This window comes from Tamandua tetradactyla, chromosome 14 (assembly GCF_023851605.1).
Source record: "Tamandua tetradactyla isolate mTamTet1 chromosome 14, mTamTet1.pri, whole genome shotgun sequence".
Classification (NCBI taxonomy): Eukaryota; Metazoa; Chordata; class Mammalia; order Pilosa; family Myrmecophagidae; genus Tamandua; species Tamandua tetradactyla.
The window spans coordinates 2,854,750-3,143,107 of record NC_135340.1 but is presented as its reverse complement, the minus strand read 5'-3'; the positions used below and the strand labels follow the sequence as shown (position 1 = coordinate 3,143,107).

General features: G+C 39.3%; 7 protein-coding genes and 1 non-coding gene across 22 annotated transcripts; 4 read left to right on the top strand and 4 right to left on the bottom strand.

Annotated features, from left to right (window-relative positions):
• Positions 1-25,294: 25,294 nt before the first annotated feature.
• Positions 25,295-26,986, bottom strand: RPS29 (ribosomal protein S29). The gene is made up of 3 exons (XM_077126842.1): positions 26,851-26,986; positions 26,525-26,624; positions 25,295-25,450 (listed from the first exon to the last, which is right to left on the bottom strand). Exons 1-3 carry the CDS (start codon positions 26,910-26,912, stop codon positions 25,442-25,444), a joined length of 171 nt encoding a protein of 56 aa, XP_076982957.1. The 5' UTR covers positions 26,913-26,986; the 3' UTR covers positions 25,295-25,441.
• A 10,214-nt stretch (positions 26,987-37,200) lies between these two features.
• LRR1 (leucine rich repeat protein 1) lies at positions 37,201-53,920 on the top strand. Of its 6 annotated transcripts, none has more exons than XR_013162162.1 (6): positions 37,201-37,419; positions 40,594-40,692; positions 43,327-44,048; positions 47,140-47,306; positions 47,616-50,605; positions 52,052-52,160. XR_013162162.1 is itself a non-coding variant. In XM_077126839.1 (6 exons), coding segments are annotated over exons 1-6 (1,257 nt in total). In that variant the 5' UTR covers positions 37,201-37,221; the 3' UTR covers positions 52,053-52,163. The 6 variants fall into 6 exon arrangements, 5 of the variants coding, with proteins under 5 accessions (XP_076982954.1, XP_076982951.1, XP_076982953.1 ...); XM_077126839.1 differs by having other exon boundaries at positions 47,616-47,685; positions 52,052-52,163; XM_077126836.1 differs by lacking the exon at positions 47,616-50,605 and having other exon boundaries at positions 52,052-53,920.
• Positions 53,474-55,354, bottom strand: RPL36AL (ribosomal protein L36a like). Its single transcript, XM_077126841.1, has 2 exons — positions 55,229-55,354; positions 53,474-53,921 (listed from the first exon to the last, which is right to left on the bottom strand). The coding sequence occupies exon 2, from the start codon at positions 53,889-53,891 to the stop codon at positions 53,571-53,573; it is 321 nt and encodes a 106-aa protein (XP_076982956.1). The 5' UTR covers positions 53,892-53,921; positions 55,229-55,354; the 3' UTR covers positions 53,474-53,570.
• A 486-nt stretch (positions 55,355-55,840) lies between these two features.
• Positions 55,841-58,819, top strand: MGAT2 (alpha-1,6-mannosyl-glycoprotein 2-beta-N-acetylglucosaminyltransferase). The gene has a single exon (XM_077126835.1). The coding sequence runs from the start codon at positions 55,867-55,869 to the stop codon at positions 57,169-57,171; it is 1,305 nt and encodes a 434-aa protein (XP_076982950.1). The 5' UTR covers positions 55,841-55,866; the 3' UTR covers positions 57,172-58,819.
• Positions 58,152-67,425, bottom strand: DNAAF2 (dynein axonemal assembly factor 2). The gene is made up of 3 exons (XM_077126834.1): positions 65,521-67,425; positions 61,595-61,738; positions 58,152-60,197 (listed from the first exon to the last, which is right to left on the bottom strand). Exons 1-3 carry the CDS (start codon positions 67,312-67,314, stop codon positions 59,670-59,672), a joined length of 2,466 nt encoding a protein of 821 aa, XP_076982949.1. The 5' UTR covers positions 67,315-67,425; the 3' UTR covers positions 58,152-59,669.
• Positions 67,426-76,162: 8,737 nt separating this feature from the next.
• Positions 76,163-108,419, bottom strand: POLE2 (DNA polymerase epsilon 2, accessory subunit). Its single transcript, XM_077126833.1, has 19 exons — positions 108,322-108,419; positions 104,844-104,944; positions 103,458-103,533; positions 101,637-101,714; positions 101,454-101,547; positions 97,762-97,836; positions 93,142-93,225; positions 92,485-92,541; positions 91,517-91,565; positions 90,782-90,854; positions 86,001-86,173; positions 84,423-84,512; positions 84,194-84,248; positions 83,295-83,354; positions 83,117-83,194; positions 81,520-81,628; positions 80,520-80,696; positions 77,325-77,392; positions 76,163-76,286 (listed from the first exon to the last, which is right to left on the bottom strand). The coding sequence occupies exons 1-19, from the start codon at positions 108,387-108,389 to the stop codon at positions 76,268-76,270; spliced, it is 1,584 nt and encodes a 527-aa protein (XP_076982948.1). The 5' UTR covers positions 108,390-108,419; the 3' UTR covers positions 76,163-76,267.
• Positions 83,582-83,654, top strand: TRNAS-GCU (transfer RNA serine (anticodon GCU)). Its single transcript has one exon. It is a non-coding gene; the product is annotated as a tRNA-Ser (tRNA).
• A 27,808-nt stretch (positions 108,420-136,227) lies between the features above and the next one.
• On the top strand, positions 136,228-266,554 carry KLHDC1 (kelch domain containing 1). Of its 10 annotated transcripts, none has more exons than XM_077126830.1 (14): positions 136,488-136,717; positions 136,840-137,123; positions 167,314-167,384; positions 167,836-167,953; positions 168,369-168,487; positions 210,857-210,935; positions 215,761-215,844; positions 218,750-218,833; positions 219,308-219,366; positions 224,056-224,168; positions 225,581-225,653; positions 229,775-229,859; positions 231,762-231,814; positions 264,881-266,554. In XM_077126830.1, exons 4-14 carry the CDS (start codon positions 167,840-167,842, stop codon positions 265,050-265,052), a joined length of 1,035 nt encoding a protein of 344 aa, XP_076982945.1. In that variant the 5' UTR covers positions 136,488-136,717; positions 136,840-137,123; positions 167,314-167,384; positions 167,836-167,839; the 3' UTR covers positions 265,053-266,554. The 10 variants fall into 10 exon arrangements, with proteins under 10 accessions (XP_076982939.1, XP_076982945.1, XP_076982942.1 ...); XM_077126825.1 differs by lacking the exons at positions 136,488-136,717; positions 136,840-137,123 and adding exons at positions 137,186-137,418; positions 251,166-251,239 and having other exon boundaries at positions 264,881-265,041; XM_077126824.1 differs by lacking the exons at positions 136,488-136,717; positions 136,840-137,123 and adding an exon at positions 136,228-136,385.
• The last annotated feature ends 21,804 nt before the right edge of the window (positions 266,555-288,358 follow it).

Below are 288,358 nucleotides of genomic sequence, written 5' to 3'. Positions count from 1 at the left end.
TCAGGGGCTTCTACCTCAGTGAAATTTCTTGGCATCCAGTGCTGTGGGGCATGTTGAGATATGCTTTCTAAGCTGAAGGATAAGCTCTTGCATCTGGCCCCTCCTATAACAAAAAAAAAGGCACAACATCTAGTTAGCCTGTTGGATTTTGATGGCAGCATGTGTCTCATTTGGATGTGCTACTCCAATCCATTCACCAAATGACCTAAAAAGCTGCTAGTTTTGAGTGGGGATCTAAACAAGAGAGGGCCTGCACCAGGTTCACGCTGCCATGCAAGCTGCTCTGCCATATGATCCAGCAAATCCAGTGATGTCCGAAGTGTCGGTGACAAATAGGGATTCTGTTCCGTGCCTTTAGAAGGTGCTTGTCAGAGAATCACAGTACAGACCCTTAGGATTTTGGAGCACAGCGCTGCTATCCTCTACAGATAACCACTCTTCTTTTGAGAAATAGCTTTTAACCTGCTACTGGGGCTTGGTAGAGATCAAATGCTTAACCATGGGCCACCAAGTTACTATGAAACCTGAGTTACTCATCAGGAACTGGGTATTATCTCACCCAACAAGCCATAAAGTTGGGCATGGACGGCAGTACCCATCATCAAATGGAAGTAGTATATGCAAGATAGGGCTCAAGCAAGCCCTGAAAGCACAAGCAAGTTACATAAGGATGTGGCCCAAATGCCCATGGTCCTCACTCCTGTCACTAATCTTGTCTCTTTCCAGCCGCAGCAATGGCCTTTGGGGGAGTTCCCTATGATCAGCTAATTAAAAGAGGAAGAGAAAACTTGGGCCTGGTTTACAGATGGTTCTGTATTATATACAGATATCACCCAACAGTGGACAACTGCTGCACAACAGACCCTTTCTGGGACATCACTGAAGGGAAATCCTCCCCATGGGCAGAACTTCAAGTAGTGCACCTAGTTGTTCATTCTGCTTGGAAGGATAAATGGCTAGAGGTGCATTTGTGTACTGACTCATGAGCTGTGGCCAATGGTTTGTATAGACAGTCAGGGACTTGGATAAAACATGACAGAAAATTGGCGACAAACAGGTCTGGGGGAGAGGTATGTGGATAGACTCTTCTGAATGGGTGAAAAACATGAACATATTTGTGTTCCATGTGTTCGCTCACCAGGTGTCACCAGCAGAGGAAGATTTTAGTAATCAAGTAGCTAGGATGACCCATTTCTGTGGATATCAGTCAGCCTTTTACCCCAGCCACTCCTGTCCTTGCCCATTAGGCTCATTTCTAAAGTGGCCATGGTGGTAGGGATGAAGGTTATGCGTGGGCTCAGCCACATGGACTCCCACTCACCAAGGCTGACCTAGCTACAGCCACTGCTGAGTGCCCAATCTGCCAGCAACACAGACCCACATTTAGCCCCTGATACGGTATCTTTCCCCAAGATGATCAGCCTGCTTTCCATCATGGAAGGGTCTGTGTTTTGTTTTTATTGGAATAGTCACATACTTTGGATACAGATTTGCCATCCCTGCACCCAAAGCTGTTGCCCAATTTACCATCTGTGAATTTACAGAATTCTTATCCGCTGTCATGGTATTCCACACAGCTTTGCTTCTGACCAAGGAACGAATTTCATGGCAAATGAAATGTGTGAATGGGCACATGTTCATAGGATCCACTGGTCTTACCATGTTCCCCATCATCCTGAAGCAGCTGGATTGATAGAATTGTGGAACGGCCTTTTGAAGACTCAATTCTGGTGCAAACTTAGTGGCAATGCCTTGCAGAGCTGGGACAATGTTTTCCAGGAGGCTGTACATGCTTTCAAACAGTGTCCACATTATTTTGTATCTCTTCCATAGCCAGGATGCATGCGTCCAGGAATCAAAGGGTGGAAAATGGAGAGGCACCACTCTTTGTTACCCCTAGTGATCCACTCAAATAATTTTTGCTTCCTATCTGTTCTAGTTTGCTAGCTGCTGGAATGCAACACACCAGAGACAGACTGGCTTTCAATAAAAGGGGATTTATTTAGTTGATGTATAGTTCTTCAGAGTAAAGGCAGCTAACTTTCAACTGAAGTTCTTTCTTACATGGGAAGGCAGAGGGCGATCTCTGCTGGCCTTCTCTCCAGGCCTCTGGTTTCCAACAACTTTCCCCGGGGTGATTCCTTTCTGCATCACCAAAGGCCTGGGCTGAGCTGCGAGTGCTGAGATGAGGTATGCTGAGCTGCTTGGGCTGCACTACATTGTGCTCTCTCATTTAAGCACCAGTCAATGAAATCAAACATCATTCATTGCAGCAAGCACACCTCCTAGCCAACTGCAGATGTAATCAGCAACAGATGAGGTTCACATGCCATTGGCTCATGTCCACAGCAATAGATCTAGGCACCTTCACCTGACCAAGTTGACAACTGAATCTAACTGCCACAGTATCCTATAAGCTTCCTATAAGCTCTGCTGATCTGCAGGTCATAGTTCTAAAAGGAGTGCTTCCACCAGGAGACACAACAATGATTCCATAGACCTGGAAGTTAGGATTGCTACTTGGCCACTTTGGGCTCCTTATGCTTCTGAAGCAACAAGCAAAAAGGGAATTACTATATAGACTGGAATGGTTGATCCCAATTATCAAGGGGGAATTAGATTGGTACTATACAATGGAGATAAAGAAATATTTGTCTAGAATACAGGAGATTCCTTAGAGCATCTCTTAGTACTACCATACCCTGAGATTAAATTCAATGATAAACTGCAATAACCCAAACTGGGCAAGACTACTAATGGTCCAGACACTTCAGGAATGAAGATTTGGGTCACCCCACCAAGCAAAGAACCAAAATCAGCTGACGGTAAAGGAAATATGGATGGGTAGTGGAAGAAGGTAGTTATAAATATGAACTACATCCATGTGCCTAGTGTCAGAAACAAAGACTATAATTGTTATGAGTATTTCCTCTTTTTTGCTATGAATGCTTGTATATATAAAGCTTGTTAATATAAAACAAAAAATGTTTGTGTTTATAAAGCTTGCAAATATGTTTATTTTCTTTCCCATATTAACCTCTTATCATATAACATAAGTTATATTAACTTAATGTCATAGGATTTAAATTACAAGATATAAAGTCTAAGAGTGAATGTTATCCAAGGACTTGCAATCTCTCCTGGGAAAGAGTTCATGCATTTCCATTTGTATGCAAGACAGCTGAATTATGTTAGGTAAAAGTATGATTTTCAGTGTTTTCACTTAAAGATTAAGTGCGGTTTAAGGAGATATGTGTGGGTGCCAAGTTGACAAGGGGTAGACAGTGATGGTTAAGTTTCTGTGTCAATTTGGCAAGGTTATGGTGTCTAGCTGTTTGGTCAAGCAAACACTGGCCTGATTGTTTCTGTAAGGATAATTTGTGGATTTAAATCACTAGTCAGTTGATTGCATCTATGGTTGATTACATCCACAATGAACAATGAGGTTGCCTTCAACAACAGAAAAATTTCATCCAGTCAACTGAAGTCTTTAAATGGAGAACTAATGATTTCAGCAGTCAGAAGGAAGAATTTCTATCTTTACTTCAGCCAGCCAGCTTCTCCTGGAGAATTTATCAAAACCTTCATCAGAGTTCCCAACTTGTGGCCTGCCCTACAGAATTCAGAAATGCTAATCCTCACAGTGGTGTGAGCCAAATTTTATAATAAATATAATAATATTTATATAGAGATATATAGTTATAGATACAGATATAGATATAGATATCTTTCCTGTTGATTCTGTTTCCCTGGAGAACCCTAACTAATACAAAGTCCTAACCTCCAGTCCTAGGATGTGACTGCATTTGTAAATAACTCTGAAAATGTTATTAGTTAAATTGTGGTCAAGCTGAGACAGCAAGGGTCTTAACCAGTGTGACTGGAGTCCTCGGACATGGGGTTGTAGACGGAAGGGGACAGGTGGTCAAGTGCCGCAGTAGAGATTGAGTCGGACGGCACCCGCAAACCACCGCCAGAACACAACAGGCCTCAAGGAAAGCAGAATCCTGCCAACACCATGATTTTGTACTTCATCCCTAGAAATAAGACAATAAATTCCTGTTGCTTAAGTCACCTTGTCTATGATAAATAGTATAACATCCCTGGCAAAGTTATACAGAATGTTATTGATACAGAGACAAATTAACTGATGGAAAACAAAATGGAGCTCAGAAATAGACCCAGTCATGTTTGAAACTCTAATATATGAGACACATGCCATAACATGTTTGTTAAAGCATATTTTCCAGAAGGTATAAAAACATGTCTTTAATACAAGTGTGAAACAACATACCAAAGATTCTATTCAACTTGCTGATTGAGGAAACAAGGAAGTTGTTATGACTAGTACAAAAACTATTTGACAAGTTAGATGCATATATAGGTAATTTAACAAAAAAAAGTTAGTGTGATATTGCTGTGTTGGTAAGAAACTCTCTAAGATTATCTGTTCTGTTGGACAGAAATTATTTGCATCTCTACTAGGAAAAAATCTATAGTTAACCCCTATCCCTACAGAATAGTAAATTGCTCAATCATTAGATTGTCAAGTCCAACACTGCATTGAAAGAATGCCCAATAATCTCTTTTGCCTATTTCCACATTTTGAATAATTTTAATGATATATCAACATAGAAAAGAGAGAATATCAATAAACAGAACTGTAAAAATGTAGTTTTTTTCATAAGAAGAGGTAAAATTGAATCTCTAAATCACACCATATATAAAAATAAATTCCAGATTAATAAAGGACCTAAATGTCAAAAACAAGCTTTAACATTGAAAATCTATTAAAGCTAAACATATACCCACTATTAGGCTTATACCAAAAATAAATATCTCTACATGTCCACTAGGAGACACAGACAAGACTGTGCACAGACGCACTCTCCACAACAGCAGAAACATGATAGCAGACCAAATGCTCGCCAAGAAATACTGGATAAATAGACTGGGGTAGAGCCACTCAATGGAATATCATATAGCAGTCATAAATCAGTATAGCAACACTTAACAATAGGAATAAAGCACAGCAATATAAGAAAAAGTAAATCCCAAAATATTACTACTCAAAATGCGTCCAATAAAGTTAAAACCTAATGATTAAAAAATATGTGTATGTAGGAATACATATAATGAGATTTTAAAAATAACATAAAAAATAAAGCAAGGAGGTGGTGCAGTCGTGGCTCAGTGGCAGAATTCTCACCTACTGTGCTGGAGACCTAGGTTCAATTCCTAGAGCCTGCCCATGCCAAAAATAAAAATAATAAAATAAAATAAAGCAAGGTAATGATGAATACAGGATTAAAGATGCTAGTTATCTAAAGGAAATGGAGCAAGAAGATGACTAGGAAAACTCTATAAGTAAGTATATTAGTCAGGGTTCTCTAGGAGAACTATAGGAAATATCTGTAAATATGAAAGTTTTCTAAGAATTATCTCACGTGCTTGTGGGGATGCACAAGTCCAAATTCCCTAGGACAGGCTGCGAACCCAGAATCCAATGAAGGTACTCAATGAATTCTCCAGAAGAAGCTGGCTGCTAAAGTAGAGGGAAATCCTCTCTTTTGTCTGCTGAAATGATCACGTCTCCTTTTGAAGGCTTAACTGATTGGATAAGACCTCTTTCATTGTTGAAGCAATCTCTTCAGTTTATTGTAGATGTAATCAGTCATAGATGCAATCAACTTACTGATGACTTAAGTCCACAAAATGTCCTCATGGTAACAATCACGCCAGTGCTTGCTTGACCAAACAATTGGCACTATAACCTAGCCAAGCTGACACTTCAATTTAACTATCACAGTAAACGTAAGCCAACTCTGCTGTGAACTCACTGCCCTCCCACCTACATGGGACATGGCTCCCAAGGGTGTAAATCTCTCAGGCAATGTGAGATCTAACTCCCAGGGATGAGCCCTGCCCTGGCATTGTGAGATTGAGAATGACTTCTTGACCAAAAGGGGGAAGAGAAATGAATCAAAATAAAGTTTCAGCGACTGAGAGATTTCAAATAGAGTTGAGAGGTCATTCTGGAGGTTATTCCTGAGCTTTATATAGACAACCGTTTTCCAGGTTTTGGTATATGGAGTAGCTAGAGGGAAATGCCTGAAACCATTGAACTGTATTCCAGTAGCCTTGCTTCTTGAAGATGACTGTATAACTCTATAGCTTTTATGGTGTGACCATACAAAATTTGTGGGGTCTTTTTACCTATGATGTGTATTTAGCATTAAAAAAACAGTAAAATTTTTTTTAAAAAACTATATTTATCACAGACAGCCCTTCCTGGTTGAAGCTACCAAAACTACTCTTCATCAAGAACTCATTCAATTCAAAATTCCTTAACTCTAAAGAAGTAATCAAATAGCATTTGATTTTACAATTTAAAAAAATGTTAGGGGAAAATAACCAGGGAAACATAATGTGCAGATGATATGGGAAAGGACTTAAGGAAAGTCCTAGGGAAACCTCTAATAAATTTCTAATTGAAAAAAAATTAGTCTTTAAGACTAATTTTAAAACAAGAAGATATAATTAAGATGTATTTTGAGATATTTTGTTCTAAAATGAATTTTTTAATATTTTTAAAATTTTTTCTAAATTATATCACAAAATACTACCTATGCCATGACCATCTTCTTTATAAATGAAGTAGGGCTTAATAAAATACCATCATTTACGCTTAAAGCCGAGTAACTGTCAGCATTCTCTTCATTAATTTATCATTTTCTTTTCCTTTCATGAACAAGAATCTTGTCAAAACTGTTTAAGACAAAGATACATCAAGTATTTCTAATTAATAACATCTTCAATTACAATACAAGCACAACTTGTAGGGAAATAACTTATAAATCTTGTAATAGGAGGCAGTTTCCTAGACTTACATCCAAAGCATGAACATTGAAAAAAGAAATAGATAAATGGGAACTCCTCAAAATTAAAACAATTATGGGCATCAAAGAACTTTATTAGGAAAGTATAAAGGCAGCCTATACAATGGGAGACAATATTGGGAAACCACATATCAGATAAGGGTTTAGTATCCAGAATATAAAAAAAGATTCTTCAACTCAACAATAAAAAGACAAACAACCCAATTTAAAAAATGGGCAAAAGACTACCTATAGGTATGCCCGAGAGTTACTTCTGGAGGACCTCTTTTGTTGCACATATGTGGCCTCACTCTCTCTAAGCTCAACTCTGCAAGTGAAATCATTGCCCTCCCCTCTAGGTGGGACATGACATCCAGGAGTGAAAGTCTCTCTGGCGACATGGGAGATGACTCCCATGAATGAGTCTGGCCCTGGAATCGTGGGATCAACAATGCCATCCTGACCAAAAGGGGGAAAAGAAGTGTAAATAATAAGGTATTAGTGGCTGAGAGTTCAAACAGAGTTGAGAAGCTACTTGCAGGTCACTCTTTTGTTTGTTTGTTTTTTTTGGCTTTCATAAAAGGGAATTTAATAAGTTGCTAGTTTACATTTCTAAGGCCAAGAAAGTGTCCCAATTAAAACAACTCTATAGAAATGTCCAATCTAAGGCATCCAGGGAAAGATACCTTGGTTCAAGAAGGCTGATGATGTTCAGGGTTTCTCTCGCAAGTGAGAAGGCACATGGAGAACATGGTCTCAGTTTCTCTCTCAGTGCAGGTCACTCTTATGCAAGCTTCAGTTAGACATTGCTACCTATCATAACTTACCAAACCCCAACAAAACCGTTCCAGCCAATTGTAAAGAATACCTAGGGCAATATATAAGATTCTACAAAGTTTCCATGCACTAGAATAACTTTCCAGAAACCTACAACTTTCAGATAGGTCCCTGGACCAGAGAAGTCCTGAAACCTAGAGGGGTCAGCCTCTCCAGAACATCAACTAGTTCCATCTCCCTACCACATATTATTCACAGCTCTTTCCAATGTGAAAAAGTTAGAATGGGCATAGCCCTAATACCCTAAAGAGTGGTCTGAAATCTGCTCTACAACTAGTTGGGGCAACGTGCTTTGAAATTTATTGCTTTGTTGCATATACATTATTTTTCACCAAAAAAAAGTCGATTGTGATGATAAATGCACAGATATATGATATCATGAACCATTGATTGTACACTTTGGATGATTACATGGTATGTGAATATATATCAATAAAAAATTTTAAAAATTTTAAAGGTCATGCCAGCAATTGGGTGTGGTACATCTCTAAGGAAACAATCTAATCAAGAGTTCTACCCTACAATATTGGATCAGGATTAAGAGAACATGGCTCTTCTGGGATACATAACAATTTTAAACCAGCACAAAAGAAGATCAGGGAAAAGCGTTATGGGTGGCAGGAAGAGAATTCGTGAAGCCTCTAATGTGGAAAAGAGCTTGGGCATGTCTGAAGAAATGAAGGAAAGCCAGTGTGACTAGAGCAGAATGAATAAGGGAGAGAACAGCCTGAATGAGGAGGCATTTCAAAAGGCAGAAGGATTCAAATCATATAGGGCTTTGCTGGTCATGGTGGGGAGTGCAGATTTATTCAAAATGTAATGAGAGGACTCGAAATAAATCTAAAGAAGGTATACAAGACTTCTCTATACTTAGAACTATAAAACATTTAAGGATTAAAAACTCAATGTTGTTAAGATGTCAACTCTTCTCAAACTGATCTATGGATTCAGTGCAATTCCAAAACCAGCAGGATTTTTGTTGGATGTTGACAGGCTAATTTTAAGTGGAAATGCAAAGGACACAGAACATCTGTGTTAGTTTGCAAGCTGTCAGAATGCAATATACCAGAATTGAAACAGCTTTTTTAAAGGGAATTTAATAAGTTACAAGTTTACAATTCTAAGCCTATAAAATAACCAAACTAAGCCATCTAGGGAAAGATACCTTAATTCAAGGAAGACTGATGGGTCTGGAACAGCTCTATCAGCTGGGGAGTCACGTGGCTGGCATCTGCTGGTCCCTTTCTCCTGGTCTCCATGGCTTTCAGCCTCTGTTCCAGCGGGGGCTCCACACTTTGCTTCTCCGGGGCTGGCTTTCATCTCTTGGCTTCCCTTGGCTCCAGGGAACCTTGGCTCTCCAGGTTCTGGCTTGTGTAACATCTCATGGCGATGTCTGCTGGGCTCCAAGCATCTCCAGACATCTCTGTTTCTGTTCTCCAAATGTCAGCATCTGGGTCAGCTCTGCTCTGAAGTTTCTGTCGGCTCCCTCTCTGTCAGCTCTAGGTTTCTATTGTTTCTTACTCTCTCCAAAATGTTTCCTCTTTTAAAGGACTCCAGTAAACTAATCAAGACCCACTTGGAATGGGTCAAGTCATATCTCCACCTAATCAAAAGGTCACAGACACAGCTAGGTGCGCCACATCTCCAAGGAGATCATCTAATCAAAAGTTTCTTTGAATAATATATAAATAAATAACAGGGGGGATAGAAGTAAAAAAAAAAATGGGTAGATTGAAATACTAGTGGTCAATGAAAGGGAAGGATAAGGGGTATGGTATGTATGAGTTTTTCCTTTCTTTTTATTTCATTTTCTGTAGGGATGCAAATGTTCTAAAATGATGATGGTGATGAATACACAACTAAGTGTAACTATTCACCGTCGATAGGGAAACTGAGAGGTGCAGGCCCTTGGAGGGCAGTGCGGTAGTTCCACAGGAGGCTAGGGGTGGGCTTGCCATATGATCCTGAAACCCTGTTGTTCAGCATATGCCTGGAGGAATTGAGTGTGGGGACATGAATGGACATTTGCAAACTGGTGTGGCAGTTTTCACAATTCACACTGGATGGAGATGGCCTAAGAGTACAATGACTGAGGAATGGAAGGGGGAACTATGGTGTATACATACAACAGACTACTGAGCAGCTACAAGAAGGAATGAAGTTCTGAAACATGCAATGAGGTGAATGAACCTTAAGGACTGTATGTTGAGTGAAATGTCAGAAACAAAAAGACGAATATTATCATGCCTCACTCATATGGACTAACTACAATACAAAAACTTGGTGAACTGAAGTCAAGAGCATGGGTTATTAGGTTGGGGCCTATTGTAAAGGGTCCTAGATGGTAAGCTCTTACAGCATCACACATATTCAGGAGTTGTAACTTTTATTTCTAAATTCTGAGATACTGAACTGTTTATATATAACCTGGACATTCCCAGAAACTTCAGGTATTTGTGACACCTGAAATTCAGAGTTAGGACTCTGAAGCTACGAAAGTCAGAAGTACCCCACACAGAAACTGTTTAAAAAGTTGAAAAGGGTATCAGACTTCTGCTAGAGATATGAATGAAGCTGATCTGGATAGGACTAAGGTAGAGCAGAATGCATGGTAAAGGATGATATCGTCCATATTTTAAAACTTCAACTTCTGTGTGAGACCAAAGGGAGAGATGTTTCTTTAGTGCAAAATTTATATTTTGGGTAGAACATTACCTAATTTAACTTGTATGGTCAGTTTAGCTGATCACCATTAGTACATGGAATCTTAAATATGGCATAAGATCTTGTCGGTTTGTACAGGTTAGTGTAATGCCCCGAAATATCCCAGAGTGATTTGGGCAGTGAATAAAGAAGTATTTGCAAAGTCCCTTTGGTGCACTGGGGAAAAGGGATGAAATATTCAACTTCCCCATTTGGAGAATTTCTGAAATTTGGTTGGGGGACAACCAAATCAATAGGCCAAGCCCTCCATCTTGGGGTTTGTCCCTATGAAGTCTATTCCTGCAAAGAATAGGCTAAACTTACTTAAAATTAAGCCTAAGAACATGAGATTTTGTTGGTTTGTCCAGAGTGATCCCCCAATGAATCCCAGAATGATTTGATCAGTGACTGGAAAAGTATTTGCAAGCTCCCTTCGGGGAATGGTGAGAGTGGGGAGAAATTCAATTTCCCCAAGTTGAATTCTTGATATTCTTACAAGCAGTGTGAACAACCAAAGCTATAGGCTGAGCCACCAGTCTTGGGGTTTGTTCACATGAAACTTAACCCCACAAAAGACAGGTCAAGTCTACTTAAAATTTAGGCCTAAGAGTCACCCCCAAGAGAGCCTCTTTTGTTGCTCAGATGTGGCCTCTCTCTCCAGCCAATATGATGAGCAGTCTCACCACCCTCCCCCTCTCTGAGTGGGACATGACTACCAGGGGTGTGGACCTTCCTGGCAACGTGGGACAAAGATCCTGGAATGAGCTGAGACTCAGCATCAAAGGACTGAGAAAAACCCTAGAATGAGCTGAGAATTAACATCAAGAGACTGAGAGAACCTTCTCGACCAAAAGGGGGAAGAGTAAAATGAGGCAAAGTGTCAATGGCTGAGAGATTCCAAACAGAGTCGAGAGGTTATCCTGGAGGTTATTCTTACGCATTAAGTAGATATCACCTTGTTGTTCAAGATGTAGTGGAGAGGCTGGAGGGAATTGCCTGAAAATGTAGTGCTGTATTCCAGTAGCCACGTTTCTTGATGATGATTGAACAATGATATAGCTTTCACAATGAGACTCTGTGAATATGAAAACCTTGTGTCTGATGCTCCTTTTAGCTACTACATCAACAGAAGAGTAGAACATATGGAATAAAAATAAATAATAGGGGGAACAAATGTTAAAATAAATTCACTTTGAAATAATGGTAAATGAAAGCGAGGGGTAAGGGGTATGGTACGTATAGTTTTTTTTTCTCTATTATCATTTTATTTCTTTTTCTGTTGTCTCTTGATTTCTTTTTCTAAATCGATGCAAATGTACTAAGAAATGATGAATATGCAACTATGTGATGATATTAAGAATTACTGATTACTGTCACATGGGAAGGCACATAACTGGTGCCTGCTGGTCCTTGTTTCGTTTTAATGCTTCCAGCTACTGATTCAGTGTCTGTTCTCCAAGTATCGGCATCTGTGTCAGCTCTGCTCTCTACAAAATGTTTCCTCTTTTAAAGGATTCCAGTAAACTAATCAAGCCCCACCTGGTATGGGTGGGGTCACATCTACATCTAATCAAAAGGTCATGCCCACAACTGGGTGTGCCACATCTCCGTGGGATAACCTAATCAAGAGTTTCCACCTACAATATTGATCGGGATTAAAAGGAATGCCTGCCCCAAGAATGAATCAGGATCAAAACATAGCTTTTCTGGGATATATAATACTTTCAAATCAGCACACCTTGCATGTGATTTAAAACTGGTGTAACATGTAACCCATACAAAACTTTAAAATCTGTTCTACAACTAGAGGGTACAAGGATGGTTCAGAGGTAGAATTTTCGCCTGCCATGCAGAAGATCCAGGTTCAATGCCCGGTCCATGTACTTCCCAAAAACAAACAAACAAAAATTCAACAAATAGTGCTGCAATAACAGGATACTCACATGGAAAAATAACGAAATGTGACCCCGCCGTACCACAAATAAACAAAAAAAACCTGTTCTACAACTACTTGTTAAAATGTACTCGGAAATTTCTTGCTTTTTGTATATACGCTCTATTTCACAATTTAAAAATATACATATATATAAATGGAAAAAAGTGTGTAACATTTTGTGGGTTATCAGGTATACACACAACAATGGATATTTTGTGGGTTATCAGGTATACACACAACAATGGATATTTTGTGGGTTATCAGGTATACACACAACAATGGATATTTTGTGGGTTATCAGGTATACACACAACAATGGATATTTTGTGGGTTATCAGGTATACACACAACAATGGATATTTTGTGGGTTATCAGGTATACACACAACAATGGATATTTTGTGGGTTATCAGGTATACACACAACAATGGATATTGATTAAAGCACAGGCCCACCTTGAGCGGCAGTGAGACTATCTAGCATGATTCTATTCTGCTTTCCTAAAATGGGTAGTTTCTTCATTAAGCAAAGAAATGGCTAATTTTGAATCATTACATGCATGTGCTGTATGATTAGCTAAAGCGGCTACATGTTTTTCAATTACTATGGCAGCTCTGCCCGGGATGAATATAACTAAAGGGTAGAACCACCAGGCAGTTTGCTTTATTCTCTATCTAGTTTTCACCATTTCTTCATTATTGGACTTATGCGACCAGGTGTCATAAAGAGTAGCAGGTACATATGGCTGGCCCCATGAACATCGTCCAACACAGTTTTAAGGCAAGTAGGGCCAGCCATTTTGCCCACAGGTCCAGGGCCAGCCCTTGGGGGAGGGTTAGGCTCCATGCACAATATTTCTACCTTGCCATTGGAAAAGGCTGCCATTTTGCAAGTGGATGTCAAATTACAAAGTTCATTAGGCAGCCACCCCATGTCCTTGTTCCCTTCAATTGACTCCTTGCAGACAGGTGCCACTTTGTCAATAGTGACAGTCTCAGCAGTGACCATCCTACGCCCTCAAATATTGAATACCCAAATATAGGCCAGGATTTGTTGACCTGTTCCCAGCTCAGAGTGTATAAATAAGAATAGGAGTCAGCCTTAGGGGGCAAAGTCTGTGGTGATGAGGAGAAAGAGAATTTTTTGCAAACTTTCCACCAGAGGGTGTTGTGCCACGTCAGCACTGCATCCCGCATCACTGGCTGGCAGGAGCGATGGTCCATGGGAGGCCAGTGGTGCCCACGGAGACACCTCAGTGCACACCCAGCACCGAGGCCTGCTGGACCACGGCGGAAGCCCACTGCAGAAGGGTACTTCCCACAGTACTAAGGGCGAAAAGAAAGATGTTCCTGGGGAACAATAAGAGGCAAGTCTTGGTAGTCTCACAGCACGCACGTTGAAGTTCCACTGGTGGGTAAAAAGGTCCCTGAAGAAGGCATGTTATGGGGGTCCTCGAATATCCTGTTTTTTCCCCTTGGGGCAGCGCATGGTCCCCAGCGGTGTGTCTGCAGTTAGCTTAGGCATAACGAGTCCATAGTGTCATACGTACAGTATCTTGTGGCATGGGGAGGCCCAGGGTTAGCAATATAAGTACTTTGGGGCATTTTGTGAAGTAACTGTGGCCTAACACTTAAATTCTAATCAATCCCAATTCCCCACGGACTGAGGACCCCCAACCAGCATGGCAGCAAGGCCAGGAACAGGGTCAATCAACCTTAATTTCCCCATTTTCTAATGCTTGTGGAGGTTTTTATCATTACCTCTCTATGGCTGTAATGCCACTGGCCCCTTCACCTGTATCCTCAGAGTCTGCATGAGTCCAGCTGTCACCATCTCGATGGGTGTGGGAGCAGCTACCCTGGGCCCAGAGTTGATGTTGATCAAGGCAGAGTGCAGCTGGTGAGTCCACTACTGCAGAGACCTGTCATCCTTCCATCTTCTTTCAAGAACAATGCTCTCCACCAATCCTGCCATGGTTGTATTATAGGGTAAGTGAAAAGTCCACAAAACATCATGCTCTGTATTCCAGGCTTGAGTCAATTGTCTAGTAACTGCAGTCCCCCATCACTATTCCCATGTGTGGAGACCCCAAAAATGGCACTTATTTTTCCAAGGCTTTGTATTGTAGCCTTTGGTTAGCCTTTCCAACTGGGAAAGCCAGCAGCAGTCCTGAGCTGTATCTACAACTGTGAAGCCATACTTCATGCCTTCAGATAGGGGAAGAAGTCCTATATAGCCTACCTGCCGCCAGGTGACTGGGAGCCGTTCATGCCAGTGTGGCCAAGTTGATATGGAAGCATCCTGGGCCATGGTGGTGAACCCAAAAGGCCAGCATCTACCACTTCCTTTAGGTGCTGTCGTGTTCTAAGCAGCTGAAATGGCTGTGCCAGCTGCCACAAGGTTTGATATCCTTGATGACCTTTTCTGTTGCAGCACTTGGCAGCTTCGTGTGCTGCAGGCTCTAGGCTGCAGATCTTTGCCAAGGCACCCACCTTGATGGTGCTGGGTAATGAATCAGCGGTATGGGCAGAAACATGGAAAACAGCTAACTTTCCCTATGGCAAGCAGTCCAGAGGTCTTCCCACATTTTTTCCCCCACAGAGGGCAACTGGCCACCATTCACTGCTCTTGTTTCCATGTAGCCATCCACACAGTCAGGCCTCAGTAAACAGCCCAGTTGTCAGTACAAGTGGTCAGTGCATCCCCGGGTTCATGAACGATGATCATCCACACCGCGCTTCATTCAGCCCACTGGCTGCCCTGCATAGTCCCAGTTTCTCATCAGATAGTGCCAGTGCTAGTCTGGACAGCCACAGCTGCCCGTGTGTGGACAGATGAGTGCACCAGGCAGAGTCAGGTATGTCCATTTCCATCAACTGTGGGCCTGGGAACAGCCACTTCAGGAGGGTCAGCCAGAAGAGGGCAGCACTGCTCTTCCACATAAGAGACCGGTCCCTAGATGTCCCGTATCTCTGCACTTACTGGGCTGTTGTTGAAAACACCACGCTGCAAGAGACAGGCCTTCCACTTTGTCAGTGTGCTAAGCTGAGCACTACCAGAATGGGGTTTACTGATGTCATGCAACCACTCCTGTACGGGGATGGCCATCTGCGGTCACTGGACACTACTTGCAGAAAGTCAATACAGGCTTCAGAATCCAACAGGTACAAGTGTTGCTGTTGCTGTTGCCACAGGCCCCACCCAAAGCCAATATCAGTACTGGTCATGCCCAATTCACAAGGCACATTTGGAGCCACCCCTCTTAGAGCTTGTGCCCGTGCCACCGCCCATTTGGGCTTTTCAAAGGCAGCCTGCTGGGGGACATCTCATTCCCAAGTCTTCCCCTTTTGTACTAATGTGTGAAAAGGCTTTAGGATTTGTGCTAAGTGTGATGTGAAGAGTCTACAATATCCTAATAAATCCAGGAATATCATTAATTGTCTGGGAGTATAGGGGGTGGGATAATTTTTTACTTTGTCAATAACAGTACAAGGAATAGTTTTAGTCTTACCTGACCAGACAACACCCCAAAATTTGACAGAGCATCCAGGACCCTGTAATTTGTCTCAATTTACTGCCCATCCCCAGCTTTCAACTGTTCTAGCAGAAGTTTCTTGTTCTGTAAGAGAATTACTGGTTAGTATGACATCATTGATGTAAAGAAACAGAGTCACATTTTCAGGGGGTTTCCACACTTTTAGGTCTTGTGCCACCAATCTATGGCAAGTAGTGGGACTGAAGGTACCCCCGTGGGAGCACGGTAAATGTCCATTGTCCTTCCCATGTGAATATGAGTATAGGCTTCCTGGAGGGATCTAAAGAAATACTGAAAAAAGCATTAGCAAGATCTAATACAAAATGAAATTGGCCTAAGTGAGTACTTATGTTCTGTAATAAAGTAGAAATGTTTGGCACAGATGCAAACAAGGGAGGAGTCACTTTGTTCAGTTTTCTATAGTCAAGTGTCATCTACCATTTTCCATCAGGTTTCTTTACTGGCCAAACAGGACTATAGAAAGGACTATGAGTTGGGATAATAATGTCTACTCTTGATGCAAATGTTCTAAAAAATTATCATGGTGACGAATAACACTATGTGATGATATTGTGAGCTACTGATTGTATACCATGTATGGAATGTTTGTATGTTAAGAATGTTCATGTTTGTATATTGTTTGGTTTGTCAAAATATAAATAAATAAAATAACACCTACTCTTTCTAACTCCTTAATAGTGGTGGTGATTTCTTGGAGTCTCCGGATGACATACTGTCACCATGTGTCTGGGAGAAGGCACTTTCACTGCTGACCATTTAGCATGGCCTCTTATGACAGCCTTGACCAATTGGTGCTAGAGGGAGAATTCATCTATAGTAGTTTATAAAGTAATGCTTTGCAATATATCAATCAATGCCTAATATATATTCTGGTTAAATAGTATATATATACTATTTAAGTATATATATAACCAAGCAATCTGCATTAACAGCTGACATTGCATGGCTTTAATTCCTGGCCCCTATATCCTGCTATAGTCAATGTGGGACCTCCAATCTGTGGCTGTTTCCTACATATTTAAGTGTATTCTGCTGCAGTGTCCATTAATGTTAATGGACATTGGTTGGGAACCAAAAGATGGTTAGCTTTGTATGTGGCCTCCAATCCCCAATGCACCCCCAAAATGCTCTTACTTGGGAATCTCAACCTGCACCCTAGTCAAGGGGGAAGGAGGCTTCCCAGACCTCCTCAGCTAGGGGGGCAGAAGGCTCCTTACAGGGCATCGGCCGAGCCTTCCAGATGACATCATCATTCTCCTCTAGTGCCCTGGTTTAAATCTTTGTTCCTTGGGCAACTTACTCCATAATCTGACCAGCCCTGCATTTGGCTGCCCATCAATATCCTCAGTCTCAGTCCCCACAGCCACTAGATCCACTCACATTTGTCAGTATGACACCCAATTTGAATCATTATATCCTTTGCACATGTCCCACGACCCTAACCCTGCCTGGTTGCACCACAGGCAGTCTCTCTCCCCCAGACACACTGCTGTCTGAGCAACCTGTGAGATGGGTTGCCAAGTATCTGACTGACAGCTAGCATTATAGTCTCATACCACTGGTTGGGGACCATCTGCAGTACTGTTTCACACATTCCTGCAGTAACATTAACGCTGTCAGGCCCAACAAAGTTGGGTGCATAAATTGCCTGTTTCATGCCTAGTCCCCATAACACATCTTGGAGCCTGTCAGTAGTGCTCCACTTGGAGGCCAACTGCAGTAAATCCTCCTCACTGGGCCACAATTCCTTACATAGGAGCACAAGCCCATCAAGCAGTGAGTGTGTTTCTAATTTGGGGGCCAGCACATACATACACTGAAGCAGTGAGGGATAAGCAATGAGGCAAGCCAGTTTACTTAACTCATCTGTTATAACAGATTATAAGGGGACATTACTTGGAGAATCACTTAAAGGTTGTACCTACGATGGTTCATACAGACACAGAAAAATTGAAAGCCAGAGAACAGCTTAATTTTTTTTAAGTTCTCCTGTTTGAGGATGAACTTCATGATTGTGGTGTTTCAGGTCTGAGTGTGATAGAGTAATGCCTTCTGGATTTCTTCTACTATGACGATTTTTCTCAAGAATTGGTGAGTTACTTATATCAGGATCAATGACACAAGACTTTACCATGAACTGGTAAGACCTACATGTTATGAGAAAATACATAACAAAAGGGAAAAATTACTAATTTAATGCATGTTTCACCTTCCCTCTTGTGCTGGTTTGAAAATACTATGTACCCCAGAAAAGCCAAGTTCTGGCTTTCTTGACATCTCATGGTGACATCTGCTGGGCTGCAAGCATCTCCAAACATCCATGCCTCTGTTCTCCAAGTACTGGCATCTATGTCAGCTCTGCTTTGAAGTATCTGTCAGCTCTGTTGCTTCTGTCGTTTCTGGTTTCCACCCCACAATACTGAACCTGGGTTAAAGCAAATATGGCTGTAACCACAAGACTGGAACAGGATTAGAATATGGCTTTTCTGGTACATAACAGCTTCACACCAATTAAAGTCATCAACAAGGAGTAAGCATACTCAGAAAACTTTTAACGAAGGACACAATGAGGAATTGTCATTGTCATCATGATTTGTTCTCTTGGTAATAAAAAGCTCAAATGTTCAGGAATCAGATAATGAAGATGCCTGACCACGAAGGAAATGTGAAAGGAAATTGTCTTTAAGGAGATGACCAAAAAAAAAGCAAGAACAACATGGCAAAGTATATAAAGCCTTGGCTTTGGAGTCTGTTTCAGTTTGCTAAAGCTGCCAGAAGGCAATAAATATATCAGAAATGGATTGGCTTTTACAAAGGAGATGTATTAGGTTATAAATTTACAGTTTTGAGGCCATGAAAATTTCCAAATTAAGGCATCAAGAGGCAGATACCTTCTCTGAGAAAAGGCATACGGGGTTTCTGCTGGTATGAAAGGATTATATACCCTAAAAAAGCCACGTTTAATCCTGATCCATGCTGTGGAGACATCTTTTTTCCTTTAATCCTTATTCAGCACTGTAGGCTAGAAACTTGATTAGATTATCTCCACGGAGATGTGACGCACCCAATTGTGGGTATTAACCTTTGATTAGAGGGAGATGTGACTCCAACCCATTCCAGGTGGGTCTTCAATAGTTTACTGGAGTCCTTTAAAAGAAACATTTTGGAAAGAGCCTTGAGAACCACAAAAGCCCACACAGCCAGAGACCTTTGGAGATGAAGGAAAATGCCCCCAGGGGAGCTTCATGAAACAAGAAGCCTGGAGAGAAAGATAACATATGTCACCATGTTTACCACATGCTTTCCAGTTGAGACAGAAACCCTGAACTTCATCGGCTTTCTTGAACCAAGGTATCTTTCCCTGGATGCCTCAGATTGGACATTTCTATCACCTTGATTTAATTTGGACATTTTCACAGTTTTAGAACTGTAAACTTGCAACTTAATAAATTCCCCTTTTTAAAAACCATTCCGTTTCGGGTATATCACATTCTGAGAGCTAGCAAACTAGACCAGGGTTACTCTGTCACATGGGAAGGCATATGTCTGTGTTTGCTAATCCTTCTCTCCTGGACTCCGTTACTTCATTTCAAGACGGCTCTCAGCTCCTGTGGGTCCTTCTGGCTTTTTCTGGGGCATTTTCTTTCTCTTTGGACTTTTAATGTCTTCTATCTTCTTACACAGGACTCCAGTAAAGGATCAAGACCCACCTTGAATTGAATGGGTCACATCTCCATGAAAACAACCTAAACTCAAAAGTCCCAACCACAATAATCTGCACCCACAGGGATGGATTAAAAGAACACAGGCTTTTCTGGGGTACATAACAGATTCAAACCAGCACACAGTTCAACAATCAAATTATAATTCCACAAATTACTAGTTGTCTTTGAGTAGGTCACTTAATCTCTACCAATCTTAATTTTCCTGATCTAAAAAACACTTGAACTGCTTGCCTGGCAAAACTGTTGAGATGATCAATGGCGAAAATGTATAGGAAACTGTTCTGTAAAAACTAAACAAATATAAAATCCTGGTAATACAAAACCTCAAATCTGAAGGCATCTTTCAAATGCAGGATCCAAAAATAATAATCCAAATATACCTCAATAGCGTTCTTTCATGCCTTCTGCCCTGACAACAAAGGATTAAAAGAAAATAGAGGAATATGAAAGTATGCTACACCCCAAATAGTGAGCTGAAGGAGGATGGTTGGTTCTGTTTCAGTCAGTCATATCACGAAGATGCCTTCTCCCCATCAATCCTGACTGAACACCAAAACCTAAACAACCCCGGGCAATGGGCTGTTCAGAATTTCAGAAGCTATGCTATCTGATAGAACTGGTATAAAACAAAATTCTACAATAGTGAAGTTGGCTTCTGTATCCTTCACATACTGGGTCAACACCTCTAAAATCACTCAAGTATGTCATTGCTAGTGGAGTGGGCCATCTCTATCTTTTGGCTGCAGTTCCAATCATGAATTCGTTGTCATAAACCCTTTACTTTTATGATTGCCTGAATATATCATCTGTGTTAGATGTCCACACTTAACCTTCATGAATGGCAGGAAGAGTTAATTACCATCAAAGGAAGTACAGATGCCTAAGTGTCATGTCATCATGAAATGAGATTTGTGGCTATGCGGAAAGAGAACATATGAAATTCAACTAACTAGATTGCCAAGAAACAGGCTTGTCTTTTTACTTTGTCCTTTTATTGATTCTTCTGTGATGCCATGAATGTTTACCACTCTGTCCATTAGATATATGTTCTTTTCGTTATTTAAACATTTTTTTTAAGAAAGCCCTGTGATAATTAGGTGCTGGTGTCAACTTGGCCACATGATTATGTCCAGCGGTCTGGTCAGGCAAGCACTGGCCTGACCATTCCTGCAAGGATATTTCACGGCTGGCTAACTAAATCATCAGTTGATCGCATCTGTGGCTGATTACAAATCAGATCAACTAAGGCATGCCTCCCACAAGCAGATAATCCAATCAGTTGAAGGCCTTTAAAGAAGAGAGATCCTTTCACCGCTTCCTCAGCCAGCGAGCCTCCCCTGTGAAGTTCATCCAGACCCTTCACCGGAGCCCCCAGCTTCACAGCCTGCCCTACAGATTTTGGACGCTTCCATTACCACAGTTGCATGAGACACCTTTATAAATCTCATATTTACATACTGGTTCTGTTTCTTTAGAGAACCCTAACACAAGCCCCTTTAGCATTAGGGGCAATATGAGATATTACTCTTCATAGGCAACTGTTAGGATTTTAATAACCTACGTATCATCAGTTCCCTGGGTAAAGACTTAATGATTTTTCCAACTCATGCTGTTAATGTATGATGTTTGGCAATGACTGCTCAGCTAGGGGAGCTGTTTACATGATCAAACATATTAATATTGGGTTGTACAATGTGCATGAGGCTACTGGTACTTTATTAAATAAGGCAATTATTTTCTTTCACTGCTGCAACATCTAAGACCATAAACATACCCATAGCGATTCCATTCAGAAACCTGGATTATACATAGTAAGAAGTTACAAAGTTGGCTCCAGAATATTAACCCATCCTAAAACATGTTGAAAAATACTGAGATCCTGCATTACTGGTTCAGGCCCCAGAATCATTGTAATATACAAGCAGAAAGAAGGCATCATTTTGCTCTTAACACTAGCCTCTTTCCCCACCCATTCCTTCCTCTCTACTTTGCTCTCTTCTCCTTCTAGACCTCAGCAGCTCTAGTCACAGTATTTTCTCTGTCAAGGGAAATTCACACCTCTTTCTATTTGTTAATGCTATTATATTAATATTTCAAGGTTATCTGAATGGAAACATGCTGGGTCCAGTGAACTGACCAACATCAGAGGCCCTGGTCAGGAGGATTCATTAACCACAGAGAAATGGGAGGACTTAAGGAAAGGACAGGAGTCCAGGAAGGCAACCATATGGTATAAAGGAAAGCAGGGATCTCATTCTGAACAGACAGAAAGTGTCCAAGGATTAAGAAAGCTAATAGGAACAGTGGGGATAGGAGAGGCAGGAAGGAGAGGTGGGCATTATGGTTCTAGAAGGCCTTCAGTACACCTGCCAGGGAACTCAGCATTTAACAGCTGTCAGAAGATCCAGCCTGGAATCAGCTCGAGAGAGTGGTCACCATCACCACACATAAAATCCTTTTATTAATTCAGCCTGTTCTGTACACAAGAAAGTCAGTCCTGACTTCCTTAAATTATTTTCCAATTATCCAAAAGACTTTAAATTCAAGACATTAAATGGTAATAAGCCCATCTAAACTGTGCTTGCCACTTTCTCTCAACTCTAAAAAACAAGGAATACCTAGAAATAGACCAACCTAAGTACTGGCCCTTATATAATTTGATTCCTACATACACATATACTCAGTGAGATCAACAGAACCTTTTGTTTTCCAGATTAATAAAGATCTAGTATCTTATCCTTCTCTTCCCTTTTACTTTTCTCTATTTTTGTGGCTATTGAGGGGCTTTAAATACCTTGTTAAATCCTTCATATTACATAATACTGTGCTTACTAACCAAAAGCCCAAACCCTGAAGGCATCAATGGCCATTAAAGATCGCTTTCAACAAGAACTATGCCCTAGGCAAAGGTGATGTAAAACAGACTACCCTAAAACTGTTGAGGGAATTAGCCATTTAGACAATGTCTGCAGACCAGGATCTCTAGGCTTTCTGTAGTTGTGAAAAAGGGCCCATAAAAAGCGAAGCAGCCTTGATGCCCAATCTGCAGTTAAGTTTAGGTCAACTGAGGTGTCTAACTACAGTTCAAGAACACAGTCCCTTTAGATTGAATTGTGTACCCCAAACAGATATGGTGAAGTCCTAAACCCCAATACCTGTGAATATGACCTTTTTTTGAAAATGGGGTCTTTGCAGGAAGTATTTAGTTAAGATGAGGTCATACTGGAGTTAGATAGGCCCTTAATCCAATGACTGCTGTCCTTCTAAGAGACACAGGAGAAAATGGCCATGCAAAGATGGAGGCAGAGACTGGACTTAGGCTACCATAAGCCATGGAGTGCCAAAGATTGCTGACCACTCCGAGAGCTAGGAAGAGGCATACAATTCTCCCCTAGACCCTACAGAGGGAGCATAGTGGTGACAACACCTTAATTTTAGACTACTAGCCTCCCTGTGATAGGATAAATTTCCATTGTTTTAAGCCCCCAGTTTGTGGTACTTTGTTACAGAAACAACAAAACCTAATATAATCCCCCCCAAAACCCTCACTTCTGCTACCAATCTCAAGTTTGGGGAGTTCCTAAAACACCCTTAGGTTCGATAACTTGCTAGGGCTCAAGAGAACTCACCAAAGCTATTTTACCCACAGTTACCTTCTATTACATGGAAAGGTTACAGAATAAAATCACTCAAGGGAAGAAGTACCTATGGCAGATCCTAGAAGCACGTGAAGTTTCTGTTGCCCTCTCCTGATAAAGTCAAGATGTTATCCTTCCTACATCTTCAACTTCTTTTCCTAGTATCCCTTCCACTGCCTTACCGACTGAAATCTGGCTCTTTCCTTTAAAACATTTCTTGCCTAGCAGCAAACGCAATTTATCATCACATAATAGATTAATATGAAACTCTTGAAGCCCAAGTCTTGGGGTTCTTAACATCAATGGGCTCCTTCTAAGACCCTAGGAGGTATAACAATGTTGTAATTTGTTTTTGAAAAATACACATATTCAGCCAGCTTCCTGTTATTCTCCCCTAGGACACCCAGTCCTCTCCCACCCCACATCAGATGACTTTGTAGTCTTTATCTGAAGCATGCAATACAGCTGACTGCACTTAGCTTCTACTATATACTCTCTTGGTTCTCTTCTTTCCTGTCTGCTTCACTGAAATCATCTTCCTACCTCTGAACACTTGAATAACTCAAGGAACAGTCCTCTTTCGTCTTTCACTGCCTATACTCTAGGGGCTGGATCTAACCCAATCACAAGATCCAAAAATAACAGCATCATTCATCGGGGACAACCAAAATTTTATCTCCAATCCCAACCTACCCTCTACTCCAGATGAATTTATACAAATGCTTACCAGGCATCTCAAACTTAAAACATGCATGCCCAAAGTTGAAATCTCAAAACGTTTCTTGTGGTATTCCCTATCTCAACAGCAACTCTATCCTTATGGTGGCTCTGGTGCAAACCCTTGGAAACCTTTCTATCTCCTACATTCTTTATCCATTCATTTCCTCCTTCAGAAGTCACTATTTGTGTCTACTTCAAATACTCCCACCCATCCCAGTCTAAACAAAGATTACTCTCCTAAACTACTACAAGTCTGCTTCTACCTTTTTTCCCACTAAAATCTTGCTCACAATAGTCATGAACTTTTAAAAACCTACTTGTCACTCCTCCAAAAGAAATCTTATCTGAAAGCAAAACCTAGGTATAGCTTAGACGGCTCTAATAACAGATTCTAGCGAAATTTCCTGTTTCTCATTCACTCTGCTCCAGCCACTTTTTTGGTGTTCCTAAATTTTCCAAAATTCTTGCCCAGAGAACCTCTGACCAATCTCATATACCATAGTGTAATGTACCACTGTCCCATCACTATATAATTAGAACTGAGAACTTTTTGGTGACAACAGAACCCAGTGCCTGGCACAAAGCAGGAAAGCAAATACCGAAAAACTGTAGTCCATGAATGACAGTGCTCCTCAAATTGAATGTTCATCATCACATGAGGGCACCCCATTTCTATTAAGAACCCAGGTGACAACATTGTGGTAGGTCCAAGAGCCTACTTTTCCTTCATCCTGTTAGTCACCTAAGTTATCAATACATGTTAAAACCACCACACTACACCCATACAACTTTCACTGTGCCCCTTTTTTGTACAACCTGCAACCCCACTTCAACTGCTCAAAATCACTTCTTTTCTCAGCAAACATACATCTGTTGGAGTAATTTCCAATTGTAAATTCTGAAACCCACATCCTAACAGTAATCACTGCTCCCATAAAAATATTTGAGAAATTTACCAACTGTGTTCTAGTAAGGATTACAATCTCCAGGCAAATACAGGCACATTTCTAACATCTTTTCCATGCTACCACTGCCCCAGCTCATTGTAGTGAGCTAATTACTCAGGAGAAGTTTGTTATGACATTTGCATACATACATTGCAGGCACTTTCACATGCTTTTCAAATTGTAAAAATAAAAACAGTGGAAAATGAAAATTAACTAATTTGCTGTTTTCTCCAAAGGTACCATTTTCTAAATTAAAGATAAAACCAACACTGGCATCTACCAGAGTTCGCTACCAATATTTTTATATAACTAGGGAAAATAATTCAAAGATAAACCACTGAAAATGGGAAGGTAATAAATTTTAAAATAAGACTTCTATAACCAATTTATTCCATTCACATTAAAACAGTCATAATTTTAGTTTCTTAGTTTTATTTATATACAAATAACTAGCATAGTTTCCTTAGTCAGGTAGATGTCTTGGAAGATCAAGGAAGATCACTTAGTCCAACTGGAAAAAAAAAAAAAACATGAAATAAATTACAAAATACTTTAAATTCCTAACATCTTCTCACAAACACTGACATACAGAAACAAGACCCACCCAGCCTAGCTTACCAAAAGCTAAATGTTCAAATATTTACTGAATGCCTCCTAGAAGATGCTCCACAAACCTCAACATTTACATCTTAGACTGTTAATTTTTAGTACTGACATTCTTTCTTCAAAGAAACATTCCAAATCAGAACACTACTGCATAAAATGATCCTTATCAAAAGTTCAAAATGGTTACTAACTAGATAACTATATTTACACAGCTAATATATTTGGCACTCAATGTATGCCAGACACTATATTGTATAAGTTTCACAAATGTCAAAGTTCATTCTCTCATCTATGATATCCTGCCTCTTCCCACTGAGTTATACTTGAACTGCCATATAGTAAAACCAAATATATACAGGGTATTTGGTCGACGTTAAAAGCTTAAGCTTAAAAGATACTCTGTCTCTTCTGGACTATCTCTTATTCACAAGTTTACACCCACTATAATACATCAACACAAACATGTTATTTTCTCAACTATGATCCAGAAAATTCGTGATTGCAGTTCAAAGAGCAAAGAAGGATTTAACTTGCACTTCAGGTGGCTGACTCTGCGCTGCAGAATTCTGACAAGGTCTACCTGGTCCCAGATCTCGAGCTCATTCCAGTAAACGGCGCTATCTAAAATTTCTGGTCAGTAACTAACGAATATACTTGGCTGCAAAACGTCTAGGTACTCCTAAGGCCAATTAATTACTTAACGTGGTGGACACTAGATAATTTTATCCAACAGAGGACACGGCACCCAAGTGGCAGAGGGATAAAAGAAGGCTAGAGGGACTCTTGTTAAGCCTCCAGCCTCTTAACTCCACTGGTCTGGCTGCCGAATGGGAGAACAGCTACCAGACCCTCCAACAGTGTCACCCGCTACAAAGGAAGGCGCCCACTACATAAAAGAGAAGGACGGGCGGTCACCGAGGGAACTAGTAACTGTGCCACGTCTCAGCGTCAGGACGGCCCGGGGTCTGCGGACACGCACCTTGATGAAGCCGATATCCTTGGCGTACTGACGGAAACACTGGCGGCACATATTGAGGCCGTACTTCCGGATCAGACCATGCCGGTTTGAGCAGACGCGGCTGCAACACAAGAAATGGTGTCAGTGCAGGTCTCGAAAACTCGAGGGTTCACCGTTCGGAAGGACAGCCCCCACCCGCCCGGCCTCCGGGCCTCACAGGCCTGTAATGGCGGCGACCGCGCGGCGACTCCGGCCTCTCCACGCGCTGCCCGCGGGCTTAGTCACATTAAATTTCAGGAGCCTCGCGACCCAGACAACCCTTCTCCAGACTCTATGCTGTTTCTCACCAAGAGCGGGAACCCTGGCCGAATTTTCGTGGATGGCTCCAATAGAGCTGCTGATGACCCATCTTGCTATCAGGGCGGCAACGAGGGAAAGGAGAGAGGCAGCGTGCGCATGCGCTCTTCAAGCTTTGGGGGACAGGGTTTACCCATGATGCATTGCTGGCTGGCGCGTGCGCCCTGTGACAACGCTGTCCGGGTAAGAGCAGATCTCGGGGACGTTCTGGAGCCCAGCGACCGGTGACGTCAGCGCACGTTAGCTTCTAGTTCGCCCTGGCCCCGGCCGCGAGCGCCGGGCGTGGTGGCGCGCGCCTGTAGTCCCAGCTACTCGGGAGGCTGAGGCAGGAGGATCGCTTGAGCCCAGGAGTTCTGGGCTGCAGTGCGCTATGCCGATCGGGTGTCCGCACTAAGTTCGGCATCAATATGGTGACCTCCCGGGAGCGGGGGACCACCAGGTTGCCTAAGGAGGGGTGAACCGGCCCAGGTCGGAAACGGAGCAGGTCAAAACTCCCGTGCTGATCAGTAGTGGGACCGCGCCTGTGAATAGCCACTGCACTCCAGCCTGGGCAACATAGCGAGACCCCGTCTTTTTGGCGCCCTCGGGACAGGACCCTTGACCCTCCAAGGCGTCCTCACCTTCTCGGGGGACGCCGGTGCAGTGTTTTAGTGCGAATTCTGTATCTGGAACCCCCCCGTCACATTCTTTCAGTTCGAATTCTACATTTGGAAGAATGCCTTTGCCTCAACTCCGCACTGGCACCTACCGGGGTAAACTTAAAAAACAACCTAAAATCAGCTGTAATAATTGGGAGTCAACGCTAGGAGTTTCTGTTTCGTTAAACAGAAAACCTTTTCAAAAAAAAGATTTTAATGGGCACATTCCTCCAAAAAGATGCACTTAGCCGCTACAGTCCAGAAAGGTGATGCGAGGCTCTTTGACCCTTAGCGTGTTCGATAGTTAAATTGAATTGAAAGTGAGAATCAAATCTGCGATGCTACTTTAACCAGATGACTTCTTAACAAAGCAATAATGAAAAGTAAAGGCCATCTGATTACTCTGCTGAGAGATGCCTGAACTCCACGTGGGCATTCATAATGTCTGCAAATAAAGCTGACTGCGTTTTACACGGCTAGTTTAAACACAGATTATGATATCAAAGCTGTAATTGGACCTGTAAAATGTTGCAGTGTGCAAGAATCCAAGAAGCTTGCTGGATTCAGAACTGAAGTAGAGTATTTCTGGAAGTATGTCATTTCCAAGACACGCTAGTCATTAAGTTAGGCACTGTGTTATATTATGAAGGGGGGAATTTAGAGATTAAGGGGGACTCAGAGTCAAAAGGGAGATTTCATCGTTGCCCTCAAATTAGCAAATCTAGTGAGGAAAACAGGATTATCTCAAAGAGCCCTTCCTTCCAATTTCGACGTTTGTGACTCAATATCATGCATATAACTAAGCAGAATATTTTGGATGTACTTATAAAGTACAAAAAGAGCAAAAGGGCCTTAGATAACAGGGCCCTGAAGAATGGGATATTTACAAGTCATCTTTTAATGAAAGCAAATACCCAGTGAAAGGAAGAGCCTTGAGCCAAAGAATTGAGTTGGAAAAGGCTTGGCAAAGGCAAACAACCTTGCATAATCCGTATGAAGGATGCACAAAAGGAGGCCTAGTGATAAATAAGGCTGAACACATACCTTATATTATTGCCGGATTTTGCCAAAGTCCAATGTCAGGCTTCTCCAGCATTACATGGAATGCATATCAAAATCAATGAAGTGTAGTTTCCAAAATCCTCTACCTCTAAAAGGATAATCTCACATTTACCCCTCTGTAGCTTTCTCATGCAAGTCTTTCCTGATTGGTGTCCTTCTCCATAACTTTTAAATAATTCCCCTAGTTCTGCAATTGATTCCATAAATATTGTCAATACTCTGTGATATAATCCTTTGGGCCTAGAGAAGTGAACTCATTAAAAAAAAAAAAAAAGACAAACCAAAGCACCTAGTTACTTGATATCAAGTAGTTTTTAATGTTTACTCTGGCCTAAAAGTTATTCTTCTTGATAGAGATACTGCAAACTGCAATTGAGAACTCATATTTCCTTTTAGTTTTCAGGTAAAGTGGCACCATCTACCCCAAACAATGGGATTATCAATTTCTTTTTCAATAAGAGCCAAGAACACAGCTTTAAAAGTCCCTTTTAACAAACCCAGGGTTTATAAAGAGTTTTGAGCTTAATCTTGTACTCTTCTTATAGGTTCCTAGTGCTCAGCCATTTGACTTTTAAATCTCTCCTTCTTTTTGAACACATCTCCCCCATAATATAATATTTACTGAGTTTGGTTCCTTTTTTTTTTTAATATGGTGATGTACAAAGAGAAACTGCAAAAATCTCCTTGCCCAAACAACCCCAATTGATATTTTGTTTTCAAAAAAATCAAATACATTTATAAGATTAAAACATTCCAACAGTACACAGCATAGATTTTATTTTTGTATTTAAGCCATTGGTATGATCTGCATGTTAAGACACTATTATTCAAAATTTTTCCTTCAAACTATTTTTAAAATTATTTTTGATGATGCTTCCAGAATTTTTATCACTTGAAGACCTGCATCTCTCTGGAATTACCTTCAATTTTAGAATCTTTGGGAATAAAAACATGCTTTCACACTAAACTATTTTTTAACATGACTGTTCATAGCATCTTTATTTGCAACGGCCAAAAACTGGTAATAACCAAAATGACCCTCAAAAAACGAATGGCTGTACTGTTGGCAGCACACCCATTCCACGGGGTGATACTCAGTCATTAAATTTAAGGAACAAACTACTAATATATGCAACTACTTGGATGGATGGAAAGGACGTTGTGCTGAGTGAAAGTGCCAATTTCAAAATTCATGTACTGTATGGTTTTATTTATTTAACATTCTCAAATTGACAAAATTATGGAAACGGAGAGCAGATAACTGATTGCCAGGCATTAGGGATGGTGGCTGGAGGAGTTGGGGGCTAAGTTTAACTACAAAAGAGCAGCACAAGGGAAGTCATTGTGGGGAAGGAATAGTTCCATATGTTAACTGGTGTGGCTATCTACACACGTGATAAAACGGCACAGAACTCTGCACACACGCACACTGTCCCAATGTCAAATTCTTGGTTTTGAGGTTGTCCTAGAATTATGTAAGATGTAACCATTGGAGAAAACTGAGTATAGGTCACATGGGACCCCTGTATTACCTTCGCAACTTAATGTGAAATCTATAAATATTACAAAATAAAAAGTTAAAAATGATAACTATTGGATATGATATGCAATAAAGGGCTAACAAAGTGACTTGAATAAAATAAGTCAGCTACCTCCATAATCTCTATCTTTTAGTTTGGAGAAGGAGAAAAAAGCTACTTTTAAAACTGGTTTTTTTGCTGTGGATGGACCTAATGTGTGTGAAGACTTCCCAATAAAAATATTTTAAGAAAACCAGGTTTTGAAAACACCAGGTTTTAAGAAAACCTTGTTAATGTTCACAATCTTCCAGTTGAGAAATTACTACTGACACAATTTAAAAGTAGATTAGATTCCTTGCAGGCTGGAAATAGCCCGTCTCTTTAGTTCTCAGCTGTTCTTAGTCAATAGATTACTGTGATTCCATTTTTAACCATCATTTTGAAAATCTTTGCCTAATTTATAAAGAAATGAGTTCTGTTCAAAATAGAGAAAAATTGCAACTAAAAGCACCAGTTTAATAGGAATGCACAAGGAGTGTGACATAACTTAAAGGAATACAATGTAAAAGTTGTAACAATATTTATTAACTGAATAAATCTCCCCTGAGCGGAATAACATTAGTGATGTGGGTGAGCTTGGTAACATTTCTGCATTTTTTTGGTGCTTGAAGATAGCTTATCATCCAATGACAATGCTGTTTTCCTCATAAAATCAATAATTTGCATTGCCTAACTTACAAAATACATTTTTATTTCCAAAAAAAGTGACTTCCTTATGTGAAGTCACTAAAAAGTTAAAATATTTAAAATGCACCTAGATTTGACTATATGCTGTCTTTATTCAATGATTAATTCCATAGCTAATTGTGACTAAATTTAATTACATATAAATTTAATTCTAAGAAGTACCTCTCATCAATACTTAATAAGCTAGCTTTCCTTTTTTACATAGAAACATTTACAATTGCAACAAAATGGAAGCAAAAGTGAAACAGAAGCCACTGAAAATTAATAAAACATAACTCTTCAACAAAGGTTAAATAGTCCTGTGTGTTTACTGGCGATATCTCAATACCAGTAAAAATAACACAAATATATACATCCCTCAACCAGCCAGTATTTTAATAATCCACAAAATCAACAAATATGTAGAAAGTGCTTTTACTCTATTACCACCTAAAATAACGCATCATACAGTTTCCACGAATGTGTTCGTTGACTTCTAACCTTTGCCCTTTAGAATTCCCTTTGTTGTAGCCAGAACATGCTCCTTTTTAATGATTCCACATTAATTCCTCCAAAGCATTTTTCCTGGACTCTGCTAATCGATGAACAAACAGTAAACAATTCAGATGTACCAGTAAGTTGCCACGATTGTCCAGATGATGCTGAGGTTTCTGTCCCTTGAAGACGCACTTTAGGAAGCGGTAGGGTGCTTTTCGCTTTATCGGCCTCATCCGGAGAGAAAATGGTCCTGAGCCCCACCCTCTCCCTCAGGCATCAGCACAGTTTGTGCCCGCTGCGCCACCAGAACTTCCCGGCCTCCAGATGTATTCATTTGCTAATGCTGCCGGAAAGCACTATACCAGAAATGGAACAGTTTTTAAAAAGGGAATTTAATAAATTACTAGTTCATAGTTCTAAGGTCATAAATACGTCCTAACTAAGGCATCCAGAGAAAGATACCTTGGCTCAAGGAAGGCAGATCAGGAAAGACACGTGGATGGCATCTGCTGGTCGCTAGTTCCGGGGCTCCCTTGCTCTCAGCCCGTTTCCTGTGGGGGTTCCTCAGTTGACATCTGTGAGCCTTCACTTAGTTCCTCCAGAACAAAACTCTGGTTTCCGGTTGCTTAGCATCTCACCAGAAGGCACATGGCGATGTCTGCCGGGCACTGCATCTCCAAATACATGGGTCTTGTGTTGGCTCTGTCAGCTCTGAAGCAACTGTTCTCCAAGCACCTGCACCTGCTCTCCCTATCAGCACTCCAAGGACCCGAGGTCTCTTCAAAATGTTTCCCCCTTTAACGGACTCCAGTAAACTAATCAAGACCCACGTCCCTGTGAAAATAATCCTACAATGCTGAATCAGAATGAAAAGAAATGGCTGCCCTCACAAGATTGGCTCAGGATTAAAACACCGTTTTTCTGGGGTACCTAAGAGTTTCAAACCGCACACCAACCTACACTAAACTTTTAAAAATCTCCTTTACCAGAGACAAGGTCTAAAAGATACATGTTTGTGTTTGGCTACTAAAATGATACATTCACTTGGCTTCCCCATCCCATTCTTTCCAGCTGGTCAGAATTAGGTCTTTAATGATTTCATCCGCTCTTAAACAAAGTCCAATATTTACATGTATGTATTAATAGTTCAATTAAACTATATATTTTAAAGCAAAACATGAATACATAAAATTCCTATTTTAAAGAAAACCTTTCCCCAATGCCTGTTTCCCAGTATCCCTGTCCAAATTAACAAGTTATCAGTTTGGAGGTGGGGGGAGTGTCTTTAAAATTTATTTCACTGTTCCGAGGAAGTAAGGGGGAAAACCCAGCTTTTTTCTCAAGTGGCAATTTGTTCCAACACAAGCAAGATTAATTGAATGTATGCCAGTTTGTAAATTTACTCTATTGTATTCCATTGCAGTCTCTCATACCTGTTAAATGAATGAATGTATGAATGAATATATGCTATTCATTACTCATTCATTCTTTCTACAAATGTGCTTTGAGTACCTACCATATGTGAACACTACTCTAGGACATGGATAAAACATTTGAGACCCAGGACCTGTTCCCAGGATGTAGTCTAGAGGTGTAGCCAGCATTAAATAAGCAATTATATAGCAATACTTTGGGCGAGATAACCTAAAATACATCTTGCTGTAAACCCCTCAATGTGCTAGATGAAATAATATATTTTAAAATGCAGAGCTGAGAGCCTAAGAAACTAAGGGAAATTCCAGAGACCAGCTACTAAGTGGGAACCGAAAACCACAAAAATTGCCCTGGAAAACTTTGCCCAATTAGGTAATAAGGCCTGGATTTAAGCAATTGTATTTAATTAAATAACAAAGAAATCCGTGAAGATTGGGGGGCGGGGGAATTAAGTGAGGTATCGAAGATTTGAATTCTAGCAATGTTTGTTTTAACATTATCTATGAGGTCATGGACAAATCCCTTTATTCTTTTTGATGTCCATTTCCTCTTCTGTAAAATGAAAGAGTTGAATTAGAATATCTGTAAACTATCTTTAAGTTCCAAAAGTTTAGGATTCTATGAAAGGAGCTTGCTTTAGGAATTTAATTTGGTAGCAACATGGATGGGATATTATGGCATTACCTTTCTAACTGATGTTTCTGCCTCCAGACTTGCTCCACCTCCAATATAATCTCTTCACTGACCGTAGTAACCTGAAGTTTCTGGAAAACCACTGCAAAATTTCAAATAGGTGATAATATTTAAATTCGTTCAGGAAAGGTGAAAGTCCAAAGGCCTTGGTTTAGCAAAACTGCCTTTCAAGAATGAGGGAGAAAATGGATTGTATGGTATGTGAACATAGTTTGATAAAATTGCATTAAAAGGGGGGAAAATGAGGGAGACATTAAGATATTCCCAGATAAACAAAAACTGAGAGAGTTCATCACCACTAGACTGACCCTACAGGAGATACTATAAAGACTGAGTTCTCTACATTGAAAGGACAGTAGACAATAGATCGAAGCCGCATAAAGAAATAAAGATCTCTGGTGAGGTTAAAGACATGGGTGAAAATAAATGTTAGTACTATTGTATCACTGGTACATAATCCCTCTTTTTACTTCCTACATGCTCTAAAAGGCAAGTGTGTAAAATGTAATGATACATCACTGGTTTGGGGCCCATAATGTATAAACTTGTAATTAGTGACAATAATCATATAAAGGAGGGGGACAGAGGGTCTAGAAACATAGTTTATGTATGCTATCAAATTTGAATTGGTATCAAACCAAACAAGATTATTTTAGATTTAGGATGTTACATTTAAGTCCCCTGATAACCACAAAGAAGATACCTGAGAATATGCAAACTCATAGAGGCATTAAGTAGAGTATAGGTTAACAAGGGTAGAGGGAGCAGGGGTTAGGAGTTAAGGCAAAATGAGTGTAGGGTTTCTGTTTGGGGTAAAGGCAAAGTTCTAGTAATGGATAGTAATGGAGTTCTGCAACATTGTGTAACTAATCACACTGGGTTTGGGTGGTAAGATTTATGTTGTATATATGCTTCCACAATTTAAAAAACAAGATAAATTAAACAGACATGAAACTAAATATAAGATACATTTGAGTGAAGTAGAGTCTAAGAAATAATTTGCCGAAGACTGCTGCTGCTCTTGGAAAATCAGCTAAACCATCTGTTGAGCGGTGGTAATAAAGGTCAGTTGTCTTAGGGTCAGACACATTAAAAGAGGATGCCAGACTTCATCAGTGATTCAGTCAGTGGCTTGACCAGAGAGATATCTAGACCACGCATAGCCTGCTGCAGTGATGAGTCCTTCAAAGTGTATACCAAGTCTTTGGGCCTTAGCTCACAGTGCTTTTTCAGATCCAGACGGCCAACTGCAAAGCCATTTACAGTTCCAATAAGGATCTGGGGAGTCAGGTGTTAATTTCCAGTGACACCATGTCAGGAGGTTGGAAGAAAATCGGAAACGTTAGTGTGGAGTGTTACAGACTGATACTGAAATAAACTGAAAGAACTGAGATCTGATAAAGATTGATAATGTACACAAGATAACGGAATCCAGTCTAATTCACAATTTTGACAACTGATACGTGTTTACTTTCAGTCAAAGATTATCAGATTTAAACATTTTCCGTTTACAGTCATTTTTGACTCACAGGTCTTTTTTGAGAATCTCGCATTTAGGAATATAAAACATATTTGTGGCATTACACACCTTTGTTGCACCATAGAATGGTTACGTATCTTTCCTATTTCTTTACATTGAAGTACTGAATCCATGTTTCAACAACCCAAGAAACACCAAATGGGCTGGGGCACTTTTTATATATATTACTGATATTTGTGCATTTCTACTAAATTAAAATTACAATAGTTGCTCCTCTTATGAAAAATAAGGCTTTTTCCATATGCAGATTTACCACATTTACAATTCCCTACCTTCCAACTATACCTAGAGGTTTAGAACATATTTAATGTATTTGTAATTCTTTTAGTCTGGTACTTTATTATTTTGTATATTACTTCTGCATTACCCACTCAAAGAACGAAACTAGGTAACTCTCCAAAAAGTCTAATAGTCTTAAAATACTAGGGCGATGTTTAGCTTAGCCATGAGATTAACTGCTGCTAAATGCTAAGTAGTGTTTTCATGCTCTACTTGATATATACAAAAGTATAACAGGGGAAACCTCTGGTACTGTGTCAAACATTAGGGACACCCAAATCAACAGGCCAAGCCCTTGGTCTTGAGGCTTACTCTCCTGAAGCTTAATCTACCTACAGGCGTGCCTAAGACTTACTTCTGGAGAACCTCTTCTGTTGCTCAGATGTGGGCTCACTCTCTAACCCCAACTCTGCAAGTGAAACGTGGGACATTATGTCCAGGGTAAAATTCTCCCTGGTGCTGTGGGAGATGACCTCCCGGGATGAATCTGGCCCTGGCACCATGGGCTCAACAATTCCATCCTGACCAAAAAGGGGGAAAGAAGTGTACCTAATAAAGTATCAGTGGCTGGGAGAGTTTCAAATAGAGTTGCGAGGCTACTCTGGAGATCACTCTTACACAAGGGTCAGTTAGACATTGCTACTTATCATAACTTGCCAAACCCCAACCTAAACCATCCCAGCCAATCCTAAAGAACACCTAGGGAGATATGTAAGATTCTACAGAGGCTCTATCACTAGGGTAACTTTCCTGAAATCTACAACCTCCAGTGGGTCCCTGGACCAGATAAGTTCTGAATCCCTGAGGACCCAGCCTCTCCAGAACATGAGCTCATTCCTTCTCCCTACCCCTTATTATTGACAGCCCCAAGGTACAACTCAGACTCACTGGCATGTTTAAGACAAGACCGGGCAAGTGCAAAATTTAAGGCGACAATACATCTCCTTGCTTTCAAATGTGTGCCCAAGGCGCCTCCTTCGCCCTCGGCTACTAAATAGAATTAGCTGGACATATGGGGTCTAGGACCAGTTTGCAAGGCTCAGATGAGGTTAAGGCGGGCACTCCATCCACCCAACTGAGGTGCAAGGAAGAAAGGAACCGCCTAGTCAAGTACGGTCATATCCAGTTTCGCCCTGGGGCGATCGATGGCTGTTGCGGGGACGAGGAGAGCCACCAAAACCAAATTTTAACCAACCGAAACCCTGGCCAGTCAGCGCCGGAAAACTTCGCTGGTTCACTGGGCGAACCCACAACGGCCCAAGCCAGGTAGGCAGAGGTTTCCCTGCGATGCGGAGGTCGCCTGCCATCCCTCGGGGAACCTGGGGGCTAACTGTGGGGCAGCACCGCGAGGGTGAGCAACAGCGAACGGACGCCCCCGCCCCAGCCACCCCGCAGACCCCGCGACCTCAGCACCCCACCGCCCTCCGCAGACCCTCGCGACCTCAGCACCCCACCGCCCTCCGCAGACCCTCGCGGCCTCAGCACCCCACCACCCTCCGCAGACCCTCGCGGCCTCAGCACCGACCCCGCCCCCTCCGCAGACCCCGCGGCCTCAGCACCGACCCCGCCCCCCCGCGGCCTCAGCACCGACCCCGCGGCCTCAGCACCGACCCCGCCCCCCGCCGCCTCAGCACCGACCCCGCCCCCTCCGCAGGCCCCGCGGCCTCAGCACCGCCCCCGCACAGGGGTTGCCCCCACGAGCGCCGGTCTCGAGGGCCGCGAGGCGGGTCCTCTGCGGCGAGGGCCGCGCACTGCTGCTCTGAGGCCACGGTCGGAATCCGGCCCTCTCGGGAGCGGGGACGCTGGACTGTCCGCGGGACGCGTAGAGCCGCTGTACTAAAGAAAGCCCGGGACGGCAGGCAGGCAGGTCCGCGGACAGCCCGCGCCCTCGAGGCCCCCGGGCGCGGCGCGGCGCGGCGGGAACTAGGAAGTTTCAAAGGCGCGCGGGGCCCGGGCGCAGCCGCTGGGGCGATGAAGTTGCACTGCGAGGTGGAGGTGATGAGGCGGCAGCTGCCGGCCCTGGGGCTGAGGAACCGGGGCCGAGGCGTCCGGGCCGTGCTGAGCCTGTGTCAGCAGACGCGGCCCCGGGTAGGGTTCGAATGCGGCGGTCCGCAGCCCGCCTGTCTCCTCATCTCCACCCTGAAGGACAAGCGCGGGACTCGTTATGAGGTGCGTGCAGCCCGCTGGCCTGCGCCGCGTCGGGCCCGCGGTCCGGGTGCCGCGTCCGGGGTGCCGCGCCCGGGATTCCGCGGTCGGGGTGCCGCGCCCGGGGTTCCGCGGTCGGGGTGCCGCGCCCGGGGTTCCGCGGTCGGGGTGCCGCGCCCGGGGTTCCGCCGTCGGGGTGCCCGCTCCAGGGGTTCCGCGGTCGGGGTGCCCGTGCCCGGGGTTCCGCGGTCGGGGTGCCTGCTTCAGGGGTCCCGCGGTCGGGGTGCCTGCTTCAGGGGTCCCGCGGTCGGGGTGCCTGCTCCAGGGGTCCCGCGGTCGGGGTGCCGCGCCTGGGGTTCCGCGGTCGGGGTGCCCGCTCCAGGGGTCCCGCGGTCGGGGTGCCCGTGCCCGGGGTTCCGCCGTCGGGGTGCCTGCTCCAGGGGTCCCGCGGTCGGGGTGCCCGCTCCGGGGGTTCCGCGGACGGGGTTCGCTCTGGGGGTCCCCGAGCTCCCACCACCCCCGCGTTCTCGGGGCCTGGGCGACCCGCACGGACCCGAAGGAGAAAAGCTCGATTCCGTTCCCTGTCCGGTCCTACGACGCGGTCTTTCTGGGGTGACGAGCAGCGCTGCTATGTAGTCGTAGACGTAAATTCCGCTGTTTTAAAGCCTCTGGAGTGTTGGCCTTGAAACTAAACTGCAAATTAAGCAGCAGTCCAGTTTGGGGGAAGAGTAAAGTAACTGCAGTTTTGCTCAGTAAGTCCTTTTCCTCCCCCGCAGTGTTTCCAGTAGCTTGTTAGGAGAGTTTAGGTTTACAGAAAAAGAATGCGGATTTTTTGTTTTAATCAGGGGACTCCTAAGGGGTGATGGGTGGAGAGTGTATGGGGAGGTCCCAGGCCCCATTCGCCCAGGAGCACCGTGGTTGGTTACTGCATCGCTTTTTTACAACGATTGATTCAGTTTCGTAGATCCAAAGTTTTTCCGTGCCTGCCTAACAGTAGTAAATTTTCTGCAAGTAGTTGGAAACTGAAATAGGATTTTTAAAGCGCACAACTTCCCCTTCCCTCCACGTACCAAGCGCTGTTATTTTGTGAAAATGGCTGGGATGCCTCTGTGTTTACTGTAAATAAAGCTCAGGGGGCAGTTTATCTGAGCATCTGACTCTTGACTGGGTTTTATACAATTTCAGGTATTGTGTCCCATACAGTGTTATGCCTACTCCACAGTAGATCCTCATACTTGGAAAAGGGTTGTCACTGTCATTCAGAGTCACTGCTGATCTAAGTAGCTGAACATCTAAAGATTTACCGCTTTTTATAGACCAATTCATATCAATTTTTTTGACTAGAAAAGACTTTAAAAAGTCTTTAGATTAGAAAATTGTTAAATGACGGAAGCAAACATGTAACCTGAATTGGTCTCCCTTTTCTCCCCCAGTGCCTTCCCCCAAACTTGTCCCTTTCATGTCCATCAGGTGCTGCTTCTTTAAAAAAACTTCTAATGATCTCTCCCAAGTTCTATGCTAACAGATCAATAGCTGGTAGGAATCCTAACCAAAATTTTATTGTAAACTTCTAGTTGAAGACCTGTGTGCAGTTATAGTGCTAGGTGCCATGGGAAATACAAACTTGGTTTGTATTTGCAGAAGTAGTAGTGCCACAGTACATAATTGGTCCTAAATAAACATTTGTTGAATGAATTAAGGTGGTGTTGGGCCTGGGCTTTTAGAGACTTAATAAATATTTGTTGGGTGAATTAAATTGCTATTGAACCTGGGCCTTGAAGAGTAGATATTAGTACTACATGAAGGAAGTGTTTGGTGGCTGTTTTTATACCCTGTTCTTTTCTGACTTTAAATACCATCCACGACTCCCAAATCTGTATCTTCAGTCAGTCCTCTCCTGTAACTTCAGACTTGAATCTGCTACCTACTAGCGAAGATCTTCACCTGAATGTGTTGTAGCGTCCAAACTCAAAATATCTAACAATTTTCCTTGCCACCCATAAGCCTGCTTTTCTGAGTGTCCTGCAACTCATTAAATTGTGCCTCCATCCAGAAGCCTCAAAACTCTTGCATCCCCATATCCAATATCAAATCCTTCTAATTCTATCTCCTAAATATCTTTAAAATTGGTTTTCTTACTTCATCTCAGCTGTAGTCTAAGCCACCACCATCTCTTGCTTGGTTAGTCTTTTTAAGGGATCTTCCTTCTACCATCCCATTCTCCTTTTCCCCAAAGCGTATCTTTACACTGCAGGTAAAGAGAACTTTAAAAATGCAGATCTAATCAAGTTCTCTAGCTTGAAATCCTTCAGTGGATTTAATTGTTCCTAGAATAAAATCCAAAATTCTGACCTTAGTTTACACTATCTCTGATCATCTAGTCTCAATCATAACCTCACCAGACTCACCTGTCTCTCTTTCACTGAACCCTTGAGCCATATGGAACTGAGATGTCAGGCTCTCTCTTCAGTGCTTTGCACACATTGTTCCCTCTTACAGTAAGACTAGTCCTCTCCCTCTTCCAGTGTCTTCACTTGCCTAATATCTCCTGAGCTTTCAATTCAGATTGTAAATTCTGTGAGTATAGTTACCGTGTCAGTCGTGTTCACCATGTCCAAACCCCTGTCATGGTACCTGTGGTACATAGTGGCTTCTCAATAAATAGTTGTTGAATTGAAGCCCAGAGCATTAACAACATCAGTCATTAAACAAAAATTTTTGAGCACCTTCTAAATGCTAGTCACTGTTCTGACTCTGGGGATACAGTAGTGAACAAAGGAGGAAAAATCTCTGCTCTCTTAGAGTTTATAAACTAGTGGAAGGTGTGCCCACCTCAGAATAATCAACTGAGGTTATAAAGGCAAGGTAACTACTACTGGCAAGTCCTCCCAGAGCCCAGGTGGAAATGAGAGGAAAGGAGCATTCTCCCAAAACCTAGGGGATTCTGGTCCCAGAAAAGGAGAGAGTTACTAGACATACAGAACAGTAGCAGCCACGGTGGGCTAGGTAAGAAATGTAACTACCTAACTGCTAAAAAAAAAATCAAACACAAAACTTGAGAACTTAAAACTATCAGACACCTGGCGTTAAAGGCTAATAGCCAAACCAGAGCCTAACAAATGACTAGCACATTCTGGTGTAATAAATATTATATAACAAAATACAGTTTTGTCTTTTTTTTCTATTGGTTTTAAGCAGCTAAAGGAGAACATTGAGCAATTCTTCACCAAATTTGTGGATGAAGGGAAAGCCACTGTTCGGTTAAAGGAACCTCCTGTGGATATTTATCTAAGTAAGGTATGGTATTAAAAACATTATGGTTAAATTGCTTGACTGTGTTCTCTATGAAGAAGGTTGTTGAGCATACTGATCTTGCATGTAGCCAAATAGGGACGGACTTTTGCAGGTATTTGAAGAGGCAGTGGCACAAGAGGCAGCTTCCCAGAGTAGTATGCTCACGTACCTTCTATAGGGCAGAGTCTACTCTAGTAAATGCTGTCTAGGATGGAAGGGAAACTGCTGAATTTTCTTCTGTACCCAAGGTGGAACCTTGGAGTATTAGATTTTTGAACTCTATAAGGTAAGCGGCAATAAGTCTACACGTTGCCAGTAAACCACAGGTTACAAATCTAAGTTTGGTATGAAAAAGGGGTAAAATGCAATTAGAACCATCTTTTTTTCTTTTGTATTTTTTTATATTTACTATAATGATTTTAAAAATTAATTTTTTTAATGGTGTTTTTGTGCCATCTGTCCTTCTCTTCCCCTCCTAAAATAGGAGTGATGTCTTAATTGCAAAGTGCTTTGCAAACATTAAAGGTTTTACAACTATTTAAGAAATTTGGATTTAACGGAATCACTTTTGTGGTAGTTAGATTCAGTTGTCAACTTGGCCAGGTGAAAGCACCTAGTTCTGTTGCTGTGGACATGAGCCAATGATAGGTGAATCTCATCTGTTGCTAATTACATCCGCAGTCGGCTAGGAGGTGTGTCTGCTGCAATGAGTGACGTTTAACTTAATTGGCTTGTGCTTAAATGAGAGAACGCAATGTAGCACAGTCTAGCAGCTTGGCATTCCTCATCTCAGCACTTGCAGCTCAGCCCGGGCCCTTGGAGATGGAGAAAGAAATCACCCCGGGGAAAGTTGTTGGAACCCAGGGGCCTGGAGAGAAGACCAGCAGAGACCATCCTGTGCCTTCCACGTAAGAAAAGAGCCTCAGTGGAAAGTTAGCTGCCTTTCCTCTGAAGAACCAACAAAATAAATCCCCTTTTATTAAAAGCCAGTCCGTCTCTGGTGTGTTGCATTCCGGCAGCTAGCAAACCAGAACAACTTTATATTACATCCTCCTTGTTCTCATGGTTTTTCATTTGCTCTTGCTTCCACTAATTTTTTTCTTCTACCTGAAAATATGCTCAGGTCTTACCATTTAAAAGATAAAACAGACAAATTTCTGGAAAGGCAAAGGCCACTTCCATTGCATCCACCTCCTCGATCTCTTTTGACCTTTACTTTCACTGGTTTATTCAAAATACTATGTTGAAGCTCAGTGATCTTCTTATTAACCAGTTACATTTCCATTAGTTCTCATCCTTTTCCATCTCTGTAAAATTTGACACCAAAAAACATCCCTTTCTTGATAACCCTTTTTCCTTCCTTGGCATCTGTGATAGGGTACCATCCTCGTTTACTTTCAATTCTCTCAACCACTCTTTTATCTCTTGCCCCTGGTGACTTTTTTTCCTCCACCCAGTGTAAAGGCTTTATCCCAGTCCTCTGACTGTTTGTGACTGTACCTGACCTCAACCCATTGCTTCAGCTTTTATTGTGAGTCACGCCCAAGTATGGAAGCAGAAATCCTTAATTGACCTACTTGACCCAGGTCTCCCTCTGAACTTTCTTTCCCTACTTTAGTTCATTGTGTACACTGTTGCCAAAATAATGTTTAGCTCTTGTCTTATAACTCATGCTGGAAATTCCTCAAGGATTTCCCACAGCCTACCTGATTGTTCTGTCTGCCTTAGCTTTATATCCAAGCTCATCCACAGTCTAGTCCCATGCTGTGCCTCCAGTCACTCATTCCCCTGCAGAGCTCCTGCATTCCAACAAAATAGGACCAGGTACTTAGTTTCTCATGCTCGTTGAAAGCTCATCCATCCTTCACGTAGAACATTTAGAAAACTATAAAATATCCTATATGTATTAGCTATTTTTTATGACAGTTCAAATGCCACTTTCTCTAATAAGTGATTTCTCTTTCTGTGCAGCCGTAAGTACTCTCTTTTGCCTTTGATGAGTTCTAGCACTTTGTTAGAACTTCTGATTTGACATTCAACTAATTCTATAGGTTCTTGTTTACATGTATACCCTAACTCTTCCACTTAGGTGTTTCTTCGGGGAATATTCTTCTACCTTATCTTTGTATACTTCACTCTGCCCAGCATAGTATTTTGCATGTAACTGGTGCTCAGTAATATTTACACTTCCAAAAGGTGGCCTTTAGACAGGGCCACTGCTCTGCACAGCTCACAGTGTTTGAGAGTGGCACCCCCCAGCCCCTGGGCGTTTTATAGTGCACAGCATGCATGGCCCGTCTCCGCGGCAATGAAAGTTTAGGTCAGTTCATGCTAAATTCAAATCTTATGTAGAATCCTTTAATGTTTTCCTGTTTTATACCTTGAAGTTGATTCTTCCTTTGAAAAGTTTTATTTAGAATGTGTCTGTCAACATAATTTTTTTCAAAAGCTTTTAAGTAACTATATTGAAGTTTAGTCAAAATACTAAAATTTATTTTTATAGACATACTCAATAAATGATTGTATCATTTTGAAGTACTTTGTAACTCTTTACAGAACTTGTTATGGGAAGAACTAGAATGCAAGCATTACCTAAAATGAAATTTATAATTGTACAACTTACTTTTATTTATTCAGGCCAATTCCAGCAGTTTAAAGGGTTTCCTTTCAGCTGTGCGACTGGCTCACCGAGGTTGTGATGTTGAGGCACCACTTTCAACCCTCACACCAGTAAAGACTTCAGAATTTGAGAAATTTAAAACTAAAATGGTTATCACATCCAAAAAGGACTATCCTTTAAGCAAGAACTTCCCATATTCTCTGGAACATCTTCAGACTTCTTATTGTGGACTTGCCCGGGTTGATATGCGTATGCTTTGCTTAAAAAACCTTAAGAAATTAGACTTGAGTCACAACCATATAAAAAAGCTTCCAGCTACAATTGGAGACCTTATCCACCTTCAAGAACTTAATCTGAATGACAATCACTTGGAGTCATTTAACGTGGCCTTGTGTCAATCTACACTCCAGAAGTCACTTCAGAGTTTGGATCTCAGCAAGAACAAAATTAAGGCACTCCCTGTGCAGTTTTGCCAGCTCCGAGAACTTACAGATTTGAAACTTGATGATAATGAATTGATTCGATTTCCTTTCAAGATAGGACTACTGAAGAACCTGCGTTTTTTGTCAGCAGCTCGAAATAAGCTTCCATTTTTGCCTAGTGAGTTTAAAAATTTATCTCTTGAGTACTTGGATCTTTTTGGAAATACTTTTGAACAACCAAAAATTCTTCCAATTATAATGCTGCAAGCACCATTAACTTTATTGGAATCTTCTGCACGAACCATATTATATAACAGGTAAAACTTTACTAGTCATAAAGTATAATGCACAATCTGACTCCTTTTTACATTTGCTGTTCCTTATCTTCAGAATGCTTTTCCTTCAGAATGTCTCATAGCTTCCTTTTTCATTGAGTTCTCTGTTCATGTGTCACCCCAGAAAGGTCTTAACTGACCACTTTTTCTAAAGTTTTATCCCCCATCTGTGGTGCGGATGCATTCTCGAGCTTGAGAATCACTGCCTTACAGCAACAGTGAGTCCTTAATGGTTTTTTTTTTGTCACAAGACTTATTACCTGGCATTATATATATATTTTTAACATTTATTGTCAGTTTTCCCCACTAGAATACAAGATCCATGAGGGCATGGACTTCGTTTTGCTCACCCATATTTCCCTAGGGTCTAAAATGTGCTCCTGACATGCATTGGGCATTCAGTAAATATTTCAGTGAATGAATTTGTTACAGTTTTGGACTCCCCCACCCCCATCCCTCCACACCCAGCCTACTGAATTAGAAACTATGGGATTGGGGTCCAGCTGTCTGTGGCTTGGTGAGTCCTCTCAGAGATCTCAGTGCACTCTGCTGGCATAGCAGAAAGAATGTGGGCTTTGGAGTCAGTCTTGGTAAGAGTGTAAGACTTTAGCAAATTATAAACCTCTGGTTTTTCTCATCTGTGAAATAGGAACAAATCCACTTTACAGAAATGCTGTAAGGATAAATGAGCTAAAATATGCCAAATTTGGCATATGGTAGACTCAATATTTATTGGTTCCCTTTGCCGTGTCTCTGAACAGTAACTGTAGTTGTCTTTATGAAACACTGAACTTCAGTTATAAATTTTGTTCATGCTTCTTTCATATAGGAGTAAAAACTAAGATGTGGATCAAATGATTGCGTGCTTATAAAATGATGGATATTTCAAAGAGGAGGTCTTAATTGGATGGGGGGAGCTCTTTAAAAAAAAGCTGACAAAAATTAAGAGGCCCGTGAAAAGGCACACGTGAATATACACACAGAATTTTGCATATGATTTTGAAATGCCATTGGAATCATGAGTAAAGATTATGGATAATACTTCACTGAAAACCAATTTATTCCTCCCTCCCTGCCATCCCCAAGATAGGAACTCTTACCAAAGTTGTGGTTTTCAGACTTCACATTTAAGATCTATTGAGTTTTTGTTTTTTTTTTTGTTTTTTTAATTCTAGTGATTAGTCCCCACTCAAGAAGAAATAGTCAGAATCTTTGGGAGTAGGCCCCTCTTTTTTTTTTTTTTTAAACCAGAAGATTCTAATGCGAAACTAACTAGAATTGAGAATCACTTCTTTACTGCCAGTGTCTCTCACACTCTAGTGTACATTTAAACCATATAGAAGTCTTGTTAGCAGATTCTTTTCAGAGGTCTTGTTGGAGATTCTAGATTTCTAACAAACTTCCAGGTGAGGCTGAAGTTACTAGTCCACGGACTACACTTTGAGGACTACATTAAAATAGATTGCTGACCCACTCTCTGAGTCTGATTTGCCGAGTTTGGAGTGGGGCCAGAGAAATTGCATTTTCGACAAGTTCCCAGATGGAACTGGTCAGGGGACCACACTTTGAGAATCGCTGGTTTAAGGCAGTGACTCAACCTCATAAATTACCTGTTAAATAATACATGTAAGTGCCTAAAACAGTTCCTGGCTCCATAAATAGGTCTCAATTAAATACTGTATTTATTTAAATTTAAAAGTTTTGCCCAAATGAGAAATATTATAAGCATTTTTCAAGAATTTGAAAAGACTGTGACAAATGGCTAAATGATTAGTAAAAATAAACTGAAGTCCAACAGGGAAAAGTGTAAAGTTGAAAGGAAAAATATAGATGAACAAAACATGATAAGCAAGGCATAGTTCAGCAGAAAAATAATTTGTGGTGCTGAATGATTTAGCATTGTAGTGTTTACATTGTAAATGGTCCTAACTACAGGTTACAAACATAAAGTTATGGTCTATTAGGAAAATGTATGGCAGTTTAAATTATGTTACAAAGAAAATAAAGTCATTACCTTTTACCTGTTTACATAGACTATAATAAAATAGCCTAAAAAAGATTAATTGTAAACATGTCAAAGACACTTCCTGGCATGGTTTTTAAAAAAATGTTACACAAGGAATAAATACTTAAAAAAAAAAAAAAAAGAAAATCATAAACCAGGCTAATCTGTCATCCCTTTCCAGAGGTACTACTATTTTTGGTTTGAGACGTATCTTTTCAAGACTTTCTGACAGAATTGTAAACTCTAGTTTAAATTATGAGAGTCGGTTTATTTGTTGATAAATAACAGTGCCTTTTTATGTACCAGACTATGCTAGGACTGAATAAAACAGCAAAAACCACAGAGTTTATGGGAGACAGAGTGACTTGGGCATAGTTTAGTGAGGAGGTACTTAGTAGGCTGGCAGTCTAAAGAGATGACCTCCTAGTGTCTTGTAGACAATGGCAAAAAGTGCTTTATTGGGAACCATTGAAAGGTTTTAAGCAGGAGAATAAAATTATTTAAGCAAGGTGAGGTCAGCTTTACTTGCTCAACCACCAAAGGAAAGTAAGTAACCCAGACAACATGTCTTTCATGTTTGCACAGTTTAAAATTCCCTTTTAACAATTGCTGCTTAGGAGAGTGCATGGATTGTACATGTTTCTTTGCAAGTAGAATTCAGTGATTCATCCATTACGAAGTAAAAATGAGACTCTGCCTTCAAATTACCAGAATTCTGTAACAGCTATACATTTAAATTATGATGTTACCCTGGTCATAACATATAAGTATGATCATAGAAAGAACAGATGATTTCCATTCTGTTCATTGGGTTATGCTATTAAGTGGCTGGTTGAAAGATAGTTTCTGAAGTGATATAGACTCACTTATATCCACAATATGTAACATGCTATTTTCTAGTGCTATTTTTTCCATTCTCACTTATTGGGAAGATAAAACAATAATACAGAGTCACTTAAATAAAATTAATTTAAATTTTTCATTTTATAACTCAGTATAGTAATATTTGCCATAATACATGAAATTCTGAATCTAGTAATATATTTTTAAACATTTTTTATCCAATAGGATTCCATATGGCTCTCATATCATTCCTTTCCATCTTTGCCAAGATTTGGATACTGCAAAAACTTGTGTTTGTGGAAGATTCTGTCTACGCTGTTTCATCCAAGGAACGACTACCATGAATCTGCACTCTGTCGCTCACACCGTGGTCCTAGTAGATAACATGGGTGGTACGGAAGCACCTGTAATCTCCTACTTCTGTTCTTTAGCCTGTTATGTAAATAGCTCGGATATGTTAAAGTAATAGGCGATACCACAAAAAGAAATTTCATATAGTTACAAATTAGTTTCCTATACATTTATGTTTCAGTGTCAAATTGGAGAAGGGGGAGCTTTTTTGTATACTTGCTTAAGAGGAAGAAAATGCGTTCTAACATTTTTAATAATTTGATTCTAAAACCTTAATTTCATTAAAACCCATTTTAATTTTATTGTGGGGTTAACTTTTTACTGGTTTATTACATTTGTGTTGATTTCAGCATCGAGTTTCCAGAATGGTCTGTGGGGTTATCCTTTAGTGTTAAACAGATATGGATCCCAGTCATTTTGGTAATTAAGAATTCTGTCAACTTTCTTCTTAAATGTTAATTACATTGAATTTCTGTATGCAGACAATATACCATAGAAGACTAATAGGCTCTAAAGTATAGTGAACATTTTTTTTAGTATAAAATCACATACAAGTGTTGACGTATACCACTTTTTCACTTTTTACTATTCTGTATTATTTGAAGGTTGGTGTTTTAGTTTTTTTTTGGGGGGGGGACACTATTGTTATCTCTAAATATGTTTAAAAGATTTAAAAGTTGATGGCAATAGACCAATTGAAGGATGATGAAGATTTGAACCAGGGCAGAGGATAGGGAAAGGAACCAAATTTATGGAATATTGTAAGTTAGACTCACTAGAATGGTTACTTTCCCTTCACTCCCACTGCCCTAGTTGAAATCAGCCTCTCCCCTGGCCACTGCCATAGCCTCACAAGGGTTTCTGGGAACAAAGGAGAGGAAAGAGTAAAAGTCGTTGGAGAAAAGCTTCTCCACTGTTAGAAAAGTTTCATTTTTCTTTGGGGCTTGGAAGTAGGAAGGGGTCTATATAAGACTATTTCTTATGACATACGTAACTACTGCCTTCTTTGTCTCCCTAAAATGTTTCATCTTTGGAGGATTTTTTTCATTTCTGAAAATTTAAACATTCCTGATTAAATAGCTTAAAATGTCATATTTTTGTTAAAATTTATTTTATATTTGAGCTGATCCTCTTAGAGATGAGAGGAGTAATTCTTTGAGTTAATTTAAGTTTGTATTACTATCAGTCACTTTCTTCCAGCAAGACTTCTATATTCTTCCTAGATGCTTTTCGTTAAAAAGTATATATAGGGCGGGCCACGGTGGTTCAGCAGGTAAGAATGCTTGCCTGCCATGCCTGAGGACCCGGGTTCGATTCCCAGTGCCTGCCCATGTTAAAAAAAAAAAAAAAGTGTATATAATGCAAAAATGAGCTTAAATTTAAAAAGCTACCCTTTATCTGGTACCTACTTTGTTCTAGGTGCTGTTATATACGGTATTTTTATTTAATCCTAACAGATCGATCACCCTGGGAGGGACGTACATGAATCAATCTCAGATTTCAGGCTCAGGCTTTCTACTGCCTTCTAAAGTTAATTTACTTTTTGTCTTTAAGACCAAGAATCCTATAATTAAGTGAAATATTTTAGGATTTTCTAAGCTCATAAATAGTGAGGGATTGTCTATAAATATTAAAAACCACTTCATTAAAACATGATTCTCTGGTATTTAGAGGTAAGAACGAAGCCAATCAGGCCAGGATTAAGGTAATTCAGAATACAGGGGTAAGGAAGAGACTGTCTATATTTTAGAACCTCATCTACCCTTTTTTTTTTTTTTTAATTTTTATTGCCACATATTCAGTCCATGCATGGTATACAATGAGCAGCTCACAGTATCATCATATGGTTGTATATTCATCACCATGATCATTTTTTAGAACATCTGCATCACTCCAAAAAAGAAAAAAAGAAAAACTCATGCATCTGTGCCGGTTTGAAAGGATTTATGTACCCTAGAAAAGCCATGTTTTAATCCTGACCCTATCTTTAGTGGGAGCAACCATTTCTTTTCATCCCTATTCAGGACTGTAGGGTGGAAACTTGATTAGATTATTTTCACGGGGATGTGGCTTGCTCAATTGGGGGTATTATCCTTGGATTAGAGGAAGATGTGACTCCACCCATTCCAGGTGGGGTCTTGATTAGTTTACTGGAATCCTTTAAAAGTGGAAACATTTTGGAGAGAGCAATGGGAGAGCTGGAGATCCATGAGAGATGAGAGAGCCCATGCAACCAGAGACCTTTGGAGAAGGAATACGCCCCTGGGGGAGTTTGATGAAGCAAGAGACCTGGAGAAGAAGCTAGCAGACATCACCATGTTCGCCATGTGCTTTTCCAGCTGGGAGAGAAACCCTGAATGTCATTAGCCTTTAAACCTCTTGTTGGTGCCTTAATTTAGACTTTTTTTTGTGGGATGGTACATGGCCAGGGAATCGAACCTGGGTCTCCCACATGGAAGGCTCACACATTCTACCACTGAACCACCCATTGCACCCTGATTTGGACATGTTTATAGACTTGCTTTAATTGGGACATTTTTATTCCTTAGAACTGTAAACTTGCAACTTAATAAATTCCCCTTTTTAATTCCCCATTTCATTTCTGATAAATTGCATTCCAGCAGCTAGCAAACCAGAACATACCCCATATCCCTGACACCCTCCCTCTCATTGGCCACTAGCATTTACATCTACCCAATTTATCTTACCCCTTATATCCCCTATTATTTATTTTTTATCCATATTTTTTACTCATCTGTCCATACCCTGGATAAAGGAGCATCAGACAAGGTTTTCACAGTCACGTTGTAAAAGTTATCTTTATACAATCATCTTCAAGAATCAAGGCTACTGAAACAGCTCAAAAGTTTTAGGTACTTCCCTCCAGCCACTCCAATATATCAAACTAAAAAACGGATATCTATATAATGCATTAGAATAACCTCCAGGATAACCTCTCGACTCTGTTTGAAATCTCTCAGCCACTGACACTTTATTTTGTCTCATTCCTCTCTTCCCCCTTTTAATCAAGGCTTTCTCAATCCCTTGATGCCAGGTAGCTCAATACAGGATTTGTGTCCCACATTGCCGGAGAGATTTAAACCTCTCGTGTCATGTCTCAGTAGCGGGGAGGGCAGTAAGTTCACCTGCTGAATTAGCTTAGAGGCCACACGTGAGCAACAAAAGGTTCTCTGGAGGTGACTCCTAGCATAATTTTAAGTAGACTTAACTTGTTCTTTGCAGGAATGAGTTTCATAGGGATGAACACCAAGACCGAGGGCTCAGCCTATTGATTTGATTGTCCCCACTGCTTACGAGAATATCAGGAATTCTCCAAATGGTGAGGGTTGTATATTTCCTCCTTTATCCCCAGCCCCGTAAGGGGACTTTTATTCACTGCCTAAATTACTCTGGGATATATCAGGGCATCACACTAACCTGGACAAGCCAACAAAATTTCACGCCCTTTTCAAGAGTCCATCTACTTATGCTGTTCAACTAAACTGACCAGACAAGTTAAATTAGGTAGTGTGCTACCCAAAATATTAATTTTGCACCAAGTAAACATCTCTCTCACCTACTCTTTGAGACCAAAGGAAGAAAGGTTAATTTTGTCCAGAACCTAAGTTTTCAATAGCACATAATCGAACTCAACCTATCTGGATGGATCACTTACACAATCCAAACACAGGGAGCCCAGAATAAAAATGAGCGTCTTTAATCCTGTGTAGCTTAATGTAATGCCTAGATACAGCTCAGAGTATATTAACTAGATAAAAAGTACTGGCAAAGTCCCTTGAGGGGTGGGAGAAAGAATATGAAACCATTCTACTTTACTACCAGGAAACCCTTGATACTGTGCCAAACATTAGGAACACCTAAGTAGGCCACGCCCTTGATTTTGAGGCTTGCTCCTGTGAAGCTTATGTATGTAGCAGAGAAGCTCAGCTTATGTGTAGTTACGCCTGAATTACTTCTGGAGGACCTCTTTTGTTACTCAGATGTGGCCTCTCTCTAAGCCCAACTCTGCAAGTGAAACCATTGCCCTCCCCCTCATGTGGGACAGGACATCCAGGGGTGAAAATCTCCCTGGCAGCATGGGAGATGAACCCCAGGGATGAGCCTGGCCCTGGCACTGTGGATCAGCAATGCCATCCTAACCAAAAGGGGAAAAGAAGTGTAACTAATAAAGTATCAGTGGCTGAGAGAGTTCAAACAGTCAAGAGGCTACTCTGGAGGTGACTCTTAAGCATGCTTCAGTTAGACATTGCTACCTTTCCTAACTTGCCAAACCCCAAATAAAACCACTCCTGCCAATCCTAAAGAATACCTAGGGCATTGTATAAAACCCTACAAAGGTTCCAGGCACTAGTGTAGCTTTCCAGAAACCTACAACCTCCAGATGGGTCCCTGGACCAGGTAAGTCCTGAAATACTGAGGGGTCAGCCTCTACAGAACATCAGCTTGTTCCATGCCCCTATTCCATATTATTGACAGCCCCTTCCAATATGAAAAAGTTGGAGTGGGCATAGCCCAAATACCCCTAAAAAGCGTGAGAAAGATCAATGGTGATGGTGGAGTTATACACCCACCATCAGAAGACAGGGTTTAACAAAGGATGATTGCTGAATCAGTATATTGATACTTTAGACTCCAGTATCTTAGAACAGAAGTAAAAACCTAAAACTGTAACACATACCAAATCTGAAATCTGTTTTACAATTAATTGTTGTGATGTGCTTTGAAATTTATTGCTTTTTGGATGTGTTATTTTTTCACAAAACAGAAAAGCCAATTGTGATGAAAAAAGAAAAGCTGAAGGACTTCATCACCCTACACTTGCTGTATAAAGAAATGCTCAATTGCCCTGTAAGGAATGCTTCAGACTGAAAGGCAAGGACATTAGATAGCCGGTCCAAGTGGCATGAAGAACGAACTCTGGTACCTGTATCCATATGGGTAATTACAAATGCCAGTATTATTAAATGAGTTTTTTGGTACATAACTCTTAATAATTATGTCTTCAAGAAATGCAACTGAATAAAAAGTAATGAAAATTTAAAAAACCATGGTTCTTTAAAATGTTTTGTGGTAAATTTAAAAATTGATTTGTACATATGACTTTTATATTATTTTAGAAAACAATTATCCATTATATGCAGCTGTATGAGTCTACTATTAGGAGCAAGTTTTAACCATCTATTACTCTAGCCCTTTGCCCTCTTTGCATTCTTTTAACTCTACTAATCTACAAACCATCCTCATGTGAATGCTTTAGTCAATAAATGAAAAGCAGAATTTCATGTCCTCTTCTCATAACCTGGCCTTTCCCAGTTTTTCCTGTCATTTTGACAACTCAACTTAATCTTACTGCCTTTCATAATTAATAGAAACAGTTCCTTTCTATTCTTTCTAAGTTTCCATTTTCAGTCATACTGCTTATCTCAACCCTCCCCATAGATGTCTCCAACATTTGAATAATTCCTCAAGTAGTCTTACTTGTTCGGAAAACAAGCTAATGCTATCACGGACTCCTGTGATTTTTTTTTTTTTTACTTTCACTAACTACCTTCAAAACTTTTTGTAGTTGGCAGTCAATTTTAAACTCCTGTCTCACATTCAAGACCAGTCTACAACAGCGCTGTCCAAAATAATTTTCTGAGGATGAAAATGTTCTACATCTACATTATCCAATAGGATAGCCACTAGCTACTTGTGGCTGTTGAATACTGAAATGTGGCTAGTATAACTGAGTAACAGAAGCCTTAATTTTATTTTAAACACCTATATGCAGTTAGTGATTCCTTTTGGACTACACAACTACAAAAATGTCAACTTTTACCCCCCAACTTGGGTCCTCCACCCCAAGTCAGTCTGTTATACATAGGCCAGGTTTATCCTCTTCATTTCATATTTGCAAAATGTGATGCCAGCTGCTCATCACTCATGACTATGAATTCATCAAAGTCTGAAATTGACTAGAAAACAAAAGTAAGTTTTTTCCCTGTGTGATCTACCAGGTTATAAAGTTTAGGACAGGACTGTCTTCTTTTGTACAAAAATACAAAACCATAATTCTTATAAAACCTAATATAAATGATGTGAATTTGAGACAAGAATAAACTTCAGTTTACTTCCAAATGATTTACCATTATTTCCTTCGTTCAGAACATTATGCATACAATTCTATTTTAAAAACCACAAAAGGTTTAAGTAAGAAAGTTACTATTTATTTTCCTACAGGTAATTCTTCTGTAGTTTCAACATTCCCCCATCAGATTTAAAAGGTTAAAGACTCAGGAAGCTTAGAACTGGATCACTTGGCCCTTTCTCTTCTTATCTCCACCCAATTCAAAATGCTTGCATCTCTTAATGGCCAGCATCCTCTTGGATCTGCAGTTGGGCTCAACACATTCAAGCCTCAACACAATCTTCTTGGTGGTTTTAGCCTTCTTCCGGAAAATTGGCTTCGTCTGCCCTCCATAGCCGCTCTGCTTCCGATCGTAGCGCCTCTTTCCTTGGGCATACAGGGAATCCTTGCCCTTCTTATACTGGGTTACTTTGTGAGGCTGATGCTTGCCACACTTCTTACAGAAAGTCCTTCTGGTTTTAGGTACATTGACCATCTTGACCGTAAGCTGTCCACACAGTGAAAACTGTAGCGAAACATTTCAAATAAAATAGTAGAGATTAAACATCTTGAAAAATGAAAGAGTGCTACACAAATAAACATAGGAAAATACAGAGGATACTACATAGCCCAGTATTGTAAAAATCCACAAAATAGTCATTTTCCATATGAGTAAATGCACACAGAAGTGCACACCTTTTTGAAATGCTTAGTTTAAAATTACTGGATTAGACTGTAGAACGAGATTCATTTAATAACACCAAAAGCACAGCAGCAGCACAAGGCTGTCAGTAGTAATTAATCCCTTAGGGCTTAATTTATCATGGCTTTACAAAAAGAAAAGCCTAGTAGTGGTTATCTAATTTTTCTTTTTGCAAAAAAAGAGAAGGCTAAGACTAGCTCCTAGTTTTTTTTTTCTCGCGTCCCTACTCCAGAACCCCTTCCTCCATTTCCTAGTGCTACCGGTCAAACACATGTAGTTCTCTGCCAGATGGGCACAGCTGCCAATCTATGACACCAGGGCTTCAAAAGGAGGGCTTATTACTAGGGGAAGCAAGGAAGCCAGATGGCCTACGGGCCTAAAATCTGTCTCCAAGAATCAAAGGAGTTCAGCTACAGTAACAGTTATAAAAAGGGTGGAACTAAGCTGGAATTGAAAGAAAATAACCATTACAGCATCAAGTACAAGCGCTGTAGTGGGTGGTTAGTTCCCGGCTGATGAAGTTCCTATTTAGTAAACAGTAGGACATTGTCGCTGTGATCCTAAGACTCTAAAGCTGTAAAACAGGATAAGGCTGGGGACGAGCAGGCGCCAGTCACGAGGTCTTACAATCACAAGGTAAAAGTTATACAATCACTATCAAAGATCCATCTAGGTGGACTTCTGTAATTTCAGGTATTTCTTTTTGGCTCTTCTACAATATACTAGAGAGAAAGAAGGCATCTGTGTAACGATTCGGTCATCTATTTAACTCTCAGCTTCGTGGCTACACTAGCTCTTAAGGAGGGCTGATTCCACGCACCACCTATCACCTATGGCCTCAGCCCGCCCCATCTCTTTTCCGACAGCCCTGTCAGCCTGCTTTCACTTTTCCTGTCCTTAGTAACTCGTCAGCAGCCTCGAGGCTGACGTGTCCTTAACAGGCCGGCGTGTCTCAGCGACCAGCACCCGCCATGCGCGGGCCTCTTTCCTGAGGGAGAAGCTTGTTCTTAAACCCAGCTAAGCCAAGCGGAGGGTCTCGCCTTCCCTTTCTCACAAGCGTCTAGTCCATCCCGGGACTCTGAGCAATGACTGCTCCTCTCCGAAGGGGTACAGGCCCTTCTTTAGCTTACCGGTAAATGTAGCGTCCACGTTCCCCTCCTGCTCCGGCTCGCGCCTCACCGGAAAGGCAGAAAGGAAGCGGAAGTAGGAACTAGGCCTGAGCGACAGCTTTGCGAACCAATAGGCAGCAAGCAGCGCCGCCGGGCGTTCCGGGCCGTGTCCGGGGCGCGCCAACCAGCAGCCCGGGGGCGGGGCGGAGGGGCAGGGCCGTGGGGCCGCGGCGCTGTCCGCCGGGCGCGGCCTGTCAGCACGGTCTCCGCCGCCCGGGCGAAGCTGCGTCCCTGAGTCCCGGCGGCCCCGGACCCGCGTCAGGATGAGCGCGCAGAGGACGCGGGGCCGCTGGAGGCGCAGGTAACGGAGCTGGGGCGCGGTGCGGCCGTGGCGGGGCTTCTTCCGGGACCCTGGTGCTGGCTGGGCAGGGCCGAGGCGGTGGTGAGCCGGGGCTTCTAGCGGCCACGCCACTGCCCGCGCTGCGGCTGCCCGACGCGGGTGTGTGGACCCGGGCGACGCGGGTCCCGGCATGAGGTAGCGGGGGCGGCCGCGGGGCAGTTCCGCCGGCTGCAGGCCCAGGCCGCGCCGGCCCGCGCGCCTTGCGAGCAGAAGCAGCTGGTCCTTCCCGCGCCCGCTGACCGGGCCCGGCCCGGCGACCATGAGGCTCCGCATCTACAAGCGCAAGGTGCTGATCCTGACGCTCGCGGTGGCCGCCTGCGGCTTCGTCCTCTGGAGCAGCAGTGGGCGGCCGCGGAAGGACGAGGCGCCCGGGCCGCCGTTGCTGCCGGACGCTGAGCCCGCGCGGGGCCTCCGCAGGCTCTCCAACGAGTCGGCAGCCCCGCTGGGCCCCGCTGCCCCGCAGCCCGAGGCGGACAACCTGACGCTGCGGTACCGGGCTCTGGTCTACCAGCTGAACTTCGACCAGATGCTGAGAAATGTGGAGAAGGCCGGCTCCTGGGCCCCCCGGGACCTCGTGCTGGTCGTCCAGGTGCACAACCGGCCTGAGTACCTCAGACTGCTGCTGGACTCGCTCCGAAAAGCCCAGGACGTGGGCAACGTCCTGGTCATCTTCAGCCACGATTTCTGGTCGACGGAGATCAATCAGCTGATCGCCGCTGTGGACTTTTGTCCAGTCCTGCAGGTGTTCTTTCCTTTCAGCATTCAGTTGTACCCTAACGAGTTTCCGGGCAGTGACCCCAGAGACTGCCCCAGAGACCTGGAGAAGAACGCCGCCTTGAAGATGGGGTGCATTAACGCCGAGTACCCCGACTCCTTCGGCCACTATAGAGAGGCCAAGTTCTCCCAGACCAAGCACCACTGGTGGTGGAAGCTGCATTTTGTGTGGGAAAGGGTTAAAATTCTTCAAGACTATGCCGGCCTTATACTTTTCTTAGAGGAGGATCACTACCTGGCCCCAGACTTTTACCATGTCTTCAGAAAGATGTGGAAATTGAAGCAGCAGGAGTGTCCCGAGTGTGATGTTCTCTCCCTGGGGACCTATGTCACCAGCCCCAGTTTCTATGGCATTGCCGACAAGGTAGATGTGAAAACGTGGAAGTCGACAGAGCACAACATGGGGCTGGCCTTGACCCGGGACGCGTATCAGAAGCTGATTGAGTGCACGGACGCTTTCTGTACTTACGATGATTACAACTGGGACTGGACTCTCCAATATTTGACTGTGTCTTGTCTTCCGAAAGTCTGGAAAGTGCTGGTTCCTCGCGTTCCTCGAATTTTTCATGCTGGGGACTGTGGTATGCACCACAGGAAGGTCTGTAGACCGTCCACCCAGAGTGTCCAAATTGAGTCACTCTTAAACAATAACAAACAGTACCTGTTTCCAGAAACTCTTATCATTAGTGACAAGTTTACTGTGGCAGCCGCTTCCCCACCTAGGAAAAATGGAGGGTGGGGAGATATTAGGGACCATGAACTCTGTAAAAGTTATAGAAGGCTGCAGTGAAAAATCACAATACACAAGCAAAAGTGACAGTCTTTTGTCCACACAGGATATAGAGCTGAATAAAAGGGTTTAGGAACTGGTTTCTGCTTTAATACAAAAACATTTTTTTTCTTGTAAAAGATGTCCAAATATAGTAATCTTTTCCAGTTATATCTGATTAAGATTTTAAACAAGATTTCATTTTTGGGGTTGCACTTTAAAGCTCAACCTTTATCTGGTAAAGCTATCACTATTGTTAATTTATGAGAGGACAAGAAACCTTATTAAATTGCATTTGTCTTTTTATCTGGAACTTTGTACACTTTTCCACTTTCAAAACTTATTTTAAATACAGCAAAATTTATTTAAAATTATTACAGCAGTAAAAAGTATTACAATTAAATTGTTAGTGTTAATGGAGCAAGCCCAGTTTCACTCTTGACACAGTTATTGGGAAGACATTGCTTCACAAGATTTATAATTTGAAAGTTATGTTTGTTAAAACACCCTGTCACAAGTCATTTTCAGTATTACAGATTCCTGTACTATTGTATTAAGATTTGCCTGTGCTTTGGAACCTTCATAGAACACTTTCTTTTGGAATGTATTTGATAAAGTTTAAACATGATTTCCACTTCAATGTAGAAATACAGTGGATTTGCTTTTTTCTTTTAGTGCTGCCAAAATAAAATACTCATTTTTGCATAAAGATTCCTAATCATTTTGCAGAATAAATTTTATTTAGTCTGTACACCAAAATTAAGTAAAGGTATTCTGGAAATTTTGAAAGTAAACATTACATCATAATATTTAGTATTTGTACAATTGAGTATAAGTATAGAAAATCCAGCTCATAACAATGCATTCCCTTTGGAGGAAACTGGCTTTTAAATTAGCCAAGCATACTTAATGAACAATAAAAAACCGCTGTATAAGGGAAATACAGCCTAACTTGTTTTTGAGAGCCAAAAATGATACAAAGTTCAGTCACACCAAGGTGAAACGTTTTCTAACGCAGTTTTATTTTAACAGATATGTTTTAAAAGGACATACAGTAAATAGGCGTGAAGTTTACTCCATATTTAATGTAGAAGTTTCCTTTAAAAATATATACTGTAATTGCATTAATCTAAAAAGTTACTCATAAAAGACTAGTTTCTGTGCAGTCATTTAAACCTAAGAATTATTAAATGGACAGTCTTAAAATTATTGCATTTACTTAAAATTTATCTTGTAGTTGAAAAATGCGTATGGCTGTCCAAAGTGAGGCAAATAGTTCTCTTGCTTTATGGCCTGCCTTTACATTTCCTCACAGGCCAATCTGGTTCCAGATTTTATCTGGGGATTATAAATGTAAATCAGGATGAATAGCCAGGCTTTCTACCAGTTTTTGATACTCTGATCCAACAACCCCAGTTAAAGGACTAAAGAAATTAGGTAATTTCCAGGACTAAAGTCTGATTTAGTAGCTGTTTCTGAAGCAGAAAGAGTTCATGGCCTCAGTTAGCAAGTAGATCAACAAATATTTTCCCTTCTACATTTCCTTTCATATTGTTTATAAATGTTTGCTAGAAAAAATATTAGAATTTTCTCCAGCCTCTACAATTCCACAAAACTAGTACTTAGCCACTTTTAGATATGTTATTGTCTTCCCTTTTAGATGTTATAAAGAAATTTGATTAGCCCATACGGGCTTTTTTGTTTTCACGTAATAATATAATGAATATTTCCCCATGGGAGCAAATTGTCAGGTTTTTAAATGGTTGTATTCTAAAATTCTTAAATTTATTCTATAAAAACCAAAAGATCTTCTAATACTGCAATATAACTACCAAGAAATTATTTTAAAATACTGAAATTTCAAATTCTGTACTAAATTTAAACTATTGTATGTTAGTAAAATACACTTCTCATGTGTCAGATACACTTTGTGAAATACACAAAAATTTAGTATTTTTGTCATGAAGCAAAAATACTAAATTCCACTAGATTTATTTGTATTTAATCATTTAAATCATTATTAGTAAGTTCTTTCTCTTCTAAGAACTTAGCTCAATTTCAAGCTCAAATATATCCCATTGAGACTTACAAATGAATAATTTTAAGATTCTACCTCTCCTCTATGCCCTCATGTTTCTAATTAGTTGCATTCTCAATAATTTTGATTTGTAAGAGACACTACAGCTTAGTGAATATTTGGACACTTTCTTAAAGTAAAAGTAAACAAAAACAGAAGTTAATATATACAGATTGAATGAAAATGCTTAACTCTCCATTAGCAAATCACAGAATCACAAAACTTATCTTCATAATAAAACAAAATTTGTTTAACTTCTCTAGAGGGGAGTAAAAAACAATTCCAGTTTTCCCATTAGGATGAAATTTGCAAATTTTAATTTTATACTTTCCTAAATAGCTTATTTTTGAGGTAACAAGTAGCAATCTATTTTAGGCCCAACATTTTTTTTTTTTTTTTTTTTTTTTTACTGTTAACCTTTCAATTCTAAAATTATATAGAATTAATCCAAGTCATACAGCAGAGAATTCTGAAAACTGAATGCACAATGAGTCACATGGTCGTTAATAATCTGCACACTGCCATCCTGCATGCTGGTTTCTTTTATGCCTTCAAAAGCAGACAGATTATGAACTTCAGTTTTGTTCAGTAAAGGAGATAATGGATCGTCTAATTCTGTCTCTTCAGTTTTTACTGGTTCTTTTAAATTCTGTTTTTCCTCATTTGAGTAAACACCACTTTCTTCTTTTATAAATTCAGGTTTCACTTGTGACTTAGGTTGCTGAGATTTTTCAAAAAGCACTTGAGAAACATCAAGAGATCCTTGTTGCAAGCATGCAACTGGACTACAACTGTCTGTTTCACGTATGACAGATGAGTCAGAAAGTCCGGCACTTCCCATTGCGTGTGCTTGTACAATATCAGTTGTAGTGGTGGTAAGATGTTCTCTATTTTCTTTTTCATTCAAATGACTTCTTTCATTGATTCTTTCTTCCTTTTCATGAAGCTTAGCATAGTTAGAGTCTTGCATCTGTGTCAGGAGAAACAAGAAGTTAGTGGTTCTATGAAACAAACAGGAAATTAAAACTGTGGATCCTCTGGAAATAAGTTGTGAGGAATAACCTGCAGATATGCTTCCATTCTTTCCCCTTAAAGCCAACCTCCAAATGCTGCTAAAGTCACTTTTCCTTTCTTTAATAGAGAAGTTGTGGGTTTACAGAACAGGATTCCCATACACACCCTATTATCAACACCTTGCTTTGGCATGACATATTTGTTACAATTGAAAGTACCATTTTATCATTGTACTATTAACCACTGGTCCACGGTTTAGCTTAGAGTTCACTGTTTGTGTGTCTAGTTCCATGGACTTTTAAAAGATTGTTATTCTAGTACCATATATCAGAGTCATTTTTTTTGCATGGGCAGGCACTGGGAATTGAACCCGGGTCTCCGGCATAGCGGATGAGAACTCTGCCGCTGAGCCACGGCTGCCCACCCACTTTTTTTTTTTTTAATGTAGCAAAAATTTTTATTCCATTTTTTTCTCAGAATTTCTATACTCTGCTGATTTAAAAAAAACTAAGAGAAGGAAAAAAAAAAACAGCCCAAAAGAAGGCAGCATGATCTTTTAAGGCTTACTCATAAATAGCAAATTTCTGTACCCTCTTCTGCCCTTTCCACGTGCAGCTGTTCCTATTTTTAACATCTTAGCACATGTGTTACACTTACAGACCAATACTGATGCATTATTCTTAACTGAATAATTAATAATCCATAGTTCATCAAAAGTCACTTTTTTACAGTGTAAATTTAGCATTAATTCTCTGCCTAAATTCTTTCAGTGACTCCTCACCTCTTTTAGGATAAAGTAATCCAAGATTTTCAACATGGCCCACAAAATCCTTTATGACCTGATCTACCAGTAATCATTTTTTTAAAGGCATCCCTGAATTTCTTTAATTTTCTTGAACTTCTCTAATCAGAGCCATGCCCATCACAATTCACAATTAATGAATTGTTCTAGTTACTAAATTATTTTTCATGTATCCAATACTGAATATAAAAATGACCAAGCTTAAGCTTCAACTAGAAAGAATAAACTATATAGCATATTTCCCATGGTGTGAAGGAAATTTGTCCTTGTACTAGTACTTGAACTTACCAAATGTTAGTGTCTCTGTTCTTCACTGCAGGATTATTTCAGAATTAAATAAGTGAAAATGAACAGCAGAGTGTTTCACATATAGTAGACACGCACAGGCCCTCCTCCTCCTCAATGAACAATGCTGTTGTTTCCATATCATTATGTTCATTTTGTTTAAAGTTATGATATCAGGAAATCAAGAATTACGTTATTTGTCAGGCTTTGACCTGTCAAAATAGGTCAAATAGTCATCCTGCTATAAACCCCACCAAAACCCTTACCTTTGCGTGGATCTGAATCTTATTATCAGTAACCTGAAGAACTTCAATTAATGGTGGGGTTAGAGGGCTTGTCTGTCTGAATGGAGGGCTCAGGACCTCATCTACAAATTCATTCACATTTTCTTCATTGACAAACAACTTTTCCTAAAATAAAAAGAAAAAACATTCTGTCTTACAGGTCATATTTAACACAGTTGTACCTAAAAGAAGCTACAGAAAGACAACCTAAGTCTCACACAGTTCACTGTAACACTTTAAAAACGTTTATGTTAATGTTATTCCCACACTGTCTCGACAAAAGAAAACTGAATTATTTTAGAGAATGGTAAGAACAGCAAGACGACAAACATATATACATAGGGAAAACCTAGAAGAAAAAGCCTTCATTTCTTTTCTAGCTCTCTGTTAAATCTAAAGTATGTTTTCTCTCTTAGATAATACTTACAGATATTTTTCTTTCCTCTTAATATTTCATAAGAGTAACATTACCTTAAAGCTGTAAATGCAGTTCCAGTTATAAAATGTAATTCAGTTTTAGAACACTTCCTAATGAGTCAGCTAAGAAATATACATGCCAGAATCTATTCAAATTTGGGGTGACCAGTTTACTTTTCAAGTCTTAATTGGCTAAGAGCCAAGTTTAATCTTTTATTTAAAAGAAATATATTCTGTCTTTAAGTACTGAGATTCTCTAGTGTGCTACTAGTATAGAGCTAATAAGGGTGAGGAAGGCCTCACAGCACTGACACGGAAAGATTTATATACTGCTATTAGGAAATGTAAAAATCACTCAACAGGATCCCAAACACAAAGCAGTTTGTTCATATTCATGTCAGATGAATATAGATATGGGAGGAATAACCATATTTAGAATTACTTAATTCATAAAACCAGTCCGTTGTTGCCCATAATAAAAGTACTTTCACCTCCAAAATACACACAGCTCATTATTTGGTCCAAAAATGAAAGAAAAATCAGATACAAGTTTCAAGCTCCCTTCTATGAGAATTTAATACATCTGCTATTTCATCATTAAGCAGCTAATGAATATACTTTATTAAGTTTTGTGATAAGACATCCCAAGGCAACCGAACTGCATAGTGTTTTTCATTTATCCTTTGAATAGCTAATGTTAAATTAGCAAAATTCCCACTGTTAAATATTTAAATCATTTTGGTTCTTTATTGTGTCAGAGAATCATCTGTGTTTTTTCAAAATTGCTTATATTGGGGGTAAAGAACTGCTCCTAAATTGTTCTTTATATTACTTAGTGTATTCCCTTCCTTAAGGGAACTAGCCCTACAACTTCTAAAGCAGGGTGTCTGTCCAATTAGCCACTAAAAATTACATGAAAAATGTTGGGTGTATAGGGCACTTATGTGGATAGAGTGTCATTCTATAGCTTTCATAAAATTTTCAAATTTTGGGTCATAAACCCCAAAAAAGCTCAAGAATCACTTCACCGTAGAATATTGGGCAATTCTGCGTGTCAGCCTCCTTAATCTACAAAATGAGCCAACTGGACTAGGATAACTTCAAGGAGTCTAACCAGTTCTAACATTCTCTGCATCACTGAGCTCAGTGCCTTGAAACTTTGAATCCTAAATCAACTGATCCCACACTCATGGCATAACTAAAAAATAACATTATAAGATGAAGTAGAAGTTAGGCTGTTGTAGTTAGATTCAGTTGTCAACTTGGCCAGGTGAAGGTACCTAGTTCTGCTGCTGTGGACATAAGCCAATGGCATGTGACCCTCATCTGTTGCTGATTACACCTGCAGTCAGCTAGGAGGCGTGCCTGCCGCAATGAATGATGTTTGATTTAATTGGCTGGTGCTTAAATGAGAGACTCAACACAGCACAGCCCAAGCAGCTCAGCACACCTCATCTCAGCAATCACAGCTCAGCCCAGGCCTTTGGAGATGCAGAAAGGAATCACCCCGGGGAAAGTTGTTGGAACCCAGAGGTCTGGAGAGAAGGCCAGCAGAGATCACCCTGTGCCTTCCCACGTAAGGAAGAGCCTCAGTTGAAAGTTAGCTGCCTTTCCTCTGAAGAACTAATGAAATAAATCCCCTTTTATTAAAAGCCAATCCGTCTCTGGTGTGTTGCATTCCTGCAGCTAGCAAACTAGAACATAGGCCATATTTACATTATGTAAAACTGAAAATGGAAGCTGTGTATCTTTTCTCTCATACAGATATGAAATCTCTATTAGGAATAAAGGCTGGTTATTATTATTGTTTCTAAGAAAAGAACCAAATTTCACTTTCATCAAATTGAATTGAAAATATCACACTTGACACTTTTCATTCGATTTACAATTTCTAAAGTGTACCCATATTACGCATTCTAGACTATATTTTTACCCAACATTATAGATACTATGCCTTTATATGATTTAAGACCTCAAAATAATTCTTCAGTGGGAATATACCATGATCCCAGTGAGCAGCCCAGCTTAGGAGTTAGCACAGTGGGAAATCAGATGAAAATACATCGTTCAGAATTCTCTTCACCGCTTGCCCATAAAGTTTTCTTCCCACAAACACTGTGAATTATTTTCACAACTATTAAAACAATTACAGGAAGATGACTGCCGTTTAATAAATTTCCCCCTTCTAATGACATAAACAGATATGCAATCTCATCATATTCACACAAAATACCTTACCTAATGTTGACTATTTTTATTGTTTTGGGGGATTTCAAATTAACCACTTCTCACCAAAGACAGTCAATTTGTAAAATCTATATATAACTTACTGGCAAACATCTAGAAAAACAAATAGTGAAAATTTCTGACAGGCTAAAAAGACCAAGGTCAACTACTTAATTTTTAATATATAATCTGCGTAACTAGTACTGCTTCTGGGAATTTGACACTTGAATATGTTAAAAGAACTAAAAAAGTTACATGTAAGGTTGATACATACCACTATCAAAATCACAAATTTATGAATTCAAAGAATTCTTTAGAACTTCAAATTTTAAGTGATTTTCAGTCATTTGCCAATAACATGGTGGAGTGGTGATTCTGAAATGCAGGAACCTCAATAATCTTAACAAGCATAGCAGGACTACAAAAGCACATGTTGAATTATTCCTCAGAATTATATCCAAGTTAACTGGGCCGCATCCAGTTTTCCAGCGCTGGCCAGGGGAGCTGCGGCTGATACACGTGCTGCTTAGCTCAACATACGTTCACTGACACTTGGCTAAGCGCCAGGCGTTGTGCTACATACCAGGGGCCCGGAGGTGGTCCCAACTGGGCAGTGGTCATTTCAGCGCCCTACCGTCACCACCAGACGACAGCCCCGCCTGCCTCTGGGACAAAGTCGCGCAGCACCGTAGGGCGGGTAAGGCAGGATATGTGAGCCACAACTGCCTCCAAATTCATATTCCCAGTAAGAACTGTGCGCAAATGACTTGGTCTTTGGAAGTAAATTTACTTTTTTAAGATTAAAAAAAGCGATTTGCCAACTTAAAATATGGCCATTAGGGAGTGGTTCTCAAATTTATTTGGGTCACAAACGCTTTTGAGAACATGATGAAAGTTAAAGCCCCTCTCCCCCCCAAAAAGCACCCTGATTTTTTTTTTTTACATTTAATTTCAGAAATTCTCCGATTCCTGGGAACCCATTCGTGTCCTTCTTACTACTCTTGCATTACGGGCAACTTCGAAGATTTGAAACCCATTCACCAGAGGAGAAGCGTGGACGCTTCTTTTCTTCAAAATACAGAGAGAGCGTTTTAAGCGCACGGGCATCTTTCATCAGTTCCAATCCACTATCAATTTCAAGCCATTACAAGAGACACGCTAACGGAAAGCACTTTGTTTAGCATAAATGGAGAGGGTGTCTGTAATCAACTTCGCAAAAGGGACGGAACATTTCACAAGTAGAAAGCTCTAGCAAGAAACGTTACCTCCAGAGAATCCTTGTTTAGACCGTAATACCACTCTCTCCAAATCCCAGGGCTTTCTGGAGATTTGGACAGTTCGATCACTGCATTGTTTGAAGAGATGCTAATCACGGGTTCCCTGACGCTCAGTTTATTCTCCGGAGCAAATTGCAAAAAGAAAGAATAGTCAGCTCCGGCCTGCGTGGAGAAGCCCAGCCTGTACCGCCGGGGGCTCACTTCCCCCCGCAGACTGTCCGCCTGGATCCCAGGCACCGGGATGAGGAGAGTCAGAGAGCCTTCGTCCTGGCGGCACTGCAGAGGGGGGCGCAGAGGCGCCCCGCGCTGCGTCCCCGGGCTCGCCGTGGCCCCGGCCGACGGCTCCCTGCCGGTTCCCTCCGGGTCCACGCGCGCCTCCGCGCGCACAGCCCCGCGCTCACCGGCGGTGGCGGCGGAAGACCCCGGGCCAACCCCCGCACGTGAAGGACGCGAGGAGTCCCCGCGGCCGCCCCCACCAGCGCCGCCCGCGGCGGGAGGCGGCTCCTCCCCCGCGCCCAGGGCCGACCCCGCGCGCCCGCCGGAATCCTGCTCCTCCGCGGCGCCTGCAGCCGCCGCCTCGCCAGCACCTGTGCCCGCGCGGCCCGCGCACCCCTTGGCAGGGCCCGCCTCCCCGGCGCCGGCGGAAGCGCAGGCCGTGCCGTCAGTTCCGGGCGCGCACGCCGCCTCCTCCCGGGCCGCCGCCGGCCCCCAGCGCGCGGGCGGACGCACCACGGGCAGCGTGACGACCAGCTGCCGCCGGGCCGTGTGGAAGCGCGCTGTGCCGCGGCTCTCATCCACCGCGTAGGGGAGCGGGAGCCGCAGCCGGTAGTCGGGCCTCCGCGAGTCGAGGCTCAGCAGCTTCCCCGCCACCTCCAGCGCCGCCTGCTCGGCCGAGCGCAGCAGCGGCAGCTCGATGGTGACCACCAGCTCGCGGGGCACCGGGCTCGGGGCCGAGTCGCGGGAGCAGCGGTAATCCTGAAGGTCCACGTGGTGCCGCTGCACCACGCTGCAGCGGGGCTCGGTGGGGCCGGGCCGCGGGGCCTCCTCCGGGGCGGGGCGCGTTTGGGGCCGGGGGGCTGCGGCGCTGCCCGGGGCCGCCGGAGCCGGGTACGGGTAGGGGAAGTCCGGGAGAAGGCCCTCGGGCTCTCGGTCGGGCCGGGTCGGGGCGCCCCCGGGCAGGGGCGTGCGGAGCACGGCGGCCTCCGGGCTCCCCTTGTACTTGGCCTTCAGCACCTTGGCGTTCGTGCGGTCCAGCGTCACGCCGAACTGCTTCTCCACCGCGCCCAGCGCCGTGGCGTCCAGCATCTGGCGGAAGCGCGTGCAGCGCCGGGCCAGCGCCAGGGCGGCGGGGTGGAAGACTACATCGTAGACGGTGTAGCGGCCGCCGCGGCGCCCCGCGTACTCGCGGCCCGGCGCCAGGCTGTGCGGCAGCGACCAGAGGCGGCCGGGCGCTGCGCCCTCGGGCCCGGGCTGGCTGCGGGGTGCGCCCACCAGCGCGTTGCCGCACACGTTGACGAAACAGCGGCGCACCCCGTCCAGGCTGGTGCGCAGCGCGTGGTCCGGCTCGGGGTGCACGAAGCGCACCTCCACCCCGCGCTCCCGCTCCAGCGCCGTGACCTCCGCCTCGTAGCGCCGCCGGTTCTCGGGGTCGGTGAGCTCCGCGGCGTACTCGGAGAACAGCCGCCGGAACTCCGCGTCCTGGAAGGCGGAGGTGAGCCGCTGCACTTCGTCCGCGCTCAGGTCCAGGTCCTCCAGCGGCGAGGGCGCCCGCGCCTTGGCCATGCTGCCCCGCAGCCCCTCACCCTCTGGCCGAGCAGGGCGAATCGGGGTCCCGGGCACGGAGTGTGGGGCGGCCGCGGTCCCTAACGGCCGGAGACTCGAGCCCTGGGCCGCGCGAGCCCGTTGCTATGGTGACGCCGCAACCCCCACCCCACCCCCACCCCCACCCCGGGAGGAGGGCGCGAGGCCCGGCAGCCAGTGGGCCACGGTGCGGTTGCTCGTGCGGAGGAGCCGTTACGTTCACGGCCGTCGTGCCCAGCGCGATATGGGTTCCCAGGCGGTGCTTGTAACCCTGCAGGTGGGACCCATAGCGTGGAGAAGGAGCTGGGACCTGGCGTCACGCAGCGTATTCACAGGCTGCAACTCGATCCATTGTGTTCTACTTTGCCAAGGCAACGTTTTCTTCTTTATTTTCTCCTTTCCATTTGCCCTGTAAAAGAACTCATCTGGGGTGAGAAATATGAACACGCTATTCCTAAACACATACTAAAGACCTATAAACATACAAAGCTATCACTTCGTTAGTGATAAAAATGCAAATAAGATAACACATATCACCTACCAAAATGGCAAAAATATGTATTCAGAATATAGTGCTTCCCTGAGTGGGCTCAATATTTAATAAAATTTCTAGAGAGTAGTTGAACAGTTTGTATCAAACTGCATACTTTTTGACCCGGCAGTTCCAGGTGTAAGGGAATAATTGAGTTGAAATGCAAAGACCTAGTGCGTGTTTACAGCAACGCCGTTTGTTCTAAAGGCTGGTGAAGAAGACAGTACAACACTGGCTTTGTTGAGCCAATTTTGGCAGAGCATGTAGTGGAATTCTAAATAGCCATTCAAAGTGGTGTCAGAAATTTACTGACTGAGTTATTTATTGATTGGTAGTTGTTAAACTCCGGGTCTTTTTTTTACTTTCATTTCTTTAAGTGGCATTTAATACAGTAGAAGTTGGTGTTAGCTCCGTGACAAGACACGTTACAGATTTCTCTCCATGGCATCAGACCCTCCAAAGGCCACTTTGGGGCTTAAAATATCCCAAAACAGAACCCTTGATTGTTCTCCTTTCCCAGACCTCTAGGCCTCATCTTTTTTTTTTTTTAATTAAAAAAAAATTTTTTTAAAATATGAAAACAAAGAAACAAACATTCTTAACATATGATCATTCCATTCTACATACATAATCAGTAATTCACAATATCATCACATAGTTGCATATTCATCATCATGATCATTTCTTAGAACATTTGCATCAATTCAGAAAAAGAAAAAGACAACAGAAAAAAATTCATGCATACCATGCACCTTACCCCTCCCTTTCATTGATTGCTAGCATTTCAATCTAACCTTATTTTAACGTTTGTTCCCCCATTATGTATTTTTATGCTGTATGTTTTACTCGCCTGTTGATAAGGTAGATAAAAGGAACATCAGACACAAGGTTTTCACAATCACACAGACACATTGTGAAAGCTATATCATTAGTCAATCATCTTCAAGAAGCATGGCCACTGAAACATAGCTCTGCATTTTTCCCTCCAGCCTCTCCATTACATCTTGACTAACAAGATGATATCTATTTAATGCATAAGAGTAACCTCCAGGATAACCTCTCAACAGTGTTTGGAATCTCTCAGCCATTGACACTTTATTTTGTCTGATTTTGCTCTTCCCCCTTTTGGTTGAGAAGGTTTTCTCAATCCCTTGATGCTGAGTCTCAGCTCATTCTAGGATTTCTGTCCCATGTTGCCAGGAAGGTCCACACCCCTGGTAGTCATGTCCCAAGTAGACAGGGGGAGGGTGGTGAGTTTGCCTGTTGTGTTGGCTGGAGAGAGAGGCCACATCTGAGCAACAGAAGAGGTTCTCTGTGACTCTTAGGCCTAATTTTAAGTAGCCTTGACCTATCCTTTGTGGGGTTAAGTTTCATATGAACAAACCCCAAGATTGGGGGCTCAGTCTAGGCCTCATCGTAAGGGTCTCTTGGCAACATTCAGAACAGTTGACTGAAGCACATTTTTCTCTTTTGTTACCAGACAAGGGTGGTGGATTCCCTGACAGATGTGCTCAGTGACCAATCCCTGAGACACAGGGGTTTCCCAAGACGGAGCTTATTGCTAGGTGCGAAGCAGATCACGTGGCCTCTCAGTCCAAAAATCTGTCTCTGGGAGCTGCGGATGGCTTTATATTTCCAAAAGATGGGCAGGTCTTAGGGCAGTGAGCACAGTGGCCCTAGATGATGTAATTAGAGGTGCTTTAATCGAGCATGCGCAGATTGGCTACATGCTTAGTCACAGAACGTATGTAAGAAAAATGACAGCCATAATATGATAATTGATATGATGGTTTTAGTATTATAATGAGGTACTGTGACTTGTAGGTTAAAGTCTAAGCTACTGTGCATGTCAGGCGGGCCCATACCTGTAAGATCCAGCTTTAGTTATCAAGATAACTTTGAACTTGGGGTGGCTTAGTTTTGAGCTGAATATAGCAACAGGCACACGCAGCCCAAGGGCTCAATTCTCAGACCATTGCCAATGCCTTAAACATCTCCATGGCCTTAGAACTGTAAACTTGTAACCTAACAAATCCCCATTGAAAAAGCCAGCCCATTTCTGGTATATTGCACTCCAGCAGCTTTAGCAAAACCCAAAATGCTACCCAAATTCCCAATAGTAGTAGAATGGATAAATAAATGTTGTAAATGTATGTAACACACTGTCATACAGCAACAATGTGAGTTAATATTGCTAACATAAATTGAATAAAAACCAATTTATTCAACCAAGTGCAAAATAATACATTTCATTTGATTCTATTATATGATAGGCAAAGCAAAGTTCACTCTAAGTCGTGTTGGCGATTTCCCTTCTGCCAGGCAGTGCGTGTGTTAGCACACCTGGCTTCTGGTTTCCTTCTGGCTCCTCATATTCGCTCTCTGCCTCACACTGAGTGATTTCAGCTGTCACCGTCAAGTTCTAATTCTTTCTTCTGCCAGCCCGTCTGCTTTTGAACCCTTCCTGAGACTTTTCTTTCCTATTACTGCCGTCTTCAGCTCTGTTAGGTTCCTACTGATAATTTCCATCTCATTTGCTCTTGTTTGTGTTCATCTGTCATTTTCCTGATTTCCCTAAGTTCTTTGTTCATACTTTCCCTTAGCTCTTTGAGAGTATGTAGGACCATTTTCTAAAACATTATTTATTGTGACATACATATAAAAAAATTTTTTTCAAAGTACACGTAACAAGTTATGGAAAAGATCTCAGGGTTTGGTATGGCTTTCTGTTCCACAGCGTGAGGTTTGCCTTCTAGCTGTTCCAAAACCCTGGAGACTAAAAGATCAGTATACTCATTTTGTAGGACCGTTTTTTTAAAGTCTTTGTCTGGTATGTACCAGGTCTTGTTCTTGTCATTGATAGCTTCCAGTGCTTTAATTTTCTGCACTGCCTGGGCCATTGCTTCCTGTTCCTTTGCGTGCTTTGTAATCTTTTGTTGAAAACTGGACATTTTGATATTTTAATGTATCATCACTGGAATTTAGGCTCTAAGGCATCTGTTCTTTATCCTTGTACCAAGCTACTGTTATGACAGAACTTTTGTTGAATGCCAGGAACTAATCAAAATAAAAAGGAAGGAAAAGAAAACACCTTTCCTAATCTTTGAAACTAAATTTTCACTAGCACTAGAAACTATCAACGACAAGAACAAGACCTGGTACATACCAGACAAAGACTTTCAAAAACGGTCCTACAAAATGAGTATGTTGATCTTTTAGTCTCCAGGGTTTTGGAACAGCTAGAAGGCAAACCTCACATTGACCCCTGTGAATGCTCTCCTTCAGGGTTTCTCCTACAGGCCAAACTGTAGGCCTCCTTGACCTTTCCTGCATATGCCTCTTATCTTAGACATGCCCTAGGAATTTTATACCCTTTACACCTTCTTCCCTAGGAAACATCCCGCATGTGTCCAGGCACTGTATTGTTATGTCCTACAGCCAGTGACTCCTTGCTTCAGGCAGCACGGCTTGACTTCTCTCCTACTGTGTTCCTTCAGAGAGCTCTGTGAACTGTCTTTTACGTACAAGGCAATTTCTGGGACATCAAGTCTCCCAGGCCTCGGTCCACCACGAGACAGATTGGGCCAGGCATATGCTCCCAGTATGTGCACATGAGCAACTCTGCTCCCTCCAGAAGGAGTGCGTGGGCTGGGTGTGTGCCCATACGATGGGCTGGCTCCAGACAGCTGGTACAGGATGGGGACTGGGCCAGCCTGGGCGCCCCGAGCTCCTGCCGATTTTACACAGCCTTGTCTTGATTCTGCATTTGCCCTGTGGCTGATGGAATTTTTATCAGGATTGCGTTGAATCTGTGAATAATTTTGGGTAGTATTGACATCGTAACAATATCAAGTTTTCCAGCTTAATTGGAAGACCTTTATTTAGGTCTTCTTTAATTTCAACAGTGTTTTGTAGTTTTTGGTATACAAGTGTCTTATAATACTGATGGCCAGAACTGCTCATACATACTGCCTTGCTTCATTTCATTTCATATTGTCAGCCCTAAATGCACCCTGTAGTCTAATCATTAACTATGTTCCTGAAATGATTTCAGAATGCATTTAGCTTTAATTATAAAAGCAGTTATTTGTTAAATGGAAGAGTGGATGAACACCTAGCATCCAAATTCCACTTAAACCTTTCTACCCATCTTCATATTTAGCTCTGTAGTTCTCATAATTAACGTAAGACCAACACTTCACTATATTTTCAAGACCCAAATTGTCATTTTTCCCAAGCATTCTAGTGGCTTTAAACCTATCCCTTGTTTGTTTGTTTTTTTTTTTGGCTTTTAAAAAGGAATTTAATAAGTTGCAAGTTCACAGTTTTTAGGCTGTGGAAATGTCCCAATTAAAGCAAGTCTATAGAAATGTCCAATCTAAGGCATCCAGGGAAAGAAGCTATCTTGATTCAAGAAAGCCAGTGAAGTTCAGGGTTTCTCTCTCAAGTGGAAGGGCACATGGCGAACACAGAGTTTTTCTCTCGCTGGTCGGGCATGTGGGGAACACAGCAGCATCTGCTAGGTTCCTCTCCAGCTCCCTGGGAGGCATTTTCCTTCTTCATCTCCAAAAGTCGCTGACCGATAGACGCTCTGCTTCGTGGTTCTGCGGCGTTCTCTGGTGTGGCTTTCTCATGACTGTCATTCTCTGCTCTCTCTGAATCTCCTTTTCTCCAACATATTTCCCCTTTTATAGGATTCCAGGAAACTAATCAAGACCCACCTGGAATGGGTGCAGACACATCTCCACCTAATCCAGTTTAACAACCACTCTTGATTGAGTCACATCTCCACGGTCTGCTCTCCTGGCCCGAGGCCTCTTGACTTCAGACTTTAGCCTTCATAGTTCTGCCTCTGAAGTTATTTTTCCTCCAGTGCGCCCCTTCTCTGTCCCTCTCGGTCCCGACTGGCAGTGGTTCTCGTTATACAGATTCTGCAACACTCTCGTTGGCTTTCTATGCAGTAGCCTTGAATCATGCCCATCAGATATCCTGGCTAACTCCAGGTTCAGTCCTGGCTTTCTCTGAAATAGGTGACTGGTTCCACATTTGGCCATATCCTCACATGGGGCACTATTCTCTGGGGTCTCCCTTCCTGGAAGTCCATATCCTTTGATTTTTATAATTAAACTTCAATTTTTCCAGGCTATTTTTGAAACTAAAGCTAAACCCTACTCTTCTAGTGTCAGGCCCCTTCTAACATTCTCCCCAACTATTCAATCCTCAGACTGCATCTCAAATCACCATTTTTTCCTTAATGCTAAGTACTTAACACTGCATTCAATTTAAATTTCACTGAGGCTCTTCCCCTTCACTATGTCATTTTCATTTTTTTATTAGTATTCCTTCCAAAAAAGCTAATCCTATTTGAAAGAAATGTATTCTACTTCAGGCTTTTTTTTAAGTTTTAACATTACACCTATATTTGAAACATCTTTTGTACTTCTAACAAATTTCTGTCATTCATATTCATTTCTGGGCTCTCTTTCCATCAACTCCATAAACTAAATGATAAATAAAAGGAGTTGTTGAGTGATTATACATAAAACAGCAAAATGTACTGCTTCAAAATAAACATGTATTTTAAGCATAAAATTATGGGTACTGTATATCTTTAACTTTCCAATATTAAAGCCTTCAGGTGATCATGTAATGAACATTAAACTAATAACCTCAAGCAAAGGCTTGCACTCATTAGAATAAATTCTGTTGCTTTGAAATTTAAACAATTTGAAAAGCTGAATATACTGTTCTTATGGTAATAAAATTCTAAGACTAAAACAATGATTCACAAAATTTTGAGTAATTGTGTTTTCCTTAAAATGAACAGAGTATAGTATGACTGCTATGAAGATAACTGTAATTTTTAAGTGCAAATGTATAGCAGATTTTATCCTTACATATATCTCATATTTTTCTTAAAAGAGTATGTAGATGTATGTAGTGGAGACGCTTAGCCAACCTATAAGTATGCTTAAGAGTTACTTCTGGAGGACCTCTTTTGTTACTCAGATGTGGCCTCAGTCTCTCTAAGCCCAACTCTGCAAGTGGAATCATTGCCCTCCCCCCTGCATGGCACATGACACCCAGGGGTCAGAGTCTTCCTGGAGGTGTGGGAGATGACTCCCAAGGATAAGGCTGGCCCTGGCACCATGGGCTCAACAATCCATCCTGACCAAAAGAGGGAAAAGAAGTGTATCAAATAAGGTATCAGTGGCTGAGAGTTCAAATAAGAGTCGAGAGGCTACTCTGGAGTTCACTCTTATGCAAGCTTTTAAGTTACGTATCATAGCTTGCCAAACCCCAACCAAAACCATTCCAACCAATCCTAAAGAACACCTAGGGCATTACATAAGATTTTACAAAGGTTCCATGTGCTAGGGTAGCCTTCCAGAAACCTACAGCCTCCAGATGCATCCCTAGACCCGTTAAGTCCTGAAACCTAGAGGGCTCAACCTCTCCAGAACATCAGTCAGTTCCATCCTCCTTCCAATATGAAAAAGTTAGACTGGACATGGCCCAGATACCCCTAAAGAGTGGGAAAAAGATCAAAAGTGATGGTGGAGTTATAGGGAATGTAGAGCTTAACAAATGAGTATGATTGCTGAATCATACTGATGTTTCTTTTAGTCTCCCGCATCTTAGCACAGCTAGAAGTAAAAACCTAACAATTGTGGAATTGTAACCCCTACCAAACTCTGAAATCTGTTTTACAACTAATTGTGGTGCTGTGCTTGGAAATTTATTATTTTGTATTGATGATACTTTTCACAATAAAGAAAAAAAGTATTGTGATGAAAATGCACAGCTATATGATGATACTGTGAACCATTAAAAATAATAAAAGTATGCGCAAAGTTTCCAATAAACATTCATATATTTCCAATAAAACTTTTCAAGTACCATCATATTTATTGTGACTGAATATTAAAATTCTGTGAGAATAGTATATGGTGGCAAACGCATGTCTATATACTTAGGTTGGATTGAATGTGTAAATAAAACTTTAAAAAGAACAGAGAGAAATAAGTGTTAGAGAAAATGCAGAGAAAGAGATGTACCTGTTCACTGTCAGTAGGGAAATGAGGCGCAGCCCTTTGGAGGTTGTGCAGGAGGCGAGGGGTGGGGTGGCCGTAGGGTCCTGCCACCCCGTCGCTCGGTGCGTACCTGGAGGAGCGGGCTGTGGGACACGAATGGACATCTGCTCACTGGTGTTAATGTCGGCAGTGACATGGACTCTTGGACAGGGCGTCAGATGTTGTTGGCTTGCCCAGGTTAGTGTGATGCCCTTCCGTATCCCAGAGCAATGTGAGCAGTGAGTGAATAAAGAAGTACTTGCAAAGACCCCTTGGGGGACTGGGGAGAAAGGAGGAAATAGTCACCCGCCCCTTTTGGAGAATTTCTGATATTCTCGCAAGCAGTGGGACAAGCATATCAATAGGTGGCGGGGGGGCGTGCCCCCCACTCAGCCGAGCAGCCACAGCCGAGTGTGCCAGTCCGGTCGCTGGTCACGCTGGAGGCTCTCCCAGGCCCCCAAGGGCGTGACCATCCCCGGGGCCCACGCAGTCCATTCCCCAGGACAGGTCGGCGCAGGCAGCCACAGTGCGAGTGTCGCCCAGCCCCCGGCCCTGCCTCCACGCTGACCTGGGGCCACCATGCCCGGACAGCCGGGCGGACAGAGCCGGGAAGGACCTGCCGGTCCCAGCAGCCGTCCGAAATGCCCTGCTCACCGCCCCAGCCCTGCAGCCTCTGAGCCTCGTGGTAAATCCTCGGCTTCCTCCCTTCATGTCCAGCCGGATAGTTCAATTAAAGCGTTTTCATTCCTTTCTGTTAACGCTGAGACCCGTGTTTAGTTTTATAGGCTTCTCCCTGTTGTTTTGGCTCATGGATTTTTTTTTCTGTCTGTCACAGACATGAAGAGTGGAATATTTGTTTAGTTCTGTGATGGCAGGAATTTTTCCAAAAAAATGAAGAGATGGACTGGGGCTTTCCCTTTGTGAAGAGAAACTGGATGCCACAGTAGAAAAAAATAATACGGGGAATAAGAGTAAAATGAACTGGGTACAGGGAAATCCTCATGGTCCATGAGAGGGAGGGGAAGGGGCATGGGATGTATGAGTTTTTCTTTTTCTGGAGTGATTTAAATGTTTTTAAAATGATCACGGTGATGAATACACAACTATGTGATGAGATTGTGTGCCACTGATTGTACACCACGTATGGACTGCATGTGTGTGAAGATTTGTCAATAAAAAATATATATATTTTAAATTCCATGATACAAATGCAAGCAGAACTCTGTATTGTTTACATAATTTTATTGTAACCTAATATCAAAATTACATAAAAAATAAAGTTAAGCAGAAAACTGATGAATCTGGTTTCTTCATATGGTCTTTAAGAAACTCAAAAGCCTTGGAGTTTGCTGAAAAATTTTAAAAGTACAAAAAACATTTTAGAAACCTAAGTTACTATACATTTCTTAATTTTTATTTTTAATTAATTATAAAAGTAGACTAATAGATGCAGCACATTATTCCAAATTTGAAAGTACACAGTGAAAAACAAGTCAGTCTTACCCCCATTTCTGCTCCCCAGAAGCACTTATATATTCTTATGCAGAAAGTCTAATTACATATAAGCATGCTGTATGTAGGTATAGCCTTCACACACACACAAGCATAGTAAAATCCTACGCATACTAGTCCATACTTTTTTTTTAATTAGTAGTAAATACATTATAATTTATTTAACCAATGACTTCCTTTCTGGCTTTGAAATTTAAATAAATTAGAAAAATTCTGAATAAGTACACATATTTAAATGACTAAACATTTAAACCGTTGCATATCTTTTGCTATTATAAAAACTGTAATAAAATAATCAGTCCCTCCTTCTTTTTCTTTATTTGTTAGTACCTACTTTTATGTATAAGCCCAAGTAAGATAAAGTCTTAGAAATGGAATTGCTGGGATAGTACGTCCTAATCATTGTTTTCGAGTTGCCTCCATGTGGTTTTCCATCCAACCAACAACATGTGAGAATGTGTAGTTCCCGACTATATCATCAATATTTGTTTTTAAATAAAACAGCTCTATTTGAAAGTACATGTTAAACGGGTTAACCTTATCTGCTTTAACTATATTTCTGTGATTAACTCTAAAATATACCACAAACATTTCTAACAAAAGATTTTTTAGGAAAAACTAAGTAGCAGGAAGACCAAAACTGGTCTGAGATTTCCCTGGGAAAACTGTTTTTGATCTATTTCAACACAACCGACGTGCCATGAGCTGTCTACAGCTGTATGTCAATAGCATGAGCACAGTAAGTTCGCCTAGAACAATTCCAATGGGCCACGCAGGCATTTTTAAACTTTCAATAATGCACGAATGATCACCTGATTTTTAGCAATATACTACCAGGAGAGAGCTCCTCTGACTGTTTCTGTGGACACACTCACCTGTCTTCTACTGTCTTACTGGAAGGATAAAAAACTTTGAATGAAAATCCACTTCTTGGAAAAGAGCCCTTTGGAGAGAAAAATGCCTGTAAGTGAATACTCAACTTTCATAAAATAATTCCTATTTTAAAAATCTAATTCCTTAGCCATGACTTGAAAAAAAAGTAAGGAGACATTACTTTTACTGCAAGATCCTTATGGAGAGAAGGCATTATATTTCCATTTGAAACAAAAGTCAAGTTAGCTAGACAGTTTTATACTAACAGATGTGACTGGCAATGCTTAGGAATGACTACATAGCGTTAGAAATAAGCAGTACTATGGGATGCCACATATCAAACACTGTGTTTAAGAAGTCTTTCCTGTCCGTCCCCACAACCAAATCCTGGGTCTGATTGACCCCCTCATGTGTCCCAAAGCACTAAGCAGTGATCGCACATAAAATGAATTGTCCACTACTAAACTCGGAGCAGACTCTGCTTTTCTCAGTCTCTGTGTCCCAGAACCGACCTCAATGCCTGACCCACAGCAGCCAATAGTGTAAGCATTAAGAAGAAGCTTACAGGGGTGAAATAACGTTAACAGCAAGTTTGGGGCTTGCCCAAAAGGTACGGACAGGTGAGGGGGTGGGCAATGGTGGCTCAGTGGCAGAGTTCTCGCCTATTATGCCAGACCCCGGGTCCGATTCCCAGAGCCTGCCCATGCCAAAAAAAAAAAGTAAAAGGTGTAGGTAAGGGAAGATAGATACAATGTAGGAAGTGGTTGTTTACTCACAGGATGAAAAAGTAGAAAAATTCAGAAATCTTGTGTATTTAAATATAGCAATAACTGTGAAAATTTAAAAAAAGTTAAATTCAAATAAGGAAATGACCACATTGTAAAAAATTATTTGAATGTGAATAAAAATGATACAAAAATTGGTCCACAGGGCGGGCCACTGTAGCTCAGCAGGCAGAGTGCTCTCCTGCCATGCCAGAGACCTGGGTTCAATTCCCAGTGCCTGCCCATGCAAAACAGAAAAAAGAAATTGGTCCACAAATTTCAAAAGTGAAACTAATGAGCTAACTATGTTCAGCATACAGAGCAGAAGTTCTCGGCTGGTGAGGACTTTGCCCTCAGGTGACACTTGGCAATGTCTGGAGACAATTCTGGGGAGGGGGAGGACAGATGGCTCTAGTGGGTGGAAGCCAAGGGTGCAGTGAACACCCAGGAGGACACACACCGTCCCCACAGCGTCTGACCACAGCATCTGACCACAGCGTCCACAGGGCCACGGGTGAGAGTCCCGTCTCAGAGGACACACACCGTCCCCACAGCGTCTGACCACACGTCCACAGGGCCGCACGTGAGAGTCCCGTCTCAGAGGACACACACCGTCCCCACAGCGTCTGACCACACGTCCACAGGGCCGCACGTGAGAGTCCCGTCTCAGAGGACACACCATCCCCACAGCGTCTGACCACAGCGTCCACAGGGCCGCACGTGAGAGTCCCGTCTCAGAGGAGGACACACACCGTCCCCACAGCGTCTGACCACAGCGTCCACAGGGCCGCACGTGAGAGTCCCGTCTCAGAGGAGGACACACACCGTCCCCGCAGCGTCTGACCACAGCATCTGACCACAGCGTCCACAGGGCCGCGGGTGAGAGTCCCGTCTCAGAGGACACACACCGTCCCCACAGCGTCTGACCACAGCATCTGACCACAGCGTCCACAGGGCCACGGGTGAGAGTCCCGTCTCAGAGGACACACACCGTCCCCACAGCGTCTGACCACAGCGTCCACAGGGCCGCACGTGAGAGTCCCGTCTCAGAGGACACACACCATCCCCACAGCATCTGACCACAGCGTCCACAGGGCTGCACGTGAGAGTCCCGTCTCAGAGGACACACACCGTCCCCACAGCGTCTGACCACAGCGTCCACAGGGCCATGGGTGAGAGTCCTGTCTCAGAGGACACACACCGTCCCCACAGCGTCTGACCACAGCGTCCACAGGGCCGCACGTAAGAGTCCTGTCTCAGAGGAGGACACACACCGTCCCCGCAGCGTCTGACCACAGCATCTGACCACAGCGTCCACAGGGCCGCGGGTGAGAGTCCCGTCTCAGAGGACACACACCGTCCCCACAGCGTCTGACCACAGCATCTGACCACAGCGTCCACAGGGCCACGGGTGAGAGTCCCGTCTCAGAGGACACACACCGTCCCCACAGCGTCTGACCACAGCGTCCACAGGGCCGCACGTGAGAGTCCCGTCTCAGAGGACACACACCGTCCCCACAGCGTCTGACCACAGCGTCCACAGGGCCATGGGTGAGAGTCCTGTCTCAGAGGACACACCGTCCCCACAGCGTCTGACCACACGTCCACAGGGCCGCACGTAAGAGTCCTGTCTCAGAGGAGGACACACACCGTCCCCACAGCGTCTGACCACAGCGTCCACAGGGCCACCCACGGGTGAGAGTCCCGTCTCAGAGGACACACACCGTCCCCACAGCGTCTGACCACAGCGTCCACAGGGCCGCGGGTGAGAGTCCTCTCTTAGAGGAGGACAAGATAATGTGTTTGTGGAAAGCAGTAAGGATAATAAGGCATGATGTTTCTAGAAATGACCAAGATGAAACGAAGAGAAGTATTAAAGTCTAAAATTCACAGAAGTTTGTAGATTAGAAATGTATAGTGAAGATAATATTTTGTTTGGAACAAATAACAATTTTTGTGCAGTACTCCCCTAGTTAAAAAAAAGGTCAATCATCCGTCTACAGAAACTCTGAAGCAACTTCAAGGTTCTGCACAAAAATTAAATAATAAAATGTATCCCAGTGGAGTTTCCTCAGCATCAGGCTCGGACTCAGGGATCAAAATCCTCCTCAAAGGACAAGCACTGCCAATTCGTTTCGAGAGATAGGCTCCGAGAGCAGTGCTTAGGGAGAATCCAACGGCAAGTCACTCTGAAGGGCAAAATACTCCTCGAATGTATAAGTTACGGTGCGTCTCCAAAACCAGATCCCTTTATAGTCGCACACTACACTGAAAGTCTATGCTTCAGACGCACTTTCTGTATGTACCAAACAGATTCAATGTTCTATTAATGATATACTTTTCCTCAGTCATTTGATTAGCTATATAGTAACTCTGAAGACTAAGCGCCAGTCTTGAAAAATAATGAGTATATAATACCAGCTCCACGCTCACCGGGTTTATGCAGAGGCACTCAGTGTTGGTCATGGTGAAAGGGTCGTATTTGTCTGCAGTGACCAGCAGATCAGGCACAGGGTACACCCTCAGGGCATAGTCGTACGCCCAGTACACGGGGCAGACACACAGGGGCAGAGGAGTCAGGTGGCCTTGGGATAGGATAGTCTTCAAAAACTACAGAAGAAACAAAACACATTTCATTTGTAAAAGTAAAAACATCTAACAAATAATTTAAATAAAATATTAATTACCAAAATGACCCAGAAAAATGAGAGAAACAATTTTGAAAGCTTTCAATCACAAAGCTTTGGGAATCACTGATGTCTGATGTAAAATGAAATAGTTATCTTACATTTTAGGAACAATCAATGAGCTTTCATGCCTCATCATGTATTATAAAAGCTACTGCCCCCAAGTCATATTAGCTCAATTACTTCTACTTAGGGCTGTGTTAATAAATTAATTTACTAATTCTGTTCATTTAAGCAGAATTTCACAGATTATTTGAATAAAACCAAGATTAGATATTTAGCCCACATAAACTTTAATATTATAAAATAAATAAAAGTGTTCTGTATGATCTACTTCCATACCGAACTGAGGGGGAAACATGTAGCCAGGGACTGATAAATGTTTATTAGGAAATGTTAAAACTACAAGATAAATGTACACATCCTTCTGAGTACATATATGAAATATGTAATAAACATGACAACCATAGACATTTGATTAAAACAAATACATAGTTCTTGAAACACAATGTAAGACTGACAAGCTTTAAAGGCAAAAGAGGACGTTTCAAATAAATTTCCTGCTCATACCCAATGTGGAATACTTCAGTAGAAAGTTGAGAAATACCAACTAAACTTATAGGGCAAAATTATGTACAATTGTTTTGAAACACAAACTTTACAAACAAGGGCAAAATACTAAGTGGCTTGGTACATTTTATATAATGCAACATGTACAATAGTTTAATAAAGAAATCTAAACTTACATGATTAGGAATATCCAAATTGCTGCTAGGAAAACGGACACAGTTTCTGCACATTTTATTCACTAAGTCTTCACGAAAAACAATTATTTCTTGTGTACAATACTGAATTCTGAAATGACACGGATGGTGGAATTTGACTTCATCAGGAAAAAACGGAAGGTAGTTTTAAAGGCAAGATGTCTTATTACACAAAGTCATCCGCACTCGCCACTGTCCAGCACAGCGACAATTCAGCCAGAATCTTCCATTCATCCACTCATCTGACCGCTGTTTACTGAGCTCTCAGCATGTGATCTGTTGAGGGCCTGGCTGGAACAAGGTGATCTCAGCCCTCAGGCAGACTAGATTCCAATGAGGGGCGAGGGGGAGAAAATAAGCAATAAAAATGACAGGGGCTGTTAGAAGACAGGTGGGATCAGATGAGGGGAGTGAGGGTCTGGACGCCTGGAGCCTACACAGGCGATCAGGACGGGCAGGCTTAGTACCTGACCTGAGCACAGACTCGAAGGAAGTGAGAGAGCTGCTCAAATCAATAAGCAGGGGTCCCACCGCAGGCGGGGCGCAGATGGAGCAGACTAAGCTGGCGCAGGCGTGGGGTGTTCAAGGAACAGAAAGGAGCTGGGGTGCTGGTGTACATGGGGAGGGAAGAAGTAGGAGAGAAATCAGAGGCAACAGGGGACCAGATCATGAGGGCCCTGATGACCCCTGCGTGGATCTGGACTTTCACTGAGACCTGAGAGCCCTGCTTCCAGCACCATGCTGTGCCTTACACGCTCAGGCCCACTGTGACGCCGCGTCAGGGCACTGCAAGGGAGCAGGGCTCGAAGCTGGGGACCAGCGGGAGGCACTCAGTAATCCGGGCCAGAGGATGTGGCAGAGGGTGGAAGAGCTGGAGGTAACAGATAAGGGGCTGGATTCTGGGTAGATTTTAAGGTACCAGGACTTCTTGAAGTTTCTGATAAGAGAGACCCCCCACGTTTTTTGGCCGGAGCACCTGGAAAGAAAAGGGAACTAAGACCGGGGAGGCGGCAGAGAGAACAGTTGGGGGCAGGGGGCAAACCGGAGTGCAGTTCTAAGGTGTCTGTTGGCGCTCCAAACGGAGATGACAAAGGCACTTGACACATGTTATCTGCACTTTGGGAGGGCTGAGCTGCAGACAAAATGCAGGAGTTGTCAACACACGTGTGGTATTTACAGCCACGGGACTGGATAGGGTCGCCAGGGGAGTAACGGAGGCAGGAAGGAGACGAGAACCAACGACTGAATTTTGGGGTTTTCCCACAGGAAGATTCTATGATTACATTGGGCAGCACATACAGTGAGGAAGCAATCTTTTCAGTCTTCCATTGGAACCTTATCTTAACAGATGCATAATGACACTAGTATAACATTCATCTATTATTCAAGTTTCTAAATTCACTATTAGTGAATTATTTAAATAGAGTTAAAATATTTTCAAAGTTTTGAGAAATTTAAAGTAAAAAGAGTTCTTCTTATAATTATTACATAACAATCAAAATCCAGAAACAAATTCCAAGAATGGAGTTAATTTTAAAAGGTAGGGAAGAAACTGTTTAAAAAGAATACTGGTATTTACCTGCAAGGATTAGTAGTAAAAACTGAAAACGGCACTCTTTGTCTGAATTCATTAGTGATACTTTCAGCAAGTGGAGGCCTACAAAAACAATTTATGTGATGGAATACAATTCTGCAAAATTTTCTTTACTGTTGCAAAAATTTAAACAAATTTAAATAATAAATTAAAAAATCCTTACCTTGGCAGGATGGAGCCAAAGCCAGGATCCTCTGGTCCAGGGACAAACACAAAGCGACTACTACATGCAAAATCCAACATAATCCATCAACAGAAATTACTGTGGCTAGCCAGTACTCTAAAAACACATTGTTGTCTTGAACTGAATAATAAATCCTTACAAAATTTTGAATAATAAATCCTTACAAAATTTTAAATCTCATGCATTTTAATAAATGAACTGTTAAAAGTTTCTAGACCAGCACTGTCCAACAGCATTTTCTGCGATGATAAAAACATGCTAGGGGCGCAAGGGTGGTTCAGTGGTAGAATTCCCACCTGCTATGTGGGAGACCCGGGTTTGATTCCCGGCCCATGTGCTTCCCAAAAAAAACAAACAAAAAACCAACCAAACAAAAATTCAGCAAATGGTACTACAATAAGGGCATACTCACATGGAAAAAGAATGAAATGTGACTCTGCCATATAGCATACAAAAAAAAATATTCTACATCTGCACTGCCTGACAGTAGCTACGAGCCACAAGTAGCTATTGGGTACTCAAACTGTGCCTGGTATGACTGAGGGATAGAATCTTAAATTTTATTTAATGTTAAGTAAAATTAAATTTAAAGAGACAAATGTGGCTAGTAACTACCATATTGAATAGAGCATCTCTAGATTCTTGAAGTTACCAAGAAATTAAAAGTATGGTAGAAATGATCACTCTTCCTTTTAATATTTTCTACTATAAATCTTTTACAGTGTAACATACATATCATGATGTCATAATTATATCTCTTAGCTCTATTAATTTTTTCTACTTCTCTTTCTTCCATTAGTTTCTTATCACTGATATAAAAGTTAGGACTTTTTAACAAAATTATTTAAATAAAAAAATATAGCACTAGAGATCATTACCTTTGGTGAATATTTGGGTATTCACATATTATATCTGCCAAAGTTTTTAGGGAATCTAAAATTTTAAAGAGATAGTAAATGCAGTTTGTATTTATGAATTTAAAAATCAAATTATATTTAAATAGATATAGCTCTACAACTTTTGAAAATTGAAACAGGAAAATATCATTTAATATCAATTTAGTTTCTGTATATATAGAAACACTTCTTATTAAATAGATCTCAATACCTTTCAAAGATTGGACTTGATTTTTTCCATATGGTGCAGATGAAAAATTACCACACAGGATAAAGCAGGTGGGAGGTGCTGGCGAATAACCTGAAGAATAAAAGAATAAATGAACATCACTTTTAGTCTAGAAATAAGTTTTAAAACCCATGGATCATTCTTTTTGATAACAAAAACATAGTTTCAATAGCTTATTATTGCAATATTAGTAATAAAAGCATTCTACTGAGCAGTTACTAGGTGTGAGCCCTGCAATGGTTTAATTAATCTTCACAGCATCTGTGCTGCGGCTTAGAGACCTTAGGCTGGGATTTACACCCAGTCTGCAGACTCCAAAGACATACTCCACTATTCTCTTCTAGTATACTTAGGACCAATTCTTACTTATCATGGGTCTAGGAACTCACACACACACATTTACCTAGACATACACATATTTTTCAAATGTAAAAAATCTTTTAACCTTATTTAAAATAGCTTACTGCTGAATCATTGTCTTTTTTTAATTTTATTTTTAAATTTTAATTGACAAATAAAAAGACAACATACAAATACGAACATTCTTAACATACAAACATTCCATACGTAGTGTACAATCAGCCCACAATATCACATAGTTGTGTATTCATCACCATGACCATGTTTTAGAACATTTGCATCACTCCAGAAAAAGAAATTAAAAGTAAAAAGAAAAAACTCATACATACCATAACCCTTACCTGTCCCTCTCATTGACCACTAGTATTTCCATCTACCCAATATATTTTAACCTTTGTTCCCCCTATTTTTTTTCTATACCCCTTTCATTGATCATTAGTATTTCAATCTACTCAATTTGTTTTAACATTTGTTCCCCCTATTATTTATTTATTTTTAATCCGTATTTTTTTACTCATCTGTCCATACCATAGATAAAAGGAGCATCAGACACAAGGTTTTCACAATGACACAGTCACAATGTAAAAGCTGTATCATTACACAATCATCTTCAAGAAACATGGCTACTGGAACACAGCTCTGCAGTTTCAGGCAGTTCCCTCCAGCCACTCTACTACACCTTAAACTAAAAAGGAGATTATCTATACAATGCATAAGAATAACTTCCAGGATAACCTCTAGACTCTGTTTGAAATCTCTCAGTCACTGACATTTTGTCTCATTTTGCTCTTTCCCCTTTTGGTCGAGAAGGTTTTCTCAATCCCTTGATGCTGAGTCCCAGATCATTCTAGGATTTCTGTCCCACGTTGCCAGGAAGGTCCACACCCCTGGGAGTCATGTCCCACAGAGAGAGGGAGAGGGCGGTGAGTTTGCTTGTCATGTTGGCTGAAAGAGAGGCCACATCTGAGCAACCAAAGAGGCTCTCTGGGCGTGACTCTGAGGCCTGATTTTATGTAGGTTTAGCCTGTCCTTTGTGGGGATAAGTTTCATATGAACAAACCCCAAGTGAATCATTGTCTTTTAAAAAAACAGAACACTCACAACAATACATCTTTAAAACAATTTAGTTTTAAGATATGAACCCTCATATCTTAGTATCTTTCTGAATGAAAGTTCAGAAAAGAAGAAAATAATGCCTACCAGAAAACATTGTGTGAAGTTTTCCCAATACTTCTACTTGATCTAACCAAACATCAGATATGAAGACAAACATGGCATCCTTGTTCTCATCTTCCAGCTGTTTCAGTTTTGCAGAAGTCTTCACAGACGCATTAGAAGGCCCTCCAAAAAAATTAATATTTCCGTAGTATGCCCTAGATAATTACAGCATAATTATTACCTTCTATATTCTAATGGAGATATTTTTCTAATAATTTTACAAATTATGCTCCTTTATCCAATGAGGTTATTTTTCCACCAGTGTAAATAGTGTCGTGAAAATGCATTATTTTGTAGCACTTAAAAGGCAAACAAGTTGTTTTAAGTGTTCTAAAATGAGGCAGGAAGCAATAAAGTAGTAAATAAAATATTTAAATAATAGACTATAACTGCTCCTTTTAAAACTGACTAAAGCAAAGAATAAATCATAATTTCCTATGTAGTTTACAGTAGGAGAAAATGTGGACTCAATCTGAATAATATCTAATAGAAGCCTCCAAAAATGTGCTCACCACTTCACCAAGCACCTCCACTTCCAGTAATAAAGACAAGCCTGCATAACAGAAATGTGAAAACCTGGAAGGAACCTTAAAGCTTTTCAAGAAGGGGCAGTAGGAAAAAGGGGGAATCCATGTACTTCCAGCTGCCACAGCTTTTGCCCACTCCCCAGCAGCTGCTGTCTTGCAGTTCCCAGCTTAAATGTTACTACTCCAGAGAAGCCTCCCTTGAGGACCCCAAAAGAGGCTAGATTCCCCCTTTATATACCCATATTGTGTCCTACACTTCTCCTTTGTAGTGTCTGTCAAACTTGTAATCAGCTAATTATGTGGGTGATTGCTTAGGGTCTCCCCTACCTAGCACCTAGCCCTGGCTTAGCAGTATCACATAAATTCAAAACATATTTATGGAATGAAAGTCACAAATCATGCAATATAGCAATGCTGCATGAGTGCTTATTATTAAATGATAAAGCAGGTTTAGTGTCCAAAAAATTAATATAGTACTGTGTAGTCATAAATAAAGAGATTACATATATAAATATATAAGATACATATACATAAATCACTAAAGTGGTAACTGTTTTTCTCTCTGTTTTGCGGAATTAGAGGTGACTCCCTTGTTTTCCTTTGTGCCTGTTGCAGTTTGAAGCTATATGTGCCCCAGAAAAAAGGTTCCTAGATCTAACCCATTCCTGTGGGTGCGGACCCACTGTCAATTTTGATCCACCTCGTTCAGGATTAGTCTTAATCCTCTTGCTGGTGTCTTTTTAAAAGGAAAGAATACAGAGAGAGAGAAAGCAAGAGAGGGCATTAGTGAGCCATGGAAACAAGAAGCTGAAAGGAATAAAACCCAGAAGAGAAAGGAGAAACCAGCGGATGCCGCCATGTGCTTGCCACGCCAAGGAGGAGCTGAGGATTGCTGGCTGCCAGTGTTCAGGAAGAAAACATCGCCTTCCTGACACCTTGAGTTGGACACTTTTCCAAACTCTAACCATAAAAAAGTGAATAAATTCCCACTGTTTAAGTTGAACCCATTTCATGGCACTGCATTAAAACAGTGCCCTTATATATTTTTAATTTTTTTTTCATAATTAGATACTATATTCATAAGAAAAAAAACCTTTTTTTTAAATGACTCAAGAACTACTTTTTCAAAGTAGCATAATGAGTGGAGTCAGAAACCCTGGGGTCAAAACACATTTCTGCTACGAGAAGCGCGTAACTGTGGTTATAACGCCTCTGCACCCACGTCTCCCCAGCTGCACGTGGCAGACCAGACCTGCCGCTCACGACTCCTGGGAGCGACAAGGGAGAGAAGGCACAGGAAGCCCCTGGAGCATGGTGCCCAGGACGCTGCGAGTGGTCAGCAGCAGTAGCTACCAGTTACCACCAGCTGGACTTGGCATTTTCCGTGGGAGGATCTTGCAGTTTTCAGACAAATGTGATAAGCTGATAAAACGGCATGATTTCAATTAAACATATACCCAAAGACAAACCAGAACATCAAAAAAGAAATGCCTATTAAACTGAATCTTGAAAAGTTAGAGTTCAGAAACGCCTTAGCACCATCACCCCTTGTGTCGTGGAATACATGGGACAAGGACAGGACAAAGAGGACCTAAGCTGTCAAGTAAGAAAACAAAGGAAAACTGTAGGAATTCTAAGAACTACAACACCTTTGGCTCAGAAAATAAAAGTCACATGTTCCTGTACCACAAGAAGCCAGTGAGGCCCCAGCAAGTCTGTATTCTAAAAAGTACTACACACATAACCTTGCAATGGAGGGAAGGACACTGAACCCTTGTAAATCATTTCTGGATCAGAATATGTTGTAGATCTGTCTGCAGTTATTTGTATCCCTAAAACAGTTTCCATGTAAAAAGAACACAGTAAATATGTGCTGAAGCTATTGCCTACCACCAGACTAGCCCTCTGAATTTTATTTTACAGGTATTTAAGAGGGAAGTAATTTATAATCCTAATAGGAATAAAACAATTATCTTATTTTAATGTATTTACTAAACCTCATACTAGTCCCTTAGTGTAACTAAGTACACAGAAAACAGTTGAATTTAGAGAAAATGGAAAAATATTTGAAACATAACAATAATGATCTCTTGGTTAAAATAAAGCATATGTCAGTACTCATGGTCAACCACTTTGATTATACCTTTTATTCCAAACTAGTAACTTTGAAGCTTGCATGAAACTAAAACATCAAGACAACAGCAATTTTGCTTTAAATATATTCCAAAGAAAACATACCATATTGTAAGAAGCCACAAACTAGCACAAAAGCACTCACTTAAAAGAGAGATGGCTGCCCCATCCTGTTCAGCATAACACAGTGACACACTCCTGGGCTCTGGCCCCACGTGGAAGCTTTGAGCAAATAGGAGGAACCGTCAGAAACATCTTTCTCAAAGCTCCAAGGAAAAGTTAAACGACTGCGGTTAACAGGATAAGCACTGAATCCAGAAGAAGGCTACTTGAAACCAGTAGGAGTTCAAGACCTGGCTAGTCCCTTCCTGACCCCTGACCAGGTCACAGCCAGTCTGCACTCCCAGTGAGGCTCGCCAGTCCCAGTTCTGGAGAGCGTCGAGTAATCCCTTGCGCATAGGGGGAGCATGTATGTCTGGCTCAACCTGTCTGGTGATGACCTGAGGGAGTTCTGGTCCCAGAACCTGCCCTGTGTGTAACAGGCAAGTCACAGAGTTTTCCACCATAATGCTGTAGGAGAGCGGTCAAGTCATGCTGCCTGAAGCCAGGGGTCACTGGCTGTCAGACATGTCGTCCAGTGCACAGGACCATGAGGAATCTGCTTCCTCAGGAAGAGGGACGTTCGTAAAGGTGTGAAGGTGTAGAATTCCTAGGGTATACCCAAGATAAGAAGCATGAAAGGATCAGGGAGGCCCTACCTCCCTAAACTCATGATATGGAGAAACTCTGAAGAAGAGTATTCACAGAGGTCAGTCTGCAAAGACTGGGAAAGGTATTTTCTTTTCCTTCCTTTCTTTTTTTGGTTAGTTTCTGGCATTCAAGGAAAGCTCTTTTATAATACTAGCTGGACACAAGAGTGAGGAACAGAAGCCTTAGAGCCTAAATTCTAGAGATAATACATTAAAATATCAAAACATCCAGGTTTCAACAAAAGATTACAAAGCATACAAAGGAACAGGAAGCAATGGCCCAGGCAACACAGAAAATTAAAGCACTGGAAACTATCAACAACAAGGACAAGACCTGAGACATACCAGCAAAGACTTTTAAAAGATGGTCCTACATATGCTCAGAGAGCTAAAGGAAAGGGTGAACAGAGAACTAAAGGAAGTCAGGATAATGACGATGAACACAGAAAGAATATCAACAGACATGGGAATTATCAAAAGGAACCTAACAGAGCTGAAAACCACAGTAATAGCAATAACAGCAATTAAAAATTCCCTAGGGGGGCTTAAAAGCAGACTGGAGCTGGCAAAAGAAAGAATTAGACAGATGAAGTCATTCAGTCTGAAGAGCAGAAGAAGAAATGAAAGTGAAAAGAGCCTGAGAGCCAGAAGGAAACCACCGAGCATATTAATACATGCACTGCAGGAATCCCAGAGAGAAAACAGAGAGGGGCAGAGAAAATATTCAAAGAAATAACATCTGAAATCTTTCCAAATTTAACAAAAGGCATGAATATAGACATCTAAGATGTTCAACAAACTCCAAACTCCAAACAGGATAAACCCAAATAGATCCACACACAGCATATTATAATCACACTGTCAAATGTGAAAGAATTCTGAAAGCCACATGAGAAGGAATGTGTCACGTATAAGGGAGCCTCAGTAAGATTAAGTGCTGATTTTTCATTGCAAACCAGGGAGGCAGGAAGGCATTGGGAGGACATATTTAAACTGCTGAAGGCAAAAAACTGCCAACCAAAAATTCTATACCTGGCAAAAATGTCTTTAAAAAAAGAGACAGAATTAAGACATTCCTAGATAAACAAAAGCTGAGGGAGTTCGTCACCAACAGACAGGTAGACTGGAAATCTTTTCCGGTTACAGCTGAAGCACAGAGATGGTACTGCAGCTAATCTAGGGGTCATTTCATCAGTATCCAGTTATATTAAAAAAATCCAGATGTCCAACCTTCATTTCCCATTTCTCTTTCCATTTTAACACAAAGCCTGTAATAACAGATATGATGCACCATCTTACATTCACTGCTGCTAGGATGACGAGATTGCTATGAAGTAAAGCAAGCATTCTGTACCTAGTAGTACTAGAGGGTTCAGTGGGTGGAAATCCAAAGGCACTGACGTGAAACACTTGATCTTCAAACCAACCTGAGAAAAGATGCCATAAATTATTTTCATTTGTCTAATTCTTTTTGTTTAAAGGACAAAACTAGGGTACACAAAGCAAAATGCTTTATTGCTAATAAATAAATATTGCAATAATGCTAGACTATAGTCTCATCTTCCATATATGAACAATGGAAGTTACCAATCCTACTGAGCTACAAAACATCAGAGCCATAGCTAGTCTCAATACAACGAAAAAGAGTTCACAAAAACAGAAATTAGATTCAGAAATGAATTTCTAGCCACTTTATTTCACGTTACATGCTTGGAGTAGAGAGAGATCAGATATACAAATTAGAAAATGTTTTATTTCATAATCCTATGAAAAGTCTGCAAGTTTTTAAAATATAACTTTATTTTATTTAACAAAAAAAATTCACCCTTTTAAAATGTGCAATTCAATGATTTTAGTATCTTTGCAAAGTTGGACAATGATCATCAGGATCTAATTTCAGAACACTTTCATCACACCAAAAAATAACCCTGTACCCATTAGCAGTCTAAAAGTTACTTTATGTTGTCAAAAGTATGCGTACTGGATCAATGTTCTCCTAAGTTAAATCACATTAATGTATTTTAACCAATCCAGGAATGATTTTAGGGCAAAATGATGAAGAAGATAATAAAAAAGTATACTGACTTACCTTCTGCTAAGACAAAGCACGCCTCTGTATATAAACCACTATGGAACTCGTATACAACAGTTGAGGAAACTAATTCTAATTCTAACTTTATTCTTGAGGCAGTGAAAAAGTGAACATACATTCTGCACCCAAAAGAACTTCTAAATAAATGCAGAGATTTAGAACTTCAACTCTTAATTGACTATAGCTTTAAAAATTATATATTTAAATGTCCCCATATTTAACTCCAAGATGCCTGGTTATACTGCCAGCATAGAATCTTCTTGGCATGCTAAAAATTCAGTGATTTGTCTGTATTTTCAAATAAGAGGTGGGCTGGTTGGAATCTGTCATATACCCCAGAAAAGCCTGTGTTCTTTCAACCCAGCCCTGTGGTGTAGATCTACTGTCAGCAGAACTTTTGCTCAGGTTGTTCCCGTGGAGATGTGTCTCAACCCATTCAAGGTGGGTCTTAAACCCCTTACTGGAGTCCTTTATGAGAGGATATAAGGCAAAGACAATTTGAAGAAAGCTCAGAGACAGAAACTCCCTGGGAGAAACAAGAAGGACCCACAGATGCCCAGAGACATTTTAGAAAGAAGGACCAGCAGACGTTGTCGTGTGCCTTCCCATGTGACAGAGGAACCCCAGATGGCAGCAGCTGTTCCCCAGGGAAGGTATCTTCCTCTTGATGCCTTAACTTGGACATTTTCATGGCCTTAGAACTGTAAATTTGTAATTTACTCAATCCCCTTTGTAAAAGCCAATCCATTTCTGGTATATTGCATTCTGGCAGCTTTAGTAAACTGAAACAAGATGGAAGTAATGTTTTTTTAAATCTCTGTTTAGGATTATGTTCTCTATATTCCTATGCCATTGCCATATGGATATTACACTGGGAACTTAAATAAGTAAATTTGAGAATGATATATAATCAATTTACCCAACTCATTTAACATAGATTTTATAGAAAATAAAGTGAAGGATATAGCTTTACTAAGATCTAGTTGTACTGTTCCAGTAGGGTCTTCCAGAAAAAATTTTCCCTAAAAAATTAAAAGAAAATTATCTAAACTTACATGAAAAATAAATACAATGACAAAATAACTAAAATACAATTTTGACAAAAGCATATATTGACAACAGCAAAAAATAAGGCAATTTCTGCTTTTCCATTCACTAGCCGGCAACCTCCAGCTCGTCACCTCACTGCAACTCAGACTCCTGCAGATCTAAAGAAGTGCCCCGGCTGCCACAGGGCGGCCACACCACGTCCTTCACCCAACAGAGTCAACAGTCTCCAAAGGACAAGTATCTGTGCTGAAGTGCTGTTCATTCAGAAACCCAGGACTCTTGGTTCAATCAGAGATCACTGGGGGAACTAATTTCAGGCTGCCTATGAAAAAGAGTCACCTGTACAAAACACTCCTTCCTAACATCCACTCAGGAAACCACATGCAGATGAAAAGGTGATGTGGTGAACAGGGCAAGAGTCGTAAATGAAAGAATAAGTTCAAGTATCCTCTACAGAAATGTGCCGGTAATTGACACTGCATCAATTCAAATGCTGAAATAAAAATGTGATACTTTTTAAGTTTAACTTACCTCTTTTGTTGTATACGCTGCTGAAGCAGGCACTAACTTACCTCTTTTAACTGAGTTATCATTCCAAGAACAATCACATCTCCAATTTTGGTTGTACTACCCAGTAAGGTTTCTATTGTTTTAAGCTAAAATAAAACAAAATAAAAATTTTTCCTTCATTAGAAAAGTTGTGGGTTTACAACACAATCATGCATAAAATACAGGATTCTTATATACCACCTGATTACCAACATCTTGACTGCAGCGGAACATTCATTCCAATTGATGAAAGCATAATTTTATAATTGCATTCTTAACTAAGGTCCATGGTTTAACTTAATTTTTAAAAGAATTTCTATTGTTACCATATATACAACCTAACGTTTCCCCTTTTAGCCACTTTGAGATATACATTTGAGTACTGTTAATTTCATTCACAGTGTCAGGCTCCTATCACCGCTATCCATTACCAAAACATTTCTATCATTCTCCATAGGAGCCCTGTCCATCTGAAGCCTTGAGTTCCATTGCCTTCCCCACCCATCCCCTGGTAACTTATACCATACTATTACAGGTTACTAGGGGATAAGAGTTAATGCTGTGTGGGTACAGAGTTCACGTTTGGGGGAACACAAGTCACAAGTTTTGGCAATGGATTTTGGTGATGGTAGCACAATATATATATATTTTTCATCATCATGATCATTTCTTGGAACATATGCATCTATTCAGAAAAAGAAATAAAAAGAAAACAGAAAAAAATTCCTACATACCATACCCCCCACCCCTCCCCCTCACTGATCACCAGCATTTCAATCTAAGTTTATTTTAACATTTGTTCCTCCTATTACTCATCTTTATTCCATATGTTTTACTCGTCTGTTGACAAGGTAGATAAAAGGAGCATCAGACACAAGGTTTTCACAATCACATAGTCACACTGTGAAAGCTATATCATTTATACAATCATCTTCAAGAAACATGGCTACTGGAACACAGCTCTACATTTTCAGGCAGTTTCCTCCAGCCTCTCCACTATATCTTGACTAACAGGGTGATATCTATTTAATGCGTAAGAATAACCTTCAGGATAACCTCTCGACTCTGTTTGGAATCCCTCAGCCATTGACACTTTGTCTCATTTCATTCTTCCCCCTTTTGGTTGAGAAGGTTTTCTCAATCCCTTGATGCTGAGTCTCAGTTCATTCTAGGATTTCTGTCCCACATTGCCAGGAAGACCCACACCCCTGGGAGTCATGTCCCACGTAGACAGGGGGAGGGTGGTGAGTTTGTAGCACAATATTTTGAAGGTAATTAGTGACCCTGAATTGAGAATGATTAAAATAGGAAATTTTATGTTGTATATATGTTACCACAATTTTCTAGTTTGCTAGCTGCCGGAATGCAACACACCAGGGATGGACTGGCTTTTAATAAAAGGGGATTTATTTAGTTAAAAACATATGGTTCTTCAGAGGAAAGGCAGCTAACTTTCAACTGAGGTTCTTTCTTACATGGGAAGGCACAAGGTCATCTCTGCTAGCCTTCTCTCCAGGCCTCTGGGTTCCAACAACTTCCCCCGGGGTGATTCCTTTCTGCATCTCCAATACAGAAATGCCTGGGCTGAGCTGCAAGTGCTGAGATGAAGTATGTTGAGCTGCTTGGGCTGTGCTACGTTGAGTCTCTCATTTAAGCACCAGCCAATTAAATCAAGCATCATTCATTGCAGCAGGCACGCCTCCTAGCCCACTGCAGATGTAATCAGTGACAAATGAGGTTTGTGTACCATTGGCTCATGTCCACAGCAAGAGAACTAGGCACCTTCACCTGGCCAAGCTGACACCAGAATCTAACTACCACATGTCTATCCCTTGTCAGCTTGGCAACTATACACAGCACCTTAAATGATATTAAAGTGGCAAAAATTCTCTTCTGGCTGTGGACCTATGAATCTCAAAACAAGTTTCTGGTGCCAGTATGCAAAGGAGGACAGTCACAGGATACATGTTTTCATTTCCATAGGGAGAAATTGGAAGGAACAGAGATGTCACAAGTCCCAAATTTCTGAAAACCTGCAGGGAAAACTCCATTGGATTTCAAAATCTGAAAGTCATTTATCCTTCAGCTTCAGAAAGTGGCAGTCCTACCCTTTCCATGGGCTTATGTAGTGGTCTGCCTCTTTCCAAATCAACCTGAGGGGACACTGAGGAGACCACCTTCTTTTCAGCTCCACCCTGAGAAAGCACTGGGACCACACCTGGGCTCTCTGCCAATTCTGGGGCACACGTTCAACCCCTCCCTGTAGTGGCAGTCAGGCTCTCCCAGTCCCCAAGGAGTGTGCTGTACCTTCTCCAAGGCCTGAGGCAGCACAACTCTTCCACCGCAACAAGGTGGGAGACTCACCCTCTGCCCTCAGGGCAAACTCACCCTCTCCAAGTATATGGATGGGTCCACTCTCCTGGCCCGAGACTTTCTAGCTTCAGACACAAGAATCCATGGTTCTCACTCTGCAAACTCCAGTTAGTCCCTTTTGTGTCTCCCTTTGTCCAGACTGGCAGTGGTTCCATTTATACCAACAGTCTCTTCAAGCACTCTAGGACTTCTCCATCATTCTCTTCTCAGTTCCTCCAAAATCTTCCCCTTATCCAATCAAAAAACTGTTCCAACATGTCTATTTGCAGATTGCAGCAGCACCCCACTTCTGGTACCAAATCTGGCCTAGTTTGCTAGCTGCCAGAATGCAACACACCAAAGATGGATTGGCTTTTAATAAAAGGGGATTTATTTAGTTAAAAACGTATAGTTCTTCAGAGGAAAGGCAGCTAACTTTCAACTGAGGTTCTTTCTTACACAGGAAGACACAGGGCGATCTCTGCTAACCTTCTCCCCAGCCTCTGGGTTCCAAAAACTTTCCCCTGGGGTGATTCCTTTCTGCATCTCCAAAGGTCTGGGCTAAGCTGCAAGCGCTGAGATGAGGTATGCTGAGCTGCTTGGGCTGTGCTACGTTACACTCTCTCATTTAAGCACCAGCCAGTTAAATCAAACATCTATCACTGCAGCAGGCACACCTCCTAACCAACTGCAGATGTAGTCAGCAACAGATGAGGTTCACATGCCATTGGCTCATGTCCACGGCAACAGACGTAGGCACCTTTACCTGGCCAAGTTGACACCTGAATCTAACTACCACACACAACTACGAAAAAACCCCAATATTTTTGTGCACTTCTCTTAGCTCACTTTCATGGGTAAATCTAACAGACAAACTTTTACAAATTCCAGAAGCAAACTGCTTGATAAAAGGTATTTAATTTTTCATTTTGATAAAATTACCAAATTTACCCTTTCTATATATAGTTTTATTAAAAGTAATCCATGTTTACTGTAGATAAATGCTACTGGACCTCAGTCAAGACAAACACTTAACCATGAGCCAAGTTTCCTTGAGACCTGAGTTGCCTATCATGAGCTGGGTCATCTGATCCATTAAAATAAAAAATATAGATGAGGAAGAAGAAATAATGGCACACAAATACATCACATCCCCTGGTGGCAGGTGTGCAGCTCATGACCTGCCAAATGCTTTTTCCTCAATAGCTGTTAGTAAAGACAACCAGAACCAGTTTGCTTTCAGCTGGCAGGGCCAGCAATACCTTCACTGTCCTACCTGAGGGTATATCTACTCTCCAGCCCTATTTATAATCTTGTCCACAGGGACCTCGATCATCTTTCCCTCCCATAAGACATCACAACTGTCCATAAACCGATGACATGTTCACTGGACCTACCGAGCAAGGTGTAGTAACGACTCTAGACTCATTGGTATGGCATTTATTTGCATGTCAGAGGATGGGAGATAAACCCAACAAAAATACAGAGGCCGCCCACCTCAGTGAAATTTCTAGGTGTCCTATATTGCGGGGCATGTCCAGACATCCCTTCTAAGGCAAAGGATATGCTGCTACATCCCTCCTACAACCAAAAAAGAGGCACAACGTGTAGTTGGTCTCTTTGGATTTTGGAGACAACATATTGGGTGTGCTACTCTGGCCCATTTACTGAGTGACTTGAAAAGCTGCTAGTTTTGAGTGGAGACTGGAAAAAGTCCAGGCTGCTCTGCAAATTGAAGTCTTGAGAAGAGGTATGTGGATAGACCTTTCTGAGTAGGTAAAAAACATGAAGAGATTGGTGCTCACCATAGAGTAACTTCAGCCGAGGAAGATTTTAATAATCAAGTGGATCTGTAAAGCAGTTCTGTGGATACCAGTCAGACTCTTTCCCCAGTCACTGCCCAAAAGGCTCAGCAATATGGGCTTCTACTCACCAAGGCTGACCTGGCTATGGCCACTGCTGAGTGCCCAATGTGCCAGCATCAGAGACCCACACTCAGTCCCTGAGATGGGATCACTACTCGAGGCAATCAGCCTGCCACATGGTGGCAGGTTGATTACAATGGACCACTTTCATGGGAGGGACAGTGATTTGTTCTAACTGGAAAAGACTCAGGACACAAGGCAGAGATTTCTGTCAACACTAGGCAGGTAACCAGGTCAGTTAGCTAGTTAAACAATTACTAGTAGTTCATTTTCGCTTAAAATTCAATATATTAGAATTAAGCAAAAAAATTCAAACATATAAGTCACCCCACCCACCCACTCCCAAAACTAGGATAATGCTCTAACCTGGAATTTGCTCCCGCAGTCATCAGGGTGAGAGCCTATCACTGGAGGAGTGAACAATTCATGCCTGTGGGTCCTCTATAAAAAAGAGTCACATGAACTATTAAAACATATTTAAACCTCAATTTATACAAATAGCACTCTAATGAAACACTGTCCTTTAGCAACTGTTACTATTATATATTCTTAACAAATGTGAAAATCCATATAATTTTAACAATATACTTAATAATTATGACTACAATTTTTAAAAATAGAAAAAAACACTTCTGAAAAAAACAGCAAGGTCTACTGAATGCCTGGCAGCAGCCCATCCTGAGATGAGGATCTGAGGACAAGAGGCCGAGTCCTGGCCCTCAGAGCACAGAGAGGTCAGGGAAAAATGCCAGCAGGGACAATACAACAGAGCTCAGTGAGGGCTGACCGTCCCCTGCACAGAAGGTGGCTGCTCACCAAATCCTAAATGACAATGAGACTTTCCAAGCCAAAAACAAAGGAAGACCGAGACAAGACATTTCAGGCCAGGGAAAGGTATGTCAAAAGAGCTACAAGAGTAAAAGAGTGTGAGGGAAGCTATGAGAAGTTGAGTACTGTTGACTCCTGGGGTGCATGAGGCCAAATGGCAGACAAAACAAGAGATTACCTGGAGCATCAATCTGGGGAACTCTCTCTGCCCCCTCTCATGCCTGCCTCCCTTCTATACAAGGGACCAAGGCCTAGTAAATGAAAGCCATTGGTTCAGGATGAGCTAGTGCCTCAAGCAGGGCCAATAAAAGACATATTCAAGACTTGTTAGAATTAGGAGAAAAGAGGAACTTGCACCCCAAGGGGTCTGTTAAGGCTCCTGGTGGCCATCTTTGTCCCCTAAAAGGAGAACCTGTTTGAAAGTAAATCAATTTTTGAAAAATTGCTGGGAGATGGGAAAGGGCAAATGTCTCATGGTTGTTTGAGCTCCTGGATCAGTCATGCTTGAAACCAGTGACTCCAGACTTCCTGGTACCATCAACCAATAAATTATGTTTTGTTTTAGTCAGTTTGAGTTTCTGTAACCACTAACTAAAAGAGCCTTGACAACTGAGACTTTGTATGCCAAGTTAAGAAGTTTATCTTACAGACATAGGAAAACAAAGATGATTTTGAATTAAAATAATAAAATCAGATTGGTTTCCTGGAAGATAAATGCAATAAAATATGAAGAATGGGTTGAGATTCAATATTTTTATTTCACAGCTGAGAAAATTGAAGCTCAGAAAGGTTAAACGATATACCCCAAAACTAAAGGAGACTTTATAACATAATTTTTTAAAAAAAGAAATATGGTATTCACTTGAAAGACACTGTTCCAGACATGGCAGAGGAAACCAGGATGGGGTCTGCAGTCTGATAACAGGGAAAAGCATCCCAAAGGCCAAGTCAGGGCCGGCTCTGCTAAGTAAGGAAGAGGACATGTCCAGTGGTCAGTGGGTTTAAAGTAGGAAGAGATTGCATCCAATTGGAGATTAAGAAGGAGGAATTTCAGAAGGGCCTTTTGGAATAAGTAGGGTTTCAACAGTGGAGAAAAGAAAAACAGTAAAAGCAGTCACAGAAGCAGAAAATTGGGAACAGCATCTCCATATTTCAGTTTTGGCTGCAGCAGAGCTTGACTAGAGTGAAAGTAGAGATTAGGCCAAAAATCTCAAATTATAAGAAGTATAATTTATATTTAACTCAATAGGCAGTGAATTTCCTTGAGACTTCTACAAACTCATGACATGATCAGAGCTATACTGAAGTATAGCTTGGTTTGCCAGAGCTGCTGAAACAAATACTACCAATTAGTTACTATAACAGGGATTTATCATCTCACAGTTTTGGAGATCAGAAGTCCAAAATCAAGGTGTCAGCAGAACCAGGCTTTCTCCAAAGCCCACAGTGCTCAGGTGGTGGCTTGCCAGCAATCCATAACTCAATCTCTGTCTCCATCACATGACCACGCGTCTCCTCCTGTCTACTACTCCTTATTCCCACTGGTTATAAGGACTCCAGTCATAGTGGATCAAGGCCCACCACGATTCAGTTAATAACGTCTTCCAAGGTCCTATTTACAAATGGGTTCATACCCACAGGAGCAGGGATTAGAACTTCAGCATGGCCTTGTAGGGACATTCGCCCCATAGCACTTCAGGAAGATCAATCCAGCAACATAATGTAAGTGATGGAAGGAGAGAATGAGCATCCGCAGCCCGCCTTCTCCTCAGCCCATCTTCAGTGCTCACTATTGCAGTTCACCTCTCTTTCAACCTTTTTCTTGTACTTTCACCATATGATGCCATTCTGGCCTGCCCCCCGCAAACCATCCTTTCCCTTTTTCTTTCTATCATTTCTCTTTTTCTTACAGAACTCATCCTTGTAGTTCCATCTATTTCTCTATGTAGCCTAAATTTCTTTCTTTCTACCCAGATCTCTTTTCTTAGCTCCAGACACACATTTTACCTGCTACCCTACTGGTAACATTTAAACGCAAATGTTTAAAACAGAACCTGCCATCATCGTCCCCAAACATTCTCTTTTTCCTCTTTGTTAATACATCTCCATTATTCTACTTTCTCAGACTCAAAACCTCAATCATCTTTGACTCCTCAGACTCAAAACCTCAACCATCGTTGACTCCTCATGCTCATTCTTCTCCTTCACAGCAAATCCGGCACCGTGAACTCTGGTTTCCACTGCTTCAGGGCTGTCCCCTCTTTCTACTTTCCTTGCTGTTCCCTTCCAAGTAGTCATTTGTGCCTGGACTAGTATCTCAGGTTCCTCTATGCCTTCTCTCACACTCTAATTCATCCCAACCAGCTGGTAAAGGAAGCTCTCAAAAATCCTCTGGGAGTGGGACTCTCTGGCATTTTAGGGCTACCTCTACCCGCAAAACAGAGTCCCAGTTCCCGGGAATGAGACCCAGGGCACATCCTCAACTGGACGCCAATCTGCCTTTCCAGACTCACCCCTCCTCAGGGGCCCTACACGCCACACAATGTGGCCTGATGGCTCATCATTTCTTTCACAAAGTCCATTTTCTTCTTCTGTGTACCTTTGTTCACACTGTTATCGCCATCTTTTCCCCATTTCCACAAGATCGAAGTAATCAAGGCCCTTGCCAACTGCCATCTTCTCCTCAACGCTGTCCCTGGTGTTCCCACTGAATCCAATCTTTTTTATAGCACTTACCAAATTTTATATATATTTTACATTTATATAAAATGATACTTTATACTTGTAAAAATGGCTTTAACTTCCTAGATTATAAGTTTAGACTCCTTGATGGCAGTATAGTATAGTGGACAAAGCTTGGGCTTGAGCCTGGCTCTACTTGGAAGATGTGATCTTTGAGCAAAGTTTCCTTGCCTGCCAAATGAGGATAATAATAGCATTTATACACATATAAATGTTGTGAGAATTAAACAAGGTAAATAATGCACGTAAAGTGCTAAGCACAGTGTCCAGGATATCAAAAGCAAGTAATAAACATTAGCTACTATTTTTATCATCATTATTATTAAGAGGAAAATATCTTTTCACCTCTGTATCGCCTATATAATCTTGAACAGAAAGAACCCTGTAATAGTCTGTTGAACAAAGAACTTTGGACTATAAAATTCCATCTTCTGATTAACCCCAAACCTTATCTAAGTTGGAACTGTCTCTAATTTTCCCCAACTTACCTGGTGCAAAATGGTGTATCGCTCACGAAACAGCTCTGCTTTATCTCTTGCTGTTCCAAATAAATTTGGTTCAGGGTGGCTGGTCATTAATATACTAGAAAAAAAGGAACATCTATTCATGACTATCACAGTACACAAAGGCATGTCCAAAATTAACTTAAAATCAATCGATGGTATACTTACGGAAGAAATTTTTTTCTTTCTGAATTGTACACAAAGCGTGGAATATCAAATGCTCCTATGATATTGAAAATCTGTTCTCTGAAAAACATTCCACAAAAACACAAGACCAGATTTACTAAAATGTAAGTGCTCTAGGTGAGCATAGCAATTTGCATTGTAATTTACATCACACATAACTTTTTATATTTTCTCAGGTCACATATATAATTTCCTTCAGTGTCAAAAAACATGGGAGTAAAATTTTAGCTTGTGCATTTTCCTTTCAAAAGAAAAGAAATCACGGCTAATACTCTTAAGCAAAAGAGAGTTTTAAATTAACTTCTAATTAAGACTGTCAATTGCTGAAAAAAAAATTATGTTCGTACCTCAAATAACTCTCTCAATATATATCTATTTTTATAAGCTACAATCTTATTAAAGGATATGAATCATTTCCAACAATTTTTAAATCCAAAATATTAGGCAGAAGAGTCCCAGGAAAAGTTGTATAATAGAAAAAGAACCCACAAAATTCTGGCCATAACTTGAGACTTCTAGTATATTACCAAAGAAAAATCAACAAAATAACTTAATGTCAGACAACTTTTAATAACATAACCATATTTGAACTACATTAAAAAAATAATTTAAAGTACCACTGCATAAATATTCCAACTTAAGAAAAAAATCTTTCCTAAAATTATATTTGTTTTTCTCCCAGACTGAAAATGATCAAGAAAGACCCTGCTACCTGGTGGTAGCAACAAGTACGGAGTAGCAGAGAATCAGTGGGCTGGCAGAAAACCTGGATTCCAGCCATAGCTCTACTATTTTCTAGTGGATCAATCTTGCCAAGTTATTTAACTTGCCATGTCATTTCTTCATCAATAAAATGAGAACCTCTCTCTTGTGCTATGATATAATTACTTCCAACAAGTGAAGCTGTGAAGACTTTTCCCCATTCACGCCTTACTGGACCTCTGCCTTGGCCAGCTGTAGCATATGACCAACGTCACAGAAACAAGAGGTACTTTAATGTCGGCCTTGGTTGAACTATAATCCTTACACTTTGGTACAATCATCTTGAGTTGCTACTGATGATTTTAGGGGCATGTCACTGTGCTGCAGTATCTTTAATAAGGAGTCCTCAAGGATAAAATTAAAATTCCAAAATTTCTTTATTTTTTGGCGGTTCTAGTAAGTTCTAACAAAGAAGAAAATTAAAACTACTGACTCAAATAAGGCTCATGGTTCATTTCCTTCATCTCAATTGCCCCAAATAGGAAAGAACTATTAAAGTTAAAAACTGCTCTCTGTCCATTTACCCAGATGTTTTTCTCCCAGTTAATCCCTGTGAATTTGGAAAGTATCATATTCAAAGAAGAAAAGGAAAGAAGGACATTCAGGGAAATAAAACACAGAAAAGTTATTGCCACATAAATTCCTAAAGCTCTAATGGTATAAGATGGAGGAAAGATTCATAAAACTGAGGTCCTTCATTCCTTTGCATTCACTACGTGACCCACATTAAATTGCTGAACTTCTCTGAGGTTGGCACATTCCTAAGAACAAAACTAAAGTAAGCTTTTGAATATTTGATTCAACTGATACATATTACACAGAATACGAAGTCAGATCAACTGGGTATGTGGCAAAAAGTAGTAATGGCATAAACAACAGTACAATCTAAAATCCTAGGAAGAAAATAATAAAAATGAATCATTTAATAACTACAGCTCCCTTATAGAAATGTTAACCAATAATTACTTTCCCAAGAAAATAATAAAAATAAGCACTTGATAGCATTTTCAATGGGGGAAAATGTTCATTTTAACCACATACATGCTTTCCTCTACTGACTGACTGCATTCCTGGACCGCTGCTTCCACCACAGAGCGCTCAATCATGTTTGATGACACTGAAAAGAGAATTTAAAGTCAAATTTTAAAAACAGGCATAAAAATTAGCTCTTTATACAGGCAGCTCTTTTCCTAAAAATAATCTGCAAATACTAACCCTGATATTCTAATTATATAGTTCTTAGGGAGAAAAAAGTGTTAGGTCAGAATAATGAAAGCTGTACCTCAAATACCTTAATTTTCCACACTGTAATACATTTGTAACAGTCAAATACCTTAACTTTCTAAATTCAGCTGTAAGATCCTGGTTTTATTATTTGGAGACAATACCATCTCAAGATTACATTAGTATAATTTCTATCACAACTGCTGTGTTTCGACAGGCATGATAGTAAGAGTGATAACAATAACAGCTACCATGTATTAAGCACTTTCTAAAAATGTGGACTTTCCTCAATACCTTACAAGCATCATTTCATTACAGAGCTGTCCTATAAGATAAATGTTAATATGCCCTTATCTTACAGATGGAGAAAGCATGGCTTTGAACAGGTCTTTAAATTGCCCCCAAACAGCTCTCTACAGAGCAACACAAATCTAGGGCCGATTCCAGAGTGGGTACCCTTAACCACTTTGATATATTCTCAAGCAAAATACCATGAGACATTTTATATTAACTTATAATAAGGGCCAGCTTCATGTTCTATATTTTCAACTGTAGTGGAACTTTTTAAGGTAAAGGTATATTTACAATTCTGCCTTTAGAAGAGGAAATGAGATATAATAACAGTTTCTCCTATATTATGGAACATGTTTCTTCCTGTATTATCAAAGAAAACAGCATCTGCACAACATAGAAGAGTGACACAAACCACTCCTATCCTTCGGTACACTAGGGACATAGGATGTTTTTTCCAGAAGAGCATTTCCCCTTCAGAGGCCAGCACTCCTGGTGTAAGGTTAAAGTGTGTGTTAACAGAAGGACTAAAGAACAGCTAAAGGAAGAAGACGGAGCTCCCCTTGCTCAACTGCTCATGCTTCTCCAAACATTCAGGATTACCTAATCTAAGACACAGTAATGGGAATGAGCACTCAGAAGAGACAAAAGTGCCTCAAAGCACCCAATCAAAACCAGAAGGCAGTGCAGGGAGGGGTCTGCAATGGGGGGAGGAAACACAAAAGGGGAACAGCCTGGCATTCTAACTAAACTAAAGGTACTATTCCTTGGAAAAAAGTGCTGCCATGCATTTGTATCCTAACATTGGGACATTTTAATTCTAAATCCTCACCTTCTATTTAAATCTATAGCTCTAATTCAGAATTCAGAACTATTTTACCAATTTAAGAGTCATTGGAAAATGCTCCTTACAAGGTTGTTTTTCAACAGCATCGATGATCTTTTCCAGTGTGTCTTCCAGCTCTAGTTCACTGACGGACTGAAGAGCAGCTGTGAGGTACTTGATGGCTTCACTGACAAGAGAAAGAAAGAAAGATGAGGTGCGTCGTGGGTATTTAGGGCTAAAAGTTTTATGCCAAAAACTGGCAAACATTCATCAGCCTGGCATTGAAATCAAGATCCCTTCACGACTCCCCAGAAGCACCTTTCCTGCACTTTCTAAATTCTTTCCTCTATCTTCTGCCAACATAGCATTCTTAAAACTCCAAATCACATCCTTCCTCTAAGAAGTTTTTCTAGATTAGCCCTATCTGACACAATGTCACCTCCTTTTGAAATTGTTAAAATTCCACTCATTTATACCTTCAACAGGACACGTTACATTAGCCTTGCATTATTTATTATCTTACAGTTGTGGCAGAAACCCAACTGCCTCAACTAGGACACTCAAATATGTATTTATTAATTTGATAATGCATATGCTTAAAATAAATTCCAGCTAACTGAATGCTATTTCAGCATGGTTTTCCGTTATAAAATCAGAAAAAAAGAGGCTAAAAAAATGCTGATGTTAATATAGAATATAATCACGGATGCAATCTATGCCAGTTTGAAAGTATTATGTACCCCAGAAAAGCCATGTTTTAATCCTGAGTCAATCTTGTGGAGGCTGCAATTTCTTTTGATCCTAATTCAATATTGCAGGCTGGAAACTTTTGATTAGATTATCTCTGCAGAGATATGACACACCCAAGTGTGGGTGTGATCTGTCGATTAGATGGAGATGTGACTCCACCCATTCCAGGTAGGTCTTGATTAGTTTACTGGAATTCTTTAAAAGAGGAAACATTTTGGAGAGAGCCAGACACGACACAGTCAACAGAAACTTCAGAGCAGAGCTGACACAGATGCCAACACTTGGAGAACAGAGACGCAGGAACAGGGGCTGAAAGCAACAGAGCCCAGAAGCAAGGGACCAGCAGATGCCAGCTGCATGGTTTTCCAGATGACAGAGGTTCTTCAGACCCATCCACCTTCCTTGAAAATAAGGTATCTTTATCAGGATGCCTCAGTTTGGACATTTTCATAGGCTTAGAACTGTAAACTTGTAATTTGTTAAATTCCCTTTTAAAAAGTTGTTCCAGTTCTAGTATATCACATTCCACAGCTTGCAAACTCACACACAACTCATACTAAAATCACATAAATTTCTGACTTCAATACCAATAATGCTTAGAATGAACATTGTCTTCTTAAACAACTTACTAATTACATACCATTCTGTACTTTCAGCATACAATTTTACACATCACATCAATATTATCATTGTAATCTTCACACTAATTGTTCTACATGTTGAGCTGCTTATTGTTTCACATGTGCATGTCATATCTCTCCAATTATTATAGGTGAGGGTCCTTGAGAACTTGGGGCCCATGGCATCCTTTGCAGACTCAATAGAAAAGCACTCTGAAGGTGGTCCATAAATATTTGATGGCTGAGTCCCTAAAATTACACACACTTTGGGTGAATCTTGGGACAGCTCTTAAGATAGACCAAAGCCTGCAAACCCACGTAAGAGCTGGCTCCTCCTAAATCCTATTAAGCTCACCCAGTGCCTCTGGCCTTCCTAATGCTTTCACTACCCTTTCTACAGCCATCTCTTCCCACCATTCTCTACCCCTAGTTAAGTCCCACACCAACTGACTTCAATGAAGACTATGCATCTTGTCACTCACTCTCGTGGCACTTCTCTCCAGGGATCCTCTTCACAATTGAAATTAAACACGGTGAATTAGCTCTTTAATATCCACGGTAGGCAGCCTTCTAGGATGGCCTCGTATGATCCTTGCCTCCTAGGAGTCACATGCTTGTGTAATCCCTGCCCTTGAATATGGGCTGATTCTACTGACTTGCCTCTAACCAACAATATATAGCAGAAGTGACAATATTCGCTGTGTGATGGCTTTAAAAAGAGAATTTTTAAAAGTGGAGGGGGGTGCAAGGGTAGCTCAGTGGTATGATTCTCGCCTGCCATGTGGGGGACCCGGGTTCAATGTTGAGACCATGTACCCCTCTCCCCAAGAAAAAAAGGTGGAGGGATGCCACTTTCTTGACTAGGTTACAAAGACTGACTTCCATGTGGCAAGCAGACTCCGTCTTGCTGGTTATGGCAAAGAGGCCCACAGGGCCACAAGGTGAGGGCCCCAGCTAACAGGGGCAAGGAACTGAGACTGTTAGCTCAACAAGTCAGGAGGTACAGAACCCTGCCAACTCCGGGGGGGGCCTGGGGGCTGATTCCGCAGCGCTGAAAGCTGAGATAACTCCCACCCCTCTTCACGACAGGCTTGCAGAGACCCCAAAGCTGAGGACCCAGTAAGTACACCTGGATTCCAGACCCACAGAGACTGTGAGACAATAAATGTGCGCTGTTTTGGGAGAATTTGTTTTGCAACAATGGATAATTAATACACTATCCCAACACCTCCCCCCACCCCCACCAAATCCACAATGTCCTGTTCTTCACTATAATACGCCCTTGTCCTAGGACAGTAATTTGCATCTAACAGATTTCTAGATATTTCTGACTGAATCAATTAATGAAGCTCAATTTTTGGTCAAATCCTAAGTGGAAAAGAAAAAATTAATCAATTGCTCACATTTTCAAAATGGATTAGTTGAACAAATGTCATTATTTTCTAACAGAGACTATCACTTGCCCTTGCATATTACTATCCCCCCCAAAACTCACCATTACTGAGATAAACAACAACAAAAAAGCTCTACACACACAACAGCAGCAATAAAGCGTGGTAGAGAAATGTGCACGCGGACCAGGTGTTGTCACATGTGTAAAATATTGTATTCTAAAAAGCAGTGAAGATGAGCGAATCCTGGAAAGGATTCTTTCCATAGCTTCGTAAAAACAGTGACAAGGCCAGGGAACATGACTCCTGGGGTACAGGAAGCTAAAAAAACTCATAAGAGAAAGAAAACCAACAAACAAAAAGATCCTGCAGGCGACGGAAGAACCAGCCCTTACAAGTCTAACCCTTCTCGTGGAAGTAAGACCTGGTCCAAAAGCGGGGGGACGGGGACCCACGTCTCCGCAACCCCGTAACTCAGCACCTCCGGACGCGCCCCTGGGTTCTCCAAACCCCTCATTCGGGGCCACCGTCGCTTGCGGGACCGCGCGGCGCGCATCGCACTCGGTGCAGCCCACGCCTCCCGCAGCGGGAAGGGGCCGAGGCGGCCGGTCAGCGGACGGCGGGCGCCGGGTCTCCGGCTCGGCCGGCCCAAGGGGACCGTCCCGCGCGAGCGTGGGCACACCCAAAGGTCTCGCCCACTCGGGAGCGGCCGGGTCCCTCTCGCCACGAGAACCTTTTAGGGACCCCTGTCCTTTAAGGCCAAGCCCCCCTGGCCCCGGCTGTGCCCACCCAGCTCGACTCACCCCCGGAGCAGCAGGCCGCGTAGCTGGAAGGCCGAGAGCGCCCGGCTGCGCACCCGCCCCGGCGCCATAGCCGCGTTTTCGCGCCACAGCCGCGGCCCCTAAGCCCCTCCCGCCTGGCCCGTAGGCACCTCCCACCCCGGCCCACTCGGACCCGAGACCCCGCCCACCAACCCTAGTCCACGCCCCCAGCCCGCCCCTAGGCACCTCCCACGCGGCCAGCCCAGTTCCTAAGCCCCTCCCGCCCCGCCCCTAAGCCCCTTCCGTTCGGTCCCTAGGCCCCTCCCACTGCCCCTCCCCTATGCCCCGCCCGCCCGGCTCTTCCGGACCCTAGGCCCCCCCACTGCCCCGCCCCTAGGACCCTCCCACCCGGCCCCAGCACCGCCCGGACGCATCCTGCTTCCCTGCCCCGCCCCGTCCCGCCTGGCCCAGGGCACACCCGCCTCGGCTTCGTCTCTGCTGGGTCTCGCTCCGGGAGGTCCCGGGACGCCCCCGGCTCCTCGGACCTGGCTGGCCTCAGCCGGGCGCCCGTCCGGTGAAGGGGACACCCCTTTTATTGCTCGGGTGCGGAAAGACGACAGCGTCCTTCCCTGGTGTCCGGTTGGGAAAAGCGCAGTCCTTATCCCGCCGTGTCCTGGGGCCACTCTGCGCTCTCAGCGCTGCCCCGGACCTGCCGCAGCTCGTCCTGGGCTGGCTCAGCTCCGACCCCGACGATCCTGGGAGGCCCGAGAGCTGCGGAGGATGCACGGTTCCTCGGGAGGTGGGGGAGAAGCGGGCTGGGTCCCCCTCTCCTCCCCCAGGAGTGGGTTTCTCCTGGAGACACTGTGTCGCCACTCGGTTCCCCGGGACATCCACTCCTGGTGGTCACCCCCACCCACGCTGCTCTAGTTTAAGTTGCGGGCTTCCTTGTGTCAGCCGCTAGCAGAACCACTTTAAATGGATTAACGGACGCGTGGCTCACAACAGCTGAAGGAGCTGGGCGCTATTTTTTTTCCCCCACATCGTTTTAGATGAGAAGGCTGAGGCTCGGAGACGGTCAAGGGCTTGCCCAAGATGACAGATCCACTAAGACGTGGAGCCACGACTTGGTTAGTCTGACTCCAGTAAGTGGACTGATAATCTGCGATTCTTCAAAATGCTGTCTCTAATGAGTTGAGTAAACCATGGAGGGCTGTATATTCTGATTTTGCGTAACAATGTTCTCAAAGTTCATTCACCTAGATGCACACCTCGTGGTTTCATTCATTTCTGTAGTTGCAGGATATTCCACCACAGTTTGCCTTTCTGCGTCTCAGTCACTCTACCCTTTGGCCACCTCCATCCATTGGGCATCATGGATAATGTCCAAAATAAAAAATCCATGCCTCATAGTATCCTCACTTAGTTGTACAATCACCATAACTTTCAATTTTAGACAATTTTCATTACTCAAAAGACAAAAATAACACCCTCACCAAAGAGAAAATAAAAAACTCCCCTTAACTCTGGTCCTCGGCCCCATTCTTTTACCCTCAGTATTTCTATGGTACTGGTAGTGTCCTCCTTTACATGCAGTAGTAGTTTTGCCCTTTATCCCTCTCTTATGGACTCTTTGTACATAGATTCCTACTTCTGAAGTAATTCATGTAAAAACTTATTTATATTTTCAGTGTTAATCAGTGAGATACATGGCTGTATATAACCCCTTTCAATCATATTATATATTCTTATAAAACATGAGGACCATTTCTGTGTACTAATATGCAGGCACCTCCAGGCTATATGGGTAAATAAAAAGAAAAAGTATAGGATAGGAGAGGAAATAAGAATATATAGATATACATAATTCCTTGGTTCTGCATTAAAAACAAAACAAAACACTGGAAGGTTAAATTAGCAACTAATAAAAATGGTTACTCATAAAGGGGACAGGGTGAGGTGGAGAAGACACATAGAAGTGACACCTTTCATCATAATTTTTACCCATCTATATGTTTCACATAGTCAAAACAGAAAAGCAAATTTTAAAAAAGTACACTGAAAATTGAAAGCCTATTGAAACCAATGCCCCTAACTGTATTGTTAATTGGTAACAACATCACAAAAGAAAATACTTAGGTGATGGTTGAACATAGTTCTCTGTATGTCTTTAGTGAAATGTATTCTAAGGTCAAAACAATGCAAAGAAATTTTGAATTTTTATGTAAAGTAAGGAGAGGCAATAAGAATATTTACACACATTTGCTTAAACACTAAAAGGATAAGTAAGAAACTAATACAAATTATTACCTATGGGTGGGAAAGTGGAGGGGATAGGGATATAAAATGCTAAAACCACTGGGTGAAAGCTTATATGGAACAGGATATTTTCATGGTCTCAATGTACAGATTACTGGCAAATTACAAAGGGGGAAATTCACTTTTACAGGGGAGTATTCAGAGGTTACCATCTTAATCAAGTATCAAATTTAGCATCATAAATAGTCTTGATATTATTTTCCTGTTATAATGCAACATAACATATACAGCATTACCTATGAAATACTCTTTATGTCACTAGGACTATCCGGCTCAGGCTTCAAATCTAACTCAGTGTGCCCTAAACTCGCCTTTCTCCTCCTCCCCCGGAGGGAGCACCTTCCACCTTCCCCCTTCCACCCGGTGCCCTGCTAGTAACCTATTTTTTTTTAAAATATTTTTATTGTAAAAATGTAATAAACATGCAAACCTTCTTGACATACAAACATTCCATACATGATGTGCCATCAGTGGCTCACCGTATCATCACGTGTTGTGTAGTCATCACCATGATCATTGTTTTGAACATTTGTATCACTCCAGCAAAAGAAATAAAAAGAAAGAAAGAAAAAACTCATACATACTTGGTGATATCCCTGACACCTTCCTTCATCCCCACACACCAGTCAAGTCCCTTTGGTTCTACTTTTTTAAGAACCTCTCAAACTGCCCAGTCTGTCTGTCTGCTTGGGCACAGCCACACTCCGACCCCAGCCTCTCGAGCTGGCTGTCATGGGCCTGATAACTGGTCTCTGCCTCTAATCTTATCCTTTGCCATCAGAATAAGGTTATTAAAACATAATTCTTTACACAACTATTTGATGACATTGTGAGCCATTGACTGTATGATGTGGTCGGACTGCATGTGTGTGGATATTTCTCAATAAAAATATTTTAAAAAGTAGAAAAAAGAGAGAGAGACTTCTGAGAGCACTCAGACCGTGGCTTGCTCACAGCCTTTCCCACAGCCTTTCCCAAAAGTTTTGTTTTTAATTGTGGTAACATAATAATAACAAAAATTTCCCTTTTTTTTGCCACTTGCAAGTATACAATTCAGTGGTGTTAATTACCGTCACAATGTCGTGACACTGTCAGCACCATCCATTACCAAAACGTCTTCACCAGGTCAGACAGGAACTCTGGATCAGTAAGCAGTAACCCCCGTTTCCCTCCCCCAGCCCTGCTTTCTGACCCTATGTATTTGCTTGTTCTGGGTATTCCACAAAAGTCAAATCATGCAGTGTTTGTTCTTTTGTGCTTGGCTTGTTTAGCCTGACATGATGTCTTCAAAGTTCGTCCAAGTTGGAGCATGTCTCAGAATTTCATTCCTTCTTGCTGCTGGGTGGTGTTGCATGGGATGGCTCACCGCATTTTGTTGGCCCATTTGTCTGTGGATGGACAGTTGAGTTGTCGCCACCTTTTGGCTGTTGTGAATGGTGCTGCTGCGAACGCTGGTGCACAATTGCCTGTCCTAGTCCCTGTTTGCATTTCTTTTGGATATAGGCCTAGAAGTGGAACTGCTGGGTCATATGGGAATTCTGTGTTTAACTTTCCCTACAGGGTTTTGAACACACACAATTCGGAGGGTAACCAAATCCAACTTAATTTTTTTCTCCACTGTTGAGGATTGATTCACGAAGCCCACAAAAGATATGTTCAAATCTCAACCTGCATTCCTGTGGGTGTGACCCCAAAGCTGTTATAATTAGTTAAGGTGTGGAGTCACGGAGCGCCGAGTGCCCAGTGATGGAAGTCTGCGCAAGAAGGCCAGCTTGGCCACTGTCCTGATGTTGAGCATCCAGCCTCCCAAACTGTGCGACAATAAATTCCCGTTCTTTTAAGCCAAAAAAAAAAAACTCACACACAAAAAACTTAATTCTTACTATGTCACATTAGGATAAAGTGAGGTCATCTTTCTCTTTAATTCCTGCTCCTTTTGCCAGGCACATTCCCTCGTCTCTTACATTTGTTGAACAACTTCCATCATCCTTCAGTTCTTAGCACTTTTCTTCTTCCCAGGAACTTTCCTTGTCCCCCCCAGATCTGAATTATGGGCTTTCCTAAGTATCTCCGAGGTGCCGTGGATTTTTTCTACGTTATACTTCCTGCACAGTATGGTCATTGTCTGCCTGTCGATGGTCTTTACTGGACTTTAAGGTCCAGGAGGACAAGCACTCTATTTCAAAAATGCAGTATAAATATTACTAGTGACAAGGAAATGACAGGATTGTTAATATATAAATATTTTGTTGAGGTATAATTTACACTAAATAAAGTATATAAATCTTAAGTATGCAGTTGAATGAGTGCTGACAAATGTATATACCGCGTAATCACCAATCTTAAAAGAACACCCTAGAATGTGACCTTGTACTTCTTTCTATCAATCCCCTCTCCTCACTCCAAGCAACTACTTTTTTGCTCATTTTGTCTATCTTAAACTTCATTTACATGAACTCATATAGCATATACTCTTTGGTATCTGGCTTTTTTCATTAGCATAATATGTATTACATTCATCCATGTTACAACATATATCAGAAGTATTTGTTCCTTTTTTATTTCAGAACAGCATTTCATTATACATATACTATGTACATATACATGCTTGATTTGCTTATCCATTTACCTATTAATTGAAATTGGGGGTGGGTCAAGGTTTTGGCTATTATTTATACAAATCATTTTGTGGTATATATTTAAATTTTCTTGAGTAAATTCTTTTTTTTTTTTCCAGGAGGAAGAAGATAATTTATTTTCTTGATAAAGCAGTAAATATTTGTCTTAGTCCATTGGATTAAGCATTAAATATTGGGCACTTAACTGAGGACCTGATGTGGAGTACAGTTGTGCTTTTTGTACTTTTTTTTAATTACTTTTTTATTAATTAAAAAAAATTACAAGAAACACAAACATTCCCAACACATACACTCAGCAATTCACAATATCATCACATAGTTGCATAGTCATCATCATGATCATTTCCCAGAACATTAGCATCAATTCAGAAAAAGAAATAGAAAGACAACAGAAAAATATAACAAACAGAAAAAAAAATTCTGCATGCCATACCCCTTACTGATCCCTTTCATTGATCACCAGCATTTCAAACTAAATTCATTTTAACATTTGTTCCCCCTATTATTTATTTTTATTCCATATGTTCTACTCATCTGTTGACAAGGTAGGTAAAAGGAGCATCAGACACAAGGTTTTCACAGTCACACAGTCACATTGTGAAAGCTATATCATTATACAATCATCATCAAGAAACATGGCTACTGGAACACAGCTCTACATTTTCAGGCAGTTCCCTCCAGCCTCTCCATTACATCTTGGATAACAAGGTGATATCTACTTAATGCATAAGAATAACCTCCAGGATAACCTCTTGACTCTGGAATCTCTCAGCCATTGACACTTTGTCTCATTTCACTCTTCCCTCTTTTGGTCCAGAAGGTTTTCTCAATCCCTTGATGCTGGGTCTCAGCTCATTCTAGAGTTCTTCTCAATCCCTTGATGCTGAATCTCAGCTCATTCTGGGATTTCTGTCCCACGCTGCCAGGAAGTTGAGTAAATTCTTAAGAGTAAAATTTCTGGGTCATATGAATATATGACTAATAGGGAATATATATAAGGAATATATATTTATGTGGAATAATATATAAAGAATAAATATATATATACATATATATACTCCTTCCTTGTTGTATTTACATGTATAATATAAGAAACTGCCAAACCTTTTCCTATTTTACTCACATTTGCACTGTATGAGAGTTTCCTTTCTTCATATCCTTGCTCATATTTGGTATTGTCAATCATTTTAGTCATTCTGGTGGGATGTCACCGTGGCTTCATCAATGACCTCTTAACCTCCAAATCCAAAGGCATCTCAATCCCCATCGTACTTGATCTTCCCAAAGTCTCTGACCCTGTTGGCCTTTATGGAAATAGTCTCTTTTAGGAAAAAAGCCTATTGGGTTGGGACTAAAGTAAATCAGAATTCAGGGGGAAGGAGGACATTTTATCTGCATTTTAGAACTTCACCTACTTTATGAGACCAAAGAAAGAGAGGTTTATTTTGTCTAAAATCTAAGTTTTCTGTAGCATATAATCTAACTCAACTAGTTTGGATAGATCATTTAAACAACTGAAACACATGGAGCCCAGAATGGGAATGAGGGCTTGTAATTCTGAATAGCTTAATGTAATGGCCGGATATTCCCAGAGTATGTAGAGAAGAGAATTAAAAAGTATTGGCAAAGTCCCTTGAAGGATGGGAGAAAAAATATGAAACTATTAAACTTTACCACCAGGGAAACCCAATACTGCCTCAAACACTAGGGACACCCAATTCAATTGGTCAAGTCCTTAGTCTTGAGGCTTGCTCTTATGAAGCTTATTTGTGAAGCAGAGATGGTAAGACAACCATAGTTATGCCTAAGAGTTACTTCCAGAGGACCTCTTTTGATGCTCAGATGTGGTCTCTCTCTCTCTTTAAGCCCAAATCTGCAAGTAAAACCATTATCCTTCCCCCTTCATAGGACATGACATCCAGGGGTGAAGGTCTTCCTGGCAACATGGGAGATGACTCCCAGGGATGAGACAGGCCCTGGCACCATGGGATCAACGATGCCTTTCTGACCAAAAGGAGGAAAAGAATTATAATAAATAAGGTATCAGTGGCCAAGAGAGTTCAAATAGAGTCAAGAGGCTACTCTGGAGGCTACTTTTACCAATAGATATTGTAAGATAGATATTGCAATTATCATGGTTTGCCAACCCCCAATCAAAACCATCCCTTCCACCCCTAAAGAACACCCAGGGCTTTGGCTGAGATTCCACAAAGGTTCCATGCATTATAATTACATTCCAGAAACCTACAGCCTCCAGATCGTTCCTAGGCCAGATAACTCTTGAAATCCAGACGGGGCCTTCCACTCTAGAACATCAAATAGTTCCATCACTGTATCCCAGATATACTGGTCAGGATTCTCTAGAGAAACAGAACCAACAGGAGATACCAGACACCAGACCTACCTATCACAGACCACCCCTTGTCAATTTGGCAGCTATACACAACACCTTGAAACACACTTAATTTCCAAATAGAACACAGTAACCGACATATGTTTCCTCTAGTGGTACTCAACTGACCTGCATACAACCAGAAATGCACTACATGTCTCCAGAATATGGTGCAAGTCCTGATATCCTATGATTTAAATACTATAACATGAACAATACAACTTATGTCATATGATAAGAGGAAAACAAGATCTTTGCTTATATACAAATGCAAACATACCCATAACAAAACACGGAGGAAATAGCCATACAATTACATTTCTCATTTCTGTAACTGGTCCTGGGGTTGTAATTCATATTTATCACTACCTTCTTCCACTACCCGTTCCATGTTCCCTTTTATTCTCAGTAAGCACTTCAGCTGGCTGTGGCTCTTTGCCAGGTGGAGTGACCCAAACCTTCATTCTTGAAGTTTCTGGACCATTGGTCATCCTGTCTGGATTGGGTTGTTACAGTTTCCCATTGACTTTCATTACAGGGCATGGTAGTACTAAGAGACATCTTAGAGGATCTCCTGTATTCCAGGAAAACCCTTCTTTACATCCACTGTAGTTGCACTCCTATTTCCCCTTGACAGTCAGGATCAATCACACTAGACAGAACAGTAATCCCCTTTTGTGCCTATTGATTCAGTGACATGAGAAATCTAAAGTGGCCAAGTGGCAGTCTTAACTTCCAGTTCAATAGAATCATTGTTGTGTCTCCCGGCAGGAGCACTTCTCCTTTAGAACGAAGACCTTAGAACAGCAGAGCTTAAGGTTTCAGGGACAGGAAGCAGACATTTTCCTAGTGAATAACTAGGGGTGATAGCGAGTGGTGCCACCCTTGATTCCTGGACCCGTGGATCCTGGCTATGGGAGAAACAGCACCATAAGGTGGACGCTGATTGAGAGCATACACAGCCTCCTGGACAACATTACCCCAGCCCTGTAAGGTATTGCCACCTACTTGGCACTGTAATTGGATCTTCATAAGGTTATTTCACTGTTCTATCAACCCAGCTGCCTCTGGATGATGGGGAACATGGTAAGACCAGAGAATTCCATAAGCAAGTGCCCATTCACATACTTCATTTGCTGTGAAGTAGGTTCTGTAGGAGCCAAAGGGTTAATAGAAAACCTGCGGAATTTATTGGGAGTGACTGGCTTCAGAGTGGCCTTGAGGAGGTCTGCTGCAAACAGCAAGCTCCTGGCCATGAGCCTTATCTGGGGGTGAAGGGGAAGAACATGTTCTGCAAATAGACTTGTTTTGTTCCTACTTTCACACACGAAGTATGGAATGTTCCCTTTTTGCTACCCAGATATCCGGGAGGCTAGATTGAAAGTAACAAGGGAGCAAGGGAGTAATATGCTGAAAAAACAGGCTTGGTCAGCAAAAGAGCTGTGAGAAATGATATAAAATAAAGCATCTGAACCTCTTCGGGGCTGCAGTCATCTTGTCTGTCTTCTGTGTGTCTGTGTGACGCATTCCGCAGGAAGTGTCCGCGTCTGTGTTTCTTATTTCGCAGGGGTTGCTGAAAGACTGCAACAAGTTCCTTAATCAGAATAAATGCTGTGTGGAATACCTGATGGTGGATAAGTCCACAGATGATGGTTTTTGCAGAAGCATTGTGTGCAGAGAATGCAAACCCATATCCAGAGTATGTGTCTATTCCAGTTAGAACAAATCGCTGCACCTTTCATGATGGAATTGGTCCAATATAATCAACCTACCACCATGTAGGAGGCTGATCAACTCGGGGACTGAGTGTGGGTCTCTGCTGCTGGCAGATTGGGCACTCAGCAGTGGCTGTAGCCAGGTCAGCCTTGGAGAGTGGAAGTCCATGTTGCTGAGCCCATGCATAACCTCCATCCCTACCACCATGACCACCTTCTTCATGAGCCCGTTGGGGAATGGCAGGAGTGGCTGAGGAGGACTTGTATCCATAGGACGGGTCATCTTATCCACTTAAAACCTTAATCTGCTGAAATCACCCTTTGCTGAACATTCACAAGGGACACAAATATGTTCATGTTTTTCGCCCACTCAGAAAGGTCTATCCACACACCCATCCCCAGACCTCTTTGACATCCATTTTCTAATCATGCTCCTTCCAAGTCCCTGACCATCCAGCCAAACCATTAGCAACAGCCTGTGAGTCAATATATAAACACACCTCTAGCCAGTTCTCCTTCCAAGCAAAATGAACAACCAGGAGCACTGCTCGAAGTTCCGCCCACTGGGAGGATTTCCCATCACCACTGTTCTTCAGTGTGCATTTGGAACAGCAGCTGCAATTGGAGTCACCACCTGGTTAAGTTTATGATAATCCACTGTCATCCTCCAAGACCCATCTGTTTTCTGCACAGGCCGCATAGGAGCGTTGAACGGGGATGTGGTAGGAATCACCACCCCTGCATCCTTCAAGTCCTTAAGAGTGGCAGTAATCTCTGCAATCCCTCCAGGAATACAGTATTACTTCTAATTTACTATTTCACTAGGTAAAGGCAGTTCTAGTGACTTCTACTTTGCCTTTCCTACCACAATAGCCCTCATCCCACCAGTCAGAGAACAAATTTTCAGATTCTGCCAGTTGCAGAGTATGTCTATTCCAATCATGCATTCTGGAATTGGGGAATGAGTCCTGGGACTCACTGTGAGACGACTTGAGCTAAAACTCCATCAATCACCTGACCTCCATAAGTCCCTACTCGTACTGGTGGATCAGATTGACATTTTGGGTTTCCTGGAATTACTGTCACCTCTGAGCCAGTGTCTAGTAATACCCCAAATATCCGATCATTCCCCCTAGGTCTCCTGGGGGAAGGCTGGGGCGAAGGTTAACGGTGTACATTTTGGACAGTGTAAAAGGGTCCTTCCCCAAGGATGCCCAGCCCTCCCCTCATTCAAGGGGCTCTGAGTCTGTAAACTGTCTTGAGTCTGAGAAATAATTAAGGGGCTGTGACTCTCTGTTTTTGTCATTCAAGTTAGACTTCTATTCACTTGACCTAGAATTCTTCTGTTATACGGCTCAAACAAGAATTCAGTAGACTGCCCATCTATTGTACTTCTAGAAACCCCATGATCTACTAGCCAAGGCCACAAGTCTCTGTGAGTCAGATTATTTTGACCACTGCTTTGAGTCTGCTGTCCATTGTGGTAGCCATGCCCACCTTGTCTATGGTGATTAACTGTCACCACATGGCTTCTGCCTGCTCAGGATCGGGTCATCCCCATTCTGTCTAAGGATTCCAGCTCAGTGACAGCGGTTCCCACAGTAATATCTGACCTACAGAGAAGGGTGACTACAGAGCTCTTCAGGGACGATGGTGCTAGTCTCACAAATTTATTTCTCAAGGTTCTAGTGAAAGATGTATCCTCTTTGGACACATTCCTGGGGTGTGTGAGCAGGTCCTCCATGATAAATCCACTCTAACATTCTCAACTCTCTAAGCCTCTGGATCCTCTCATCTACATTATACCAGGGCAGTTCTGGCATTTCCACCTCAGGTAATTTGGCTATCTTTTGATCCATGTTTCAGCCAACCATCCAATCAGTTAATGCCCTTTCTAACCCCTCTAGCTACAATATTGAATCCTGAATCTTTGCTTAGCGGGCTCATATTAATAAATTCAACTTGATCCAACTTTTTTTCTTTTTTTTTTTTTTTATAGCTTGATCCAAATTTATATTCCTTCCACCATTATGTGACACCCTTAACATCCATTTCCACACACATTCCCCTGATTTGGAATATAGCATACCTCCTCATGGGGCATACTTTGTACCTCACCTTTCAGGGCCTCTTGGGACTTTAGTCTAGTTATACATTTTGAAGAAAAGACGGGGTTGGGGTGGGTCGTAAAAGGAAATATCTTTCAAACCCATTACCTCAGAACCTTCCACTGCACTTTCATCTGGTGAAACAGGATTAATCACTCCAGACAGGAGTGAGAACTGTTTTCCCAAGGGAGGTGGTTACAGGGTTAGCAGGCACTGAAAGGTTAACTTCATTAGGTGGAGGTTGGATGGCAGACGTCTCTGGGCAGGCTGGAGGTCAGGAAGCTCTTTCCTCAGGGCAGTCCACTGCAGGTCTATCCAGCAAAGGCTCAGCAGATTCCAGGGATTCCATCTTCCCACTGCAGGTCTATCCAGCAAAGGCTCAGCAGATTCCAGGGATTCCATCTTCCCACTGCAGGTCTATCCAGCAAAGGCTCAGCAGATTCCAGGGATTCCATCTTCCCACTGCAGGTCTATCCAGCAAAGGCTCAGCAGATTCCAGGGATTCCATCTTCCCACTGCAGGTCTATCCAGCAAAGGCTCAGCAGATTCCAGGGATTCCATCTTCCCACTGCAGGTCTATCCAGCAAAGGCTCAGCAGATTCCAGGGTTTCGATCTTCCCACTGCAGGTCTATCCAGCAAAGGCTCAGCAGATTCCAGGGATTCCATCTTCCGACTGCAGGTCTATCCAGCAAAGGCTCAGCAGATTCCAGGGTTTCGATCTTCCCACTGCAGGTCTATCCAGCAAAGGCTCAGCAGATTCCAGGGATTCCATCTTCCGACTGCAGGTCTATCCAGCAAAGGCTCAGCAGATTCCAGGGATTCCATCTTCCCATTGCAGGTCTATCCAGCAAAGGCTCAGCAGATTCCAGGGATTACATCTTCCCATTGCAGGTCTATCCAGCAAAGGCTCAGCAGATTCCAGGGATTCAATCTTCCCACTGCAGGTCTATCCAGCAAAGGCTCAGCAGATTCCAGGGATTACATCTTCCCATTGCCGTCGTTATCAAGCCACGTATTCCCATTCCAATCCTCAGGATTCCATTCTTTTGCGATCAGAGACCTTTAATAGCAGACACACTGCAAGTTTGAGATTTTAGTTTATACTGCAAATCTGCTGCTTGCAATGAGGCTCTGTGTCTGGTTTTCAAAGATCAAGTCTGTGACCACAGAAAATAAGATTTTCTTTCAGGACACACGTGGAGACATTTACATTGTTCACATGGAGTTTAAGTTCCACATTTGAAGCCTTTAGCTCACCCCTTTCCCTCATCACTGTACCCAGCGTATCTACAACAACGAGCCAACACCATCTACCTCTTAATTCCACAAAACTCTGTAAGGTGTCAAACACACACTCACCCACAGCCTTTCCTTGTACAAGCATACAATTAGCAGAATCTAGTTGTGATATTTTGCGTATCTCCCTTGGCAACTCAACTGTCCGTGCCTTCTTGATTATTGGAAACAAAGTCATTAGTGCTTCTGAGTCTAATCAGTATTGAAAAACAATCATAAAAACCCATTTTTAAGATTCTGTTTCTCAAAACCTACCCTGCTCTACAGAAACAGAACCAACAGGAGATATCTATAATATGAGCTTTATAACGGTGTCTCACACAACTGTGGGAATGGAAGAGTCCAAAATCCCTAGGCCAGGCTATGAAGCTGGCAGCTTCAATGAAGTGTCTGGATGAATACCACAGGAGAGGTTCACTGGCTGAAGAAACAATGAAGGAATCTCTCTCTTTCCTTAAAAAGTCTCCAACTGATTGGATTATCTCAGCAGGAGGCAAGCCTTAGTTGATCGCAGATGTAATCAGCCACAGATGCAATCAACTGACTGATGATTTAATGCACCAGCCTTCCAGTTTATCAACCAGGCATGAAATATCCTGGCAGCAATGGTCAGGCCAGTGCTTGCTTGACCAGACAACTGGGCATCATCACCTGCCAAGCTGACACCAGAACCTCACCATCACACCATATTATCAACAGCCCTTTCCAACATGAAAGAGTTAGAATAGGCATGCTCCAAATACCTTAAAGATTGGGAGAAAGATCAAAAGAGTTATAACAGAAGGTAGGATTTAATAAATGAGTAGAAGATAGGATTTAACAAATGAGTATAACTGCTGAATTATTATATCGATTTTTTTTTTTTGTCTCCAGCGTCTTGGAGCAGCCAGAAGGAAAAACCTAAAACTGGTTTTAGGAATTCAGGAACTAGGAAATTTAACCCATACCAAACTCTGAAATCTAACTGTTGCAGTGTGCTTTGAAATGTATTGCTTATCTGTATATATGTTATTTTCCCAATAAAAAAAAAAAGAAATAGTCTCTTTCCTTTTCACCTTGACACTACATTCTCCTGGTTATCCATCTCTATGCTTCTTCTCATTTTCCTTTCTTATTTCCTTCCCTGAAATGTTGATATTTCTAAGGTCCTCTAGGCTTTGCACCCAAAATATTCTCCTTGGAAAATCTTTTTCATGCCCACAAACTAATCTGTACCATGATGATTCCAATAAAGTGCTAATGTGCTCCAGACTTATACCTAGCCATTGCCTGGACACCTCCACATATATACTGCACAGGTGTGACTGGACAAAGGCTGTGGATTCTTTTGCCCGACATGCTCAATGATCAATTCCTGAGACCCCAGGGTTTCAAAGGGAGAAAGAGTTTATTCCTAGGTATATAGTAGGAGAGCAGATGGCATATCAGCCCAAAATCTGTCTCCCCAAACTACAGTAATGCACGTAATTTTATTAGAGAAAAGATGGGCAGGGTTTAGGATAATGAGCACAGTGGCCCCAGATGATATAATTAGAGGTGATCTGATTATTGAGCATGCGTAGATTGATTCCATGCTTAGTCACAGAATGTATGAAAGAAAATGGTGGAGTTAGTTCTCAGTAACTGGTAGGTTAAAGTCTAAGCTACTGCACATGGCAGGTGGGCCCATGATGGTTAGAGCCAGTCTCGATTATCAAGAGAACTTTGGACTTGGGGTGGGTTAGTTCTGGACTGACCCAGGACCTTCATGAATAAATCTTAGGGGCTGTCTTTAGTGATTATAAGACTCTAAAGTTGAAAAACTGGATAACTGGGTATAAATGAAGGTTAGTCAAAAGGTTTTTATAATCACAGGGCAGAAGATAAGGGCTGTACAATCATTATCTGAGCTCAAGGATATCAGAGATCAAACAGCTGGATCACAATTTAGAAATTTTAGGAGTTTTCCTCCTCCACTCCAACACGCCAGAAAGCAAAAAGGAATATCTGTATAATGATTCAGTCATCAAAATCATCCCTTAAACCCTGATTTCTCAGTTACATTGTTCTAGTTCTTTAATATCGCTCATATACATCCATCATCTTCATGTCTATAGTTACTCTTTGGTTCAGAATTTAATTTCTCTGGACAGGTAAACTGGAATATAGTCACTTGAGAAGATTAAACAAGCATGTTGTGCTTGATGCTATAGATATATCACTGAACAAGAAATACAGAGCTTATAATCAATCAGGGAAGATATCAAAAATAACTACAGGCACAAGGAGTGTGTCATGAAGTTTAGGATGCTATAAAAGCATATAACAAGTGGACCTAACCTAGACAGAGGCCTCCTGAGAAAGTGATGTTTGAACTGAGCCCTGAAGAATGAATAGGAATTATCTAGGTGAAAGAAGTCTGATATTTATTACAAATGCAAAGGAGAAAATTTGATATTTAAAATTATACCTAGACTTCTATTTCTGTTAATATGGCAGACTAGATCTTCTGAACAACTCTCCCTCTGAAAATACTAAGAATTTCAGATCAAATATAGAAATCAAGATATAAAATGCATCAATGAGCTAGGGAGAAGATCCGATTGATAGAATCAGTGCCCGGGTGGTTGAGCTCAGTCGTCAGGCTCCCTCTCTTCCCAGCCTCCTCCCTATAATTGCAGGTGTGACTGGCCCCCTCCTGTAGTCTCATTAGCATATAAACTACTAGGTATAGTCCTGGGCCAACCCTGAAGAACAAAAGACACTTCTGTCATAGGAAATTCCAAAGATTCAGAGTGTGCTTTCCCAGGAGCTAAGGACAAAGACCAGGGAAGTTTGTCATCATACTGCAAATGAACACCACTGAATAATATACTGGAACGCGGTGGAAATGGGGAATTTTAGTTTGTGTATGTTACCAGAATAAAAGTTTTAAAAACCCATTGTTCTAGTTCGCTAGCTGCTGGAATGCAACACACCAGAGATGATCGACTTTTAATAAAAAAGGATTTATTTTGTTAGTTCTTCAGAGGAAAGGCAGCTAACTTTCAACTGAGGTTCTTTCTTACATGGGAAGACACAGGGAAATCTCTGCTGGCCTTCTCTCCAGGCCTCTGGGTTCCAACAACTTTCCCCAGGGTGATTTCTTTCTGCATCTCCAAAGGCCTGGGCTGAGCTGCGAGTGCTGAGATGAGGTGTGCTGAGCTGCTTGGGCTATGCTGCATTGACTCTCTCATTAAGCACCAGTCAATTAAATCAAATATCATTCATTGCAGCAGACACGCCTTCTAGCCGACTGCAGATGTAATCAGTTGCAAATCAATCTGTAAACAGATGCACTTCATATGCCATTGGCTCATGTTCACAGCAATAGAACTAGACACCTTCACCTGGCCAAGTTGACATCTGAACTTAAATACCACAGTCATTAAACTGTAAAATGCAGAGTGAGCCTGAATGTCAACTATCAGCTATAGATAATAATACAATTATGAAAATATTGTCTCATCAATTGTAACAAAGTTACCACATTAATGCAAAACGTTAATAGGGAAACCTGGGGGTTGGCATATGGGAAGGTGAAACAATGGCAGGCCAAAAGTGGGGGTGACCTCTGTTCTTATAACCTTTTGTTCTTAGCTTGTCTACTCAGAGCATGCACAGAAAACAGACTCCCATCCTCTAGGCGACCTTAGAGACACCAGGAACAAAGGTCACCTCCCCCAGAACAAATATTTATTGGAAGGGAAACACTGGAAGCAAATCAAATGCAAGAGGTCTTTCAGTAAGGAAGATCTATCACCTATGGACAAGTCTACAATTAACCATGTGGATTATGGCCAGTGAAACCCTCCCGCACCTCCTCTCCCATTCCCATGAAAATTCCCTTAACTTTCAAATCAGGGAGAGAAATTTGAGCTTTTCCTCCGGTCTCCGTGCTGGTCAACTTTGCAATAAAACTTTCTTTTCTCAAAATCCCAGTGTCATAGTGTTGTCCTCTGTGAACATCTCAGGCAGCGAGCCCTTGTTGGTAACACAAATTTGGCAACCACGAAGGGACTTCTGGTCTCAGCACTGCCTGCGGTGCTGCAGCCCCAATGGAGAGCAGGTCCCCACCACCAACCCTAAGTTTCTCCAGAGGTTTGGCCATCAGGGTCTCCTCCACTCCGGGCAAGTTATACGCTTTCTGTTTGTGTCTATCTGTCTGCTGGATATTTATTTCCCGGCCTCCAGATGCCAATAACAAATTAACAGATGCAAAATTCTTATAAGAGCGCTATTCAAATTACTTAAAGATAAGTAAATGCATATATAAAAATTAAAACATATAGGGAGAAGATGGTGGCTTAGTAAGACGCACGGGTCTTAGTTCCTCCTCCAGAACAGCTACTAGGGGAGTAGAAATGATACAGAACAGCTCCTGGAGCCACGACAGAGATCAAGAAGACAGCGTACCCCATTCTGGAACAGCTGACTGGCTGGGAGAACCCGCTCCGGCGAGATCGCCGAGGGGCGCGGGCTTCCCCGGGCCGGCTGGGAGAATTGGACAGGCGGTCCCCTCAAGCCGCGGCGGCTGGCGCCGCCCCCCACACGCGGCCCCCCAGACCAACTGGGAGAATTGGATCAGAGATCCCCGGGCGGCGGAGAACGGTGACCGGGGTCCCTTCCAAACACATGGGTTCCCGGTCCGGCTGGGAACGGTGCACTCCCCTGGGCCGCGGCGGCTGGTGCCCTCCTGCCACGCTTGGCGCCCCGGATCGGCTAGGAGATTCGGACGGGCGCTCTCCCGGGCTGTGGCGGCCGGCGACCCTCCCCGTGTTCGGACCCCGGGCCGGCTGGCACTCTTCCAAGCCGCTTCGGCTGGCGAACCACCCCCCACGGCGAGAGTTTTCCAAAGTTAAAGGACCCACAGCACCTTTTACTGGTGGGACCCGCAGACAAACGAGTGCCACGAGCGCCACCTACTGGGCAGGATAAGAAAAACAGAACCCAGAGATTTCACAGAAAAATCTTTCAACCTGTTGGGTCCAACACCCAGGGAAATCTGACTACATGCCCAGACGCCAGCAGAAGATAACGGATCACGCACAGAAAATTGAAAATATGGCCCAGTCAAAGGAACAAACCAATAGTTCAAATGAGATACAGGAGCTGAAACAACTAATACTGAATATACGAACAGAAATGGAAAACCTCTTCAAAAACGAAATCGATAAATTGAGGGAGGACATGAAGAAGACATGGGCTGAACAAAAAGAAGAAATAGAAAAACTGAAAAAACAAATCACAGAACTTATGGAAGTGAAGGACAAAGTAGAAAAGATGGAAAAAACAATGGATACCTACAATGATAGATTTAAAGAGACAGAAGATAGAATTAGTGATTTGGAGGATGGAACATCTGAATTCCAAAAAGAAACAGAAACTATAGGGAAAAGAATGGAAAAATTTGAACAGGGGATCAGGGAACTGAAGGACAATATGAAGTGCACAAATATATGTGTTGTGGGTGTCCCAGAAGGAGAAGAGAAGGGAAAAGGAGGAGAAAAACTAATGGAAGAAATTATCACTGAAAATTTCCCAACTCTTATGAAAGACCTAAAAGTACAGATCCAAGAAGTGCAGCGCACCCCAAAGAGAATAAACCCAAATAGGCGTTCTCCAAGACACTTACTAGTTAGAATGTCAGAGGTCAAAGAGAAAGAGAGGATCTTGAAAGCAGCAAGAGAAAAACAATCTGTCACATACAAGGGAAACCCAATAAGACTATGTGTAGATTTCTCAGCAGAAACCATGGAAGCTAGAAGACAGTGGGATGATATATTTAAATTACTAAAAGAGAAAAACTGCCAACCAAGACTTCTATATCCAGCAAAATTGTCCTTCAAAAATGAGGGAGAAATCAAAACATTCTCAGACAAAAAGTCACTGAGAGAATTTGTGACCAAGAGACCAGCTCTACAAGAAATACTAAAGGGAGCACTAGAGTCAGATACGAAAAGACAGAAGACAGAGGTATGGAGAAGAGTGTAGAAAGAAGGAAAATCAGATATGATATATATAATACAAAAGGCAAAATGGTAGAGGAAAATATTATCCAAACAGTAATAACACTAAATGTTAATGGACTGAATTCCCCAATCAAAAGACATAGACTGGCAGAATGGATTAAAAAACAGGATCCTTCTATATGCTGTCTACAGGAAACACATCTTAGACCCAAAGATAAACATAGGTTGAAAGTGAAAGGTTGGGAAAAGATATTTCATGCAAATAACAACCAGAAAACAGCAGGAGTAGCTATACTAATATTCAACAAATTAGACTTCAAATGTAAAACTGTTAAAAGAGACAAAGAAGGACACTGTCTACTAATAAAAGGATCAATTAAACAAGAAAACATAACAATCATAAATATTTATGCACCGAACCGGAATGCCCCAAAATATGTGAGGAGTACACCGCAAACACTGAAAAGGGAAATAGACACATATACCATAATAGTTGGAGACTTCAATTCACCACTCTCACCAATGGACAGAACATCTAGACAGAGGATCAATAAAGAAATAGAGAATCTGAATATTACTATAAATGAGCTAGACTTAACAAACATTTATAGGACATTACATCCCACAACAGCAGGATACACCTTTTTCTCAAGTGCTCATGGATCATTCTCAAAGATAGACCATATGCTGGGTCACAAAGCAAGTCTTAACAAATTTAAAAAGATTGAAATCATACACAACACTTTCTCGGATCATAAAGGAATGAAGCTGGAAATCAATAATAGGCGGAGTGCCAGAAAATTCACAAATACGTGGAGGCTCAACAACACACTCTTAAACAACGAGTGGGTCAAAGAAGAAACTGCAAGAGAAATTAGTAAATACCTCAAGGCGAATGAAAATGAAAACACAACATATCAAAACTTATGGGATGCAGCAAAGGCAGTGCTAAGAGGGAAATTTATTGCCCTAAATGCCTATATCAGAAAAGAAGAAAAGGCAAAAATGCAGGAATTAACTATCCATTTGGAAGAACTGGAGAAAGAACAGCAAACTAATCCCAAAGCAAGCAAAAGGAAAGAAATAACAAAGATTAGAGCAGAAATAAATGAAATTGAAAACATGAAAACAATAGAGAAAATCAATAAGACCAGAAGTTGGTTCTATGAGAAAATCAATAAGATTGATGGGCTCTTAGCAAGAATGACAAAAAGAAGAAGAGAGAGGATGCAAATAAATAAGATCAGAAATGGAAGAGGAGACATAACTACTGACCTCACAGAAATAAAGGAGGTAATAACAGGATACTATGAACAACTTTACGCTAATAAATACAACAATTTAGATGAAATGGACGGGTTCCTGGAAAGACATGAACAACCAACTTTGACTCAAGAAGAAATAGATGACCTCAACAAACCAATCACAAGTAAAGAAATTGAATCAGTCATTCAAAAGCTCCCTAAAAAGAAAAGTCCAGGACCAGACGGCTTCACATGTGAATTCTATCAAACATTCCAGAAAGAATTAGTACCAACTCTCCTCAAATTCTTCAAAAAAATCGAAGTGGAGGGAAAACTACCTAATTCATTCTATGAAGCCAACATCACCCTCATACCAAAACCAGGCAAAGATATTACAAAAAAAGAAAACTACAGACCAATCTCTCTAATGAATATAGATGCAAAAATCCTCAACAAAATTCTAGCAAATCAAATCCAACAACACATTAAAAGAATTATACATCATGACCAAGTAGGATTCATCCCAGGTATGCAAGGATGGTTCAACATAAGAAAATCAATTAATGTAATACACCATATCAACAAATCAAAGCAGAAAAATCACATGATCATCTCAATTGATGCAGAGAAGGCATTTGACAAGATTCAACATCCTTTCCTGTTGAAAACACTTCAAAAGATAGGAATACAAGGGAACTTCCTTAAAATGATAGGGGGAATATATGAAAAACCCACAGTTCATATCATCCTCAATGGGGAAAAATTGAAAACTTTCCCCCTAAGATCAGGAACAAGACAAGGATGTCCATTATCACCACTATTATTCAACATTGTGTTGGAGGTTCTAGCCAGAGCAATTAGACAAGAAAAAGAAATACAAGGCATCAAAATTGGAAAGGAAGAAGTAAAACTATCACTGTTTGCAGACGATATGATACTATACGTCGAAAACCCGGAAAAATCCACAACAAAACTACTAGAGCTAATAAATGAGTACAGCAAAGTAGAAGGTTACAAGATTAACATTCAAAAATCTGCAGCATTTCTATACACTAGTAATGAACAAGCTGAGGGGGAAATCAAGAAACGAATCCCATTTACAATTGCAACTAAAAGAATAAAATACCTAGGAATAAATTTAACTAAAGAGACAAAAAACCTATATAAAGAAAACGACAAAAAACTGTTAAAAGAAATCACAGAAGACCGAAATAGATGGACGGACATACCGTGTTCATGGATTGGAAGACTAAATATAGTTAAGATGTCAATCCTACTTAAATTGATTTACAGATTCAATGCAATACCAATCAAAATCCCAACAACTTATTTTTCAGAAATAGAAAAACCAATAAGCAAATTTATCTGGAAGGGCAGGGTGCCCCGAATTGCTAAAAACATCTTGAGGAAAAAAAATGAAGCTGGAGGCCTTGCGCTGCCTGACTTTAAGGCATATTATGAAGCCACAGTGGTCAAAACAGCATGGTATTGGCATAAAGATAGATACATCGACCAATGGAATCGAATAGAGTGCTCAGATATAGACCCTCTCATCTATGGACATTTGATCTTTGATAAGGTAGTCAAGCCAACTCACCTGGGACAGAACAGTCTCTTCAATAAATGGTGCCTAGAGAACTGGATATCCATATGCAAAAGAATGAAAGAAGACCCATATCTCACACCCTATACAAAAGTTAACTCAAAATGGATCAAAGATCTACACATTAGGTCTAAGACCATAAAACAGTTAGAGGAAAATGTAGGGAGATATCTTATGAAACCTACAATTGGAGGCGGGTTTATGGACCTTAAACCTAAAGCAAGAGCACTGAAGAAGGAAATAAATAAATGGGAGCTCCTCAAAATTAAACACTTTTGTGCATCAAAGAACTTCATCAAGAAAGTAGAAAGACAGCCTACAGAATGGGAGACAATATTTGGAAATGACATATCAGATAAAGGTCTAGTATCCAGAATTTATAAAGAGATTGTCCAACTCAACAACAAAAAGACAGCCAACCCAATTACAAAATGGGAAAAAGACTGAACAGATAACTCTCAGAAGAGGAAATACAAATGGCCAAAAGGCACATGAAGAGATGCTCAATGTCCCTGGCCATTAGAGAAATGCAAATCAAAACCACAATGAGATATCATCTCACACCCACCAGAATGGCCATTATCAACAAAACAGAAAATGACAAATGCTGGAGAGGATGTGGAGAAAGAGGCACACTTATCCACTGTTGGTGGGAATGTCAAATGGTGCAACCACTGTGGAAGGCAGTTTGGCGGTTCCTCAAAAAGCTGAATATAGAATTGCCATATGACCCAGCAATACCATTGCTAGGTATCTACTCAAAGGACTTAAGGGCAAAGACACAAACGGACATTTGCACACCAATGTTTATAGCAGCGTTACTTACAATTGCAAAGAGATGGAAACAGCCAAAATGTCCACCAACAGACGAGTGGCTAAACAAACTGTGGTATATACATACAATGGAATATTATGCAGCTTTAAGACAGAATAAACTTATGAAGCATGTAATAACATGGATGGACCTAGAGAACATTATGCTGAGTGAGTCTACCCAAAAACTAAAGGACAAATACTGTATGGTCCCACTGATGTGAACCGACATTCGAGAATAAACTTGGAATATATCATTGGTAACAGAGTCCAGCAGGAGTTAGAAACAGGGTAAGATAACGGGTAATTGGAGCCGAAGGGATACAGACTGTGCAACAGGACTAGATACAAAAACTCAAAAAATGGACAGCACAATAATACCTAATTGTAAAGTAATCATGTTAAAACACTGAATGAAGCTGCATCTGAGCTATAGGTTTTTTTTTTTGTCTGTTTGTTTGTTTGTCTTTTTTTTTTCTTTTTCCTTTTCTTCTTTTTTTTACTATTATTATCATTTTAATTTTTTCTCTATATTAACATTCTATATCTTTTTCTGTTGTTTTGCTAGTTCTTTTCCTAAATCGATGGAAATGTACTAAGAAATGATGATCATGCATCTATGTGATGATGTTAAGAATTACTGATTGCATATGTAGAATGGAATGATTTCTAAATGTTCTGTTAATTTCTTTTTTTCTTTAATAAAAAAATTAAAACATCTAAAGTCCCAGAAATTAAGGAGACTGAACTTTCAATACTTCCAATGTAAAAAGAGATTTTTGAGAATTAAATCTATATGTTTTAAAAATTCAAGTGCATTGTCAAGTTTGAAAAATTATTCAGAATTCCCGACTCTGACAGTTCTAACCTTCCTTTAAACTCTTCTTGTCTTTCTCCTCTACGTTCTAGCTTAGCCTAATTTCCTTCATAGTGATAAGATTTCCCAAATCCTACTGGACTTATGTTATGTTATTTATTTATTTTCATTATTATTTCTTTTTTGGCTGGGCAAGTTCCAGGAATAGAACCTGGGTCTCTGGCATGGCAGGTGAGGATTTCGCCACTAACCCACTGTTGCACTACCCTCAGTGAGTTTTGTAAAACGACTTAATCATCATTCAGACTTATAAGCCTGGATACTCATGACCTACATGACAAAATCTAGATAGTCAAATTAATTAGAAAAATCCCTTAAATAACTTTTCAAAATGCAGAGCTATTCAAGCATTTAAGCTAGCTAAGGAATTTCATGAAGTCATAAGGTCATACCTGAAGTTTTTCCCAAATTATTGAGCAGAGAAAAATTCAATGTACTCCAAAACTTTATGAGCCCATATATAGAATATATATATATATATATATAAAAAACTGAGAAGAATAACTCTTCCCAAGCTAAAATCTCCTCTACCACTATGGACAACTCTGTAATTAACCTACTGGACTATGGCACATGAAACCTCTGCACTTGTTTCTCCACCTTCCATCTTCCATTCTCTTAAAATGTCCTTTAATTTTCAGACCAGGCAGACAGCTTTGAACCTTCGTTCCTGTCTCCTTGCTAGCTGACCTTGCAAAAAAACTCTTTTGTTAAAATCCTGATATTTATAGTATGGGCTTCTGTGTGCATCGGGCAGCAAGCCCTTGCTTACTAACAAAGTCAGTACTTTCTGCACTTTTCTGTAAACCTACAACAGCTCTAGGGAAAAAAACTTCAGCTCACACACATACACAGAAAGCCCTATTAAGGGAAATTCAACAACAGCTAGCAAAATTGCATATGCATCTCTCCTTTGACCCAGCAATACCACTTCTGGTATACCAGAATACCAAAGCCATAAAAATAAAAATGACATTTGCAAAAAAGTTATTCATTACAACATTATTTGTAATAGGGAAAAAAACCTGGAAAGAATTGATAGGTCTCTCAATAAGAAATTGGTTAAATAAACTACAACACTGCTGAATGGAGTATTATAAAACTGTAAAAGGGACGGAAGAAGTTTGCTATATAATGATATGGAATGCTATGTTGTTAGGTGAAAACAAGTTACAATACCATGTGTACAGTATGCTCCCTTTTGTCAGAAAACGGGGAACTATTTGACTGCATGTACTTACTTATATTGTCAAAATGAAACAATGGAATGCACCACTAAAAGAGCAAGAGATTTGTATGTTCTAATGTCACGCAATATAAAGTACTCTTGAAAAAAACTGAACCAGAATCTAATAAAGCTCTTAGATATAACTCGCAATCTAAAAGAAATGTGGAGGATGCCTGCACAAGTTAAATGACACCATTAGAAAGCAGTCAGACAAATTAAAAATGTGGAACATTTTATAGGTAAATAGGAAGAATAATTCCTTTAATCAATAGAATAAAAAGGGGGAAAAACTATTCTAGATTAAACGAGTCAGAAAAAGATTAAGAATATAACAATTTATTCACTGATTGGACAAATTAGCTGCAAAAAGACATTTTTAAAACAATCAAGGAAATTTGAAAATGGACTGGATACTGAATGATATTAAGGAATCATTTTATATCATGTAAACTATTATATTTATTAAGTGTATAAGAATGCATTGCAGTTATAAAAGAAAATGTTCTTTTTTTGAGATGCACATTTAAGAATTTAAGGTTTAAATGATATGATATATAAGATTTCCTCTAAAACATTCCAGTACACATTCCAAAGTAAGCTAGGAAAATGAAACAAGTATGACCAAATACTGATAATTGTTGAAATGGATGATTTTTTTTTTTTGGTACTCTTTAACTTGTGTGAGTTTGGAAATGTTCTTAATAAAAGTTAAACAACAGAAATTTCCAGAACTAATGATAGGCACCAATCCATACATTCAGGAATTCCTACAAGCAGGATAAATAAAAAGAAAGCCTCACCCAGACACATCATGGTGAAACTAGAGAATACCAAGGTAAAGAGAAGCTCTTAAAATTGGCCAGAGAGAAAAAGGTACATTATTTGCAAAGGCTGACCAGTCAACAAACATTGGAAGCTATAAGACAGGAGAATCATATCAGTAGTATGCTGAAAGAATATCACTGTCAATCTAGATTACATAACTAACAAAATTACCTTCCCAGTATCAAAGTAAATTAAAAATATTTTTAGTGCACAAAATAGAGCTTTTGTTAACGGTACGAATTTAGTAAGGACCTAATGACCAAAATAAAAGTAGAGAAAAAGAAAATATTTGGAAAATAAGAAATATACTTCTTGTTTTAGTTTGCTAAAGCTGACGAAATGCAATATACCAGAAATGGGTTAGCTTTTATAATGGAGATTTCCTCATTTACAAGTTTACACTTCTTAGGCCATGAAAAATGTCCTGCAGGCATCAGATGATACCAGGACTCGTCTGTCACACCGCAATGCACATGGCCGGGATCTATTCGTACTTCTCTCCTGAGTTTCGTTGCTTCAGCTTCTGGCTTCTCCATCTGTGGATTTTTCTCTTAACTTTTTTGACCTTCTCTGGGGCTTTTTCCATGTGTCCTTTACTTCTTATAAAGAACTCTGGTAAAAGGGTTAAAACCCCCTAACCCTAACCCTATTCAAAAGGTCCCACTCTCAATAGGTCTGCACCCACAGCTATGGATTAAAGGAACATGATCTTCTCTGAGGTGCATAATAGCTTCAACCAGCACATTTCTAAAGAACTTATGGGTCAGCAAAGATATCATTATGAAAGTTGAAAAATATTTAGAACTGAATAATAAAATTACCATGTATCAAAACTTATGCAATGCAATAAGCACTATGATATTCAAACAAAAACTATAACATTAAGATTTATATTAGAAATGAATCAAAGTTGAAAATTAATGTGGAAAGTATTCAATATAAAAAGTTAATGAATAAAATGAACAAAAAAATGAAAAAGGAAGGAGAGGATAAAATTTAGAGCTGAAATTATTGAAGTGTAAAGTAAGCTTACAACAGAGAGGAACCAAGGTCAGAGGCTGATTCTTCAAAAATATAAAAGCAGCCAACTTCAGGCAAAACTGAGCAAGAAGTAAGGAGAGAATGTCAAATAAATAATATTAGGATAAGAAATGAAATACCTCTACAGATACTTGAGTAAAAAAAAACTAAGAATAAATAACTTTATACCAATAAATTTATGAAGTTGGATACATTAATGGGAAAATATTACACACCGAAACTGGCTCAAAAAGAAATACAAAAACTTGATTAATCCTATTTTTATTTAAAAAACTTAAATCTGGTGATCATAAAATCTTTCCACAGTAAAAATAGTAGGTCTACATGGTTTTACCAATGAGTTTATACATTCAAGAAACAATTCTAATCTCATACCCAGAAATCTTGGAGAGGTCTTGGAATTGGATTTTGGAATTCTACTGTCCAGGAACTGCTAGCGGATATCTGGTGAAAAGTATCAGCAAGAGAACCACCATTGCTACTACCGCTTACTGAGCTCTTACTTTATACCAGAGCTGTGCCATGTGCTTATCTCCTGACTTTCCCATTAAGTAAAATAAAATAGCTGCCTGAATTGGGCATTGAGGAGAGAAGACCCCTTTCCAAGAAGGGCTTTCCCAGAAGATAAAAACAACTGAACTGCAGGGACTTTTCTAGAAAAGTGATAAAACTAGTTTGTGATGGTGATAATACTAGTTTCAGCCTAGTAGAGATAGCTAACCAAACATACCAGACCATTCAATGTGTATGTGTTCCCTACATTGTAAGAGCCCCTCGCCCGTGTAAAATGGAAACTTAATGTTAGCCAATCAGAACATTTCCTCAGTTGCTTCCCCTGTATAAGCTTTCCCTTTTCACCTCTTTGGTGACGTTCCCTTCCACTTTCTGAATGGGATGTTTCCCTATTCATGAATTGCTCACAAAGTTATGAGATCTTAAACTGCATGAGAAGTTTTTCTTTTATCACGCCTCCAATCCAAAGTAAATGTTGCAATATTCCATTTAGATCATTTACTCCCCTACTTAAACTCTTTGCCTTTACGGTTTAAGCTCACATTCCTTAGTCTGACAAATAGGACTGCGGGATTCCTTCTCCAACTTCCATACAAGCATCCTAACATCACCTTAAACTCTTTATTCAGTAAGAAAAATTCACAGCCTTTCCCTTGTGCGCCACCCCAAATAGATGATATTTTCCCTTTTTTTCCGTTGTATTTTGTCCACATTTCTACTAAACTGTTTACCAATCCACACCGCATTTATTAGTGTATGTATCAAAAATACAACATTTCTCTGCTTTTTCCAACCATTTAAAAACGTAAAGCCCGTCCTTATCCGGCCTGCGGGCCTGGGGTTTGCGGGCCTTCATTCCGGGGACTGGACTAGTGACGCCACACACACACACACACACACACACACACACACACACACACACACTGGACTAGTGACGCCACACACACACACACACACACACACACACACACCTGCGCACGCGCGCTATGTCTCTGGGGCGCTTAAATGGAAAAAGCAGACCACCACCCAGCATTTATTTTTGCCACAGGATACCAACCCCACGGACCACAAATTCATTTATCGGACGAATAAGATACAGACTCAGGCCGAACTGCCCCAAACAAGCACGCACACAAAAGAGTCCCCCCACCCAAAGCGGGAACCGACGCGGGGTGCGGCCGCCGCGGAGGCCCCGGCGCTGCCCTCACCGCGAAGCCCACGCCCCGCGGCCCCGCGCCGGCCTCGCCTGGGTCCCGGCGGGCTGCGGCACGCGCGGACGCGCCGGCTCCGCCTTCGCACCAATCTAGACCCTCGACGCGCTCCGTCCGCGCGGAGGCTGCGGGGCTGAGGCGAGGCTGCTCTGTGGAGACGGTCGCCGCGCAGCGAGCGGCACGCCCAGCGACCGCGCCATGGCCGACTCGCCGCTGTTCTGTGTGGCCGAAGAGCGCAGCGGCCACTGCGCCGTGGTGGACGGAAACTCCCTCTACGTGTGGGGGGGCTACGTGGTAAGGGGCGGGCTCGCGCCGGGAGCCCGAGGGACGCCAGCGCCCGCCCACACCCGCCCCCGAGACGAGAGCCGGCCCGGCGCCTCCGCGGGCCCCTCTCCGCGGTCGGCTGGGCTGGAAGCGGCCCCGCGGTCGCTTCCGCGAGTGAAGCCCTGAGACCCGCCGCCCGGGCCTTCCCACGGCCCCCGAGGCAGTTGGGCGCGGCGCGCGGGCGCGGCTCGGTTCGCACCGACTCCCCTGGCTCCCGCGGCGGGGCTCGAAAGCCAACAGCCAGAGCGTGGACGCGCTTCTGTATTTTTAAGCTATTTTGGGCTATTTTCCTTTACTGATGGGTAATTATGATGTTATTTTCTTGAGTTTTGGTTGCAGTGGCGATTTAGGTGTGTGTTCTTTCTAAAATCACAGGATTCTGAAGCTGAAAAATAGTTCAAAAAATATATGCCTCCCTCTTTAGTTTACGGATGGAAACGAACGAGGCACAGAAAGGTCCAGCGGAAGGAGGTGGAACCTGGTCTTCTGGCTGCAGCTGTGCTGTCTATATGACAGGCCTGTCCTTAATGCTAGGCTGTGGAACATGCTCTGAAATGAAGCACAGGCTGTAAAACAGCCCTCGGACCTGAGTTACTGTTTTGCCTTGCTTTCTTTGGCTTTAATTTGGTGCGGTACAAAGGATGGGAAAATTGGCACTATGAGTGCCTGCTGTCCCTGTTGTGGGGACTCTCATATCCCTACTCACAGGTAATGCTTACTGTTGCATAAAAGTACTCAGTGGTTCAGTCCAACACTCGTACCCACTCAGCGAGCTGAGGTTGAAAGGGGTTTATTATAAAGGGGCGAGGGGGGAAGAAGGGGAAGGAACGCTTTCTCCAGGAGCCTGAAGACAATGTCCACCCGCGTTGTGAGGCGTTACTCCTACATTCTGAAGTCGACCAGTCCTGGTTGTCTTGAGTTCTGCTTTTGGAGACTGGTCTGCTTGCCGTTGGCTGGTCTCGCTGCCTTCTTCACGGTGCCTGTGCTGACCTGTTGGCTCCTCGTATGTGCAGCCATGCCGGGAGCCCTGTGATTTTTGAGGAACCCTTAGCAAGGGCAGTTAGGGAGGGGAAGGGCCTCGAGCTTCAGCCGCTGCAGCAAGGGAAAGGAGCGGGTCGCGAGTTTCAGCTCTTGTGACTTGTCCTTCCTGCCTTTTGGTTAATATGCATGTTTGGGATGTTTAGGCTAGATTTACGGGCGGCAGGCAGGCTGCAGTTTGTCTTTCTTGGCTACTTGCTGCTGAGCAGGGCGCCGTTAAGGGTTTCCCGGGGGTGGGGGTGGGGGTGCAGGATTTTCAGTGCAGCGGGAATCGGGAGCCAGTCGTCCAGTGCTTGTCTTGCGAGTTTTTGGTAGCCTAGAATGTTGTTCCTGAAAGAGCTCCAGAGTAATATGTTATGAACCATTTTTTGTGTTAGTGAAGTGACTGTGCAGTGTAGGAATTGATTTGTAAGCCTATAGAACAGGGGTGCTAGGGTAAGCAATATTACAGAATGGTGAGTGGCCCTATAAGGGGAAGTAGATAAGGAAGCCATGATGATATTCCAAACCATGAAGAGTCAGAATTGTGTTCTTCTAGTTTTCTAGCCCTGTCCTTGGTTTTTTTTTTTTTTTTTTTGCGTTGCGTCCCAGACTACAGAAGACAGAGGAATAGTAAGGAAAGTGTCCTTTAGATCTAGGACTGTGTAGTGGGTGGTGTTGGGAGGGATTCATGAGAGGATAGTATAGGGGTTAGCAACTAGGAATGTAGTGAAGACTGTGGCATAACTGACTGACCATAAATCTTGGACTATTCCGTACGAGCCATTGGGCTGTTTAATTGCTAATATAGGGGTGCTGGAGGGAGCAGCAGCAGGGCGTGTAAGAGTCCTGTGGTGAGAAGCTTGTAAATAACGGGCTTAAGTCCTAAACTTACTTGAGCTGTTAGGGGGTATGAAAGAAGGTTAGGGATTTGGAGGGGATTTTTTAGTTTAATAGTTGAACAGTGGTGGGGTATTCAGTGTCCCAGACGTTAAAACCAGCTTGCTGTGGCCAGTGGGGCATATTTAGGGTTGTGGTTTGAGGGACGTCTTAACTGTGGACAAGCAGCAGGACAGCAGGTGGCTCGAGACTCTCATCTGAGGCTAATGAAAGAGTAAGGACTGCGTTTACTTTAGCTAGAATATCTCGCCCCAGGAGGGGAACTGGACATGTAGGTATGATTAAAAAGGAGTGAAAAAAGGAGGTGTTTTGAAAGCTGCAGGCTATTGATGGGGTTTGTAATGAATGGGTGCTTGCTCTGTGAATTCCATCTATAGATGTGAGGGAATGTTTTAAAGGCCCCCATAATTCCAGTAAGACTGAAAATGTGGCTCCTGTGTCTACCACAAAAGAGATTGGCTTACTGCCACAAGGATGGTTATTGTGGGCTTGGTCATAGAGATGGGAAGAGTCAGAGCTGAAGAGCCCGGGCCCCATCGGTCTTCAGTGGCTAGGCCAAGGAGGGCTGAGGCTTTGAATCCCGTGGGATGGCCATTTGCCAAGGATGGCTGCTTATTACTACAGTGTGAGGCCGAAGGATAGTCAGCTTCCCAGTGTCCTATCTTATGACAAAGAGGACAAGGCCCTGGAGGTGGCTTGGGAATAGGGCAAACTCTTGCCCAATGTCTCTCCTGGCCACGAAAACAGGGACCTGGGGGTGGCTTAGTTCCCGGTTTTATCCCATTTCACCAGGTGTGGGTGGCTCCTCACAGAACACTGGTCAATAGTAAATAGCAAGTGTGTTCTTGCTCCTGTTTTCATTTTTCCTGAACTGATTTTTAAATTTCCCTTTCTTCCTGCCTATTGTTGAAAACCCAGAAAGTAACCTGGATGAGTTCATCCTGTGGTGTTTGGGGTCTTTCCTCCAGCTTTTGGGTCTTTTTACAAATGTCTGGGGCAGACTGTGTAATGAAGTGCCTATGTGGGGAAAGGCGTCTTTCCAGAGCAGATTGGAGTTGGAAAAGCTAAAGGAAAATCTTGGCAGAGCAAACATAAAAAAAAAAAATCATGACTTTTAAACATCATAAATGGGAAGGCAAGTGACAAAATGGGGAGAATGTTTACAACATAGATGATAGGCAAAGGTCCTATAAAAAATAAATATTAACACTTCATTGGAAAGTGACCAGTGGCTATGCACACAGTTTATGAAAGAATCACAAATATAATACAAAGCGAAGAAACCCAGCTTAATTTGGAAAGATTGAAAACAATTTTGGGGAAGAGCATGGGGAAATGAATTATTCAACTGCAAATGGTAGTACAACTTTGGTTAAACTTTTTGAGGAGAAATTTAGCTGTGTATAGAAAAATCCTCAAGTGTTTGTTCTCTTTAACCTACAACAATAGCTTTTTATAATCACAGATGGTCACATAAAGCATGTACGTCACATGGAGACATTTATCAGTCTTTTTAGATGCCCGTAATCAGAAATCCCTACCTTTATTTGTGGTTTGCCTTGTAAGTTTTGTTGGGGTATATATTTCATTGTTTGAGTACCCTCTTTCCACCTACTCCTATACAATCTAACTAATGTAAAGATAGATTTTTTTCTTTTTCATCCTCTGTCCATCCCTTAGTGTCTAGAATGGGATGTAGCTTATAGTAGGTATCTAATAAAAATTGGAATGCCAGATTCACTTTTCCAACCTCACTTGGAGCTAAGTTATGGGTTATCTGTCAGTTAGATGAATCTGTGCTAGCCTTGAATTCAGTAGTAGAAATGTAAAAATTCAGAAACTGCAGAGAACTTTTTCTCAGCCTGCAGTAGTTTGTAGAAGAGCGTGCTTCCTGTTACAAAAGATGGTGTTGCAAGGTGCAGTGTCTGTACTCACCAGGGACTAAGTAGTTCCCACTAGATCCATTCTTCGAATGGTTTCAGAACTCTCTCATTACAATGATTACCTGGTTTGCCTGCTTCTCTAATGATTCTGTGAGCTGTTTAATACTGATTTCTTAAAATTTTATTTTCCTGTAAAATGTCAATAGCAGTGGTGAAAAGAAACATCCTTGTCATGTTCTTGATCTCAGGGAGAAGCTTAAAGTCTGTTACCATTAAGCATGATATAAACTGTAGGATTATAATAAATGACCTTCATTGTGTTGAGAAAGTTCTCTCCTATTCATGCTTTTATGAGTGTTTTGTTTTATCAAAAGAGAACGCTAGATTTGTCACCTTTCCTTTCTACATCTATTAAGGTAATCATATGGTTTGTCCCTTCATTGTTTTTATGTAGTGTATTAGATTGATTGATTTCTAGCAATTGAAGTACTCTTGCATTCCTGGGATAAATACCTCTTGATGGTGAATAAACTTTTTAATATGCTGTTAGATTCACCTTGCTAGTGTTTTGTTGAAATGTTTTGCATCTGTATGAATAAGGAAAATAAGTTTGTCATATTCTTTTATTTTGATGTCCCTTCAAGGTTTTGATATAAGAGTAATGCCAGCCGTATGAATGAAGTAGGAAGTTTTCTCTACTTTTGAATTCTTTGGAAGAGTTTGAGAAGGATTATTATGAATTCTTCTTTAAATCTTAGAACTCATCAATGATGTCATCTGGCCCTGGATTTTTTCTTTGGTGGAAAATTTTTTATTGGTGGTAGATTATTGATTAAATCTCTACACTCATGATAGGTTTGTTGAAGTTTTCAATTTTTTCTTGAGTCAATTTGGGTACTTGGTGTATGTGCTAGTATGAAAGGATTTATGTACCCTAGAAAAGACATGTTTTAATCCTAACCATTCATGTGGAAGCAACGGTTTCTTCTAATCCCTATTCAGTACTATAGGTGGGAAACTTGATTAGGTTGTCTCCAAGAGATGTGACTCAATCAGTTGTAGGTATTAAACTTGATTAGATGGCGATGTGTCTCTACCCATTCTACGTGAGTCTTGATTAGTTTACTGGGATCTATAAAAAAGGAGATGTTGTTTGAGAGAATGCCTTTTGAGAATGATGAGAAAGCCACAACAGACCTGGCAGAGCCTTGAGACCGAGAGACCCACAGGGTCCACTAGCCAGTGATCTTTGGAGATTCTGAGAGAGCAGAGAATGAGGACAGAATGACAGAAGTCACGAGGAGAACCCACACAGCCAGAAACCTTTGAAGATGAAGAAGGAAAACGCCTTTTGGGGAGCTTCTTAAAACACGAAGCCAGAAAAGAAAGCTCACAAAGTACAACAGTGTATTTCTAGAGATTTTTCTGTTTATTCTAGACAACCTAGTTTGTTGGCATACAACTGGTAATATTCTTTTATAATCCTTTTTATTTCTGTAAGATCTGTAGTAATATCACCATTTTCCTTGATGATTTTAGTTATTTGCATCTTTTTTTTCTTTATTAGTTTAGCTCAAGGTTGGTTAATTTTTTTTTTTTTTTATTTTTTATTTTTTTATTTTTTTATTTTTATTAATTAAAAAAAGAATTAACAAAACAATTAGAAATCATTCCAATCTACATGTACAATCAGTAATTCTTAATAACATCACATAGTTGCATATTCATCATTTCTTAGTACATTTGCATCGATTTAGAAAAAGAAATAAAAAGACAACAGAATAAGAATTAAAACAATAATAGAAAGAAAAAAAAACAAAAAAAACAAAAACAAAAAACCTATACCTCACATGCAGCTTCATTCAGTGTTTTAACATAATTGCATTACAATTGGGTAGTATTGTGCTGTCCATTTCTGAGTTTTTATATCCAGTCCCGTTGTACAGTCTGTATCCCTTCATCTCCAATTATCCCTTCTCTCTTTTTTTTTTTTTTTTTTAATTAACGGAAAAAAAGAAATTAACCCAACATTTAGAGATCATACCATTCTACACATGCAATCATTAATTTTTAACATCATCACATAGATGCATGATCATCATTTCTTAGTACATTTGCATTGGTTTAGAAGAACTAGCAACATAACCGAAAAAGATATAGAATGTTAATATAGAGAAAAAAATAAAAGTAATAATAGTAAAATCAAAACAAAACAAAACAAAAACCTATAGCTCAGATGCAGCTTCATTCAGTGTTTTAACATGATTACTTTACAATTAGGTATTATTGTGCTGTCCATTTTTGAGTTTTTGTATCTAGTCCTGTTGCACAGTCTGTATCCCTTCAGCTTCAATTACCCATTGTCTTACCCTGTTTCTAACTCCTGCTGAACTCTGTTACCAATGACATATTTCAAGTTTATTCTCGAATGTCCGTTCACATCAGTGGGACCATACAGTATTTGTCCTTTAGTTTTTGGCTGGATTCACTCAGCATAATATTCTCTAGGTCCATCCATGTTATTACATGGTTCATAAGTTTATCTTGTCTTAAAGCTGCATAATATTCCATCGTATGTATATACCACAGTTTGTTTAGCCACTCTTCTGTTGATGGAGATTTTGGCTGTTTCCATCTCTTTGCAATTGTAAATAATGCTGCTATAAACATTGGTGTGCAAATGTCCGTTTGTGTCTTTGCCCTTAAGTCCTTTGAGTAGATACCTAGCAATGGTATTGCTGGGTCGTATGGCAATTCTATATTCAGCTTTTTGAGGAACCGCCAAACTGCCTTCCACAGTGATTGCACCCTTTGACATTCCCACCAACAGTGGATAAGTGTGCCTCTTTCTCCGCATCCTCTCCAGCACTTGTCATTTTCTGTTTTGTTGATAATGGCCATTCTGGTGGGTGTGAGATGATATCTCATTGTGGTTTTGATTTGCATTTCTCTAATGGCCAGGGACATTGAGCATCTCTTCATGTGCCTCTTGGCCATCCGTATTTCCTCTTCTGAGAGGTGTCTGTTCAAGTCTTTTTCCCATTTTGTAATTGGGTTGGCTGTCTTTTTGTTGTTGAGATGAACAATCTCTTTATAAATTCTGGATACTAGACCTTTATCTGATATATCATTTCCAAATATTGTCTCCCATTGTGAAGGCTGTCTTTCTACTTTCTTGATGAAGTTCTTTGATGCACAAAAGTGTTTAATTTTGAGGAGTTCCCATTTATTTATTTCCTTCTTCAGTGCTCTTGCTTTAGGTTTAAGGTCCATAAAACCGCCTCCAGTTGTAAGATCCATAAGATATCTCCCAACATTTTCCTCTAACTGTTTTATGGTCTTAGACCTAATGTTTAGATCTTTGATCCATTTTGAGTTAACTTTTGTATAGGGTGTGAGAGATGGGTCTTCTTTCATTCTTTTGCATATGGATATCCAGTTCTCTAGGCACCATTTATTGAAGAGACTGCTCTGTCCCAGGTGAGTTGGCTTGACTGCCTTATCAAAGATCAAATGTCCATAGATGAGAGGGTCTATATCTGAGCACTCTATTCGATTCCATTGGTCGATATATCTATCTTTATGCCAATACCATGCTGTTTTGACCACTGTGGCTTCATAATATGCCTTAAAGTCAGGCAGCGCGAGACCTCCAGCTTCGTTTTTTTTCCTCAGGATGTTTTTAGCAATTCGGGGCACCCTGCTCTTCCAGATAAATTTGCTTATTGGTTTTTCTATTTCTGAAAAATAAGTTGTTGGGATTTTGATTGGTATTGCATTGAATCTGTAAATCAATTTAGGTAGGATTGACATCTTAACTATATTTAGTCTTCCAATCCATGAACACGGTATGCCCTTCCATCTATTTAGGTCTTCTGTGATTTCTTTTAGCAGTTTTTGGTAGTTTTCTTTATATAGGTTTTTTGTCTCTTTAGTTAAATTTATTCCTAGGTATTTTATTCTTTTAGTTGCAATTGTAAATGGGATTCGTTTCTTGATTTCCCCCTCAGCTTGTTCATTACTAGTGTATAGAAATGCTACAGATTTTTGAATGTTGATCTTGTAACCTGCTACTTTGCTGTACTCATTTATTAGCTCTAGTAGTTTTGTTGTGGATTTTTCCGGGTTTTCGACGTATAGTATCATATCGTCTGCAAACAGTGATAGTTTTGCTTCTTCCTTTCCAATTTTGATGCCTTGTATTTCTTTTTCTTGTCTAATTGCTCTGGCTAGAACCTCCAACACAATGTTGAATAATAGTGGTGATAGTGGACATCCTTGTCTTGTTCCTGATCTTAGGGGGAAAGTTTTCAATTTTTCCCCATTGAGGATGATATTAGCTGTGGGTTTTTCATATATTCCCTCTATCATTTTAAGGAAGTTCCCTTGTATTCCTATCTTTTGAAGTGTTTTCAACAGGAAAGGATGTTGAATCTTGTCGAATGCCTTCTCTGCATCAATTGAGATGATCATGTGATTTTTCTGCTTTGATTTGTTGATATGGTGTATTACATTAATTGATTTTCTTATGTTGAACCATCCTTGCATACCTGGGATGAATCCTACTTGGTCATGATGTATAATTCTTTTAATGTGTTGTTGGATACGATTTGCTAGAATTTTATTGAGGATTTTTGCATCTGTATTCATTAGAGAGATCGGCCTGTAGTTTTCTTTTCTTGTAATATCTTTGCCTGGTTTTGGTATGAGGGTGATGTTGGCTTCATAGAATGAATTAGGTAGTTTTCCCTCCACTTCGATTTTTTTGAAGAGTTTGAAGAGAATTGGTACTAATTCTTTCTGGAACGTTTGGTAGAATTCACATGTGAAGCCATCTGGTCCTGGACTTTTCTTTTTAGGAAGCTTTTGAATGACTAATTCAATTTCTTTACTTGTGATTGGTTTGTTGAGGTCATCTATGTCTTCTTGAGTCAAAGTTGGTTGTTCATGTCTTTCCAGGAACCCGTCCATTTCCTCTAAATTGTTGTATTTATTAGCATAAAGTTGTTCATAGTATCCTGTTATTACCTCCTTTATTTCTGTGAGGTCAGTAGTTATGTCTCCTCTTCCATTTCTGATCTTATTTATTTGCATCCTCTCTCTTCTTCTTTTTGTCAATCTTGCTAAGGGCCCATCAATCTTATTGATTTTCTCATAGAACCAACTTCTGGCCTTATTGATTTTCTCTATTGTTTTCATGTTTTCAATTTCATTTATTTGTGCTCTAATCTTTGTTATTTCTTTCCTTTTGCTTGCTTTGGGGTTAGCTTGCTGTTCTTTCTCCAGTTCTTCCAAATGGATAGTTAATTCCTGAATTTTTGCCTTTTCTTCTTTTCTGATATAGGCATTTAGAGCAATAAATTTCCCTCTTAGCACTGCCTTTGCTGCGTCCCATAAGTTTTGATATGTTGTGTTTTCATTTTCATTCGCCTCGAGGTATTTACTAATTTCTCTTGCAATTTCTTCTTTGACCCAATCGTTGTTTAGGAGTGTGTTGTTGAGCCTCCACGTATTTGTGAATTTTCTGGCACTCTGCCTATTATTGATTTCCAACATCATTCCTTTATGGTCCGAGAAAGTGTTGTGTAAGATTTCAATCTTTTTAAATTTGTTAAGACTTGCTTTGTGACCCAGCATATGGTCTATCTTTGAGAATGATCCATGAGCACTTGAGAAAAAGGTGTATCCTGCTGTTGTGGGATGTAATGTCCTATAAATGTCTATTAAGTCTAGTTCATTTATAGTAATATTCAGATTCTCTATTTCTTTGTTGATCCTCTGTCTAGATGTTCTGTCCCTTGATGAGAGTGGTGAGTTGAAGTCTCCAACTATTATGGTATATGAGTCTATTTCCCTTTTCAGTGTTTGCAGTATATTCCTCACGTATTTTGGGGCATTCTGATTCGGTGCGTAAATATTTATGATTGTTATGTCTTCTTGTTTAATTGTTCCTTTTATTAGTATATAGTGTCCTTCTTTGTCTCTTTTAACTGTTTTACATTTGAAGTCTAATTTGTTGGATATTAGTATAGCCACTCCTGCTCTTTTCTGGTTGTTATTTGCATGAAATATCTTTTCCCAACCTTTCACTTTCAACCTATGTTTATCTTTGGGTCTAAGATGTGTTTCCTGTAGACAGCATATAGAAGGATCCTGCTTTTTAATCCATTCTGCCAATCTATGTCTTTTGATTGGGGAATTCAGTCCATTGACATTCAGTGTTATTACTGTTTGGATAATATTTTCCTCTAACATTTTGCCTTTTGTATTATATACATCATATCTGATTTTCCTTCTTTCTACACTCTTTTCCATATCTCTCTCTTCTGTCTTTTTGTATCTGACTCTAGTGCTCCCTTTAGTATTTCTTGCAGAGCTGGTCTCTTGGTCACAAATTCTTTCAGTGACTTTTTGTCTGAGAATATTTTAATTTCTCCCTCATTTTTGAAGGATAATTTTGCTGGATATAGGAGTCTTGGTTGGCAGTTTTTCTCTTTTAGTATTTTAAATATATCATCCCACTGTCTTCTAGCTTCCATGGTTTCTGCTGAGAAATCTACACAAGGTCTTATTGGGTTTCCCTTGTATGTAATGGATTGTTTTTCTCTTGCTGCTTTCAAGATCTTCTCTTTCTCTTTGACCTCTGACATTCTAACTAGTAAGTGTCTTGGAGAACGCCTATTTGGGTCTAATCTCTTTGGGGTGCGCTGCACTTCTTGGATCTGTAATTTTAGGTCTTTCATAAGAGTTGGGAAATTTTCAGTGATAATTTCTTCCATTAGTTTTTCTCCTCCTTTTCCCTTCTCTTCTCCTTCTGGGACACCCACAACACGTATATTTGTGCGGTTCATATTGTCCTTGAGTTCCCTGATACCCTGTTCAAATATTTCCATTCTTTTCCCTATAGTTTCTGTTTCTTTTTGGAATTCAGATGTTCCATCCTCCAAATCACTAATTCTATCTTCTGTCTCTTTAAATCTATCATTGTAGCTATCCATTATTTTTTCTATGTTTGCTACTTTATCCTTCACTTCCATAAGTTCTGCGATTTGTTTTTTCAGTTTTTCTATTTCTTCTTTATGTTCAGCCCATGTCCTCTTCATGTCCTCCCTCAATTTATCGATTTCATTTTTGAAGAGGTTTTCCATTTCTGTTCGTATATTCAGCATTAGTTGTCTCAGCTCTTGTGTCTCATTTGAGCTATTGGTTTGTTCCTTTGACTGAGCCATAGTCTCAATCTTTTGAGCGTGGACAGTTATCTTCTGCTGCTGGCGTCTGGGCATTTATTCAGATTTCTCTTGGTGTTGGACCCAGCAAGGTTGTAATATTTTTCTGTGAAATCTCTGGGTTCTGTTTTTCTTATCCTGCCCAGTAGGTGGCGCTCGTGGCACACGTTTGTCTGCGGGTCCCACCAGTAAAAGGTGCTGTGGGACCTTAAACTTTGGAAAACTCTCGCCGTCCTGGGGGTTCGCTAGCCGAAGCGGCTTGAGCCGGCCCTCGGTCCGAACGCAGGGAGGGTTGCTGGTCGCCGCAGCCAGGGAAAGAGCCCGTCCGAATTTCCTAGTCGGCCCTGGGCAACAAGCGTGGCGGGAGGGCGCCAGCGGCAGCGGCCCGCCCGAGAGAGTGCACGTTCCCCGGGGGTCACGGGTTTGGAAGGGGCCTCCCCCACCCGTCACTGTTCTCCACGGCCTGGGGATTTCCAATCCAATTCTCTCAGTTGGTCCGGGGGCTGCGCGTCGTGTGGGCGCCAGCCGTCTTTGTTTCAGGGGACTGCCTCTCCAATTCTCCCAGCCGGCCCGGGAAGGGGGAAGGGAGTAACTCCCGCCGCTTGCCACCCCGCCCGGTAAGGCCCGCGCGCCTTGGCGATCTCACCCGAGCTGCTTCTCTCAGCCAGCCAGCCGTTCCAGGATGGGGTACGCTGTCTTTTTTATCTCTGTTGTGGCTTTGGGCGCTTTCTGTATCGTTTCTACTCCCCTAGTAGGTGTCCTGGAGAAGAAACTAAGATCCGCGCGTCTTACTAAGCCGCCATCTTCCAGGAAGTCTCCAAGGTTGGTTAATTTTATTGATCTTTCCAAGGAATGAAATTTGTGTGTGTTTCTTTTATTATCATTTTTTTAACTAGAGAAGTTGTAGTGTTACAGAAGGATCGTGCAGAAAACAGAGTCCTCATATACTTTCATTAATGTGGTACATTTGTTATGATTGATGAAAGAATGTTATTGTGGTTGTACTTCTAGCTACAATCCATAGTTTATATTAGGGTTCTCTGTGTTGTACACTATTTTTTTGCTACACTCTATTTTTCAAAGCATTTTTATTTAAGAAACACATAAACACATATACAGAATAAAATTTTGCCATTTAAGCACATTCAAATATTTATTCCAATGTTGATAATTACATTACCAATATTGTAATTTATTTATTCTGGATATTAAACCTTTATCATATAGTAATCACCATTAGTGGTTTCCAAATATTTTCTTCCATTGTATAGGTTGTCATTTTACTTTGAAGTGCAAGAGTTTTTTTATTTTAATGAGGACCTGTTATAGTTTGTAGTTGTATGGACCCCAGAAAAACATGTTCTTAAACTTAATCCATTCCTGTGGATATGACCCCATTGTAAGTAGAAATATTGAATAGGTTACTTCAGTTAAGCTGTGGTCTGCCATAACCAGGATGGGTCTTAATCTTATATAACTGAACTTGTGCCCTATATAAAAAGACTGAAATTCAGATTGAAAGAGAAAGTTATAGAAGGAGCAGCTAGACGCTGAGTATCAAAGAATCTGGAATAGATGGAAGAGACCAGGAGAGGCTACCATGTACATTGCCTTGTGACAGAAGAACCTACGACCTTGGATTGCTAGCAGCCAGCCCAGGAACACCACAGTCTTCAGAGAGAAAGCATTACCTTGATGATGCCTTGATTTGGACATTTTTGCAGCCTCAAAACCATGAGATAATAAATACTCATTGTTTAAGCTGACCCATTGAATAATATTTGCTTGAGCAGCCAAGGAAACTAAAACATGTCTCATGTATCTTTTTTGGGGGGGGGGGGGTATGGTCCAGGAATTGAAGCCGTGCAACCTCATTTATCTATTTTTTTTTCCTTTTCTTACTTGTACTTTGTGTATAAAGTCTAAGAAACCATTGTCTGATACAAGAGCCTGAAGATGTTTCTCTATATTTAATTCTAGGAATTTTATACTTCTGGTACTTATATTTAGGTCTTTGATTCATTTTGAGTTGCTTTTTGTGTGTGATGTAAGGTAGGGGCTCACTTTCATGCTTTTGCAAATGTAGATCCAGTTTTCCCAACACCATTTGTTGGAGAAACTTTTTTCACAACTGAGTGGTCTTTACCCCTTGTCAAAAATCAGTGGACCTTGGAAATATATTCTGCTTTTATGAAAGGATTCTAAAAGCATGACATAGGGGTGAACAGAAGAAGGGGTAAAGAATTGGGGTTAATAATGCCATCTGCCACAAATCCAAAATGTGATTATATCATATAAATGAATAATCATGTTGAAATGATGTCACACTAAAACCATACAAAATAAAAACTCAGGCATAAAAAAATTCTCATAAACGTGAGAATTAATTTCTGAACTGTTAGTGTGATTCCATTGGTCTATATATCTGTCCTTATGCCACTAACATGTTTTGATTACTGTGTCTTTGTATGAAGTTTTAAGATCTCGAAGTGTGCATCCTCCAATTTTGTTCTTCTTTTTTCAAGATGGCTGTGGCTATTTTGGGCCCCTTGCCCTTCCAAATAAATTTTTTTTTTTTATTAACGGAAAGAAAAAAAAAAAGAAATTAACACAACATTTAGAAATCATACCATTCTACATATGCACTCAGTAATTCTCAACATCATCACATAGATGCATGATCATCGTTTCTTAGTACATTTGCATCGGTTTAGAGGAACTAGCAACAAAACAGAAAAACATATAAAATGTTAATATAGAGAAAAGAAATAAAAGTAGTAATAATAGTAAAAAATAAAAAATAAACCCTATAGCTCAGATGCAGCTTCATTCAGTGTTTTAACATGATTACTTTACAATTAGGTATTATTGTGCTGTCCATTTTTGAGTTTTTGTATCTAGTCCTGTTGCACAGTCTGTATCCCTTCAGCTTCAATTACCCATTATCTTACCCTGTTTCTAACTCCTGCTGGACTCTGCTACCAATGACATATTTCAAGTTTATTCTCGAATGTCCGTTCACATCAGTGGGACCATACAGTATTTGTCCTTTAGTTTTTGGCTGGACTCACTCAGCATAATATTCTCTAGGTCCATCCATGTTATTACATGCTTCATAAGTTTATCTTGTCTTAAAGCTGCATAATATTCCATCGTATGTATATACCACAGTTTGTTTAGCCATTCTTCTGTTGATGGACATTTTGGCTGTTTCCATCTCTTTGCAATTGTAAATAACGCTGCTATAAACATTGGTGTGCAAATGTCCGTTTGTGTCTTTGCCCTTAAGTCCTTTGAGTAGATACCTAGCAATGGTATTGCTGGGTCGTATGGCAATTCTATATTCAGCTTTGTGAGGAACCGCCAAACTGCCTTCCACAGTGGTTGCACCCTTTGACATTCCCACCAACAGTGGATAAGTGTGCCTCTTTCTCCGCATCCTTTCCAGCACTTGTCATTTTCTGTTTTGTTGATAATGGCCATTCTGGTGGGTGTGAGATGATATCTCATTGTGGTTTTGATTTGCATTTCTCTAATGGCCAGGGACATTGAGCATCTCTTCATGTACCTCTTGGTCATCCGTATTTCCTCTTCTGGTAGGTGTCTGTTCAAGTCTTTTTCCCATTTTGTAATTGGGTTGGCTGTCTTTTTGTTGTTGAGTTGAACAATCTCTTTATAAATTCTGGATACTAGACCTTTATCTGATATGTCATTTCCAAATATTATCTCCCATTGTGTAGGCTGTCTTTCTACTTTCTTGATGAAGTTCTTTGATGCACAAAAGTGTTTAATTTTGAGGAGCTCCCATTTATTTATTTCTTTCTTCAGTGCTCTTGCTTTAGGTTTAAGGTCCATAAAACCGCCTCCAGTTGTAAGATTCATAAGATATCTCCCTACATTTTCCTCTAACTGTTTTATGGTCTTAGACCTAATGTTTAGATCTTTGATCCATTTTGAGTTAACTTTTGTATAAGGTGTGAGATACGAGTCTTCTTTCATTCTTTTGCATATGGATATCCAGTTCTCTAGGCACCATTTATTGAAGAGACTGTTCTGTCCCAGGTGAGTTGGCTTGACTGCCTTATCAAAGATCAAATGTCCATAGATGAGAGGGTCTATATCTGAGCGCTCTATTCGATTCCTTTGGTCGATATATCTATATTTATGCCAATACCATGCTGTTTTGACCACTGTGGCTTCATAATATGCCTTAAAGTCCAGCATCGCGAGACCTCCAGCTTCGTTTTTTTTCCTTAAGATGTTTTTAGCAATTCGCGGCAACCTGCCCTTCCAGATAAATTTGCTTATTGGTTTTTCTATTTCTGAAAAATAAGATGTTGGGATTTTGATTAGTATTGCATTGAATCTGTAGATCAGTTTAGGTAGGATTGACATCTTAATTATATTTAGTCTTCCAATCCATGAACACGGTATGCCCTTCCATCTATTTAGGTCTTCTGTGATTTCTTTTAACAGTTTTTTGTAGTTTTCTTTATATATGTTTTTTGTCTCTTTAGTTAAATTTATTCCTAGGTATTTTATTCTTTTAGTTGCAATTGTAAATGGGATTTGTTTCTTGATTTCCCCCTCAGCTTGTTCATTACTAGTGTATAGAAATGCTACAGATTTTTGAATGTTGATCTTGTAGCCTGCTACTTTGCTGTACTCATTTATTAGCTCTAGTAATTTTGTTGTGGATTTTTCTGGGTTTTCTACGTATAGTATCATATCGTCTGCAAACAGTGATGGTTTTACTTCTTCCTTTCCAATTTTGATGCCTTGTATTTCTTTTTCTTGTCTAATTGCTTTGGCTAGAACTTCCAACACAATGTTGAATAATAGTGGTGATAGTGGACATCCTTGTCTTGTTCCTGATCTTGGGGAAAGTTTTCAATTTTTCCCCATTGAGGGTGATATTAGCTGTGGGTTTTTCATATATTCCCTCTATCATTTTAAGAAAGTTCCCTTGTATTCCTATCTTTTGAAGTGTTTTCAACAGGAAAGGATGTTGAATCTTGTCAAATGCCTTCTCTGCATCAATTGAGATGATATGTGATTTTTCTGCTTTGATTTGTTGATATGGTGTATTACATTAATTGATTTTCTTATGTTGAACCATCCTTGCATACCTGGGATGAATCCTACTTGGTCATGATGTATAATTCTTTTAATGTGTTGTTGGATACGATTTGCTAGAATTTTATTGAGGATTTTTGCATCTATATTCATTAGAGAGATTGGCCTGTAGTTTTCTTTTTTTGTGATATCTTTGCCTGGTTTTGGTATGAGGGTGATGTTGGCTTCATAGAATGAATTAGGTAGTTTTCCCTCCACTTCGATATTTTTGAAGAGTTTGAGGAGAGTTGGTACTAATTCTTTCTGGAATGTTTGATAGAATTCACATGTGAAGCCGTCTGGTCCTGGACTTTTCTTTTTAGGGAGCTTTTGAATGACTGATTCAATCTCTTTACTTGTGATTGGTTTGTTGAGGTCATCTATTTCTTCTTGAGTCAAAGTTGGTTGTTCATGTCTTTCCAGGAACCCGTCCATTTCATCTAAATTGTTGTATTTATTAGCGTAAAGTTGTTCATAGTATCCTGTTATTACCTCCTTTATTTCTGTGAGGTCAGTAGTTATGTCTCCTCTTCCATTTCTGATCTTATTTATTTGCATCCTCTCTCTTCTTCTTTTGGTCAGTATTGATAAGGGCCTATCAATCTTATTGATTTTCTCATAGAACCAACTTCTGGTCTTATTGATTTTCTCTATTGTTTTCATGTTTTCAATTTCATTTATTTCTGCTCTAATCTTTGTTATTTCTTTCCTTTTGCTTGCTTTGGGATTAGTTTGCTGTTGTTTCTCCAGTTCTTCCAAGTGGACAGTTAATTCCTGCATTTTTGCCTTTTCTTCTTTTCTGATAAAGGCATTTAGGGCAATAAATTTCCCTCTTAGCACTGCCTTTGCTGCGTCCCATCAGTTTTGATATGTTGTGTTTTCATTTTCATTTGCCTCTAGGTATTTACTAATTTCTCTTGCAATTTCTTCTTTGACCCACTGGTTGTTTAAGAGTGTGTTGTTGAGCCTCCATGTATTTGTGAATTTTCTGACACTCCACCTATTATTGATTTCCAACTTCATTCCTTTATGATCCGAGAAAGTGTTGTGTATGATTTCAATCTTTTTAAATTTGTTAAGACTTGCTTTGTGACCCAGCATATGGTCTATCTTTGAGAATGATCCATGAGCACTTGAAAAAACAGTGTATCCTGCTGTTGAGGGATGTAATGTCCTATAAATGTCTGCTAAGTCAAGCTCATTTATAGTAATATTCAGATTCTCTATTTCTTTATTGATCCTCTGTCTAGATGTTCTGTCCATTGCTGAGAGTGGTGAATTGAAGTCTCCAACTATTATGGTATATGTGTCTATTTCCCTTTTCAGTGTTTGCAGTGTATTCCTCACGTATTTTGGGGCATTCCGGTTCGGTGCATAAATATTTATGATTGTTATGTCTTCTTGTTTAATTGTTCCTTTTATTAGTATATAGTGTCCTTCTTTGTCTCTTTTAACTGTTTTACATTTGAAGTCTAAGTTGTTGGATATTAGTATAGCCACTCCTGCTGTTTTCTGGTTGTTATTTGCATGAAATATCTTTTCCCAACCTTTCACTTTCAACCTATGTTTATCTTTGGGTCTAAGATGTGTTTCCTGTAGACAGCATATAGAAGGATCCTGTTTTTTAATCCATTCTGTCAGTCTCTGTCTTTTGATTGGGGAATTCAGTCCATTAACATTTAGAGTTATTACTGTTTGGATAATATTTTCCTCTACCATTTTGCCTTTTGTATTATATATATCATATCTGACTTCCCTTGTTTGTACACTCTTCTCCATGCCTCTCTCTTCTGTCTTTTTGTATCTGACTCTAGTGCTCCCTTTAGTATTTCTTGCAGAGCTGGTCTCTTGGTCACAAATTCTCTCAGTGACTTTTTGTCTGAGAATGTTTTAATTTCTCCCTCTTTTTTGAAGGACAATTTTGCTGGATATAGGAGTCTTGGTTGGCAGTTTTTCTCTTTTAGTAACTTAAATATATCATCCCACTGTCTTCTAGCTTCCATGGTTTCTGCTGAGAAATCTACACATAGTCTTATTGGGTTTCCCTTGTATGTGATGGATTGCTTCTCTCTCGTTGCTTTCAAGATCTTCTCTTTCTCTTTGACCTCTGACATTCTAACTAGTAAGTGTCTTGGAGAACGCCTATTTGGGTCTAATCTCTTTGGGGTGCGCTGCACTTCTTGGATCTGTAATTTTAGGTCTTTCATAAGAGTTGGGAAATTTTCAGTGATAATTTCTTCCATTAGTTTTTCTCCTCCTTTTCCCTTCTCTTCTCCTTCTGGGACACCGACAACACGTATATTTGTTCAATTCACATTGTCCTTGAGTTCCCTGATACCCTGTTCAAATTTTTCCATTCTTTTCCCTATAGTTTCTGTTTCTTTTTGGAATTCAGATGTTCTATCCTCCAAATCACTAATTCTATCTTCTGTCTCTTTAAATCTATCATTGTAGGTATCCATTGTTTTTTCCATCTTTTCTACTTTATCCTTCACTTCCATAAGCTCTGTGATTTGTTTTTTCAGTTTTTCTATTTCTTCTTTTTGATCAGCCCATGTCTTCTTCATGTCCTCCCTCAATTTATCGATTTCGTTTTTGAAGAGGTTTCCATTTCTGTTCGTATATTCAGCATTAGTTGTTTCTGCTCCTGTATCTCATTTGCACTATTGGTTTGTTCCTTTGACTGGACCATATTTTCAATTTTCTGAGCGTGATCCGTTATCTTCTGCTGGTGTCTGGGCATTTAGTCAGATTTCCCTGGGTGTTGGACCCCACAGGTTGAAAGATTTTTCTGTGAAATCTCTGGGTTCTGTTTTTCTTATCCTGCCCAGTAGGTGGTGCTCGTGGCACACGTTTGTCTACGGGTTCCACCAGTGAAAGTTGCTGTGGGTCCTTTAACTCTGGAAAACTCTTGCAGTAGGGGAGGTTCGGCAGCCGAGGCGTCTTGGAAGAGTGCCAGCTGGCCCGGGATTTTGAACGGGGGGAGGGTTGCCGGCCGTCGCAGCACGGGAGAGCACCCGACCGAGTTACCTAGTCGGCCCGGGGCGCCAAGCGTGGCAGGAGGGCGCCAGCTGTCGCAGCCCGGGAGAGTGCACTGTTCCCAGCCAGACCGGGGAGTCACGTGTTTGGAAGGGACCCCCTGGTCACCGTTCTCCGCAGTCTGGGGGTTTCCGACCCAACTCTCTCAGTTGGTCCGATGGGCCTCGCGTGGTGGGGGCGCCAGCTGCCACGGCCCAAGGGGACCACCTGCCCAATTCTGCCAGCTGGCCTGGGAAGGAGGAAGGTAGGGACTCCAGCCGCTTGCCGTCCCGCCCGGGAAAGCCCGCGCCCCTCGGTGATCTCACCGGAGCTGGTTCTCCCAGACAGTCAGCCGTTCCAGGATGGGGTACGCCATCCCTTTGATGTCCTTCGTGGCTCCAGGAGCTGCTCTGTATCATCTCCACTCCCCCAGTAGCTGTTCTGGAGGAGGAAAGGTGAGGGTGGCAAGGCTGTCGCGGCCGGTGGCGGAGGAGCCAGTGAAGGCGGAAGAGGGCACGGTGGTGGTTGGAGAGCCGCCAGAGCAGGAGGGGGAGGAGGGGAGAGGAGGGCGGGCAGGCCGGCTGCTGCGGGGCGTGGGCGCTGCGCGCCTGACCGGCATACTTTCCATATAAATTTGATGATTGATTTCCTGTTTCTGCAAAGTAGACTATTGGAATTTTGATTGGGATTGCATTGAATCTGTAAATCACTTTGGGTAGAATTGACAACTGAACAATATTTAGTATTCGAATCCATGAAAAGGGAATGTTCTCCTATTTTTCTCGGTCTTCTTTTTTGATTTCTTTTAGCAGTGTTTTGTGGTTTTCTGAGTACAGGTCCTTTACATCCTTGGTTAGATTTATTCCAAGATATTTAATTTTTTAGTTGCTATTGTAATGGAATCATTTTCTTGATTTCTTATTCAGATTGTTCATGGCTAGTGTATAGTAAATCTACTAATTTTTGGCTGTTGGTCTTGTACCCTGCCACTTTGCTGAATTCATTCATTAGCTCTAGGAACTTTGTTGTCAATTTGTCAGAATTTTCTTCGTATAAGATTATGCAATCTGAAAACTAGGGTAACTTTTACTTCTTCCTTTCCAAGTTGGAAATATTTTATTTCTTTTTCTTGCCAAATTGTTCTGGCAAGAACTTACAGTACCATGTTGAATAACAGTGGTGACAGTAGGTACCCTTGCATGTTTCAGATGTTAGAGGGAAAGCTGTCAGTCTCTCTATATTATGCTAGTTTGAAACTTATGTTTCCCAGAGAGGCCATCTTCTTCTATTCTATTCATTTGAATATGGACCTATTATTGGGTGGGACGTTTTGATTAGGTTGTTTCCATGAAGATGTGACTCACCCAATTAAAGATGGGCCTTAATCCTTTTACTGGAGTCCTCTATGAAGAGAACAAAAGACAAAAAAACAGAGCCCAGAGAGATAAAACCAAGTGACGATGCAGAGAGACAGAAAAGGATGCAGAGAGACAGAAATGCCCCAGGAGGAACAAGCAAAAACACACAGAAGCCCAGAGAAAATTTGGAGAGAAGGGCCAACAGGTATCACCATGAGCCTTTCCATGTGACAGATGAACCCCAGATGTCATTGGACTTTCTTTAGTTCAAAGTTATCTTTCTCTGGATGCCTTAATTGGGACATTTTCATGGTGTTAGAATTGTAAATTTGTAAACTAATAAATCCCCTTTGTAAAAGCCAATCCATTTTTGCTATATTGCACTCTGGCAGCTTTAGCAAACTGAGACATACTAAATATGATATTATCTGGGGTTTTTTTTTTCATATAAGCACTTTATCATATTGACAAAAATTCCTTCCACTCCTAGTTTTTATCATGAGGGAGTGCTGGATTCTGTCAAATACCTTTTCTGCATCAGTTGAGATCATATTTTTTTTCCCTTTATTCTGTTAATGTGGTATAGTACATTAATTGATTTTCTTATGTTGAACCACCCTTGCATACCTGGGATAAATTGCGTTTGATAATTGTGTATAATTCTCTTTATGTGCTGTTAGATTCAGTTTGCAAATATTCTGTTGGGGACTTTTGCATCTATATTCATAGGAGATATTGGTATGAATTTCCACTTTTGATGTATTATCTGGTGTTGATATGAGGGTGATTTTTGCCTTATAGATAGTGTGCCAGTTTGGAAGTATTGTGTACCCCCAGGAAAGCCATGTCTTAATCCTGATTAAATTGTGAGAGGGCAGCTGTTTCTTTTAATCTTGATTCAGTACTGTAGGTTGAAATTTTGATTAGATTATCTGCACAGAGATGTGAGACACTCAGTTGTGGGTGTGACCTTTGATTAGATGGAGATGTGGCTCAGCCCAGTCTAGGTGGGTTTTAATTAGTTTACTAGAACCCTTTAAAAGAGGAAATATCTTGGAGAGAAACACAAATGACAGAAACAGCAGTGTCAACAGAGACTTCAGAGCAGAGCCTACAGAAAGAACAAAGCCAACAGAGAGAGCTGACACAGATGCTTGGAGCTTAGCAGATGTCACCATCAGATGTCAAACAAGCTAGAACCTGGAGAAAGCCAAGGGAAGCTGTGCCATTTTGAAGTTGTTCTAGTTTGCTAGCTGCTGGAATGCAATATACCAGAAAAGAGAAATTTAATACGTTGCTAGTTTTAAGTTGAAGGCTGAGAAAATGTCCCAGTTACAGCAAGTCTATAGAAATGTCCAATTGAAGGCATCCAGGGAAAGATACCTTGGTTCAAGAAGGCAGATGAAGTTCAGGGTTTCTCTCTCAAGTGGAAGGGAACATGATGAATACAGTCAGAGTTTCTCTCTCATATGGAAAGGCACATGGCAAACACAACATCATCTTCTAGCTTCTTCTCCTTGCTTCCTGTTTCATGAAGCTCCCCGGGAGGCATTTACCTTCTTCATCTCCAAGGTTGCTGGCTGGTGGATTCTGCTTCTTGTGGCTATGTCATTCTACTCTGCTCTCTCTGAATCTCCCATTCTCCAAAATGTTTCCTCTTTTGTAGGACTCCAGTAAACCAATCAAGTCCCACCCAAATGGGTGGAGACATTTCATCACCTAATCTATCGTAATAACCACTCTTGACTAAATCACATCATCTAGGGAGATGATCTGATTAGAGTTTCAAACATACAGTATTGAATAGGGATTATTCTACTTTTATGAAATGGGATTTTGATTAAAACATGGCTTTTCTAGGGGACATACATCCTTTCAAGCCAGCACAGAAGCTATTATGTACCCCTAGAAAAGCCATGTCCTTTAATACTCATTCAGTATTGCTGGATGGGACCTTTTGGATTGTTTCCGTGGAGATATGACCCACCCAATTGTGGGTGGTAACTTTTTGATAAGATGGTTTCCATGGAGATGGTCTCCACCCACACAAGGTGGGGTTGCTAACTGGAGCCCTTGAGGGAACCATTTTGGAAAAAGCTAGAGAGCTACCAGAACCGACAGAGCCAACAAGAATGGAAATGCCCCCAGGGAAGCCGTTGGAGATTCCTGGAGAGAAAGCTAGCAGACATGTGCCTTTCCAGTTGAGAGAGAAACCCCAAACATCATCGGCCTTTTTGAACCAAGGTATTTTTCCCTGGATGCCATAATTTAGACACTCTTATAGGCTTACCTTAATTTGGATATTTTCATGGCCTTATAAATGTAGACTTGCAACTTAATAAATTCCCTTTTTAAAAGCTGTTCCATTTCTGGTAAATTGCGTTCTAGCAGCTTAACCAACTAAAACAGAAGTCAAGAGATGAAAGCCAGCCCCAAAGAAGCAAAGTGAGGAAACTTCACATGAACATCTGAAAGCAGTGGAGCCCAGGAACAAGGGACCAGCACATGCCACCCATGTGATAAACCAGCTGACAGAGGTGTTCCTGACCCATCAACCTTCCTTGAGTTAATGTATGTTTACCTGAATGCCTTAGTTGGGACATTTTTACAGGCCTAGAATTGTAAACTTGTAACTTATTAAATTCCCCTTTTTAAACACCATTGCAGTTCTGGTATATCACATTCTGGCAGCTTGCAAATTAACACAGAAGTAATTAGGTAGTTGTGCCTCCCCTTCAGTTTTTTGGGACTGTTGTACAGAATTGTTAATTCTTCTTAGAATGATTGATAAAATTTTCCTGTGACACCATCTGGTCCTGGACTTTTCTTTGTTGGGAAGCTTTTGATTACTGATTCAATCTCTTTACTAATAATTAGTTTGTTGAGATCTTCTGTTTCCTCAAAAGTCAATGTAAGTAATTTGTGTGTTAATTGATTCTGATATATTTCTTCTAGCTTGTTTTTGTACTTATCCTTCTCTCTCCTCTTTGTTCTCATTTAACTTTCTTTCTTGTTTTATAGATTGGTTGAGGAGATTTTCTATACTTTTTCTTATTTTTCTCTTTGCTTATTTAGAGATTATATGCTCAATTTATAGTCCTCTAAAGGCTACTCTTAGTTATTTCAGTGTGAATACTTGACAAAGTTCAAAGTTAGTAATTTACTTCCTTTCAATACACTTCAAAGACATTAGGAAGATTTAAGTCTGATCACCATTTTCCAAGTTAGTCCTACCTGTCCCCCTCTCAAATTAGGCATCAAAAACTTTTAACTCCTTTCTATGTATAAATTTTTTTTTTTTTTTTTTTTTTTTTTTTTAAAGGAAAGACAGAGAGAAGGAAGGAAGGATGGAAGGAAGGAAGGAAGAAAGGGAAACATTTTTAAACATTTTCTTGTTTTATTGTATTCTGTTTCTCCGTTTTTTTTTGTTACATGGGCTGGGGCCGGGAATCGAACCGAGGTCCTCCGGCATAGCAGGCAAGCACTTTGCCCGCTGAGCCACCGCGGCCCGCCCTCTATGTATAAATTTACCCACATATTTACCAAAATCTTTTCATACCATTCCCTTTTGATAATGGCCATTCTAGTAGGTATGAGATGTTATCTCATTATGATTTTGATTTGGGAAATATTCCACTGGTCAGTATATCTATCTTTATGCCAGTATCATGCTGTTTTGACCATTGTAGGTAGCTTTGTAATATGCTTTAAAGTCAAGTAGTGTGAGACCTTCCACTTCATTTTTCTTTCTAAAGGTATTTTTAGCTATTTGGGACACCCTGCCCTTCCAGATAAATTTGGTTATTGGTCTTTCTGCAATGTAAGTTGCTGGGATTTTAATTGCTATTGCATCAAATCTATAAAAATCAATCTGTTAGAATTGACATCGTAACTATGTTTAGTCTTCCAGTCCATGAGCATGGTATGGCCTTTCATTTATTTAAGTCTTCCATGATTTCTTTTAGCAGTTTCTTGTAGTTTTCTGTGTATAGGTCTTTTGCGTCCATAAATTTATTCCTAAATATTTGATTCTTTTGGTTGCTGTTGTAAATGGAATTTTCTTCTTGATTTCCTTCTCAGATTACTCATTACTAGTGTATAGAAAACTACTGATTTTGGAATGTTGATCTTGTACCCTGCCACTTTGCAGTACTCATTTATTAGCTCCAGTAGCTTTACTGTAGATTTTTCAGGATTTTCAACATAGAGTATCATGTCATCTGCAAACAGTGAGGGTTTTACTTCTTCTCTTTCAATTTGGATGCCTTTTATTTTTTTCTTGTCTCATTGCTCTGGAAAAACTTCCAGCACAATGTTACATAACAATGATGACAGTGGGCATCCTTGTTTTGTTCCTGATCTTAGAGGGAAACGTTTCAGTCTTACCTCATTGTGGATGATGTTAACTGTGGGTTTTTCATATATTCCCTTCATCATATTGAAGAAGTTCCCTTCTGTTCTTATTCTTTGAAGTGTTTTCATCAAGGAAGGATGTTGAATTTTGTCAAATGTCTTTTCTGTGTCAGTCGAGATGATCATGTGTTTTTTCCGCTTTGATTTGTTGATATGGTGTATTATATTAATTGATTTTCTTTTGTTGAACCAGCCTTGTATACCTGGAATAAATCCCACTTGATCATGGTGTATAATTCTTTTACTGTGCTGCTGGATTCGATTTGTCAGTATTTTGTTGAGGAATTTTGCATCTGTATTCATTAAAGAGATTGACTATGGTTCCTTTCTGCATATCAGATCTCCTGTTTGAATAATTTTTCTTCATGACCCTTAAGTGAGGTCTGTTATTGGCCAGCTGTCTCAGTTTTTGTTTGTCTGAGAATGTGTTTATTTCACCTTGGTTCTTAAAATGTATTTTAAGATGTAAAATAGATTAAGCACGTTGCACATTGGTTATTGTTTTTCAGTCTTTTGTTGTTGCTAATTTGTTTGAAAGTCAGTTATCTTTTCTCTGGCTATGTTTTTGGTCATATATTTATTTTGATGTGCTTTGGGAAAAATATGTATTCAGCCATAAAGCCATGCTTTCATAAGTATTAATGCAAAGGATGCAGTTTCAGTTTGAGTAAAGAAAATGGTCAATTCAAACAATAAGTATTAATTAATATCCTAAATATTTACAAATAGAGCAAGTGTTGTATAGTAGCTGTCTACTACAGCTGAAAGAAATTGCCACAAACCTAGTGACTTAAAACAACAAAAATTTATTATCTGGAGGTCAAAAGTCATTTGTGAGATCACCTTTTCTTCCTTGCACCTTCCTACTTTGCTCCCACATGTATCCCATGATCACATTAGGCTTAGTTGGACAATCCAGGACCATCTCCCCATCCCAAGAGCCCAACCCCATTAAATCTACAAAGAGGGTACTGGCAGTTTTTAGTAATATCTTTTTTTCATTGATATTCTGCAGTTTTACTATGATGTGTTTAGGTATGAATTTCTATTTATTTATCCAGCTTGGAACTTGTTAGGACTTCCTAGGTTTGACGTTTGATGACATTTAACAATTTCGTAAAACTCTCAGCCTTTTTATCTTTAAATATTGTCTCTTCCTCTATAATGTCCTAGTGTAATTATGCCCTAATATAATTCTGATTAGAGTGCTTCTCACTCTTTATTTATGTCTCTTAAGTAACCCCATTGTCATATTTTCCATTTCTGTGGGCTACATTCTGATATGAGTTTACTAGTTCTCTGTTTAGAGTGACCTTGACAACATACGTTTCAGTGAAATAATCAGAAGCCGGATGATACTGGATTGATGAAAGAATGAGAGGTAAAGCAGTGGAGACATCCAGTATAGTTAACTCACTAGAACAGTTTCTTTTTTTCTTTTTTGTGAAGACTGTAGAGAAATGGGAGGAGAAGGAGCCAAGGAAGAGTTCATTTTAAAGATGAGTGATAGCCGATAACCAAGCATGTTTGGATATTGATTGGAATGACTCAGTAGAGAGGGAAAGCTTGATGATGTAAGGGTAATTTTAAATTATTTAGGAGTGAAGTCTCTGAGATATACAGAATATATAGAGAAAACTAAGTCTAAGCTTTTCAGTACTGTTCTTCATTTGTGTTTTTACACACCTCTTTGAAAGACTAGTGAGAAGGACTTTTTAAATTATCAATTTGACGTTGACTGCGCAGTCAGCTTAAGATTTTCTCCAGGTCTTTGCCTTTGAGGATTCTTACTGTGCTGTTATACCCGTGGATCTCCTTGCGTTTATTCTACTTGGAGTCCATTGAGCTTTCTGGATGGGTGGGGATTCATGCTTTTGAAAATATTTGGGAAGTTTTCAGCCATTATTTCTTCAAATAATTTTTCTGCTCCTTTCTCTCCCCCTTCACCTTTGGTACTCCCATTGTGCAAGTTGGTGTACTTTACAGTGTCCCACATTTCCTTGAGATTGTTCATTTTTTTTCCTTCTTGTTTCTCTTTGGTCTTTGGATTGCACTGTCTCTATCAATCTGTCTTCCAGTTTTGCTAATTCTGTGTTTTACCTGTTAAAATGTGCTATTGAATCCCTCTAGTGAATTTTCAAATCAGTTGTTGTACTTTTTAACTCCAGAATTTCCATTTAATTCTTTCGTATTTTCTATCTCTTATTCATAATCCCTGTTGGATGCAACATCATTATCATACCTTTCTTTACTTCTTTAATCAGTTCTTTGAACATATTTGAAAATACATTCTTTGAAGTATTTTCCTGTTAATTCTTTTATCTGGTTCTTGTCACAGACAGTTTCTGTTGTCTGCTTTTTTTTTTTTTTCTTGTTTATGGGTAATAGTATCCTGTTTCTTTGCACGTCTCACATTTTTTCATTGAAAACTGTAAATTTTGAGTATTGAGTCTTTCCGCCACCTAGGCTTGTTATTATTATTTGCTCATTTATTTGGTTAGTGACTAGTGAAGTTTACTTCCTGTCCACACCCTCCTATCCCTGTTAGTGTTAATCCTCAATATTGCTGCTCGGTGAACTGCAGGTTATTGTATGCCCACTGTGTTAGTTTGCAAGCTGCTGGAATGTGATATACTATAATTGGAATGGCTTTTAAGTGGGAGTGTTTAATAAGTTACAAGTTTACAGTTCTAAGGAAATGAGTGTCCAAGTTAAGGCCACGACAAAAGAGTTTGCCTTCGCTCAAGAAATGCTGATGGGTCTGGAACACCTTTGCCAGCTGGGGAGTCATATGGCTGGCACCTGCTGGTCCCTTGTTCCTGGGCTCTGTTGCTTTTCAGCCCCTGTTCCTGCGGGGCTTCCTCACTTTGCTTTTCTGGGGTTGACATCTCTTGGCTTCCCTTAGATCTCTCCCGGTTCTGGCTTGCTTAACATCTCATGGTGATGTGTGCTGGGCCCTAGGTATCTCCAAACATCACCAAACATCTTTGTCTCTGTTCTCTAAAGCACCTGTTCTCCAGGTATCTCCATCTGCTCTCTCTACTGGTTCTGAGGCTTCTGTCATTTCTGGCTCTCTCTAATATGTTCCCTCTTTTGGAGGATTCCAGTAAGCTAATCAAGACCCACGTGGAATGAGTGGAGTCACATTTCTGTGTAATGAAAAGGTCACACCCACAATTGGGCATGTCACACCTCTAGAGATAACTTAATCAAAAGTTACTACCCTACAGTACTGAATTAGGATTAAAAGAAACAGCTGCCTCCTCAAGATTGATTCAGGATTAAAGCGGCTTTTCTGGGGTACGTAATATTTTCAAATTGGCAAACCAGTAGTAACCCTGGGATGACAATAAGTTTTGGCAGGGCTTTTTCCATTTTCTCTAACCACAAGCAGTTGTTGAGCTTCAGTATTTGCTGACCGATTACTCTGTTGTTTTTAGGAATGCCCTTGTGAATAAATTGCTCCATGAATAGTTCTCGAGATCAGTATTTGACATTTATTATGACCCTGACATACCAGTGTCTCCTCCCTGGCTCTCTTCTTTAAACTAGATGGCATGCAGTTTAGCCTGTATTTTCCCTGAATTGATAAAATTTCCTCCCAATTGCTCCCTCACCAGTTCTGAAAGTGCCCTCAGGGTTCAATTTTTTCAACCTTTGCTGCAGATGAGGTCACTTCCTTTGGGAAGAGATTATGAATTTTTGTTTTACAGCTGTTTCCTCCCACACCCAGGCAAAATCTCTGAGCCAGACTCTGGAGCTGAGATGGGGATGATGGCAAGCTTCTCTCTGAGTGATATCCCCATGTTAGGAGCTAGGTCCTTATGGAGGTGGGGCAGTAGCCCAAAGTCTTCTTAGCTTGCTAGTGTGGAACCACTGCCTTACATTTCAGGGCAAGGACTACTGGAGCCCAAATATTCTCGGTAGCACCATGCATAAGACAGAGTTTCCATAACATGGGTGAAGGCTGGTTGGGTGAAGGGAGCGCCATAGAGCAGGTTGAAAAATGATGACAGCCTCCTTTCCCTAGGAGGAAAGTTATTACCTGAGAGCTGTGGGGAGAGGGAGCCCTGTGTTTATTGGCTACTCCAGTCTGGAGTGGTGTTTCCACCTCACTAGGCTGGTAGGGTGGAAGGAAGGGACAGTCTTGATTCAGAGATCACAGACTCACTTTTCTTTCTGAATTTTTGTGGGTGTTCTTGAATATATGATCTTTCATTTGCTGTATTACCCTCTGACCATTTCCAGAGGCTTTACATGGTTGTTTTAAAATAATTTTCATAGCACTCACGCTGTCATACTGGAAGTCAGTATTCTCTCCAGTCACTTACTATTTTACTCACTCATTCAGCAATTATTCTGTTTGCCTTTTATGTGCCAGGTACTGTGTAGGTTCCAGAGGCATAGCTGTAAACAAGATAGACATGATCACTACTGTCACTGAATTGTACAATTTAGTATATATTTTGGGGAGAGGGGGTGATATAGTCAAATGGTTTCCAAGGGGAAGTACAGGACTGTATGAAAGCATTTAGCATGGGGCCTTAATCCCTTAACCTATTCTGGGGAGTTAGAGAAGTGACATTTAAACTGGTTCCCAAAGAATGAGGAATTGTCCAAGGAAATTTGTTACAAGAAGAGATTTACAAAAGGAAGTGCATTACAAGAAGAGAGAAAAGTATGTGTGGGGACCCTTTTGCCAGCAAGGAACCTGGAGAAGTTTAGGAGCTGAAGGAAGACTAGAGCACAATGAGTGAAAGCCTTGGATGTAAATCAGATATCACATAGTTCAGATTCCTTAAGAATTTTAGATTAGTCTAAGAGCAGTAGAGAACCACTGAAGGGACTTAAACAGAATAGTGAAAGAATTCATTTTTACATATTTTTTTGTCATAGGTGGACACATGAGGCTAAAGGAGTCTGATGCTGTTAAACCTTAGAATTGTACAATTAACTCCCCTTTTTATAATTATTTGTCTGTTTAGCCATCTAACTTGACTTCCTCAATCAGACATGAGTGGTAGTGTCCCTGGAATTAATAAATTTGTTTTCTACTATATGCTTGTGTTAGTGTGTGTGTGTGTGTGTATGTGTGTGTGTGTATGTGTGTATGTGAGAGAGAGAGAGAGAGAGAACGAGGAAGACTAGACAGATACTAATTTTTAAAATTTAACTAGCAGCAATGAGGAAACTAGCAAATCTACTTAACATGCTTCTAATTTATGCATCATACAGTTTTAGAAATTCTTGAACTGCTATTAAAAATCTCTAATTATTTTTAGAGATATAACCCCTACATAATCTAATTCAAAACAAATGTTATGTTATTATTATTTCTTTTTTCATTACAGATGTCAGACTGTAGTATTCTATTTATGTTATTCTCTTTTTAGAGATTATTCCAACTCTGAATTGACATTTTGACTAATTAAATTTATCTTGATCTTTAAATTCAGTATCTAAATAGTACCTAACACTGTGCTTTGTGTTCACGGGATATATTTCGTGAATATATATATATATTTCGTGAATCAGAGATATCTGATACAGTGATCATAATTATATCTTTTAAAAATATCTTCCTTAACCCCTTCCCTTTACCCAATATCTTTTTTGATATTCCTATTTTTCTTGACTTTATTATCTTCGGTTTTGTGCTGTAAATGCTATTCTTTTGCTATTTCCCTGACTTGGAATCTGTTTTAAATATTTAACTGCCTACAGAATTTTTCTTCAAAATCGTGTTTTGCTGTTTTGTATACTAAACATTTATTGCTTGTCTACTTTATCTTGGAAAAGTCTTCCCTTTCTTCTCTTTTGATTTAATTTTAAATTGAAAAAAAATCCTTGGGTCTGTTGATGATTGTGTGTTTTGTAGTATTTTAATAGCAGTGTTCCCGTCCTGAGAAACTGTGTAATGATTACTATGTAATTGATAAACATATTTTTTATATATTTTATATTTTAGTCTATTGAAGACAATGAAGTATATTTGCCTAATGATGAAATTTGGGCCTATGATATTGATAGTGGGTTGTGGTAAGTAATTTAAAATTGTCCAATCTTAGTATTTGTTATAAAAATGTTTTTATAGACTACAGGTAATTTAAGATAATACCTTGAACATACTGCAACATTTATTAAGTATCTCTTTCCATTTCTGTCAATGCTTTATTCTCTGTGACTTGCTGCTCTTTCTCATACTCTTTCCCTTCTTCATTCTTTGTCCTTAACCATTCCTCCCAAAACCAAGGCTGACACTGAAGACTTTGTTATAGTTTACTAATCCCCATTTCTGATGACATGTGAAAATTTTGAATTTTTTTCTCAGCAAATTGAAAAGCTTTACCATGGATCTTCTTTGATTTTTACTGTATTGGCATATCATTATACTTCAATTCAATTTTCACTGATAAAAGTACTCATAGTATTAATTGATATTTTAATTTGCCTTTCTTAAGTTTAGGATTGCATATTGTTTTTGATGCAGGACAATGCACCTAATGGAAGGAGAACTCCCTACATCCATGTCAGGAAGTTGTGGTGCTTGCATTAATGGAAAGCTGTATGTTTTTGGAGGATATGATGACAAAGGATACAGCAATCGAGTAATACATTCTTTTTATTTCAAGAGCAAAGTAAAATGTTTAATGTGTAATAAATTAAATATAGTAATATTTCACAACTTTGCAAACATTTAAAAAAGAAGATCTTAAATTTATGATTATAAGCTTTTGAAGATAAAATGAAAATGCAGCAATGTTGCACTGCTCTTCTTCCACATCTTTCTGCTTCAGAATTTTCTGCACACTTAGTTGATATCCATAGGTCAAGAGCATGATGGTAAAGGTCCATTTTAGTATGTTTTCCATATCATTTCTGCCTCTGAAGTAAATCTAATTTTTATTAACTTTACATTAAAATATTTACCTATTAAAAAAAGAAAGCTATTAATATTTGGCCACAAATCTTTCTGATATAGATTTAATTTTCAAATTCCATGTCTGTTTCCACTTTTGAAAGCTTTATGTTGTTAATTTGCGAACAAGAGATGGAACATACATTTGGGAAAAAATCACCAACTTTGAAGGACAACCACCTACACCACGTGATAAACTTTCCTGCTGGGTGTATAAAGACAGGTAATACAGCAAAATTATAACCTCATTAATTGAATTTAAGTAAGGATTATAGCTTCTTGCCAAAATAGAGAGAATTTGAAACTCTAAACTTTTTCAAAATGTATTTCTAAACTTGTTTTGTCGAGTTTTATCTGCACCCTGGATAAGAGCAATATCATAAATATGGATATGGTGGAAGCAAATATATTTTTAAAATTTATTTATTATTTAATTTAATGTTCTTAATAGTTACATCTACGTAGTTCAAAATTCAAAACAATGTTTGGTTCCCATCCCTTTCCCCATGCCCTTTGTCCCTATCCCCTCTTGTATATACAAATAACCACTTTTATTAATTTATTTTGTTCTTATAACAGTGGTTCACAAACTGGTCTGCTAAATTCCCTCCATACAAGTTGCACCATATTTCTTTTTTGGTTTTGGAATGTTTATGTCTGTACAGCCTTGCCAAAAGAGTGTATTGGCAAACTTAGATTCTTGCCAACTAATAGATGAGAAATGGTGTCTGTCTCATTGTTTTACAAGTGTATTTCTCACTTTTATTCAGCATTTAGATATACCAAAATTTTACCAGCTGTTTTAAAGCATATGAAATGAGGAAATATTCCCTAGTTCATTTTTTTTTCTTTATTATAGAAGTTGTGGGTTTACAGAACAATCATGCATAAAGTACAGGATTCCCATACATCACCCCATCACCAGCATCGCATTGGTGTGAAACATTTGTTACAATTGATAATAGCATATTTTTATAATTGTGTCATCAATTAAAATCCACGGACTAACTTGGGGTTCATTGTGTCAGTGTAGTTCCATGGTTTTTAAAAAAAATTTGTATTCTGTTAGTATACGTACAACCTAGTATTTCCCCCTTTTAATCTTATACATATATATTTCAGTGCTGTTAATTATGTTCACAATGTTGTGCTGCCATCACCATCCTGCTATTACCAAAATATTTCCATCATTCCAAATAGGAATGTTTACACTTCAATCCTTAACTTCCCATTCGCTATACTGACCCTGTCCCTTGGTAACCTATATTCTAGATTCTGATGCTATGAGTTTGCTTATTCAGATGTTTCAGATAAAAACAGTGTTGTATGTACCAGGACCTCATTTCTTTTTATGACTGAATAATATTCCATTGCATGTATATACCATATTTTATTTATTCATTCGTTGGTTGAAAGACACTTGGGTTGCTTCCATCTTTTGACCGTTGTACATAATGCTTCCATGAACATTGGTGTACAAATAGCTGTTTGAGTCCCTGAACTCAATTATTTTGGATATGTAATCAGTAGTGTGATATGCAGTTCTAATTTTTGGGGGGGGGGGTGGTGCATGTTTCAGGAATTGAACCCAGGTCTTCAGCATCAAAGGCAAGCATTCTATCACTGAACCACCCTAGTTGTGGGATATGGTAGCTTTATATTTAGCTTTCTGAGGCTGCACCATTTTACATTGCCACCAGCAATGATTGAGTGTTCCTTTTCCTCCATATCCTCTCCTACACTTGTTATTTTCTGTTTTTAAGATAGCAGCCATTCTAATGAGTGTGAAGTGGTATCTCATTGTGGTATTCATTTGTGTTTATATCATGGTTGATGATGTTGGTCCTCTTTTCATGTAGTTTCTGGCCATTTGTATATATCTGTTTTGGAGAGCAGTCTGTTCAGTGATTTGACCCATTTTTTAATTGGGCTGTTTGTGTTTTTGTTGTTAAGTTGAAAGATTTCTTTATATATTCTGGATATTAACCTTTATTGGATATGTGGTTTCCAAATATTTTTTCCCATTTTGTAGGTTATTGTTTTGCTTTCATGATAAAACGTTTTGAAGACCAAAAGACTTTACTTTTGATGAGGTCCCATTTATTTTTTTTTTTTTTTGATGCTTGTGCTTCAGATATAAAGTCTAAGAAACCATTGTCTAACACAGGGTCCCTACATTTTCTTCTAGGAGTTTGATGATTCTCACTCTTATATTTAGGTCTTTGATCCATTTTGAGTTGATTTTTATATATGGTGTGATGTAGGGGTGCTTCTCCTTTTTTTTTTTTTTTTTTTTACAAAGGGAGATCCAGTTTTCCCAGCACCATTTGATAAAGAGACTATTCTTTCCCAATTGAGTGGTCTTTGCCCTTTGTGAAAAATCAGTTGACCATAAATATGAAGCTTGGTGTCTGAGCTTTCACCCGTTGTATTTTATTATTTATTTTTGCAGAGGCAGGCACTGGGAACTGAACCTGGTCTCTGGCATGGTAGGTGAGACCTCTGCCACTGCACCACCATTGCCCTTGATTTATTTTTAAAGTTAAGAACACTTTTTATTGTATAATACATAATAATATTATAAAATAAAATGTATAATATTGTAAAATATAACAAATGCAGAAAAACTACATTTTTATTATCCCAGGGTAAAACCCCATACTCATTAGGCAGTCGTTCCCCATTGTCCCAACAGAAACCACTGATCTGCTTTCTGTTCTTTATATTTGCATTATTTTGAATATGTCATATAAATAGAGCCATACAATATGTGACCTTTTCTGTCTGCTTTTGTTCTCTCAACATAAGGTTTATGAAATTCATCCATGTTGTAGTATGTATCAGTGCTTCATTCCATTAAAAATTTTTTTGAGGTAAAAGTCACATAATATAAAATGAACTTTCTAAAGTGTACAATTCGGTGGCATTTAGTACATTATATTCTATTGCCTCTGTCAAGTTCCAAAATATTTTCATCACCCCAAAAGAAAACGCTATACTCATTAACCAGTCACTCCCCTATTTGCGACTACCCTCAACCACTGGCAACCACCAATCTGCTTTGTGTCTATGTGGGCTTACCTATTTTGAATATGTCGTATGAATGGAATCATAAAGGATGTCACTTTTTCCTCCTGACTTCTTTCCATTAGCATATTTTAGTGGTTCATCTACATTGTAGCATGAATCAGTATTACATTCTTTCCTTATGGCAGAATAATATTCTGTTGTATGAATATACCATGTTTTGTTTATCCATTCATCAGCTATTGGACATTTGGGTTGTTTCTACCTTGTGACTATTGTAAATAATCCTTCTATGAATTTTGAGGTATACATTTTTATTTGAATACCTGTTTTCAGCTCTTCTGGGTATATATACTATGTAATTGTTTGGTCACATATTAATTCTATGTTTAAATCTTTAAGGAACCCCCAAACTGTTCCACAGCAGGTGCTCCATTTTCATTCCCACTAGCAATGCACAAGAGTTCTAGTTTCTCCAAATCCTTATTAATAATTGTTATATATATATATTTTTTTTTTCCTCAAATAACAGCCATCCTGATGGGTATGAGGCAGGACATCGTTATGATTTTCATTTGCTTTTCCCTAATAACTAATGATATTCATTATCTTTTCACGTGCTTAATGGCAATTTTTGTATCCTCTTTGGAGAATTGTCTAATTCCTTTGCCCATTTTTTTTTAAGTTTTTAAATTGTATAATATATATGCAAAGCAAAGCAAGAAAAAAGCAATAGTTTTCAAAGCATTCTTCAACAAATAGTTACAGGACAAATCCCAGAGTTTGTCATAGGCTACCATATGATCCTCTCAGATTTTTCGTTCTAGATGCTCCAGAATATAGGAAGGTAGAAGGAATAAATATGTATATATTTTTATCATTACAATTGACCTTTTTTTTCTCTTTTCTTGTGAAAAATAGCAACACATACAAAAAAGCAATAAATTTCAAAGCCCAGCACAATTAGTTGTAGAATTTAGTATGGGTTACAAGACCACAATTTTAGATTTTTACTTCTAGCTGCGCTAAGATACTGGAGACTAAAAGAAATACTAATTTAATGATTCAGCAATCATATTCGTTTGTTAAACCCTACCTTTTCTATATTAATTCCACCATCACCTTTGATCTTTCTGTCCCACTCTTTAGGGGTGTTTGGGCTATGGCAATTCTAACTTTTTCATGTTGGAAGGGGCTGTCAGTAATATGAGGTAGGGAGACAGAACTAACAGATGTTCTGGAGAGGCTGGGCCCTCTGCATTTCAGGACTTATCTGTCTGGAGATTGTAGGTTTTGGAAAGTTACTGTAGTGCATGGAACCTTTGTAGAATCTTATATATTGCCCTAGGTGTTCTTTAAGATTGACTGGAAAGGTTTTAGTTGGGGTTTGGCAAGTTATGATAGGTAGCAATATCTAACTAAAGCTTGTGTAAGAGTGACCTCCAGTAGCCTTTCAACTCTATTTGAATGCTCTCAGCCAGTGATATTTTATTAGTTACCCTGCTTTTCCCCCTTTTGATCAGGATGGCATTGTTGATCCCAAGGTGCCAGGTCCAGACTCATCCCTAGGAGTCATCTCCCATACTGCCAGGAAGACTTTGACCCCTGGATGTCATGTTCCACATAGGGGGGAGGGCAGTGATTTCACTTACAAGGTTAGACTTACAGAGAGTGACATCTGAACAACAAAAGAGGCCTTCCAGAAGTAACTCTTAGGCATACCTATTGGTAGGCTAAGCTTCTTCACTACCCACATAGTTTCCACAAGAGTAAGGCTCAAGGTCAAGGGCTTGGCCGATCGATTTGGATCTCCCTAATGTTTGACACAGTATCAGAGGATTCCCTGATGGTAAAGTTTAACAGTTCCTTGTTTTTTCTCCCATCCCTCAAGGGACTTTGCCAGTACATTTTGATTATCTGCTTATTATACTCTAGGATGTATCCAGGCATTACATTAAGCTATATAGGATTAAAGGCCCTCATTCTTGTTCTGGGCTCCCTATATTTCAATTGCTCAAATGAGCTGTCCGGATGGGTTGAATTAGATTATGTGCTACAGAAAATTTAGCAATTTTTGGTTCTAAAACACAGAATTTTGGTTCTAAAATTTATTCGTTCTAAAATATAGAAAGTGTCTTCCTTACCCCTGTGTTCTTTTTCCTCAGTTGTTTGGAAAAGTTTGAGCAGAATTAATGTTGGTTCTTTTTTAATGTTTTAATAAAATTTCCCTGTGAAGCCATGGGGCCCTGAGCTTTTCTTTGTAGGAAGATTTTTGATGACTAATTGAATCTCTTTCCTTGTTGGTTTGTTGAGATCTTCTGTTTCTTCCTAAATCAGTGTAGCTTGTTTGTGTGTTTCCAGGAATTTGTCCATTTCATCTAAGTTGTCTAGTTTGTTGGCATATAGTTGTTCATAGTATCCTCTTATGATTTCTTTTATTTCTTCAGTATCTGTGGTAATGTACCCCTTCTTGTTTCTGATTTTGTTTATTTGCATCCTCTCTCTATTTTTCTTTGTCAGGCTTGCTAGTGGCATAACAATTTTATTGATTTTTCTCAAAGAACCAACTTTTGGTTTTATTGATTCTTTCTATTGTTCTTTTGGTCTCCCATTCATGTAACTCTGCTTTAATCTTTGTTATGTCTCTTCTTCTGTTTGCTTTGGGGTTAGTTTGCTGTTCTTTTTCAAGTTCCTCCAGGTTAGTAGTTAAGTCCTTGATTTTTGCTCTTTCTCCTTTTTTTTTGCACGGGCAGGCACTGGGAATCGAACCCAGGTCTCTGGCATGGTGGGCAAGAACTCTGCCACTGAGCCACCGTTGCCCACCCTCTCCTTTTTTAATATAGGCATTTAGGGCAATAAATTTTGTCTCAGCACTGCCTTTGCCACATCCCATAAGTTCTAATATGTTGTATTCTCATTTTTATTCATCTCCAGATAGCTACTGATTTCTCTAGCAATTTCTTCTTTGACCCATTTGTTGTTTAAGAGTGTGTCATTTAGTCTCCATGTATTTGTGAAGGTTCTTGTTCTTTGGTGGCTATTAATTTCCAGCATCATCCCATTGTGATCAGAGAAAGTGCAATGTGTTTAAATATATAAAGACCCATTTTGTGCCCCCATCATATGATCTATTCTGGAGAATGTTCCATGAGCGTAGAAAAGACTGTATATCCTGATGTTTTGGGGTGTAATGACCTATATATGTCTGTTAGGTCTAATTCATTTATCATACTGTTTAAGTTCTCTATTTCCTTGTTGATCCTCTGTCTGGTTGTTCTAGCTATAGAGGAGAGTAGTGTATTGAAGTCTTCTACTATTATTGTTGAAACATCTGTCGCTCCCTTCAGTTTTGCCATTGTCTGTCTCATGTACTTTCGAGCTCCTTGATTGGGAATATAAATATTTATGATTGTTATTTCTTCTTGGTGAATTCCTTTTATTAATATAATGGTGTCCTTCTTTGTCTCTTATATCTTTAAACTTAAGGTCTATTTTGTCCAATGTTAGTGAAGCTACTCAAGTTTTCTTTTAGTTACAACTTGTGTGGAACATCTTTTTCTATTCTTTCACTTTCAATCTATTTGTATCCTTGTGTTCAAGGTAAGTCTCTTGTAAACATCATATAGCTGGATTATAATTCTTTTTTTAATTAATTTTTAATTTTTTTTAAATACCAAAAAACACCAAACGCAAACATTCTTAAATTTTGATCGTTCTGTTCTAGATAGATAATCAGTAATTCACAATATCATCACATAGTTGCATATTCATCATCATGATCTTTTTTTTGGAACATTTGCATCTAGTCAGAAAAAGAAATAAAAAGAAAACAGAAAAAAATTCATACATACCATACCCCCCACCCCTCCCCCTCACCGATCACCAGCTGATTTATTTTAACATTTGTTCCCCTTATTATTCATCTTTATTCCGTATGTTTTACTCGTCTCTTGATAAGGTAGATAAAAGGAGCATCAGACACAAGGTTTTGACAATCACACAGTCACATTGTGAAAGCTATATCATTATCAATCATCCTCAAGAAACATGGCTACTGGAACACAGCTCCACATTTTCAGGCAATTCCTTCCAGCCTCTCCACTACATCTTGAATAACAAGGTAATATCTATTTAATGCGTAAGAATAACCTCCAGGGTAACCTCTTGACTCTGTTTGGAATCTCTCAGCCATTTACACTTTATTTTGTCTCATTTAACTCTTCCCCCTTTGGTCGAGAAGGTTTTCTCAATCCCCTGATGCTGAGTCTCAGCTCATTCCAGGATTTCTGTCCCACAATGCCAGGAAGGTTCACACCCCTGGGAGTCATGTCCATTGTCAACAGGGGGAGGGTGGTGAGTTTCCTTGTTGTGTTGGCTGGAGAGATAGGCCATATCTGAGCAACAGAAGAGGTTCTCTTGGGGATGACTCTTAGGCCTAATTTTAAGTAGGCTTGACCTATCCTTTGTGGGGTTAAGTTTCATATGAACAAACCCCAAGATTAGGGGCTTACCCTCTAGCTTTGGTTGTCCACACTCCTTGTGAGAATATCAGGAATTCAACTTGGGGAAGTTGAATTTTCCCCCGTTCTCACCATTCCCCAAAGGGGACTTTGCAAATACTTTTTTATTCACTGTTCAAATCACTCTGGACAAACCAACAAAATCTCATGTCCTACTAAAGGTTCCATGTACTTATGGTGTTCAGTTAAGCTGTCTACATAAGTTATATTAGGAAGTGCATTAGTCAAAATATAAATTTTGTACCAAACATTTTTTTGCTTTAGTCTCACACATAAGGTAAAATTTTAAAATATTAATTACCATCTATTTTCAGCACCCTGCAGTAATGACATTCCTTTGTTCTTCCTCATGCAAAAACATTTTTTGAATTTGTACATTTAGTCACTATCATTATACACTCTAGGCATTCCTAGATTGTACCATCTCAGTCTTTATCATCTATCTTTCTTTCTGATTTCGTTTGTGCCCCCAGCCCTCCTCCCTCTATCATTCTCACATTCAGCTTCATTCAATGTTTTAACGTAATTGTATTACAGTTAAGTAGTATTGTGCTGTCCATTTATGAGTTTTTACATTCAGTCCTGTAACACTGTCTGTATCCCTTCAGCGCCAATTACCTGATATCTTACCCTATTTCTATCTCCTGATGGTCTCTGTTACCAATGAAATTCTCCAAGTTTATTCACTAATGTCAGTTCATATCAGTGAGACCATACAGTAATTGTCCTTTTGTTTTTGGCTAATCTCACTCAGCATAATGTCCTTAAGGTCCATCCATGTTGTTACATACTTCATAAATTTATTCTGTCTTAAGGCTGCATAATATTCCATCGTATGTATATACCACAGTTTGTTTAGCCACTCGTCTGTTGATGGACATTTTGGCTGTTTCCATCTCTTTGCAGTTGTAAATAATGCTGCTATAAACATTGGTGTGCAAATGTCTGTTTGTGTCCTTGCCCTCATTTCCTCTGAGTAGATACCTAGCAATGGCATTGCCAAGTCATATGGCAATTCTATTTTTAGCTTTTTGAGGAACCGCCAAACTGCCTTCCACAGAGATTGTACCAATTGACCTTCCCAACAACAGTGGATAAGTATTCCTCTTTCTCCACATTCTCTCCAGCACTTGTCGTTTTCTGTTTTATTGATAAATGGCCATTCTGGTGGGTGTGAGATGATATCTCATTGTGGTTTTGATTTGCATTTCTCTAATAGCCAGGGAAGTTGAGACTCTCTTCATCTGCCTTTTGGCCATTTGTATTTCCTCTTCTGAGAAGTGTCTGTTCACGTCTTTTGCCCATTTTGTAATTGGGTTGGCTGTCTTTTTGTTGTTGAGTTGAACAGTCTCTATAAATTCTGGATACTAGGCCTTTATCTGATATATCGTTTCCAAATATTGTTTCCCATTGTGTAGGGTATCTTTTTACTTTCTTGACGAAGGTCTTTGATGTGCAAAAGTGTTTAATTTTGAGGAGTTCCCATTTCTTTCTTCCTTTCTTCAATGCTCTTGCTTTGGGTGTAAGGTCTAGGAAACCACCTCCTAGTATAAGATTTATAAGATATTTCCCTACATTTTCTTCTAACAGTTTTATGGCCTTAGATCTAATGTTTTGGTCTTTAATCCATTTGGAGTTAATTTTTGTATAGGGTGTGAGAAATGGGTCCTCTTCCATTCTTTTGCATATGGATATCCAGTTCTCTAGGCACCATTTATTAAGAGACTTTTCTGTCCAGGTGAGTTAGCTTGACTGCCTTATCAAAGATCAATTGTCCATAAATGAGAGGGTCTGTAGCTAACACTCTATTCTATTCCATTGGTCAGTATATCTATCTTTATGCCAGTACCATGCTGTTTTGACCACTGTAGTTTTATAGTACGCCTTCAAGTCAGGTCCCATGGGACCTCCAACTTCATTTTATTTTCTCAGGATACTTTTAGCTATTCAGGGCACCCTGCCCTTCCAGATAAATTTTATTTATTGGTTTTTCTATTTCTGAAAAGTAAATTGTTGGCATTTTAATTGGTATTGCATTGAATCTGTAAATCAGTTTAGATAGAATTGACATCTTAACTATATTTAGTCTTCTGATCCATGAACACGGTATGCCCTTCCATCTGTTTAGGTCTTCTGTGATTTCTTTTAACAGTTTCTTGTAGTTTTCTTTGTATAAGTCTTTTGTCTCTTTAGTTAAATTTATTCCTAATTATTTTATTCTTTTGGTTGCAGTTGTAAATGGGATTCTTTTCCCCTGATTTCCCCCCTCAGATCGTTCATTACCAGTGAATAGAAACACTACAGATTTTTTAGTATTGATCTTGTAACTTGCCACTTTGCTATACTCATTTATTAGCTCTAGTAGTTTTGCTACGGATTTTTCGGGGTTTTCAACATATTATATCATCTGCAAAGAATGAGAGTTTTACTTCTTCCTTTCCAATTTTGATGCCTTGGTTTTGTTTTTCTTGTCTAATTTCTCTGGCTGTGACTTCCAACACAGTGTTTAATAACAGTGGCAATAGTGGATATCCTTGTCTTGTTCCTGATCTTAGGGGGAAAGTTTTCAGTTTTTCCCCATTGAGGATGATGTTAACTGTGGGTTTATCATATATTCCCTTTATCATTTTGAGGAAGGTCCCTTCTATTCCTATCCTTTGAAGTGTTTTCAGTAGGAAAGGATGTTGAATTTTGTCACATGCCTTTTCTGCATCAATTGAGATGATCATGTGGTTTTTCTGCTTTTATTTGTTGATATGGTGTATTATATTAATTGATTTTCTTATGTTCAACCATCCTTGCATGCCTGGGATGAATCCTACTTGGTCATGATGTATCATTCTTTTAATATGTTGCTGGATTCGATTTGCTAGAATTTTGTTGAGGATTTTTGCATCTATATTCATTAGAGAGATTGGTTTGCAGTTCCCTTTTTTTTGTAATATCTGTGTCTGGCTTTGGTATGAGGGTGATGTTGGCTTCGTAGAATGAGTTAGGTAGCTCTCCCTACACTTCAGTTTTTTTGAAGAGTTTGGGCAGGATTGGTACTAATTCTTCCTGGAATGTTTGGTGGAATTCACCTGTGAAGCCATCTGGTCCTGGACTTTTCTTTTTGGGGAGCTTTTTAATGACTGATTTAATTTCTTTACTTGTGATTGGTTTGTTGAGGTTGTCTATTTCTTCTTGAGTCAAAGTTGGTTGTTCATGCCTTTCTAGAAAGTTCTAGAATATTTCATCTACATTGTCATATTTATTAGCATAAAGTTGTTCATAGTGTCCTGTTATTACTTCCTTTATTTCTGTGGGGTCAGTGGTTATGTCTCCTCTTCCATTTCTGATTTTATTTATTTGCAACGTCTCTCTTCTTCTTTTTGTCAATCCTGCTAAGGGTCCATCAATCTTACTGATTTTCTCATAGAACCAACTTCTGGTTTTGTTGATTTTCCCAATTGTTTTCATGTTCTCAGTTTCATTTATTTCTGCTCTAATCTGCATTATTTCTTTCCTTTTGCTTGCTTTGGGGTTAGTTTGCTGTTCTTTTTCTACTTCTTCCAAGTGGAAAGTTAAATCCTCGATTTTTGCCCTTTCTAGTTTTTTGATATAGGCATTTAGGGCAATAAATTTCCCTCTTAGTACTGCCTTTGCTGAATCCCACAAGTTTTAAGATGTTGTGTTTTCATTTTCATTTGCCTTGAGATATTTACTGATTTCTCTTGTAATTTCTTCCTTGACCTACTGGTTGTTTAAGAGTGTGTTGTTGAGCCTCCACATATTTGTGAATTTTCTGGCACTCTGCCTATTATTGATTTCCACCTTCATTCCTTTATTATCTGAGGAAGTGTTTTGTATGATTTCAGTCTTTTTAAAGATTTATTGAGACTTGCTATGTGACCAGCATATCGTCTATCCTTGAGAATGATCCATGAGCTCTTGACAACAAGGTGTATCTTGCTGTTGTGGGTGTAATGTTCTATAAATGTCTGTTAAGTCTAGCTCATTTATTGTATTATTCAAATTCTGTTTCTTTATTGATCCTCTAGATGTTCTGTCCATTTTTGAGAGTGTGGAATTGAAGTCTCCAGCTGTTACGGTAGATGCGTCTATTTCTCTTTTCAGTGTTTGCCTTATGTATTTTGGAGCATTCTGGCTTGGTGCATAAATATTTATGATTGTTATGTCTTCTTGTTGAATTGTTTCTCTTATTGATACATAGTGTCCATCTTCTCTTTTAATTCTTTTACATTTGAAGTCTAATTTGTTGGATATTAGTATAGCTACTCCTGCTCTTTTCTGATTGTTATTTGCATGAAATATCTTTTCCCAACCTTTCACTTTCAACCTATGTTTATCCTTGGGTCTAAGATGTGTTTCCTGTAGACAGCATATAGATGAATCCTGTTTTTTTATCCATTCTGCCATTCTGTGTCTGTTGATTCGGGAGTTTAATCCATTAGCATTTAGTGTTATTACTGTACAGGTAGTACTTTCTTCTACCGTTTTGCCTTTTGTATTTTATATGTCATATCTAATTTTCCTTCTTTCTACACTCTTCTCCACACCTCTCTCTTCTGTCTTTTCGTATCTGTCTCTAGTGCTCCCTTTAGTATTTCTTGCAGAGCTGGTTTCTTGGTCACAAATTCTCTCAGTGACTTTTTGTCTGAGAATGTTTTAATTTCTCCCTCATTTTTGAAGGAAAATTTTGCTGGATATAGAATTCTTGGTTGGCAGTTTTTCTCTTTTAGTAATTTAAATATTTCATCCCACTGTCTTCTTGCCTCCGTGGTTTCTGCTGAGAAATCTACACATAGTCTTATTGGGTTTCTCTTGTATGTGATGGATTGCTTTTTTCTCTTGCTGTTTTCAAGATTCTCTCTTTCTCTTCGACCTCTGACATTCTGATTAGTAGGTGTCTCAGAGTACGTCTATTTGGATCTATTCTCTTGGGGTACGCCGTGCTTCTTGGATTTGTAATTTTAAGTCGCTCATAAGAGTTGGGAAATTTTCAGTTATAATTTCCTGCATTAGTTTTTCTCCTCCTTTCCCCTTCTCTTCTCCTTCTGGGACACCCACAACACATATATTCATATGCTTCATATTGTCATTCAGTTCCCTGAGTCTCAGCTCATATTTTTCCATTTTTTCCCTATATTTTCTTTTGGTTGTTGAATTTCAGTTGTTCCATCCTCCAGTTCACTAGTCCTGTCTTCTGCCTCTCGAAATCTAACATTGTAGTTTTCATCTCTTCTTCCGTGCTTTTCATTCCCATAAGTTCTGTGATTTGTTTTTTCGTACTTCCATTTCTTTTTTTTGTTCATTCCTTGCCACCTTTATATCCTTCCTCAATTTATTGATTTGGTTTTTGATGAGATTTTCCATGTCTATTCGTACATTCTGAATGAATTGTTTCAGCTCGTGTATCTCATTTAAATTGTTGGTTTGTTCCTTTGACTGGGCCATATCTTCAATTTTCGTAGTATGATTTATTATTTTTTGCTGGCATCTAGATATTTAATTACCTTAGTTAGTTTATTCTGGAGATTGTTTTTACTTCTTTTACCTAGGATTTTCTTGGTAGATGAATTTGTTGTCTGTCTGTTCTTTGACACTCAGTTCAGCTTTTTCTGGGCCACTAGCTTAGGTTTTGTTTAGCAGAGGAGAATTTTTCAGTTCTTGTTTTCCTGTTTCTTGCCCTGCCTGTATGATGCCTTTCCCCCCCTACCCTTAGGAGGGTCTACTTAGGTATTATAGACCCCAGTCGGATTTTGCCAGACCAAACTGACCTCCTGTTAGGAGGAAAGAGTCATCCGCGTCAGTTTTCCCTGAGGGTGAGACCCAGCAGGTTGAATGACTTTCCTGTGACGTCTCTGGTCTCTGTTTTTCTTATCCTGCCCAGTCACTTGTCTGCCTGCTGCTGATGTGGTACCTTTAACTTTGGCAGACTCTCCCTGCTGGGGACGTGGTGGAGACAGAGGAGAGGTTGTAGGTTGGTTTTAATGGCTTCAAATTACCAAGCCCTGGGGTCTGAATTTCTTGAGGAAGGGATTCCACCTGAGTTGGGCCTCAGCCCTCCCCTGGGGAAGGCACCGGGTCCAGACAAGCTCTCAAAGAAGCTTGTTTCTGCCTATGCATGGGGCAGTTGCAGCCTGAGAAGTCTTGCCTCTGTAGAAACACAGCCACAGAAACCTCTGTTTCTTTTTCTTTTTTTCCCTTTCTTTTTCCGTCAGCCCTGTCCCCTTAGTGCCGGGCCAAAAATCAGCTACCTCTGCTTTCACCATGTTCACCTGAGCTGGGGGCCTATTTTTAGTAGTCAGAATTTGTGAATTAATTCACGATTGGCGTTTGGTTGGGCTCAGCCCCTGCTGCTGGTAAAGTCCCTTTCCTTTCTCCTCTGGGAAGCAGCCTGTGGGGTAGGGGCACCAGCCACTGCAGCTTGGGGAATTCACAGTTCTGGGAGGTTTGCAGCCAGTCCAGCTGGGCCAGACTGGGTTATGCTGTGTGTCTGGTCACTAACGTGGCCCCAGGAGGTGTCTGTACTGTTCCTTGTTATTTAGTTAGGTGTTCTGGAGGATGAACTAAATCCCGCACCTTGCTAAGCCACCATCTTGGCTCCTCCTGGATTCTATTTCTTAATCCATTCTTCCAATCTGTATCTTTTAATTGGTAAGTTTAGTCCATTAACATTCGAAGTTATTACTGAAAAGGTATTTCTTGTATCTACCATCTTATCATTTGGATTTTATTTGTCAGATCTATATATTCTTTTCCCTCTTTCTCTTTTTATCCTTTAAGTTACCCTTACTGGTACTTTTCAGTTCTTTGCCTTCCTCCGGACCTCCCTGTCCTGTCTTTCTTTTTTTGACTGGCAGAACTCCTTTTAGTAATTCTTGTGGGCTGCTCTCTTGTTGATAAATTCTTTTGGTATTTGTTAGTCTGTGAAAATTTTAATTTCTCCCTCAGTTTTGAAGGACAATTTGATCAAGTACAGATTCTTGGAAGTCTTTCTCTTTCAGAATCTTAAATATATCATACCACTGCCTTTTCGCCTCCATGGTGCCAGTTGAGTGGTCTGAACTCAATCTTATCTGGTTTCTTTGTATGTAGTAGATTGTTTTTCTCTTGCCGTTTCCAGGATTTTCTGCTTCTGTTCAACATTTGACAGGCTGATTAGTAAGTATCTTGGATAAGGCCTATTTGGATTTATCTTATTTGGAGTTCTTTGTGCTTCTTTGACTTGTATATTTATGTCCTTTATAAGGGTTGGGAAGTTTTCCTCCATTACATCCTCAATTCTTCCTAACCCTTTACTCTTCTCTTCTTATTATGGATACCACGATTCTTATATTTGTGTGCTTTGTTTTGTCCATCATTTCCCTGAGATCCAATTCAAATTTTTCCATCTTTTTTGCCATTTGCTGTTTTGTGTGTTCAAAATCAGTTGTCTTGTCCTCTAGTTTGCCTATTCTTTCTTCTGCCTCTTCAAATCTGCTGTTGTATGTCTCTATTATGTTTTTATCTGGTCAACAGAGTCTTTAATCGCTGTGATATCTGCTATTTTCCTATTTGTTCCTTCAAATTCCTCTTTATGGTCTTCTAGTGTCTCTTGATCTCCTAAACGTTTCTAGACATCCCATTTATTTTATTGAGTAGAATTGTATGAACATCTTTGATTAGTTGTTCCAATGTCTATGTCTCTTCTGGTGTTTTAATTTGGTCATTAGGTTGAGCTATATCTGTCTGCATTGTGATATGCTTAGTGATCTTCTTCTTTCTTCGTGGCATGTAAAGTCTTGATAGGTTTACTTTGGAAATTGATTTCCTTCAATAGTGAATGCCTTATATTTACAGGATGGATGTGGAGCAGGTTGCAGGCACAGGGTAGGGCACAACAGTGTGGTGATGTGTTGCAGTGCAGGTATAGGCACAGTTTGGGGATGCTATGCTGTTACCTGTGAGTGTGAGCACCCAGTAGCAGGGAGAATGTGGCTGTGTGTGTCCACAGGTCCAGGGCGCATGGCTCTGTTGTATGTTAGTCTAGGGTGCAGGGCCCTTTGTGCATATGCACAGAGCTCAGGGCAGCAGGTTGGCGTTGCATCTGTGTGGACTGGGGAGGGATGTGGCCCAGTTGTGGAGGTCAGTGCTTGCCCAGAGCTGGGGGCATGACTGGGAGCCATGTCCATGTGCAGATCAGGGGTGCTGTAAAGTGATACACACATGTACAGAACTCGTCAGGGTGGTGGCAGGGGGGAGTTGCATGACTGTTTGTTGTGTAGGCTGTTACAGCCTGGGATTGGAAGTAAGCACCCTCAGCCTTTATGTACTGGCGACTGCCTACAGGGAGCAGGAATGGGGAGGTAGGGCTTTTGGAGGGTGTGGGGCAAGTCAGCACTTCTGCAGGAGATGTGGGTTGGTCTGGGACAGCATGCACATGCTTGGAGTGGGGGTTTGGGCAGATATGTGCCTGGGGGGTTGGCAGGGTTGATGTGCTTGGAGCACGGGAAAAGTGGGTGGGTAATGGGGTTCAGGTGTGTGGCGGGTGGGTCCGCAAACAGCTTACTGTGAAGCCAGGAGCCCTCAACCCTCAGGAGTGCACCTGCGAACCCAGAGTTCGGTCTATACATTGCTTTTGTTAGTATTGACATTTTTTTTTCATCACATAGTTGTGCATTCATCACCATGATTACAATTGACATATTAACAATATTTAGTCTTCAAATCTGTGAACATGGGATGTCTTTCCTTTTATGTAGGTCTTCTTTAATATTCTGTAATTTTCAGTATATAAGTGTTCCACATTCTTAGCTTAAATTATCCCTAGATATTTTATTATCTTATATCCTATTGGAAATGGAATTTTTTTCTTGATTTCCTTTTAAGATTGTTCATTGCTGGCACACAAAAATACAACTGATTTTTGCATTTTGATCTTGTACCCCTCAACTTTGTTGAATTCAGTTAATAACTCAGGTAGATGTTTGTGGAGTTTTTTTTCTTCCTGTATTCTTGGATCATGTCATCTGCAAAGAGAGACAATTTTCCTTCTTCCTTTCCAATTTGGATGACTTTTTATTTCTTTTTCTTGCCTAAATTCTATGTCTAGACTTTCCAGTGCAATGTTAAATAGTAGTGGTGTAAGCAGGCCTCATGTCTTGCTCCTGAGCTTAGGAAGAACACTTTCAGTATTTTACCTTTGGGTACAATGTCAGCTATGGAATTTCATGTATGCCCTTTATCATGATGAGGACGTTTCCTTTCATTACTAGTTTTCTGGGTGTTTTTTTTTTTTTAATCAAGAAGCAGTACTGGATTTTGCCAAATACTTTTTTGCGTCAATTAAGATTATTGTCACATTGTTGTCCTTCTGTAGAATGCTACATTAAGTGATTTTTGTATGTTGTGCCATCGTTGCATCCTGGGAATAAAACTCAGTTGTTCATGTTGTATAATGCTTTTTGTAGACAGTTGGATTTGGTGGCATTTGGTTGAGAATTTATGCATCTAAAGTCACAAAAATTCTTGTTTTATAGTTTTCTTGTAGTGTCTCTCTCTCTTTGAGATCGGAGTAATACTGGTCTCTTAGAATGAGTTAGGAAGTGTTACTTTCTCTTCTGGTTTTGGAAGAGTTCAAGAAGGATTAGTGTTAATTCTTTTAAAATATTTGATAGATAGGATTCACCAGTGAAGCCATTTTGTCCTGGGCTTTTTTTTTTTGTAGGGAAGTTTTTGATAACTGATTTATTCTCTCTACTTGCTGTGAGTCTGTTCAGATTTTCTCTTTCTTCTTGAGCCAGTTTTTGTCATTTTTATCTTTTTAGGAATTTGTCATTTCATCTAGTTCTCTAATTATTGGTATATAATTATTCTTAGTAGTTTATATTATACATAGATTTACATTTAAATTTATTGTCTATCAACTTAATTTTAGTGTTTTGAATGATATAAGTATTGTGGTTCACTCTTTTCCATTTGGATATTTAATTGTTCCAGCAGTTCTTACTTAAAAGATTTTTCTTTTCATTACATTGACCCTACACACTGAAATAATTCTTAAGACCATACAAATTCAGTTGAATTCCATACATTCATTTTTTTTTTCTGTATGCTGTGTGGCAGGGGTCATATTTCATTCTTTTCCCGTGTGAATATCCTGTTATTGCAGCACCATTTGTTGAATTTTTTTTTTTTTTAAAGGGCAGGCATTGGGAATCGAACCTGGGTCCTCTGGCATGGCAGGCAAACATTCTTGCCTGCTGAGCCACCATGGCCCACCCTGTTGAATTTTTTTTTTGTTTGCTTATTTACTTGTTTGTTGGTTTTTTGGGAAGTACATGGGCTGGGAATCGAACCCAGGGTCTCCTGCATTGCAGGTGAGAATTCTCACATCCTCCATACATTCATTTTATTCTTCAAAAACATGTAGTATTGTTCATGCCAAAATATTACTTTAACAAAAAAATTAAAATATACACCAAAACATGACCAAGAGTAAACTAAAGGAAATAATAAATAAGCATAATTTATGTTTTCTTTTTAAAAGTTTGGCATCACACATATTCAAGTGTGTTATATCAGTTCATTCCTCAGATATAGCATTTCAAAGTATTAAGCATTGTTTAATATAAAAAAATACAGCTCTGTTTTACAGTATAGTACTGGCATAATTTAAAGTACTGTGTCAATTATAAATAGTATAATCAAGTTGCAAACTTCTTTTCAAACATATTTAAAGGAAAGCATATAGACACACATTCATATGCACATAATTTATTACACTCATGTCATCAAAGATATTTTATAAAAGCAAACAGTTTTATTCTGTTAATGTAATATATTACATTGATCGGTTTTTTTTTTTTAATTTTTTTATTAATCAAAAAAAAGAAAAGAAATTAACACAACATTTAGAAATCATTCCATTCTACACATGCACTCAGTAATTCTTAGTATCATCACATAGATGTATGATCATCATTTCTTAGTACATTTGCATCGATTTAGGAAAAGAACTAGCAAAACAGCAGAAAAAGATATAGAATGTTAATATAGAGAAGAGAATTAAAATAATAATACTAATATATATATATAAAAAGGAAAAAGAAAAAACAAAAACAAAAGATACAAACACACAAACAAACAAACAAAAAACCATATTTCAGGTGCAGCTTCATTCAGTGTTCCAACCTAGTTACATTACACTTAGGTATTATTGTGCTGTCCATTTTTGAGTTTTTGTATCTAGTCCTGTTGCACAGTCTGTATCCCTTCAGCTCCAATTACCCATTATCTTACCCTGTTTCTAACTCCTGCTGGTCTCTGTTACCAATTAAGTCCAAGCTGATTCTCGAATGTCGGTTCACATCAGTGGGACCATACAGTATTTGTCCTTTAGTTTTTGGCTAGACTCACTCAGCATAATGTTCTCTAGGTCCATCTATGTTATTACATGCTTCATAAGTTTAGTCTGTCTTAAAGCTGCATAATATTCCATCGTAGGTATACACCACAGTTTGTTTAGCCACTCGTCCGTTGATGGGCATTTTGGCTGTTTCCATCTCTTTGAAGTTGTAGATAATGCTGCTATAAACACTGGTGTGCAAATGTCTGTCTGTGTCTTTGCCCTTAAGTCCTTTGAGTAGATACCTAGCAGTGGTATTGCTGGGTCGTAATCCATTCTGCCATTCTATGTCTTTTGATTGGGAAATTCAGTCCATTAACTTTTAGTGTTATTACTGTTTGGATAATATTTTCCTCTACCATTTTGGCTTTTGTATTATATATCATATCTGATTTTCCTTCTTTCTACACTTTACTCCATACCTCTCTCTTCTGTCTTTTCGTATCTGACTCTAGTGCTCCCTTTAGTATTTCTTGCAGAGCTGGTCTCTTGGTCACAAATTCTCTCAGTGACTTTTTGTCTATAAATGTTTTAATTTCTCCTTCATTTTTGAAGGACAATTTTGCTGGATATAGGAGTCTTGGTTGGCAGTTTTTCTCTTTTAGTGATTTAAATATATCATCCCACTGTCTTCTAGCTTCCATGGTTTCTGCTGAGAAATCTACACATAGTCTTATTGGGTTTCCCTTGTATGTGACAGATTGTTTTTCTCTTGCTGCTTTCAAGATCCTCTCTTTCTCTTTGACCTCTGACATTCTAACTAGTAAATGTCTTGGAGAACGCCTATTTGGGTCTATTCTCTTTGGGGTGCGCTGCACTTCTTGGATCTGTATATTTAGGTCTTTCATAAGAGTTGGGAAATTTTCAGTGATAATTTCTTCCATTAGTTTTTCTCCTCCTTTTCCCTTCTCTTCTCCTTCTGGGACACCCACAACACGTATATTTATGCGCTTCATATTGTCATTCAGTTCCCTGATTCCCTGCTCAAGTTTTTCCATTCTTTTCCCTATAGTTTCTGTTTCTTTTTGGAATTCAGTTGTTCCATCCTCCAGTTCACTAATTGTAGCTTCTGTCTCTTTAGATCTACCATTGTAGGTATCCATTGTTTTTTCCATTTTTTCTTCTTTGTCCTTCACTCCCACAAGTTCTGTGATTTGTTTTTTCAGATTTTCTATTTCTTCTTTTTGTTCAGCCCATATCTTCTTCATGTCCTCCCTCAATTTATTGATTTGGTTTTTGAAGAGTTTTTCCATTTCTGTTCGTATATTCAGCATTAGTTGTCTCAGCTCCTGTATCTCATTTGAACTATTGGTTTGTTCCTTTGATTGGGCCATATCTTCAATTTTCCGAGCGTCATCCATTATTTTCTGCTGGTGTCTGGGCATTTGATCAGATCTCCCTGGGTGTGGGACCCAGCTGGTTGAAAGGTTTTTCTGTGGTATCTCTGGGCTCTGTTTTTCTTTTCCTGCCCAGTAGGTGGCGCTCGTGGCGGTCGTTTGTCTGCGGGGCAGTCGGCCCGGGAAACCGCGCGTGGAGGCGGGGGTCGCTGGCCGTGGCTTGGGGGAGTGCCGGTCCAAATTGCCCAGCTGGCCCGAGACGCCAAGCGTGACGGGAAGGCCCCGCTATCCAATGTTCCCAGTCAGACCGGGGAGCCACGTGCGTGGAGGGGACCCCAGACGCCAGCCACCCCAGCCGGGAAAACGTGCACCCCTCGGGTATCTCACAGCAGTGGATTCTCCCTACCCGTTCAGCCGTTCCAGAATGGGGTACGCTGTCTTTTTTGGTCTCTGTCGTGACTCCGGGAGCTGTTTTGTATTGTTTCTGTTTCTTTAGTTGCTTTTCTGGAGGAGGAACTAAGACCCGCGCGTCTTACTAAGCCGCCATCTTCTCCGGAAGTTCCATTGATCGGTTTTTAAATATATAAGCAACCTTAAATTCCTGGAATAATTGCACTTGGGCATGATGTGTTATCCTTTTTATTTATTGTTGGATTTGAAGAGTTTTGCATCTAATGTTCCTAATAGATATTTGTCTATCATTTTCTTATAATACCTTTGACGAATTTTGGTATTAGGGTTATGTTGGCCTCATGAAATAAGTTGTGATTGTTCCTTCCTCTTCTGTTTTTTGACAGATTTCATGTAGAAGTGATATTATTTCACTAGGGAAGCACTAGAACTTTTTTGTGGAATGATTTTTATTACAAATTCCTTATCTTTAACATAGATGGTGCAAGTTTTATCTTTTATTTTTCTGGCATCTGTTTTGATAATTTGTGTTTTTTTCTTTTAGTTTAAAGGAATTTGTCCATTAATTCAAAACTTTGAATTTATTGACATATATTTATTCATAATATCTCCTGACTTCCATTTAATGACTTTGAAATCTATAGTAATGTCCCTTTATTCACTCCTCATGTTGGTAATTTGTGATTTATGCCTCTCTCTGTCTGTCATTCTCTGTCCCGCCCTTGATTCTTCCTTTTGTCCCTCCCTTCTCTGCTCTCCCTCAGTCAGCCTTAGTAAGAGTGTGTCAATTTATTAATCTTTGTCAAAAACAACTTTGACTTTGTTGACTATCTTTGTTGTTTGTTTCTATTTCATTGATATCTGCTCTTTTATCATTTCCTTTTCCCTACTTACTTTGGATTTAATTTGCCTTTTTCTAACTTTTTCAGTGAGAGCTTAGTTCATTGATTTTTGTATCTTTCTTCATTTGTAAAATAATATAAATTTTTTATAAGCACTACTTTTTTGTATACCATAAAATTTTAAATGTATTTTCATTATCATTAGTTTGAAATATTTTCTTTTTTGCCCCATAATTCTTCTGAAGTGCACCTTTTAATTTCCAAACATTTGGGAGTTAAAAATGTATCTTGTTATTGGTTTCTAACCTAATATCATGCATTGTTTGGTTTCCATCCTTTTATTAAGCCTTGTTTTATGGCACTGCATATGGTCTATCCTAGTGAATTTTCCATATACAATTGAAAAGAATGTACAGCCTGCTGTTGTTTGGTGTTGTATTCTATATATTAGGTCAAATTGGTTAATAGTGTTGTTCAGATCATCTGAGTCTTTACTGTAATTTTTTCTAGTTGTTTTATAAGTTACTAAAAGAGAGGTTTTCAAATCTTCAACTATAATTGTGGATTTTCTATTCTCCTTTTAGTTTCTGCTTTGAGTATTTTGAAGCTTTATTATTAGTTGTATACACATTTAGAATTATTATGCCTTCTTAAAGAATTCATCCTTTTATAATGAAATATTCCTCTTTATCTCTAATAATATTCTGCCATGAAGCCTGCTTTATCTGGTATTATAGCCACATCACATTTCATATGCTTAGTTTTTGCATGGTAAATATTTTTAAACTTTGATATTGTTGAAAGACTTCCCATCTACATTGTTATATTTAAATTTTATTTCTTGTACTCTATGTTTAGTTAGGCCTTGCTTGTTTATCTATACTGACAATCTCTGCTTTTTTCCTCCCATGGTAACTCATTGTGGTAGCTAGAGTCAGGTATCAATTTGGCCAGGTGAAGGTGCTTAGTTCTGTTGCTGTGGACATGAGCCAGTGGCATGTGAATCTCATCTGTTGTTGATTACGTCTGCAGTCGGCTAGGAGGCGTGCCTGCCGCAATGAATGATATTAAATTTAATTGGCTGGTGCTTAAATGAGAGACTAATCATAGCACAACCCAAGCAGCTCAGCGTACCTCATCTCAGCACTTGCAGCTCAGCCCAGGCCTTTGGAGATGCAGAAAGGAATCACTCCGGGGAAAGTTGTTGGAACCCAGAGGTCTGGAGAGAAGGTCAGCAGAGATTGCTCTGTGCCTTCCTGCATAAGAAAGAACCTCAGTTGAAAGTTAGCTGCCTTTCCTCTGAAGAACTATACATCAACTAAATAAATCCCCTTTTATTGAAAGCCAGTCTATCTCTGGTGTATTGCATTCCAGCAGCTAGCAAACTAGAACACCCATTTATATTTTATTATAGCATGTCACATTGCTACAGTAACTTTCATTGTCTCCACTGCTAGAGAGCTTTTTAAAATTTTTTATTTTAGTAACATATATATATATATACCTAAAATTACTCCGTTTAACTACACTTAGATGTATTAATTGCATTCACAATGTTGTGCTCCCATCACTGTCCTCCATTACCAGTGCTTTTCCATTACCCCAGACAGAAATTTTGTACCAGTTAGGCATTAACTCTCCATTCCTTACCTTGTAGTTCCTAGTAAACTGTATTCTAGTTTCTGATTCTGTTAACTTGCCTATTCTAACTTTCTCATATCGGTGATATAATACAATATTTGTCCTTTTGTGTCTGGCTGATTTTCTTTAATGATGTCTTCAAGTTCCATCTGTGTTGTCGTATGTGTCTGAAGTTTGTTTCTTTTCACAGCTGAATGATAGTCCATTCTATATATATAACACATTTTGTTGTCCATTCATTGTTGATGGACATTTAGGTTGCTTCTATCTCTTGGCAATTGTAAATAGAGCTGCTATGAATGTTGGTGTATAAATATCTGTTCGAGTCTCTGCTTTCAATTCTTTTGGGTATATTCCTATAAGTGGGATTGCTGGGTCATATTGTAATTCTGTGCTTTCTGAGGAACCACCAAACTGTCTTCCAAAGTGGGTACACCATTTGAAATTCCATTTACAATGAAAAAGTTCCTATTTGTTCACATCCTCTCGAGCACTTGTTTGTTTTTTAATTTTTTAAAATAATAGCCATTTAGTGGGTGTGAAATGCTATCTTGTGTTTTTTTGTTTTCAATTTCCATAATAGCTAATGATGTTAAACATCTTCTCATGTGCTTTTTGGCCATTTAATTATCTTCCTTGGAAAAATGTTTGTAGAAGTCTTTTACCCAGTGTGATGGTATGAATATTTCTCCCCTGTATTGTTATGAGTATTTTTGTATTTGTATGTAAGGCAAATGTCTTGTTTTTCTCTTCTTTATATGACATAAGTTGTATTGTTCATGTTATAGTATTTAAGTTGTAGAGTATCAAATTTAAGAGTGAATGTTACCTAAGGACTTGCACCCTATTCTGGAGAGATGTCATGAATTACTGGTTGTATGCAGGACAACTGAGTATTGTTATGCAAAACATATCTCTGTTTAGAAATTAAGCATGTTTCAAGGTGAGGTGTATAGCTGCCAAGTTGACAAGGGGTGGAATGTTATTATGGTTAAGTTCAGGTATCAACTTAGTCACATGATGTTGCCTAGTTGTCTGGTCAGATAAGCACCAGCCTAACCATTGCTACAAGGATACTTCATGGCTGGTTGATACACCAAAAGGATGTTTATTAAATCATCAGTCAGTTGATTGTAGCTGTGGTACTGTACATCTATGATCAACAAAGTGGGGATGTCCTGAAATCAGATAATCCTGTTAGTTGGCTTTGATCCAGTCAGTTGAAGACTTTTAAAGAAAAAGAGAGAATTTTCAATGCTTCTTTAGCCAGCGAGCCTCTCCTGTGGAGTTTGTTGAGCTTCTGTGGATTTCGGACTCTTGCCTTCCCACAGTTGGGTGAGACACCTTTATAAATCTCATATTTACAGATATCTCCTATTGTTTCTTTTCCTCTAGAGAGCCCTAATACACCCAGATTTTTATTGGGTTATTTGGCATTTTGTTGTTGAGTTGTAGGATTTCTTTATAAATTCTGGATATTAAACCCTTTTCGGATATGTGATCTCCAAATATTTTCTCCCATTGTGTAGTTTGCTGTTTTACTTGCATGGTAAAGTGTTTTGAGAAACAAAAGTTTTTAATTTTGATGAGGTCCCATCTATCTATTTTTTTCTTTTGCTGCTTGTGCTTCGAGTGTAAGACATAAAAACCATTGCTTAACACAAGTGTCCTGAAAATGCTTTCTTAATGTTTTCTTTTCTTCTAAGAGCTTTTTTAAAATTTAATTTTTTAATTGTGTTAAGCAATGGTTTTTATGTCTTACACTCGAAGCACAAGTATACAAAAAAAAAGCAATAAATTTCACAGAACACTGCAACAATTAGTTATAAATTAGATTTCAGAGTTTGGTATAAGGAAAAGTTTCACAATTTTAGGTTTTTCCTTCTGACTGCTCCTAAGACCCTGGAGACTAAAAGAAGTATTAATACAATGATTTAGCAGTCATACTCATTTGTTAAAAATCCTGTCTTCTCTGGTATAACTCCATCTTCTCCTTTGACCTTTCTCCTAATCTTTAGGGGTATTTGGGCTATGCCCATTCTCACTTTTTCATGTTGGAAAGGGCTGTTGATAATATGGGATAGGGCTATGGAACTAGTTGTTCTGGAAGAGTCTGGCCCCTCTGGGTTTCAGGACTTATCTAGCCTAGGAATCATCTGGAGGTTGTAGGTTTCTGCAAAGTAATCATGATACATGGAAACTTTGTAGGTGTTCTTTGGGGTTGGCAAGAAATGGTATGATTGGGGTTTGACAAACCATGATCAATAGCAATATCTAGCTGAAGCTTGCATAAAAGTAGCCTCCAGAGTAGCCTCTCAACTCTGTTTGAACTCTCTTAGCCACTGATACCTTATTTATTACACTTCTTTCTCCCCTTTTGATCAGGATGGCATTGTTAATCCCGTGGTGCCAGGGCTGGCTCATCTGTACAAGTCATATCCCTTGTTGCTAGCAAGACTTTGATCCTGATGTCATATCCCATGTGGGAAGGGGAGGGGTAATGGTTTTACTTGCAGAGTTGGACTTAGAGAGAGGTCACATTTGAGCAACAAAAGAAGTCCTCTGGAAGTAACTCTTAGGCATAATTGTAGTAGACTTAGCTTCTCTACTAGATAGATAAGCTTCCCCAAAGCAAGCATCAGGATTAAGAGTTTGGCCTATTGACTTGGGAGTCCCTTATGTTTGAGACAGTCTTGGGTTTCCCTGGTGGTAAAGTTTAATAGTTTCTTATTTTTTCTCCCATCCCTCAAAGGGCTTTGCCAATATGTTTTGTGTTCTCAGCATACTCTGAAATATATCCTGGCATTACATTAAACTGTACAGAATTAGAAGCCCTCATTCCCATTCTGGGCTCCCTGTGTTTCGGTTGTTTAAGTGATCTATCCAGACTGGTTGAGTTAGATTATGTGCTGTAAAAATTTAGGTTTTAAGCAAAATAAACCTCTCTTTCTTTGGTGTTTTAGAGTAGGTGAAGTTCTAAAATACAGACAATGTCCTCCTTACTCCTGTATCCTGATTTATCTTAGTCCTGACCCAGTTGGCTTTATTCTTATCTCTCATTGAAGCCTGATATCTTTTTCCATTTCTTTGACAGTTGTGGGTGGCAATGCTGACCTTCAGAACTGTGGAACTCTTCCTCTGAGCATTAGATAATACCTCCTTACTCCTATATTCTGATTTATCTTAGTCCTGACCCAGTTGGCTTCATTCTTATCTCTCATTGAAGCCTGATCTCTTTTTTCATTTCTTTAACAGTTGTGAGTGGCAATACTGACCTTCAGAACTGTGGAAGTCTTACTCTGAGCATTAAGTAATACACAGGTACTCAAAGTTCCAGGGAAATACCAGATTATACATATATAACACAACTTCTCAAAATCTAAAAATAGCAATTGAAGCTCTGGACTAAATGTGGCTGCTATAATAGCATACAATCTAGGCCTCAATTCATATTCGTATTCATATTAATTCATATTCATATAAATATGAATAAAAATACTTTCTTGTAAGTATTTTCTAAATGAGACCATACAGTATTCCTATGTTTTCTTTTAGAAGTGTTGTAGTCATGGTTCTTATGCTTAGGTCTTTGAATCATTTTGAGTTAACTTTTGTATATGGTGTGGGGTAGCAGTCCCCTTCCATTCTTTTTATGCGGATATCCAGTGTTCCCAGCATAATTTTTTGAAGAGACTGTTCTTTCTGAATTATGTCGACTTGGTACTCTTGTCAAGAAATCAGTTGTCCATAGATTTATGGGTCTGTTTCAAATCTCTCAGTTCTATTCCATTGGTCTATACATCTATCCTTGGGCAAGTACCATAGTGTTTTGACCACTGTATCTTTGTGATAAGTAAAAGATAACTTTGTTCTTTTTTTAAAAGATGGTTTTGGCTATTTATTTACCCTGACAAATAGATTTGATGATTGGCTTTTCTGCAACTGCAAAGAGGACTGTTGGAATTTATATTGGGATTTCTTTGAATGTGTTAATCACTTTGGGTAGAATGGACATATTAAAAATATTTTGTCTTCTTCTCCATGAACATATATTGTCCACCATTTTATTTAGGTCTTCTTTGATTCTTTTAGCAATGTTTTATAGTATTCCATGTGTAAGTTGTTTACATCCTCTATTAGATTTATTCCTAGGTATTTGATTCTTTAGTTATTGTAAATGGAATTTTTCTTTTAATTTCCTCTTCTTATTGGGCATTATATTGGTCATATAAAAACATTACTGATTTTTGCATCTTGATTTTCTACCAACCCATTTTGCAGAATTTGGTTATTGCCTTAAATAGCTGTGTTGTAGATTTTTTTGAACTTTCTATATAGGAGCATGTCATCTGCAAATAGGGAAAGTTTTACTTCTTCCTTTCCAATTTGATGCCCTTTATTCCTCTCTTGCTAAAGGCTCTGGCTAGAACTTCCAGTACAGTGTTGAATAACAGTGGTAACAATGGGCATCCTTGTCTTTCTCCTCATCTTAGAGGGAAAGATTTCAGTCTTTAGCTGTTGAATATGATGTTGGCTGTGGGTATTACATATGTGTTCATCTAATAAAGAAGTTTCCTTCTGCTCCCAGTTTTCTTCTTTCTCCCAGTTTATCAAAAAGAGGTGCTGGATTTTGTCTAATTCCTTTTCTGCATCAATTGAGATGATCATATGTTTTTTTTTTCTTTTGCTTTATTAATGTGGTATATTACATTAATTGATTTTCTTATTTGAATACATCCAAATTGGTTACTGGGATAAGTCCCACTTCATCATGCTGTATAATTCTTTTAATGTGCTGTTGAATTTGGTTTGCTAGTATTTTGTTGAGGATTTTTACACCTATATTCATAGTGATATTAGTGTATAATTTTCTTTTCTTGTGGTATCTTTATTGCTTTTTATATTAAGGTGGTGTTTGTCTCATCAGCTGAGTTAAGGAAGTGTTTCCTCCTCTTCAATCTTTTGGAAGAATTTGAGCAGGATTAATTTTCTTGGAATGTTTGGTAAAATTCACCTTGTCCTGGATTTCATTGTTACTGATTCAATCTCTTTTCTTGTAATTGGCCTGGTGAGATCTTCTGTTTCTTCTATAATCGGTTTCTGTTGTCTCTGTGTTTCAAGGATATTGTCCATTTCGTTTAGATTGTCTAGTTTGTTGGCATACAGTTCTCATGTACTCTTATTATTCTTTTTGTTTTTGCAGGCTCAGTAGAAATGTCCTTTCATATCTAATTTTAATTGAGTCTTCTCCTTTTTTCTCTGTCAGACTAGTAGGTTTGTTGGTTTTGTTTGACTTTGTTGATCCTTTCAAAGAACCAACTTTTGGTTTGGTTAATTCTCTCTTGTTTTTTTGGCATTAATCATTTATTAAATAAAATATTTGTATTTGATGATAATGGATTGAATAGTGTCCCCCCTACCCCCCACCCTACTTCATGTCCACCTGGAACCTCTGCATGTGACCTCAATCTCAAGGAGGGTCTTTGCAGATGTAATTAGTTAAGATAAGATGACATCAGGCTGGATTAGGGCAGCCCCAAGCCTAACCTGGGTGTCCTTGTAAGAAGAGACTAACGGACACACAGGGATGCACAGACACACCATACAAGACTCAGGCAGAGACTGACATGCTGCAGCTGCAAGCCAAGGAGCCCTAAGGATAGCTGGCAGACCCCAGAGGCTGAAGGAAGCAGGAAGAATGCCCCCACCAGAGCCTTCAGAGGGAGCCCGGCCTGTGACATCTCGAGTCCTGACTTCTGGCCTCCAGAGCTGTTGAACAGCACATTTCTGTTGTTTTAAGACCCCTGTTAGTCATACTTTGTTACAGCAGTTGCAGGCAACTGAGGCACTGATGGACATGCATGTAGAGGGGCGCAGAGCTGGGAGAGGAGTTTTTCACAGGTATCTGTAATGTTTTGTCCCTTAAAAGGTGATATTAGGAAAAGTATGGTAAATGCTTACAACTGTTAGAGATCCTGAGCACATGGGCACTGTCACAAAACTCTTTTGAACCTCTCTGTATTCACTCTTCCATTTTTCTGAGTTTTACTTTAAAAGTAAAATAAATAAGTAAAAGCTTGGTGGTAGGGAAGGCATCGTGGAAGGCAGGTTGGTTTGGAGCCTAATGAGCACTTGGGCCATTCTAAGTTGGGACTTTCTCCCCGAGTTAATGAATAGGGTGAATAAACAGAAGCCATGTGAGGTTGCTGCTGACTATTTCTCTCTTTCATTTATTTTTGCCCTAGTCTTTGTTTTCCTTCCTTTTGTTTGCTTTGGTTTTAATTTGTGTTTGTCTTTCTGGTTGCTCCTGGTGTACAGTAAGTCTGTGATTTGAGCTGTTCTTTTTTAATATAAGCATTTAATGCTGTGAATTTCCCTTTGGAGCACTGTCTTCACTGCATCCCGCAAGTCTTGATATGTACTGTTCTCAGTTCATTCACTTCCAGATATTTCCTGATTTCCTTATGATTTCTTCTTTAACCCATTGATTATTTGAAAGTTTATTTAACTTCCGTATGTTTTTGGATTTTCCAGTTCTCCATCTGTTATTAATTTCTAGTTTCATTCCATTGTAGTCTAAGAAAATGCTTTATATAATTTCAGTCTTTTAAAATTTATGGAGATTTGATTTCCGGTTTAACATGTGGTCTATCCTGGAGAATGTCCTTCTCCATTTGTAGTTGAGAAGAATGTATATTCTTCTGTTTAAGAGCATAGTGTTCTGTATATTTTTGTTAGGTTTAGTTCATTTATTATGTTGCCCAAGTTCTCCTTTCTTATTGATTTTTTCTTTTAGATGTTTTATCCACTGATGAAAGTGGTGTGTTGAAGTTCCCAACTATCATCATTATCTGTTTATTTTATTCTTGTACATTACACGAACATATGGTTACTTTTTCTTCACATGTAATCTCTTATAGGAAATAAACGTATGTATTGAGGATACAGTACTATTGGGTTTTGCTTTTACCCATATAGTTATTTTACTGAAGATTTCACTTCTTCATACTGGTCAAAGTTGCTCTCTCCTGTCCTTTCCTTTTAACCTTTAGCATTTCTTGTAGGGCAGATCTTTTGGTGACTAATTCTCTGTTTTTGTTTATCTGTGAATGTTTTAAACTCTCCCTTATCTTTGAAGGACAGTTCTTCCAGATAAGGAATTTTTTTTTTCAGATAAAGAATTTTGACTAACAGTTTTTTTCTCTTTCAGTATGTTAAATGTCTTACCACTGTCTTCATAGCATCTCATGAGAAATTGGTTCTTAGTCTTACTGAGGATACCTTGTATGTGACAAGTTGCTCTTCTCTTGCTGCTTTCAGAATTCTTTCTTTATCCTTGGCATTTGACATACTGATTCATGTGTGTCTTGGGGTAGGTCTGCTAGGTTTTATTCTTTTTGGAGTACATTGGACTTCTTGGACATATATATCTGTATCTTTCAAAAGAGTGGGGAAATTTTCATCCATTATTTAATTCAAATATTCTTTCTATCCCCTTTCACTTCTCTTCTTCTGGAATTCCCATGATACATATATTGGTATGTACATGTACATACCACAGGTCCTAATACCCACAGGTCCCTTAGGCTCTGCTCATTTCTTTCTATTCCTTTCTCTGTCTGTTCTTGTGACTATATGATTTCAAATGTCCTGTCTTCTAGTTTGCTCGCTCTTTCTTACGCCTGTTTAAATCAGCTGTTGTAGCCTCTAGTATTTTTAATCTCCATTATTGTGTTTTACATCCCCATATGTTCTCTATGTATACCTTTTTAAACTTTTTAATTATTCTTTTTGTTCATACGTTGTCTTATTAATATCCTTTAGCACTGTATCCATATTTTATTTCTGTCCATATTTTCCTTCATGTCATTGAATTTATTTAGAAGATTTGTTTGAACCTCTTTGATTAGTTTTCCAAATTCTGTTTCCTCTGAAGTTTTAGTTTGTTCCCTTGAATGAGCCATATCTTCCTGTTTCTTAATATGGCTTGTGATTTTTTTGATGATGTCTAGGCATTTGATTATTCTGATGTACTAACTCTGGGAGTCAGTAATCTCCCTCATGCCTATGGTTTTGGCTGTGTGTTAAGTCTTTTCTTTCACACTTGATCTGGCATATACTTAACCTTTAGAATTGCCCGTGTTTAACCATTCAGATATTCTCATGTCTTTTGCACCTGTTCTCACCCTGGATCTGCTGCTCTATTACGTGCAACTGTTTCTCCTCTAGTAGATTTCCTTTCCTCTCTCTGGGAGTTCTGAGCTGTTTTGTTTGTTTCAATGCAAAATTTCCTCCCAAGTAGCTATGAACTTCTCAGCCACTCTCCCATATTAAGTTCCATCTTTTTCCCTATATCTTTCAGTCCTGGATAACACCCTACCTTATGGTAGTTCAGTTTTTCCTTGTTCCTTTTTTAGCTTCCAGTAACTTTTACATATGGAGCCAGATGGGGTCAGTGTTGAAAAGGCCCAGTTTTCATTAGGGTGCACGAGTGATTAGAGACAGGTAGGTTTTGTGGATCACTTGACAAAAGTTCCCACATGGGTCTTTTTGTTTCCTGGGAACCATTTGTATGAACGTGCTTGCTGATCACTGGACCCCTGCTCTAGGTTTATATGACCTTGGCTCCCCATGCTTGAAAGTATGTGGGACTCTAAATTGCTACTGTGAATGGCTCTGTAGTCTGCATCCATAGCAGGAGGTACTTAGGCCAGAGTGCTGCTGCTAAGTGACTCAAGCCACATGGAACTGAGTGGAAGGAAAGGCTTTGTACTGGTTAGTACAAAAATGATTTACCTCCATTTTTCATGTTTGTTTCTTTTCAAGTCAGGATTTGTGGAATCTTTCTCTAGTCTCTGTCATTCTCTAGAATTCCAAGCAAGTGAAATTTGTCCTTTTTTTAGTTTTCTCTGAGAGCAAACATTCCCAGGGAGGTCTTACATTGCCATCTTGATGATGTCACTCCTCAGCAATTTCTGCTTTTGATATTAGTCCATTTACGTTGATCATGATTATTGATATATTTTGATTTAAGTTTCCATCTTGGTGTTTGCTTTCTATTTTTTAAAACTTTTTTTATTGTATGGTATCTATACAAAGCAAAGAAAGATAAAAGCCGTTTTTAAAGTATTTTCCATTTATTTTATATATTCTTTATTTCCATTTCTACCTACTTCTAGGGAAATTTTTTTATTTTTTTAATGCTCTATTTTATCTTGCATATAAACATTTAATCTACATCTCTGTGTCTTTTTCTGCTGGTTGCTCTAGATATTACAATATGCATATTTAAGTTGTGTCTCTCCTCAAATAATTATACCATTCCCTGAATAGTTTAAGGATCTTCATTAGTATAATTCCATTAACCCTTACCATTTGTGCTATTTTTATCTAATATTTTATAATTACCTATTAAACCCCTTAATACATTGTTATTTTGGTTTTAAATAGTCAATTGTCTTTTAATGAATGAATGAATGAAATAGAAGGTTTTTATTTCTCCCAGATATTTGTGTGTCATTCTTTCCTGATGATCTAATGTCCCATCTGATAGCAGTTCCCTTTCCTTTTACTATTTTTTTGTATTAGGGATTTGCTGGAGATGAATTCTCTTTCTTATTATAGACATCTTTATTTTGCCGTCACTTTTTAAAGCATTTTTATTGTGAAATGTAACATATATACAAAAAAGCAATAAATTGTGAAGTACATTGAAATAAGTACTTATAGAACAAATTTCAGAGTTTGATATGGATTACAGTTCCACGATTTCAGGTTTTCCTTCTAGCTACCCAGGACACTGGAGACTAAAAGAAATATCAGTATAATGATTTAACATTCATATTCATTTGTTAAATCCTATCTTCTTTGTTGTAAGTCCTCTTCCTCCTTTGATCCTTCTCCCAATTTTTAGGGGTATTTGGGTTATGCCGATTCTAACTTCTTCATGTTGGAAAGAATTGTTGACGATATGGAGTAGGTAGATGGAACTAGTTGATGTTCTTTCTTGGTGAGGCTGGCCCCTCTGGGTTTCATGTCTTATTTGGCCTAGGAACCATCTGGAGGTTGTAGGTTCTGGCAAATAGTCTTAGTGCATGAAACTTTTGTAGAATCTCAGATTGAGTCCTGGGTGTTCTTTAGGGTTAACCAGGAATGGTGCTGGTTGGGGGTTGATTTTACTTTCAGTTTAGTAGGGATAATTTCACTGGATATATAAATCTGGGTTGACACTTTTTTTTACCCTTCAGCAGTTTAAAGATTTTATTCCATTGCCTTTTTTTTTTTTTTAATGCTGTGTGGTGGAGGTTACATTTCATTCTTTTTCCGTGTGACTGTCCTGTTACTGTAGCACCATTTGTTGAGGTTTATTTGTTGAGGGGGGAGTACAGAGCCAGGAATTGAATTGAACCTGGGTCTCTTGCATGGCAGGCAAGAATTCTACCATTAAAATTCCCTTGTACCCACTCCATTCTCTTTTTTTTGGTGGGGAAGGGGGAGTGCATGGATCGGGAATTGGGCCAGGAATCGAACCCAGGTCTCCCACAAGGCAGGCAAGAATTCTACCACTGAACTACCCTTGCACCTCCCTCCACTGTCTTTTGATCTCCATTTTTCTGATGAAAAGTTTACCATTGTTTGTATTTTTTGTTCCCTTGTATATGATGTGTCTTTTTTCCTGGCTTTTCTTTATCAGTTTATTTTTGGTTTTCAATGATTTTATTAAAATGTACCTGTATGTAGTTTTCTTTGCTTTTATCTTGCTTGGAATGTGTTAAACTTCTTGGACTGGTGGGTTGATGTCTTTCATTACTTTAGGAAAGTTCTTAGCTATTATCAAATATTTCTTCCACATATTTCCTTTTATCCTCTCCTTCTGGGACTACTATTACATGCAAGTGAGACCATCTGATATTGTCCCACTGATTTGGATCTAGCTTCTTTCCCCCCCACTCTTCTTCCTTCTGTTTGTATCTATGTTTGTGTACTTCTTCGTGTGTGTGCTGTATGGTCAGGGTAACATTTCATTCTTTCTCCATGTGACTATCCTGTTATTGCAGTGTCATTTGTTGAAATTTTTTTTGCAGGGGGAATTGAATGGCTGGGAATTATGTATGTATACTTTTTATTGACCAATTGATTTGTCCATTTCTATAGCTGTGTCCAATTTGCTATATTAATCCTTTCTAATGAATTCTTTATTGTTATCTTATTTTTTATTTTTAGTATGTTCATTTAGTTTTTTCATGCTTCTCTGTCTCTCCTGAAATTCCTCATTTCTTCCTACATATTTTCTACCTTTTTGCCAGTAGTGTTTTTATCATAGTTTTTTAAAGACCCTGCCTGTTAATACCAATATCTGGGCAATCTTGATTTTCCTCTCTTTATCATGGGTCACATTCTTTCCTTTTTTTTTTTCATTTTCTATCTCTTGTAATATTTAAATTATTTTCCCAGACATTCTATATACAAGAACAGCAACAATTAGAGTATATGATATTTATCTCCAGGAAGGAAAGTGCCCCTTCTTTTCACAGGTTGCTAGCTTGCGAGTTGTCAGTTTGATATGTAGTTGATCTTGGTTTGGGCTTTGTTGAAATTCTGATTTGGTTTACCATTGGCTGCGAATGTTTTAATGCAGGATCAATACTTTCCTTCTGTAGGGCTTCATGTTTGAACATTGGAGATAAACTAGAAATTTTCAGGTGTGCTTCACAACTGAGTTATTACCTCTCAGAACTTTGAGGTCCCTTCTGTTTTTATAGACTGAGCTCCAGGTTTTTGTGTTCCTAGTGAGCTCTTTTGGCTCTTAAATCCCACCTTATGTATTCTGTATCTTGGATGATCTCTTTCGTCCTTTCATCTCCACCTCTGGCCTTTGGAGAGCTCACAGTCTTATGAAGGCTTTGCAAGCCTCTGGGGTGTTCCTTTTAGCTCTCCTGCCCTGATTCCAAACCTTGGTAGTTGAAAGCTCAGATTGTTTTAAGGGGAAGTTTCTGGAAAAAAAATTTTTTTATTAGAGAAATCGTGGGTTTACAGAACAATCATGCAGAAAATACAGGTTCCCCATACAGCATCCCACCGCTATTTTTTAGCAGCAGTTACGTTTGTTGTAATTGATGATGAAAGATTGTTAAAGCAGTACTAAAGTTATTGTCTATAGTTTATGTATGGTATATTCCTGACTTACTATTCTTATTATTATTTTCATGCATGTCTTTATTACTCATCTATCCATACACTGGATAAAGAGAGTGTTTGTCACACGGTTTTTACATTCACATAGTCACATGATAAAAGCTATATAGTTTTACAATCATATCAAAGATCAAGGCTACTGGATTATAGTTCAACTGGGTTTCAGGGCTAATTGGCATAGGAATTATCTGCAGCTTTTAAGTTTATGAAAAAATAAACTTAGTAAATAAAACATTTATAGAATCTTAGATAGGGCCTAGGGTATTCTCTAGGGTTCTTAGGAATACTGTTGGTTGGAGCTTGGCATGCTGTGGCAATCTGCAATACCTGTTGAATCTTGCATAAGAGTAACCGCTAGAATGACCTCTTGGCTCCATTTCAAATCTCCTAGCCACTGAAACATTATTTTATTTCATTTCTTTTGCCCCTTTTGGTCAAGAAGGCATTCTCAATCTATACTGCCAGGACCAGACTCATCCCTAGGAGTCATGTCCCATGTTGCCAGGCAGCTTTATACCCTGTGAGTCATGTCACACAAAGTGAAGAGAGTAGTGAGTTTATTTGCAGATTTGGCTTAGAGAGAGAGGCCGCATCTGAGCGGTAAAAGAGATTCTCTGGAGGTAATTCTTAGGCATAATTATAAGTTTAGCTTTGCTGTTGCAAAAATAAGTTTGATAAGAGCAAGCCTCAAGATTGAGGACTTGGCTTATTAAATTGGGAATCCCTCATTCTTGGGCAGAATATCAGAAATTTCCCAGGTGGGAAGTTTTAGTTCCACATTTTTTTCTCCAGCCCTTCAAGCAGACTTGGCAAATATTTTTTATTTTGCGCCCAAAATACTCAGGCATGTATCAGGATAGTACATGCCTGAGTATTAAACTGTACAGAGTAACAAGATCTCATTCCTTATTCTAGGTTCTGTGTAATTAGTTTGTTTAAGTACACTGACCAGAGAGGTTAAATTAGATTGTGTGCTACAGAAAATTTAAATTTTGGACAAAATAGACATCCTTTCCTTTGGTACTACATAGAGGTTGGAGTTATAAAATACCAATAATATCATCCTTTACCCTGTATTCTGATTTATGTCAACCAGATCAGCTTCATTCATATCTCTAATTGAAGTCTGATCAATTTTTTAACTTCTTTGACAGTTGCTGTGTGGAGTACTGCTGACTTTCAGAGTTGCAGAACTCTAGCTCTGAGTCTCAGGTGTCATACAGATAACTAAAGTTCCAGGAATCCACCAGGTTATTCACGAAGAGCACAGCATCTCAGAATTTAGAAATAACTGTTAAAACTCAGAAATAATGTGACTGTGATTATGAAAACCTTGTGTCTGATGCTCCTTTTATCTACCTTATCGACAGATGAGTAAAACATATGGATTAAAAATTAATAAATAATAGGGGGAACAAATGTTAAAATAAATTTAGTAGATTGAAATGCTAGTGATCAATGAAAGGGAGGGTTAAGGGCTATAATATGTATGAATTGTTTTCTGTTTTCTTTTTATTTCTTTTTCTGAATTGATGCAAATGTTCTAAGAAATGATCATGATGATGAATATACAACTGTGTAAAGATATTTTGAGTTATTGATTATATATCAAGAATGGAGTGATCATATGGTAAAAATGTTTGTATTTACATGTGGTTAAGTTTAATAAATTAAAAAAAATTATCAAGGCCCAAGGTTTAATCATGGTTGCCATTTTGTTGAATCTTAATGGCAGTTTTTAACTCTGTATTAGAGATTAGAATATTTTTGTATATATTTCATATTTTTAATCTCCTTTCTCACTTTTTCTGTTTTATAGTGATTTGGGACTTTGTAATTATTTGTGCATTTATCATTTTATATATGATACTTTATTATGTACATGTGGAAATGTATTATTTAAATCTGTGAAAAAAAACCTCAGAAATAAATGTGACTGCTGTAAGAGCTTACTATCTAGGAACCTTTACAATGAACCTTACTGAACATTCTGTACCCCTTAATCATTGATTGCCCAATCCCTGCTCACTTTTGTTTCCTGATAGCTTAAGGTCTCGAATTCAATTCTCAAAATTTGCTTATTATAATTAGTTTATATTAGTGAGATCATAAATATTTGTCCTTTCAGTTCTGGCTTAATTTGCTTAATATTATGTCCTCAAAGTTTATTCACCTAGTTGAATACCTCATGGCTTAAGTCTTTTTTGCAGCCTCACAGTGTTCTGTCGTTATTATACACCACGGTTCACCCTTAGGTTCATGAGGCGATATATCCTTAAACCACCTCCATCCATTGCAAATAGTGAATAATGCCTCCATAAACACCCATGTGCAAATGTCTGTTCATACCCCTGTGTTCAGTTCTTCCAAATATATACCTAATAACAGGGTTGCAGGATCATATGGCACACCTATACTTAGCCTCTTATGGAACTATCATACTGCCTTCCGGGGGCTACATCATTCTGCTTCCAACAATAAATAGGTACATCTCTCTCTCTCCACATCTTCACCAGCACTTGTATCTTTCTTGTTTTGTTTTGTTTTTTTCCACAGAAGGAAGCATTTATTTGAGGTTTAACATGAAATCATACAAATAAAATTTGTATGAACACTAATCCACACCAAGGCAGAATACAAATAGCAAAGGATAAATTTAAAAAAAGAAAACTAAATGGCAGTTATATACAGTTGAACAATGTCTTGTATACTAGAAAGTCTTTTACAAAATAATCATCTTAGATAAACGGAAGCCCAATCTTCAACATGGTTCTCCAGATAGGTTACTTTAGCATTTCTTCCTGTTTTCTCCAAGGTCCTCCTCTAGTATGGCTGGTGTTCTAGTTTGCTAGCTGCCAGAATGCAATATACCAGAAACTGAATGGCTTTTAAAAGGGGTGATTTAATGAGTTGCTAGTTTACAGTTCTAAGGCCGAGAAAATGTCCCCATTACAACAAGTCTATAGAAATGTCTAATCAAAGGCATCCAGGGAAAAGATACCTTGGTTCAAGAAGGCCGATGAAGTTCAGGGTTTCTCTCTCAAGTGAGAAGGCACATGGTGAATATGGCGTCATCTGCTAGCTTTCTCTCCTGGCTTCCTATTTCGTGAAGCTCCCCGGGAGGCGTTTTCCTTCTTCATCTCCAAAGGTTGCTGGCTCATGGACTCTCTGGTTCGTGGTGCTGCAGCATTCTCTGCTCTCTCTGAGTCTCTCCGAATCCCTCTCTCCAAAATGTTTCCTCTTTTATAGGACTTCAGAAACTAATCAAGACCCACTCAGATGGGTGGAGACATGTCATCCCCTAATCCAGTTTAACAACCGTTCTTAACTAAATCTCATCAACCAGGGAGATGATCCCATCACAGTCCCAAATACACAGCATTGAATAGAGACTATTCTACCTTTAAGAAATGGGATCCATATTAAAACATGGCTTTTCTTAGGGGGCATACTTCCCTTCAAACCAGCACATTCCACCCTCTGGCCCCTGAAAAAGACATGTTTTTCCCATATACAAAATACATTAATTTCATAACAATATCAGAAGGCTTAAACCTTTCAGTAGCAATACAATGAAGTACAAAATTAAAGACAGTATAAAATCTCATCAAGTCAGTTACAGGCATGGTCTGTCCTAAGGCAAAATTCTCTCCATTTGCTCTGGACCTTTGAAAACTCACAAGTTATTTGCTGCCAACATACAAAGGAGGAACATTCATAGGATATATATATATACATTTCCATAGGGAGGAAGGACCCTGTAGGGGTCACCGGACCCATACAGTTTCGAAAACCTGCAGGGCAAAGTCCATTAGATTTCAAAGTCTGAGACTCATTTATCCTCAGGGCTTTAGAAAGTGGCAGTCCCACCCTTTCCAAATGCCTACGCCTGCCTCTCTCTGAATGCAACCTTGGGGGATATTGGGGAGACCACCTTTCTCTCGGCTCCACCCTCTCCAAGCATTGGGGCCGCACCCGGGCTCTCTGCCATCTCCGGGGCACACGCTCAGCCCCTCCATGTGGTGGCAGCCAGGCTCTCCCCCAACCCCAAGAAACGTGCTTCACCCTCTCCACGGGCTTGGGTGGGTCCACTCTCCTGGCCCGAGGCTTCCTGACTTCAGACCTCAGCCTCCACGGTTTTGCCTCTGCAGTTATTTTTCCTCCAATGTGTCCCTTCTCTGAACCCCTCAGTCCAGACTGGCAGCAGCTCTGTTTATACAGGTCCCACAGCACTCTCGTTGGCTTTCTATGCAGTAGCCTTGGATCATGCCCATTAGACATAAGGAGTTTCCACAAATCTTTCCTGGATAACTCCATGTCTGATCCTGACTTTCTCTGAAATGGCTGGCTAGTTCCACATTTGGTTAAATCCACATTATACTCTGTAGTCTCCCTTTCTGTAGGCCCAGAATTTTCTAGGACATCAATTTCTGGTTTCTTTGTACCCAAGAGTTCACTTTTCAGCTTATCTCTTTCCTGTCGCATTTCACTATAAGCTGCAAGGAGACACCAGGCTGCACTTGCCACATTTAATTTGGAGATCTCTTCTGCTAAATATCCAAGTTCATGGCTTTTAAAATCTGCCTTCCAGCCAAAACTACCAGTCAATTTTGCCAGATTATCTGCCATTTTAAAACAAGGATCGCCTTCCTTCCAGTCTACAATAACACGTGCCTCATTTCTTTCTAAGGCCTCATCAGAGGTATCTTTAGAGTCCACATTTCTACCAACAGTCTCTCCAAAGTATTCTAGGCCTTCTCTATCAAGCTTCCCACAACTCTTCCAAAATCTTCCCTTTACCCATTTAAAAAGCTGTTCCAACATGTTTGGTATTTGCAAACTGCAGCAGCAGCACCCCACTCCTGGTACCAAAGTCTGTTCTAGTTTGCTAGCTGCCAGAATGCAATATACCAGAAACTGAATGGCTTTTAAAACATGGCTTTTCTTAGGGGGCATACGTCCCTTCAAACCAGCACAGCTGGTAATTGTTTTGGTGATTGCCACCCACTCAAGATGCCTTGCCATATGTGCTCTGTTGGTCTCTATAGTCTGCATATCTTTGTTCATCTCTATGGTTCCCACAGTTATACTGAATATAATCATATCCACTATGGTTCTGATCACCACTAGAGGCACTATTGTAATTACCATGTCCTTGATCGTGATAGTTAATGATAGTTATTATTAGTCCTTGGTTCCAGTTTTGGCTCTGACCTCGTCCACGACCTCAAGTACCAGCTCATCTAGTAGTTGCAGCTTCTGTTCTTCCTTTCTGTTGTTGCTGTTGCTGCCTATATACCTCTTCAGGTTGTGCAACTTTGATTTCACACTTCCCAGAACCAATTTGATGATATCTGCTTTCAAATAATTTCTTACTGGTTCTTCGTCTATTTATGTGATAAAACAAAATCCCCTTCTTTCATTTGTTTTTGTATCCATGGAAAGTTCAGTATTTCCAGTCTCTCCAAATGCTCCAAAATATTCTTTCATTTGCTTTTTAGAAGTATCTTGACTCAGCCCATGTGCAAAAACTTGTTTCGGGGGGTTGTTTTCCTTTTAAAAGCCTTCACCCTTTTGAGTCTATCAGTTTGCCATCCAGTTTGTGTCCTTTCAGTTCAAAACCCTTATCAAAAATACCAGCATCTTTGAAAATCACAAATACAGATCCTCTTGGTCTTCCAGTGACTGGATCTGTTTTAATTCTGCAGTCTGCACCCTCTCCAAATGGAGACAGGTAGTCAGATCTCTCTTGCTTATATCCCACTCAAGCCTCCAATAAACATTCTACTGATTCTTGCTCGCATTAATCTTGGGTCCCTCTGTGAACCCATTCATATACTCCATGGTGGCAGAGTTGATGGCACGGGGCTGCTGGCACACAGTCTGAGTCCGGGTATCACCAGCCACAGAGTGTTGTATCTTTCCATTTATTTTTTAAACAGTTTTATTCACATACCATAAATCCATCCTAAGTATATGATCAATAGCTTCCGGTGTAATCACATAGTTATGCATTCCCCACCACAATCTATATGAGAACATTTCCATTCCTTCCACAAAGAAAGAAAAGAAAGGAAAAAAAAAAAAGAGAGATAACAACAACAGTGCACCCCTTCCTTATATCTCCCTCTTACTGACATTTAGCTTTGGTATATTGCCTTTCTTACACTTAATGAAAGAATATTACAAGGAGAGGTATTATTATATCGCTGCCGGAAAGCAATATACCAGAAATGGAACGGCTCTTAAAAAGGGGAATTTGTTAAGTTGCAAGTTTATAGTTCTAAGTCCATGAAAATGTCCCAATTAAAGGAAGTCAATAAAAGTGTCCAATCTAAGGCATCCAGGCAAAGATACCTTGGTTCAAGAAGGCCAATGATGTTCAGGGTTTCTCAGTTGGAAAGGCACATGGTGAACATGTGCATCTGCTTGCTTTCTCTCCAGGCTTCTTGTTTCATGAAGCTCCCCCAGGGGCATTTTCCTTCATCTCCTAAGGTCTCTGGCTATATGGGCTCTGTTGCTCTCTCCAGAATGTTTCCTTTTAAAGGATTCTGGTAAGCTAAGCAAGACCCACCTGGAATGGGTGGAGTCACATCTCCCTCTAATCAAAGGTTAATACTCAAAATTGGGCGTGTCACATCTCCATGGATCTAATCTAATCAAGTTTCCAACCTACAGTGCTGAATTAGGCATTAAAAGAAACGGCTGCCACCACAAGATGGATCAGGATTAAAATGTGACTTTTCTACAGTTTATAATCCTTTCAAACTGGCATAGGAGGTTTCTCAGGACTCCTCTCCTCCTGACTATGTTGATTAATCCTCAGTACTCACAGTGGACTATCAAGTTATTGAATGGGTTAAAAGTCTCTCTGTGATTGGACTCCTTAAAATTCTGATTTTTGATGCCAGCCTACACATGGCTATTAAAAGTTCAGATGGTTTCTTTTTACAAAATCTGTGCAGAATCCTTCTCTTCCTGCTGTTTCCCACAGATGAAAGCAACTATAGGTCTTTGCCCTCCTATTGAGGACTCATCACTTTCTAGAATTAGTTTGTTTAGATTTCTTTGTTCCCTGAATTTTTTGATGACTTTTTTTTAAGTTTGATTTTGTAGCTCTCTGGCTTGTTTGGTTTGTTAAAAGGAGAGAAATTATTTTTTGCAGCTTTCTATAGATGAAGTGTAATCAGAGCTCCTAAAGTGTTTCCTTTCATATTTGTTTTTCAGGTTAATATATTTTGGTGGTTATGGGTGTAGGAGACATAATGAACTCCAAGACTGTTTTGATGTTCATGATGCATCTTGGGTAAGCGTAATCACTGTTTACATTTTCTCTAATTTATAGCCTTCAAGTAAAAAGACATAATGATTCCAGTCTTTCTCATTTAAAGGACCTACCAATTTGCCATAGGTGATAACATAAAAAAAAGTGTTTCTTCTCTTTTAGATTTATTTTTGTTGACAAATCTTCACACATGCAGTCCATACATGGTGTACAACCAGTGGCTCACAATATCATCACATAGTTGTATATTCATCAACATGATCATTTTAGAACATTTCCATCACTCCAGAAAAAAAATAAAAAGGAAAAACTCATACATGCCATACCTCTTACCCCTGCCTCTCATTGACTACTAGTATTTCAATCTACACAATTTATTTTACCCCTGATCCCCCCATTATTTATTTATTTTTTATCCACATTTTTTGCTCATCTGTCCATATCCTGGATAAAAGAAGCACCAGACACGAGGTTTTCACAATCACACAATCACATTGTAAAAGCTATATCTTTATACAGTTGTCTTCAGGAATCAAGTTACTGGAACACAGCTCAATAGTTTCAGGTACTGCCCTCCAGCCTCTCCAATATGCCATAAACTAAAAAGGGATATCTATGTAATGCATAAGAATAACCTCCAGGATAGCCTCTCAATTCTGTTTGAAATTTCTTAGCCACTGAAACTTTATTTTGTCTCATTTTTCTCTTCCCCCTTTTGGTCAAGAAGGCTTTCTCAATCCCATGATGCCAAGGTCCCAGCTCATCCTGGGAATTCTGTCCCACTTTGCCAGGGAGACTTACACCCCTGGGAGTCACGTCTCATATAGCAGGGAGGGCAGTGAGTTCATCTCTTTCTTCTCTTCAGAAATTTATCTAGTTGGAGATTTTTGGCTTCATAGCAACAGGCAGAGTAATCTCCTTTCTTCATTAATCACTTTTAGTTGCTTCTTTTATAGAAACAAATAGAGGCATCAGGACAACTCAGAAAAATTTTGTTCATATATAGCCATGAGGTGTATTACCTACATATACCTTCTTTTGAATACATCCACCAGAACTACTTGTTGCTCAGATTGGCCTCTCTCACTCTGTGAATGAGTTGGTAGTAATATTAACTTCCCTAATTATTCTTACTGGATAGAAAAGAAACTATTATTAATGAATAACATCATGAATTTCAAAAATGAAATATTGTTAAAACCAGCAAGCCTACCACTAAGATGTATGGTAACGCTTTTCAATTTTACTTTCTACTGGTATATATTATTATTATTATACATTGTAAATACATATGTACCAGTTAGTATATCTCTTTTCATTGGGCATTTTTTTTTAAATCTTCATATTTCTACATGGTCTTTGAGTTTTTAGAATGAAATAGCTTTAAATACTTGTAATTTAAAGTATTACAGATAATTTTCAGAAAATTTAACTTATTAATTATTTCTGAATCATTTTTAACTCATTGGTAAAATCAGTTACTTTTTCCTGGTATAGTGAATTTAAGTAAATGAACATCCCCTGAAGTTTCTGGAGTGAAAGTAGATTTTTTTGGTATAGTTTCTAAACTAAATTGACTTGTTTGACAAGTCTTGACAGAAATAAGTGATATATTTCTGACATAGGGCAAAATTGCAAGTTGATCAGGTCAGGATTAAGGTAATTCAGAATATACGGTTAAGGAAGACATTGCCTGTATTTCAGACCTTCACCTACTCTTTAAGACCAAAGAAAGAAAGTTTTGTTAGGTCCAGAGCCTAAATTTTCTGTAGTACATAATCTGTCTCAACCTATCTGGATAGATCATTTAAATAATCCAAACACAAGGTACCCAGAATAAGAATGAGAGCCTTTAATCCTATAATTCTTAATGTAATACCTGGATACATCCAGAGTATATTATTCAGATAATCAAAAAGTATTGGCAAAGTCCTTTGAGGGACAGGAGAAAAATTATAGAACTATTAAATTTTACCACCAGGGAAACCCCACATACTGTGCCAAACATTAGGAACATCCAAATTGATAGGCCAAACTCTTGATCCCGAGTCTTACCCTTGTGAAGCTTAAGTATGTAGCACAGAAACTAAGCCTACCTATAGGTATACCTAAGAGTCATCTCTAGAGGATCTCTTTTGTTGCTCAGATGTGGCCTTTCTCTCTTAAGCCAAACTCTGCAAATAACACCATTGCCTTCCCCCCTACATGGGACATGACATCCAGGGATGATGGTCTTATGGTGTGGGAGGTGATCCCCAGGGATGACCCTGGCTCTGACACCATGTGATCAGCAGTGCCATCCTGACAAAAAGGGGAAAAAGAAATGTCACAAGTAAGGTATCAGTGACTGAGAGAGTTCAAATAGAGTTGAGAGGCTACACTGGAGGTGACTCTTATGTATGCTTCAGTTAGACATTGCTACCTATCTTAACTTGCCAAATCCCAACTAAAACCATTCTTGCCAATCTTAAAGAATATCTAGGACATTAGATAAGGTTCTACAAAGGTTCCATTCACTAGGGTAACTTTCCAAAACCTACAATCTCCAGATGGGTCCCTGCAGAGGAATAGCCTCTTCAGAACATCAACTAGTTCCATCCCGCTATCCCATATTATAGACATCTCCTTCCAACATGAAAATGTTAGAATGAGTATAGCCCAAATACCCCTAAAGAGTGGGAGAAAGATCAAAGGTGATATTGGAGTTAAACAGAGAATGTTGGGTTTAACAAATGAATATGAGTGCTGAATCATTATACTGATATTTCTTTTAGCCTTCAGTACTTTAAAGCAGTTAGAAATAAAAACCTAAAATTGTGGAGTTGTAACCAATACCATATCTGAAATCTGTTGCACTGTGCTTTGAATTTATTGCTTTTATGTATATATGTTATTTAAAGAATAGGAGGTTATGTAGATAGCTTGATAGAACACCATAAGTACTTGGAATCTTGGGTAGGACATGGGGTTTTGTTGGTTTGTCCAGAGTGATGCCCTGATGAATCCCAGAGTGATTCAGTCAGTGAGTGGAAAAGTATTTGCAAAGTCCCCTTCAGGGAATGGTGAGAACGGGGAGAAGTTCAGCTTCCCCAAGTTGAATTCTTGATATTCTCACAAGCAGTGTGGACAACCAAAGCTATAGGCTGAGCCCCCAGTTTTGGGGTTTATTCATATGTAACTTAACCCCACAAAGGATAGCTCAAGTCTACTTAAAATTTAGGCCTAAGAGTCACCCTCAAGAGAGCCTCTTTTGTTGCTCAGATGTGACCTCTCTCTCCAGCCAACACAACAAGCAAACTCACCACCCTCCCCCCTGTCTACGTGGGACATGACTCCTAGGGCTGTGGACCTTCCTGGCAACGTGGGACAGAAATCCTAGAATGAGCTGAGACTCAGCATCAAGGGATTGAGAAGACCTTCTCGACCAAAAGGGGGAAGAGTGAAATGAGACAAAGTGTCAATGGCTGAGAGATTCCAGACAGAGTCGAGAGGTTATCCTGGAGGTTATTCTTATGCATTAAGTAGATATCACCTTGTTAGTCAAGATGTAATGGAGAGGCTGGAGGGAACTGCCTGAAAATGTAGAGCTGTGTTTCTGTAGCCATGTTTCTTGAAGATGATTGAATAATGATATAGCTTTTACAATGTGACTGTGTGATTATGAAAACCTTGTGTCTGATGCTTCTTTTATCTACCTTGTCAACAGACGAGTAGAACATATGGAATAAAAATAAATAATAGGGGGAACAAATATTAAAATAAATTTAGTTTGAAATGCTAGTAATCAATGAAAGGGAGGGGTAAGGGGTATGGTATGTATAATCTTTTTTTTTTCTGTTTTCGTTTTATTTCTTTTTCTGAATTGATGCATATGTTCTAAGAAATGATGAATATGCAACTAAGTGATGATATTGTGAATTACTGATTATATATGTAGAACAGAATGATCACGTTAATGTTTTAGTTCGTTTGTTGTCAATTTTTTTTAATTAATAAATTAAAAACAAAAGAATAGGAGGAGCATAACAGAGAAGGTAGGATTTAACAAATCATTATGATTGCTGAATCACTATACTGATATTTCTGTTCGTTTCCAGTGCCTTGGTGAAGCTAGAAGAAAAAATGAAAAATCGTGGAAATGTAACCCAAACCAAACTTTAAAATATATCCCATAACTACATGTTAAAATGTACTTGGAAATTTATTGCTTTTTTGCATATATGTTATATTTTACAATTAAAAACATTGATAAGCAAACAGAACAAAATAGGCATACAAGTAAGTTAGAGTAGTGATAGGGGATTTACAATATAAGTGCCATATCTCTGCCTGGTTGAGAGTTTTGTTTCTTAAAAGGTGAAAAAACAAAACAGACAAAAATAATGAGCAAGAAGAAGACGTTTGGCCTAGAAGGAGAAATTGATTGATGAAATAGAAATGATTGAAACTTTTTAGAAAAAGATACTAAACTTTAAGGCCCCCTAAAGTTTATTTATACAAAGATTATGAATTCTGGGCGTGTTCTTAAGGCAAACAGATTTCAACATAAATATCATTTTATTCTGCAATTTGAAAAGAACAGTCCTTGAGAAAATTTGAAGATGGGCAACACACAAAATTCTTACTCACTGTAAATGATTATTATGAGAAGAAAAGTTGCCTGGTGATTTTCTACTGATCTGGAGACCATACTTTATGAACTACTGGTGAACGTGTCAGCTTTATGATTATGGTATAACATTTAACTCATTTAGGTATAAAGGTGCCTATTATTTCAACAGTAAATATGTGACAAACTATAATAATAATTTAAAATTATAAAAGGCTTAAATAATTTCTGTTTTAGGAAGAGCAGATATTCTGGGGATGGCATAATGATGTCCATGTATTTGACACAAAGACATGGACTTGGTTTCAACCAAAAATTAAAGTGAGTATTATAAAAAGTTACCTTTATATTCTTTGATACTTTAACTTATTTGGATTTTAGTAATAGGGTTTGAATTTTTTTTTAATCACATCTTTTTTCTTCAGATAAGTGAAGGTTTTCTAGAAGAGATCGTTTCAAAAGGTGCCATCATCATTATTTTACCCAGAAGTATCATACCCTGATTTAATGAAAGTTTTTTAAAATTCCTTTTATAACAAAATTCTGAGATTTTAAAAAGCCCGTGTATCACGAACTGTTGAAATCAGTTACATGCAGTTATATGCATGACAAAAATATATTGTCAGGATTCTTTTATTTGCTAGTGACCAAACAGAAACTCAAAGTATTTTAAGCAGAAATGAATTCTGAAAGCTGGAAAACATATTGGAGTGCCTCACAGTGAAAGGAGGCACTGTCATGACCAGGGCCTCAAATTGGAGCAAGTTTCTCACTACGATCATAATACTTCCATCTCTCTTTGCCTGCATGTGCTCACATCATTTTTTTTTTTTTTTTTTTTTTTTAACTACAGTCAGCTGGTTCATTTCTCAGGGAGTGTTGCCCTGGCTTCACAAGCAGTTCTTTCTATTGGTGCTGCATTCCCTGTACTAGAAAAGAGCTCTGGCTCTACTTGGGTTATATGCCCATCTCCTTACATCAGTCCCTGTTGCCATGGGGATGACAGGCAGGCCAGAGTGACAAGAGGTAGAATATTGTGACTGTTAAACACACAAAACTTGCACAGAATAGAATGCTGTGCAGGCAGAAAAAACACTGTATAATGCATAAATGACTAAAATTTTTTGCATTCCAACATCTGTGAGGGCAGTGAAGTGAGGCGCTATGCAAAATAGTAAGTATTATAAAGACTGACCCTTCTCAGCATCCTTTTTCCAGGCAGTGAATTTCAGGTTTCCAGTTCTCTTCTGAACTGGAATTTCTAATTTTCTTCACCCCATTTCTAATTTTAGAATTTACTAAACATTAGTCATTTATACTTGCTGATTGAATCTTCCTTCAACCAGCATTTGAATTTTAACATTTGTGTCTTTATTAGTAAAATAAAAGGATTTTACTTCCATTAAAATAATTTTATGTCAGCCAGCAGAAAAATAGTGAGACTGCATCTTCTGAAACTAGATCTAGATCTCTTTCAGTTCCTTTAATCCTCTACATCTTTAGAGAATAAGCAAGTATCTAGGGCTCTTGAAGGCATATTTTTAGAATGTTCACCTGAGAATAAAGGAGCTGAAGAAGTTTCTAATCAGTTCTTTGGGCTTCAGGTCTTTCCCTGCCTCCTTTCCTCTCTCGCCTTAATGCATTTCTTCCCTTCTTTGCTTCCAACACTTTTACAGGCACATGACACTATTTTACTTAGTATTTAACAGTATTTTCACTATAATTTCCCTAATGATGTCTTTAAATAAATTCTATGTTGCTTATATATGAAAATTTTTCTGATATGATTGCAGCTGGTATCCATTCTCTTTATTTTTCAGAGATGCCCTTCAATTACTTCATTATTCCCAGATATCTGCATCCAAAGGCAAGGCAGTATGGTAGACAGGTGTTGAAGTTGAGAAAACTGGGTTTGCCTTCTAATTGTACCTTAAAAGAGCTGTATATTTTAGATGAAGACATTCAGTGTTTCATCTGTAAAATCATAGGGTTGACTGTTTTTCTACAGTGGATTTTTGCCCTGCTCAGAACAACAGTAATAGTAGGGAGCGTTCATTATTTTCAGTATTTAAAAAACCTAATATACATTGTGTATTCCTTGTACAATTAGGCACACAGGCTAATGAAAATATAATTTGTTTTTGTTTGGGATTATATTGACTCAGTTTATTCAGAAGCTTTGTATTTGATAATTTTAAAAGGATAAATTGAATAATTTTTCATAATAAATGTGGTATGTATGGTAGGCAGACTTTTTCCAAATTTTTAGATCAGGGTGGTCTAATAACAAAACATTTGTTTTACTGGAATGATTCTCATTAATTTAAGTGTTACATAGATAATGTCTTAATTATTTCATACAATGAAGCCCTCAGCACAGTTATCCTGAAAGGTTGAGGACGTTATGATAGTAGATAGAGCCTAAATTTCCTGTGCCCACTTTCAGTGACCATGGAGCTGAAAAACTGTTTTTTTCAGAATTTGGAATGAAAAAACATACATATTGATTCTCGACATGATTAGATGGAAATTATGCAGAGTCTTCCTTCAAATCGTATTCATCATCTATCCATTATACCTTTCTTTTCCCACCAATTAAAGACTTCTCTGAATCAAAGATCTCCTATATTTACTCAAAAAACTAAAGTACAGAAAAGGGTTATCGTTAAAGTTAAGAGTTTTAGTAAGAGTTTAGTAAGTTACTGTTTGATTTAAGTCAAGAGTAAAGTTCCTATTGTGGAATTTGAAGCACCATATTTTAGGGAGCAGATTAAATTTTTTAGTGTGTATGAAATTATCATACAGTATACTGCTCACTCATAATATTAGCCATGTATGTGGGTGTGACAGGGTGTGTGTGTGGGTGTGTGGGTGTGTGTGTGTGTGTGTGTGAGAGAGAGAGAGAGAGAATCGTTTTAAATTTGACTTTTTAAAATATTTCAAGCTAAAATTTGCATGAAATCTTACTTTGCCAAATTGTGTCAGCATTTAAGAAAAACACTTAACAAGTGAAAATGGGGGAGAATAAATTTTATTCTTGAGGAGTAGTATTTGATTATAATTAGTACAAGTTAGATTGAAATTTTTGCCTTAGGGCTTTTAGTTGAATTACATAGATAAAAGCAATTTAGTAGTCAAGTATTTCTCCTACTGATTATAAAAATATGACCTCATTACAGATGTTTCAAGTCTTTTTACTTTATTTTGTTCTGATCTCTATTTGCAGGGTGGAGTGCCACCACAGCCACGAGCCGCGCATACATGTGCAGTTCTTGGAAATAAGGGATATCTCTTTGGTGGACGTGTTTTGGTTAGTATTTTTTCCAATAGAAATGGTATTTTATAGCTGTTACTTATAAAAATTTATCTTCTGATACTGTGGAACAATTGAATATTCAAATAATATACAGATAAAAGTGGCATTCAATGATAACTTTTATTTATCTTCTGTTCCTAAAACATATCAGACAGGAGCAACCCCAGATGATTATAAATGATATTTTAAGAAGGATAATCCTTCACTTTTGTGCATTATCAGAAAAGTTTAATTTCTTATAATCTAAATCCTGTTAGCTTAAAAAACCTGTCTTCCTTTTCCCTTTCACACACGGGTTTGGTAATTCCATGTTAATTTTATTAATGCTTAACTTTGTTTCCCAATATATACAACTCTGATGTTAAACAAAGTAGATAGTCCATTTTTAATCTGAATTTATTTTTAAACCAAAATTTTAGTTCATGAAAGATGTAAAATACTGACCTATTTAACAAACTTTTATTTTAGCAAACTAGGATGAATGATTTGCACTATCTAAACTTAGATACCTGGACTTGGTCTGGAAGGTAAGTTTGAAATCTAAGTTTATTTTAAACTATAGGCATTTCTGTGTCTGTGTATGTGTTTGTGTGTTTGACTACAATCCAGATTTACCTCTCTAAAACTGAACTGGTAAATTTTTTTTCTCACAGATTGTATGTCTCAGCAGGGAATACATAGGTTTAAATACAGAGCTTGTTTTTAACTAAGCTGTAAAGCATAAGAGGACTAGCAGTTGAAAATTGATTAGGTAATAGGACTGATATTTGTTGATTATGAAAATGTACTAAATATTCTCTAAGGATTGGTCAGTAGGAAAAGTGAGGTAGAGGTTGAATGAGATAATGGAGCAGGTAAAAGATTTTATTTATGGCTCATAATATTTATTTGACAATAGAATAAATTTGTTGAGCTATTAATTCAGTTGTTAATGTATTGAGATGGAAGCAATGGTATATATTATCCTCAGGTATAAATAGGATTAAAAATAAACCCTTTAAAAGTGCCACAAGAAAATACAGCAGACTATATTTAAAATTTTGGCTTGGAAAAAGCTTTCTAAAGATGATATACATTCAAAATTCGTAACTGAAAAGACTGATAGGTAAGAACACTTAAAATTAAATATACAAGTAAAAAGTTATAAAGAAAGCTGGAAAATACATACAAAAGACAAACTGGAAGTATTATTTCCGAATTTTTGACAGAGAGTTAAAATCCACGGGATCGCTGAAAGTCATTAAGAAAAAGATAAATAGCATATTGAAAAGTAGGCAGAGAATATGAATAGGCAATTTGTAGAAGAAATGCAAATAGGCAAAAAAATTATTTTTAAAAAAGATGCCAACATCACAGATTATCGAAGAAATGGAAATAAAAGTAATAGTTTTCCTATTGCATTTTTATTTCTTTGCTTTGTATTAATGTTATACTAAACAATAAAAAAGTTTAAAAAAATTAAAAAGTAATAGTTTTCACTTAAATAAAAATAAGGAGAATGACCAGTGTGTGCTAGGATATTAAGAACACAACTGGTGAGAGTATAAATTGGTGTAGTTTTTCTGGGAAGGTAGTCTGGCAATATGCTTAAAATATAAAGGGGAACTTCTACTTTAATTTAGAATTTGTCCTAAGGCAATAATTGGACAAGTGTGTGTGTGTCCGCACATATGCACATGCAAATGCAAAGATGTTTATTGCAACATTATTTATGAGAACAAACAATTGAGATCAACTCTCATGTCCATCAATGGAGATTGTTTAAATCATGGTACATTTGTGTAATGTGTTGCCGTCTTCCATTTTTTTTTTTTTTATTAATTAACGGAAAAAAAAGAAAGTAACCCAACATTTAGAAATCATACCATTCTACATATGCAATGATTAATTCTTAACATCATCACATAGATGCATGATCATCGTTTCTTAGTACATTTGCATCGGTTTAGAAGAACTAGCAACACAACCGAAAAAGATATAGAATGTTAATATAGAGAAAAAAATAAAAGTAATAATAGTAAAAACAAAACAAAACAAAAACCTATAGCTCGGATGCAGCTTCATTCAGTGTTTTAACATGATTACTTTACAATTAGGTATTATTGTGCTGTCCATTTTTGAGTTTTTGTATCTACTCCTGTTGCACAGTCTGTATCCCTTCAGCTCCAATTACCCATTATCTTACCCTGTTTCTAACTCCTGCTGGACTCTGTTACCAATGACATATTCCAAGTTTATTCTCGAATGTCGATTCACATCATTGGGACCATACAGTATTTGTCTTTTAGTTTTTGGCTAGACTCACTCAGCATAATGTTGTCTAGGTCCATCCATGTTATTACATGCTTCATAAGTTTATCCCGTCTTAAAGCTGCATAATATTCCATCGTATGTATATACCACAGTTTGTTTAGCCACTCATCTGTTGATGGACATTTTGGCTGTTTCCATCTCTTTGCAATTGTAAATAACGCTGCTATAAACATTGGTGTGCAAATGTCTGTTTGAGTTTTTGCCCTTAATTCCTTTGAGTGCTTCCATTTTTAAAGGAAACACTACTCCATGGAAATATTCTAGAACATATTAGTTGTGTGAAAAAAAAAGTTACAGAACAGAATATATGATCACATTTATGTACTTTTAATAAATATATTTACATTTGCAATAAAGTCTGCAAAGATATATACCAACTTATTATTACTTGGGGATAGGATTATATGAAAACATTCCTTTTTAAAAATATTTTTGTGGTGGTTAAAATGTTTCTAGCCAAACTGTCTCTCACAATTTAGAAAAATAATAAAAGTATTTCCATTTTGGAAAAAATATATTAACTTTTCCACAAATGGTCCAGTGTCTGCCTACCTCCTGAATTAAACTTTATTTCTTAACTTTTTTTTATTGTATAGTATAACATACATACAAAGCAAAGAAATAAAAAAGAAATAGTTTTCAAAGCACTCTTCAAAAAGTGGTTACAGGACAGATCCCAGAGTTTGTCATGGGCTACAATATGATCCTCTCATATTTTTCCTTCTAGGTGCTCCAGAATATAGGAGGCTAGAGGACTTAAATACTTTTTTATCATCACAATCAACTTTTTTTCCTTCTTTATTTGTGAAAATAACATAAATACAAAAAAGCTATAAATTTCAAAGCACAGCACCACAATTAGTTGTAGAACATATTTCAGACTTTGACATGGATTACAATTTCACAATTTTAGGTTTTTACTTCTAGCTGCTCTAAAATACTGGAGACTAAAAAAGATATCAATTTAATACTCAGCATTCATATTCATTTGTTAAATCCGATCTTCACTGTATAACTCCACCATCTCCTTTGATCTTTCCATATCTCTTTTTAGGGTTGTTTGGGCTATGGCAATTCTAAATTTTTTATATTGGAAGGCTCTGTCACTAATATGGGGTAGGGAGATGGAACCATCTGATGTTCCTTTTTGTAGCAGCACAACCTTCATTCATAAGTATGCACTATTGTTCGCCCATCTACTTCTCTGTCAGTGCATCCTTCAGCCACCTGCATTCATTGGGCATCTTGTAGAGGGCCCAAAGTCCACAGTCCATCAACACTGAATTAAACTTTTATGCTTCTGACTGCTGCTAATGTTTTTATTTCTTTTTATGTTTTTTAAGAACAGGGTAGTACTTCTTTGAAACCTTTAGAGGTTTATGGCTGGTTCTAGAATGCCTTGCATACTTTTATTTTGAAGTTTGTATACTTAGTGTCTTCAGGGGGAGAAAATGCTGTGAGAAATTCTACAAGTAGACCAAGGTAAAAAACAACAACAGCAAAAGCAATAACATAATTACCTTAGGAAAATTGGCTGAAAACACAAAACTGGCCATGAAAGAATAATAAAAAGTTATAAATCTGAAAATAATTATACTGGGAAAAAAAAAAAACAAGAAAGAATGTTGATTTACCAGTAAGAATGATGCTGTAAATCCCTTTTGGGGAATGGTGAGAAAGGGAGAAAATTTAACTTCCCCAAGTTGAATTCTTGATATTCTCACAAGCAGTACAGTACAGACAACCAAAGCAAGAGGCTGAGCCCCCAGTCTTGGAGTTTGTTCATATGAAACTTAACCCCACAAAGGATAGGTCAAGCCTACTTAAAATTAGGCCTAAGAGTCATCCCCAAGAGAACCTCTTCTGTTGCTCAGATATGGCCTCTCTCTCCAGCCAACACAACAAGCAGACTCACCGCCCTCCCCCTGTCTACATGGGACATGACTCCCAGGGGTGTGGACCTTCCTGGCAACGTGGGACAGAAATCCTAGAATGAGCTGAGACTCAGCATCAAGGGATTGAGAAAACCTTCTCAATCAAAAGAGGGAAGAGGGAAATGAGACAAAGTGTCAATGGCTGAGAGATTCCAAACAGAGACAAGAGGTTATCCTGGAGGGTATTCTTACTGGTTAAATAGATACCACCTTGTTAGTCAAGATATAATGGAGAGGCTGGAGGGAACTGTCTGAAAATGTAGAGCTGTGTTCCAGTAGCCATATTCATTGAAGATGATTGTGTAATGATACAGCTTTCACAGTGTGACTGTGTGATTGTGAAAACTTATGTCTGATGCTCCTTTTATCTACCTTATTAACAGACGAGTAAAACATGTGGAATAAAAATAAATAATAGGGGGAATAAATGTTAAAATAAATTTAGATTGAAATGCTGGTGATTGGTGAGGGGAAGGGGTGGGGGATATGGTATGTATGAATTTTTTTCTGTTTTCTTTTTATTTCTTTTTCTGAATAGATGCAAATGTTCCAAGAAATGATCATATGATGAATATGCAACTATGCAATGATGTTATGAATTACTGATTATATATGTAAAATGGAATGCTCATATGTTAAGATTTTGTTTGTTTCTTGTCATTTTTTTAATTTAAAAGTTAAAAAAAATTAAATAAAAAATGGTACTGTATATGCATTGTGAATTAACTAGGAGTTTGATATTTTTATTTTCATTCTATAGTTTGGGGTTATACAGAATAAGCATTAAATGGAAAAACATTGTTTAAATTCTTTTAAGAATTTAAAAAATATACATGTAAGAGTGATTAGTGAAATCAGTATTTTTTAAAGCATTGAGGTCGTTTTTTCCTTTATAATCTGAGATGATCAAACACGTTAGTCAAAATTTAACGCAGTGCCTAGATTTTTATATGTTTTCTTTTACTTCAGGATTTCTGTTAATGGAGAAAACCCAAAACATCGTTCATGGCATACCTTAACCGCAGTGGCTGATGATAAACTTTTCCTATTTGGTGGACTAAGTGCAGAGAATATTCCATTAAGTAAGTCAATTGAAGTTTAGCCTATAGTAAATATATCATTCATTTTTCTTAATTGTATTTAGTACTTAGCGTGTCTTTTTTTCCGATTTTATGGTTTATGTTTACCTCCAACTACATGCTCACATTAAGAATTAGAAGTAGAAGATGTCTTTGCTTTTGTACTCTTGGCTCTCTGTGTTTTCCTGTTTCTGGGTTATAGATAAAAGGAAGAGTGATTTAACCTAGGTGAATTGAAGTCCCTTTCAACTTTCATATTCTGTGATTCTGTATCCTCTTGATTTTTTTGTCTAGATGCTTATATTTGTAGGCGTAGATGGGGATTAGAAGAGCAGCCTTTTCCAGAAAGCACTGGAAACATATGGTGGGACGGCCAGTTGCTTTTCTTTTTGCTCCAGAACTATAAAGTGCTTAGCTAGAATATTTAAACTCTTGCCACTGCTGACCCCAATGGCTGTGGTTTTGTACTGCCGTTTTTCTTCCAGCAGTAAAATTGTGACATCAGGATAGACAAATGACCAAAGATATCAACTTCTGAGTTGACATGTTGGATGTTTTATATTATCTTAAACCAGAAGTTTTTTATGACTTGAGATGTTCTCACTGTGAGACCTTATATACAGCTAAAACTGTTTATATGATTTTATATGTAACATCTAAACAACTTTGTTTTTCAAGAAAAATTTATTGAGCATCAACTGTACATCTGGCAGTCTGCTGGCCACCAAATAACCAAATTCCAGAGGCTTTTCTGGCTAGAGGAACAACAATTCCTAGTAGGGGATAAATTAGCTATTCTTACGAATTATCATATGTCTCCAATTTGTGGGATATTTTCATTATAATAGATTTCAAATCTTACAAAAACCCCAAATAAATACATCTTACTAGGAGTTGTTTAATTTCCTATCTTCATGAAATCTCTTTGCCGTTTTGGTCATTGACCTATGGTAAATTACATTTCCTAACTCTTGTTCTGATCAGTTTCCTTCCTTATAGATTCAACATAATGTGTAATTATATGGGTATTATATGATAAAAAGGAATTATTTGTAGTTTTGTTGACTGTGATAATGGCAATTGTGTATAAAAAAAAGTCCATTTTTTTAAAAATGCCATAGTGAAATACATATGACAAAAATGACAAGAAATCTAAGATTTTTTTAAGAATAATTCTGCAACAAGAATAACAAAGGAGATAAATGGAGAACATGTAGCAAAATCTTGATTGTTGTTGAATCTTAGATATGTGAGGGTTAACTTTCTTCTTCCCTCTGCTTTAGTGTATGTTTAAAAACTTTATGATGCACACATACAAAAGTTAGTCATATAGATGTAGCATGGTAAATTTAGAAAAAGTAAAACTTCTGTCTTAAAAACCTAATCTTAATTTCTGAACTGTCATAATATTGCAGGTGATGGTTGGATTCATAATGTCATAACAAATTGTTGGAAACAACTTACATATTTACCTAAGACAAGACCCAGGTAGGTCTAAAAGTTGACAAATAGTAAAATAGTTCAGAATTTTTTAAAGTATCAAAATATAGTATTTTATTTATATTTAATATTTAAATATATAGTGTTTGCAATTAAAACTATAAACCATCAAGAGGGACATCTTTAAAATAAGCTAGATGGTACATAATTAATTGATTTAATTTTTTATCATTTTAATTATATATGATTGCTAGAAATGATCAATTCTATTTTCACCCATATTTGCATATTTGACAATGTTATTCCTTTAGGTAAATACATGATTTTACCTGATATATTTTAAAAGCCTAAAATAATTTAATGTTTAGTTTAATGTTAGTGTTTTTAATAATTAGACAAGAATGGGTTGACTTTAGTGTAGTTATTTCAAGCACTTCAAGTAGATAATTCAAATCATTTCAGGCAATTTAATGAGGAAATTTGCTTTCATGTTGATTCAGTAGATGGCAAATTGTTGTTCTTGATATCATCTATTCATTAATGTGTATTTTTTTTATGAAATTGTTGACTTTTTGTGGTATATTATAGGATAAAAAAATTTTAGAAACAATATATTAGACTTCAAAAAAGCTATATTAATACTATAATTCTTATTTTTTTCTAATTTGATTGAATAGTATAATAAAGACATCTACATAGGAAATTCAAATTCAGTACATTGTAATCATTATAGTCAGTAACAGATTTTATTCTTTTCTGTGTACTATGTGTTTCATATTTTTTTTTGCCGCAGGTTCTTTATACTAGTGTAAAGTTAATTGTGTATGTTTTTGTTAATGGTTAATTTTTAATGGTTAATAAATAACTATTAAGTAACATATTCAAGAAAACAGACTGAAAATACTTAAACTATATATCTAAATGTATATATTTATATTAATATGCAAAGCACCTTGAGTCTTTATCATAGTTACATGCATGATTTTTGCGTTTTCAGGTATAAAATTTTGTTAGGATGTATTATTTTAACAATTCTGGATCATCTGAAATATGTATATATATATATATATTTTTGTTGTTAATTTAAAGAGTTTTATATTAAGATATTAGCGCTTAGAGTTCTGGTCCTTGCTGACCTACTACTTTGCTTTGTGGCTTTGGGAAAGTCACTTAGTGAAACTGAGCATCAGGTTCTTCATCTGTAAAATGAGGGAGTTGACTAGATAAGCTCTTAGTTCTCTTCCAATACTTTGATTGTATAAATGCATTAATTATAGATCATAGTGGTAGTAAAAATGTTTTATTTTTAAATTGTTCCTATTCTGTATTTCAATCCTTAGTGAGTAATTAGAGCAACATAATAATATATTAGAATAGATTTCTTTTAATTCAGCTGATGTGTCATATAAATAATATGCTTTATTAGAATGTTTAGGTGATAAGTTTAGAGCAGCTGTGAGAGGACATAAACTGTCAGTCTGTAGAAAAAACATCAGGTTGCAAGCTAGATGTCACCAAAATCAAGGCAGGAAAGGCTTTCCAGTGTTCTTCGAAGATGAAGTCCAGGCAAGAGTTTCCCTAAGGCAAATAAAACAGAGGCAGATCTATCTTCAGGTATGAGGTGAGGAGGAGAACAGGTGGGATATAGTTTAGTGTAAGGAGAACAAATGTAATATATATACTGATTTTTTAAAATGAAAGTGAGAATTTAGTTAACATCTAAATGCATTTTGTGTAAACTTTTCCAAGTAATCATTTGAAATGTAACCTGCCCAGTTCTCCTCATAATTCTACAACATATTTCAGCACTGTTGACATTTTGGACCAAATAATTCTTTGTTGTTAGTGATATCTTGTGCATTTTAGGATGTTTAACAGCATCCCTGGCCTTTACCCATTAGATGCCATTAACACCTCTCCCCTAACTTGTAGCAACCAAAAATGGCCCCAGATATTCTCAAATGTCCCACTGGGGGCAAAACTGCCTCTGATTGTGAACTACTGTTCTGCGATATAGCACTTTTTTCTCCAGGTCCCATCTTAGATAAAATCTATGATTGGTTGAAAAGCCATCTACAGCCATATCTTTAAGCCCATATAGATGGCTGTCAGCAAGGACCCATTTTTATGTGTCTATAAAAGATGTCTGATAAACTGTTAAGATATAGAGCCTTAGATACTGCTGAATCCCTGGTATTGCTGGGGTGACACATGGCCTTCTCTGCAGGAAGTTGAGCCAATCCTTCCCACAAATGAGGGCGCTCTTTATATGGTACCTCCTTTTCCCAATCCCTCTTCTAATTCCCATCCCCAGCTTTACAACATAATCTGGGTTCTCGCTGAAGATTTATATCAATTTATGTTTTTATGTATGAGTTGGAGAATTGGGCAGAGTTTTTCCCAAACAAAATCTCAAGTGACTCAGTTCTATCCTGGGTCCCAAGTATATTTGCCATTGAATATGTACATAATTGTTTGAGGGAAGTATTTGGTTTAACAAATTGTAATAAATCCCATTGTTTGCATTGTGAAAGTTAAACAAAAAAAAGGATTAATGTACTAAAAAAGGCAATTTGGTAATAATTGTTTCACCTATCTGTTGCTTGAGCAATTTGTTCTATTAAGAAAAGGAATCAAAGTACTCTCAAAGTCAAGCAATGACTTTGTAAATCACTTAATTTATCCTTTAAAATTGAGAAATTCTATATGTACTTTTTGCTGAGGCTAAGACACTCCTGAAATATTGAACTTTTTAAAATCATAAAAACTGTTCTTGGTAAATAATGTGAAATTAGAGATGGTTATGAGCTATCAGACCATTTCCAAAAGAACATTAGATGCTCTACTCTTTTATGAAAGAATTTGTATCTTTAATCATGAAATAAATTATGTTGGAATTGTATGTTTGCTTTTGTTAATCAAAACTTTTGAGGGTCTACTGGGTGCAGAACACTGTATTAGACATTTTTGTGGGGAAAAATAAAATGGCATTATTCAAGTTCCAGTGGTTCCAGTGGTGCGCTGGTAAACTGTTAACAGCCTGTTCTCAAAAAAAAAAATTCAAACTCTCCATGTCATTCACTGAACATATAGTTGGGAAGAGATAAAAACTATTGGCTTCAGCTAGCTAGTAAGCATGTTACAGTTTACCACTGTGCCAATTTCTGATCTCAAGAGAGCTAGAAGACACACATATAAAACAATTTAAGTATTATACAAATGGTTTATCTTCAAATATAAGTTAGGAGAGTATTAAATGAACTCATAAATGGTGAAGGAGTTCACCTTTGAACTCATTGAATGATTTATTGAATGGTGAGCAGAGATGCTTGATCAAAGCCAATTTGACTTAGGTATTTGGAATACTTCCTGGGAGGGAGGGATTGAGCTTCTTTTTAAGGACCTGAAAGTATTAAATATCATTTTAAACATAAGAAATAGGGTGAGCAGAAACCTAGAGATAGATATAAACTTTCCTCTTAGGGGAAACAAATAAATGACCTTGGTTAAAGTAGAGTGTTCATTTGTAAAGAGGCAAGAATTAAGATTTGTTGGGAAAAAATATGTGTCGATCATGAATATTAGGTTAGGAAAAGAGGAAATTTCCATGATCAAAAGCAATATTTGAAAAATATTATTTATTAGCTATAAGTAACTGGGAGAGATTAGAGATAGAAAAACTAGGAATTTCTGTTGGTATTCTGTACCCGGGGTCATGAGTAGTGTGACCATGGAAATGTAAACAGTGCCAGATTGGATTTGTCAGGTGATGGGCAACAGAGAGAAGGAAAAAAAAAAAGAATAAAAAAACATGAGATCCATAACATCAACAGATAGTAATATAAAATTGGGAAAGTGAACTTTTTGAACAGAAAGCTGATCAGTTCTTTTTTAAACAGGAATATTTCAGTAATATCTGTGAGATAAAGAGATTAGATGACAGTTGAGGGGGATTATAAATAAAAGAGCTTTGGAGAGTAATCTTAATTGATTTTGATTTAATGAACCCTAGAGAAATTTTTAAAATCTCACCCTTTGAGGTTATGCCAAAGGTTCAAGTTCAGTGATGCCTCTTTGAAATAGATTAAATTTTAGAGTGTACAGTTGTTTTAGATGTACTGTACATTTTTTCTTGATGGTATCTCACTGTTTATAATTTTCAATCATAGGTTATGGCACACAGCTTGTTTGGGGAAAGAAAATGAAATAATGGTATTTGGTGGGAGCAAAGATGATTTACTTTCCTTGGACACAGTAAGAATATTTTATATCTAAATATTTTATTTGAGTAATTGTGTTATTTAAACTAACTGACTAGGTAACAGTGGCTCAGTGGCACAGTTCTTGTCTGCTCTGCTGGAGACCCAGGTTCAAGTCCCAGTGCCTGCCCATACAAAAAAAAAAAAAAGAACAATAAATTAAATGACTATTCAACAAGAATGTTGTGATTCTAACTTTGTAAAATATGAAAGACCATGAAGATTAATAATCAGAAAATGTGGCTTTTTTGAAGCATTTTAGCATATTCTGGATTTACAAATCAAAATAGGTCTATTCTATTAACCAATTTTTTAAGAAGAGCTTTTAAAGAATGGCACTTCTTGTTCTTTTCTTTTCCTTTTCTCTTTGAGCCTATCCATAGTGTAGATGTTTACAATTAAAATATTTATGCACAATATTTGATACTTAAAATATATATTTATATATGTAAATTACTAAGTGCAATAATAAAACAAATACCCATGAAACTTGCTGCCCAGTTTAAGAACTAGAACACCATCAATACTGTTGAAGCTCCTTTTGTATTCCTCCTGAATCTTACCCATTAGCTTCTCCCCTCAAAAGGAAACTTCTTTGACATTTTTAGTGTATCTATTTTCTTTTAATTTTAAATCTCTTTTGCCCCTGTACATTTTAGTTTACAGTATTCTAAGTTTAAAAATCCAATAAAAATAAGGTGAAAGGAATAAATGAGTAGCATTTGGAGAGTATTGTTTTTTCACTCCTAGCAACTTGGGAAAATCAGAGCAGAATGATCACACCCACACCCTATATACTAGGGGACAAGTATTCAGGTTTGGTTGCTCTGGTTTGCATAGGGCACTTGGGAAAAGCAGGAAAGACTCTGAGATGATAGGGCTGGGAGACAGTGAACTATAGGCTGACCAGAGGCACCATCTCCCATTCATCTCTTCAGGCACACTTATCTACAGCATAATTCCTGTCGAGTGGCAAACCCTGAAATAAGATGGCTTCTCTCTAGAGAATTTGGTCTATTTTGTAGTTTGGGGGCCTCCAATGGAAACATTATCAGTTATGTATAATGAAAGTTTTAGAACTTTATTTTTGTGTGTCTTCAGTTCTTTAAGAAAAGTTTAAAACTGCAAGTTTGCATTTAACTAAAAGCAAATTTTGTAGTTTGACTTCTCTTTCTTGGCACTATGCGTTTTATTTAGGATATAACATTTATTATTAAAGTAGGAAATTATGAAGAACTATTTGAAAGGATTAGGAAAATTTTCTGCTAACTCTTCTACCACATTAACTTCTTTTTTTTTGGCATGGGCAGGCTCCAGGAATTGAACCTGGGTCTGTGGCATGGCAGGTGAGAATTTTGCCACTGAACCACCATTGCACTGACCTACCTCATTAACTTTTAGATAAGAGAATTATTATTCAAAAAATCCTTCAAAGATGTTGTGAAGAGTAGTGAGGATTACATTATAGACTACATTTCCTCTATTTCTAAGATATATAATTTCTTATTTCAGTATTTATGATATCAAATGTATATACTTATTGTTTGAAGAAACTTGCCAACTTCCAAGCAAAGGAGTAAAAAAAAAAGTTTGAAAGCCACCAGTGGTATGATTTTTAACTCATTGTTCTAAGAAAAAAAACGTGTTTGTAATTTTTAAATTTGCGATTATATGAGCTATGGTTAAGTAAAAATTTGGTCATCAGATACCCAAAGTTTACACAAAGCAGGTATGTATGTTAATTGTGTTTCTGTGTGTGAATAGCTAAGAGAGAGATGTGCTGCTTTACATAATTTCTCTTAAATTTATAAAATAAAAACATTGAATTAGTGCATTGTTATTTTTATCAAAAGTCCTGATGAAGTCTTTCATATTCTATCTTTTTTGTATTGATTAGGGTCACTGTAATGATTTATTGATCTTTCAAACACAACCTTATTCACTACTCAGGTAAGCAATTCAGTATTTCTACATATATATATGTAATTAATGTATAATAATTTCTTTCTTCTTTTGAGAAGTGTTATAATATTTTTCAGATGGTTTATAACTTGAATTCCAGAAAATGTTTTTGTCTTCCTAAGAATATAATAACATTTATAATGGAGCACCATACACCAGTGTGGTTTTTTAAAATTAAAAAATAATGTACAGTCACATTTTTGTTTGTAAAATTGCATTTAGTTCATATGCTAATACTAAGCATAATGTATTTACTTGAGTCTAACTAAGCCTTACTTTTTTCACATTTTAAGTTTTCTGAAATTAAAATGTATCTAATAATATACATACATTATTACAGGTGGAATAAATATGGAAGGTGATAGAAGGTTTAATGGGATAAATTTTGTTTTTTATAGTCATTGTAGACTACAAGCCCTGAATGGATACAGAAAATAGTAGAGTTGGAGGAAGTGAATTTTGTATGTAGAGAGTTGTATAGAAGCAATTTATGAAAGTAAATATTGTCTGTCATAGTCAGTGCTGACCAAAATTTAATAAGTCTGTTTATCATATATTTCAAAAAAGAAAGCTTTTGTGTCATGCTGGGCATTCTTTTTCTCTGTGTTAAAATAATGTGGCTTGTTAGTCTGTTCTTAATGTAAAGTTCCTTTAAAAAAGTTTTTTCCTTAATCATCCAAGTACATATTAAATATGCATTTAATATGATAGAATTTCTTTTTTTTTTTAACTCCAAAGCTATTATTAAATTGGTGATGTGACTTAACTCAAATATTCTTGCTCTAAAAGAAATATATACAAAACTTAATGTGATGATTGTGGATGAAGTCCCTATTTCTGCCTGTGACAATTGGGAGGAAGTATATGAACCAAGTAGAAGTTGCCTAGTGAACAAATATGAGTATTCCATACAGTGGAAATAACATTGGTGAAGGCGAGTTGGAGGACAGGGTATGACATGCTATATTTCAAGGAGTAAACTCTAACTTCCAAATGTTCTGCATATTGAGCCACATGAAAACAACTGGACTTGCTCAAACTGGACTTCTTAAAGTTTTTCTTAACTGTTCCTTCTCATGGTGCAGTAGTTCCTAAACTTATCTGTACATTAGAATCCTATGAGGAGCTTCAAAACTTAAACTGATGCCTATGCCCACCCTCACAGATTGTGATTTAATTGGTCTGTCTGTGAACCTGGACTTTAGAATTTTTGAAGGGTCCCAAGGTGACTGTAGTGCACAGACAAATTAAGGAACTATTGCTGTAATGGTTTATTTTCTTTAAAGTTGTGGGATTTATGCTGTGAACCTCTCTTCTGGCACTGAATAATAAACTGCTTTGTACTGTTTAAGTTTTATGGTGAACATAATTACTTTCCCTAGATAGATTGCAAGTTCCTCATATACAGAAATAAAGAAATGCTTGATATATTGTGCTATGAAATGAAAAGTCATGGTCCTTCCCTTAAACTGCTATAATGTAGGAGGTAGATTTTCAAGCAGTGAAAAGAGAGAAAGAATATTGCTTTAAGGGGAGCATATACAAAGTTTATGTGAGTTCTGGAGAAGAAGGCTGTCAGTTCATGTGGTTAGGATAGGAAAGATTAGGAAAGCTTTGAGTCAAGAATTTGCTGGGACTGTAGAGGGCAAGGGTGTTAGTTAAAAGATATATAGAAGAGCATGGTGTGCTCAAGAAACTGTAACTTCTGAGTATTCCTGCAACATAAGTATGAGGTGAGAAGTTGTAAGAGATGAGGTTGTGTAACAAGTCATGAGTTATTTCTTGCATAAGAAGTCATGAGTTATTTCACTTAGATTCTTTGTATCTCCTGTGAATACGTTTACATTTTCTTACAGAAATCAGGAGTCATGATACCTAGAGCAGAAGAATGAGATGATCAGACTGCAAGTTAGAAAATGGTGACAGCAACAGTATTAATGAGAGATGGAAGGGGTATGTGACTAAGACCAGGAAAGTTGGTAAGGAGACTATTGCAATGGTCAGTCAAGAAGTGAGGGTCTGATTTATAAAAGTGACAGTGGGGCTGGAGAAGGGAAGGAGATAGAGCTATTTAAGAAGTAGAATGAATTAGGTAGTTAAATGGATGTCAAGGGAAAGGACAGTGAAGAATTAATGATGGGAATATGGAAAAGGCAGCAGGTTTGAAGATGGGATGGGATAGAAATGGTGAATTTTGTTTTGGACATGGTGAGCTTGAAGATCCATAAGATATGGAGCTACCTATTAAATAGTTGAATATATGGAGAGAGATCTGGGTTAGACATGAAGATTTAAGAAACACAGGAGAATAAATGGGTATGGGTTAACTCTGCCCAGGAAGTTTCAAGAGTGAGGAGGAAGCTAATGATTATACATTAGCAACTCGTAATTGATAGGTTTCTCATCCAGGAGGAAGGAGAAGAGACCAAAACTTGATTAAAGGAGCTATACTGTGAGGCTATGTATGGGCAGGCTAACACTTAAGATAGCAATAGCCCCCAGTAGGGAAAGGGGAACAGCTTATATAGGATGGTTGGCAGAAAGTAGGCAAAGGGAGGTGGTGGGTTTTCTTTGTCTAGCTTGGGAGTGGGAAATTGGCAGGTTTCCATTGTTTGGTTTAGAAGCTGGGGGCTAAGTGGGGAGTTATTGCAAGTGTGCAGCTGCTGGGGCTGTAACTGCCGGAGGGCGGATGTTGGATAAGTGGAGTTATAGTAGGAATGCAGCTGCCAGAGGAAGATGTAGGGACACTCAAGACAACTGCTGTGTGGGCTGGGACAGGTCTGGTTTTTGCAAGGGGCCTCCTGAAAGTTATGAGGCAAATTTCCTGGAATGCTTGGTAAGGGTTGGTTACTTCAAGGGGGAGTTTAGCCTAACATTCCAGCCTTTTCCGTTTAGTTTTCTTGGGATGTTGCAGGGCAGAGGTCTATCTTCTGTATCTGCTTTCGGCTGGTGGGTGTGCGTAGAGCTGTCCTTATGTTTTGTCACCAGGCAGTGGCAGTACTGGTGTTTTTGCTGGAGGAGCAGCATGTTGCTGACAGCATGATTTGTCAGTGTTTGGTTCTGCGAATGAAGCTGGTTAAGAGTTTTAAGAGGGCCCCCAAATGAGGAATATTTGGACGATGATTCTCTAACTGCTTCCAAGCTGAAAAGGGGCATTGTTATTAAGGGGCAAAGGGGATGATACAATGAAACCGGTTATTGTTCTTGGAGAGTCCGGTATTTCTGGGTTTCAGAACTTCTGTGGCATTGGAATAAACTGGAGTTGTTCTGAAAAAAAAACTTAAGTAAAATTTTATTGAGCACAGGATATTTTTCAGCGTTTCCAGGAATACTGTTGGTTGCCATATTGTGGCAGCTTGCAATATCTGGCTGAAACTTGTATAAGTAACTTCCAGAATGACCTTTGAACTTGATTTGAAATAGCCTAGCCATTGAAACTCTATTTCTTTTCCCCCTTTTGGTTAGTTAATCCATTGTACCAGGGCCAGGCTTACCCTTGGAACTTATGTCTCACAATGCCAGGGCCAGTTATGTTCCGTGATGCCAGGGCTAGTTAGGTCCTGCAATACCAGGGCCAGGCTTACACCCCTGGCGATCATGTCCCACATTAGTGGGAAGTTGGGAGTTTGGCTTAGAGAGAGACCACATTTGAGCAACAGCAGAGATTTTCTAGAGATGACTGTTAGGCACTAATCATAATTAGGTTTAGTTTGCTATAATAGAAATAGGGACTTCCGGAGAAGATGGCGGCCTAGTAAGACGCATGGGTCTTAGTTCCTCCTCCAGAACAGCAACTAAAGAAACAGAAACAATATGAAACAGCTCCTGGAGCCACAAAAGAGACCAAAAAGACAGCGTACCCCATTCTGGAACGGCTGAACGGGCAGGGAGAATCCACTGTGGTGAGATACTCGAGGGGCGCGCACTTCCCCAGGCCGGGGCGGCTGGCAACCGGGGTCCCTTCCACACAGGTGGCTTCCCAGTCCGACTGGGAACGTTGGATAGCGGGGCCCTCCCACCACGCTTGGTGTCTCGGGCCAGCTGGGCAATTTGGACCAGCACTCCCCCAAGCCGTGGTGGCCGGCGACCCCCCCTCCACGCGCGGTTTCCCGGGCCGACTGCGAGATTCGGATTGGCAAGTTAAAGGAGCCACAGCATCTTTTACTGGTGGGACCCACAGACAGACGAGCGCCACGAGCGCCACCTACTGGGCAGGAAAAGAAAAACAGAGCCGAGAGATTTCACAGAAAAACCTTTCAACCAGCCGGGTCCCACACCCAGGGAAATCTGATCAAATGCCCAGACACCAGCAGAAAATAACGGATCAGGCTCGGAAAATCGAAGATATGGCCCAGTCAAAGGAACAAACCAATAGTTCAAATGAGATACAGGAGCTGAGACAACTAATGCTGAATATACGAACAGAAATGGAAAACCTCTTCAAAAACCAAATCAATAAATTGAGGGAGGACATGAAGAAGACATGGGCTGAACAAAAAGAAGAAATAGAAAATCTGAAAAAACAAATCACAGAACTTATGGGAGTGAAGGACAAAGTAGAAAAGATGGAAAAAACAATGGATACCTACAATGGTAGATTTAAAGAGACAGAAGCTACAATTAGTGAACTGGAGGATGGAACATCTGAATTCCAAAAAGAAACAGAAACTATAGGGAAAAGAATGGAAAAACTTGAGCAGGGGATCAGGGAACTGAATGACAATATGAAGCGCACAAACATACGTGGTGTGGGTGTCCCAGAAGGAGAAGAGAAGGGAAAAGGAGGAGAAAAACTAATGGAAGAAATTATCACTGAAAACTTCCCAACTCTTATGAAAGACCTAAATTTGCAGATCCAAGAAGTGCAGCGCACCCCAAAGAGAATAGACCCAAATAGGCGTTCTCCAAGACATTTACTAGTTAGAATGTCAGAGGTCAAAGAGAAAGAGAGGATCTTGAAAGCAGCAAGAGAAAAACAATCTGTCACATACAAGGGAAACCCAATAAGACTATGTGTAGATTTCTCAGCAGAAACCATGGAAGCTAGAAGACAGTGGGATGATATATTTAAATTACTAAAAGAGAAAAACTGCCAACCAAGACTCCTATATCCAGCAAAATTGTCCTTCAAAAATGAAGGAGAAATTAAAAAATTTATAGACAAAAAGTCACTGAGAGAATTTGTGACCAAGAGACCAGCTCTACAAGAAATATTAAAGGGAGCACTAGAGTCAGATACGAAAAGACAGAAGAGAGAGGTATGGAGTAAAGTGTAGAAAGAAGGAAAACCAGATATGATATATATATAATACAAAAGCCAAAATGGTAGAGGAAAATATTATCCAAACAGTAATAACACTAAAAGTTAATGGACTGAATTCCCCAATCAAAAGACATAGACTGGCAGAATGGATTACGACCCAGCGGTACCACTGCTGGGTATCTACTCAAAGGACTTAAGGGCAGAGACACAGACGGACATTTGCACACCAGTGTTTATAGCAGCATTATTTACAATTGCAAAGAGATGGAAACAGCCAAAATGTCCATCAACAGACGAGTGGCTAAACAAACTGTGGTGTATACCTACGATGGAATATTATGCAGCTTTAAGACAGACTAAACTTATGAAGCATATAATAACATGGATGGACCTAGAGAACATTAGGCTGAGTGAGTCTAGCCAAAAACTAAAGGACAAATACTGTATGGTCCCACTGATGTGAACCGACATTCGAGAATCAACTTGGAATATATCATTGGTAACAGAGACCAGCAGGAGTTAGAAACAGGGTAAGATAATGGGTAATTGGAGCTGAAGGGATACAGACTGTGCAACAGGACTAGATACAAAAACTCAAAAATGGACAGCACAATAATACCTAATTGTAATGTAACTATGTTAAAACACTGAATGAAGCTGCACCTGAACTATAGTTTTTTGTTTGTTTGTTTGTTTGTATCTTCTGTTTTTGTTTTTTTCTTTTTCCTTTTATATATATATATATATTTATTATCATTATTATTTTAATTTTCTTCTCTATATTAACATTCTATATCTTTTTCTGCTGTTTTGCTAGTTCTTTTCCTAAATCGATGCAAATGTACTAAGAAATGATGATCATACATCTATGTGATGATACTAAGAATTACTGAGCGCATATGTAGAATGGAATGATCTCTAAATGTTGTGTTAATTTCTTTTCTTTTTTTTAATTAATAAAAAAAAAGAAAAAAAATAGAAATAGGTTTCATAAAGGTAAACCTTAAATAAGGGCCTTTCTTTTAAAGTTTTTCCTTGCTACAGATGGAGCTCTGACCTATAGCTGACCATATATATTTTTAAAGAAGTATTAGAGCAGAGCAGTGCAACTGATAATTTGGCTATTGCTGTGATTGGAAGCTTTTTAAGAATAATTTAAAATATGACTAACCACACCATGCCACTGTTGAATATCATACAGATTAGTATTAGGATATCACATGGATACTGAGAACATTGTCAGATTTTTAGGAATTTTATACAGCTTTTAAATATATGAATAATATTATTTTACCTATAGAAGTTTAACCAGCAACAGAATGGAAAATGTTTTTAACCACTGTAGTAATTCCCAAATACTTCCTATGCAATAGCTTAAACTATTTTAGTACTTTATTTATAGAAAGTGAAAGAACAAATTATTTGTAACAGTATTTCCCTGAACAGTGAGAAGACTTGTATTCTGAAATAAAGGATGAAGAGGGTAAGAATATTAACAAGGATACTATTGTTTTCAAGACAGAGTACTTGGATGATTAAGAAAAAAAAATTTTTAAAGGAACTTTACATTAAGAACAGACTAACAAGCCACATTATTTTAACATAGAAAAAAAGAATGCCCAGCATGACACAAAAGCTTTCTTTTTTGAAATATATGATAAACAGACTTATTAAATTTTGGTCAGCACTGACTATGACAGGCAAAATTCATTTTCATAAATTGCTTTTATACAACTCTCTGCATACAAAATTCACTCTCTCCAGCTCTACTATTTTCTGTATCCATTCAGGGCTTGTAGTCTACAGTGACTATAAAAAACAAAATCTATCCCACCTTCCGTATTCATTTCACCTGTAATTTTTTATTTATCCAGACTGCACATAATCAGAAATAAATTTGATACGAAATTCACAAAGCTTTTAAACTTGCATATTTTCTTCCAATAAAATATGGGGAGGAGCTACAAAGTAGTACAAAATAATGGAAGAAGGAAGGAATTTCTGCTTGGGTTAGGAATACAGCCAAGCATTTATGTACTTTATATTCAGAACACACAAATGATTATATTACAATATGCTTAAAATTTCTCAGTTCAATTTAGTACTTCCTTAGGCTAGCTTATTTATTAGTAAGCTTGTATAAATTTAGGGAGAACATACCCAAGCAGAATAAAATCACATTTGTTTAATTCAGAATTTACCAAAAATCTTTTTTATCAGAGGTTGTAAAAAAGTTTGTTTTCATAATATCTTAAAATTATAAATGATTTTAAAAGTACATTCTTGACTATCAAGTTCTGGAGAATATACCACAGTTTTTTAATTTGTCCTAAGCTTAAATCCAGGAAAACTTTTCCATATTTCTAAAAAATCTGTCATTTTACTTACTGAATTTTGATTAGATTGTATTCAGTTATTTCTATTTTAAGGCTATGTATATTTTAGTCTGGAGGTAGGGGGGAAGAGATGGGAGAGTGTTATCTTCTGGCCATTTTCAGCCACAGCTGCAGCTCGGCTGGGAGGGGCTGCATACGGAGGAGGGGTGGGGAGTTAAGGAGAACGTCTTTGGAGATATCAGAGGATGAGTTGGGAGGGAGAGAAGGATTTGATAAGTGGAACAAGTTTGGCAAAGAAGGCTTGGATAAATGGGACTTCACTCTACTTGCCAAGATGCTGACGGTAATTGTTAAGGTTTAGAAAATTTGTAGGTCAAGAGTTCTGTTTTCTGGCCAAACTGACCTATTGTCTAATTTATATTATGGCTTGGTGATAATTGCAATAGAAAATTAATCTTTTAGATCAGCAGTAAGATCAAGGACTGGCTGTTTCCCACAATACTGGATAGCGTACGGAGAAAACTCTTGCTCTTACACAACTTAGAAACTGTAAAGAGGGCATCTCTGATTGAGAGTTTTAAGTTCCAGTGAATATGCAAAGTGGATGGAGCATCCCAATGTCTCACTCGCTCCTAGGGTCCAGGACCCAGCAGAAGCAACTCTCCCCTAGCACTAAAATTTCAGATGTGTTGTCCAGATCAACAGAGAAAGAGAGTACCAGACAGAAAAGAAGAAAGCGCTCGCTCTTCTTTACCCTGAGATGATTTGCCAGTGTTGGTGCTGAAGTCAGGCAAGGTGGTTACGTCCCCTCTTATGGAAGTTTCATCTCCATTCCCAGTCCTGGGTTTCATTACCAAAATGTTAAGTTTCTCTACCAGAAAGGAGGAGAAGAGACCAAAACTCGATTAAAGGAGCTTTATTGTGAGGCTATGCATGGGCAGGCTGACACTTAAGATAGCAACAGTCCCCAGTGGGGAAAGGGAAACAGCTTATATAGGATGGTTGGCAGGAAGTAGGGAAAGGGAGGCAGTGGGTTTTCTTTGTCTAGCTTAGGAGCAGGAAGTTGGCAGGTTTCCATTGGTTGGTTTAGAAGTGGGGGGCTAAGTGAGGAGTTATTGCAAGCTTGCAGCTGCTGGGGCTAGATGTTGGATGTTGGATAAGGAGAGGTTATCACAAGATTGTAGCTGCTGGGGGCTATAACTGCCGGTGGGCAATTATAGCAGGAATGCAGCTGCCAGAAGGAGATGCAGGGACACTCATACAACTGCTACGTGGGCTGGGGCAGACTTGGTTTTGCAAGGGGCCCCCTGGAAGTTATGAGGGAAGTTTCCTGGAATGCTTGTTAAGGGTTTGTTACTTCAAGGGTTTGTTGCTTCAAGGGGGAGTTTAGCTTATTAACACTAACACTTGAAGAGTAGATAGAAGAAAATAAGACAACAAGGGAGTGACCAGAGAATTTGAAGGTGAAACTGGATTAATGGTAACACAGAAATAAGTTTCACAAGAGCAAGCCTCAAGATCAAGGGCTTGGCCTCTTCATTTGGGTGTCCTTAATATCTGACACAGTATCAGAGATTTCCCTGGTGAGAAAGTTTAAAAGTTGTATTTTTTCTCTCATCCCTCAAGGGACTTTGTCAACACTTTTATTATCTGCTTAATATCCTCTGGAATGTATCCGGGCCCTACTGTAAACTATACAGATTACAGATCCTCATTCTTATCCTGGGCTCCCTGTGTTTTGATTGTTTAAATGATCTATTCAAGCAGGTTGAGTTAGATGATGTGCTACAGATAGTTTAGGTTCTGGAAAAAATTAATCTTTCTCCCTTTGGTGTCATAGAGTAGGTGAAATTCTAAAATGCAGACACTGTCTTCCTTATTCCTGTGTCCTGAATGACCTCACTCCCAACCTGACTGGCTTTGTTCTCATCTCTAAACACCAGGTGTTCTGGTTTCCTAGCGGCCGGAATGCAGCACACCAGAGATGATTGGCTTTTAATAAAAGGGGATTTATTTTGTTCGTTCTTCTGAGGAAAGGCAGCTAACTTTCAACTGAGGTTCTTTCTTACATGGGAAGGCACAGGGCGATCTCTGCTGGCTTTCTCTCCAGGCCCCTGGGTTCCAACCACTTTCCCCCGGGTGATTCCTTTCTGCATCTCCAAAGGCCTGGGCTGAGCTGTGAGTGCTGAGATGAGGTATGCTGAGCTGCTTGGGCTGTGCTACGTTGAGCTCTATCATTTAAGCACCAGCCAATTAAAATCAAACATCATTCATTGCAGCAGGCACACCTCCTAACCGACTGCAGATGTAATGAGCAACAGATGAGATTCATGTACCATTGGCTCATGTCCACAGCAGCAGAACTAGGTACCTTCGCCTGGCCAAGTTGACAACTGAATCTAACTACCACACAGGTTATACATATATAGCACAGCCTCTCAAAATCCAGAAATAACCATTACCACTCTGGACTAAATGTGAGTGCTATAAGAGATTACAGTCTAGGCCCCGATTTTCTTATAAGTATTTTCTAAATGAGACCATGCAATATTTGCTCTTTCGTTTCTGGCTTATTTTGCCTCACCAAATGTCCCACAGGTACATTCACAATGTTGTATGCCTCACAGCTTCATTCTTTTTGTAGCAGCATGTTCTAGTTTGCTAGCTGCTAGAATGCAATATACCAGAAATGGAATGGCTTTTAAAAAGGGGAATTTAATGAGTTGCTAGTTTATAGTTATGAGGCCAAGAAAATGTCCCAATTAAAACAAGTCTATAGAAATGTCCAATCAAAGGCATCCAGGGAAAGATACCTTGGTTCAAGAAGGCCGATGAAGTTCAGGGTTTCTCAGCTGGAAGGGCACATGGAGAACACGGCATCATCTGCTAGCTTTCTCTCCTGGCTTCCGGTTTCATGAAGCTCCCTGGGAGGCGTTTTCCTTCTTCATCTCCAAAGATTGCTGGCTGGTGGACTCTCTGCTTCGTGGTGCTGCAGCATTCTCTGCTCTCTCTGAATCTCTCATTCTCCAAAACGCTTCTTCTTTTATAGGACTCCAATAAACCAGTCAAGACCCAGCCAAATTGGTGGAGACATGTCGTCACCTAATCCAGTTTATCCACTCTTGACTAAATCACATCATCCAGGGAGATGATCTGATTACAGTTTCAAACATACAGTATTGAAAAGGGGCTACTCCACCTTTATGAAATGGGGTTTTGATCAAAACATGGCTTTTCTAGGGGGCATACTTCCTTTCAAACCAGCACACAGCACAATATTTGATCATATGTAAATACCACCATTTGCTGTTCTACTTCTCAGTGAGTATATTCTTCAGCCACCTCCATCCATTGGGCATCAGGTATAATGTGCAAAGTCAACAATCCACCGACACACTCAGTTTTAGACAATTCATTGTTTCCAAGAGAAAGATAAACAATAAACACACTGTCACCAAATAGAAAATCAAAACCTCACCGTAACTCTTTTCGTGCCCCCATTATTTACCTCTGGTGAACGTACTGTTGATGTTTTCCTGTTAAACATAGCCCATAACATGCGATAGCAGTTGCTCTAGTTTGTTAGCTGCCAGAATACAATATACCGGAAATGGAATGGGGAATTTAATGAATTGCTAGTTTACAGTTCTAAGGCCAAGAAAATGTCCCAGTTAAAGCAAGTCTATAGAAATGTCAAATCTAAGGCATCCAGGGAAAGATACCTTGGTTCGAGAAGGCTGATGAAGTTCAGGGATTCTTTCTCAAGTGGAAGAACACATGGTGAACACAGTCAGGGTTCCTCTCTCATCTGGAAGGACACATGGTGAACATGGCATCATCTGCTAGCTTCTTCTCCTGGCTTCTTGTTTCATGAAGCTCTCCGGGAGGCATTTTCCTTCCTCATCTCCAAGGGCTGGTGGACTCTGCATCTCGTGGCTGCATCATTCTGCTCTCTCTGAATCTCTCATTCTCCAAAATGTTTCCTCTTTTACAGGACTCCAATAAACCAATCAAGAACCACCCAAATGGTGGAAACATGTCATCACCTAATCCAGTTTAACAGCTACTCTTGACTAAATCGCATCATCATCCAGGGATATCATCTGATCACAATCTCAAACGAACAGTACTGAATAGGGACTACCCCACCTTTATGAAATGGGATTTTGATTAAAACATGACTTTTCTAGGGGGTATACTTCCTTTCAAACCAGCACAGCAGTTTTCCCCCATACCCTGAATTTATACACTCTTTGTACAAGATTCATACCTTTGAAGTAGTTCATGCAGGAAGAACTCGTCTATATTTGTAGTGTTAATCGGTGGGACACATGGGTCTGTACAACCCCTTTCGGTCATGTTGACCTTCAATATAGTAGTATTAATTATAGACCCACTAATGAACTGCCTTCACTTCTATCTATTCCCTTACGTTTAAGTTCAATCTCGTTAGTTAACCATCCACCCATCTCAGAGGGAAATTTATAGCACTAAATGCTTACAGTAAACAGGAAAAAAGATTTCAAATCAGAGCCCTAACTTCAAAACTAGAAGAACTAGAACTATCACCAGCTATTACGGAAATGCAAATCAAAACCTTAATTATATTTTACACTGAATAGAATGGTTACTATTTTAAAAAAAAATAGAACTAGAAACATTCCCCTTTCTAGTTAAGAAGAACTAGTTAAAGAAGAGCAAACTAACCCCAAAGTGAGCAAAATGAAGGGCATAACCAATATTATTAGAGCAGAAATAAACGAAATAGAGAACAAATACAACAATAGAAAGAGTCAATGAAATTAAGAGCTGGTTCTTTGAAAAGATCAGTAAGATTGACAGGCCAGTAGCCAGATTGACGAAAACAAAGATAGAGGTTACAAACAGCAAAAATAAGAAATTAAAAGAGGACATTACAGTGATCCTGCTGAAATAAAAAGGACTGTAAGAAGACACTGAACAACTGTACACCAAAAAATTGGACAACATAGATGAAATGGACAAATTCCTAAAAGACACAAACTATGTACATTGGCTTACGAAGAAATAGATCTCAACAAACCAATTACTAATAAAGAGGTTAAATCAGTACTCAAAAACCTACCACAAAGAAAAGCCCAGGACCATATAGCTTCGCAGAAGAATTTTGCCAAACATTCCAAGAATTACCATCTATACTGCTAAATTCTTCCAAAAAATTGAAGAGGAGTGTTCTAGTTTGCTATCTGCCGGAATGCATCACACCAGAAATGGATTGGCTTTTAATAAAAGGGGATTTATTTTGTCAGTTCTTCAGAGGAAAGGCAGCTAACTTTCCACTGAGATTCTTTCTTACATGGAAGGCAGAGGAGTCTTGAGAGTCTTAAAGATAGAGTCCAGGATATTCTTTAGGGTTTTCAGGAACACTCTTGGTTGGAGCTTGGCATATAGTGGCATTTTGTAATATCTTGCTGAAACTTGCAGAAGAGTAACCTCCAGAGTAACCTCTCAATTCTATTTGAAATTTCTTAGCCACTAAAACTATATTTATTTCCCCACTTGTGGTCAACCAATCTCATGATGCCAGGGCCTGCTCATCCCTGGAAGTCATGTCCCATGCTGCCAGGGAGACTTACACTCCTGGAAATCATGTCCCACATTGCAGGGGGCAGTAATGAGTTTATTTGCAGAGTTTGACTTTGAGAGAGAGAGAGAGGGGACCACATCTAAGTAATAAAAGAAGTTCTCTGTGGGTAACTCTTAGTTATTAATTATAAGTAGGCTTAAATTTTCCATAGAGCCATGCTCAGGCCATTTCTCTCCTAATTCTAAAGCATATGGAGGCCAGATTGTATTGCAGAAATAAACATTTTTTTCTCATAGGCATGTAAAATCTTTCCAGTTTCTCAAAATACAGCCCCAAGGTTCCCATTTTAAAGAATTTCCACAATCAGTAACCAATTAGAAACACATGAAGAATATAAATCAGTAACATACCAACTAACAAATTAAATAGATACCTAACACTATATATTTAAGTGATATACCAATTAATAACTAGACTGAACAATTAAGGCATTAAACACTATACCTGATTTTATCAATTAACCATTAAACAGGCATACTTAATTTCAAAATACTAATTGTCCTGGTTTGCTAGCTGCCAGAATGCAACACACCAGAGACAGATTGGCTTTTAATAAAAGGGGATTTATTTTGTTAGTTCTTCAGAGGAAAGGCAGCTAACTTTCCACTGAGGTTCTTTCTTATATGGAAGGCACAGGATGGGCTCTGCTGGTCTTCTCTCCAGGCCCCTGGGTTCCAACAACTTTCCCTGGGGTGACTTCTTTCTGTATCTCCAAAGGCCTGGGCTGAGCCTGTAAGTGCTGAGATGAGGAATGCCGAGCTGCTTAGGCTGTGCTACTTTGCGCTCTCTCCTTTAAGCACCAGCCAATTAAGTCAACGTCACTCATTGCAGCAGACACACCTCCTAGCCGACTCCAGATGTAATTAGCAACAGATGAGGTTCACGTACCATTGGCTTATGTCCGCAGCAACAAGACTAGGTATGCTCACCTGGCCAAGTTGACAACTGAATCTAACTAACACACTAATTAATTGTTGGATTACTTATTTTCCAGAGTATACTCAACAGACAAACCAGGGCAGGGCCTTAAACCCCATACAGAATGGTACCCAGAAAACAGAAAGGTGTAGAGGATAGAGCAAGGTGGATCATTCTGAAGTGGGAGCCAGAGCCTCAAGCTCAGGACCAGGGAACTCAAACCACCATATTAACTTCCTGGTCCACTTTTACCTTGATGACCCTCTCACCCAGTCAGATGTACAGACTTGGAACTGGAAACTTTTTCTCTCTCTTTTTTTTGAAAACTTTTTTTAAGGTGCTGAGGGTCTGGAGTATTGTCAGAGTAGAGAAAAACCTGATTGCTGAGCACCTAGACTAAAAAGAACCCAGCAGCTGCAAAAGGCTGTTGCATTTACCTGTCCTGCTAGGACTCCAGAACTTCGGGCAGTCAGACTCCTTAGGAATCTTTGTTCCATCTAGGTCACCAAACTGATAGGAGACAAAAGCTGGGGGTTCACCGCCCGATGTGTATAACAACCAGTCCATGACACTGTGGTTTCAAAGATGAGTTTAATGCTACACACAAAGCAGGAGAGCAGATGACCTAGCTGCCAAAAAGTCTGTCTGAGTCTAAGGAGATCAGGGTTTTTATGGACTCAAACAAGGGGGGATGGACTTGTTACCATTACAATAGTAAGTAAATGCAGGGCCGAGACAAATCTAGACTAACCAATGCAATACTAAGTATGAGCAAAGTTAAGACTAGGCTAGAATAAACATTCAAAAGTATAAACGGGGCTGAGACCAGGCCACGACAGCCATTACAATAAGTATAAATAGGGTAAGATTAGTTGAGTTTCAAGTAATTTCAGGTATTAACTTCTGCCTATATTCTAAAATATAGGATGAAAACATCTATATATTAATTCTGTAATCATCATCATTGTTAATTCTTAACTTTCCAGTTACATAATCGTAAGCATAGTGCTTTCAGTGAGTTCTATGAGTTTATCTAGCAAGTTATCGAACCTAAGGGGTGAGAGGTAGAAACTTGGAATTTGTAGCCAGTTGGTGAGAGTGCAGAGGAAGTGTGAGTCCCGAACTTGTGAGTGTTCCCTGAAGAGCAGTCTTAGAGAGGATTGCCCTTAACCTGGGGGGTGTGTCCTAACTCCAGGCAGAGTCAGAATTGAATTGATTGAATTACTGTATAGTCTTTGCAGTTGCTGATAGAGATTTTGATATCATATATACCATCCTACTTTGGATGTATGTAAAGTTTTAAAGAAATAGCTCTACTATTTATTATGGTAAAAAAGAGGGTGTATATACTAAGAAAAATTCATGTAATATAAGTATATGGTAAAAATTAAATCACCTATTGCCCACAATGATCATTGTTAACAGTTTGGTATATATCCTTCCAGACTTGATATGAATTTAACCACCCTGAGAAATCACTGAAAACCTTAGGGATATCAGTATACATATGCATACATTAAATTATGCATGTTATTTTATAACCTGCTTTTAAAAACTCAGGTATGTTTCTGTGTAAATATTAATCTTTCAGTGTAATAGAGCTATATTTATGTTTGTAATAGTTATATGGGTCCCATCTTATGTGCACGCAAGTTATATACTACTGTATTGATATTGAGGATATCTATAATTTGTGACTATTATAAAAATTGTATACAAAGTATTCTCGTATATTCCTTGAGAAAACTTGCATATCTCCTGAAAATAAATTCCTAGAGGGAATATTGATGCATCAAACATATACTCTATTTAAGAATAAAACACCGAGGAGTGAATTTAACCAAGAAAGTGAAAGACTTGTACACAGAAAACCATAAACCATTGGTGAAAGAAATCAAATATGGCCTAAATAAATGAAGAGATATCCCATACTGATTGATTAGAAGACCTAATATTTTAACCTGTGATGGTTAATTTCATGTATTAGCTTGGCTGGTTATGGTATCTACTTGTTTGATCAAGTTAGCATTAGCCTGATTGTTGCTCTGAGAGTATTTCATAGATGGATTTACATCATTTGTCAGTTGATTGCATCTTTGTTTGTTTGCATGCACAGGCACTGGGTATCGAACCCGGGTCTCTGGCACGGCATGGCAGGTGAGAACTCTGCCTGCTAAGCCACCATGGCCCGCCCAGTTGATCGCATCTTTCTCTGATTGCATCTATAATCAACAAAGGAGATTATCCTCAGATATCCTCCTCACCCAATCAGTTGGAGGTTTTAAAGTGAAAGCTGAGGATTTCAGAAGTTAGAATTTCTTTTATTCAGCTAGCCAGCTTCTCCTAGAGAATACAGCTTGCCTTCATTGGAATATCCAGCTTGCAGTCTGCCCTATAGAATTCAAACTTGCCAATTCCCATGCTCATGTGAGCCAATACCTATCATAAATCTTTTAATGCTTACACACACATGTATTTTCTTACAGTTCTGTTTCTCTGGAGAACCCTAATAAGTTACCCAAAGTGATGTACAGATTCAGTTCAATCCCTATCAAAATTCCAATGGCCTTTTTTTTTTGCAGAAATGGAAAAGCCAATCCTCAAATTCATATAGAATTACAAGGGGTCCCTATTAGCCAAACAATCCGGAAGAACAAAGTTAGAGGACTCATACTTAATTTCAGAACTTATGAAAAGTGACAGCAATCAAGAGTGTGGGAGTCTGGAGGTGGCTGTGGCCTAGGGTCTCCAGCGAGTGCATCCTCCACTTCCCACCTGCTCCACTCATCACTAGGTCTGCTGAGTTCCCACCTGTGTTGGGTGGTGTGCTCTCTGGCCTCTGCTGACCTGACTCCTGGTGCTCAGCTCAGACGGGGCGGGGTCCTGTGGAGACACAGGACCTGAGGCAGGGCTGAGGCATACCCTCTGGGCCCTGCTGCCTGGGCTGTGTGGACTTTTCACCAAGTGCTGGTGGTTTAACACTGCCTTGGGCTGGGTTGCGAAGTCACCAGAAAGGGGGCCTCTGGGCCTGTGACCAGAGGGAATGCTGTCCTTGAGGTGTCAGGTGACAGGAGGGGCCCAGAGAGCGTAGCCAGCCTGTCTGAAAACCTGTGGCCAATCCCAAATATGTTGTCTATGACGAGAATTGCCTTGGTCCATGTTTTGAGCTATTTGATTTTTGCAGATTTGAACATTATACTAGGAGTGTTGGCTTTAGCTGGACTAATTGATTTGTTGAATGGATTTATTTCTCAAAACTGGGCCAATCAACAGGACTGATTGTAAAAATTCAGAAATGGATAGCACAATACTTACCTGATTGTAGCACAATAATGTCAGTACATTATTCTATTCTATTCCATTGCTTATGTGTCTATCCTTAGGCCAGTATCACACACTTTTTACCAACTCTTTTATTCCTTTAACATTTTAACAGCACAAAAAAGATTTCCCACAGTTAAAAAAAAAACTTTGAAAAATTTCATAGTCATATGGACTGAATGAAGCTGAATGTGAGAATGACAGAGGGAGAAGGGCTGGGGACACATATGAAACCAGAAGGAAAGATAAAGACTGAGATGGTATAATCTAGGAATGCCTAGAGTGTACAATGATGGTGATTAAATGTACAAATTAAATATGGTTTTGTGTGAGGAAGAACAAAAGAATGTCAGTATTGCAGAGTATTGAAAATAGATGGTCATCCATATTTTAAAACGTCAACTTCTGTGTGAGACCAAAGCGAGAAATATTTATTTGGTACAAAATTTATATTTTGGCTAGTATGTTTCCTAATTTAACTTGTATGGTCAGTTTAATTAAACACCATAAATACATGAAAACTTGAATAGGGCATGAGATTTTGTTGGCTTGTCCAGGTTAGTGTGCTGCCCAAGTAAATCCCAGAGTGATTTAAATAGTGAATAAAGAAATATTTGCATAGTCCCCTTGGTGGAATGGGGAGAAAGGGGAAATACTCAACTTTCCCATTTGGAAAATTCCTGATATTCTCTCAAGCAGTGGGGACAACCAAATCGATAGGCCGAGCCCTCAGTTTTGGGGTTTGCCCCTATGAAACTTATCCTTGCAAAGGATAGGCTAAACCTACTTATAATTAGGCCTTAGAGTCATCCCCAGAGAACCTCTTTTGTTGCTCAAATGTGGCCTCTCTCTCTAAGCCAACTTGGCAGGTGAAGTCACTGCCCTCCTTACTATGTGGGACATGACTCCCAGAGATGAAACCTCCCTGGCAGCATGGGACAGAAATCCTGGGATGAACTGGGGCCCTGCATCAAGGGATTGAGAAAACCCTCTCGATCAAAAGGGGGAAGAGAGAAATAAGACAAAATAAAGTTTCAGTGGCTAAGAGGTTTCAAACAGAGTTGAGAGCTTATCCTGGAGGTTATTCTTATGTATTATATAAATATCCCCTTTTTAGCTTTATGATGTGTTTGAGTGGCTAGAGGAAAGTACCTGAAACTGTTGAGCTGTGTTCTAGTAGCTTTGATTCTTGAAGATAACTGTATAATGACATAGCTTTTTCAGTGTGACTGTGGTTGTGAAAACCTTGTAACTGATGTTACTTTTATCCATGGCATGGACAGATGAGTAAAACATAAACAAATAATAGGGGGAACAAAAGTTAAAATAAATTGAGAGGATTGAAATACTAGTGATCAGTATGAGGGAGGGATAAGGGGTATGGTATGTATGAGTTTTTTTCTTTTGCTGGAGAGATGCAAATGTTCAAAAAAATGATCATGGTGATGAACACACAACTATGTGATGATACTGTGAGCCACTGATTATACACCATGTATAGAATGTTTGTATGTCAAGAATGTTTGTATGTTTGTTGTTAAGCTTTACAAATCAGCCTTGAGAAGCACCCATGATCCACTTGCTCCTAAAGTACTTAATCCGTCTCTTGTAGCTTGAACCATACAGATCTTATTCCAGTTTCATCTCTTGATCATTTCAAGAGATATATTTATTGCTGTCATTTTTTATGTCAGATATCTAATTCTTCCAATACCGTGAACACTTGCTAAGTATCTCAATCCTTGCTATGCCACCGCAAGGTTAAAACCAACATTTATCCACAAGGTAAACACAGCAGTACAGTTAATCTTGGTGGCATCTTGTTTGGCAGTTCTGGTTTTCAGTTATGCTGACAGATACTTTGCTGTTTTACAGCTTTCTTCACAACTGCATCAGCTTACATTTACTGTCGTTATGGTTACTATCATTGTGGTGGAAAAATTGTTCAGGTAATAAAAGGCAAATGAAAGTCATCCATCATCATTAGCAAAGAAGTGGTATACATCACTGGCATCAGGGCCAGTTGAAAACCACAAGTTTCCCCATTTTGCTGTTCAGCTTGAAAAAGGACTCGTCAGAAAAAACCTCTTTTTTTGTTTGATCACTTCATCAAAATTGATCAGTTGGGGCGGGCCGCGGTGGCTCAGCGGGCAAAGTGCTTGCCTGCTATGCCGGAGGACCTCGGTTCGATTCCCGGCCCCAGCCCATGTAACAAAAACGGAGAAACAGAATACAATAAAACAAGAAAATGTTTAAAAGATGTTTCCCTTTCTTCCTTCCTTCCTTCCTTCTATCCTTCCTCCCTTCTCTCTGTATTTAAAAAAAAAAAAAAAAAAAAAAAAAAATTGATCAGTTGTATTGAAAATAAGCTTGATCATGGACATATGCAGAATCTCCTATGTATTTTTAAATACAAATAAAACTATAATTTAGAATTTTCATCTTAGGTTTCTTGATTAATTTATAAAATATCAGTTATTGTCAGTCATTTTTTTATATGCTTAAAAAATAATAGTCCAGAACATGGAAACTGAAGGGTTGCCACCTTTCTTTAAGTAGAATTTAGATAGCTCATGAAGCAGTAGGGAATTTCCTGGGTTTAAATATATATCCTGTACAACTTGACTAAACAGTTTTATGGTTTTTAGATCTGTCTACATATTAACAGTTGACATGGTTAATATTTTGATCATTTCGAATAAGGACAGAATAAAGGTAGCTTAACTGTGGATGTTGTAAAAAGATTTAAGTTGCAGTGAGTTTTAGAAATAATAAGATCAAGCAAAATTGAAGGTATTGAAGTTTGTGTTCCATAAAGTCTTTCAACCTCTCAGGTGCCTAACAGTTTATGTGTTAGTATAACAAAGTAACAGAGGTGGTTGGGATGTGAGGACATTCCCATTAGCCTTTGCATCCAAGAGGTAGTGATATCACACTCCACTGTCTTTATAACATAGCAGTGTTTGTGTGATATTATAACCTGCACTTATGTAATATGTCAATAGAAATGTTCATATGACTATGAAATTTTTCAAAGATTTTTTTTTTAACTGTGGAAAATCTTTTTTGTTGCTGTTAAGATGTTAAAGGAATAAAAGAGCTGGTAAAAAGTGTGTGATACTGGCCTAAGGATAGACACATAACCAATGGAATAGAATCAAGAGTCTAGAAATAAACCCATACATCTATGGCCAAGAATGCCACTCAAAGGAGAAAGAGTACTCTCTTCAACAAATGATCCTGGGAAAACTAGACATCCAGATGTCAAAAAAAGAAGTTGGGCACCTACATCATACCATATATAAAAATTAACTCAAAATAGATCAATTACCTAAATACAAGAGCTAAACTATAAAACCCTTATGAAAAAAATGGGGAAAAATTGTTAAGGACCATTTGGACCATAAGTATCCATTTAGCAGTGGATTCTTAGAAAATTATATCTAAAAGCTTGAACAACAACAACAAAAATAGATAAATTGGACTACATCAAATGAAAAACTTTTGTGCTTCAAAGAAAATAATTTAAAAAGTGAAAAGACAACCTACACTGGGAGAAAATATTTGCAAATCATATATTTGATAAGGGTCTAGTGTTCAGAATATTTAAAGAAACCTTACAAATCAACACCAAAAAAGACAACTTTACAAAGGGCATCTAGAATATATTTAAAAAATCTTAAAACTCAACAATAAACACCCAATTTAAAAAATGTGTAAAGGACTTGAATAGACATTTCTCCAGGGAAGATATACAAATGATCAAAGACCAAATGAAAAGATACTCAACATCGTTAGCCTTTAAGGAAATTGAAATAAAAACTACAATGGGTGATTATGAAAACCTTGTGTCTAATGCTCCTTTTTTCTACCTTATCAACAGACAAGTAAAGCATATGTAATAAAAATAAATAAATAATAGGGGGAACAAATGTTAAAATAAATTTAGGAGGTTGAAATGATAGTAATCAATGAAAGGGAGGGGTAAGGGTATGGTATATATGAATTTTTTTCTGTTTTCTTTTTATGAATTGATGTAAATGTTCTAAGAAATGATCATGATGATGAATATACAATTATGTGATGATATTGTGAGTTATTGATTATACAACAAGAATGGAATGATCATAAAAAACTACAATGGGAAACAAAACAACTACAACAACAACAAAAAACAAGAACAAAAATAACAGGAGAACCACAGTGAGATACCATTTTACACCCTCTACAATGGCTGCTATTAAAAAAACAAAAAGCAAAACAAAAAATAGCAAGTGTTGTAGAGGATGTGGAGAAATAAATAGAAACGTTCATTAATGTTTGTTGAAATGTAAAATGGCATAGCCATTATAGAAGGCAGTTTGGCGGTTCCTCAGAAAGTTAGGTATAGAATTACCTTATGACCCAGCAATCCTACTTCTAAGAATATGCCCAAAAGAGTTGAAAGCAGGGACTTAAACAGATATTTGTGCACTGAAGTTCATTCCTAATTGCCAAAAATTGGAAGCAACCCAAGTGTCCCTCAACTGATCAATGGAAAAGCAAATCATGGAATATATAGAGAGAATAGAATATTGTTCAGCCATAAATTATACTGTTTGTGCAAGGACTTGAATAGACATTTCTCAAAAAAGGATTCACAAATAGCCAACAAATGTGTGAAAAGATACTTAACATTATTAATCATCAGGGAAGTGTAAATCAAAGCCACAATGATGTTCAACTTCATACTCACTTAGCAAGGAATGGCTTTTATTTTATAAATGGAAAATAACAAGTGTTGGCATGAATGTGGAGAAATAGGAACCCTTGTTATATTGTTGGTGGGAATGTAAAATGGGCAGCCATTGTGGAGGACAGTTTGGTGGTTCCTCAGAAAGTTAAACAGAATTACCCTATGGCTTGGCAGTCCCACTTTTAGGTATATAAGCAAAAGAACTGAAAGCCAGGATTCACATCCTTATACAGCAGTATTTATAGCAGCATTCATATAGTGAAAAGGTAGAACAGAAGTGTCCATCAACAGATGAATGGATAAATTAAATGTGTTATATACATACAATGGAATATTATTCAGCCATAAAATGAATGAACGCCACAACATGGATGAATCTCAAAAATGCTATGCCAAGTAAAAGAAGCCAGATACAAAAGGTCACATAGTGTATGATACCATTTATATGAAATAAATATGAAATGTTCAGAATAGGTAAATCAATAGAGACAGAATGCAGATTGATGTTTGCTATTGGTTGGGGAGAGAGGGAAGGGGGAGCAACTGCTTTGTGGGTACAGAATTTCCTTTTGGTGTGATTAAAATGTTTTGGAACTAGTAGAGGTAGTGTTTGCACAAAACTGTCAATGCATTAAATGCCACTGAATTTTTCTAAATGCTTTATATATGTGAATTTCACCAAAAGAAAAAATATTCATATATTGTATTGTGACACAGAGTATCATTTGTTTTTTTAATATTTTTATTGATGAATCTTGACACACATACAGTCCATACATCAATGTACAATCAGTGGCTCACAGTATCATCACATAGTTGTGTATTCATCATCATGATCATTTTTAGACTATTTGCATCACTCCAGAAAAAGAAATAAAAAGAAAAAACAAAAAATGCATACATACCATATCCCTTACCCTCCCTTTCATTGACCACTAATATTTCAGTCTACACTATTTATTTTACCCCTTATTCTTTGTATTACTTATTTATTTATTATCCATATTTTTTTTACTCATCTGTCCATATCCTGGATAAAAGGAGCATCAGGCAAGGTTTTCACAATCATAGTCACATTGTAAAAGCTGTATCATTACACAGTCATCTTCAAGAATCAAGGCTACTGGAACACAGCTCAGTAGTTTTCAGGTACTGCCCTCCAGCCACTCCAATGCATCATAAACTAAAAAGGGATATCTATATAATGCATAAGAATAATCTCAGGAAAACCTCTCGCCTCCATGTGAAATCTCTCAGCCATGAAACTTTATTTTATCTCATTTCTCTCTTCCCTGTTTTGATCAAGAGGGTTTCCTCAATCCCCTGATGCTGGGCCCTGGCTCACCCCAGGAGTTCTGCCCCACATTGCCAGGGAAATTTATACCCCTGGGAGTCATGTCTCACATAGGAGAGAGGGCAGTAAGTTCACCTGCCGAGTTGGCTTAGAGAGAAAGGCCACATCTGAGCAACAAAAGAGATTCTCTAGGAGTGACTCTTGGGCCTGATTTTAAGTATGCTTAACCGTCCTTTGCAGGAATAAATTTCGTAGGAACAAACCCCAAGATTGAGGGCTCAGCTAATTTGATTGTCATCACTGCTTGCAAAAATACCAGGAATCTCCAAGTAGGAAAGTTGGATATTTCCTCCTTTCTCCCCAGCCCCCCAAGGGGGCTTTGCAAATACTTCTTTATTTACTGCCCAAATCACTCTGGGATGTATCAGGGCATCATCTAACCTGGACAAACCAACAAGATCTCATGGCCCATTCAAGATTCCATGTTTTTGTGGTGTTCAACTGAACTGACCATGCAAGTTGTATTAGGTAATGCACTACCCAAAATATAAATTTTGCACCAAATAAAAGCATCTCCCTTCCGTCTCACACAGAAGTTGAAGTTTTAAAATATGGATGATATCATCCTTTACCCTGTATTCTGTTCTACCTTAGAACTATCCAGATCAGCTTCATTCATATCTCTAGTCAAAGTCTGATCCCTTGTTCAACTTTTTAAACAGTTGCCTTATGGGATAATGTTGACTTTCATAGCTTCAGAGCTCTAACTCTGAGTCTCAGGTGTCACATGAATACCCGAAATTTCTGGAAACAACCAGGTTATACACAAACAGTGAGCTCAGAATTTAGAAATAACAATTATAACTCCTGGATATGTGTGACTGCTGTAAGAGCTTGCAATCTAGAACCATTTACAATAGACTCAACCAGATAACCCATGCTCTCAACTTCAGTTCACTAAGTTTTTACATTACAGTTAGTACATATGATTGAGGCATGATAATTTCTGTCTTTTGTTCCTGACATTTCCTGACATTTCATACAATATAGGTTTTTAAGGTTCATTCACCTAGTGGCATACTTCACGAGTTCATTCCTTCTTGCAGTCACTCAGTAGCCCATTGTATGTGTAAACCACAGTTCCCCCATCCATTCCTTAGTCATTGTACCTTAGGCCACCTCTATCCATTGTGAATTGTAAACACTACCGCTATAAACACCAGTTTGCTAATGTCCATTCTTGTCCCCACACTCATTTCCTTCAGGTATAAGCTGAGCAAAGGTGTTTCAAGATCATATGGCATACCTATCCCTAGTCTCCTGTGGAACCACCACACTGCCCTCCAAGGGGCTGTACTTCTCAGCTTCCCTACAGTCAGTGAATAGGTACATCTCTTTCTCCACATTTTCTCTAGCACTTGTTCCTCTCTGTTCTTTTTTAAACATTTTCATTCGCACGTCATACAATCCAACCTAAGTAAATGGACATACTTCCACCAGCATAATCTATATGAAGACATTTACTTTTCTCCCACAAAGAATCCATAACCCTTCCCCATGCCCCCCACCTGTTGACATTTAGTTTTGGCATAATGCCTTTTATATTCAGTGGAAGCATATTATATTGTTACTGTTGACTATAGACCCTAGCTTGCATTGACTATACTTTTTCCTGTATACCAATTTTGCAGTGTTGACATTGATTTGTTCTACCTCATGCAAAAATGTTTTTTTTTATTTGTATATTTAATCACCATCATTGTCTGCTCTAGGCATTCTTAAGTTATACCCATCTCAGTCTTTATTCTCTATCTTTCCTTATAGTTTCATATGTGACCCTAGCCCTTTTCCCTCAATCATACTTACATTAAACTTCATTTAGTATACTTATATTATTGTGGTACAGATAGTATTGTGCCATCCATTTCTGAATTTTCAGTCAATCGTTGCACAATCTGTATTCCTTCAACCCCAAATGCCCAGTCTATACCCTGTTTCTATCTTCTGATAGCCCAAGTTATTAACTTCAACACTCAAATTTCACTGATTAATGTTAGTTCATATTAGTGAGACCATACTAATGGTCTAATTAAAAGGGCAGTAATTTGTCCTTTTTTTTTCTAGCTAATTCCACTCAGCATAATGTCCTCAAGGCTTAGCCACGTTTTTACATATTTCATGACTTTATTCTGTTTTACAGCTGTGTAATATTCCATTATATGTATATAACACAGCTTGTTCAGCTACTTGTCCATTGATGGACATTTGTGCTGTTTCCACCTCTTGGCAATCCTAAATAATACTGCTGTAAACATTGGTATGTGAATGTCTGTTTGTATCCTTGCCTTAAGTTCCTCTGACTATATACCTAGTATTGGGATTGCTGGATCATATGGCACTATACATATTCTATCATATGTATATACCACATTTTTTAAATACATTTTTCTGTCGATGGGCATTTGGATTATTTCTATCTTTTGGCAATTGTGAATAATGCTGCTATGAACGTTAGTGTATAAATGTCTGTATGTGTCGCTGCTTTCACCTCTTCTGGGTATATACCAAATAGGGCTATTGCTGGGTCATAGGGCAATACTATATTTCATTTTCCAAGGAACCACCAAAAACTGTCTTACATAGCATCTGTACCATTATACATTCCCACCAGCAGTGCATAAGTGTCCCAATTTCTCTACATCCTCTTCAACATTTGTAGTTTCCTCTTTGTTTGATAGCAGACATTTGTATAGGTGTGAGGTGATATCTCATTGTCGTCTTGATCTGCATTTCCCTGATAGCTAATGAAAATGAGCATCTATCTCTTCATGTGCTCTTGAGCCATCTGTGTTTGCTCTTCAGAAATATGCCTATTCATATCTTTAGCCCATTTTATAATTGGGTTGTTTGTTCTTTTGTTGTTGGTTTGTATGATTTCTTTATGTATATAGGATATCAAACATTTTCCAATGTGTGATTTCCGAATATTTTCTCCTGTTGAGTTGGATGCCTCTTCACCATTTTGAGAAAGTCTTTTGAGGCCCAAAAGCATTTGATTTTGAGGAGTTCCCATTTATCTGTTTTTTCTTTTGTTGCTTGTTGTTTGGTTGTAAAGTTCAGGAAGCTACCTCATATTATTATGTCTTGAAGATGTTTCCCTACATTTTCTTCTAGAAGCTTTATGGTGCTAGTTCTTATATTTAGGTGTTTGATCCAATTTGAATTAATTTTTGTATAGGGTGTAAGGTATGGGTCCTCTTTCATTCTTCTGGCTATTGGTATCCAGTTCTCCCATGCCCATTTATTGAAAAGACTGTTTTGTCCCAGTTCAGGGGATTTGGGGGCCTTGTCAAAAATCAGTTGACCACAGATTTGGTGGTCTATTTCTGCATTCTTGATTCAATTCCATTGGTCAGTACTTCTGTCTTTGTGCCAGTACCATGCTGTTTTTTTTAATAACATGGTAAATTTAATATCAAACATCTGCTATAACAATAAATGTAAATGAGTCTCACCTGTTCAAAGATAAAGGTTTTTTGGAATGGGTCACAAAAAAACTCAGTGCTTTGTGGTAACAAAGAGTCATTTTTAAGACAAGGATTCAAAGGCTGGGAATAAAAACAAGGGCAATGAAATAACACACTAATGCAAAGAAAAAGAAAGCGGGGGTTGCAATCTTAAAAATTGAACAAAGCATAATGTAGGACAAAAAACAAAACAAAAACATTAAGTACAACAAAGAAAAAATATTATCAAGCCATAGGCAGTACCATGCTGTTTTGACCACTGTGGCTTTATAATAAGTTTTAAGATCAGAAAGTGTTAATCCTCCCACTTAATTCTTCTTTTTTTCAGGATGCTTTAAGATACTCCAGGTCTCTTTCCCTTCTAGACAGATTTAGTAACTAGGTTTCCTAAAGTCTTCAAAGTAGGTTGTTGGAATCTTGAGTGGTATTGTGTTGAATCTGTAGATCAGTTTGGGTAGAACTGACATCTTAACTATATTTAACCTTCCTCTCCATGAGCAGGAAATGTCTTTCCACCAAATTAGATCGTCTTTGATTTCTTTTAGCAATATTATGTAGTTTTCTGTGTACAAGTCCTTTATGTCCATAGTTAAGCTTATTCCTAGGTATTGAATCTTTTAGTTGCTAGTTTAAATAGAATTTTTTCCGTAACTGATTCCTCAAGTCATTGCTTGTGTATAGAAACATTACTGATTTTTCCACATTAATTTTATGTCCTGCCACCTTGCTGAATTTATTAGTTCAAGTAACTTTGTTGTAGATTTCTCAGGATTTTCTAATTATAGTATCATGTCATCTGCGAATAACGAAAGTTTTATGTCTTTCTTTCCAATTTAGATGCCTTTTATTTCTTTTTCTTGTTTAATTGCTCAGGCTAGAAGTTCCAGCACAATGTTGACTAACCCGTGGTGACAGTGGACATCCTTTTCTTATTCCTGATCTTGAGGGAAAGCTTTCAGTCTTTAACCATTGAGAATGATGTTAGCTCTGGGTTTTTCATATATTCCCTTTATCATGTTAAGGAGTTTCCCTTCTATTCCTATATCTTGAAGTATTTTCATCAAGAAAGAATGTTGAATTTTGTCAAATGCCTTTTCTGCATCAGTCGAGATGATCATGTGGTTTTCTTCTTTGATTTGATATGGTGTATTACATTAATTGATTTTCTTATGTTGAACCAGCCTTGCTACCTGGAATATATCCCACTTGGTCATGGTGTATAATTCTTTTAATGTGCTGCTGGATTCAATTTGCAAGTATTTTGTTGAGGATTTTTGCATCTATAGTCAGTAAAGAGATTGGTCTGTAATGTTTTCTCTCTCTCTCTTTTTTAACATGGGCAGGCACCAGGAATTGAACCCGTGTCTCTGGCATGGCAGATGAAAACTCTGCCACTGAGCCACCATCACACCACCCTGTAATTTTCTTTTGTAGTATCTTTGTCTGGCTTTGGTATTAGGGTGACGTTGGCTGCATAGTATGAGTTAGGTAGCTTTCTGTCCTCTTCAATTTTTTTGAAGCCTTTGAGCAGAATTGGTACTAATTCTTTCTTGAATGCTTGGTAGAGTTCACATGTGAAGCCATCTGATCCTGGACTTTGTTTTTTGGGGAGCTTCGTGATGACTGATTCAGTCTCTTTACTTGTGATTGTTTTGTTGAGGTCATCTAATTCTTCTTGAGTCAATGTTGGTTGTTCATGCCTTTCTAGGAAGTTGTCCATTTCATCACATTGTCTAGTTTATTAGTATATAGTTGCTCATAGTATCCTCTCATTACATCCTTTATTTCTGCAGGGTTGGTCGTTATGTCTCCTCTTCCATTTATGATTTTATTTATTTGCATCATCTGTTTCTCTCTCCCTTCTCTCCTCTCCTCTCCTCTCCTCTCTCTCTCTCTCTCTTTTGTCAACATAGTTAAGGGTCCATCAATTTGATTGATTTTCTCAAAGAACCAACTTCTGATTTTGTTGATTTTTCTCAATTGCTTTTTCATATTCTCAATTTTACTTATTTCTGTTCTAATCTTAGTTATTTCTTTCCTTTTGTTTACTTTGGGGTTAGTTTGATGTTCTTTCTCTAGTTCTTCCAAGTGAACAGTTAATTTTGCAATTTTTGCTCTTCTTTTTTAATATAGGCATTTAAAGCAATAAATTTCCCTCTCAGTACTGCCTTTGCTGCATCCCAAATTTTATATGTTGTGTTTTCATTTTCATTTACCTCGAGATATTTACTGATTTGTCTTATAATTTCTTCCTTGACCCCAGGTTGTTAAAGAGTCTTTTATTTAGCCTCCATATATTTGTGAATTTTCTGGCCTGATTGCTTTCTCTTGCTGCTTTCAAAATTCTCTTTGTCTTTGACATTTGACAATCTAATTAGTAAGTGTATTTGGAGTATGTCTATTTGGATCTATTCTGTTTAAGGTACACTGCACTTCTTGAGTCTTTGATTTTATGTCTTTCACCAGAGATGGAAAATTTTCAGTGATTATTTCCTCTATTAGCCTTTCTCCTCCTTTTCCCTTTTGGGACACTCACAACATGTGTATTCATGTGCTTCGTGTTGTTATTCAGTTCCCTGAGACTCTGCTCATATTTTCCTATTCTTTTCCCTATATTTTCTTTTTTAATTTTTTTATTGTATAGTATAGCATATGTACAAAGAAAAGAAAGAAAAAAGCAATAGTTTTCAAAGCACTCTACAACAGGCAGTTACAGGACAGATTCCAGAGTTTGTCATGGGCTACCATATGATCATCTCAGATTTTCCCTTCTAGCTGCTCCAGAATATAGGCAGCTAGAAGGAATAAATATTTTTTATCATCACAATTGACTTTATTTTCTTTTTTTATGAAAAATAACATATATACAAAAAAGCAATAAATTTCAAAGCACATTGCAACAATTAGTTGTAGAACAAATTTCAGAGTTTGGCATGGATTACAGTTCCACAATTTTAGGTTTTTCCTTCTAGCTGCTCCAAGAGATTGGAGACTAAAAGAAATATCAATATAATGATTCAGCAATCATACTCATTTGTTAAACTCTGTCTTCTCTGTATAATTCCATCATCACCTTTGTTCTTTCTCCCACTCTTTAAAGGTATTTGGGCTATGCCCATTCTGACTTTTTCACATTGGAAGGGTCTGTCAGTAATATGGGGTAGGGAGATGGAACAAGCTGATGTTCTGGAGAGGCTGAGCCCTCTGTGTTAAAGGACTTATCTGGTCCAGGGACCATCTGAAGTTTGTAAGTTTCTGAAAAGTTACCGTAAATGCTCCCTGCATTTTCTTTTGTGTGTCGAATTTCAGATGTCCAGTCCTTTAGTTCACTAATCCTTTCTTCTGCCTCTTCAAATCTATTGTTGTAGGTTTCCATTCCTTTTTTTTAATCTCTTCTATTGTGCCTTTCTTCCCATATGTTCTGTGATTTGTTTTTTCAAGCTTTTGAGTTCTTTTTGTTAACCCAGTGTCCTCTTTATATCCTCCTCAACTCAATGATTTGATTTTTGATGAGGTTTTGCATGTCTGTTCAAACATCCTGAATTAGTTGTTTCAACTCTTGTATCTCATTTGAATTGTTGGTTTGTTCTGTTGACTGGTCTGTATCTTCATTTTTCCTAGTATGATTCATTATTTTTTGCTGGTGATTAGGCATTTGATGTCCTTAATTTATTTATTCACTCTTTTACCTAGGTTTTTATTATTGAGTGACTTTGTTCTTTACCTGTTCTTTGACATTCAGTTCAACTTATTCTAGATCTCTAGCATAGGTTCTGTTTAATAGATCAGAAGTTTTAGTTCTTGTCCTGCCTATATGTTGCCCTTTTTTTGAGGAAGAGGAGGAGTAGGAGGAGGGTCTCTTCAGATATTATAGACCCCAGTGAGATCTTCCCAGACCAGACAAGCCCATGTCTCAGAAGAAAAGAGTAGCCAGCATCCGTATCCCTGAGGGTGAGACCCAGCAGGTTGTCAGACTTTCCTATGAAGCATCTAGACTCTGTTTTTCCTATCTTACACAGTATGTGGTGCTTGTCTGCCTGCAACTTCCCACCAGCATAAAGTGATGCTGTGCTTTTAATGTCAGCAGATTCTTCCTGCTGGGGGCGTGCTTGAGACTGGTGAGATAGTAGGGTGACTTTGACTTCTTTTCTTTTCCAGTCCCTGGGAGCTGAAGTTCTTGAAGGACTATTCCACTTGAGCTAGGCTACGCCCCCCTTTCCTTGGGGAAGATATACCCTTTAGGGAATTAATCCCTTTTACCTAACTAGTTACCTTGTCTCTCAGAGAGGCTTATTTTCACTCTTGCCTTGGGCCTTGCTGGAGCCTAAGAGTGGTTCCACTTCAATCTCATGAGCTGTTTAAGGAGTAAAAAAAAAAGTAAAAGAATCTTTTCAGAGCCAGACTCCCACTCCTCAGGTTTGTCAATCAAGAGCTTGAGCTGGTACATGGCTTTATGTATCCCCAGGCTCTATGTGCCCCCTTTTCTTGGGGTCCAGCCCTTTTCCCAGTGTTTTGTGCTGTCCAACTCAAAAAGGCTCTGTTTTTTGTTTTTTTCCTCCATCAGCCCACCCTCTTTCTTCCAGTGCAAAAACTCCTAATTCCTCTAGTGCTTACTCCAGGTTTATCTGTGCTCAGGGCCTGTTTTCAGTAGTCAGATTTTGTTAATTCCACAATCAGAGTTTAGTTGAGCTAAGCCCTTGCTACTAGTAAAGCCTTTCCTTTCCCCTCGGGGAACCCACACGCCAGTGGGGGAAATGTGCTGGTCTCAGGGACTTGAAGAACTTAGAGTTCTGTCTGTTGTCTCAGCCGTTCCCCCTGATCCAGACTGGTGTGTGCTATGTGTCCAGTCCCTGATGTTCCTCCGGCAGTTGTTCTGTGCAGTTCATCCATAGTACCATTTTGCCATAGACTGGTTGCAGCAGTTTATACTTGCTACCATAGTGTGTATTAGAATGTGATTAGAATGGCATTTCTATTTCTTCTATTAAGGTGAATTAGTCATATGTTAAAGCAGAGTGATCTTTTTAAAATGCTGATCTAATCGTTTCTTGTTGAGTTTCCAGTAGCTCCCACTGTCTTTCCTTGTCCTTCCTTAAACATGGATTAACATGGTGTTCAGTACTTCCACTTAATCTCTCTAGCTCATTTCTTGCCATGCACTACTCTCATACTCTACCTTCCAGCCATATGGAACCAATGAATTGCAGTTTCTGTAATAAATCTTAACTTCTATATCTAAGTCTTTGCATGTATGGCTTTATCTGTAATATTTTTGTTCTTTAGTTTGTTGAGGCCCTCAAGGGCTTACCTTGGACCTCCATCTGGAAAATTTCCCCTAGCTTGCTAATGTTGCCTTGGTTATTCTTCCTGTGTAATTCCTATCTTAAGTTTCTTTCAGTTTTAAATTACAAAACCTTTCTCCAAATTAAAGATAAAAGTGGAATTTTCTTTTGAAGCATACATCCCTCTAGTGGAATGGAGGAAAAAAATAAACACCCAGGCTCTTGTGGTTCAGTCTGTCCTGCTGCTTCATTACTCTCTTCACATCTGCTTTTCATGGGTCAGCGTGAGTCAGGTGTGTACCTAATGCCTTCATTTATGGAGGAAGATGGAGACGACCAGTCATGTGGTATGAAAATGGCTGTCAGGGACTTCCTCTAGGCGATCGAGGAAAAAGACAGTTCCCAGAGAAGTTTAAACGGTTATTGTGCTAGAAAGATACTTGAAAAAGGTCTGCTTCAGACTAATCTGCTTTGAAATTAAGTTTGAATCTTAATTTCTTACTTAATGAACATTATACATAGTAGATTGAATTTTCTATTTCCATCTGATTTTGGTCAATACAGTCTCTTATGCTATAAAAATATACAATAACTGTGATGCTATGAGAAAAAAAAATCCTAGCATGTTCCTAACAATACAAAGGAAGTATATTATCATGTAAAATATTTATAAAGTTTTTTATTTTTAAGAATACTTATTTATAAATATAGCTTCTCATTCAAAACTAAAAGTTATTATGTTTTATTTACAGGTCATGCCTTGACTGCATTGGTAAAAATGCTATCATTTTAGAAAGTCAGATATCTTTATTACCTCCTAAACTTCTGCAACAAGTACTCAAAAAAATAACGTTTTGGACTGCAACTACTCACCGAGAAGAACAAAGAGTTCAAACAGAAGAATCAGAAAATAAATATCAGTAGATCAGTAGTAATTAAGTTGTTATAAACTCTATGTATTTAACATGTTTAAATGCTTGAATCCAGTTATAAATTTTACCCACCCCACCCAACCCCACCCCAACCTCAATTTGAGGCTTTGTTTTGAAGATAAAATTTGAAAAAAGAAATACTTTTTTTTAAAGAGTGATTATATGGCATGGGATATATGGAAATTAGATGTTAAGGATAGATTATATTTGTAAGCCAATTTCTTTATAAGCTGCAGAACTGATATTTTAAGAGATTTTATCACAATGTGTGCTCTTTACTGGAAAAATTATATAAATTTAAGGACAATAAGAAATTATCCACAGATATCAGAAATTCCTACATATTCATATATATGTCTGTCTCTGTCATACACACACACTATACATCAAATTTCAGAAAGAATACATTTTCCCAAGTCATTTTCATACTGTCTCAAGCTTCTCCTTAAATAATTCAGTGGCCAGTTTATCTGGCCAAAAATTATAAAGTAGGGTATTAAATATTCAACTCCTGTTCTTTATCTGGTATTCTTAGGCATCATTGTAACTTTTTCTCAGCCTTATTTGAACAGGAGAATAAAAGGCCTTCTACTGCATGTTTTCCGTAAGTTCAGTTAGCTTATTCAGTACACATGCACACACACACGTATACACCATGTTTCAAAATGTATAAAATGGAGGTTTTATTTATAATATGGGTTTTGGAATATTGAAAAGCAGTGTATTTATTAATTTTTAGGACATGTTGTAAGAGTGCTTCTAAAGTTATTTTCATAAGTAATAAAATGGGATGGTAACCTAGAAATTTGACTTATAGAAACCACTGTTTGACTCACTCCATTGTACAGAGTTGGTGCTCAAGATGCCAGGATCTTGAAAATCTAGTACCTTTACTTTTATTTTCAGTATTACTATTTATACAGAAGTGGGACACTATTTCTGTATTCCTCAAAATGATACTTTTCCATAAAGAATTTTTTCTTAATATTATTGCAGTCATACCCTTCCGTTGAATTACTGAAAAGCCCAATATATAAAATTATCCTCTATAATATCACTTGCAAGTTATCTCTGAAATTAAAATATTAGAGAAAAATATATTTCTATATTGAAATATGTATAATTTACAGTGAAAATTATAGTAGTTGTAATTTTAGAGATATATTTTATAGAGATGTGTGATTGATGTATTTTGGTGCCTAAAGCTCTATTTGTGTATTGAAATATTTTGTGTGTTACATTTTATTTAATATACAAACTGTATGTAATTACTATTTTCCTGGTTTTGTCAGTGTAAACTAGTCATTAGAGTTGGTATGCAAAATGTATTTCGGGTAAGTTATCATTTTTTGGTACTATTTTAGGCTTAGTAACTGATTAAGGAAATGAATCTCACAAGTAATATACATCTTGGAAGTAATTATTTTATTACTTTGAACTTACTTATCAGTACTTTACATTTAATGCAAAAATATACCAAAAATATACCAGTTGGATAGTGGCAAATGACTTTGAGTGGAATGAACAATTTTTGGAAATGGCTTTGGGATTATGTGAATGCCTTCAAAGGCTCTTAGCAAAGTACCTCTGTTTTGTTTTGTTTAAAAAAAAAAAAAACTTTTTATTTTGAAATACTTTCAAACTTCCAGATAGTTACAAAAATAATATAAACCTCATACATACAACTTCTTCATAACCCTTTCCCTGTTCCCCACCCCCATTCCTAGATCTACCAAGTTTAACGTTTTGCCACATTGGGAATATCCTTTGTTTTTTCTGTCTGTCCATCCATCCGTCTGTCTATTTATCAGTCCATTTTCTGCACAGTTGAGTGTACATTCTATAAATCATGCCCCTTAAACACATAATAATACTGCCATGTACATTTCCTAGTAACAAGGATATTCACTTCTTATGTAACCATCTTAAGTGCAGTTATCATGATTAAGTAATTCAGCATTGATATAAAGCTTACGGTCTATATTTAAATTTTTTTCATATTTCTCAGTGATAACCCTTTTGGGCTTTTCTCCTCCCTTGATAGATCCTATCAAGGATCATGTATTGTATTGTCATCGTCTCTCTAGTTGTTCTTTTTTTTTTTTAATTGTGGGAACATATATACAAGATAAATTTCCTAATTCCAACCGCTCCCAGACATATAATTCAGTGGGATTAATCACATTCACAATATAGAAGTACCCGCACCACATTCCATTACTAGAACTTTCCCATCTCCCTAAACAGAAACTACACCCATTATGCATTAACTTCCCATTCCCTCTGGCCATTTCCCCTAGTAAACTGTACTCTAACGATCTTGCATATTCTCCAATACTGGAACTTAAATTTAATATCCTAAATCTATAACAGTCTCATTTGATTTGATACAATTTAACTTCAGTAATATGCACAAATTATGCTCCTATATCCCTCCATCCCCTACCTTTATGTAATTCTTGTCACAAATTACATGTTTATAAATTATGAGTCCAAAAATCACTGATTTCTCCTTCATTTTTTTTTATACACTGGGCATTTAATAACTGAACTGAAATTGTACTGGCAACTTAGAGTAGGCCTAGGAATTTTAAAAAAATATATTAGAGAAATTATGGATTTACAGAACAATCTTGCATGTGATACAGTATCCCATATATCACCCTATTATTACCACCTTGCATTGGTGAGGTTCATTTCTTAGAACTGATGAAAGTAAATGTTTATAAATGTATTGTTAACTGTAGTCCATGTTTTAACTTAGGCTTCACTGTGTGAAGTTCCATGGCTTTTTTTTTTTAATTTTATTCTATTACCATATAAAGAACCTAACATTTCCCCCTTTTAACCGCATTCAGATATATATATTTCAGTGCCATTATTTCATTTCATTATTTTCACGGTGCTACCATCACCACCATCCGTTATCAAAATATTTCCATTGTTCCAAGTGGGAACTCTGTATCCTTAACTTCCCATTCCCTATCCCCACCCTGTTCGCTGATAGTCTCTGTTCTAGATTCTGTCTGAGTTTGTTTATTCTAATTACTTCATATCAGTGAGATCATAGAATTCTTGTACCTTTGTGTCTGGCTTATTTCACTCACCATGATGTCTTCAAGGTTCATCCATGTTGACATGTTTCAGAATTTCATGCCTTTTTTATGACTGAATAATATTTCGTTGTATTTTGTTCATCTATTCATAGGTTGATGGATACTTGGGTTGCTTCATCTTTTAGCAACTGTGAATAATGTTGCTGTGAACATCAGTGTGCAAGTATGTGTTCAAGTCCCTGTGTATTTGTCAGGATTTTCTAGGCCAACACAACCAATAGGAGATATCTGTGAATATGAGTCCCATGCAAATGTGGGGATGCACGAGTCCAAATTCTGTGGGGTAAGCCGCGAGCTAGCACCTCCAATGAAAGTCTTCAATGAATCCCCTAGGAGAAGCTGGCTGGCCGATGTAGAGACAAAAGTTCTCTCTTCTACATTACTTGACATCATCACCTCTCTCTTAAAAGTCTTTAGCTGATTGAATTAGCTAGTTGAATTTTCTCATTGTGGAAGACACTCCCCTTAATTAATCACAGTTGTAATCAGCTTTAGATGTAATCATCTGAGTGATGATTTAATAAACCAGCCTTCTGGCTTATTAACCAGCTATGAAATGTCCTTGCAGTAACAGGCCAGTGCTTGCTTGACCAGACAACTGGGCACCATCAACTGGCCAAGTTGACACATGAACCTAACCGTAACACCCTGCTTTCAAGTCTTTGGGGTATATACCTCATAATAGGATTGCTGGGTGATATGGCTAATGTGTTGAGCATCTTTTCATGTGCTTTTTGGCCATTTGTGTATCTTCTTTGGAGAGATGTCTATTCAAGTCTTTGACCCATTTTTAAATTGGGTTATTTGTTTTTGTTGTTGTTAAATTGAAGAACTTCTTTATTCTGGATATTAAACCCTTATCAAATATGTGGCTACCAAATATTTTTCCCATTCTGTAGTTTGTCATTTTACTTTCATGATAAAGTCCTTTGAGGCATAAAATTTTTTAATTTTGATGACGTCCCATTTATATAATTTTTCTTCTGTTGCTTATGCTTTGGGTGAAAGTCTAAGAAACCGTTGCCTAATACAAGGTCCTGTAGATGCTGTGTTTTCTTCTAGGAGTTTGATATTTCTGGCTCTTATATTTAGGTCTTTGATCCATTTTGAGTTCATTTTTATATAAGGTATGAGGTAGGGATCCTCCTTATTTCTTTTGCAATTGAAGATCCAATTTTCCCAGCACCATTTATGCTGAGACTATTCATTCCCACACTGTCAGTATCATTTGGCCTTAAATATGAATTTAAATGTGTTGATTTGTGAGCTCTCAATTCTATTCCATTAGTCCATATGTCTGTCCTTGTGCCAGCAACATGCTGTTTTGATTACTGTGGCTTTGTATTAAATTTTAAGATCTGAAAGTATGAATCTTCTAACTTCATTCTTCATTTTCAAGATGGTTTTGACTATTTGGGGCCCCTTAACATTCCATATAATTTTTAAAGCAGTTTTATTGAGATATACTCACACATCATACAATCCATCCAAAATATCCAATCAGTGGTTCACAGTATAATCACAGAATTGTATATATTAATCACCACAGTTCAATTTTAGAACGTTTGCATTACTTCAAAAAAAATCCCATACATGTTTCCTCTAGCACCCATTACTGACCCTTAGCATTGATATAGTACATTTCTTATTCTTGATAAAAAAATATATTACTGTTGACTATAGTCCATAGTTTGTATTAGATACATTTTCCTTATATACCTCTCTATTACTAACTCCTTGTAATAGTGATGTACATTTGTTTTAGTTCATGGAAGAACATTTTTATATTTGTACAATTAACCGCAGACATTATTCACCAGAGGTTTCACTGTGTTATACAGTCGCAGGTTTTATCTCTAGCTTTCCTTCTAGTGGCATACACAACTCTAAACTTCCCTCTTTCAACCACAATTACACACATAATTCAGTGCTGTTAATTACACTCACTGTAATGTGCTACTATCACCTCTTTCCATTTCCAAACATTTAAATTCAACCTGGTTAAAAATTCTGCACACATTAAGTATCTGTCCCCAATTCTCTACCCTCGTTCTATCTCCTGGTAACCTATCTCTAGATTTTAACTCTATGAGTTTACTTATTATTTTAAGTTCATTTTAATGAGATCATACAATATTTGTCCTTTTGTGACATATTTCACTCAACATAATGTCCTCATGGTTTATTCATGTTGTCACATGCCTCAGGATACCATTCCTTCTTACTGCTGAATAAAATTCCTTTGAATGTGTAGATTCCATTTTGTTTATCCATTCATCAGTTGATAGACACTTGGGTTATTTCTATCTTTTAGCAATTGTAAATAATGCCACTATGAATATTGGTGTGCAAGCATCTGTTCACATCTCAGCTTACAGGTTTTCTGAGTATATCTCTAGTAGCAGTATCACTAATTCATATGGCAGGTGTACACTTAGCTTCTTGAGGAACTGTAAAACAGTCCTCCACAGTGGCTGTACCATTTTACATTCCCACCAGCAGTGAATAATTGTTCTTATTTCTCCAATCCACACCAACATTTGTAGTTTTCTGACCATTCTCTCAGGTGTGAAATATCTAATTGTGGTTTTGATTTGCATTTCCCTGATAGCTAGTGATGCTGAGTATCTTCTCATGTGCTTTTTAGCCAATTGTATTTCTCTTTGGAAAATGTCTATTCAAGTATTTTGCACATTTTTAAATTGTGTTGTCTTTTTGTTGTTGAGTTGTAGGATTTCTTTATATATTTTCAATATTACCCCTTTATTGGATATGTGATTTCCAGCTGTTTTCTCCCATTGAGTAAGATGCCTTTTCACCTTTTTGACAAAGGCTCTAATGTACAGAAGTATTCAGTTTAGAGGAGGTCCCATTTATCTTTTTTTGCTTTGGGTGTATAGTCTAAGAAACCTCCACCTATCACAAGATCTTGAAGATGCCTCCCCACATTTTCTTGTAGGAGTTTTATGGTCCTTCTCTTATATTTAGGTCTTTGATCCTTTTGAGTAAACTTTTGTATAAGGTGTGAGAATAGGGGTCTTCTTTCATTCTTTTCTTGGATGTGGATATCCAGTTCTCCCAACTACCATTTGTTGAAGAGATTGTTCTGTCCCCTTTGTGTGCTCTTGGCAGCCTTGTCGAAAATCAATTGACCATAAATGTGTGGGTCTATTTCTGAACTCTCAGTTCACTTCCATTAATCAATATGTGTACCTTTATGACAGTACCATGCTGTTTTGACCACTGTAGCTTTGTAATATAGGCAGTGTGAGTCCTCCAATTTTGTTCTTCTTTTTCAAGATATTTTTGGCTGTTCGGGGTCTCTTGCCCTTCCAAATAAATTTTATGATTCGTTTTTCCATTTCTTCAAAGTAGGCCATTAGAATATGATTGGGATATGTTGAATCTGTAGATTAATTTGAGTAGAATTGTCATCTTAACTATATAATCTTCCAATCCATGAGCATAAAATGTAAAAAAAAAAAATTGATGCTGGGTTTTGTCAAATGCTTTTTCAGTATCAATCAATATGATCATATGTTTTTCCCCTTCAATTTGTTAATGTATATTGCATTAATTGATTTTTTTATGTTGAACCACCTTTGTCTTTTTTTCTTCTTTAGTCTAACTAAAGGTCTGTTAATCTTGTGATCTTTCAAAGAACCAACTCTTAGTTTTGTTGATTCTATTTTTCTTTGTTTTCTATTTCATTTATCTCTGCTCAGATATCTGTAATTTCCTTCCTTCTGCTCATTGTGGGCTTAGTTTGCTTTTCTGTTTCTAGTTATTCCAGTTTTGAAGTTAGGTGTCTGATTTGAAGTCTTTCTTCTTTTTTAATGTAAGCATTTAGAGCCATAAATTTCCCTCTGATCATGGCCTTTGCTGCATCCCATAAGTTCTGGTATGTTGTATTTTCATTTTCATTCACTACAAGGTATTTCCTAATTTCACTTGTGATTTCCTCTTTAACCCATTGGTTATTTAAGAGTTTGTTGTTAAATTTCCACATCCTTGTGAAATATCTAATTTTCTTTGTTATTGATTTCAAGCTTCATTCCATTGTGGTCAAAGAAGATTTGTTGTGTGATTTCAATGGTTTTGAATTTTTTGAGTTTTTTTTTTTTTTTATGACCTAAGTTTGGTCCATCCATGTGCACTCGAGAATAATATGTTTTCTGTTGTTTTGTGATATGATGTGTTCTATATATGTGTGCCAGTTTGAATCTATTGTGAACCCTAATTCAGTATTGCTAGGTGGGATCTTTTTTATTGTTTCCATGGAGATGTGACCCACCCAGTTATTGGTGGTACCTTTTAATTAGGTGGTTTCCATGGAAGTGTGTCTCCAACCATTCAAAGTGGGGTTGCTTACTGGAACGCTTTAAGAGGGAACCATTTTGGAAAAGGTTTCAGTGCTAGACAGCTCACATAGCCAGAGACCTTTGGAGATACAGAAGGAAAATGCCCCTGGGGAAGCCTTATGAACTGAGGAGAAAAAGCTAGCAGACATCACCATGTACCTTCCAAGCTGAGAGAGGTGTCCAGAAGCCAAAGACCCTAGCCGACGACAGCTACATGCCTTCCCAGCTGACAGAGGTGTTCCAGATGACATCACCCTTTCTTGCATGAAGGTAACCTCTTGTTGGTGCCTCAGTTTGGACATTTTCATGGCCTTAGAACTGTAAACTTACAACTTAATAAATTCCCTTTTTAAAAAACGTTCTATTTCCAGTATATTGCATTCTGGCAACTTTAACAAATTAAAGCACTACATCAGCTCTCTTTTTGTTACTGCTTGCATGGTATAGTTTTTATATCTTTCATTTTCAGTCTGTTGTGTCTGTGAATTTAAGGTAAGTCTCTTGCAGAAAGCATGTAGTTGGGTCATGCTTTTTTGTCCATTCTCCCAATCTCTGCCTTTTGACTGGAGAGTTTAATCTATTTACATTTAAAATCACTACAGATTATGGAGGACTTTCTTCTGCCATTTTATTGTTAATCTTTTTTATTTTTTTATTATTATTCCTTTTTCTTTCTCAGTTCTTCCATTAATCCGTACTTTTATGTTAATTTGATTTGTTTTGTATTGAGTGCCTTCTCTTTTGTATCTGGATATATTTTTCATACATCTTCCTTTTGGTTACTATGGAGTTAAAATTTAACATTCTAAATATATAACAGTCATTTTTTTTTTATACCAACTCGACTTCAGTAGTGTATGTACACATACACTTTTCCTATATCCCTCCATGTCTCCATCTTTTTTTGTACTTGTTACTACTTATATCTTTGTACATTGTATGTCTAAAACCATAGATTTATCATGGCTTTTTATGTATTTACATTTTAGCACCTGTAGAAAGTAAGAAGTAGAGTTACATGCCAACAATAATATAATAACACAGATATTATAATTACCAATATTCTTAATTTTACCGGAGGTCTTTACTACTTTATTCTGTTTTAAACCATTGTCTAGTTTCCTTTTCTCTCAGTCTGAACAACTCCCTTTAGCATTGCTTGTAGGGCAGGTCCAGTGGTGATGAATACCTTAGCTTTTGTTTATCTGGGAATATCTTCATCTCTCCCTTATTTTTGAAAATATGTCTCACCAGGTATTAAATTCTTGGCTGGGCATTGTTTTCTTTCAGCTTTTAAATATTTCAACCCAATGCTTCCTTAACACCTATGTTTCTGATGAGAAATTGGCACTCAACCTAATTGGGGTTCACTAGTACATAACATTGCTTTTCGCTTGCAGCTTTCAGAACTCTCTCCTTTATAAACTGATAAATATTTGACAGAATGTACTTTTCTTCATATTTGCTCTGTTTGGTGTTCTGTGGCTTCTTGGATATGCATACTCACATATTTTGCTAAGTTTGAGACATTCTCTGTCATTATTTCTTTGAATATTCTTCTGCCCCTTTCTCTCTTTATTCTCCTTATGGAACTCCTACAATGTGTATATTGGTACATTGATTGTGTCCTCGGAGTATATTAGGGTATTTCTGGGTTTTATAATTCTTTTTTTTTTCTCTCTTCCTCAGACTCATTTTAATTGTCTTCAAGTTAACTGATTTGGTCTTCTGCCAGCTCCAATCTGGTGTTGAAACCCTCAGGAATTTTTCATTTCAGTTATTGTGGCCTTCAACTCTGGTAGTTCTGTTTGCTCCTTTTCAAAATCTCTATCTCTTTAACAAAATCCTTATAGTCCTCATTCATTGTTTTCCTAGTATCCTTTGTTCTTTCCATGTATTTTCCTTCATCTCCATGAGCATTTTTACAGGAGTTGGAATGTCACCTTTTTTTCCCTAGTTTTTAATACAGGCAAAACTTTTCCAAAGGCTGTCTGCCTGTATAATTTCTTATAGAGCATTTCTTATCTTAAATGCTTTTGCCTGGAGGGCAAATTCTGGGAAGGGGTCCAGACCAGAGAAGAGTTTCCTAAGTCAGTCTTTTCTTGCTGGAATGGAACCAGGAACCCGTGAAGGGAGTACAGACCAGTTCCAACCTTACCTGGGGAAGGGGTCAGGAAAAGCACCAGAAGCTTCTTCCCCTGCTCCCCAAAGGTAAGCTTTCTTGACCTGTCCAGGAAATGCTGCCTTAGAACTTGCCCCCACAGTTCTGAAGAAGCATAGTGTCTTTAAGTCTTCTCCAGTACCACCTTTTTCTGGAGTGGTTTGGGATAATAGCCACCCCTCACTAATTAAAAACTATTATCAGCGAATGGCCACGCCCACCCTGATCTTGAAGAAGAGAATTATGTTCCTTTCTGTCACCAGTGAAGTAGCCAAGGACTAAATCACATTGCAGCCTGCCATAGGTGTCGGTAATGGGTGCTGGTAACCACTCACTTGGAGGGAGCAATTTACTGGTATTTATCATAATTTACTAGTGTGTTAGTTTGCAAACTGCTGCAATGCGATATACAAGGACTGGAATGGTTTTAAAAAGGGGGAATTTAAAAAGTTTCAAGTTTACGGTTCTAGGCCTATACCGTAACTCAAGGAGGGCCAATGGGTCAGGAACTCCTCTGTCAGCTGGGCAGTCACACAGCTGGCACCTGCTGGTCCTTGCTCCTGGGCTCCATTGCTTTTAGCCTCTGTTCCTGTGGGAGTTCCTCACTCTGCTTCTCTGGGCTGGCTTTCATCTCTTGTCTTCCCTTGGCTCTCTCCAGGTTCTGGCTTGTGTAATACCTCATGGCAATGTCTGCTTGGCTCTAAGCATCTGTGTCAGCTTTCTCTCCCTGTCAGCTCTGTCATTTCTGTAGTCTCTGCTCTGAAATTTCTTTTGGCTTTGTCATTTCCGTCATTTGTCTCTCTCTCCAAAGTATTTCCTCTTTTAAAGGATTCCAGTGAACTAATCAAGAACCACCTGGATTGGGTGGAGTTACATCTTCATCTAATCAAAGGGCACACCCATAATTGGGTGTTTCACATCTCTGTGGAAATAACTTAATCAAAAGATTCCATCCTATAGTATTGAATCAAGATTAAAAGAAATGGCTACCCTCACAAGAGTGAATCAGGATTAAAACATAGCTTTTCTGGGGTATTTTCAAACTGGCACCACCAGCCTGACCTTTCCACTCTTCACTTGATGCTATACAATGTTCTACTGGCCTCTGAAGCTTCAAAATAATTTTGAGACAATTCCTGCCATTTTAATAGTTGTTCTCATGGAAAGACTGAAACTGGAGTTTCCTGCTGTGCCATCTTCCCACAATCCTCTGGGCCTAGAAATTTTTTTAGAGGGGAGGGGTGCATGGTCCAGGAATCAAATCTGGGTCTCCTGTATGTGTAAGCTGGGTATAGGAATTTTTATTACTTATTTCTCATTACATTTTATGCAGTTTTTTGGGGGTTCCTGTAGGATGTGAAAAGTGCTGTTATAAAGCAAAAATAAGATAGTACTGACATTTATATTTACCCATGGCCCTGTATCTCTTTTAGGGCCAGTGTAGTGACAACTCCCTCAGCTTTTATTCATTTGGGAATATTTTCATCTCTCCCTCACTTTGTTTGTTTTGTTTTAACATTTGTTCCCCCTATTATCTGTTTATTTCTTATCCATATTTTTTACTCACCTGTCTGTACTGTAGATGAAAAGAGCATCACACACAAGGTTTTCATAATCACACTGTCACATTGTGAAAGCTGTATCATCCAATCATCAAGAACACAACTCTAGGGCGGGCCATGGTGGCTCAGCAGGTAAGAATGCTTGCCTGCCATGCCTGAGGACCCAGGTTCGATTCCTGGTGCCTGCCCATGTAAAAAAAAAAAAAAAAAACACAACTCTACAGTTTCAGGCACTTCCCTCTAGCCACTCCAATTCACTATAAACTAATAAGGGATACTACATAATGCATAAGAATAACCTCCAAACAACTACTAAATAACCAGAAATAGTACAGAACAGCTCCTGGAACATCAGTGATCTGACGCACAGCGTACCCCAGTCTGGATCACCTGGACCTGCTGCGAGCCTCCTCAGAACTGTGAGTTCCCCAAGCCATGGTGGCCGGCGCCCCTCTCCCACCATCTGCTTCCCAGAGGGGAAAGGAAAGGAAATTTAAGCAGCAGGGACTGAGCACAATTAAGCGCCAATTGTGGAATTAATTAACAAATTCTAACTACTAAAAATAGGCCCCCAGCTCAGGTGAACCTGGTCAAGGTGGAGGTCGCTCATTGGGCTAACGAAAAAAGAGGAAAGGGGAGGAAACGGAGGTTTTTGTGGCTGTGTTTTTACGGAGGCTTGGCTGCATCTGGATTCAGCAGCAGCACTTCTCTGGCTGCAACTACCCCAGGCATAGGCAGAAACGGACTGCTTTCAGGGCTGTCTCCCACCTGTGCCTTCCCCAGGGGAGGGGTGAAGCCCAATACAGGTGGAATCCCTCCCTCAAGGAATTCAGATCCCAGGGCTTGGCAATTTGAAGCCATTAAAACCAGCCTACAACCTCTCCTCTGTCTCCACCATGCCCTCAGCAGGGAGAGTCTGCCAAAGTTAAAGGTGCCACAACATCTTTTGCTGGTGGGACCCGCAGGCAGACAATCACCACATACTGGGCAGGATAAGAAAAACAGAGTCCAGAGACTTCACAGGAAAGTCTTTTAACCTGCTGGGTCTCACCCTCAGGGAAAACTGATGCAGGTGACTCCTTTCCCCTGATAGGAGGCCAGTTTAGTCCGGTAAAACCTGGCTGAAGTCTATAATACCTACGTAGACCCTCCTAAGGGTGGGGAGGGAAAAGGCACCATACAGGCAGAGCAAGAAACAAGAAAATAAGAACTGAAAAATTCTCCTCTGTTAAACAAAACGTAAGCTAGAGGTCCAGAAAAAGCTGAACTGAAGGTCAAAGAACAGATAGACAACAAATTCATCTAGCAAGAAAACCCTAGGTAAGAGAAGTGAAAGCAATCTACAGAATAAACTAATTAAGGTAATTAAATGTCTAGATGCCAGCAAAAAATAACAAATCACACCAGGAAAATTGAAGATATGGCCCAGTCAAAAGAACAAACCAATAGTTCAAATGAGATACAGGAGCTGAAACAATTCAGAATATACGAACAGACATGGAAAACTTCATCAAAAACCAAATCAATGAATTAAGGGAGGTTATGAAGAGGGCAAGGAATGAAGAAAAAAAGAAATGGAAAGTCTGAAAAAACAAATCACAGAATTTATCGAAATGAAAGGTACAATAGAAGAGATGAAAAAAATGGAAACCTACAATGGTAGATTTCAAGAGACAGAGGTTAGGATTAGTGAACTGGAGGACGGAACATCTGAAATCTGACAAGAAACAGAAACTATACGGAAAATAATGGAAAAATATGAGCAGGGACTCACGGAATTGAATGATAATATGAAGCGCACAAATATACATGTTGTGGGTGTCCCAGAAGGAGAAGAGAAAGGAAAAGGAGGAGAAAAACTAAGGGAGGAAATTATCACTGAAAATTTCCCAACTCTTATGAAATACCTAAAATTACAGATCCAGGAAGTGCAGCGTACCCCAAAGAGAATAGATCCAAATAGAAGTTCTCCAAGACACTTACTAGTCAGAATGTCAGAGGTCAAAGATAAAGAGAGGATCTTGAAAGCAGCAAGAGAAAAGCAATCCATCACATACAAGGGAAACCCAATAAGGCTATGTGTAGATTTCTCAGCAGAAACCATGGAGGCAAGAAGACAGTGTGATGATATATTTCAATTACTGAAAGAGAAAAACTGCCAACCAAGAATTCTATATCCAGCAAAATTGTCCTTCAAAAATGAGGGAGAAATTAAAAACATTTTCAGACAAAAAATCAGTGAGAGAATTTGTGACCAAGAGACCAGCTCTGCAAGAAATACTAAAGAGAGCACTAGAGACAGATATGAAAACACAAAAGAAAGAGGTGTGAAGAAGAGTGTAGAAAGGAGGAAAATTAAATATGACATATAAAATCCAAAAGGCAAAATGGTAGAAGAAAGTACTACCCGTATGGTAATAACTTTGTTAATGGATTGAACTCCCCAATCAAAAGACATAGACTGGCAGAATGGATTAAAAAACAGGATCCTTCTCTATGCTGTCTACAGGAAACACATCTTAGACCCAAAGATAAACATAGGTTGAAAGTGAAAGGTTGGGAAAAGGTATCTCATGCAAATAACAACCAGAAAAGAGCAGGAGTAGCTATACTAATATCCAACAAATTAGACTTCAAATGTAAAACAGCTAAAAGAGACAAAGAAGGATACTATCTACTAATAAAAGGAACAATTCAACAAGAAGACATAACAATCATAAATATTTACACACCGAACCAGAATGCCCCAAAATACGTGAGGAATGCACTGCAATTACTGAAAAGGGAAATAGACACATCTACCATAATAGTTGGAGACTTCAATTCCCCACTCTCATCAATGGACAGAACATTTAGACAGAGGATCAATAAAGAAACAGAGAATTTGAATATTACAATAAATGAGCTAGACTTAACAGACATTTATAGGACATTACACCCCACAACAGCAGGATACACCTTTTTCTCAAGTGCTCATGGATCATTCTCAAAGATAGACCATATGCTGGGTCACAAAGCAAGTCTCAACAAATTTAAAAAGATTGAAATCATACACAACACTTTCTCAGATCATAAAGGAATGAAGTTGAAAATCAATAGTAGGCAGAGTGCGAGAAAATCACAAATACATGGAGGCTCAACAACACACTCTTAAACAATGAGTGGGTCAAGGAAGAAATTACAAAAGAAATTAGTAAATATCTCGAGGCGAATGAAAATGAAAACACAACATATCAAAACCTATGGGATGCAGCAAAGGCAGTGCTAAGAGGGAGATTCATTGCCCTAAATGCCTATATCAAAAAAGAAGAAAGGGCAAAAATTCGGAAATTAACTGTCCACTTGGAAGAACTGGAGAAAGAACAGCAAACTAACCCAAAAGCAAGCAAAAGGAAAGAAATAACAAAGATTAGAGCAGAAATAAATGAAATTGAGAACATGAAAACAATAGAGAAAATCAGTAAGACCAGAAGTTGGTTCTATGAGAAAATCAATAAGATTGATGGGCCCTTAGCAAGATTGACAAAAAGAAGAAGAGAGAGGACGCACATAAATAAGATCAGAAATGGAAGAGGAGACATAACCACCGACCTCACAGAAATAAAGGAGGTAATAATAGGATACTATGAACAACTTTACACCAATAAATACAACAATGTAGATGAAATGGACAAGTTCCTAGAAAGGCATGAACAACCAACTTTGACTCAAGAAGAAATAGATGACCTCAACAAACCAATCACAAGTAAAGAAATTGAATCAGTCATTCAAAAGCTTCCCAAAAAGAAAAGTCCAGGACCAGACGGCTTCACATGTGAATTCTATCAAACATTCCAGAAAGAATTAGTACCAACTCTCCTCAAACTCTTCAAAAAAATTGAAGTGGAGGGAAAGCTACTTAATTCATTCTATGAAGCCAACATCACACTCATACCAAAACCAGGCAAAGATATTACAAAAAAAGAAAACTACAGACCAATCTCTCTAATGAATATAGATGCAAAAATCCTCAACAAAATTCTAGCAAATCAAATCCAACAACACATTAAAAGAATTATACATCATGACCAAGTAGGATTCATCCCAGGTATGCAAGGATGGTTCAACATAAGAAAATCAATTAATGTAATACACCATATCAACAAATCAAAGCAGAAAAATCACATGATCATCTCAATTGATGCAGAGAAGGCATTTGAAAAGATTCAACATCATTTCCTGTTGAAAACACTTCAAAGGATAGGAATACAAGGGAACTTCCTTAAAATGATAGAGGGAATATATGAAAAACCCACAGCTAATATCATCCTCAATGGGGAAAAATTGAAAACTTTTCCCCTAAGATCAAGAACAAGACAAGGATGTCCATTATCACCACTGTTATTCAACATCGTGTTGGAGGTTCTAGCCAGAGCAATTAGACAAGAAAAAGAAATGCAAGGCATCAAAATTGGAAAGGAAGAAGTAAAACTATCACTGTTTGCAGACAATATGATACTATAAGTCGAAAACCCAGAAAAATCCACAACAAAACTACTAGAGCTAATAGATGAGTACAGCAAAGTAGCAGGTTACGAGATCAACATTCAAAAATCTGTAGTGTTTCTATACACTAGCAATGAACAAGCTGAGGGGGAAATCAAGAAACGAATTCCATTTACAATTGCAACTAAAAGAATAAAATACTTAGGAATAAATTTAACTAAAGAGACAAAAAACCTATATAAAGAAAACTACAAAAAACTGTTAAAAGAAATCACAGAAGACCTAAATAGATGGAAGGGCATACCGTGTTCATGGATTGGAAGACTAAATATAGTTAAGATGTCAATCCTACCTAAATTGATTTACAGATTCAATGCAATACCAATCAAAATCCCAACAACTTATTTTTCAGAAATAGAAAAACCAATAAACAAATTTATCTGGAAGGGCAGGGTGCCCCGAATCGCTAAAAGTATCTTGAGGAAAAAAAGCGAAGCTGGAGATCTCACGCTACCTGACTTTAAGGCATATTATGAAGCCACAGTGGTCAAAACAGCATGATACTGGCATAAAGATAGATATATCGACCAATGGAATCGAATAGAGTGCTCAGATATAGACCCTCTCATCTATGGATATTTGATCTTTGATAAGGCAGTCAAGCCAACTCACCTGGGACAGAACAGTCTCTTCAATAAATGGTGCCTAGAGAACTGGATATCCATATGCAAAAGAATGAAAGAGGACCCGTATCTCACACCCTATACAAAAGTTAACTGAAAATGGATCAAAGATCTAAACATTAGGTCTAAGACCATAAAACAGTTAGAGGAAAATATAGGGAGATATCTTATGAATCTTATAATTGGAGGCGGTTTTATGGACCTTAAACCTAAAGCAAGAGCACTGAAGAAAGAAAGAAAGAAATGGGAGCTCCTCAAAATTAAACACTTTTGTGCATCAAAGAACTTCATCAAGAAAGTAGAAAGACAGCCTACACAATGGGAGACAATATTTGGAAACGACATATCAGATAAAGGTCTAGTATCCAGAATTTATAAAGAGATTGTTCAACTCAGCAACAACAAGACAGCCAACCCAATTACAAAATGGGAAAAAGACTGAACAGATACCTCTCAGAAGAGGAAATACAAATGGCCAAAAGGCACATGAAGAGATGCTCAATGTCCCTGGCCATTAGAGAAATGCAAATCAAAACCACAATGAGATATCATCTCACACCCACCAGAATGGCCATTATCAACCAAACAAAAAATGACAAGTGCTGGAGAGGATGTGGAGAAAGAGGCACACTTATCCACTGTTGGTGGGAATGTCAAATGGTGCAACCACTGTGGAAGGCAGTTTGGTGGTTCCTCAAAAAGCTGAATATAGAATTGCCATACGACCCATCAATACCATTGCTAGGTATCTACTCAAAGGACTTAAGGGCAAAGACACAAACGGACATTTGCACACCAGTGTTTATAGCAGCATTATTTACAATTGCAAAGAGATGGAAACACCCAAAATGTCCATCAACAGACGAGTAGCTATACAAACTGTGGTATATACATACGATGGACTATTATGCAGCTTTAAGACAGAATAAACTTATGAAGCATGTAATAACATGGATGGACCTAGAAAACATTATGCTGAGTGAGACTAGCCAAAAACTAAAGGACAAATACTGTATGGTCCCACTGATGTGAACCGACATTAGAGAATAAACTTGGAATATGTCATTGGTAACAGAGACCATCAGGAGTTAGAAATAGGGTAAGATAATGGGTAATTGGAGCTGAAGGGATACAGACTGTGTGACAGGACTGGATACAAAAACTCAAAAATGGACAGCACAATACTACCTAATGTAATTATGTTAAAACACTGAATGAAGCTGCATCTGAGCTATAGGTTTTTTTTGTTTTTTTTTTGTTTTTTTAATATATTTTTTATTTTTTATTTTTATTTTTTTCTGTCTATTATCATTTCATTTCTTTTTCTGTTGTCTTGCTATTTCTTTTTCTAAATCAATGCAAATGTACTAAGAAATGATGATAATACATCTATGTGATATTAAGAATTACTGATTGTATATGTAGAATGGAATGATTTCTAAATGTTGTGTTAGTTAATTTTTTTTTAATTAATAAAAAAAAAAACTGTGAAAGCAAATTCTACCACACACCTCAAAGGAAGGATGCTGACCTCTATTCTTCAAGTATTTCTTGCCAAGCGTACCGCCAACATTCTTAATATTTCAGCTACGTATGCCCTATGGCAAAGTCATGCGTGCTTTCCTGATGTGAAAGTGGAATGTATCTATGGGAATAAGGGAAAGCATGAGAAGCCATGTATCAAACTTTCGGAAATGACTCTATTGAGGTCAATCTCTGCTACCACTTTTTACAGGTAGAACCTTGGTCAACAGCATGAATGCACTTTCTCTTCTGTATCTGGAAGGGGATCATAAATCAGACCAGTTCCAAACTGTGCAGCCAGGCTCGATTGGAAGAGAAATCCAATGCCCAATGGTGCTCTGTTGGCAAGTGAGCGTTCCCGCTCCACATCTTCTGAGGGGACTGGAGCAGACCATTGTGCACCAAGTTGGGCTCATGAGTTGAGCCAGAGAAGTGCACCTAGTAAGGTAGTGCATGTGCTCTTTAGGGGTGTGTCATGGTGCGCAATACTGCGTGTATTATTATGTCAAATGCCTACATGATGAGAAGGCAGTACAGTCTCTTCGTTAAAGGAATGAGCTCGGGGATCCTAGAGCCTGGCTGAGCTCCTCTTGTGGGCATTGCCACTTGTGTGACCCAAGAAGAGGTGTTGTTTTCACTGAAGGGGTCCAAGAAAGTGAAGAAATCCGTCTGTACCTGGAAAGGATGCTGTGTGCAGTGCAGGATCTGGGCAGGTCAAGGGACGGCATGTCCTCCCCAGAACCTTTCGCAGCCCCATTGGGCCTTAACTGTTGCCCTTTAGCATCTTTTCTCCCACACCTTCTCTCGCACCCATTCCTGTCCATCATGCACCCTCCCGCTGTCAAGTGCCCTCCACCTGCCAGGCGTCCTCCCCCCCACGTCACCTGCCCTGCCCATGTCACGCGCACCCTCCCATTGTTACATGTCCCGGTGATGCTGCTCTCAAACGGCTCTGGCTGAACGGTGCCATTTGGGTCTTTGCCTCGGAGGAGTTGGACGCTAGGCAGCCGCTCTCGTGGTTCATACTCCACTCCCTCAATCGAAATTGCGCTTCATGGGTAATACACTGACCAAGCTACTACACCCCCTGGCGCGCAGCCGCTGCCCTGGGCCCAGCGGTCACCCACCTGTTCATCCCTCCCGTTGTGTTCCACTGGTGGTTGGTCGGGAGCATCCTGCTGCCCCTGCGCCTCTCTCCAGCCCTGTGCACAGGCTCTTCAACCAGGGTCACCGGAACTCACTGTCTTGGTTTGACATCACCCCGAAGAGGAAGTATCCCATCCAGCTGAGCCAATGCTCTTCTCTAGGGGTACGTCCGTCTGTGTTCAGAGAGAATCCTCGGAAGAAGCCGCGGTTGTCTCCTCGAAATTCCAAGATGTTCGGCCCCCCTTCTGGGACAGTGAGGATTCCTCGTCCAGGGCACAGATGGACTGTCGTGTGTTTGCCACCTGCACAGGCTGACGTCCCCTGTAGGCCAGTGCCATCTGGCCGCCTCCTGCATCCCTGCCTAAAGGAGGACGAACTGAGGAGCCCAGGAGACAGCAGCAAAGGGTTGGCCATAGAGGAGGAGGATCACACAGAAACCAGAGAGCAGGAAGGTCAGAGAAGGGCACCCCAGAGCGGTGAGGATATACCCTCCACATCCACGCCACTGGAGACGGAGAGAATGCTCCCTTCCTACCAGTGCAGCTCTGATCCTCTTAAGGAAAGGTCTCTCAGAAGATGTGATCCAGGTGCAGCAGGGCTCCCTGGCCCAGTCTCACCCCATCCCCTGTTTCCGAAGGGGCTGCCCCATCAGCTGGATGAAGGCCATCAGCTCAGCTCTCCAGGTTCACAGCCAGGGAAGGAGACATCGGCAGAAAATCCTGCAACTATTTCATCAAGCAGCACTCCTCCTCCTCCCACACCTGCCAGATGCAGACGCTCTAAAAAGGAAGCTGGTGATGCCACTGCCACTGCCACTGTTGTGGGGTGGAGGTGAACTGCCCCTGCCTCGGAAGCTTCCTTGGGTAGCCAGCCCCGAAGATACAGACTTGGAGAAGAAGACTGAGCCAAAACAGGACGATACCATCTTGGAGGAGGATGAAATTGAGGGCACGACAGAGGGCAGTGTCGCTGAGCTTGCCCCTTCTTGCTCTCTACCTGCTGCGCAGAATGCAGGGGCCTTGACCCAAGCCACGGTCACCCTGCCAATTCCGGCCAGTTCCTCCACAGCAGTAGTTGATTCGAGTGACCCCCATGCCAGGTCCCCAACCCTGTCTAGCCCTGTACCTCCCCCTACACCAACTAGTCCTGACCAAATACCAGTTCCTACCTCGCCTCTGGCTGTTCCCACACAATCCCTGTCTCCCTTTAGATTCAATCCCCTCCCTCAGGTTTCCCTTCCTGAGAACAGTGGCCCTCCACCCTCACTTGCAGTTCCGACACCTTTGACGTCTCACCTCCCTACACCTCCTAGCCCCTTAACCCTGTTCTCCAATCATACCACCCTCAGAAATCAGTCACCCACCCCTATGTGTGTAGACCCCGTGACTTTAATCTTACCACCCTCAGAATCAGTCACCCACCCCTATGTGTGTAGACCCCGTGACTTTAATCTTACCACCCTCAGAATCAGTCACCCACCCCGATGTGTGTAGACCCCGTGCCTTTCATCTTACCACCCTCAGAATCAGTCACCCACCCCTATGTGCGTAGGCCCCGTGCCTTTCATCTTACCGACCCCACCCACAGTCCCTGGCACCAGCACCTCTGGCTTCACCAGCCAGCCCCTCCTTGCTCCCATGGCCTTTCCACCACCACCACAGCCAGCCCATTTCCACACCGGGCCTCCCAGCCTGCCTCAGATTCTGGGGAAACGGCTATGGACACCAGTCCCCCTTCCCTGGCTGTCATTTTCAGGTCTCCCCCAGGCCCCATTGGGAATTCCTTCCAATTTCCCCATGCCCATCAGAGTATGAACTGGACACCCTCTGCAAAGGCGCCTGGCTCCATCGGCCCACGTGCATCTAAGGGCAGTGCACCCACCTCAATCTTCACCCCTCCTTTTGGTTCAGGAATCACGCCTCAGCCCATCTTTGGGGCCCCTCCAGGACAGCCGCTGAGAGCCACTTTTGGCGGTCCTCCTGTCTTCGCTGGCTTCCCCATCACTGCATCTCTGGCCACCTTCCGTCCAGCCGGCAGCATTTTGACACACCCAGCGTCCAAGTCTGCATCTGATCCTGAGCAGACACCACACCCCCTTCACAGGCTGTCATCCATCACCAGTCTCCTCCTGTCTCCTGGAAGAACATCTTGCCACTTCTCAATGCCCTTCCTAGTTCTACAAACACATGGCGGAATGTCAGCACTGCCTGAAGCCAAGTGTGCACTGGCTTGACGTCACAGCCAGCCAGGACCCCAGCTGCAACTTACACCATACCGTTTGCACCGGGAGCTGCTCCTCAGCCCACGTTTGGGGTCTCCATCGGGCAGCAGCTGGGAGCCACCAGCTTTGGCCCCACTTACTCTCTGGCAAACTTAGCAGCACCACCACAAGCTGCAGGCGTAAGCTCTCCTGCTGCCCAGCCACCCAGTGGCAGCATGACAGAACCAGTGTTTTCAGGACTCACACCCCCACGTTTCACCTTTGGGATCCCTGTCAGCACCAAGAGGGCCTATGGAAACAACACAGGTGCTGCCGCCAATGACACAAACCTGACTCCTGGCTTTGCTACTGCCACGGGGATGCCCAGCACTGGGGATAGCAGCTCACTGGATGCAAAGACTGATAGAGGACCACTTGTCTTTACAGGACCTGCAGCCCTGAAGGGAATTACAGGCTGTGGGGTCAGTGTGCCCGCCCCACCACCCAGTTCCATGTCTGGAGCTCTGAACTTTGGGGAAGGGCCAAGCGGTAGAGACAGCATCACTTCTGTTCCACAGACACCAACCATGCAGGGTATGCCTAGTGCAAGAGCAGTGGGAGGTGAGAGCACACAACATGGGCACGGGGACCCTTTAGTTCCCTCTTTAGACCAAGGGAACTGGAGTCCACCTGGCCGAAATTCAGGTGGTTCAGTGGGAGGAGATGGCAGCACTGCTGGGCTAGGAGGCCCTTTAGTTCCCTCTGCCCATCAAGGGACCCGGGGCCCACCTGCCCAAAACACAGGTGGTTCGCTGGCAGGACACTGCAGCACAGCTGTGCATGGGGGCGCTTTAGTTCCCTCCGCCCATCAAGGGTCTTGGGGCCCACCTGGCCAAAAGACAGGTGGGTCAGAGGGTGGACACAGCAGGACAGCTGTGCTAGGGGGGCCTTCTGTTCCCTCTGTCCACCAAGGGACCTCGGGGCACCTGCCCAAACTACAGGTGGGTCGGTGGGAGGAGACAGCAGCACAGCTGTGCTAGGGGGCCCTTTTGCTGCTGGCTTTGGTGGAAACGACTGACCTTTGCATGGGCAAGTGAGGAAGCAGCCTCGCCTTGGTGAACCCCCATCACCTATCCAGGTCTCAAGGAGACATTTCTTTCAGCCCAAGACACAGCATCTTGGCAAGGTAGAAGCAAAACTCACTTCAGGAACATTGATTATCTGATGTCCTTTCGGAATGGCCTTTCCACGTTTGCAAAGAAGCTCCCATCCTAGTGCTGCTGAACTCAACCTGCTCACTCTCCATATTTATATATAAATGCGTTGTTGCTAATTTAAAAAAAAAATAATAATAATATATAGTGCTTTTATAACTGGCTCTCTCAAAAGGAAACAAACAAATAAATAACAATTTCAAGCTGTATTTCATAGATTTTGACACTAAAAGAAAGAAAAATTGGAGAACTCATGTTTGCTAAGTTTGTATATGGAAGGGAAAAAATGAGTAAAAGTTAAAAATAAATGTGTTGCCCCACAAATATTTAATGTCAACTGCTTATTGCCTTTCAATGGTCTTTAGAATATGGAAATTTGGTTCTGAAATTTACCTCAAAAAAAGGAAATAATTTAGAATGTGTCCTTAGTTTGCCAGAGCTGCTATGACAAATATCACACAATAGGTTGGCTTAAACAATGAGAATTTTTGTCTCATGGTTTTGGGAGTCTAGAAATTAAGGTCTATACAAGCCATTATTTCTCTGTACTTTGTAGCATTCTGGCTTTGGCTTGCATTTCTGCCCATATCACACGGCTTTGTCTACACAGTCCTCTGTGTAGATTTCCTCTCTCCATAAAGACTTTGGCCACATGGATTCAGGGTCACCCAGATTCAATGTGGCCTCATCTATTAGGATCGTTGATGAGTCTACACCTTAACAGATAATGCTGTCTTCCAAGACCCTATTTACAAATGGGTTTACACCCACAGAATGGGGGTTAAGACTTGAACATGTTTTTTTGTAGAGGACGCCACAATTCAATCCTCAACATACTAATATTCA

What these genes read in the sequence shown, in the direction of transcription:
- RPS29 (XM_077126842.1), bottom strand. Translation starts at nt 26,912, where the DNA reads ATGGGTCATCAGCAGCTCTATTGGAGCCATCCACGAAAATTCGGCCAG. An exon ending in GGCCAGGGTTCCCGCTCTTG is followed by an intron (nt 26,625 to 26,850) that starts GTGAGAAACAGC and finishes CTTGTGTTGCAG; the next exon opens with CCGCGTCTGCTCAAACCGGC.
- LRR1 (XM_077126836.1), top strand. Translation starts at nt 37,222, where the DNA reads ATGAAGTTGCACTGCGAGGTGGAGGTGATGAGGCGGCAGCTGCCGGCC. An exon ending in AGCGCGGGACTCGTTATGAG is followed by an intron (nt 37,420 to 40,593) that starts GTGCGTGCAGCC and finishes GGTTTTAAGCAG; the next exon opens with CTAAAGGAGAACATTGAGCA. An exon ending in CGAACCATATTATATAACAG is followed by an intron (nt 44,049 to 47,139) that starts GTAAAACTTTAC and finishes TTTATCCAATAG; the next exon opens with GATTCCATATGGCTCTCATA.
- RPL36AL (XM_077126841.1), bottom strand. Translation starts at nt 53,891, where the DNA reads ATGGTCAATGTACCTAAAACCAGAAGGACTTTCTGTAAGAAGTGTGGC.
- MGAT2 (XM_077126835.1), top strand. Translation starts at nt 55,867, where the DNA reads ATGAGGCTCCGCATCTACAAGCGCAAGGTGCTGATCCTGACGCTCGCG.
- DNAAF2 (XM_077126834.1), bottom strand. Translation starts at nt 67,314, where the DNA reads ATGGCCAAGGCGCGGGCGCCCTCGCCGCTGGAGGACCTGGACCTGAGC. An exon ending in TAAACAAGGATTCTCTGGAG is followed by an intron (nt 61,739 to 65,520) that starts GTAACGTTTCTT and finishes TTTTTATTTTAG; the next exon opens with GAAAAGTTGTTTGTCAATGA. An exon ending in AGATTCAGATCCACGCAAAG is followed by an intron (nt 60,198 to 61,594) that starts GTAAGGGTTTTG and finishes CTCCTGACACAG; the next exon opens with ATGCAAGACTCTAACTATGC.
- POLE2 (XM_077126833.1), bottom strand. Translation starts at nt 108,389, where the DNA reads ATGGCGCCGGGGCGGGTGCGCAGCCGGGCGCTCTCGGCCTTCCAGCTA. An exon ending in AACTAGATCTTAGTAAAGCT is followed by an intron (nt 91,566 to 92,484) that starts ATATCCTTCACT and finishes ACTGTTGTATAC; the next exon opens with GAGTTCCATAGTGGTTTATA. An exon ending in ACTTCACACAATGTTTTCTG is followed by an intron (nt 84,513 to 86,000) that starts GTAGGCATTATT and finishes TTTATTCTTCAG; the next exon opens with GTTATTCGCCAGCACCTCCC.
- KLHDC1 (XM_077126823.1), top strand. Translation starts at nt 137,269, where the DNA reads ATGTCCACCCGCGTTGTGAGGCGTTACTCCTACATTCTGAAGTCGACC. An exon ending in GATATTGATAGTGGGTTGTG is followed by an intron (nt 167,385 to 167,835) that starts GTAAGTAATTTA and finishes TTTTTGATGCAG; the next exon opens with GACAATGCACCTAATGGAAG. An exon ending in ATGTTCATGATGCATCTTGG is followed by an intron (nt 210,936 to 215,760) that starts GTAAGCGTAATC and finishes TTTCTGTTTTAG; the next exon opens with GAAGAGCAGATATTCTGGGG.